This window comes from Ambystoma mexicanum, chromosome 4p, assembly GCF_040938575.1.
Source record: "Ambystoma mexicanum isolate Mex_15411 chromosome 4p, UKY_AmexF1_1, whole genome shotgun sequence".
NCBI classification, from domain to species: domain Eukaryota; kingdom Metazoa; phylum Chordata; class Amphibia; order Caudata; family Ambystomatidae; genus Ambystoma; species Ambystoma mexicanum.
In genome coordinates this window covers 44,372,764-44,661,121 of record NC_090927.1, presented here as the reverse complement: position 1 = coordinate 44,661,121, position 288,358 = coordinate 44,372,764, and the positions used below count along the sequence as shown (strand labels likewise).

Sequence of the window (288,358 nt, the reverse complement as noted above, 5' to 3'; positions counted from 1 at the left end):
GTGCAGGGCACCTGCCAGCAGGCCCCCACTCATGTCCCCTTGCACCCCGCACCCCAGCAGTGAGGGCAACTGCCAGCAGGCCCCCACTCATGTCCCACTCATGTCCCCTTGCACCCCCACCCCCCAGCAGTGCAGGGCACCTGCCAGCAGGCCCCCACCCGCCAGCACTGAGGGGCACCTGCCAGCAGGCCCCCACTCATGTCCCAATCATGTCCCCTTGCACCCCCAGCCCCCAGCAGTGCAGGGCACCTGCCAGCAGGCCCCCACTCATGACCCCTTGCACCCCCACCCCCCAGCACTGAGGGGCACCTGCTAGCAGGCCCCCACTCATGTCCCCTTGCACCCCCACCCCCCAGCAGTGCAGGGCACCTGCCAGCAGGCCCTCACTCATGTCCCCTTGCATCCCCACCCCCCAGCAGTGCAGGGCACCTGCCAGCAGGCCCCCACTCATGTTCCCTTGCACCCCCACCCCCCAGTAGTGCAGGGCGCCTGCCAGCAGGCCCCCATTCATGTCCCCTTGCACCCCCACCCCCCAGCACTGAGGGGCACCTGCCAGCAGGCCCCCACTCATGTCCCCTTGCACCCCCACCCCCCAGCAGTGCAGGGCACCTGTCAGCAGGCCCCCACTCATGTCCCCTTGCACTCCGACCCCCCAGCACTGAGGGGCACCTGCCAGCAGGCCCCCACTCATGTCCCACTCATGTCCCCTTGGACCCCCACCACCCAGCATTAGAGGCACCTGCCAGCAGGCCCCCACTCATGTCCCCTTGCACCCCCACCCCCCAGCAGTGCAGGGCACCTGCCAGCAAGCCCCCACTCATGTTCTCTTGCACCCCCACCCCCCAGCAGTGCAGGGTACCTGCCAGCAGGCCCCCACTCATGCCACTCATGTCCCCTTGCACCCCCACCCCCCAGCAGTGCAGGGCACCTGCCAGTAGGCCCCCACTCATGTCCCCTTGCGCCCCCACCCCCTAGCACTGAGGGGCACCTGCCAGCAGGCCCCCACTCATGTCCCACTCATGGCCCTTTGCACCCCCATCCCCCTGCAGTGCAGGGCACCTGCCAGCAGGCCCCCACTCATGTCCCCTTGCACCCTCACCCCCCAGCACTGAGGGGCACCTGCCAGCAGGCCCCCACTCATGTCCCGCTCATGTCCCCTTGCACCCCCACCCCCCCAGCAGTGCAGGACACCTGCCAGCAGGCCCCCACTCATGTCCCCTTGCACCCCCACCCCCCAACATTGCAGGGCACCTGCCAGCAGGCCCCCACTCATGCCCCACTCATGTTCCCTTGCACCCCCAGCAGTGCAGGGCACCTGCCAGCAGGCCCCCACTCATGTCCCCTTGCAGCCCCACCCCCCAGCACTGAGGGGCACCTGCCAGCAGGCCCCCACTCATGTCCCACTCATGTCCCCTTGCACCCCCACCCCCCAGCAGTGCAGGGCACCTGCCAGCAGGCCCCCACTCATGTCCCCTTGCACACCCACCCCCCAGCACTGAGGGGCACCTGCCAGCAGGCCCCCACTCATGTCCCCTTGCACCCCCACCCCCCAGCAGTGCAGGGCACCTGCCAGCAGGCCCCCACTCATGTCCCGCTCATGTCCCCTTGCACCCCCACCCCCCAGCAGTGTAGGGCACCTGCCAGTAGGCCCCCACTCATGTCCCCTTGCGCCCCCACCCCCCAGCACTGAGGGGCACCTGCCAGCAGGCCCCCACTCATGTCCCACTCATGGCCCCTTGCACCCCCATCCCCCAGCAGTGCAGGACACCTGCCAGCAGGCCCCAACTCATGTCCCCTTGCACCCCCACCCCCCAGCACTTGTCCCATACTGTGGCCCTCTAGGACAAATGACGTGCAAAGGGGTACACGACAAACACGGACACCCGCTGTGTCAAAAATAGTGTGTGCGTGTATTTCGGGGCTGTGCAGGAAGTTTCACACGCGATTGGCCTTGGGCGAGCGGGGTGCGTGTAAATCTGGGGTTCGCTGGAAGTTTCACACGCGATAGGCCCTGTGCGAGTGGGGTGCGTGTATTCCTGGGGTTCGCGTGAAGTTGCACACACGATTGGCCTGGGTACGTGTAAATCTGGGGTTCGCGGGAAGTCTCACACGCGATTGGCCTTGGGCAAGCGGGGTACGTGTATTTCTGGGGTGCGCAGGAAGTTTCACACGCGATATCAGCAGGGTACGCATATTTCTGGGGTTTGCGGGAAGTTTCACACGCGATTCCAGCAGGGTACGTGTATTTCTGTGGATCGCGGGAAGTTTCACACGCGAATGGCCCTGTGCAAGTGGGGTACGTGTATTTTGGGGGTGCGCGGGAAGTTTCACATGCGGTACGTGTATATCTGGGGTGCAGGGGAGTCCTACACGTGAATTGGCAGTGTGGGTCCTCCCAGGTGTTCCCTCTATACCCTCCACAGCCCCTGCAGGCAGCCCACACCACAGGTGACTACCCTGCACCCCTGGTCATGTCCCGCAGGCAGCCCATCCACCAAGGGCATGCCGCCCAGGCAAGCCACATGTCAGCATGCACTACAGATCACCAACGCATGACCCCCTCCACCCCCACCCCCCAGCAGTGCAGGGCACCTGCCAGCAGGCCCCCACTCATGTCCCCTTGTACCCCCACCCCCCAGCAGTGCAGGGCACCTGCCAGCAGGCCCCCACTCATGTCCCCTTGCACCCCCACCACCCAGCAGTAGAGGCACCTGCCAGCAGGCCCCCACTCATGTCCCCTTGCACCCCCACCCTCCAGCAGTGCAGGGCACCTGCCAGCAGGCCCCCACTCATGCCCCTTGCACCACCACCCCCGAGCAGTGCAGGGCACCTGCCAGCAGGCCCCCACTCATGTCCCCTTGCACCCCTACCCCCCAGCACTGAGGGGCACCTGCCAGCAGGCCCCCACTCATGTCCCACTCATGTCCCCTTGGACCACCACCCCCCAGCAGTGCAGGGCACCTGCCAGCAGGCCCCCACTCATGTCCCCTTGCACCCCCACCCCCCAGCAGTGCAGGGCACCTGCCAGCAGGCCCCCACTCATGTCCCCTTGCACCCCCACCAACCAGAGGTGCAGGGCACCTGCCAGCAGGCCCCCACTCATGTCACACTCATGTCCCTTGCACCCCCACCCTCCAGCAGTGCAGGGCACCTGCCAGCAGGCCCCCACTCATGTCCCCTTGCACCCCGCCCCCCAGCAGTGAGGGCAACTGCCAGCAGGCCCCCACTCATGTCCCACTCATGTCCCCTTGCACCCCCACCCCCCAGCAGTGCAGGGCACCTGCCAGCAGGCCCCCACCCGCCAGCACTGAGGGGCACCTGCCAGCAGGCCCCCACTCATGTCCCAATCATGTCCCCTTGCACCCCCAGCCCCCAGCAGTGCAGGGCACCTGCCAGCAGGCCCCCACTCATGACCCCTTGCACCCCCACCCCCCAGCACTGAGGGGCACCTGCTAGCAGGCCCCCACTCATGTCCCACTCATGTCCCCTTGCACCCCCACCCCCCAGCAGTGCAGGGCACCTGCCAGCAGGCCCCCACTCATGTCCCCTTGCATCCCCACCCCCCAGCAGTGCAGGGCACCTGCCAGCAGGCCCCCACTCATGTTCCCTTGCACCCCCACCCCCCAGTAGTGCAGGGCGCCTGCCAGCAGGCCCCCATTCATGTCCCCTTGCACCCCCACCCCCCAGCACTGAGGGGCACCTGCCAGCAGGCCCCCACTCATGTCCCCTTGCACCCCCACCCCCCAGCAGTGCAGGGCACCTGTCAGCAGGCCCCCACTCATGTCCCCTTGCACTCCGACCCCCCAGCACTGAGGGGCACCTGCCAGCAGGCCCCCACTCATGTCCCACTCATGTCCCCTTGGACCCCCACCACCCAGCATTAGAGGCACCTGCCAGCAGGCCCCCACTCATGTCCCCTTGCACCCCCACCCCCCAGCAGTGCAGGGCACCTGCCAGCAAGCCCCCACTCATGTTCCCTTGCACCCCCACCCCCCAGCAGTGCAGGGTACCTGCCAGCAGGCCCCCACTCATGCCACTCATGTCCCCTTGCACCCCCACCCCCCAGCAGTGCAGGGCACCTGCCAGTAGGCCCCCACTCATGTCCCCTTGCGCCCCCACCCCCTAGCACTGAGGGGCACCTGCCAGCAGGCCCCCACTCATGTCCCACTCATGGCCCCTTGCACCCCCATCCCCCTGCAGTGCAGGGCACCTGCCAGCAGGCCCCCACTCATGTCCCCTTGCACCCTCACCCCCCAGCACTGAGGGGCACCTGCCAGCAGGCCCCCACTCATGTCCCGCTCATGTCCCCTTGCACCCCCACCCCCCCAGCAGTGCAGGACACCTGCCAGCAGGCCCCCACTCATGTCCCCTTGCACCCCCACGCCCCAGCATTGCAGGGCACCTGCCAGCAGGCCCCCACTCATGCCCCACTCATGTTCCCTTGCACCCCCAGCAGTGCAGGGCACCTGCCAGCAGGCCCCCACTCATGTCCCCTTGCAGCCCCACCCCCCAGCACTGAGGGGCACCTGCCAGCAGGCCCCCACTCATGTCCCACTCATGTCCCCTTGCACCCCCACCCCCCAGCAGTGCAGGGCACCTGCCAGCAGGCCCCCACTCATGTCCCCTTGCACACCCACCCCCCAGCACTGAGGGGCACCTGCCAGCAGGCCCCCACTCATGTCCCCTTGCACCCCCACCCCCCAGCAGTGCAGGGCACCTGCCAGCAGGCCCCCACTCATGTCCCCTTGCACCCCCACCCCCCAGCAGTGCAGGGCACCTGCCAGCAGGCCCCCACTCATGTCCCACTCATGTCCCCTTGCACCCCCACCCACCAGTGGTGCAGGGCACCTGCCAGCAGGCCCCCACTCATGTCCCACTCATGTCCCCTTGCACCCCCACCCTCCAGCAGTGCAGAGCACCTGCCAGCAGGCCCCCACTCATGTCCCCTTGCACCCCCACCCCCCAGCAGTGCAGGGCAACTGCCAGCAGGCCCCCACTCATGTCCCACTCATGTCCCCTTGCACCCCCACCCCCAGCAGTGCAGGGCACCTGCCAGCAGGCCCCCACTCATGTCCCACTCATGTCCCCTTGCACCCCCACCCCCCAGCAGTGCAGGGCACCTGCCAGCAGGCCCCCACTCATGTCCCCTTGCACCCCCACCCCCCAGCAGTGCAGGGCACCTGCCAGCAGGCCCCACTCATGTCCCGCTCATGTCCCCTTGCACCCCCACCCCCCAGCAGTGTAGGGCACCTGCCAGTAGGCCCCCACTCATGTCCCCTTGCGCCCCCACCCCCCAGCACTGAGGGGCACCTGCCAGCAGGCCCCCACTCATGTCCCACTCATGGCCCCTTGCACCCCCATCCCCCAGCAGTGCAGGACACCTGCCAGCAGGCCCCAACTCATGTCCCCTTGCACCCCCACCCCCCAGCACTTGTCCCATACTGTGGCCCTCTAGGACAAATGACGTGCAAAGGGGTACACGACAAACACGGACACCCGCTGTGTCAAAAATAGTGTGTGCGTGTATTTCGGGGCTGTGCAGGAAGTTTCACACGCGATTGGCCTTGGGCGAGCGGGGTGCGTGTAAATCTGGGGTTCGCTGGAAGTTTCACACGCGATAGGCCCTGTGCGAGTGGGGTGCGTGTATTCCTGGGGTTCGCGTGAAGTTGCACACACGATTGGCCTGGGTACGTGTAAATCTGGGGTTCGCGGGAAGTCTCACACGCGATTGGCCTTGGGCAAGCGGGGTACGTGTATTTCTGGGGTGCGCAGGAAGTTTCACACGCGATATCAGCAGGGTACGCATATTTCTGGGGTTTGCGGGAAGTTTCACACGCGATTCCAGCAGGGTACGTGTATTTCTGTGGATCGCGGGAAGTTTCACACGCGAATGGCCCTGTGCAAGTGGGGTACGTGTATTTCGGGGGTGCGCGGGAAGTTTCACACGTGGTACGTGTATATCTGGGGTGCAGGGGAGTCCTACACGTGAATTGTCAGTGTGGGTCCTCCCAGGTGTTCCCTCTATACCCTCCACAGCCCCTGCAGGCAGCCCACACCACAGGTGACTACCCTGCACCCCTGGTCATGTCCCGCAGGCAGCCCATCCACCAAGGGCATGCCGCCCAGGCAAGCCACATGTCAGCATGCACTACTGATCACCAACGCATGACCCCCTCCACCCCCACCCCCCAGCAGTGCAGGGCACCTGCCAGCAGGCCCCCACTCATGTCCCCTTGTACCCCCACCCCCCAGCAGTGCAGGGCACCTGCCAGCAGGCCCCCACTCATGTCCCCTTGCACCCCCACCACCCAGCAGTAGAGGCACCTGCCAGCAGGCCCCCACTCATGTCCCCTTGCACCCCCACCCCCCAGCAGTGCAGGGCACCTGCCAGCAGGCCCCCACTCATGCCCCTTGCACCACCACCCCCGAGCAGTGCAGGGCACCTGCCAGCAGGCCCCCACTCATGTCCCCTTGCACCCCTACCCCCCAGCACTGAGGGGCACCTGCCAGCAGGCCCCCACTCATGTCCCACTCATGTCCCCTTGGACCACCACCCCCCAGCAGTGCAGGGCACCTGCCAGCAGGCCCCCACTCATGTCCCCTTGCACCCCCACCCCCCAGCAGTGCAGGGCATCTGCCAGCAGGCCCCCACTCATGTCCCCTTGCACCCCCACCAACCAGAGGTGCAGGGCACCTGCCAGCAGGCCCCCACTCATGTCACACTCATGTCCCTTGCACCCCCACCCTCCAGCAGTGCAGGGCACCTGCCAGCAGGCCCCCACTCATGTCCCCTTGCACCCCGCCCCCCAGCAGTGAGGGCAACTGCCAGCAGGCCCCCACTCATGTCCCACTCATGTCCCCTTGCACCCCCACCCCCCAGCAGTGCAGGGCACCTGCCAGCAGGCCCCCACCCGCCAGCACTGAGGGGCACCTGCCAGCAGGCCCCCACTCATGTCCCAATCATGTCCCCTTGCACCCCCAGCCCCCAGCAGTGCAGGGCACCTGCCAGCAGGCCCCCACTCATGACCCCTTGCACCCCCACCCCCCAGCACTGAGGGGCACCTGCTAGCAGGCCCCCACTCATGTCCCACTCATGTCCCCTTGCACCCCCACCCCCCAGCAGTGCAGGGCACCTGCCAGCAGGCCCCCACTCATGTCCCCTTGCATCCCCACCCCCCAGCAGTGCAGGGCACCTGCCAGCAGGCCCCCACTCATGTTCCCTTGCACCCCCACCCCCCAGTAGTGCAGGGCGCCTGCCAGCAGGCCCCCATTCATGTCCCCTTGCACCCCCACCCCCCAGCACTGAGGGGCACCTGCCAGCAGGCCCCCACTCATGTCCCCTTGCACCCCCACCCCCCAGCAGTGCAGGGCACCTGTCAGCAGGCCCCCACTCATGTCCCCTTGCACTCCGACCCCCCAGCACTGAGGGGCACCTGCCAGCAGGCCCCCACTCATGTCCCACTCATGTCCCCTTGGACCCCCACCACCCAGCATTAGAGGCACCTGCCAGCAGGCCCCCACTCATGTCCCCTTGCACCCCCACCCCCCAGCAGTGCAGGGCACCTGCCAGCAGGCCCCCACTCATGTTCCCTTGCACCCCCACCCCCCAGCAGTGCAGGGTACCTGCCAGCAGGCCCCCACTCATGCCACTCATGTCCCCTTGCACCCCCACCCCCCAGCAGTGCAGGGCACCTGCCAGTAGGCCCCCACTCATGTCCCCTTGCGCCCCCACCCCCTAGCACTGAGGGGCACCTGCCAGCAGGCCCCCACTCATGTCCCACTCATGGCCCCTTGCACCCCCATCCCCCTGCAGTGCAGGGCACCTGCCAGCAGGCCCCCACTCATGTCCCCTTGCACCCCCACCCCCCAGCACTGAGGGGCACCTGCCAGCAGGCCCCCACTCATGTCCCGCTCATGTCCCCTTGCACCCCCACCCCCCCAGCAGTGCAGGACACCTGCCAGCAGGCCCCCACTCATGTCTCCTTGCACCCCCACCCCCCAGCATTGCAGGGCACCTGCCAGCAGGCCCCCACTCATGCCCCACTCATGTTCCCTTGCACCCCCAGCAGTGCAGGGCACCTGCCAGCAGGCCCCCACTCATGTCCCCTTGCAGCCCCACCCCCCAGCACTGAGGGGCACCTGCCAGCAGGCCCCCACTCATGTCCCACTCATGTCCCCTTGCACCCCCACCCCCCAGCAGTGCAGGGCACCTGCCAGCAGGCCCCCACTCATGTCCCCTTGCACACCCACCCCCCAGCACTGAGGGGCACCTGCCAGCAGGCCCCCACTCATGTCCCCTTGCACCCCCACCCCCCAGCAGTGCAGGGCACCTGCCAGCAGGCCCCCACTCATGTCCCCTTGCACCCCCACCCCCCAGCAGTGCAGGGCACCTGCCAGCAGGCCCCCACTCATGTCCCACTCATGTCCCCTTGCACCCCCACCCACCAGTGGTGCAGGGCACCTGCCAGCAGGCCCCCACTCATGTCCCACTCATGTCCCCTTGCACCCCCACCCTCCAGCAGTGCAGAGCACCTGCCAGCAGGCCCCCACTCATGTCCCCTTGCACCCCCACCCCCCAGCAGTGCAGGGCAACTGCCAGCAGGCCCCCACTCATGTCCCACTCATGTCCCCTTGCACCCCCACCCCCAGCAGTGCAGGGCACCTGGCAGCAGGCCCCCACCCACCAGCACTGAGGGGCACCTGCCAGCAGGCCCCCACTCATGTCCCACTCATGTCCCCTTGCACCCCCACCCCCCAGCAGTGCAGGGCAGCTGCCAGCAGGCCCCCACTCATGTCCCCTTGCACCCCCACCCCCCAGCAGTGCAGGGCACCTGCCAGCAGGCCCCCACTCATGTTCCCTTGCACCCCCACCCCAAGCAGTGCAGGGCGCCTGCCAGCAGGCCCCCACTCAGGTCCCCTTGCACCCCCACCCCCCAGCACTGAGGGGCACCTGCCAGCAGGCCCCCACTCATGTCCCCTTGCACCCCCACCCCCCAGCAGTGCAGGGCACCTGCCAGCAGGCCCCCACTCATGTCCCCTTGCACTCCCACCCCCCAGCAATGAGGGGCACCTGCCAGCAGGCCCCCACTCATGTCCCACTCATGTCCCCTTGCACCCCCACCACCCAGCAGTAGAGGCACCTGCCAGCAGGCCCCCACTCATGTCCCCTTGCACCCCCACCCCCCAGCAGTGCAGAGCACCTGCCAGCAGGCCCCCACTCATGTTCCCTTGCACCCCCACCCCCCAGCAGTGCAGGGCACCTGCCAGCAGGCCCCCACTCATGCACACTCATGTCCCCTTGCACCCCCCCCCCCAGCAGTGCAGGGCACCTGCCAGTAGGCCCCCACTCATGTCCCCTTGCGCCCCCACCCCCTAGCACTGAGGGGAACCTGCCAGCAGGCCCCCGCTCATGTCCCACTCATGTCCCCTTGCACCCCCATCCCCCTGCAGTGCAGGGCACCTGCCAGCAGGCCCCCACTCATGTCCCCTTGCACCCCCAACCCCCAGCACTGAGGGGCACCTGCCAGCAGGCCCCCACTCATGTCCCACTCATGTCCCCTTGCACCCCCAACCCCCAGCAGTGCAGGGCACCTGCCAGCAGGCCCCCACTCATGTCCCCTTGCAGCCCCACCCCCCAGCACTGAGGGGCACCTGCCAGCAGGCCCCCACTCATGTCCCACTCATGTCCCCTTGCACCCCCACCCCCCAGAAGTGCAGGGCACCTGCCAGCAGGCCCCCACTCATGTCCCCTTGCACACCCACCCCCCAGCACGGAGGGGCACCTGCCAGCAGGCCCCCACTCATGTCCCCTTGCAACCCCACCCCCCAGCAGTGCAGGGCACCTGCCAGCAGGCCCCCACTAATGTCCCACTCATGTCCCCTTTCCCCCCACCCCCCAGCAGTGCAGGGCACCTGCCAGCAGGCCCCCACTCATGTCCCCTTGCACCCCCACCCCCCAGCAGTGCAGGGCACCTTCCAGCAGGCCCCCACTCATGTCCCCTTGCACCCCCACCCCCGAGCAGCGCAGGGCACCTGCCAGCAGGCCCCCACTCGTGTCCCACTCATGTCCCCTTGCACCCCCACCCCCCAGCAGTGCAGGGCACCTGCCAGCAGGCCCCCACTCATGTCCCCTTGCACCCCCACACCCCAGCAGTGCAGGGCACCTTCCAGCAGGCCCCCACTCATGTCCCCTTGCACGCTCAGCCCCCAGCAGAGCAGGGCACCTGTCAGCAGGCCCCCACTCATGTCCCACTCATGTCCCCTTGCACCCCAACCCCCCAGCAGTGCAGGGCACCTTCCAGCAGGCCCCCACTCATGTCCCCTTGCACCCCCACCCCCCAGCACTGAGGGGCACCTGCCAGCAGGCCCCCACTCATGTCCCACTCATGTCCCCTTGCACCCCAACCCCCCAGCAGTGCAGGACACCTGCCAGCAGGCCCCCACTCATGTCCCCTTGTACCCCCACCCCCCAGCACTGAGGGGCACCTGCCAGCAGGCCCCCACTCATGTCCCCTTGCACCCCCAGCAGTGCAGGGCACCTGCCAGCAGGCCCCTACTCATGTCCTCTTGCACCCCCACCCCCCAGCACTGAGGGACACCTGCCAGCAAGCCCCCACTCATGACCCACGCATGTCCCCTTGCACCCCCACCCCCCAGCACTGAGGGGCACTTTCCAGCAGGCCCCCAACCATGTCCCCTTGCACCCCCACCCCCCAGCAGTGAAGGGCACCTGCCAGCAGGCCCCCACTCATGTCCCCTTGCACCCCCACCCCCCAGCAGTGCAGGGCACCTGCCAGCAGGCCCCCACTCATGTCCCACTCATGTCCCCTTGCACCCCCACCCCCCAGCAGTGCAGGGCACCTGCCAGCAGGCCCCCACTCATGTCCCCTTGCACCACCAACCCCCAGCAGTGCAGGGCACCTGCCAGCAGGCCCCCACTCATGTCCCATTGCACCCCCACCCCCCAGCAGTGCAGGGCACCTGCCAGCAGGCCCCCACTCATGTCCCCTTGCACCACCAACCCCCAGCAGTGCAGGGCACCTGCCAGCAGGCCCCCACTCTTGTCCCCTTGCAGCCCCACCCCCCAGCAGTGCAGGGCACCTGCCAGCAGGCCCCCACTCATGTCCCACTCATGTCCCCTTGCACCCCCACCCCCCAGCAGTGCAGGGCACCTGCCAGCAGGCCCCCACTCATGTCCCCTTGCAGCCCCACCCCCCAGCACTGAGGGGCACCTGCCAGCAGGCCCCCACTCATGTCCCACTCATGTCCCCTTGCACCCCCACCCCCCAGAAGTGCAGGGCACCTGCCAGCAGGCCCCCACTCATGTCCCCTTGCACACCCACCCCCCAGCACTGAGGGGCACCTGCCAGCAGGCCCCCACTCATGTCCCCTTGCAACCCCACCCCCCAGCAGTGCAGGGCACCTGCCAGCAGGCCCCCAGTCATGTCCCACTCATGTCCCCTTTCACCCCCACCCCCCAGCAGTGCAGGGCACCTGCCAGCAGGCCCCCACTCATGTCCCCTTGCACCCCCACCCCCCAGCAGTGCAGGGCACCTTCCAGCAGGCCCCCACTCATGTCCCCTTGCACCCCCACCCCCCAGCAGCGCAGGGCACCTGCCAGCAGGCCCCCACTCGTGTCCCACTCATGTCCCCTTGCACCCCCACCCCCCAGCAGTGCAGGGCACCTGCCAGCAGGCCCCCACTCATGTCCCCTTGCACCCCCACACCCCAGCAGTGCAGGGCACCTTCCAGCAGGCCCCCACTCATGTCCCCTTGCACCCTCAGCCCCCAGCAGAGCAGGGCACCTGTCAGCAGGCCCCCACTCATGTCCCACTCATGTCCCCTTGCACCCCATACCCCCAGCAGTGCAGGGCACCTTCCAGCAGGCCCCCACTCATGTCCCCTTGCACCCCTACCCCCCAGCACTGAGGGGCACCTGCCAGCAGGCCCCCACTCATGTCCCACTCATGTCCCCTTGCACCCCAACCCCCCAGCAGTGCAGGACACCTGCCAGCAGGCCCCCACTCATGTCCCCTTGCACCCCCACCCCCCAGCACTGAGGGGCACCTGCCAGCAGGCCCCCACTCATGTCCCCTTGCACCCCCAGCAGTGCAGGGCACCTGCCAGCAGGCCCCCACTCATGTCCCCTTGCACCCCCACCCCCCAGCAGTGCAGGGCACCTGCCAGCAGGCCCCCACTCATGTCCCACTCATGTCCCCTTGCACCCCCACCCCCCAGCAGTGCAGGGCACCTGCCAGCAGGCCCCCACTCATGTCCCCTTGCACCACCAACCCCCAGCAGTGCAGGGCACCTGCCAGCAGGCCCCCACTCATGTCCCATTGCACCCCCACCCCCCAGCAGTGCAGGGCACCTGCCAGCAGGCCCCCACTCATGTCCCCTTGCACCCCCACCCCCAGCAGTGCAGGGCACCTTCCAGCAGGCCCCCACTCTTGTCCCCTTGCAGCCCCACCCCCCAGCAGTGCAGGGCACCTGCCAGCAGGCCCCCACTCATGTCCCACTCATGTCCCCTTGCACCCCCACCCCCCAGCAGTGCAGGGCACCTGCCAGCAGGCCCCCACTCATGTCCCCTTGCACCCCCACCCCCCAGCAGTGCAGGGCACCTGCCAGCAGCCCCCCACTCATGTCCCCTTGCACCCCCACCCCCCTCCACTGAGGGGCACCTGCCAGCAGGCCCCCACTCATGTCCCACTCATGTCCCCTTGCACCCCCACCCCCCAGCAGTGCAGGGCACCTGCCAGCAGACCCCCACTCATGTCCCCTTGCACACCCACCCCCCAGCACTGAGGGGCACCTGCCAGCAGGCCCCCACTCATTGTCAAGGATATCGTGAATCTCCTCTTGATCCTGTAGGATCTCGGCCTCCCTTACTTCCCTTTCCTCCTCACCTCGTATTCCCCGGCGTAGATTCAGGGTCCGGTTCTCCTTAGGCTTGGCCTTCCCTTTTTTTTGTAGATGAGAACGGCCGAAGGAGGCCGCCACCGTGACACCCCAAGGGTGATCGGTGGTGACCCTCCGCGGCCGCGGAGTGAGGGGAAAAAGCCAGAGGCTGAAAAAACCCCAGAGGTCTGTAGAAGATGCGTCGGTAGTAGGAAGCACTTGACACTTGCAGGGCTGAGTAAACTGCTGGAGAAGGCACACTCCTTTCCAAAATTTGACAAACAGGTCTCCAAGGAGGAAACGCTGAGACCGGTAGGAATTCGGAAGTCCAAAGTGTCAGCAACAAGGTAAGCGGGCTAGGCAAGGCAAACCCGTAGTGTATTCCTGGGGGCTGTACACAGAAGGAGCCGATAACAAGAGAGGGCGAGTGGAGGAAGGTAAGTAAGAAAGGTGGAAGGGTAGACAAGGCGGAAAAGGCAATAATAGTAAACAAAGGCGGGCGGAAGGGGAGGTAAGGAACACGGGAAAGAAGCAATAGGAGGACGTAGTAAAGGTGGTAGGACGGGAAGGGAATGGAGAACGGGAGCGAGGAAAGGGGGAGAGGGAGGAAACCAGAATCGGAGCGAGCTCCGGAAGGTAACTGTAACAAACAATACGGTAGCAGGGACACTAGCACGGAGAAAACAAGCAGCAGCCAAAACTGGAGCGTTGCAACGCACCCGAACACAGGAAGGGGCGGGCTATATCCTGTGTCGGGATACGTTGCAGAAAAGACTAGACCGCTGCACTGGGTAGAGGAAGCGTGATCGGAACACCCGTACGCCGCTTCCACCTATTCCAGAGCTTCCAGGCTCCCCGAGCCGTGACAGTATGCCCCCTCCTAAGGTCCACCCCTCCTGGCTTGCCAGGGTGACTACGATGGTATTTGCGTAGCAAGAGGGGCGAGTCCAGATGTCCTTTAGGTTCCCAGGAGTCTTCTGATCGTGGGTATCCTTTCCAGTGGACCAGATACTCTAGACGACCCTTATGGTAACGTGAATCGCATATCTGAGAGACTTCGAAGATGTCGGTCTTTGGACCTTTTGGCACAGGAGCGGCAGTCTTCCTACGAGACCATTTGTCCTCATGAAAGTCTTTAAGCTGAGAAGAGTGAAAAACGGGATGTATACGTTGTAATTGAGAGGGTAATTGCAAGCGGAAGGCCACTGGATTAATTTTCTGGGTTATCTTATAGGGCCCTATGTATCTGGGAGACAACTTGGAAGGGCGCACCCACCTTGGTAAATACTTGGTCGATAGCAGGACCTTGGAATCCACGTTCCATTCAGGAACTGATCTCCGATGTTTGTTCGCCTGGTAACGGTGTCTGTTTTGAGCTTCTTGGAGCCCTAGTTTGGCCTTACGATGAGCTTCTTGGAGGCTTTCCGCAATAGATTCTACAGAAGGGACTGTGGATTCAATGCCGGTCAAAGGATATAAGGCCCGGGGATGGTAACCGTAGGTGCAGTAAAAGGGACTCATACCGAGGGCTGAATGACAAGAGTTGTTGTACGAGAATTCGGCCGTCGGCAACAGTTGAACCCAGTTATCTTGGCGTTGATTGACGAAACACCTTAGGTATTGCTCAAGTGTACCATTTAGACGTTCAGTCTGGCCGTTCGATTGGGGATGGTACCCGGATGTTAAAGCCCTCTCGATGCCTAGTCTTTCGCAGAGAGAGGACCAAAATCGGGAAGTATACTGGCTGCCACGATCAGAGATGATCTTAGTAGGAATCCCGTGCAGTTTGAAGATGTCTCTTAGGAACACCTCGGCCATACTTGACGCGGTTGGTATGCCTGGTAAGGGGGAAAAATGGGCCATTTTGGTGAATGAGTCAACGACAACCATGATACAGGTACAACCACTGGATTCAGGTAACTCTACGATGAAATCGGTAGAGACAGTGGTCCATGGACCGGTAGGGATAGAATCCGGTTCAAGCAGACCTAAAGGTCTTTGAGTGGAGGCTTTATTGCGGAGGCAGGTAATACATGACTGGACGTATAACCTGGCTTCTTCCCTTATTCGAGGCCAGAAGAAATAGCGTAATAGGAGTTCCTGAGTGTTATAGATGCCACGATGACCTGCCACCTTGGCGTCGTGGCACCAGGATAGAGCCTTTTCCCGGAGAGAAGGGGTTGGTAGATACAATCTCTTGTCCACAATGTATAGACCGTCTTGGATAACATAATCCATTTTCTTCTTTAGACCGGTCTCGGCCTCAAACCTTCCGGTAGAGTCTTCCTTGACTTGTTGTAGGAACGCGGACAACGTTCCTATGGTACGGGACTCAGGAAACATTAGCTCAGGCTTGGTCTCCAGTTCCATAAAATAATCACTCCGTCGTGATAGGGCATCGGCTACTACATTCTGGTTGCCCGGAATGTATGTGATGTTAAAGTCAAACTGCGCGAAGAAGTGCGCCCATCTTGCTTGTCTGGTGTTGTAGCATTCAAACTGGCGTAACACCTGGAGATTCTTATGGTCCGTTCGGAGTGTGAACGGATGCATTCCCCCTTGGAGTAGATGACGCCACTCTACACAGGCCAGTTTCATTGCCAGCAGTTCTTTCTCAATAACAGAGTAGTTACGTTGACTGGGATTCAAAGTCTTGGAATAGTATGATACCGGGTGTTCCTTTCCTTGGTACTCCTGAAGTAGGACGGCTCCTACAGCGGCTGAAGAGGCATCAATTTCCACCACAAAGGGAAGGTTTTGATTGGGTTGACGTAATATAGGAGTCACACAGAAGGATCGTTTTAGCAGCTGGAAGTTCTTTTCTGCTTCGGTAGTCCACCGGAATGGCGAAGAGGTCTTTTTGAGGAGAGAGGTCATCGGAAGCACCAATTGGGAGAAGTTCGGAACGAACTTCCGATAAAAGTTCGAGAGTCCTAAGAATCTCTGAATGTCCTTCACAGAAGCAGGAGATGGCCACTCCAAAATAGAACTGACTTTGCGAGGATCAACGGCTATCCCTGCCGAAGAAAGAATGTAACCCAAATAGGGTATAGTTGATGCTGAGAAAACACATTTCTCCAGCTTAACTGAGAGTTGATTGTCCTGTAGTCTGTGAAAAACTTCCACTACGTGTAGACAGTGTTCTTCTTGGGTGCGAGAGTAAACCAATATATCATCGAGATAGACGATGACCGAGTTGCCTAGGAGATCCGAGAAAAGTCTATCCATAAAGCGCTGGAAGATAGATGGAGCGTTGACTAACCCAAACGGCATCACCTGGTACTCGTACAACCCAAAAGGTGTCCGAAAAGCCGTTTTCCACTCGTCTCCTGCTTGTACCCTGAGCAAGTGATACGCATTGCGCAGGTCCAGTTTAGTAAAGACGGTGGCAGAATGTACGGCCTGAATGATCTCGGAAATGAGGGGCATAGGATAGCGATCTTTGATGGTGACCTTGTTAAGACCCCTGTAGTCAATACAAGGACGTAGTTCTTTGGTGTCCTTCTTGGGGATGAAAAACAATGATGCACCGGCAGGGGATTTAGAAGGTCTAATGAGTTCGTTGGCTAAGTTCTTGTCCAGGTATTCCTTCAAATGATGTCTTTCCTGGAGGGTTAGCGGGTACAGGCGACCGAACGGAACCAAGGACCCTGGATGAAGGTCAATGGCACAGTCTTCTGGCCTATGCGGAGGAAGATCCAGGGGGATCTTCTCGGTAACTACATCGGTGTACTCAGCGAGATAAGCAGGCAAACAATGGATTGTTTTGGGATCTTCACCACAAAAGGTGTGTACTGTAGAGAATTCTGTTTGGGGTAGACAATTGGTCTTGCAAAAGGAGGATTGGAAACTCAGAACGTTCTCGGACCAGAGAATGGTAGGATTGTGTCTTCTTAACCACCCAATCCCGAGGATTAATGGGAAGTGCGCAGCCCTGATCAAGTCGAAAGACAAACGTTCAGAGTGTTGCATGATGTGTAAGACAAGGGCTTCGGTAGTGTGCGTAATGAGACCAGAGCTCAAAGGCCTTCCGTCAACACCTTCTACCTTTTGATCTTCGGCCTTGGCAATACGGGAAATGCCTTGCCTTTCGGCCCAGAGAATGTCCATGAAGTTGCCTGCGGCTCCGCAGTCCAACAGGGCTTGTGTCTGAATGGTAGTCTTGTTGATGATCAAGGTGACCGCCATAACCATAAGACGGTGGTCTTCGGTGCACTCTGGAGAAGTAACAGAAAGGGTGACAAAGGGACTAGCTTCGCTCCCTCGGTAGTGCGTCCCCAGCTTTACCGAGGGTGTTCGTTTCCCGAACGCCTGGGTGGAACGTCGGGGCAATCTCTGAGTAGGTGAAGCGGCGATCCGCAATACATGCACAGGTTCCCTTCTCGTCTTCTTCTACGTTCCTCTGCGGTGAGAGGGGAACGTGTGCTTCCGATCTGCATAGGCTCTTCTCTTGTGAGACGAGTGGCGGTAGGGGGGAAGGAAAGAGAAGGGCCAGGGGGTATTGATGTACTGCTCTTAGTCTTGCGGCGTTCTGCTCGACGTTCTGCCAGTCGGAAATCTATCCGGAGAGTAGCCGAGATCAGGTCAGCAAAGGTAAGGGGACGTTCTATCCTGGCTAGTTCATCCTTCAACTCCTCACGCAGTCCCCTTCTAAAGATGGCATACTGTGCTTGTTCTTGCCATCCTGCTTCTGCAGCGATTTGCCTAAAGGAGGTGATATATGACATAACATCATTGTTTCCTTGTCTGATGTCTAGCAGATCTTCGGATGCCAAGTAGGTACTCTCGGTACGTAGAAACGTCTGTTTCATCAAAGTCTTGAAGGCCTCGTAATCTAGGAGGACGGGATCAGATCTGTTCACTAGAGGAGTGGCCCAGGCCAAGGCGTTACTGCACATATGGGTAATCATGAACCCCACCTTAGCATGGCCAGAGGCGAAAGTATGTGTACGGAATGTAAAATGCAGATGACATGCATCCAAAAATTCCTGGAGTTTCTTGGGGGTTCCATCAAACTTTCCCGACACAAGAGGTAAGGGAGGCAGGTCGGTGGACGGAAGATCCCGTTCTGCGATCCGTTGTTGTAGAGTAGCATTGGCCCCTTTTAGATTTTGCACCTCTAGGTTGAGGTTTTGAACTGCTGCTATCAGTTCTTGGATCTGTTGAGGAGAGGCCATGGCGGTATCGGGGCGTTGCAAACTGTCAAGGATATCGTGAATCTCCTCTTGATCCTGTAGGATCTCGGCCTCCCTTACTTCCCTTTCCTCCTCACCTCGTATTCCCCGGCGTAGATTCAGGGTCCGGTTCTCCTTAGGCTTGGCCTTCCCTTTTTTTTGTAGATGAGAACGGCCGAAGGAGGCCGCCACCGTGACACCCCAAGGGTGATCGGTGGTGACCCTCCGCGGCCGCGGAGTGAGGGGAAAAAGCCAGAGGCTGAAAAAACCCCAGAGGTCTGTAGAAGATGCGTCGGTAGTAGGAAGCACTTGACACTTGCAGGGCTGAGTAAACTGCTGGAGAAGGCACACTCCTTTCCAAAATTTGACAAACAGGTCTCCAAGGAGGAAACGCTGAGACCGGTAGGAATTCGGAAGTCCAAAGTGTCAGCAACAAGGTAAGCGGGCTAGGCAAGGCAAACCCGTAGTGTATTCCTGGGGGCTGTACACAGAAGGAGCCGATAACAAGAGAGGGCGAGTGGAGGAAGGTAAGTAAGAAAGGTGGAAGGGTAGACAAGGCGGAAAAGGCAATAATAGTAAACAAAGGCGGGCGGAAGGGGAGGTAAGGAACACGGGAAAGAAGCAATAGGAGGACGTAGTAAAGGTGGTAGGACGGGAAGGGAATGGAGAACGGGAGCGAGGAAAGGGGGAGAGGGAGGAAACCAGAATCGGAGCGAGCTCCGGAAGGTAACTGTAACAAACAATACGGTAGCAGGGACACTAGCACGGAGAAAACAAGCAGCAGCCAAAACTGGAGCGTTGCAACGCACCCGAACACAGGAAGGGGCGGGCTATATCCTGTGTCGGGATACGTTGCAGAAAAGACTAGACCGCTGCACTGGGTAGAGGAAGCGTGATCGGAACACCCGTACGCCGCTTCCACCTATTCCAGAGCTTCCAGGCTCCCCGAGCCGTGACACTCATGTCCCCTTGCAACCCCACCCCCCAGCAGTGCAGGGCACCTGCCAGCAGGCCCCCACTCATGTCCCCTTGCACCCCCACGCCCCAGCAGTGCAGGGCACCTGCCAGCAGGCCCCCACTCATGTCCCCTTGCACCCCCACCCCCCAGCAGTGCAGGGCACCTTCCAGCAGGCCCCCACTCTTGTCCCCTTGCACCCCCACCCCCCAGCAGTGCAGGGCACCTGCCAGCAGGCCCCCACTCGTGTCCCACTCATGTCCCCTTGCACCCCCACCCCCCAGCAGTGCAGGGCACCTGCCAGCAGGCCCCCACTCATGTCCCACTCATGTCCCCTTGCACCCCCACCCCCCAGCAGTGCAGGGCACCGCCCAGCAGCCCCCCACTCATGTCCCCTTGCACCCCCACCCCCCTCCACTGAGGGGCACCTGCCAGCAGGCCCCCACTCTTGTCCCACTCATGTCCCCTTGCACCCCCACCCCCCAGCAGTGCAGGGCACCTGCCAGCAGGCCCCCACTCATGTCCCCTTGCACACCCAGCAGTGCAGGGCACCTGCCAGCAGGCCCCCACTCATGTCCCACTCATGTCTCCTTGCACCCCCAACCCCCAGCAGTGCAGGGCACCTGCCAGCAGGCCCCCACTCATGTCCCCTTGCACCCCCACCCCCCAGCACTGACGGGCACCTGCCAGCCGGCCCCCACTCATGTCCCACTCATGTCCCCTTGCACCCCCACCCCCCAGCAGTGCAGGGCACCTGCCAGCAGGCCCCCACTCATGTCCCACTCATGTCCCCTTGCACCCCCACCCCCAGCAGTGCAGGGCACCTTCCAGCCGCCCCCCACTCATGTCCCCTTGCACCCCCACCCCCCAGCACTGAGGGGCACCTGCCAGCAGGCCCCCACTCATGTCCCACTCATGTCCCCTTGCACCCCCACCACCCAGCAGTGCAGGGCACCTGCCAGCAGGCCCCCACTCATGTCCCCTTGCACCCCCACCCCCTAGCACAGAGAGGCACCTGCCAGCCGGCCCCCACTCATGTCCCACTCATGTCCCCTTGCACCCCTACCCCCCAGCAGTACGGGGCACCTGCCAGCAGGCCCCCACACATGTCCCCTTGCACCCCCACCCCCGAGCATTGAGGGGCACCTGCCAGCAGGTCCCCACTCATGTCCCTTGCACCCCCACGCCCCAGCAGTGAAATCGCGATCTCATGACACAAACCAAAAGTCAACTATGTACATCAACACATGTCCGCCACACGAAGGCAGGCGGTAGCGTCCCTGCCCATTAAAAAAATGTGCGCTAACAAAAAAGCCTGTGAATACAGCTCTGATGAATGTCCCATACTGTGGCCCTCTAAGACAAATGATATGCAAAGGGGTACGCGACAAACACGGACACCCGCTGTGTCAAAAATAGCGTGTATTTCCGGGGTGCGTGGGAAGTTTCACACGCGATTATGCCTGGGCGAGCGTGGTACGTGTACTTCAGGGGCTCGCGGGAAGTTTTACACGCGATTGTGCCTAGGAGAGCGGGGTACATGTACTTCAGGGGCTCGCTGGAAGTTTTACACGCGATTGGGCCTGGGCAAGCGGGGTACGTGTATTACTGGGGTGGGCGGGAAAGTACAGGAGGCAAATGCGTGGAAAGCCCACATGCACGCGCCAAAAAAGACGCGCTAATCCAGAAACACGTACGCCAGCAGGAAGCAGGCGTACGTGGACCCGCGCAGCATAAAAGTGCGCGCAAACAACAAGCAAGCTCAGACGCCAGGATGAACATACTGTTCCTAGCAGCAGTGGTCGTGGGATACCGCAGGAGGAGGAGGAGGAGGATAGTCAGGCCCAGAATTTTCACACCCAGAACCAGACGTTTTGGCATGCCTGATGAGCAGGTGTATGGGAGGTATAGGTTTCCACCTCACATAATACTTGACCTGGTCAGAGAGTGGGAGGATGACCTCACATCACCCACCCTCTGCTCCCAAGCACTCAGCCCCCTGGAGAAGGTCCTCAATGTACTGCACTTTTTGGCGACCGGATCATTTCAGCGGACAAGTGCCATAGTGGGGTGGGGAGTGTCACAGGCCACGCAGTCACGCTGCCTACACCAGGTCTTGGCCTTCATGACTGCACGCCCATCAGTCCGCAGGCACATATAACTGCCCAGAACACCTGCAGAAAGGCAGGCTGCCGTCCAGGATTTCTACGGGGTGGCACAATTCCCCAAAGTCCTAGGTGCCATTGATTGCACCCATGTGGCTCTGCGTCCCCCCAGGGCATCAGAGCACATCTACAGAAACCACAAGCACTGGCATTGCATCAACGTGCAGGTAGTATGTGATGCCAAGGGAATCATCACCTCAGTATATGCCAACTATCCAGGGTCCACCCATGACAGTTTCATTTACAGAATGTCAACCCTAAACCGGGACCTAGAAGCTGAGCGGCATGGCGATACATGGCTGCTTGTTGAGTGTAAATGCCACAGCACATGCATGCATGCCAGATACTGAGTAATGTCACAACCCTACTAATGATACCCATCACCACCTCCCCAGGGGACAGTGCCTACAATCTGAGCACCCACATGATGACGCCAATTCGGAACCCCACCACGCCACCCGAGGTAAAATACAACACAGCCCATATTGCAACCCAGGGCATAGTGGAGCGCACATTCGGAGTGCTCAAGTCACGCTTTCGCTCCCTTGACCGTTCTGGCGGGCAGCTGTTATACGCTCCCCCAGTAGTGTGCAGGATCGTAGTGGCAGCATGTGTCCTGCACAACGTTGCAACACGCCGGGGCCTGCCGGTGGACATGGTGGTGCCCCCACATCCCCAACCACATACACGCCCGCTGCGCATGGGAGGGGAAAGGGCACGGGGTGAGGCAGCCCGAACGCAGCTGATGGCTAATTACTTCACTTAGAATCACACCCCTGTGGAGTGCACACAGCCCTGCCACATACCAGCTGACAATCAATGATGATGACATAAGGGACAGTCAACTGTCACAACCATACCAGCCTGAGATTGGTCACCTGGAAGTGTCACAATGTGTGCATCCCTACCTACAGAAACACCACCAATGCTGTGTAATCAAAAGACACATATGCTGCCAAATGCATTACCCCCTTGCAAAATACAACATGAGAACATGCCATGTCACCCAACCCCTCCCCAGCACCGCCACCCAACACACCATGGCATGTCATGCTATGTGAGAGCAAACAAAGCAATCCCGAAAACCTGACACAAGTGTCACAAAGTACAGTGTCCCTAATGGAAACTGGCCACACACAATATGCTCCCAGTAATGTTGAACTAACAACACACATGACCAAATACTACCAACAATACAATGCAGCTACACAAGCTCAAACATAACTAAAACATGACAGTACTAAGTTAAAGTAGTCGTAGGCTTACAACCTGAATATGCCACCACATCGTCCCCTTCCAACTGTAGTCTTCCAGGCTTCAAAACTTGTCTGTGTACTGCATACAACATGAACTCCATCTCCAAAGTAGACGGCCTTGTGAAGACATGAGGAATGAACCTGCAAATTCAGAGGGAGATATGGAAGCAGAAGCATACATAATTCCAACATGCAGTGTACAATACAACAACAATATACACAAGGAATGTCTACACAGTATTGACTACAGACTGCCCACACAGCTCATGGGAGCCCAACATCACTGTGTACATCACTGTCACTTGGTCACACCCTTTGCAAGCCCATGGAAACGGGAAGCAGGAGGGGTGTGTATCTCATGAACCCAAGCATCGAACCCAAACTCAGGACAAGTCTGCATGTGCCCAGCCGGAATACAGTGGATGCCCACAGGAGCCACACAAGGCAACACACTGTCAAAAAATAATCAAAAATAAAAAATAAAAAATGTCCATGTGGGGGCTTGGGTGGGGAGGGAGGCCACCCAGGAGGTTCGAGGACAGGGTGCGCACCATCAGCCGCCTGTGTGGATGTTGGAAAAAAAAAGAACACCTCCATGGGCTCATGGCCTGCACGGCTATGCCAATGTGGGAGAACTGCTGCTGTCGCTCTCATTACCCTCTGCTGCTGCCAGAGGAGGTGGTGGTGCTATGGGAGGCAGCCCACGCAAAGCCCTGGTATGGTCCTCCATGGCAGCAAGCATGCGGGTGTGGAAGGTCTCGTTCTGGAGGATTATAGTGCAGAGATCCCCATGCAGTACCTGACGTGATGCCCGGATCTCCTCCCGAGTTGCCTGCATCTCAGCTGAGAGCGAACGTGTGAGCCGCTCCAGCTGCTGTTCTGTCCTCAAGTTAGTGAAAGTCTCAAGGTCAACAAGAGTCTCCCTGAGGTGATGGAGTTCTACACTCAGGGCTTCCCTGTGGCCCTGGGACTATTGATATCGATTGGCGTAGAGTCTCCAGTGCCGCCCGTCTGTCCCTGTTGGACGCCAACATGTCCTCCCTGTGTGATTGGCAAATGGAGTCTTTTGCCTGCTGTAGTTGCTCCATCTGCCTTTCAGGGGGGACAATGTCACACTTCGCAGCACTCGCGGGCGCTTGCAGGACTCCTCCATGCCGCGCACATGATATGTGCAAAAATACCTTGCTGCACGGCGTAACACCGTCACCTTGCCTGGTGGTGTATGGCGCTTTGTAGCACCGTTTTTAGCCCGATGGAAACTACAGGGGAGACTCAGGCAGCATAAGTTGTAGAAGGACTACTATTCCCATGCTGCCTGGCTGGTTGTCACATGACCTTCTCCAAGCGTGCCTTACGCTCCTCAATTACGTTTTCCATATAAGCAGCTATGAGCCTTTCTTCGCTGCTTCTAGTTGGAGTTACTACCTGAAGTTTCGTCTTTGTTTGGGTTTCTATTTCCTGTTATCCGGACTTCCTGTTGATGTTTGGAACTCTGCTCTCCCGTGTATCAGGACTCTTGGCTTGTCATTCGGACTGCTCCTGCCTTCGTTTTGTTGAACTCTGCTCTCTCGTGTATCAGGACTCTTGGCTTGTCATTTGGACTGCTCTTGCCTTCGTTTTGCTTGAATCCTTGCTCGCCCATGTATCAGGACTCCTGGCACCTCATTCGGACTGCTCTTGCCTTCGTTTTGATCAGAAACCGTCCGCCCGTGTATCAGGACCCTTACCTGTGCGAGGACCAATACAGCGCTGCCTTCGTCCCTTCCGCAGCGCAGCTACTTGCTGCTGAATCGGTGAGTCTTGTCATTTTCACCACTTCAATAAGACTGCATCTCCTGTGTTGACTTATCCACTCTCCCCCGTGTTTCACGGGTTTCTTACTACTGGATTCACCGCTACCTCCATCTAATCCAAGTACTGTAACTCCTTCGTTTCTCCTTTGTGCATAGAGCGCTATGCTGAGATTGCACCATCCCGGAACTAGAGCGCTCCTCGTGGCGTCCGGGAGTAGAAACCTTACTAACCTTCCTTTTTTTATTTTATACTTGCCGTTGTTTCCTTTACAAAGAACCCAGTACTCCTCGTGGTAAGATACAACAAATTATTTATATTGCAATCTGGTTCCCAAGTAGTAGTGACAACTTACCTTTCTTGTTCTGTTTAATTACTGACAGGAGGACAGTCGGTGTCACCTGTAGCCATTCTGTGGGGGGAACAACAGGTATACTTTGTGTTTCTTTGGGGACATATGTTCACACTCATTATCTGTGGCTCATGATTTCTATCTTTCTTTGCAGCCGGTTACTTGGCGGTGTGTTCTCCCCGCTCTTTTAAGTGATCAGGACCCTCCTTACTGTTTAACCAGTGGAGGGCCATATCATTGAAAAGAGTTTCTTCCCTCACAGAGAGGAGGCTCGGGTAGGAGGCTCCAACCCGAGCTCTACAATCAATTTCCCACTTCAGTATACAGAACTCGGTTTCGGGCATTCACCTATCGGTGAGTAACAGACAATGGAAGTGGCCACCCTCTCCATTGCTTGCGCCATCATCTCAACTGATGCTGCCTGTTGGGTTGCCATACCGTACATGGATTGTTCCCATGCGGTATTGCCTGGTGGCGTACGGCCACCACGTCGGTGGGCACCACACCTGTTTGGGGCAAGGCGATCTACGCCTTGCTGTGCCGGCACTGCCTGAGGCTGCAGGACTGCATTCCCCCTCTGATCTGCTGGCCCAGGAACAGGATCAGATGTTTTGGAGTGTGACCCTGCACCCGTAACCGCCAAAGGCTGACTAACCAATACTGACATCCCCATAGAGGGTTCTACCCCTGGTGGAGGTGGGTTGGACAGAACAGAACCCCTTCCAGAAACACTTACCTGCGACGCCACATAGGTCTCATCATCCGAATCAACACATGAATAGAGGTCTGGGGAGGTGCACCCAGAGACACCCCTGGACAGAATCGTCTGCAGCAAGAGTGGGTTCTCACCCACCACCACACCACGTCCCCCACTGGTTGTGCCTCAGGTTCCTCCTGGGTCTGCACCATCTCCTCAACCTCAACAGCATCAAGTGCGTCATCCCCTGCAAAAACATGAAAGACAAAAAATGGAAACAGGCATTAGCACCATAGCACAGAAATAGGCCTGACAAGCTACAGAACCAGTACATGATTTACACATGTCCCTCATGACTATAACCCTCCCATGCATGCACTGTCACAGAGTTGGAAGGGGAGACAAAAGTCAGACACTGATGACACCAAGATGGAAGAGCAACACATTTGCTGCATGCTGGGTAGCACTGCCATCACACATTGGCCTGTGAGTGGCATGTCCTATACACATAAATGACACATGCCAGCACACAGATGGCATATACCATAGCCATGGTACATTCCACAAGTACATCCATATGTCAGTGAATGAGTACTGTCACCCATCCATGTGAGATGGACATGAAGAGATGAAAAATGCCACATAGTGTGAAAAGATACACCATGTGCCACACACTGCAACACATCCAGTGTACAAAAATACAGTGATTGCAGGGCCATGTACACATCAATGGTTGTGCACTTCAACATGACAGGAAACAACTAGCATGTTCCACATTCAAACAGGCCCAAAAACATCATGTGATCAGGACAATACTCATTCAGCCTGAATGGTCAAATCATTCAACTACCAAGGTGACACATGTGGGCCATTGTGGGGTTCTTCAATGACAGAAGCATGTCACATATGTCACAATAGGGCTGAGGAATGTGTTGCAAAAGTGGGAGAATTGAAACCATCAGCCTGAAAGAACACTGAAAAATACAAACAATGTTGTTGCATGATGCCACCTCAAGGGCAACTGCCGTAATGTTGCGCTAAATTACTACTGTGGGCAGAAGGGATAGTGTCACACCCAAATTCAAGGCCGCAGAATGTTTTGGATGAAGCACATGGGTGACCCATACTACTCAGTCACACACACCCTCACCTGCCACTCAATCAGAACCCGTCACCCAAACAACATACACATGCATTACACACACACACGCATGGGCACTCACCGGACAATGGGCCTCATTACAACTCAGGCGGTAAGGGTTTTACGGCGGCGTAAACAGCGCCGACCCTTACCGCCTGAGTACGAGGTCCCTTAGCGCCATGGAGGTTTTAACACCTGCTTTTAGCAGGTGTTAAAATCCATGGCGCTAAGGGACCATGGAGTTAATTACACCACCGTAATTTACGGTGGCGTAATTAACGCCTTCCCCACTCCCATTATGCCCTATGGGGCAAAATGGGAATGGGGAAGGGTAAATGGGAAAATGGGGATTTACCGCCCCGCCAAGGTGAGAATGGGGCGGTAAATCCGCCAACCACCATGGCGTAAACATAGTTTACGCCATGGTGGTAAAGTCACGGCCCAGGCGGTAACTTACCGCCTGGATCGTAATGAGGCCCAATGTGTCATAATCGGGTAGTTCTCCCAGCCTCGGATCTGTTCCTCTGTGACGAAGGTCCCAGCAACAGACTCATGTTCAGTGAGTTTGTTGTCCTCTTGTGGAGACCCAGCGCCAGTCACCAGAGTAGCGGCATGACTTGAGGCCAGCTTGTTCTTTGCTCTGCGTTTCAGGTCGTTCCACCGCTTGTAGCAATCATCAGCTGAGCGCCTCACAAATCCAAGGGCACTTATGTGGTTGGCGATGGTCTGCCAGTGTGTGTTACGTTGACCAGGTGTGGTCTTGGACCCTACAGTCACCACCATTTCGTGGCTATGTGCCAACACATAGCTCACAAGTGCATCAAGTTCCGAATCATTGAAGCAAGGCTTCCTTGAGGTACCGGAGTGTGTAGCCGTGCCTGGGGTCTCAGCCTGTCATGCCAGAGCACCCTTCTTCCTCTTTTTAGAAGGTGGAGCGGAGCCAGAGTGGCTAATGCCGCTCTGGTCAGTAGGGGCAGAATCACCAGTGGACTGGGTTGTTGGAGTGTGCAAATGCACAATGACTATAGGACTTGGTGCAGGCATTGTCTGAAGTGTGATGTTGGCAGGGGGAACATCAGTATGATGGACCAGGACCGACACTGTCCTGGCTGGGAGAGTCAGAGCTGGGGTGGATGCAGCTGCAGCTGCCCCTGCAGCCTCACCACCCTGCATACTTGGGGCAGCAGATGACAAAGCTGCCCCAGATCCCCGTGGCTTGGTGACAACTTGCACCACCACACGTGGCTTAGACTTGCTGACCTGGAAGTCAGCCAGGGAGTCATCCTGTGCCAGGTCAGGTGCCACAATGGGCTGGTCCAACAAGGGCTGAGCTGGGATGGTCTCAGCCACGTTTCCCTCAACCATGGGGGGGTCTTGGGTGTCCCTGATTGGTCCTCCACACATGGGGGTATAGGGGCACCCTGCAAATCCCGGCCACGTCCCCTACCGCGCCCACCACGTCCACCTTTTGACGGTCGGCCACCTTTGCCTCCCTTACCGCTTGGTCGCCTCCCAACCATGGCAATGATGTTGTTGTGCGTATGGGAGGAGCAGTAAACTATTGTCCTGGGCAATTGGGGGTCAAAGGGGTAGGGTACTAGATGGAATTCGTACCCTAGTGCTCTAACAAGTCTGTCTGTAACCCCTGGGGGGAGATGACGGGTCACGCAACGCACAGGCAGCCCAAAAAAAAAATAAACGTGCACGCAACCCCTCGTAGACCAGGTGCGTGGAAAAATGAACCCGCACTACGCTGTGGCACCCAGAAACACAAAAATAACTGTACGCGTGATACACGCAGCCTACAATGACCTCTGAAGGGGTACGCGACACACGGGGCAAGCACAGTTGCTAAGTACATGCGGAACTCACCGTATGCCTGGAAAAAGAACGTGAAAAATACGCGCGTGTGCGCGTTGGCAACACCCCCGCCAAAAGAAGAATTGTACGCTGTCTGAGGAGACAGGACAAAAGGAGAAGTGAACACTGTTTGAGGAAACAGGCCAAAAAAAAGTAGAAAAATGAAAGCTGTCAGAGGTAACAGGGAGTACGAACTTGAAACGCTGTGAAGTAATCGCGTGTGAACCGACAAGAAGTACAGAATCCACCCACTTGCTCTCCACAAAAGGCACGTACAAGGAAATGGCGTCCTACACGTACCTTTTAAACCGGCCCACACGTACACGTCACTTACGCGTGTACGCGCCCTTTCCTCCAATTACACGCGTTGACACTCGGACGTGCAGCTTTTCCACGTGTGCTCTGTCATCACGTGCTATGAGGGAAACACCCGTGCGCGTTACGTCACAGACGCGCTTACGCGATAAGGGCCTTTGGTCCAATGAAATCGCGTACGTGCGCTGACGTGCTTACGCGCTAAGGGCCTTTCCTCGAATTACACGCTGACGTGCAAGATTTTCACGTGCCAAATCACTCCGTATCAAGCTGGCCACGCGTTCACACACGGAAGACCACGCTCCTGCCCAGAAGGCCGAATTACTGCCCCCCAGGCCCCCGAGCACGCTCCCACCTGCCATCTGCTGCTGCCTGATTGCCTGCTGCCCACGTGCCCTGCCATTTGCTGCCTGCACGTCAGCCAGGGGTGCTGTTGCTGTGACCACCCCTGCTGGAACTGAAGACTCCCGACTGGGATTCCATCGCTCCACAGCCCAGCCCCAGGACCCAGTTGCCCACCCACGCCTGCCTCCGGGGTTGCCATGTCGGGCACATCTCCATCTGGCACCACTGGCAACCCCCAGCCAGAGAGGCAGAGGGCCACCAGCTTCACTGCCACCGAAGTTGGTGTCCTGGTGGAGCATGTCCTGGGGCATTATGATGCCCTCTTCGGAACAAGACGCGCCAACAAAGAAGGACGGGAGAGGATCTGGGATGACGCAGTGGTTGCCATCAACGCGGAGGGGGTGGCAACCCGCAACTACCAACATGTCAAGAAGTGCTGGGAGGACTTGAGGTCCAGGACCCTCAACAAGCCCGGCGCCTCGTGGAGGGGGGCTGGGGCAGCATGAGTACCATCCAGATGAGGGTCCTGGAACGCATAGGCCCAGCGCTCCACGCCCAGATCCTTCGGAGGCAGACCCGTCCGGAATAGAGCGGTAAGTTACCAAGCATTGCTGTGTGAGACAGGGCATGTTGCAGGGTGCTGGTTGTCTGATACTTGCCTGTATGTGTGACATAGGCCATGTACATATGTGTGTGGGCAGGGACATCATGGTCATGCATGTGAGATCAGTAATGTGTGAACCACATGGTTGATGAATGTGTTACAATGCAACATGCGGAGCAGCATGGGGAATGCACACATGTATGCATGCCTGCCTCTGTTATTGGACATGGATGGAGTGTGAGAGATGGGTGCTGCTGTCATGGACATGTATGGTGTCCATGTCTGTGTGTCTGACTTGTGTGTCTGTGACTTGGATGCAGTAACACATGTCTGTGACAATGTTCAGATTCACTGATGCAGCCTACTCATCCTTGTATCCACTGTGTCTGGGGTGTCCGAGGCCAGATGGATGAAACTAGGGTGAAGTGTGTGCATGTGATGGGCATGACCCATGATGCATGTGAGTTTCAAACCAGCATTGTATGTTTGAAGAGTCCCTTGGACATGTATGCTAATGTTCATAGCATGCGCCATGCCTGTTACTGCATGTGTTTTGCCTGCACTGACCCATGTGTTGTGGAGGGACATGATGGAAGTGATGTTTGACAGTGCCACTCATCTGCTATTGCTTCCTGTCTAGGGGACCACTGTACAGTACCCTGATGCTTGTGTTCTATGCCTCCCTCTACACAGCAGCAAGTGATGAAGAGGGCGGAGACGGTGCTGTGGAGCAAAGTGGCGGGGATGCCCCCACCGGCCGGCGACGCAAGGCCCAGTCACCCTCCCAGAATTTACCATTGTCCGGGAGTGAGGGGACTGGTGCTGCGTTTGCCACTACGGCTGCAGCGGAAGGGGTGGGTGAGCCCCCACAGGGGCTTGCAACAGCGGAAGACGATGTGGAGCCATCCAAGTTGGTGGTTTCCACAGAGGAGGCTGCTACTGAGCCGCACATGGGGCCTGGTGGGGGTAGTACCACTGGTGCAAGTGGTGCAGTCCAGGGTCAGGGGCAGGAGGCAGCACAGGTCACCATGGAGGGGCCTGTGTATGTCGCTGTCCCTGACCCTGTGACTGCACCACCATGCACCAGCAGGCATGCCCCATCCCAGGCCCGTCCGCAGGTAGGCGGGATGTCCATGTTATCTGACACTCCTCTACCTGCGGATGAGGGGACCCCTGGCCGTATGGAGAAGGTCCTGAGTGGTGTCGCGTTGCGCACGCGTGACATTCATGATGACGTGCGTGCATCCCGGGGGGAGCATGCACGTCATCACGAAGAGCAGCGTGCCAACGTGGCCCAGTTGGGAGTGTCCATGGTCGGGGGTTTTGTACATGTGTCGGCCACTCTGGCGGCCCTCTCTTCCTCTGTGGAGACTATGCGCCAGTCGTTCTCCATGCCGTCTTCTGGCCCAGATGCCACCAGGGCCCCCTGTGGACCTGCCCGGACCAACGCAGCCAGCTTGGTGGGGATCCCATCCCTGCCACAGTCGGGAGTCGGAGGTCCAGCAGGGGTGGACACCACAGCAACTGGACCCCAGCAGATGGAGGATGTGCCGGCATCATCGAGCAGGGCACGTGCAAGACGGCGTCGGTGGATTCCATCAGCCTGGATGCCGTCGTGCTGGCAGAGGCAGTTGCGTCCGAGGCAGCGGCAGGCTCAACGTGGGAGGCATCATGGCTCGGGGCAATCTACATCAGAGGGGCAGGCATCGGCCGGAGGGCAGGAGGACCCTGGAATGGGAGTGTCTTCCGTGTGGCAGCGGTTGGGCCAGCAGATAGGTGCGGAGCGGCGGCGGGCGGAGGATACATGGCTCACGATGGTCAGGGCAGAGAACTCCATGCGCAGGGCGCTGAGGCGGGCTGAGTGCCTCGAGGGAATTCGCAGGGAGTTGGAGGTGGACATGGTGTTATCCCTGCGAGACCTCGGGGCCAGAGAACAGGCCCGCCTCCAAGACATTGAACAGGAGTTCGATGATTCCCTGGCCCATGACATCAACAAGTGAGCCATTGGACTTGCCCGCCGCCATTGTATATAGTTCATTAGTGTTAAGTTTAATTTCTTTTTTATTTCATTTGGGGCGCATGGACTATGCCCCACATTTTTGTATATAGTTAGTAATTAGGTAGGTTTCATTGTAGGTTTCATTTATGTCGTTGGGCTCATGGACCCTGGATTTGCTATTTGTACATAGTTTTACAGTGGATTTTTCTCCTTCATCTTTATTTTTCTTCACCATGGAGCAATGGATATTACGCTTTTCTTTCCCTTTGGATTTGCTTTGTTGGACGGTGACTTTGGACACATTTTCATTTGGATTAATTTGGATTCTCATTTTATTTATTTATCATTTTTTGGGACATGCTGCATTTTCATTATTATTGGCATTATTGTGTGTTTTTATTTCATTCCCTTCATTTTGACTTGATTACATTTTTGTTTCTTACTTCAATGTGTGGTCTTCTCTCATTGGTTTCATGCATGTCACAATGTGGGTTTTCTCAGTCATGTGTTGCCATTATGTGGGTCGGACAGACTTGTACTCATGCGCATACTGCTTATTTGTGATCTATCATGTAATAGGGATTTCAATTTGGAGTGGATGTAAAGCTTGGTTGGGTGTTTGGACTGGGGTGCTGTGGGGTGGGATTTGTGTGGCCGTAAGAGCCAGGGAATTGGATTGTGATGACGTGTTTGCTGGGGGACATGTGTCAAGGCCTGCTGGCAGGTGCTTGTCAATGATGGGGGTGTGTGGGTGCAGGGGGACATGTGTGGGACATGTGTGGGGGCCTGCTGGCAGGTGCCCCTGACTGCTGGGGGGTGGGGGTGCTGGGGGACATGTGTGGGGGCCTGCTGGCAGGTGCCCCTGACTGCTGGGGGGTGGGGGTGCTGGGGGACATGAGTGGGAGCCTGCTGGCAGATGCCCTACACTGCTGGGGAATGGGGGTGCTGGGGACATGTGTGGGGGCCTGCTGGCACGTGCCCTGCACTGCTGGGGGATGGGGGTGCAAGGGGACATGAGTGGGACATGAGTGGAGGCCTGCTGGCAGGTGCCCTGCACTGCTGGGGGGTGGGGGTGCAAGGGGACATGAGTGGGACATGTGTGGCGGCCTGCTGGCAGGTGCCCCTGACTGCTGGGGGGTGGGGGTGCTGGGGGACATGTGTGGGGGCCTGCTGGCAGGTGCCCCTGACTGCTGGGAGTGCTGGGGGACATGTGTGGGGGCCTGCTGGCAGGTGCCCCTGACTGCTGGGGGGTGGAGGTGCAGGGGGACATGTGTGGGGGCCTGCTGGCAGGTGCCCCTGACTGCTGGGGGGTGGGGGTGCAGGGGGACATGTGTGGGGGCCTGCTGGCAGGTGCCCCTGACTGCTGGGGGGTGGGGGTGCTGGGGGACTTGTGTGGGGGCCTGCTGGCAGGTGCCCCTGACTGCTGGGGGAGGGGGTGCTGGGGGACATGTGTGGGGGCCTGCTGGCAGGTGCCCCTGACTGCTGGGGGGTGGGGGTGCAGGGGCCCATGTGTGGGACATGAGTGGGGGCCTGCTGGCAGGTGCCCCTGACTGCTGGGGGGTGGGGGTGCAGGGGGACATGTGTGGGGGCCTGCTGGCAGGTGTCCCTGACTGCTGGGGGTGGGGGTGCTGGGGGACATGTGTGGGGGCCTGCTGGCAGGTGCCCCTGCACTGCTGGGGGGTGGGGGTGCTGGGAGACATGAGTTGGTGATCATATTGCAACGTGACATGTGGCTTGGCTGGGGGGCATGCCCATGGTGGATGTGCTGCCTGAGGGACATGACCAGGGGTGCGGGGTAGTCCCCTGTGGTGTGGGCTGCCTGCAGGGGCCGTGGAGGGGGTAGAGGGGACACCTGGGAGGACCCACACTGCCAATTCACGTGTAGGACTCCCCGCGCACCCCCGAAATACGCATTCCCCGCTCTGACAGCAAAATCACGTGTGAAACTTCATGCGCAGCCCGGTAATACACGTACCCTACTCCAATCGCGTGTGAAACTTCTCGCGCACCCCTGAAATACACATACCCAGACCAATTGCGTGTGAAACTTCCCGCGCACCCCTGAAATACACATACCCAGCCCAATCGTGTGTGAAACTTCCTGCGTACCCCTGAAATACACGTACCAAGCTCAATCGCGTGTGAAACTTCCCGCGCACCCCCAAAATACACGTACCCAGGCCAATCGTGTGTGAAACTTCCTGCGTCCCCCTGAAATACACGTACCAAGCCCAATCGCACGTGAAACTTCCTGCGCACCCCTGAAATACACGTACCAAGCCCAATCGCGTGTGAAACTTCCCGCTCACCCCTGAAATACTCGTACCCAGGCCCAATCGCGTGTGAAACTTCCCGCGCACCCCCGAAATACACGTACCCAGGCCAATCGCGTGTGAAACTTCCTGCGCACCCCTGAAATACACGTACACAGGCCAATCGCGTGTGAAACTTCCCGCGCACCCCTGAAATACACGTACCCAGGCCATTCGCGTGTGAAACTTCCCGCGCACCCCTGAAATACACGTACCCAGCCCAATCGGGTGTGAAACTTCCAGCGCACCCCTGAAATATGCGTACCCCACTCGCACAGTCCCTTTCACGTGTGAAAGATCCCGCGAACCCCGTAATACACGTGCCCCACTCGCACAGGCCCTTTCGCGTGTGAAACTTCACGCACACCCCAGTAATACACGTTCCCCGCTTGGCGTTTACTGTTTGGCAGCCCTGTAAACTTGTCCAGGGTTAGCGCAGCCCTTTGTGCTGAATTGGGAATTTTGATGGCTTTTCCTTGCGCGAGGGCGTTCTTGGGGGCGTAACTGGCGCTGCTGCAGTATCGCTGCGCCACTCTGCGCCACGGCTGGTTTTGGAGGCTAAAATCCATGAATACGCTGTGCGCGGAAATCGATTTTAGCGCACGCGGCTGGCGCAGACATTGGCACGCGCACACTGTGCGCCAGCCGCATGCGCCACTTTTGTGCGAAATTATATGAATTACCCTGATAATCCGGTTTGGGTGCAATTCCTTTCTCTGATATAACATGACCTAGATATTCAATTTGCTTCCTGTAAATTTTCGACTCCTCCTTGCTCAATGTCATACCCATCTTATGCAATTTTCTCAATGCTCCATCCTGAATGCTATCATGCTCAGATTGATCTTTGGCAAATATTAGAATGTCATCTTGGAAAAAGATAATACCTTTATCACCATCAAAAATGCGATGCATGGTTTTCTGAAACACAGAGGCAGCTGATATAATATCAAATGGCATTCTCCTATACTGATATAAACCCTCTGGGGTTATAAACGCCGTCAGATGCCTTGATTCCTTGTGCAATCGAATTTGGTGATATGCTGAATTAAGATCTAGGGTCGAAAACACTCTTGCTGACCCCATAGTTAATAGTAACTCTTGAATGTTGGGCAGTGGGTGTCTATCAGGGATGATGCATTTGTTCTGTTCTCTAAGATCAATGCCTATTCTAACCTTTCCTGAACTCTTCCTCACCACTACCAACAGTGATACCCATTCTGAAGCATCAATCTTTTCAATTATGCCCTGTTCTTCCAGTTTCTTCAGTTCTCTTTTGACTTCTTCTCTCATGGCGAAAGGCACATTTCTTAGTTTCTGTGCAACTGGTTTACAATTCTCTCTGAGCTGTATCCTGTGTGTAATCCCTTTCACACAGCCTATATCATCTTTGAACACCTCCTTCTTTATTGTCTCTGTAGACATCTACATAGATAGACTCCTTAGCACTGGCATCCAATCTGACTTTCAACCATGCCTGGTGTGTCCAGCTGAGTAGAGGTGTCGCTCCCTTCCTTGATACATAAACTTTCCCATTGGCAGTTCTATCCTTGAAAGCTAATTTCGCCTCGAACCATCCAATAATATCTATTTTCGCACCACCATAAGCACTAGGATTAATGTCTGGTTCATTCAGCCATCTCAGACCAATTCTTTTCCAAATTGTTTCAGGCAACAGTGTATATTTCGCTCCTGAATCAGTCATCATTCTTACTGGAGCCTCATTTATCATAATGATGGTCTTGGGACTCTCCAATTCCATGTTATTTGCAGTATGAGTGACAACAAAAACACATTCTTCCTCTTCATATTCTTCTGCACCCCCAATCCAATTCATGCTTCCTTTATCTACCCTACAACACTTGGCCAGATGACCCTTTCCATTGCAGTTTTTGCATATAATATGGATAGCTGGACACTCAGGGCTGTTAGCCCAATGCATGGGACTGTCACACCTAAAGCACGTCCTGATCATTCCTCTGCCTCTCTGACTCATTTGAGGCCGTCGATTACTCATGAAACGCCCTCTGTTGTATCCTCCATATCCACGTCCAAACCCTCTGGTTTTCACATCATTACTGTATTTGTATGCACTAAGCATCCTAGGTTCCTCTTTTCGTTTCACCAAAGAACTTTGATTGTTCCCATTATCAACTTTAGCCGTTTCAACTGCATTGACAGGGTTTTCTGGTTTTAGAGCAGTACTCTTCACCCTATCTTCTAACGTCTTCACACAATTTTCCATATGTTCAATCTCTTTAGCTATGCGCAATACCACATCCAACTCCGGATCATTTTCAGCCCACAGTCTTTCTCTAATCTTAGCACTATTACACTCCAGCATGAATTGGTCCCTGAGCCTCTCATCTAATTGTGGTCCAAATTTGCAATTCTTTGCTAGTTTCCTCAAGGCACTTATATATTGTTCCACGCTCTCTCCACTTTCTTGCGACCTCTTGCCAAACTTATATCTTTCCAGGATTGTACTCAGTTTCTTTTCTTTATTCAATTTGGCGATACATTTTTCATACTCATTCATATCCCCTTCATCCGGTAAGTTTGGCAAGTCCTCATACTTTTCTTGTCCTGCTGGTCCCAAACAATGAAGCAGCAGTGATTTCTTTCAATCTTTCTCACAGACCACTGAGGCATAGTGCTCAAACGACTTCAACCATCTTTTCCACGGTAGGTTTGGTTCTCCAGCCTCAAGCAAAAACATAGCCGGTGGTGGAACTGTGTGCATCGTCATGTTTGTAGCCCCAAATTGATCACCTGCTCCTCTATGGTCTATGATTAAAACAGACACCCTTGTATAGAAACTGGAAAATTTCCTTTTTCTCTTACACGTAGAACACTTTCTTATATGGTTATCACTTTGCCTGTACACAGTCTCCTTCTTGGAATGTCACCATATGTTCTACTGTTCAATTTTCATTGTTATTTTCTTTTTTTTTATTTGGCACATAAAATTTTCCTTCCTTTTAAACACAGAACATTTCCTTATATGGTTAGCACTAGGCCATCTTAATTAAATTAGTTTTCCTTTTTTTTCTTTTTTTACTTCTGTAATGTGCCAGTACTGGGACGAGTAGGAGGCGAAGCGATCCTTATATGCCTGTTTTATTTTTAGTTATCCTGCCTGAAGGGGAGGGTAGGTCTACTCCAACCCAAGTAATCCGCAACCTTAGACATCAACTGCCTATATGATGCCTCTGCATGCTCATCAGATTCAGGTTTACCAAATTCTAACTCTGGTGAAGTGTCCACTCCACTAGTTGTTTGTAAGTTTTCATAAAGATCTTTAAGCCTTGACTCCTCCGATTTGAAGCTATCAGGGACATTTCGTGTACCATACTGTAACCCAAATGGCTTATTGTCCACATAAATACAGGTTAGTGACTTAAAATAATCCTTTCTAGGTAAAGGAGTATAAGGTTTATCTGGTAAGGGCATCGAAGTTTTAAGAAATGTTGAACCCGATGCTTGGGAAGTCATCGATATTTTCAATGAAGTCGTTTTTGACTTCGATGGCGCTGCTGGTGTCGATGGCGCAGCTGGTGTCAACAACCTCGACTTATTCTTTGCCTTTTAGCTCGAAGGATCCTTCGATGATTCCTCATTGCATCGAGGCCTCGATGGCTTTTGATGTGGATCTGGCCTTCGTGCTGGGCATGTGGGATTTGGCTCGAGCCCTTCCCTCGATTACTCATGAAACGCCCTCTGTTGTATCCTCCATATCCACATCCAAACCCTCTGGTTTTCACATCATTACTGTATTTGTATGCACTAAGCATCCTAGGTTCCTCTTTTCGTTTCACCAAAGAACTTTGATTGTTCCCATTATCAACTTTAGCCGTTTGAACTGCATTGACAGGGTTTTCTGGTTTTAGAGCAGTACTCTTCACCCTATCTTCTAACGTCTTCACACAATTTTCCATATGTTCAATCTCTTTAGTTATGCGCAATACCACATCCAACTCCGGATCATTTTCAGCCCACAGTCTTTCTCTAATCTTAGCACTATTACACTCCAGCATGAATTGGTCCCCGAGCCTCTCATCTAATTGTGGTCCAAATTTGCAATTCTTTGCTAGTTTCCTCAAGGCACTTATATATTGTTCCACGCTCTCTCCACTTTCTTGCGACCTCTTGCCAAACTTATATCTTTCCAGGATTGTACTCAGTTTCTTTTCTTTATTCAATTTGGCGATACATTTTTCATACTCATTCATATCCCCTTCATCCGGTAAGTTTGGCAAGTCCTCATACTTTTCTTGTCCTGCTGGTCCCAAACAATGAAGCAGCAGTGATTTCTTTCAATCTTTCTCACAGACCACTGAGGCATAGTGCTCAAACGACTTCAACCATCTTTTCCACGGTAGGTTTGGTTCTCCAGCCTCAAGCAAAAACATAGCCGGTGGTGGAACTGTGTGCATCGTCATGTTTGTAGCCCCAAATTGATCACCTGCTCCTCTATGGTCTATGATTAAAACAGACACCCTTGTATAGAAACTGGAAAATTTCCTTTTTCTCTTACACATAGAACACTTTCTTATATGGTTATCACTTTGCCTGACCACAGTCGACTTCTTGGAATGTCACCATATGTTCTACTGTTCAATTTTCATTGTTATTTTTTTTTTTTTTTATTTGGCACATAAAATTATCCTTACTTTTAAACACAGAACATTTCCTTATATGGTTAGCACTAGGCCATCTTAATTAAATTAGTTTTCCTTTTTTTTCTTTTTTTACTTCTGTAATGTGCCAGTACTGGGACGAGTAGGAGGCGAAGCGATCCTTATATGCCTGTTTTTTTTTTTTAGTTATCCTGCTTGAAGGGGAGGGAAGGTCTACTCCAACCCAAGTAATCCGCAACCTTAGACATCAACTGCCTATATGATGCCTCTGCATGTTCATCAGATTCAGGTTTACCAAATTCTAACTCTGGTGAAGTGTCCACTCCACTAGTTGTTTGTAAGTTTTCATAAAGATCTTTAAGCCTTGACTCCTCCGATTTGAAGCTATCAGGGACATTTCGTGTACCATACTGTAACCCAAATGGCTTGTTGTCCTCATAAATACAGGTTAGTGACTTAAAATAATCCTTTCTAGGTAAAGGAGTATAAGGTTTATCTGGTAAGGGCATCGAAGTTTTAAGAAATGTTGAACCCGATGCTTGGGAAGTCATCGATATTTTCAATGAAGTCGTTTTTGACTTCGATGGCGCTGCTGGTGTCGATGGCGCAGCTGGTGTCAACAACCTCGACTTATTCTTTGCCTTGTAGCTCGAAGGATCCTTCGATGATTCCTCATTGCATCAAGGCCTCGACGGCTTTTGATGTGGATCTGGCCTTCGTGCTGGGCATGTGGGATTTGGCTCGAGCCCTTCCCTTACCGGCTTTAGAAGGCGCGGTAGGAGCATGGCATGTTGAGGGCTTTTGTTTTTCAAAAATGTTCAACATTTCTAACCTGAATGCTTCCCATTCGGTAGGAGTGGAGGCCTTTGTGGGACAAGATATAGCTCTCTCAGGAGAGGTGTCAGATGAAGAAGTCGAACTACGTGACTTATGGTGCCTCTTCTTCGACTTCATCTGCGACGAGGAGTGGTGGGAGCCACTCCTTAACATGGACCTTTTCACCTTCTTCCTTCGAGGAGAGTCGCCTCTCGCATTGTCTGAAGAAGGTTTCTTTGACGGGGTAGTCGATGGTGATTTCTTGCCATTTCGAGCACTCCGAGGTCTTGTGCTCCACACCGAGACACCATAAGCATACTCGATGCAGATCGGTCAACATCTTGGAACCGCAGTCCTGACACTTTTTAAACCCGGTTTTCAGGGTGGTCGGTGTCGAAGATGAAGACATTTTCAATTTTCACGAACAAAACTATTTGAAGCACGCCGTTGTTCTCAAAGCGTAAGCTTACTCGGAAAAACAGAACTGAAGCCAACGGGTGCTGCGTATGCTATGTGTACATTCAATGACATAATCCTTGAGACTGAGGCCCTCAAGGGACATCGAGTCGACTGCATCGCCGCACAGCGCCCTCTGCCGAAAAATATTTTTCAAATCAGCTGAAGCTGGATATTGAATATCATAGATAAGAAATAAGTGGGAGGACACAATCCATTTCAAATTTACCTTTGTCTATGGGAAAATGAATGGGAGGTAGGCCACAACTTTCTTTTTTATCTTCATAATAACTATTTGATTTTTGAATGAATCTTTAGGCATCTTTCTAGTTTTGGGGGGCCACGCATCCCAACTTCAAGATTTCAGACAAATCTGTTAATCAAATCAAAAGTCATTAACAATAGAATTTGTCAAGGTTCCTGTGGGAGTCCGACTCACCTTAACTGCCGCCCTATAATTAATATATATATATTCAATGTAAAAAATCTTTGTTAAAGGGACGTTATGGTTAAGTTGCACTAATAAAAACCTATGAAATTCATGGTTACAAGTAAAACAGAAAAACCGCAGAAATCTGCCAGTTATGGTAAGCTAAGCAACCATAACTCGCGCCACCACCGTGCACTGCTAAAACTAACACCCAGGACATCAAAGATGACTATTATACACTAGTATATTAACCTACACCATTTACGATTCTCGGGACATCGTTGAGTTTGTTCTTTTTCCAAAACTGTACCATTCTCAATGTTTCTCATTTTGCTTGTAACTACTTTAAGGAAGGAAAAAATGTTTTAATCAGGCAAGTCTGGCAAATCAGGTAGCTGCAGGATCTTCGACTATTGCCAAAAGTAGCCTCCTTATCAGGGCCATTTTTAGGGTCATGCAAAAATGTAAGTATGTCAACACTACGCCCAACAAGAGCAGGGTAATCACTAAGGATAAAAATGAAAACAGCGAGCAAGAGCCTATGGGCGTCGACATTTGTCAAAACCATAGACTCAACCAAACAGGTACGTTGTAAAGAACGAATCAGAGTACTGTTGCACTTCCAATTTCTGATCACGTGTTGTCGTTTAACATACTTATAAGATACCAACAACTTTCTTCATTTTCAAGAGATTCGTGTGGCTCAAGAACCGAGTTTGCACTCCTGCTATAATATCTATAAAGTGTGTCCAGGGAGAACCACAGTCCAAATGCAAACTTGCATTTATTTAAACATCAACCGTACTGCCCTTCCTCGTCATTGATCGAGTCTGCACATGCTGAAATTCTTCTTCTTGTCTTGCTTCTGAATTGATCGTTAAGGGTGCACCGCCTCACCAGTGCAGAGTTTGACCTTGTAAAGATGTATCCAAGCTCCCCTTCCTTGGACTTTCACCGCTGAAGGAGTAACATTCTCCACAATGTAAGGTCCAACAAATCGCAGCTCATGCCACTTTCTAGTAAAGTTTCGAATTAGTATTGTATCTCCAGCAAAAAGTCTAGGTACAGGTAATAGTTCAGAAATTCCAGTTGCTGAATGGTCTTCATCTGTATTCTGAGACCGGCCCCCCTGACGCATGAGTTGATCTGCAATGATAGAGATACTAGCGGTCATACATGTCAAATAAGCATCTAGCTCATTTCCTAACATTTCTGCAGTCTTCTGGGCACCACATATGCTCCTCGATGGAAGAGACAAAGGCATTCTCATTCACCTCCCTGTCACTAGCTCGTGGGGCGTGAGGTGGTGGTCTGATCCAGGCTGATTCCTTAATGCATACAAGGCTTGGGGCAGGCAATATGGCCATCCCTTTTTCAGTGTCAATTTAAGTTTTGCTATCCTCACCTGAATCCTCGGAGGTGCAATCCTTAAGTGCAGCTTCAGGCTTCTTATTATCCTTCTTCCTTTCCTTGGGTTGGTTGTCCTTTAGTTTCCGACCTTTTCTTTTGTGTAAATAAGGTCTGGCCCCTCCAGAGGCCACCGTGACAGAGATGAGAAACTGCTCAGGGAGACCCCCAGGGGGGCCAGCCTCGCCCCAGGGAAAAAGCCGGAAGGCAGAAAAAACCCTGGTTCTGGTGTGTTGCGGAGGTAATGAAAAGTAGCTTCCAACGACCAATGTCCAGCAATATTAGAGTACTGCAAGATGAGAAGGGCTCAATAGTGATGAAGGAACCGGAAAGGATAGAATGAAAAGAAATACAGGGAAAAAGGCACTGGAGCTGAAAGGAAATGCAATAAAAAAAACCTGTGATAAAGAAACCTCAAACACCGAAAGAAATGGAAGCTAAAGTCAAGCAGGAACGGACAGGCGTCGGGTGCAAGTAAGGTAAGGAAATGGAAGTCGTGAGAGCTGCTCGCGTACAAAAAGAAACACTGCCGCTCGCGTATAAAATGAAAGCGGCAGGGTTTATCTGGCAAGGCGCCGTGAATGCAAGCAAGGAGGACGAAATTGTAGATAGCGAGAGAAGGTAAACAGAAACTGGGCAGCGGTATAACGGCAGGATACCGTATAATTAAGAAAGGTCAGAAAACACAGATACAGGATGAGAGGGATCCCGTAGGCCCGGGATGCAGAGAACGGGAGTAATCACAAGAAAATACGCAAGGATAGGCACTGGAGTGCGAGCGAAGTAGCAAGAGGAACCAGATACAACGCACCGGCAGAAGGGGTGGAGCCGGAAGTTATAGTGCAGGCCGCCATGTTAGGTGAGGACTAGAGCGCTACCCTGAATAGATTAATGTCACCAGCAATTCCAAAGCTTCCACCCGCCGGTCCTGACAGTATGCCCAGCAGTAAACATTTGACATACGATGCAGTTTACTATATAAAATGTAACGTTTTCTAGCAGGTTCAGTACGAGACGGTCCTCTGCAATAGTTGCAGCCAGACTCTCCCTAGTTATATGCGCGGGGTAGTGGAGCTATTCAAGCGCTACCCTTAACAATGCTACTGGCATCACCGGATTTCCTATGCTGTTGTGTCGCCACAATGCATCTGTGGGGGAAAAGGAGCACCCCCTTTGTTCCCACAAATCCTGCTCTTCTCGTGGTGCACTGTCTTGAATTTCCATCAACTGTGACCTCGATAAATGATTAAACACTTCAGTTACCACCATAAGCTTGACTACTTTCTCTTTAATCATCTGAAGTATCAAAACTTGAAATATCTGGGGAATATGCAACCCTTTTGGCTTCTTTGCCTGCGGCTTCGTTCCCGCGTGAGATATAATCAGTTTGCTTAGTATGTGCTGCACACTTAACTATTGCTATGGCTACTGGGAGTTGTAGTGCCTTCTATAGCTTGTCCAATAATGCTGAGTGTTGCACTTGAGTGCCGTCCGCTCAGAGATAGCCCCTCCTTTTCCAACGTGCTAACCCTGCATGTACAGTTGACGTCATGTAGGATGGAGTCACTGTACACCGTTGCTTCCTGTTCTGCTTGATTTTCGAGCACAACAATCAGCGCTACCAATTCTGCTTCTTGTGCTGAAAAGTTAGACGTTAGTCTTGCACTTGCTACAACCTTGAATTCACTAATTTTCTCTATGTCTCACTACAGCTGCACCAGAATGCCTTTCTCCACTCGTCTGATCCATTTTCGAAGAACCATCAATAAAAAGGATCTCCCCTCCTGACAGCGCGTTTTCCTTCTTGTGCAGTATGTCATCGTAAAACTCCACAGAATTCTCACAGTCATGCACATGCTCACCCTCTGCCACGTGTTCAGCTACAAATGTGGCAGGCTTCACTATTTTACACCTGACTATTTTAATTGCTGGGTTCGATATGACCACCTCATATGAGGAAGCTCTCTGAGATGTCAGCGTACCCTTAGGTTTGTCCAAAAATGACAAAACGCATGCTCCACAAATAGAACAAGCCATGAAAATACTGCTAGACTTCTCAAATGCGAACGCGACTGCTGCTAATGACTGTTCGCAATGTTAGGGAGAATTCTCTGTTAAGGTTAATTTCACAAACCTAGTGAGTCCCCCAGCAGCTTTGCTGGATTTTTGGGGTTTATTGTGTTTCGCCTGCTAAGAGTGAGACTCTTTTTCTCCCACTCTTAGGCATGATTTGAGAGTGTCCTTTGACTTTGTATGTGTTTTATGGGCTATGGGGTCTTTTACTACATAGGGCTTCATGTGTTTTTGGTATGTGTCTTACACAGCACCCTCAGTGCAATAACACAGGGGTGTCATAGACTACTGTTTCCCAGGGCATGTAAAGTCACCATTGGCTTTACTAGTCCCAAATTGTGAACAGAACCAGTACAAACCATCATATTGTGGACGTACTGGTAGGGGTAATTCGATTGCCCCAGGGTCTGTTCCCGAGGGGGGCACTGTCCCATCCCCCCCATCCCCCCCTCGATGAGTTTCTGGCTGGTGGCAGTGGATACTATTTTTTATATTCGACCGCAAATATAATCCTATGGGATTTTCCCATTGTTCGAGGCTACCACTTTTAAACATACCGCCGGTTTATTTATTTAATATTAATTTACCGGTTGGGATTTTTTACCAGAACTCAGTTCCAAAATGGCGTTGTGTTCGCCTCTGTAGCTCTGACCAAGGTCGGGCCCTTTGTTCCACTATTTTGCCGGGCTTCTCCACAGAAACCCTCCAAGGGGTGCCACTCTGTCTGGGTTCCATAGGAGGGGTGGAGGGGGGATTAGGCACCCTGGACTGAGTTGCCTTGGCAACTCAAGTCGGACTCTGCTCTGATTGGCCCAGTGGTGAGCCGCCCGGCTCACCACTTACCATGTGTGATTGACAGCTAGACTGATGAATGGGGGTTTTTCTGCATAAAAGCAGGGCCTTTGGGGCTGGAACTTCAGAAGTCGCCACAGGACCTAAAGAATCTGAAGAGGGGAGAAGCTGAGCCATCTACAACGACGACACCACCAGTAGAGCCCTGCTATACGACCTCACCACTTCCCTGACGACAGAGGAGATCTTCTTCCAGGAGAGTCTTCTTCCCTTTGAACTGGTGGGACCAACCAGTTCACCTTCTTTTTTGCCTTCCTGGACGTCTCGTGGTTGAATCGCCCGTGCCAATCACTCCAGCGGCTGGATAGCCACGCTTCACCACTACCGCGAATAAAAAAGGGTAGTGTCATGATGCCCGCTCCCGGGGAGCTGGTTCAAGCCCTGCGTCCCCGAAAGCGGACATCCAGTCCCCAAGGAAGGACCCAGCAACCCCATATAGGGGCCCTTTGGACAGTGTCCTGGCGCCTATGGCGCCAGGCTCATAAAAGACATCAGTCCTGGCGCCATAGGCGCCAGCCTCACTATGGAAGTGCTTGGGTGCACTTACCTGATGCAGACCATGCTGCAGGATCCCGGCCTCCTTGAGGCCTGAAAGGAACTACTTTACCTGTGGGACTAATTTACCATCCGGGCGTGGTCGGGGAAGGATACATACCTGATTGGAGGAAGGATACATACCTGGAACTTCTTCCAAGGCTATTTAAACCCCACCCGAACAGCCACACGTGCTTCGCGTTGTTCTGCATCTAGCAGCTGGACGCTCACCGTGTCTGCTCCTGCATCCTGACTTCTGCCACGCCTGCCAGCATCCTGGATCACCTGCAAAGGAAGAGAAGAAGAGAACAGAAGAAGGAAAAGTCCTTACCTGCTAAATTCGCATCCCGGAGACATCTCGCCGACAATCCTGAAAAGGAAGACTTTTATTTAAAAGCTCATCGCGTCGATCGCTGCAGCGCCGCATTCCCTCACCTTTACAGGGCGCCTCCATGTTCAGCAGCGATCATCCGGATTTGCAGTCACGCCCCAGCACCTAGGGAGAAAAAGACCAGAACAAAAGGTGATAGAGAGAAGGGAATAAGGAAAGCTAAATCTCCATGTTAAGACTTACCTGTTGATTCATTCCCTCTTCATTTCGGGTCCGCGCCGCATCCTGGTATTTCCGGACCCCAGCCCCTAAGGGGAAAAAGAGACATCAGCGTTAATGAGCGAATGAAAAGACATTACCAAAAAACCGCTCATTAAAGACTTACCTGATTTCTACAAGGATTTCACCTCTCATCTCGGGTCGGTGCCTGTTCCCCGGCATTCCGTACCCCGGCCCCTATGGGGAAAAAGACACTAGCATTAGTACATTAATGCATGGACACAAGGGGAACCTCTTATCAAAAAACTTACCTGAAAGCCAAGCAAGTTTGGTTCTCACCAATCCGAAAATCCAGTGAAGTAACTGGATACCAACGCGCCCCTGCATCAGAAGCAGGATGGAGAGCTCATCCTTCCAGACCCTAAGGTGAGACGCTACGGGGAAGCACAGGAGGGTGAGAGGGGTAAGTGGGAGGCCGATTGCATTACCCCACAGACAGTTAACCCCCTATTCTCCCCTACAGAAGGATACTTCTGCGAGCCAGACAAGCCAGATTTGGGGGCCCGGTCCAGTCCGTCTTCCGAACCCTGCGCATCACCTTAGAAGAGGTCACAGCAGCGCGAACCAGGCCAGCGCCTCCGTGGGAGTCAGGTGAGCGTTACAGGTAGTACCTTTTAACCGAGGAACTCCGCGACTGATTTCTTCCCTGGCAGTGCAACGACCTCCAGCTTTCTTCCTCGTCAAGATCATCTCTTCCTCTGGTCGAAGCCATGACTTGCACCCGCTGCCAGGAACAACTGCCACCGCTGGAGCTTCCTCACCATTTCAGGTACTGTGTCCCGCCTGGTCTCCCTTGCAACCGATTGTGCAAGGTGTCCCGTAAATCCTTAACCTTCCACCTGGGGTGACCTCAGACCTGCTAACGTTGTCTTTCTGATCTGATCCAACCTCTTTTTGACTTACCTGCAAAGACTTTGAGTGCATTTCCACTGTGTGATCTTGGGCACATTCCGCCTTGTTCTCTCCAAGAGTGGGCCTGGCATATGAACTTTTTGCTCTACAGTAGACCCTGCCTTTCTTGACTTGCTGTGGTTTCTTAAAAGTGTTGGTACTGTGTTATTTCCTTACTCTGCCTTTTCTCTCCCTTTTTAAACAAATTATTGGAGTGCCATCTAACGTTACACGCTCACCTCTGTTTTACTAAAAAGTGGTGTCTTAACTTAGACTTGTCGAATAATTCAAATAGGGAAGTGTATATACTTATAGTGACTGTGTTTGAACTTGCTTGACATATTAGTGCCAGTGTATTTTGCTAAGTGTGTCTTTAAATAAATAATGATATACTTTTATACCAAAGCACTGGTCAGTGTTTGCTTGTGCTACTGTATTATTGGCCCTTTTATGTATATTCTATATACTGTCTAACTCTCCTTGAGAGAAGTCTGACTGCTTAGCCACAGCTACCAGGTAAATCTGGGTGGTACAGACTGCTACCAAGTGGGTTTACTGCCAACACCTGTAGTCTTAATCTTTTTGCAGTGCTCCCTAAGGGAACTGCACAGGAGTCTACCTAACACTGGTGTACAGCAGTGGGATTTGTATTGAGTATACATTTTAGTGTGCTTTTTGATACCTTAGTGCACTAACCACAAAGCTTAGCACTATAAAGTTTATTTTCTAACCTGTCAACTATGGAAAGTTATAGTCAAGAGTCCCTTGCTACAAAAACTGCTGATTGTTTAAGAGTTCTCTGTAAGCATAAGAATCTCCTGACTAAAGGCAAGAAAATGGAGCTGATACAAAGATTGTTAGCAAACCAAAGTCTGGGTAGTGGTTCAGAGGAACCTACTCCCCCCAGCAAATGTAGATAACAGTAATGATATTGATATTGATCCAAGTATTGATGATCTAGAGGCAGAGTCAGAAGAGGATGGTGAGGCTGTTGTAACTGTCCCCCCTGGGCCTCTGTCTGCTCTACCAGCTGTACCTACTGGAGCTTTGCCAGGTCCCACACTTAGTCCTCAATATTTTGAACTAGAGTAAATGAAACTTGACTTGGAGTATAAGAGAATTAGTGCTCAAACAGAACAAAAGCACCAAGAACTAAGGCTCAGAGAAATGGAGCTCAAGCATGAGCTGGAGATGAACAAATTGTCTGTTGAAAATGCTTCTCTCTCCGGATCCTCTAGGAGTTCCAGTCCCAAAAGACCCTGGATGCCTAAAAAATTGGTGGGTATGTATGAGCCTAAACTGGATGTGTTGGATTGGTTGTCTATGTTTGAGTATAATCATGGGCTCCAGAACATCATAGGAAATGAGTTATTTACCTGGTTGTTCTCTAGGCTTCCCCTGTTGCAACTGATGTGATAATGGAGTTGGGGGAGGTGGATAAGAAGGATTATGAGTGTGTGAAGCTAGCTTTAATAGCTAGATTTGGGAAGACCTCTTCCCAGTACCTTAAGAGGTTTAGGACCCTCAAAAAGCATGATGGTACCCCTTGAGCTACTGTATGGGAGGATAGGTCCAAGAGACCTCCCTCCCCTGCAGTCCCCCCTTGTGGAGTCCATGGCTCGTCAGGGCCCCCCCCGCCACCAGGGCCCAGGTGGCGGCTGAACCACTGGCTGACACATTGACCAAATGTGCTGTATTAAGCTAGGCCCTGGAAACCATTTTGTGAAACCAGAATGACATGGGCCCCTGTGCGCCGCAGCACGGCCCCCTCCCTTGGAGAATTCTCACTTGTCCCTGTGGCCGCAGCTCCCTGGCAGATCCGCTGAGAGCCCGTTCCCACGAGCAGGCGGAGGTGAGCTAGTGCTAGAAACAAACACTGTAACATTCACCTTCCGCAGTGTATCGCTGTCCACAGTATGACCCGGCCAGCAGGGCCGGGGTGGAAAAGAACTGTAAAATGGTCCCCCGACAAAAGTAGAGACCCAAAATACCAATATGCAAACTGCCTGTAATAAAACTCTTTTCTCCATGACCTTTTGATAAAATATGTAAACTCCATAAAGATGGCAGAATGTGTGCTCATGTGGCATCCTGGTCGAAAATACCCATATACCCTTAGCTATGCGCAAATGATAGAAGTGTCCCGGGTTCTATGTTATATGTTTCTCCGAGAAGAATGTACTCCAAGGCCCTATGCATTAACTAAACTAATGCTGCTAGAGTGCAACGGAACACAAGTGCAACAACATAGGGAGCTCATGTAAATTGTGTAAGAAAGCACATAGAATGTATTTGAATGTTCAAGCTCACCATGTGTCACTGCCGTCAGTCTTATTGGCCAGTTGTTCTCGCGCACTCCACCAACCTTAATACTACCTCGCTTATCGTGTATGCATAGATTGTAACAAAATGTCGTGGTTGCTGAATATTTAACCTATAGTTATCAATAGCAACATTGGTATAGTTAACACATTTGAAATGGCCATGTAAAGGCACTAACAATGTAGAAATGTAAGCTTTTTAAAAAAAAACTCAATGAGTATTGTACAGTATATGAATTATTATGTCTTTTTGTATAACCTGCAACACACGAGGAAAATACCATTGTGGGCATATCCAAGGCCACTTCCCCTCCCTCCCCAGTGAAGCCTGCCAGACGAAAGGCAGATGCCGAGGCTGCCCTGCCTCACCTCCCCCAATTCGGCTGGAGCCGCTTCAAGCATTCACATTCCCCCGCAGCTCACAGAGCCACGACCAGCCACCTTAATTATTTACAACCCAGCAGTAAACCCCGGCCATAAACGCAGGCCAAAAGGTGCCCTTTCTTAGGCCCCACGACCCACCAACTCACCCTAGGTTAATGGCCCCTGTAAAATGAGGACACCCAATATTATAGCAACACTGTGGGAACACATTCATAAAGACTTCTAACAAGACATGAAAACTTGGACAGCTCACCCCTTGCCCCGAGACCCGACCTCGGGACCCATGGTTCCCGGCCCACAGGATGACGGTAACCATGTATTGATATATCGCCAAAATACCCCACTCAAGGTGCATTCCTCCTGTGTTGCATTAACCTGCAGAATAACCTATTGTAGGATTTACAGGGGAAGATAATATTGCTGGATTGAATGAATGGGGTGTGCGTGGCCCTTAGGGCAGAAAGCCAAGGAAGACGTTCATCAATGACACTGGCCACGCCTGGCACCGCAGCACCGCCTGGATGAGCCCAGCTGACCTGCCCACCCCACGTTGGCACCCAGTGACGTCCACCAACCACGGTGTAACACATCACAGCTGCACCTATAGTTAGTCATCACCACCCAATCCCCACGAACATGTGCCCTCTATAGTGTGTAGGTTCTCATGACGCATTTTGTAAATATATACGCCTGTCTTTGCTAGTGTCAGACAGAGCGCTTTCGGAGTTTGCAGAGTCCTTTGCATGCCCTTTTTCTGACTTATATAAACTCCCATTAAGCTCACCTGCACTTTGCCTTAGCCTTATTCCCATCTTGGGAGAGTCCATTACTGCCTCTCATTGTGGGGAGGGTCGTGCTATCTGGGGACGCGTGCCTTCACTACCTGGGTGAATGAAAGTTTGAAGACCTTAGAGGGATGGATTAAGGGTTACAGGGTGAACACATATGAGGGAATGAAGAATCTTGTGATGTTGGAGTCAATTTATGATGCCTGCTCTCCTGAGCTCAGACAGCACTTGGCTGATTCAAAGGAATTAGATTCCAGGAAGCTAGCTAGGGCTGCTGACTTGTGGGTTGCCAACAGGGCTACTCACAAGGACTCTGGGTCAACTCAGAAAAAGGATGAGGGGAAACAGCCTAAAAAGGATTCCAAAGAGAATTCTAATAATTCCAATTCCAAAGAGGGCCCCAAACAAAACCATAAGGGTAAGCCACAAGGGAAACCGAATCAGGCTAGTGTACCTTCTGGTCCCAGACCAGAAGGAGGTCAGAACAAGCCTCCCTTCCAGAAAGCAAACGGCTCATGCTATGTTTGTAAGGCTACTGACCATGTGAAAGGGGATCCCAGATGTAAGGGTAAACCTTCAGGGGTCCACACTGTCTCCTTAGCCTTCGCTCCAGAGGAGGAAGTACAAATGGCCAGTGGAAACTTTCTACTACTGGCTGATGATCCTATTGGAGTCTCAGCCAGTGTTTCTTTAGTGTCTCTGGGGTTGGGTTGTGGGAACAACAGAATTTAGATGTGTATAATTCTATCCCAGATAATACTAAAGAGTATTATAAGGACGGTGTCCAGGTGAATGGTCAGGAGACTCCTGCCATTAGGGACGCTGGAGCCAGCATAACTGTGGTGGATGAATCCTTTTTTCAGGCAGAGGATGTTGCTAATGCACCCAAATGCCTCACCAAGTTAGCTGGAGGGCCTGTGCAGATGCTTCCCCAATTACCAGTTCTCATCCAGTGCAATGATATGGCTGTAAAGATACCTGTTAGTGTACAATGTGAGGTACCAGGAAGGGTTCTGTTGGGAAATGACCTGAAAGCTCTTGGAGTAGTGTCACACACCCCCAGACCCCGTAGTAAAAGGTTACAGGAGCTAACCAGACCTGCAAGAGAGAATACCATGAGAGGTTCTTCTCTGGAGATGATGAAGAAAGATATCACTCCTTCTCCACTGGAGCAAAATACTGCAGTCTCTAAACAAACAGAAGCAAAGGGGTAAGCCAAGACTTCTAAGAAAAAGCCAGCAGCAAGCACTCCAGTGCTTCCAACAAGGACTTCCCCTAGGTTGTCCAAAGTTACACCTGTAACTCCACCTCCAGCTGAGGCTGAGAGGGAGGTACAACCCTGTGTGGTTGAACTAGACTCTGAAGAAGAGCTAGTGGAAGGGCAAGAACTTATTGGAGATCTGGATCCTGTTGACCATCCTGAGCTGCAGTCTTTACTGGCAGAAGTTGGACCCAACAGGGCAGACTTCAGTAAGGGACAAAGAGAATGTCCAACTCTGGAAGGTCTTCGCCACCAGGCAGCTTCTCAGGCTGATGGGCAAGAGCCTGGAAAGTATAGGTTGCACTGGGAAGATGGCCTCTTCTACAGTGAACCAACTGAGTCTGCACCTGGAGACTACAAGCGACTTGTGGTACCCCAAGAAAACAGACAACAGTTCTTGCAACTAGCCCATGAGATTCCTTTGGCTGGTCACTTGAGTTTCAAGAAGACCAAGGAAAGGCTCTCACTCTACTTCTATTGGCCAAAGATGGGGCTGAGGTAGATAAGTTTTGCAAGAGCTGCCACACCTGCCAAACTTCTGGTAAGGTGGGTTCAAAGAATGTGGCACCTTTAGTTCCTCTCCCAGTAGTGGGAGTCCCATTTGAGAGGGTAGGGATTGACATTGTTGGTCCCCTTGATCCTCCCACTTCCTCAGGCAACAGGTTTATCCTTGTTGTAGTAGACCATGCTACTAGATACCCTGAGGCAATTCCTATGAGGACTGTTACAGCTCCGGCTGTGGCTAAGGCCCTCCTTGGTATTTTTACCAGGGTTGGGTTTACTAAGGAAGTAATCTCTGACAGGGGGTCGAATTTTATGTCCCACTACATGAAGGCCATGTGGAAAACCTGTGGAGTTACTTACAAGTTCTCAACAGTCTACCACCCACAGACAAATGGGTTGGTAGAAAGGTTCAACAGAACCATGAAGAGCATGATAGGTGCTTTAGAGGAACCCCTTAAGAAAAAGTGGGACCTTCTACTGCCATGCCTTCTCTTTGCTTATAGAGAAGTCCCTCAGGAGGGAGTAGGTTATTCTCCCTTTGAACCTCTTTATGGCCATCCAGTCAGAGGTCCATTGGCCCTGATTAAGGAGGGGTTGGAGAGTGCTCCTTCCCCCAAGCCAGTCAGAGTGACTGACTACGTGATAGGTCTCTGGAGGAGAATGTCACATATGATGGCAGAAGCTAGTGATAACCTGAAAGCTGGACAAGCTTTGGTCAAGCATTGGAATGATCAAAAAGGCTAACATGGTTGAGTTCACTCAAGACCAGCTAGTTCTCATTATGATTCCAACATGGCAGAGGGCCTTGCAAGACAAATGGATGGGACCCGTCAAGGTTGTGGGAAAACTTGGAGAGGTGAACTATCTGGTGGATTTGGGCAAACCCAAGGAGGCTCCCAGAGTCTTCCACACCAACAGACTAAAGGCGTATGTTTCTAGACCTGAAGTAGGAGCCTTGCTTCTAGCTTCATCAGAAGAGGAAGAAGAGAGTGACGCTCTCTCTGATCTCCTCAGAGGCTTACCTTTGGATGAAAAGATTGAAGGAGTTAACCTCTCTTCAGATCTGACACCTGAGCAACAGGAGGAGTGCAAATCTATGTTAAATCAGTGTGCCTCCCTGTTCTCACTTTCACCAGGCTTGACCCCTTGGGGACAGCATGATATTCTCACTGGTGACTGTCTGCCAGTGAAAAGCAGAGGGTACAGAATGTCAGAAAATGTAAGAACCCACATCAAAGGGGAGGTCAAGAAGATGCTTGATCTCGGGATAATAGAGCCCTCTACTAGTCCATGGTCTAGCCCAGTTGTGTTAGTACCAAAGGCAGGATCCAAAGAATTGAGATTCTGTGTGGACTATAGAGCTCTTAATGCAGTCACTAAGACTGATGCCCACCCTTTGCCAAGGACAGATGAGTTGATGGATAGACTTGGTTCAGCCAAGTTCCTCAGCACATTTGACCTCACGTCAGGCTATTGGCAAATAGCCCTGACAGACCATGCCAAGGAGAAAACTGCATTTTCTACCCCAGTTGGCTTATACCAATTCAGGGTTATGCCTTTTGGACTGAAAAATGCACCTGCTACATTCCAAAGGATGGTAAATCAGGTTCTAGCTGGGATGGAGGACTTCTGCATGGCATACTTGGATGACATTGCGGTGTTCAGCCACTCCTGGGAGGAGCATGTTAACCACCTAGGACATGTTTTGCAGGCTCTTGAGCAGGCCAATCTGACCATAAAGGCAAGTAAATGCCAGATTGGACAGAGTAAAGTGGTCTACCTTGGGCATGAGGTAGGAGGTGGGGAAATAAGGCCTTTGTTCATCAAAATTGAAGCTGTGCAAAATTGGACAACACCTACTACTCAAACCCAGGTGAGAGCCTTCTTAGGCCTGACTGGGTACTACAGGAATTTCATTGAGAACTATGGGACCATAGCTTCTCCACTGAATGTGATCTCCTCTCCAGAATTCCCTAAGAAGGTCAAATGGAATGAGGAGTGCAATGAGGCCTTTGAAAACCTGAAGAAAGCTCTTTGCCAAGCACCAGTACTGAGAGCTCCTGACTATCACCAAACTTTCATTGTACAGACTGATGCCTCCAATGTAGGTATAGGTGCAGTCCTTAGCCAACTGGATGAGAAAGGTAGGGAGCACCCCATTTGCTTCATCAGTAGAAAGCTGAAGGATCCTGAGACAAGGTGGGCAACAATTGAAAGAGAATGTTTTGCCATTGTGTGGGCTCTGAAGACGTTTAGGCCATACTTGTATGGTTCTACTTTTGTCATTCAGACTGACCACCAACCCTTGAGATGGTTAATGCAAATGAAGGGGGAAAATCCAAAACTATTGAGATGGTCAATCTGCCTGCAAGGGTTTGATTCCACCATTGAGCACAGGTCAGGGTGTCACCATCAAAATGCTGATGGACTCTCTAGGATGTATGTCATCGACTAGAGGTATGAGGTTCATCCAGGAGTGGATTAAATCCTCCTGTCCCTTAGTCTGGGGAGGCGAGTGTTAGGGAGAATTCTGTGTTAAGGCTAATTTCCCAAACCTAGTGAGTCACCCAGCAGCTTTGTTGGATTTTTGGGGTTCATTTTTTTTCTCCTGCTAAGAGTGAGACTCTTTTTCTCCCACTCTTAGGCATGATTTTAGAGTGTCCTTTGACTTTGTATGTGTTTTATGGGCTATGGGGTCTTTTACTCCATAGGGCTTCATGTTTTTTTGGTATGTGTCTTACACAGCACCCTCAGTGCAGTAACACAGGGGTGTCATAGTGACCCTCAAACATAGACTCCATACCCTGGGACTGAGTATTGTCTCCCAGGGCATGTAAAGTCACCATTGGCTTTACTAGTCCCAAATTGTGAACAGAACCAGTACAAACCATCATCTTGTGGACGTACTGGTAGGGGTAATTCGATTGCCCCGGGGTCTGTTCCCGAGGGGGGCACTGTCCCGTCCCCCCCTACGAGTTTCTGGCTGGTGGCAGTGGATACTACTTTTTATATTCGACCGTGAATATAATCCTATGGGATTTTCCCATTGTTCGAGGCTACCACTTTTAAACATGGCCTCGAACATACCGCTGGTTTATTTATTTAATATTAATTTACCGGTTGGGATTTTTTGCCAGAACTCGGTTCCAAAATGGCGTTTGTGTTCGCCTCTGTAGCTCTGACCAAGGCCGGGCCCTTTGTTCCACTATTTTGGCAGGCTTCTCCACAGAAGCCCTCCAAGTGGTGCCACTATGTCTGGGTTCCATAGGAGGGATGGAGGGGGGATTAGGCACCCTGGAATGATTTGCCTTGGCAACTCGTGTCACACTCTGCCCTGATTGGCCGAGTGGTGAGCCGCCCGGCTCACCACTTAGCATGTGTGATTGACAGCTAGACTGATGAATGGGGGTTTTTCTGCATAAAAGCAGGGCCTTTGGGACTGGAACTTCAAGAGTCACCGCAGGACCTGAAGAATCCGAAGAGGGGAGAAGCTGAGCCATCTACAATGACGACACCACCGGTGTAGCCATGCTGAATCGAACTCACCACTTCCCCGACGACGGAGGAGATCTTCTTCCAGGAGAGTCTTCTTCCCTTTGAACTGGTGGGACCAACCAGTTCACCTTCTTTTTCGCCTTCCTGGACGTATCGTGGTCGAATCACCCGTGCCAAGCAGCCCGGCAGCCGGATAGCCATGCTTCACCACTACCCAGACCCTCCAGTTCATAGCGATTTTGCGAATCCGCAAAATGCAGCGAAAACGGCCGTTTTGCTCAAAATGCCGCGAAAACGGCCATTTTGTGCAAAAACAGCATCTTTAAAAAAATATATATATTTTTTTTAAGTAATCTGCAAAAAATACTGTTTACAAAAAAAATTACTTAGGGTGCCAGGTTCTCAACTTTTGTTTTGATGCAAGAAATGAAATGCGCCAACACATCTCATCACTTGCGCCCAAAAAGAGAGCAGCCCAATCCACAAGGGACACATAAATGGGCTATTTATATGCGCCCCCAATCAGATGGCCTTTTTCACCTCCTTGATCAAATAAAGTGGCGTGTCTGCCAATTTAAAATCACATCACTCGTTTCCAAGCAAGATGCACTTTTAAATGTGCAGAATTTGTAGGCAACCCTACGCGCATGGGATGTGGGGCGGCCACTGCATGACAGGGTCTTTCCTGACCATATCATGGATTTCTTTTAAGGTATGAACCGCTGCTGTGTCGCTTGTATTTCTGTTCCTCAAACAGGATAAAAATGCATTTTTGGGTCGCATTTTACAGTGGCAGGCCACTGAAGGGCCTGTCCCTGTGAAAGGCGCTCGGAGCTTGCAGAATACTGTCGGAGAGCGATTCTATTCAAGGTACTACCCATTTTAATGACAAAAATCAATCAATTGGTACAATTTGACCTATTTCGTCAAGTAGTATTCGATTGATTTTTATAAATACCGAACATGTGTTGCGGGGGTGTCACCCGCTCCCCAAGTTCAGTATTTTTGAGTTAGGGGGTTGCAGGGTGTTCCCCACTTCCTCAAAATTGGAGGCGGGGACAGAAAAAAAAGAAAATAATGAAAAAGGGTCCCTCCGGAGATTGGAATCCGACCCATGTTAGAGGGACGGATCTGACAAAGCAGGGTTGCAGGGAAAGCGGCAGCGACCAAGCAGTTAAGTAGGGAAAGGGGTGGTGGTGAAAGGTACATTTTGAGTTGTTTGGCTGAAGTGCAAATCAATTCCCAGCGAAATGGACTATGGTCAATTCTGCCACAAATAATTACACTTCGGTCAAACAACCCAGAACACCATTCAAGGCAGCTGGCCAGCGCACAATTTGTACTACAGCTCAAGCCTGTGCAAATGCACCGGTCACCTTTGAGAATAAGGTGACCTGCTCATTTCCAAAAATGAGTTGTCTAAAAATAGCATATCATCGGCTTTATTTTTAAATGCCCCATTTTTTGAAGATCTGGGTCAAAATCTACATTTTAAAAAAAATTAAAAATGGTTACACTATGAGAGGGAAAGGAGAGAGAGAGAGTGATGAGTGAGATGTGAAGTGATAGACAAGAAAGCAGAGGGAGAGCAGTGGGTCAGAGGAGGACGCAGTGCACAAGAGAGCAGAGGAAGCAGTGATGCGGTGGGCCTGAAATCTGAGAGCGAGTGGAGGTACAGAAAGTAGAGGGAGCGTGTGGTCAGTGAGCCAGAAAACAGAGAGGAAGTGGTTGTCCGGAAAGAGGCAGTGAACTGCAGATTGGAAAAAAGGATGAGGGAAGAGTGTGCTAGAATGGGAGAAAGGATGCAAGATGCAGAAGCAGCACAAAAGAATGAAGGACTGTATATTGCGGGAGGAATTGAGTGTAAGGTGTGAGTTGGGAGTATGATTTGGAGTGTGGCAGGGGCTGGGCAGTGCAAATTGTGACTTGACAGTGTGGCATAGCATGTCAGTATTTGTATGACAGAGTGAGAAGTTCAGGAATGCAAGTTGTGATGGGGAGTTGGTGAGATGTGTGTTGGTGAGAGAGGTGTGTGGGTGTTTGGAGAACATTGAAGGGGAATATTTTCAGCATTACAACTAATAATGATCAATTTAGTTAATACTATTAAATAGGCATGCACATTAAACAAAAAATGTAGCCAAATCCAACACTGTTCTGCCAAGCCATATACATCTGGGACTCCTCCTATTAAATTAATACAAAAGATGCATAATAATGATAACCTGGATCTCTTGTAGCCTTGCACTCTGCCTATTTCCTGCAATGTGGCAATCTTACACCCTCCAGTTAATACAAAATGTCCTGCAAAAATGCTGCAATAAATAAAGGTTTGTGCCGCAAAATTTGCCATTTCATGCCGCAAAATTTGCCATTTTATGCCACAAAATTTGCCATTTTATGCTGCAAAATCCTGGATGGTCTGACTACCGCGAATAAAAAGGGTAGTACCTTTTAACCAGGGAACTCCGCGACTGGTTTCTTCCCTGCCAGTGCAACGACCTCCAGCTTTCTTCCTCGTCGAGATCATCTCTTCCTCTGGTCGAAGCCATGACTTGCACCCGCTGCCAGGAACAACTGCCACTGCTGGAGCTTTCTCACCATTTCAGGTACTGTGTCCCGCCTGGTCTCCCTTGTAACGGATTGTCCAAGGTGTCCCGTAAAACCTTGACTTTCCACCTGGGGTGACCTCAGACCTGCTAACGTTGTCTTTCTGAACTGATCCAACCTCTTTTTGACTTACCTGCAAAGACTTTGAGTGCATTTCCACTGTGTGATCTTGGGCACATTCCGCCTTACTCTCTCCAAGAGTGGGCCTGGCTTATGAACTTTTTGCTCTACAGTAGACCCTGCCTTTCTTGACTTGCTGTGGTTTCTTAAAAGTGTTGGTACTGTGTTATTTTCTTACTCTGCCTTTTCTCTCCCTTTTTAAACAAATTATTGGCGTGCCATCTAACGTTATGCGCTCACCTCTGTTTTACTAAAAAGTGGTGTCTTAACTTAGACTTGTCAAATAATTCAAATAGGGAAGTGTATATACTTATAGTGACTGTGTTTGAACTTGCTTGACATATTAGTGCCAGTGTATTTTGCTAAGTGTGTCTTTAAAAAAATAATTATATACTTTTATACCAAAGCTCTGGTCAGTGTTTGCTTGTGCTACTGTATTATTGGCCCTATTGTGTATACTCTATATACTGTCTAACTCCACTTGAGAGACGTCTGACTGCTCAGCCACAGCTACCAGGTAAATCTGGGTGGTACAGACTGCTACCAATTGGGTTTACTGCCAACACCTGTAGTCTTAATCAAATTGCACTAACCTGGTCGGTCTGGAAGCACCAATGGCAGAATGCAAGAGTCTCCCTGAGGACCCTGCTCCCCCCCATCGAAACGGAACAGCCTGCGGGGGAAGGAGCACGAACCCCAGGGAAACCCTCTGGGGAATAAAACCCTGGACGATATGGATGGAAGCCCCTCGGGTGGATGGAGATCTTCAGACGTGGACTCTCTGTTGTGCAGAAGCCTGGGCTCCTCAGAGTAAGGAGAATAAGGAGTAAGGAGAATGAAGGAAGCCCCTCGGGTGGATGGAGTTCTTCTGACGTTGACTCTCTGTGGTACGGCAGCCTGGGCTCTACCGAGTAAGGAGAAAGATAGGTGAGTATGTGAGATGACAGAGGTAAGGTAATAGAGGTAGAGTAAAAGGAGTAAGATCTTACTGGATTTCCAATACAGGAAAAGGATTTAAATGGGATGAAGAGACACCCTGGGAACGGAATCGGCCTGGAATCTGTATCCCAAATCCTCCGGAGGTTCCTAAGAAATGGAGGTGAGTGAGTAAAAGTATTGGGGAAGAGGAGGTGCAGATTAAAGAAAGCGGTAACTCACTGTTTTTAGAATGGACTGAGACAGAGCGTTCACCTGATCTTTTAGTGAGACAAAGAGGGTCGGCTGGTTCAGAAGGACCCGGAAGTACGAGCAGGCTCAAGAGGATCGGGAAGAGTTGGCGCTGTAAAGGTGCTCTGAGATTGCGGGAAATAACAAATAAAGAGATTAGCATAGGAGAGGAAGGGGAGAAAGTTCAAAGGAATCAGGTGGCCCTGGATGCGAACTTACAGAGTGCCTCTGCAAACAGTAGTGAACCTACGAAGAGAGCCTCGCTGGAGCTTTATAGGGATCACATGACTTGCTACCGACGTCTGTTGTGGACGTACAAAGACTAGACTGCTGATACTCGTATAGGCAGGATTGGCTGTCCTCAGTGCGGCAGAACGTTGTATCGATCCACAAAGCCTTCTTTTGTAAACCAATGACCATCGTCTGAAAGGTGTAACAGTCTACCTTGTATCCCTGGTCTGCTAGGATAGTAATTAACTGAATCGAGTCTTGCCTGCATTCATCTTCTGTTATGCTACAAATCAAAATGTCATCTACACACTGTATCAAAACACTCTTCAAATCAATATTGTCTAGGTCTATCTGGAGGACCCTATTAAAGATCGATGGAGACTCACAGTATCCTTGGGGCAAACAAGTACTTTTCAATCGATTTTGATGAAACGTAAATGACATCAAGTCTTGCGAGTCCTTAAGCAACGGGACTTAGAAAAAAGCATTGTTCAATTCAATCAGCATGGAATATCATGCTTCTACTGGAATGCTGCACAATATTGTCGCCAGATTAGGATCTAAAGGAAACTCTGCCTCTACAATCTGGTTAATTGGTCTCATATCTTGAATAAATCTCCATGACTCCCCCTTTGATTTCTTGATAGGGTACACTGCGGTATTGCACAGTGATTCTGACGGTATTGGAATACCTTGTTCCATCAGTGCTGAAATAGTCTTAAAAATACCTTTGTCTGCCTCTCGAGACATGAGGTACTGTCTGGCTCGAGGTAAAATTGGTCCTGGCTTCAGTTTTATCTTAACTTCCCCTAACCCCTTCAATAGGCTTACATCATAGGTGCCTGTGGTCCATAAAGCACTTGGCACTTTTTCTAAAATGCTGGACGCTGCCGTATTATCATTCGCTGTGGGATCTCTCTTCTCTATCCTGATCCAATATGTAATACTCATCTCAAATATTACTTCATCATCTGATGGGTCATCTCTAAACATGTCGTTGTCAGTGACATCAGTCAGACTGCACCCTTCCCCAATGGCAATCACTGTTCCCCATTGGCCTGTCCTCTTCATCTGTTACTCTGAGCATTGCCATATCCCCTCGTACTGTGGCTGCATCTAAATCTAAGGCACAGGTGCACAACATACGGCCCGCCATGCTGTTTTGTCCGGCCCGCGAGGAACAAAGACTTTCCTAATGAAGTGCAGCCCGCAAGCAGCATCAGCCGCCCTCCATTAGGAAAGTCTTTCTAACTCTTCCGGGATGGACAAAACACTGGCCCTCATTGGCTCAGTGCACACGCACCACGTAGCTCCTACGAGCCACGTAGTGCGTGTGTGCTGCACCAATGGAGTGCCAGCACTACGGCTAGCATGGTCGATAAGGCTTGATGCCGGAAGGCATTTCAGCCTAGCCACGCCATCCGTAGTACGACTCCAGATACCTCACCAGCTAGCCTGCCTTCCAGTTCCAGCATGTCCGGTAACTAGATGTTTTGTTTGGGGGTCTGTTTGTTTGTGTGTCCGGTCTGTTCTGCCTGTATGTTTGTGCGGTGTATGGTGAGATGCGGGGGTGGGGGGTGCGTCTGGTCTGGCTAAATGTTTGTTTTTGTGTGTAAGTGTTGTGTATGTTGAGATGCGGGGTTGGGGGAGTGTGTCGGGTCTGGCTGAAAGTTTGTTTCTGTGTGTAAGTGTGGTGTATGTTGAGATGCGGGGGTGGGGGGTGTCGGTCTGGCTGAATGTTTGTTTTTGTGTGTAAGTGTTGTGTATGTTGAGATGCGGGTGCGGGGGTGTGTCGGTCTGGCTGAATGTTTGTTTCTGTGTATAAGTGTGGTGTATGTTGAGATGCAGGGGTAGGGGGTGTCGGGTCTGCCCGAATGTTTGTTTTTGTGTGTAAGTGTTGTGTATGTTGAGATGTGTGCTGCGGTGTGGGGTACGGGTCTGTATGGGTGCATGCTTGAGAGTTTGTGTGCTGAGTTGGGGGTACAGGTCTGTATGGGTGCATGTTTGAGAGTTTGTGTGCTGAATTGGGGGGTTCAGTTCTGTACGGGTGAATGCTTGAGAGTTTGTATGCCGAGTGGGGGTGCGGGTCTGTATGGGTGCATGTTTCAGAGTTTGTGTGCTGAGTTGGGGGGTGGGGTACGGTTCTGTATGAGTGCATGCTTGAGAGTTTGTGTGCTAAGGTGGGGGTGGAGGCTTTGGGTCTGTATGGGTGTATGTTTGAGAGTTTGTGTGCTGAGTTGGGGGGTGGGGCTTTTGGGTCTGTATGGGTGCATGTTTGAGAGTTTGTGTGCTGAGTTGGGGGTGGGGGGCTTCGGGTCTGTATGGGTGCATGATTGAGAGTTTGTGTGCTGAGTTGGGGGTACCGGTCTGCATGGGTGCATGATTCAGAGTTTGTGTGCTGAGTTGGGGGTTTAGTTCTGTATGGGTGTATGCTTGAGAGTTTGTATGCTGAGTTGGGAGTGGGGGGCTTCGGGTCTGTATGGGTGCATGCTTGAGAGTTTGTGTGCTCAGTTGGGGGTGGGGGTCTTCGGGTCTGTATGGGTGCATGCTTGAGAGTTTGTGTGCTGAGTTGGGGGGTGGGGGTACGTGTCTGTATGGGTGCATGCTTGAGAGTTTGTGTGCTGAGCTGGGGGTACGGGCTTCGGGTCTGTATGGGTGCATGATTGAGAGTTTGCATGCTGAGTAAGGGGTGGGAGGTACAGGTCTGTATGGGTGCATTAATTACCTAGTTGTTGTTTCTTTTGTACAGCTGCCAAATTGCCCACCCCCACCCCGCTCTCCCTTGTATCTCTGCTTCCCTCACTGTGTCCTTCCCCTATGATTTGTAAAGTGCTCCTTTGTTTCACAAAATTGGGCCCACGCTCAATAAACACCTAATAGTACTAAGCACTCGCCACAACAGTTTATGTCGGTTGACAGGCATTACTTTGCCAGCTTTTTATTGATTAATCCGCATACTGAATTCTAGTTTCCAGTGGCATTGATCATATAAAAGCTGGTTGTTGAATCCCTGCAGTAGAGGGCACTGTCACCAATACACGTGCCCGGACTGAAAAGAAGCAGTTGCTGGGAAACCATGGAGGAGATGTCAATAAAATAAAATGGAGGGACTAAAAACGGTCACCTGTCTGATGAGTGACGATCATAGGGGAGGTCTAGGCCAATGCGGATGGGATGTGCATTAGTGATCACATGCGTAGCCCGCCTGTGCCCTCACACAGATATATTGGGTATTTCTACACTGCATCAGCTTTCTGGGCACAACAAAGAGGGTGCATGTTGTGGCAAAGAACAAATTTGCTGGCATGTGGTATTGCATTTTGCATAGAAGATTGGCAAGCTGGCCCAACAATTCCACAAAGATATATTGGGAATTTCTACACTGGATTGGTAGCCGTCATGTGGTGTTGGGTAATGTTTTGTAATGTTGCGATCTCATCTCCCAATTCCAGATAGACAACGCAGTGGACAGGGGAACGAACAAGAAAGTGCCCAGATTCACCTTCATGCAGACAGCCTAGAAACTGGGAACAAACGTAGACTTCAGACCCCCGACCAGGTAAAAACTGTTTCTTATTACACTACAGTAGCTTGGGTTCTCTGCGTGGTTCTTAGAACATAAAGGTAAAACTGGCAAAGTTAAGATATGTACCACCTTCGCCTGTTGTTGAACCGTGACCCAACGAAGGCTATACTCCCAAGAGTATGGCCGGCCCAAACAGCAAAGTATAGCAGTCCAAAATACTGTCCCGCCACTGCCCTACTATATTGAGCACTAACTTTCCAGGTTACACCTTATGGCAGTTTTAGTTTAGCAAAAATGACTTTTCTAGAAAGTCGAGGGTTCCGACAGTGCATTTGTGCCAGTTTCTACATTGTGTGCTCTGGCTGAATGTTTCGAAGGTGGGATATTTACAGCGCAGAAAGATGCTTTTACAAATGTTCCCCTTTCACGTATGAGTATTCAGCAGCGTATTGTAGACATGGCTGACAATTGTTACAGCCAACTGAAAATGCAATGTAAGGATGTCAAGTTCTTTTCAGCTGCCCTTGATGAGAGCACAGATGCAAGTGACACAGCCCAACTCGTAATTTTCATTCGGGGGGGTCAATAATGAATGCAAAGTATTTCAGGAACTGGCTTCCCTAGTATCTTTGCATGGCAGGACTACTGGTGCTGACATTTTTAATGCCTTTCAAAAAGTAATTGATGATTTAAATTTTAGGCGTGATGACTGATGGGGCGCCAGCCATGGTGTGGGAGCAACATGGTTTTATTGGCTGCTTGAAAAGGCACTTGGGCGAAAAAGGCTGTCCATTAAACAAATTATCACTGCATCATCCACCAGGAGGCATTATGTGCAAAGCATTTGAAATTCACAGAAGTGAAGGACTTTGTTGTGAAAACTGTTAATTTTGTCCGTGCACGCTTTTTAAATCACAGATTGTAAAGGTGTTTTTAGAAGAGGTAAAGGCGGATTAAGGTGATGTCCTATATCACACGATATTCGATGGCTTAGTCGTGGCAATGTGCTGAAGCGATTCTTTGCTTTACGGCAAGAAATAAAAGCATTCCTTGATGAAAAGGGAATGGACACTTCTGTCATGCAAGATATTGACTGGGTAGATGACTTTGCTTTTCTGACTGACCTGACAGGCCATTTCAATGATTTAAATTTGAAGTTGCAAGGAAGCCAAAATCTCATATCGGATCTGTTTGAGGCAGTTTGTGCCTTTGAAATAAAGTTAAGGCTTCTGACAGCCCAACTGGAGAAAGGAATGCTGGTACACTACCCCGCATGTGCAGAGTTGTTCCCCCATGACAAGGATGTAGGATAGTATCGGCATGTGAAGGTCCTGAAGGAACTGCAAAATGTTTTTGAGAATCGTTTCTCACAATTCAAATCCCAGCGAGTCTCTTTTAAACTTTTTGCAGACCCTTTCTCAGCTGATGTTGACAGTGTGCAACCTGAACTGCAACTGGAACTGATTGAACGTCAGTGCTGTAGTGCCCTCAATAATAAGCACAGAGAGATGCCTTTATTAGCCTTCTATCAGTCTCTGGACACTGCTCAATTCCCCATTCTGTCACAGGAAGCATTAACGATGGTTTCTATGTTTGGCAGTACTTACATTTGTGAGCAGGTTTTTTCACAAATGAAACTACATAAATCCAGCCTAAGGACAAGACTCACTGACCAACATCTCCATGCTATCCTGAGAGAAGGAACAACCTCACTGGAGCCCGAGATCCAGAAACTGACAGCTGAGAAGCGCTGCAATGTCTCTCACTGATCAACTATGTCCGGTTCCCTGTTTCATCCTGTATGATTCGCATATTTATTCTAGTGCCAATATGTCCTTTGCAAAGAAAGAAATGATAAAAGTGGAATGGGAAATGTATACTACAAAATGCAAGTTTTAAATACAAATAAAGACGGTACACCTCCAAAAAGGTATTGTTTTTCCATCAGTCTAATGAAAATTGGGGGTTGAAAAGGCCTCCTGACCCGCCCTTCCCACATTTACTTTTCAGCCCTCTTTAGGCAGCATGTAAGGTACATTGGTTGAGGGGTGGGGGCCAATGGAGCATAGTGTTTGGTTGGGGGTGGGAGCCATGGGGCATAATGTTTGGTTGGGTGGTGGGGCCATGGGGCATAGTATGTGGTTGGGGAGTGGGGGCCATGGGATATAGTGTTTGGTTGGGAGCCATGGGGCATAGTGTTTGGTGAAGGGTGGGTGCCATGGGGCATAGTGTTTGGTGGGGGGTGGGAGACATGGGGAATAGTGTTTGGTGGGGAGTGGGTGCCATGGGGCATAGTGTTTGGTTGGGGGTGGGGGCCATGGGGCATAGTGTTTGGTTGAGGGTGGGAGACATGGGGCATAGTGTTTGCTTGAGGGGTGGGGCCATGGGGCATAGTGTTTGGTTGGGGGTGGGGGCCATGGGGCATAGTGTTTGGTTGAGGGTGGGAGACATGGGGCATACTGTTTGGTTGGGAGGTGGGGCTATGGGGCATAGTGTTTGGTTGGGGAATGCGGGCCATGGGACATAATGTTTGGTTGGGAGGTGGGGCCAATGGGGCATAGTGTTTGGTTGGGGGTGAGGGGGCCATGGGGCATAGTGTTTGGTTGGGGTGGGAGCCATGGCGAATAGTGTTTGGTGAGGGGTGGGGACATGGGGCATAGTGTTTGCTTGAGGGGTGGGGGCCATGGGGCATAGTGTTTGGTTGGGGGTGGGGGCCATGGGACATAGTGTTTGGTTGAGGGGTGGGTGCCATGTTTGGTTGGGGAGTGGGGTCCATGGGGCATAGTGTTTGGTTGGGGGGTTGGGGGCATGGGGCATAGTGTATGATTGAGGGGTGGGGGCCATGGGGCATAGTGTTTGGTTGGGGGTGGGAGCCATGGGGCATAGTGTTTTGTTGGGGGTGGGAACCACGGGGAATAGTGTATGGTTGAGGGGTGGGTGTTGTGGGGCATAGTGTTTGGTTGAGGGGTGGGTGTCATGGGGCATAGTGTTTTGTTGAGGGGTGGGTGTCATGGGGCATAGTGTTTGGTTGGGGGTGGGTGTCATTGGGCATAGTGTTTGCTTGAGGGGTGGGGCCATGGGGCATAGTGTTTGGTAGGGGGTGGGAGCCATGGGGCACAGTGTTTGGTTGGGGGTGGGAGCCATGGGGCATAGTGTTCGGTTGAGGGGTGGGTGCCATGGGCCATAGTGTTTGGTTGAGGGGTGGGGGTCATGGGCCATAGTGTTTGGTTGAGGGGTGGGAGCCATGGGGCATACTGTTTGGTTGAGGGGTGGGAGCCATGGGGCATAGTGTTTGGTTGAGGCTAGGAGCCATGGGCATGGTGTTTGGTTGAGGGTGGGAGCCATGGGGCATAATGTTTGGTTGGACGGTGGGGCCATGGGGCATAGTGTTTGGTTGGGGAGTGGGGGCCATGGGATATAGTGTTTGGTTGGGAGCCATGGGGCATAGTGTTTGGTGAGGGGTGGGTGCCATGGGGCATAGTGTTTGGTTGGGGGTGGGAGACATGGGGCATAGTGTTTGGTTGAGGGGCGGGGCCATGGGGTATAGTGTTTGGTTGGGGGTGGGGGCCATGGGGCATAGTGTTTGCTTGAGTGGTGGGGCCATGGGGCATAGTGTTTGGTTGGGGGTGGGTGCCATGGTGCATAGTGTTTGGTTGAGGGTGGGAGACATGGGCATAATGTTTGGTTGGGATGTGGGGCCATGGGGCATAGTGTTTGGTTGGGGAGTGGGGGCCATGGGGCATAGTGTTTGGTTGGGGGTGGGAGCCATGTTGGCATAGTGTTTGGTGAGGGGAGGGTGCCATGGGGCATAGTGTTTGCTTGAGGGGTGGAGGCCATGGGGCATAATGTTTGCTGTTTGGTTGGGGAGTGGGGGCCATGGGGCATAGTGTTTGGTTGGGGGGTGGGAGTCATGGAGCATAGTGTTTGGTTGGGGGTGGGAGCCATGGGGCATAGTGTTTGCTTGAGGGGTGGGGGCCATGGGGCATAGTGTTTGCTTGAGGGGTAGAGGCCATGGGGCATAGTGTTTGGTTGGGGGTTGGAGCCATGTGGCATAGTGTTTGCTTGAGGGGTGGGTGCCATGGGGCATAGTGTTTGCTTGAGGGGTGGGGGCCATGGGGCATAGTGTTTGGTTGGGGGTGGGAGCCATGGGGCATAGTGTTTGCTTGAGGGTGGGTGTCATGGGGCATAATGTTTGTTTGGGTGGTGGGGCCATGGGGCATAGTGTTTGGTTGGGGGTGGGAGCCATGGGGCATAGTGTTTGGTTGGGGGTGGGAGCCATGGGGCATAGTGTTTAGTGAGGGGTGAAATCCATGGGGCATAGTGTTTGCTTGAGCGGTGGTTGCCATGGGGCATAGTGTTTGCTTGAGGGGTGGGGGCCATGGGGCATAGTGTTTGGTTGGGGGTGGGAGCCATGGGGCATAGTGTTTGCTTGAGGGGCAGGTGTCATGGGGCATAATGTTTGGTTGCGTGGTGGGGCCATGGGGCATAGTGTTTGGTTGGGGAGTGGGAGCCATGGGGCATAGTGTTTGGTGAGGGGTGGGTGCCATGGGGCATAGTGTTTGGTTGGGTGGGAGACATCGGGCATAGTGTTTGGTTGGGAGGTGGGGCCATGGGGCATAGTGTTTGGTTGGGAGGTAGGGGCCATGGGGCATAGTGTTTGGTTGGGGGTGAAATCCATGGGGCATAGTGTTTGGTTGAGGGTGGGGCCATGGGGCATAGTGTTTGGTTGGGGGGTGGGGGCCATGGGGCATAGTGTTTGGTTGGGGGTGGGAGCCATGGGGCATAGTGTTCGGTGAAGGGAGTGTGCCATGGGGCATAGTGTTTGCTTGAGGGGTGGAGGCCATGGGGCATAGTGTTTGGTTGGGGGTGGGAGGCATGGAGCATAGTGTTTGGTTGGGGGTGGGAGCCATGGGGCATAGTGTTTGGTTGGGGGTGGGAGCCATGGGGCATAGTGTTTGTTTGAAGGGTGGGGCCATGGGGCATAGTGTTTGCTTGAGGGGTGGGGACCATGGGGCATAGTGTTTGCTTGAGGGGTGGGGGCCATGGGGCATAGTGTTTGGTTGGGGGTGGGAACCACGGGGAATAGTGTTTGGTTGGGGGGTGGGTGCCAGGGGGAATAGTGTTTGCTGAGGGGTGGGGGCCATGGGGCATAGTGTTTGGTTGAGGGTGGGTGTCATGGGGCATAGTGTTTGCTTGAGGGGTGGGGGCCATGGGGCTTAGTGTTTGGTTGGGGTGGGTTCATGTGGCATAGTGTTTGGTTGGGAGTGGGAACCATGGGGAATAGTGTTTGTTTGGGGGTGGGTGCCATGGGGCATAGTGTTTGCTTGAGGGGTGGGGGCCATGGGGCATAGTGTTTGGTTGAGGGGTGGGTGTCATGGGGCATAGTGTTTGCTTGAGGGGTGGGGGACATGGGGCATAGTGTTAGGTTGGCGTGGGGGCCATGGGGCACAGTGTTGCACTCCAAGAGTGAACCCAATAATAAAGCTAAAACAGGCACAGTTAGGAGATGTACATCCTTTGCTTTTTGAGCAAACCTGACTCAACGAAGGCCATACGCCTCTTGGGCAAACCAAACAGCAAAGTATAGCAGTCCAAAATAACGGAATGTCCAATCAAGGGTCAATAAAATATATATAATTTAATTAAACAGACGATATACAATAACTAAATAGAAATAAATGATAATGGAAAATGTGTAGTACAAAATGTAAGTTTGAAATACAAATAAAAATCGTTACACCTCATAAACGTATTCTGTTCCATGTGTTTAATACAAATTAGGGGTTGAAAAAGCCTCCTGCCACGCCATGCCCCGCCTAACACCCCACCCACATTTACTTTTTGGCCCACTATAGCCATCATGTAAGGTGCTTTCGGCCCTCTGTCAAAATCAGTTGTGCACCCCTGCTCTAAGGGAATGGTCAGTCCTCCCTTTTCATCCATTCGTATCTGTGGCCTGAAAAGAAAGTGGTCAGGTATTCTCATAATCTGCCCACTAAGCTGGGTAGCCACGTTTAAAGAATGCTCACCCCATAAAGCAAAACTTCTGGTTCCATTGGCACTCCTCGCAGAGCCATTTGCAGTGTTAATGCCAATGTAAATTCGTCCACATTCATATAATGTATCTCAGGAGTGGAGCACACTATGCCTACGTCATTAAAAGAAATAGTCATGCTAAGCTTCGTCATTAAATCTCTTCCCAGAATGTTAACTGGTGTCTCCCGTGAATACAATAATGGAACAGACATGTCACATTCTGCTATGGAGACTGGCAATTCATCAGTAAAAGGAACTCGGCTTGCAGCTCCAGAAAATCCATGAGCATTCACAGCAATTCCCGACATTGGGTATTTTCCCTCTCGTATACATGAACGAGTTGCACCAGTGCCTACTAAAAAAATAAAAAGATTTGCCTCCTATCGTCACATCAACCCTTGGTTCCTCATGGGGGTCTGGTGTCACTGATAGTACTGAACACATCAAGTCGCCATGTGAGCTGTCGTATTGTGGATATATACTCATCCCTGTACCAGTGAAAGGATTTCCTCCCACCACAGTGACATCCTGTACTCGAGGTGTCAATAATTGTCCTTTGTTTGTGTTCTGCTGTATCTGCATGAGTGCATGCTGTGACTGTCCTTGCTGTGGATTCAACAATGCTTGCTGTGCCTGTTGCAATTGCAGTACTTGTGCCCGATATACTGTCTGATCTTGGGCAAACCCGTCCCTAGCTTGTTAGCTATATGCTGGAGGATAAACTGTCCCCCCTCTTGAGAATTGCCCATTCTGTACATACCCTTGGCTCCCGCATGTGCCAGCGCAATGTGTCCTGTCATCCCACATGTGCAACATATAGCAGGAGCACTTCTGACTAGCCCCCCTTGATTCAATCCTCCATGCACATTATGATTACCATTCTGCATATTCTGAAATCCACCTTGGTTGTTCTGAAAACCACCCCTTCCTCTATACCCCATTCTTCTGGCTCGTGGCATGAACCCATCCCCTCCTTGGTCCATCTGGCGCTGATTATTCGCCTGCAATGCACCACTGCTTGTTGCATTCCTAGTCCTTCTCCGCTTGTCAATACCGCCCCTACTATGGCATATTTTCATAACTTCTTCTGAACTAACTTGGCTTCCTCAATTTCTCTAGCATCTTCCTTCTTCCTATTTTTCTCCTGTAACAACCGGAAGTGATGCACTATGGTCAACTGTATTTCTGGCCATGGCTTCACTTCCATTCCTACTAGTTTCTTGAGTTGCCTCTGTACCTGCCCTGGCAACCCCTGACATAAAAAGTGGTAAAATACTGCCACCCTTTTTCCCCACGGCTCTTGAGTTTCAAGAGTCCAGCGTTCCTGAATGCTTTGAATGTAAGCAAGCAGATCTTCGTCTTTTTTCGTTTTACGTGCCATAATTGCACTCATGTCTGATGTGTTAGGATATTGCACCCAGAGAGCTCTCCAGACATCTGCTCTAAATTATTAAATGGTGCTCCATCGTGCGCTGTGTTTTGTGCCGTGACACTCGAATAACCTGCTCTGGTCCAGATGTCATCAGCTCTTTCCCCAAGAATGGCTGCTAGGAGACCGTTAATGTCCCCTATTGCCAGAGTATTTCCCCCTGTCATTTTTTCTAGCTCATAGATCCATTTTCCCGCACTCGCCATTAAACTGGGGAGTTTACATCTTAAATTATCCTTATCCATCTGTGGCCACAGAATATACTGTGGTCTTGCTCCTCCTTTTTCCAAAAAAGGAAACTGCGTAAACCCCAATCGGCTCCCATCGTCTGCCTATTCATAGTAGGGACAATGGTTCCTGATAGTTTTCTACCTGGCAATGACCTTAATCTGTTCACATATGGTGGTGACCCTCCCTTTTCGATATGTGAGTGTCCTTTAGGACGCTCTGGATACGCCATGGGATCTGGCGTTCTGTCCTTAGGCTGCTCTAGATCAGACCATCTTACTTCCTTGACTGTTTGCAGGGATCCCTCTGGGCCGCACGTGCTTCCCCCCTCCTCCCCACGGAAGGATTCTCTCTCTTCATCTGACATATCTAGCCCCCTGCTAGTGTGACTCTCGGCCCCTTCACCCTGATTTAGTGTCAATCTGTCTAAAGACAGTGCTTTATGCTCGAGACAAAATAGGTCTCTCTCCGCTTCGTGATTGGAGGACCAAGGATTGATCCCATTTCCCTCGGCTTCCCGATTTGCTACCTTCCCTTAAGTCTTGGTAGGCCTTATCAATCCTCTCTCTGATGCTCCCTATGTCAAAATAACTCCCTAGATGTCCTTGCCGTTGCCTCCTTAAACAGAAGAAACTCCTCTTTATTGCCCCATTGTATTGCTGGACTTGGTTCCATTAGCTCCTTTTGAATGTGGTCAATATCGCGCTCCTGCTGTCTCCTTTTTTGCTCCAATTCTTTGTCTAATTCTCTTCTTTTTCCCGCCTCCCATCTCTTTCCTCTTCTTGTCTTCTCTCCTCCCTCCGTACCCCTGTTCTTCGTTCTTTTTCCTCTATGCATCCCTTTATCCCTTAATCTCTGTGCTTCCTCCTCTTCTCGCTTCCTCTCTTGCCTATCTCGTTCTTCGATTACTCTCTGCCTGTTGTCATACTTTCTTTGCTCTTTCACCCTTTCTTTGCTGTTCTTCCTGATACATCTGTTCTTGCCACTGTCTGCTCTCTCTCTTGTGTTGATCCTCTATCAATCTTTTTGCCCCGTTACCTGTCTTTTCTATCCTGTTTGTCTTGATCTTCCCTTTGTCTGACTTCCTCAAATTGTTTCCCATCTAGCTTAAGTAATATCTGTCCTCCCATCCATTCGTTCTGCCGAAGAGTTTTCATCAACTCAATCCTTTTCTCCTTTCCATCTCTTGATCTCTCGTTCTATGTCTGTTGTTACATTCAATCGTTCATTTTTCGACTCTTTATTCTGTAGGATCTTAAAGCTCTCATCCTTTCTCTTGGTGTCTTCTGGGCTATCGTCACTGCTATAAGCAGGCGGTTCATATATCGGATTACTATACCCTGCCGCTGCTGTTAGTTCCTTTAATGGATACAGTCCTATATCTTCTGTACTATCGCTGTTTACTACTGGTGAGGTAAGGGGAGCAGAAGGAACGACACCTTCCTCCCTGCACTGATTAAGCATCCACTCTTCAGGTGACGGATCCTCTCTCTCTCTTCCTGGTACATCTTCCAAAGCTCTAAAATAGCTAGCCTCTTCAATTTCTTCCCAGTGTACACAGCGTGCAAGTATGTGGTCATGTGTTGTAATACCACTTTTGACAGCAATCCCCCTTGTGGCCATGGTATGAACATTCTATTCCTGCTGTGCCTTTTACCCATTCTGCACTGTACTGTTTGAGCTTGGGCATATGTCTTAGCCAGTCAGATAGCACAGCAAGTAGAGCGCTCGCTTTGACATCAGTGCAGAGCCTGCCAATGCAGGTTTGAATCCCGGCAGGGCCAAACTCAGCCTTTCATCCTTCTGAGGTCGATGAATGAGCACCACACACTGTGGGTAATAATAAGCAGAACTCAGCTGTCTGAGGGTTCCTAGAGCTATATAAATGCAAAATGTATACAATTATTAATGTCTTACATAAAGGAGTTATGAAACAGGAAATCTACCCTTGCTATTTCTGTTTTAACCACAGAGATTCAAGAAAGACAGGTCAATACAATTGTTTGGCCTGTTCTCTTGGGCTAATTAAAGATAAAGGAGCGTTGCTTAATTCTAACAATCCCTAGAGGAATCAGCCGCTAAATGCATATTACCACCCACTAGGGACGTTATAAAAAGAAACAAAGAATCATTTGAGCAAAAAAATTTGAGATATGTAAACATTGAAGAAATTAAATCAGGTGCTTTTACTGCTGAGTGTGATAACAGACAAAGATATGAAAAAGTAAAAACAATTCAAGAAATTCAGTTGTTGCAAGTGTTTATATACATTAGAGATAATCGGCAGGTTATACACAAATGATAAAGGCACATTTCATATATCAAAAGTAGAATAAAACAACTCAAGAGAAATAATGCTTCAAAATCAAATCACTAACAAAAAAATGAATGTTGTGAGTGAAGAAATATAAGTGCATGTGCAATTTGCTAATAAATTCATTGCATCCTGAGTCCCCTTATTTGGTACATTAGTTCATCGTTGATATGACAAAGTTATTTGGTGAAAAAAATCAATAAATGATGCAGGGTCTTTTGATGACAGATATCTGATCAATTGCCTAAATTACATAAAGGAGTTACCTCTCCCATTGTGAAGAGTCTCAATTGACTGTCAATACTTACCAGTGTTTACACAGATACTTTTTAAGGAAAAAAACAAATATGAGCGCGCTCCAACACTCGCCTCTCAAAACTTCTATTTTTCAATAAACTCAATTCGCCTCTGGGTCAGCGCTGACAATTACCCTAGAGAGGTAGAAGCCTCTTATCTTTATTTCAACTTTTGCACACTTATTCGTGTCGCTCTTCGACACCCTTTCCTTAATACAACATACACAAACAGACAAACTAGTAGTCTCTTTTACATTAACCCCTTAAGTGCCACCGACGAGCCGGCTCATCAGTGGAAAGCGCTCCAGGTTGCCAACGACGAGCCGGCTCGTCGGTTTTGGCACACTGCTTTGCTCGATCCCTGCAACGCAGGGATTGAGCAAAACTGTAATCCAACCCCCGGGCTATGTGAGGGGGAGGTCCCCCCTCACTGCTAGGGGGCTGGATTAACACCAGTTTCACGTCGGCGTGCGTCACGCACGCCGACATGAAACTGAAAGTAATTTTCACTGCAGCAGCCATTTCGGGCTGCTGCAGTGAAAATATAAGGTGAGTCTTCACCTTTCTCCCCCTCAATCTCCGGCTGTATTTCAAGCCGGAGATTGAGGTGGGTACCGTTGGAAAGGGGAGATCCTTCCCTTTACAACGATACCCTTTGTGACAGCATTGCTGCCCGCGGATCGGGCGGAGAGCGCTCGATGCACGGGCAGCAATGCCCACTAGACACCAGGGATGTCTTTGAATGCGGGGGGGAGGTGGGGGCTGCTTACAGTAAGCAGCCCTCACCCCCACCCGGACCCGAAAGCATGGGGGCACAGATATAAAGACCCCTGGGGGCAGACAGGAGACCATCTGCCCCCAGGAGAGATGGGGGTGGGGTGGAGGAACACAGGATTTTTTTTGCCCACACCTGAAAGGGTGGTGGCCCTCCCCCTCCCACACAAAGTGGAAAGTGGGGCCACCCCTTGTAGCCCTGCCTGTGGGGAGATTTCTGCCCCCAGGCAGGAGTACATGAGGTGGCCCCCATCCATTTGGGGGTGGGGAGGAGGGCCACCAGGAAGAAGTGTGCAGGCCCCCCAAAGGATGGGGCCTGCAGGTTAACCCCCCCGGGGGCAGATGGCTGACGAAAAAGGTACTGCACATGTGTGGGTGCACCTACCGGGGGTGCAAAAGGAAAAGGGTAACCCGCTGGTAACCCCAAGCCTTTCGCCACAGGACAATTTGTTCATGTGGGCAACCTACAGATTTGGGCCTAGGGTGTCGAAGCCAGCAAGGAAAACAGGGAACCCCATGAATTTCCCAAAAGAGGACGCGCGTGGGAATACACACAGGTCTGACTTGCACGAAGCGGCCCAGGATTTATTACTCAGAACCCCAGAGAAAGTGAACATTGTGTTTTTTCCCCACCAAATATCACACTTTATCAGGGATTGTGGCTAATAAAAACTGGGGCAATTTGTGCAAGGCAGACCTCTGTGTATTCCCACGGGTGTCCTCTTTTGGGAAATGCATGGGGTTCCCTGTTTTCCTTGCTGGCTTCGACACCCTAGGCCCAAATCTGTAGGTTGGCTCCCCAAACCCTTTGGGGGGATAGCAGTGGTTTAGCCTTATTCCTTGGCGCCCAGGTAGGTGCACCCATACATGTGAGGTACCGTTTTAATCGGGACACCTGTGGGAACGCAGGACGGTAACCATTTGTTGTTGGGGGCGTGTTTCGATGGGTGAGCCGAGCGAAAAGTGCGGAAAATGCATTTTTTTCCCCACATTTTAGAATTTGTGGGGGTGTCTGGGTAATAAATTATGGGGCGATTTGCGCCAAACATACCTCTGCAGATTCCCACGGGTGTCCTCTTTTTGGAAATGCATGGGATTCCCAATTTTCCTTGGTGGCTTGGACACACGAGGCCCATATCTGTATGGTGTGCCGGTCGGCAGAGAGTCTGAAATTCAGGTCTGAAAACAGACTTGGGGTTACTTGTGTTTTAGGCTTTCCCCTTGGCGCCCAGGTAGGTGCACCCACACATGTGAGGTACCGTTTTCATCGGGACACCTGTGGGAACGCGGGACGGTAGGCCATGTGTTGTTGTGGGTGTGTTTCGATGAGTGAGCCGAGCGAAATGTGCGGAAAATGCATTTTTTTCCCACATTTCGGGCTTTGCGGGGGTTGTCTGGGTAATACATTCTGGGGCGATTTGCGCCAAACATACCTCTGCGGATTCCCACAGGTGTCCTCTTTTCAGAAATGCATGGGGTTCCCTGTTTTCCTTGGTGGCTTGGACACCCGAGGCCCATATCTGTATGGTGTGCCGGTCGGCAGAGATTCTGAAATTCAGGTCTGAAAACAGACTTGGGGTTACTTGTGTTTTAGGCTTTCCCCTTGGCACCCAGGTAGGTGCACCCACACATGTGAGGTACCGTTTTCATCGGGACACCTGTGGGAACGTGGGACGGTAGGCCATGTGTTGTTGGGGGCGTGTTTCGATGGGTGAGCCGAGCGAAATGTGCAGAAAATGTAATTTTTCCCAAATTTCGGACTTTGCGGGGGTGTCTGGGTAATAAAGTCTGGGGCGATTTGCGTCAAACATACCTCTGCGGATTCCCACGGGTGTCCTCTTTTCGTAAATGCATGGGGTTCACTGTTTTCCTTGGTGGCTTGGACACCCGAGGCCCATATCTGTATGGTGTGCCGGTCGGCAGAGATTCTGAAATTCAGGTCTGAAAACAGACTTGGGGTTACTTTTGTTTTAGGCTTCCCCCTTGGCGCCCAGGTAGGTGCACCCACACATGTGAGGTACTGTTTTCATCGGGACTCCTGTGGGAACGCGGGACAGTAGGCCATGTGTTGTTGGGGGCGTGTTTCGTTGGGTGAGCTGAGCGAAATGTGCGGAAAATGTGTTTTTTTCCCCACATTTTGGACTTTGCAGGGGTGTCTGGGTAATAAATTCTGGGGCGATTTGCGCCAAACATACCTCTGCGGATTCCCACGGGTGTCCTCTTTTCGTAAATGCATGGGGTTCACTGTTTTCCTTGGTGGCTTGGACACCCGAGGCCCATATCTGTATGGTGTGCCGGTCGGCAGAGAGTCTGAAATTCAGGTCTGAAAACAGACTTGGTGTTACTTGCGTTTTAGGCTTTCCCCTTGGCGCCCAGGTAGGTGCACCCACACAGGTGAGGTACTGTTTTCATCGGGACACCTGTGGGAACGCGGGACGGTAGGCCATGTGGTGCTGGCGACATGTTTCAATGGGTGACCAAAGGGAAATGTCTGAAAATTGTGTTTGTTTTGCCAAATTTCGGACTTTGCCGGGGGTTGTGGGTATTACATTCTGGCCCGACTGGCACAAGTCATACCTCTGTGGATTCCCACGGATGTCCTCTTTTCAGAAATGCATGGGGTTCCCTGTTTTCCTTGGTGGCTTGGACACCCCAGGCCTAAATCTGTAGGTTGGCTCCCCAAACCCTTTGGGGGGATAGCAGTGTTCAGCCTTATTCCTTGGCGCCCAGGTAGGTGCACCCACACATGTGAGGTACCGTTTTAATCGGGACACCTGTGGGAATGCGGGACAGTATGCCATGTGTTGTTGGGGGCATGTTCTGATGGGTTAGCCGAGCGAAATGTGCGGAAAATGCATTTTTTTCCCCACATTTCCGAATTTGGGGGGGTGTCTGGGCAATAAATTATGGGGCGATTTGCGCCAAACATACCTCTGCAGATTCCCACGGGTGCCCTCTTTTTGGAAATGCATGGGATTCCCTATTTTCCTTGGTGGCTTGGACACACGAGGCCCATATCTATAGTGTGTGCCGGTCGGCAGAGAGTCTGAAATTCAGGTCTGAAAACAGACTTGGGTTTACTTGTGTTTTAGGCTTTCCCCTTGGCGCCCAGGTAGGTGCACCCACACATGTGAGGTACCGTTTCCATCGGGACACCTGTTGGAACGCGGGACGGTAGGCCATGTGTTGTTGGGGGCGTGTTTCGATGGGTGAGCCGAGCGAAATGTAAGGAAAATGTGTTTTTTTCCCACATTTCGGACTTTGCGGGGGTGTCTGGGTAATAAATTCTGGGGCGATTTGCGCCAAACATACCTCTTCGGATTCCCACGGGTGTCCTCTTTTTGGAAATGCATGGGGTTGCCTGTTTTCCTTGGTGGCTTGGACACCCGAGGCCCATATCTGTATGGTGTGCCGGTCGGCAGAGATTCTGAAATTCAGGTCTGAAAACAGACTTGGGGTTACTTGTGTTTTAGGCTTCCCCCTTGGCGCCCAGGTAGGTGCACCCACACATGTGAGGTACTGTTTTCATCGGGACACCTGTGGGAACGCGGGACAGTAGGCCATGTGTTGTTGGGGGCGTGTTTCGTTGGGTGAGCCGAGCGAAATGTGCAGAAAATGCATTTTTTTTCCCACATTTTGGACTTAATGGGGGTGTCTGGGTAATAAATTCTGGGGCGATTTGCGCCAAACATACCTCTGCGGATTCCCACGGGTGTCCTCTTTTCGTAAATGCATGGGGTTCACTGTTTTCCTTGGTGGCTTGGACACCCGAGGCCCATATCTGTATGGTGTGCCGGTCGGCAAAGAGTCTGAAATTCAGGTCTGAAAACAGACTTGGTGTTACTTGCGTTTTAGGCTTTCCCCTTGGCGCCCAGGTAGGTGCACCCACACAGGTGAGGTACTGTTTTCATCGGGACAACTGTGGGAACGCGGGACGGTAGGCCATGTGGTGCTGGCGACATGTTTCAATGGGTGACCAAAGGGAAATGTCTGAAAATTGTGTTTGTTTTGCCAAATTTCGGACTTTGCCAGGGATTGTGGGTATTACATTCTGGCCCGACTGGCACAAGACATACCTCTGTGGATTCCCACGGATGTCCTCTTTTCAGAAATGCATGGGGTTCCCTGTTTTCCTTGGTGGCTTGGACACCCCAGGCCTAAATCTGTAGGTTGGCTCCCCAAACCCTTTGGGGGGATAGCAGTGTTCAGCCTTATTCCTTGGCGCCCAGGTAGGTGCACCCACACATGTGAGGTACCGTTTTAATCGGGACACCTGTGGGAATGCGGGACAGTATGCCATGTGTTGTTGGGGGCATGTTCTGATGGGTTAGCCGAGCGAAATGTGCGGAAAATGCATTTTTTTCCCCACATTTCCGAATTTGGGGGGGTGTCTGGGCAATAAATTATGGGGCGATTTGCGCCAAACATACCTCTGCAGATTCCCACGGGTGCCCTCTTTTTGGAAATGCATGGGATTCCCTATTTTCCTTGGTGGCTTGGACACACGAGGCCCATATCTATAGTGTGTGCCGGTCGGCAGAGAGTCTGAAATTCAGGTCTGAAAACAGACTTGGGTTTACTTGTGTTTTAGGCTTTCCCCTTGGCGCCCAGGTAGGTGCACCCACACATGTGAGGTACCGTTTCCATCGGGACACCTGTTGGAACGCGGGACGGTAGGCCATGTGTTGTTGGGGGCGTGTTTCGATGGGTGAGCCGAGCGAAATGTAAGGAAAATGTGTTTTTTTCCCACATTTCGGACTTTGCGGGGGTGTCTGGGTAATAAATTCTGGGGCGATTTGCGCCAAACATACCTCTTCGGATTCCCACGGGTGTCCTCTTTTTGGAAATGCATGGGGTTGCCTGTTTTCCTTGGTGGCTTGGACACCCGAGGCCCATATCTGTATGGTGTGCCGGTCGGCAGAGATTCTGAAATTCAGGTCTGAAAACAGACTTGGGGTTACTTGTGTTTTAGGCTTTCCCCTTGGCACCCAGGTAGGTGCACCCACACATGTGAGGTACCGTTTTCATCGGGACACCTGTGGGAACGCGGGACAGTAGGCCATGTGTTGTTGGGGGCGTGTTTCGAAGGGTGAGCCGAGCGAAATGTGCAGAAAATGCATTTTTTTTCCCACATTTCGGACTTAATGGGGGTGTCTGGGTAATACATTCTGGGGCGATTTGTGCCAAACATACCTCTGCGGATTTCCACGGGTGTCCTCTTTTTGGAAATGCATGGGGTTCCCCGTTTTCCATGGTGGCTTGTACACCCGAGGCCCATATCGGCAGAGAGTCTGAAATTCAGGTCTGAAAACAGACTTGGGTTTACTTGTGTTTTAGGCTTTCCCCTTGGCGGCCAGGTAGGTGCACCCACACATGTGAGGTACCGTTGTCATCGAGACACCTGTGGGAACGCTGGACGGTAGGCCATGTGTTGTTGGGGGCATGTTTCGATGGGCGAGCTGAGCAAAATGTGCGTTTTCTTCCCCACATTTCGGACTTTGTGGGGGTGTCTGGGTAATAAATTTGGGGGCGATTTGCGCCAAACATACCTCTGCGGATTCCCACGGGTGTCCTCTTTTCGGAAATGCATGGGATTCCCTATTTTCCTTGGTGGCTTAGACACACGAGGCCCATATCTATAGTGTGTGCCGGTCGGCAGAGAGTCTGAAATTCAGGTCTGAAAACAGGCTTGCGGTTACTTGTGTTTTAGGCTTTCCCCTTGGCGCCCAGGTAGGTGCACCAACACATGTGAGGTAAAGTTTTCATCGGGACACCAGTGGGCACGCGGGACGGTAGGCCATGTGTTGTTGGGCGCGTGTTTCTATGGGTGAGCCGAGCGAAATGTGCGGAAAATGTGTTTTTTTCCCCACATTTTGGAATTTTGCTGCGGGCGTGTCTGGGTAATAAATTCTGGGGCGAATTTGCACCAGACATACCTCTGCGATTCCCACAGGTGTCCTCTTTTCGGAAATGCATGGGGTTCCCTGTTTTCCTTGGTGGCTTGGACACCCAAGGCCCAGATCTGTATGGTGTATCAACCGGTCGGCAGAGAGTCTGAAATTCAGGTCTGAAAACAGACTTGGGGTTACTTGTGTTTTAGGCTTTCCCCTTGGCGCCCAGTTAGGTGCACCCACACATGTGAGGTACCGCGGGACAGTAGGCCATGTGTTGTGTTTGTGTGGTTTTCATAACGTTTTGACCCATTTGCTGGTGTCCTTTGTCACACAACCCTTTTGTTTCCCAAATGTGACCTACATTTAGTCTCTGCTTCAGGCACCATACACTTTTGTAACCTGCACAAGTCACCTACCCTTGAAATGGTCTGCCTGTGTTCTTTCAAAAAATGTATGCTTGCCGTTTCTCACCACATTGGTTTTCCTGATTTACACATGCTAAGTGCGTCTGTTCAGGTCGTGAGCGTAAAACTCCTGTGTACCATGGCTCAGTGCTTGTTTTGTAAAACACTACAAAAAATGTGTGCTTTCCTAACTGCAAGTGTTGGGGGAATATAGTGGAGCATTGCTTTTCTCAAAATTCATAGAAGCCATTGCCGTACCAAGCCAACTATATCCAACACATACCTTTTTTTCGGTCATTTTCCCGCTTTTCCCCCAATCTATGGCATTTTCCCCTACCTAGTGTTTGCCTGACCTACGCAAATCACCCCTTCCTAAACTTGGAAATATATGCCTTTCCGTCCTCCAATTCGGCTTTCCTACCCTTTTCTCCCATTCCGTCCATGCATGTTCAATTGGCAAAAATTGCCAAAATCGCCTACTTCTTGCAAAACGGTTGATAACCACATCAAAATACATATATTTTGTCTCCATTCAACCTGTTCTTGAAAGCTAGGAAATTGGGGAATTCAGCACAGCAAACCATTTGTTCCTAGCTCTTACATGGAAAAAACCACAGGCTTCTTTGTACATCATTTTATTGGCATTTTTTGAAAAAAACCCAAATGTTCCCCCTTTTTGCTTATTTTCTCTCACCCCCCTATAGCAACCTAGGATTCCTGGGTGGCGTTACGACCACCTACATATGGGAAAAAAAGGAGCCAAATCTGCCCGAGATATCTCATGTAACAATAAGGTTACAAGGCATTGAATGGCCACATACCGAAATCACCAAAAAAGGCCCTGGCACTGGGGAGAAATACCCAGGGCACTTAAAGGGTTAAACCACGGTACTAATTTTTGTCTCACCCCTAAAATACCCTAACTAGGGTGTAGGTCATCTACTAACGTGAACCTGTTCACACACAGCCTATTTTACTCTGATCGGAGTGTGAGATGACCTCTTCTGAGCCCCCTTGAGCTAGGAAACAGGCTTTAACTTCTCTCGTCTTACTTTTACTTAAAAACGTTCCTCGTTATTTTTAAACAACTCCTGTTACTTTTCTAAACACTCCCGTTACTTTTATAAGCACCAAAATCCCAACCCCTCAGTTTGTAATTCCCCTTAGTATACTCACCATACGTTTGTTCAGCTCCAGGGCTTTGGTATCGTCCCTCCCCCTCCATTCGACCACTGTCGCCTTCCGTCCGCAAAGCGCCTGCGGAAACCAGGAAGGATTTCGTCAAATATGGACCTGTTGCACTGTCTTGATTTTCTTGCAAGAATTCTATGTCACCCGCTTTCCACAGGAAACCTTGCGATCTTCGGGTTAGACGGCAGAGGGTGTCCGATCGTCCAAAACTCTAGAGACCCTCTAGTCGATGGGTTCTAAACCATCCTATCTCTGCTACCACGTGAACCGTTCTGGTCCTTTTATATGAGGTAGCGCTTTATTAGATGGATGGGGATGCAGAATAACTCTTGCACCAAACAATAAAACCGACTCAGGAAGTTGGCAAAGTAATCGGTTTTATTCTCAATTGTATAAAACAGGGAGTACAACAGACATCAACGGACGCCGCACAGCATAATCTTGAAGCATCACTTGAAAAAATACACTTTTATAGTAAAAATTCATCATCTGTTATAATATGTGGCAAACTAAGAAAACCTACTTAAACTTAGTTGGGATTGGGATTGGTCCAAGGGGAACATCTAGGTATACTTTTTTCTATAAGGGATTGGACTGTGATTGGATCTCTATAGTCAGGTGGACAACTATGCCCTCCCCTAGTGCAAGTCATCTCCATAGTCATCAAATACACAATGTTTCATTGGCTCTCAAACTATAAGGCTCTTTGCTACGTGGCCCTCTTTAATTGGTTGGCACGCTTGTACCCTTCTGGAATATTCCACTCACTAGCAGTACGAAAACTGACACCCCGGGTGTCAGTGGGTGGACTTGACTATGTCTTCCCACCCAATTAGCCCATCATCACTCATGCCTTCGGCCAATCAAATTGTATTTGAACTTGGCCTTGAAAAGTATCACTGTTCCTGAGAATAGAATGGAGTGCGAGCATGTTCTTATCTTTAAAGTCTCGGTGTAGCTCGCTCATTTTCTATTTGTGTCCACCCCATGTGAAAGGAGACTGTGTTTTAGCTCCTTTTTCGCATTTAATAATATTAAATTAATAAAACTTGGCACTCGTGGTGTCTTTTCTTCACACCTTAACAGGGGCTTGCCTCGCTCCTCTCGTTCTATGTACCTTTCCCTGAAAGATAACCAGTTTTTGGCTGCCCCAACCCTTGACACTGGACCAGACAGCCTTCTCGATTCTTCCACGATCCTCTGCTGTTTTTCTTCTGCTGCGCCACCCTTTTAGCCCTTCTCTTCACGGGTCCTGGCTCGCTAAAGTTGCGACATCGAATATCCAGATTCTATATAATGGCGGCACCACCTGCAGTCTATTCACTACGTATAGCCAGCCTTCATGATTACTTAGTCTACTTGCGGTACACAGTCTGAACATTTATATAACGGCTACGGCTAGCATTTTCTTCAGTGCTTTTCACACGTGCAATCTTCAATCCGTGTGCTAAAGTCTTCGCAATTCTTTGCATCGTCATCAGTTTCTATAAAGTCTATATATTCTTTCCTTCGATCACTCTTCTCGGTGCATCATCCTTACTTTGTGTGACGTCACAAAGCTTCTCTTTCACTCGTTTTTACACGTCTTCAGGGATGTCTCCTAGGAGACCATCAGCTCTCCGAGGATACATGAAATAAGGTTTTCTCAATGGGTACCTTGTCGCAAAGGCTTTCTGTGATATAGGCATCATTACTGGTGCTTTACTTGTCACAATTTCCGGTTCACAACTTATAGGCAAAACGGGGGCGGGCCTTCCGGTAGAGGCATTTGGCTCCTCCTCTACAAGTTGTTACTTCAAACATGGTGGTACAGAAAAAGCACCAAGGGGGGAGAAAAAACAGAGGGGCTGTATGGCCCATCATAAAAGGGGCTCTGTGTAAGGGGCTCTGTGTTATATCTTACCGGGTTGTATGAGGTTCTAAGCATATAAGCTGGGTGAGGAGCTCCAACGTTGTTGGTTCTGCTGATTAGCAAGGAATATCTCAACAATACCTTTGGTATCTAACTAACAGGAAACCAGAGCTACTACACCATTGAATTTCTGCATATCAAAATCACAGTTGACAACTTGGACCTACACACCAGAGCATTTAAAAAACCAACAGAGGTATATTTGCCACACGCTGCCACAGGAGGTCCATCATCCACGGGTGGATTCATTCTGGCAAAAAGGAACTGCATCAACGACCAAGCATGCCAAGCTGAATGCCATCTCCTTAGAGAAAGATTTACTGAAAGGGGATACCAACAAACAACAATTCAAAGAGCTATAACAATGGCCAGGACAAGGACCAGGAACACTACTCACTCCAAAAGCAAAAGCCAATGAAAAGGAAGAGACAATAAGATACGTCACACAGTTTCACCAGGATAATTACATGGAACAAGAAATCCTCAGACATTGCTATATACTAAGCATTGATGCAGACATTCAGAAATGGAAACCCCCAAGATCTAAATTCTCATTCACCAAAGCACCTACCATCAAAAACATCCTCAGCCCATCATACATGGCACCCCTAGAGTCAACAAGCCATAACTGGCTCACCTCGCAGAAAGTCTACGGTTTCCACAAATGTGAAACATGTTCCATGTGCTCTCATGCACTAAATGTCAAGTCTGTCACCTTCACCAACACCCACTGTCACCAGATCAACCAATTTATGAAATGTAAATCCAAATTCGTGGTCGATGTGATCATATGCATCTGAAAACGGAGTACATTGCTAGCACAATCAGGGAACTTAGAACAAGGATACGAGAACACATGAGCCTCCTCAACTCCCAGGATGCAAGATAACCACTGGCAAGAGAAACATCAACAGGACATGCAATTTGTCGGTTTGGAAACTGTCAAATGTGACACAAGACGAGGGGACTGGGAGCTCAGACACCGACAAAGAGAAGCTAAACTCATCTGCAAATATAGATGTGTGAACCAAGGCCTCAACAAGGAACATAAACTTAATGTATTCCTCTGTAATATGTTTTTTTCCAAGGTCCAAAACAGATCTCCCTTGCCCACTGTTTGGCCTCCAGTCCAACCTTCCTCTCTCTCTCCCTACTCGCTATCCCTCTGGCTCTTCTGGGCCCAACGCTGCCCCCGCAGCTATACCCTCTACAAAGATTGCTAAGGACCACCCGGTAACTGGCCTCATAAGGACCGTACTTGATCTGTTCTTTAGGTAAAGACTCTCCAGTCTGGGCCCCCCCTAACATAAAAAACCCACTGAGGGCATTGCACACACTCTATGTGCCACATCCCCAATTGCCCTATTATTGCTTGAGTAATCCTTCTCGGGAACCCCTAACCACACATTATAACACACTGAACCCGGTTCCAGGGGCTCACCTCGTTCCCAACCAATTACAGTGCAGATATCAAGCGCCCAATCACATCAATCCTCACATTCTACAAAACCTGCAACTCAAGATGGCGGTCGGGATCAATTGATCACTGTGACTGCTAATCTTGATTGCAGAGGCTTCGCTGGCCCCAACGTTAAGTGCAACATAAGAGTGAGCGGGTTATCCCTCCCTTAAGTCCACACTATTGGTGTGGGCCAACAACTTAATACTGTGTATGATTATCATTTTTATCACTGTATTACAACAAGCACATGTATTTCCCAAAATTATTTATTCAAAACGTTTTTCAATAAAAAACAGTTTCTTTGATCATGGATTACAAAAACAAAAGGATGTTGGATCACTTCTTTCACATACATCAAAGTTATATCTATAGTGGAGTTAGTACGTGACTATAGTTTGTGTAAAAAAATATACAATGTTTCCTAGTTAGTCATACAGAACGAGAGATAGGCAAAAGCCTTATTTTTCCAAAACACTTTTTGCAGATAGTGACACCAGAAGACCAAATCATACTAAAGTCACAGTAAATAGTTTTGTAAGCGGCCCTTTACGTCTGGCCTCCAAGATGGTTCATGCTCTTAAGCATGGCCTCGAGGATGTCTACACATGTTTCGACCCCTGTGTCCGCATGACACATAAGATTTATATTCGCCTGCACGCCATTGAGACCCGAGTAGCTACTTCCAGCCTAATCAGAGTCCTTTCAGACACAGAGCGGCTAACGAAAAATTCAAGCAGTTCCGGCATAAAGAGCATCTTTAAGAGAAGAGAAGATTGATGAGAATATATGCATATTCAAGACAGAAGCAATCAGTTATGAAGTTATAGCCCAGGTCCACGTGCTCTAAAATTCAGTGTCAAGATACAGACAACACTAATGGGGTTCTGTGATTAAGTCATGATGTTAAGAAATACTTTCGTCCTCAAGAAGGCCCGATAAACGAATGTCAGTAAGCGTTAGAGGTAAAGCCTAAAAGACACAGGGGCCGAAACATATGTAGACCATCCTCGAGGCCATACTTAAGAGCCTGGACCTTCTTGGAGGCCAGACTTAAAGGGCCTCTTAAAAAAATATTTGATATGACTTTAGTATGATTTGGTCTTCTGGTGCCACTATCTGCAAATCAGAAGTGAAACAACAACCTTTTGTTTTAGCAATCCATGATCAAAGAAAAATAATTAGTTTTTAGAATTGAATAAATCATTTTGTGAAATGCATGTGCTTGTTGTAATAAAGTGTTAAAACGTTTAATCAAACACAGTATTAAGGGCCCGATTCATGGAAAATGTGCCCGGTTCAAAGTGAATTTGCACTGCCGACAACCTGATTCATGGAACTGTGCAAAGTGTATTTTTGCCGTGCAAAGTCCAGGCAAAGTCATTTTGAAATGAAAACATAATTATGCGCTGACAAAGGCCTAGAGGACATCTGGTATGGGTTTGCCTTTATTTCTGCAAATACCAACCAGCATCACCTTAGACCTAACGGCTCCATCTTCCAACATGATGAGTACTTCTATTGAGTCAGAGGAACGTGAGCTCACTGCACGATTGGGTTTAGCCCCCCGCAAATCTACTATCTCTAGGGGCTCCTGTGCCCTCTTGGCATGTACTGGGCCAGCAGAGTCAATACATCAATGTCTTTCAATAAATCTTGCATTACGGTCATTGACATCCTTAATAGGCTTAAACAGCTTAAACAGCTTCCTTCTACCTTCTTCAGCTTTTCTTTTCACCATCTCGAGGAAAGAAGGATCAAAAAAGTATCTGAATGCTTAGGCTTAGCTCCAGTAAATATAAATCACTGTGCTTTCGGTTATAATGCACTGCCCATTTACAAGTGCAGGTTTACGAATGGGAGCGCTTTAGCCCAACGACAGCCCCGCGCTGGTTCAGGTACTAAGAAAAGACGTCACCACCTCAGGGTGCTGATCACCTACGATAACAAAAACCGTGCCCTTACCCCATGGCTTCAACCTGGCAGGCCTGTGCAGCAGCAGTAGAAAACCATGGGGCGTAGTCTGGGATCAGCTCCCAACTGACTGCTTCCTCCTTCCCATACGGTTGCAAACACTGCGCCCTTGCATCACAGGCTTCCATCCACTGCAGGGCTCTGCCACCTGCAGCCCTCCAGGGGATTTTAGTCTAGGACTCCCATGATCACTCACCATTGACTATGCCACATATAGCCATCTAGTGCAGGGCTCTGCCACATGCAGCTCTCCAGACGTTTTAGTCTAGGACTCCCATAATCCCTCACCATTGACTATGCTGGCTAGGGCTGATGGTAGTTGTAGTCCAGTACATTTGGAGAGCCGAAGGTTGCAGACCCCCGATTCAATGTATGGCTGTCACAACTACCGATATACAGACTCTGGCTACCTGAAGCCAGATTCATGCTCAAATAACCAGATTAAAATATAAAAATAGAGCAGACATCACAACACATAGCACAAGTATCGCCTGATGCTTAAGAGTTATCAAATGTTTTATTTTAAATGGAGTTACAAATTACAGTTCAAGAAACACTTTGTCATGTCTACTGAAGTATTAAATGTGCATCTATGCAAGAAACAGTGATAACTAGTGAAACAGGTACTGAATGGGTACATCTCGTGCCTAAAGTCAGATGCTTGGATTGAGCGGTAATTTGATAGGTCATCGGTTTTATTTTCCAAAAGATGCAACAAATTTGAATACATAAGGAACGTGGAAATCAGTCTGGGTCATATATTATTTTGGAACCCTAACAATAGACAGGCACTTGTTTATTTCACAAAGGCAGGTATTATTAATATATTCATGATTGATTTATAAAGTGCCATCAGTGAAACGCAGTCCCTTGTTGGCGTCATAGGTTGGGAGGGGGTGGGGGCTTCAGTCATTCACAGCCTTAGTACACAGAGGTCAGATAAGCGTCGAGGAGGACATGCAGATGGAAAGAGCAAGGAGGGAACATGCAGGAACCCACACATTTCAATGAAAGGAGACACAGAAATGCAAGACAAAAGAACCACAGCAAAGGAGCAAAGTAAACCATTAACAGAAGGGACTGAAGGGAGACACAGCATCATCAATACTGTCAGGAGGCCCACAAGGGCTACATAGCACAGTAAACCATTAACAGAAGAGAATGGAGGGAGGTACAGCATCAATACTGTCAGGAGGCCCACAAAGGCTAAACAGCACGGTAAACTATTAACAGAAGAGCATGGAGGAAGGTACAGCAACATTGATACTGTCAGGAGGCCTACAAGGGCTACACAAAAGACAGGAGTCATGAATTCTAGAACCTAGGATTTATTTACACGCAAGTCAAATAGGCTGAACAGGATGTGATGCGGTCTCACTTCTCAGATGCGTGGTTGGTTTTTCCAAGAGTTCCTGTACCCTTGACAGTCGCTTGGTTGTTCATGAAACCCATTACCAGCCTAAGTTCCACACGATTTACCAAACAATTCCTGTTGGTACCACATCCAACTAAACGTAGGTGTAGTTCCTGTCAGGTTGAGGTGGTCAGACATAGTTACCTCCCCTTCCTAACACCCCACAAATACCCTGGGCCAGACACCATCCTTCGACAGTTTGTAGTTTCTTCCCCTTTGTCATCCTGACGATTCCTCCTCTGGCTCCTTGCCCGAATATTGTACCGTCTCCTGCGCCTGCCTTGGGACATCTTGGCCTGCTCCTGTCCTTCTGCTAAGTCTTATTAGGGGGACACTGCCTCTTCTCAAGCCCGATCTCACTGCATGTTATTGACTCCTCCTTACTACATCCACCTGTCTCATCTCTCCTTGTCCCCAATGCCTCCCGAACGTTACGTGTATTGTTCTTCAACTACATGACTCAAGCTGCTCCAATAACCAACACGGTCTGAATGAGGTCTTTCAGTTTTAAAGTTCTCTTCATTTTCCCCTGGGTTGTGCTTTTAGTGATGGTATTGAACTGTGTTCTGTAATTGCGGCAGGGTTGGGGTTTGTTGCTGCTCCTACTCCACATGGAATCACTTTGGCCTAAGGGGGTTGGCCCAGGCTTGCATCTGATCTTCCCGCCATACTGGATATCACTTCTCCCTCCCTGCTACTCTCTAGTCTTGCCTTAGAGGACCTATATGCTCAGTTTCTTCGCAGCATGTGACCTGAATATTGGTAAAACTCTAGGTAAGGTTTAAAAATACCCTAAATGTGTAGATGAAAATGGGCCTCATTACAAGTTTGGCAGGCCGGGGAAAAAAGGGGCAGTAATTCAGATTTTTGGGGGCGGCATTGGAATTACTGCTGTTTTTCACAAACAGTGGAATCATGCATTTGGAGGTAAAGTGGAGGATGTACCTCATACAACAAGCTAGAGGTAAATCTGCCACTTTGCACCACCTCCAACTCCACAAAAAAGTGAATTTACCAGGCAGTAAATCTGCCAAAAATCCCTATGGACTCCAAAAATGACGATTTACCACCACTTGTAATCCTGTGGTAAACCTATTTGACAAAGTGGCGGTAACAGTAATCACATTTGGTGGGAATTCAGTAGATTTACCACCAAATTACCTCCAAACTCGGTATGAGGCCCAATATATCCTCAGCGCAGGAATGCTGCACCCTGAGAAAATGATTTGATAACTTTCTATCACATGGGGAGAATTCTGTGTTTGGAAAACTGAGCTTGCAACATTGCATTAAGCAGGGATTGCAAGAGCTCACTCAGAAACCATGTTAAATGGAATGCCAAAAGTAAGATAGGCTTCTCCATGCAATGTCAGCCATAACAAGAGGGGCTTGAAGCTATGAAGCAACCCAGATTTAATGAGTGCCACCCTTACAACACCAGTAACGTCCACCCCAGTACTCTAGGTGACCAAAACACAATTCTTGCATCACAGGAGATTATACAAGTGATAAATGCACACATACAGGAAACGGTACAAACTGTTAAACCCTGGGAGTGTACAAATAGATTGCTTGCCCAAGTTAGATTGCCATATGCCCATCTGGAGATGCAGTTTTGGAACAGCTGGGAAGTGTGAGAAACCAGAAAGTGTCTCACCCGCTAGTCCCTGGGGATCTGGGATGCCGAGATGCGGTATCCCCTACCCTGTAATACCTTTACCCCATCCTACCAAGTAGGATATGTAGGAACTCTGCGCCCCCCGCCTTTCCTACACGAACACTCACACGGACAGCCCGCTCTGGGAGAAAACAGACTAACACCCTAGCAGTATACCAGACATGCCCCAATGCAAAGGTCAGGCAACGTCAGGCAATAACTGACTATTACTCACACCTGACTTCCATTGAACGTCCCCACATGGATAAAAGGTGGAGCACGAAAGCACAATCTGAGCGAGGCAAAGCACGCGAAGGGACAGCAGTTTCAAGACGGCAGCTGAACAAGAGGAGAAAGACGTCAGATTGAGAAGGGTTCACAAGGAGGGAGATACCCTTGAACTTTTCGTCAAAAAAAGAAATCATCAGATTAAAAAGAGGAAGGCCAGGAAACCAAGCTTAAGAACCCTGCATTGTGTGTCAGAGATACCCGGGACACTCACGCGCGACTAATCGAGTTGGGGAGAATCTGCAGCCACCATGGTACCGTCCTTGGCCCACAATCAAAGAAGCGCCAAAGAGATCAACACAGCCGGTGAGTTGAGGAGACTGATACAAGACCGGTCTGTGTTGAAGCCAAGGTTGCAAGCAGCAACATTGTATAACGAGCACTGGAACAAACATTGTTAAAACGTGTGTGATGAAAGCCGTGAGAAAAGTGAAACTGCTGATGAATGCCTGAACTTTGAAATGCAAGATACACTATTGTTGACAGAGTGGTCCGGCAGTACGTGGTTGCTCAATCGAAGGTCTCTGTACGGTACCCAACTGAGAAGTGACAGAAGTGAAAGTTAAAGTGTTGTAATGAGAAAAGAATTGTGAATCGAAGTGGTCCTGCGAAGGTTTGAGCAAAATCCTACGCACAGTCGAAAGACTTCAATCAGAAAGGAAGGTTTGGAAAATGAGATAAAATGGTTCGAGCCTGGCGGAGGGAGACCAATTGAGAATATTGTATTAAGGTGGGTCTGAGAACAGCGGAGGGGTCCCTGGTTGAACAAAGAATCACCTGAGAAATTGGGCTTAAGGAAATCCTGAGAAGAAAGGAACTTTGAATGTTTGTTTGTCGCATCAGGCCCTCTGTAATAAGAGACTTTGAATGGCAAAGAGACTTTGGCACAGAAGGGCCTGATATTGAGGTTTTGAAATGCATCCTCGTGCTGAAGAAGCCAGAGAATGTGCTAAGCTGGAGTGCACCGCATTGTACCGTGCTGAAAACATGGGAAAGGGAAGCCAACGGCTCAAACATCCTGACATATAATTTCTTGAACACTTTTCTTTTGTATAACATCATTTCCCACATCATTTGTATTTAGAAGTAAGGATTGACAAAAAAGTTTATTAGTATAGGCCCTTTTATTTTGACAAGACTCTACAAGGACTGCGTTATTATTTGATGGTCATAGCTTGCTCCATCTTAGATTTAGGATTGGATAGGCGTTTAATCAATCCATTGAAGTTCAATAAACACGCTTGAACTGTGATCACTTGTGTCTGTCTGTTTGATACCATGCCTTCCTTACAGAAGAAACATTTAGTTTCATGTACTTTTAAAGTTTTCTTGTGTCACAAAGTGTTTCTCATAGATCTCAACTCAGATGGAAAATCCTAAGAAACAGTAACTTGAGAGTTAGGCCATCTGAAAACCTTACACCTTATATAGTTAAATAGGATATCATTCACTGTTCATCCCAAACAGTTAACTTAAAATCTTGACTAGTCAAAGTCTGTTTTTTTTTTGCTCACTGAAAAAGGAACAAGTTACTTAGCTGTAACTGTTGTTCTCCAACATGGGTCTGGCATGGATTCACATGCTCATGAATATTCCCCGCCGTCAGGCTGGAAAGGAAGCCATCAAGCTCGTCCCAAAGAGGCTCCGGGGCTCGGAAGTATACTCAAGATACTTCCTCGTCAGAAAGAAGACAAGAGGATGGCGTCCCATCCTGGACCTGCGTCGACTAAACAAATACATCAAGGCACAGAAGTTCTGGATGGTCACCATCCAGCATGTGCTGGGCCACCTGGAGGAAGGCGACTTCCTATCGTCATTGGATTTGGAGGATGCGTACTTTCACATCCCCATTCTAAAAGGACACCAAATGTTTCTCAGGTTCGTAGTCCAAGGACAGCACTACCAGTTCAAGGCCCTCCTATTCGGATTGAAGTTGGCACCCAGGGTATTCACCAAGTGCCTAGCACCAGTGACGGCGCGGCTGCGCCTGTGCAGACTTCGGATGCACCCTTTACAGGAGTTCCTCGACGCCTGTTGGATGCAAGCGGCGGGCAGTTTCGAAGATAAGATCTCGCTCAACGAGGTCTTCCGCCAAGCAATTCGGTGGTGGGGCACCCGCGTGCATCTCGCGGCGGGCACAGACTTTCAGACCCGAGCGCACCAGGCGACAGTGACGAAGGATTCCTCCCTGGAGGGGTGGGGAGCACAAACCAGAGATCTTCACGCGAGAGGCCTTTGGCTCCCGGAGAAGAGGCCGCTCCACATCAACATACTGGAGCTTCAAGCAGTGCTCTGGTCCCTCAGGTCGTTCCTCCCGTCCCTCAACGGCAAGGTGGTGAGGATCTTCACCGACAACACCACCACAATTTTCTACATCCGGAAGCAGGGAGGAACCAGGTCCCCAGCCCTGTCCAAGGAAGCCCAGGATCTGTGGCATTGGGCCATTGCCCAAGGGATGTTTCTGGTACCCTTTCATCTAGCAGGGATAAAAAACACCATCGCTGACTCCCTCAGCAGGGAGCTGCGCTCGTGACACAAGTGGGAACTATGCCAGGATCAAGTGGATCGACTCTTCCAACGATGGGGCAAACCCCAGATCGATCTGTTTGTGACGGCGACAAACTCCAAGTGCCAGAGGTTCGCCAGCAGGTTTCCCCAGCCGAGGAGCATGGGCGATGCTTTCTCATTCCCCTGGTACGGCCTGTTCCTGTATGCGTTCCCTCCGTTGCCGTTGCTGCTCCGACTCATCAACCAGCTCAAGAGGTCCCGGTGCAGGATGATCCTTGTCGCACCAGCGTGGCCGAGACAGATCTGGTTCCCGGACCTTCTGGACTTGTCAGCGTCCCCACCAGTCAAACTGTCGACGGACGCAGATCTTCTCTCCAGAGAAAGAGGCGCCATTCTTCATCACGACCCAGAGTCGCTGAACTTGCAGGCCTGGCTCCTGCAGCACTAGAGTTTGGAGGATATGATATCCCGGCAGACTGCAAAGAGGTTCTTGCAAAGGCCAGAGCGTCCTCAACTCTCAAGTGCTACGGACAAACGTGGAAGAGGTTCTCTGTCTGGTGCCGTGCACAGAAGATTAACCCTCTAAGGATTACAGCCCCTCAAGTGCTACCGTACCTACTGTAGCTGGCCAAGGCGGGACTAGCGCATGCTTCCATCAAGATACACCTGGCAGCGATTTCCCGATAAACCAGAAATACAGGACGGCCATCCCTGTGGTCTCATCGCCTGGTGAAGGAATTTATGAAAGGACTGTTCCGATCGTTCCCGCCGGTGAAGGATCCAGCCCCGGCGTGGGAGCTCAACGTGGTGCTAACCAGGCTCATGGGGGCGCCATTCGAGCCTCTGCATTCGGCACCGTTGAAGTTCCTGTCGTGGAAGACAGCATTTCTTGTGGCCATCACCTCCGCACGACGAGTGGGAGAGATCCAGGCCCTATCCTGCAAGCCTCCGTACTTGACTTTTCACAAGACGAGGGTGGTGCTGAGGAGGCACCCCTCCTTTATGCTCAAGGTGCCGTCGGACTTCCATCTCAATGAGCCCTTGGTGTTACCAGTTTTCATCCCGTCGCTTTCGTCGCCGGCCGAGAGGCCTCTGCACTCGCTGGATGTAGCTAGAGTGCTGAAGTTCTACGTGGACCGCACAAAGAGTTTTCGGAAGACGTCACAGCTGTTTGTGAACTTTGGACCTGTGAACCAAGGGAAGGCCCTCTCGAAGGCTTCCATTTCCAGATGGCTCTCCGGCTGCATCATGCACTGTCACCAGTTGGTGAACCGACCGTTGCCCGGTCGTCCGAGAGCCCATTCGACCAGAGCAATCGCTGCTACTACGGCGTTCTTGTCTGGTGTGCCCTTGCTGGACATCTGCAGGGCTGCTACGTGGAGGTCGACGCACACCTTCACAAGATTCTACTGCGTCGATCTGGACTCCAGGGAGGAGTCCAGGGTCGGCCAAGCAGTGCTGCGCAACCTGTTCACCTGAAGGTGGGCCTGGTGAGGAGGTAAGAGTTGCTTAATGTTGAGTCTATGTAATGGTTAATGTTGCGCCTTTGCCACCTCCCGTGGTTGTGCATGTGTGTACTGCTATATATTCTTATATTCATGAGCATGTGAATTCATGCCAGACCCCATGCTGGAGAAGGAACAAGTTACTTACCTGTAACTGTTGTTCTCCTCCTTCCCCTCTGCGGCTCTTCACTTGGTCGTACTGCCACTTTACGTGCTATCAAATCTGAGGATGGCTGCCAGGAGAGGGGCTCAGTGAGAGGGCAGTCATTGGCTGGGGGCAGTATGACCCTGAGACCAGTGATTGGTTACTACTAAGAAAGACAGATCAGAAACGAAACTGATACTGATTTTTTCTTTACCGAGGATTCCCAGCCTGACGACGGGGAATATTCATGAGAAGTCATGTAACTCACCTACTTTCTGAGCGCATGTCAATCAATCAACACCTGGGAGGTCATTTTAAGAGTGTTATAGCTGAAATGTCTCATTTTCCAGCATTGGCCTGAGCGCGAGGATGCTTCATCTATTTTCACACTCTAGCAGCAAGTTTCTTTCTAGATCTTTGATGTGGCCACATTAACTTCATAAAACCACTTCATAGATTTCTTTTACGACATTTTCACAGCTGCTGGTTTAAAAAAACTAAACTATTTATTGTGCTTGACATAACAATAGAAGAGCGAGCAGTAAGTAGTAATCAACAATTACAGTAATGGCGTGAATACTTGGTATACAGTATCGACAATCAGATCGAGGGGGTACTAGAACAGTAACCGTTCAATACGCATATATGACATCATTCAGGGCCATCGTTCAGGTGGAAACGTTGACAGCGGAAGAAGGTGCAGATGAACTGTCATTGTTATCAGTTGACAGAGGAGATGTAGGAGCTAAACGGGGACCAGATATGTCTGGGTTTGGACATTGGTGGTTGCTGAGTCGCCCACGCCTCCTCCGTGTTGGAAGCCCAGGTCACATCGGACAGCACTGTGAATGTGTGGGCACTCAGGAGCGAAACCAACACAGCAGAATACAGCGTGCTGCGAGTAGCATGCATAGGCCAGCCAACTTTTGAAACTCTCCGCCAAGACCGGGGAAATCATGAAAGAGACATTTCAGTGGGGATTGGGTGAATTCGTGGTCCAGGATAGCTGAAAGTGTGGAGCAGGTCTCAGCCCAAAATTGGGTAAGGCAGGGGCAGGACCAGATCATATGGTTATAGGTTACATCTTCGGATCTACACCTGGGGCACATGGGAGAGTGATCTGGCGACATCCGATGTAGTCTAATTGTGGTGTAGTGGAATCTGTGTAAGATTTTAAATTGAATGAGTTTGAAAAAGGAGTTAAATGATACATTGTGGGTGCGAGCACACATACACTTCCAGCATTGGTCAGTTATATCGACCTCCAGGTCCCCAGCGCAAGAGTATTTGAGCTTATCAAATGAAGGAGAAGTTTTGGACTGTAGTAAGGCGTACAATCTGGAAACCTTCTCTCTGGTGCCTGTGGTGTTCATGATTTCAGCTAAAATAGGGTCGTTGGGGTGCATAATGGGGAAACTCTGATAGCTTCTCTTGAGGAATCGGCGGAGGCCTGAATGTTGAAGCCAAATGGATGATTTTATCCGTAGGGCATCTGGTAATTCCGACCATTCCAGAAAGCTACCTTGATCAAAGACATCTCGAATGGTTTTGAATCCCGCTTCCTCCCAGTGGCGCATCTCGGTCAGGGGGATGCAGGGGGCTCCTGAGAGGAAGTTCCAGATGGGTAGACAGCTGTAAAAGGGTTGAGAACTGCCGGACAGTGTCCACATTCTAGCTAGAGCAAAGAATGTGGTGCCTACTGGGTCCAGAGGGCTACACCTAAAGGTAAGGGGAGAAAGAAACAAGGGGCAGATAGCCGGTCCTCCAACCGCTCGACACTCGAGTCTTATGAGCAGGGGTGGAGGGCTTCGAGATGGTGAACCAGTATGCGCTTGGGCGACCAGCCAGTATTTTTCGAAGTTGGGAGCTCCGAAGCCGCTGCTCTCCATGTGAGCAGCCAATGTTTTCAATTTGAGATGAACTGCACCGGAGTGCCATAAGAATGTGTTGAGCGTGCGGCTTAGAGACTGGAAAAATTCCCTACCGGGCCACAGAGGGAGCTTAAGGAAACGATAAAGGAGTTGGGGAAGCACAACCATCTTCAAGATACCGATCTTGCCAGCAAGGGAAAGTGGAAGTTTGGCCCAGCCCAGACATTTCTTGGTAAGCGTGGTTAAATAATTCCGATAATTGGTCTCATACACTATGTCGGGTTGGCGAGCAACCACCGCCCAGAGGTAGGTGAGTTCCGATTGTGCCCATGTAAACCCCATGAGGTCGGGTGCAGGGGGGGTGGCGTCAGTGAGTGGAAAGAGAGTTGATTTTGAACTGTTAACCTTGAGTCCCGATAGCAGTCCAAAGTGGATGATGTCTTCTAGGATCGGGGCACGGTTGTGTTCTGGTGAGCGATTGAAGAGTAAGAAATCGTCTTCATATAGGGAGACAATATCAGATGTGCCCAGTGATCTCAAGCCTCGGTGAGAATGTACCTGCCGTATCCTGTCTGCTAGAGGTTCAATAGCTATGGTGAAAATCAGGGGAGAGAAGGGGCAGCCCCGTCTCTTGCTTCTGGCTATATAAAAGGGGGACGAGCATCTGTCCTCAATACGGACCCTGGCTACTGGATCCGAATACAGCAGTTTGACCCAAGAAAGAAAGCAGGGCACAAAGTTGCATTTCTCGAGCACCCGCCAAAGGTAGTTCCATGAGACGGAATCAAAAGCCTTCTGCATGTCGAGGGCTGCCGCCACCGCCTGAGTGTTAGGGTCAATTCGACTGATGATATTAAAAAGGTGGCGCAAGTTGAGGGATGTGGACCTACCTGGGATAAATCCCGACTGGTCTGGGAAAGGGGCCGATATGACCCGCATTGAGTGGGGGGTTTGTCTGGTTTGAGTAGGACAGTTATAATTGCTTCGCGGAGGGAGGGGGGAAGCGTACCCGTCTCGCAGGATTCTTCCCATAATGCCAGGAGTTGGGGGACCAGTCGGGATTTATATTGGTTATAAAATTCAATCGGGAAGCTTTCGGAACAGGGGCTTTACCTGAAGCGAGGGAATCAATGGCTTTCGATAATTCTTCGGCCGTAATATGTGTGTCCAGGCAGGTGCTAGTTTTGTCAGAAAGAAAAGAGAGGGGTAGGCTGTCCAAGTATGTGTCAACCTCCGACCTAGGGACAGTGTTGACCTTTGTGTATAAGGATTCATAAAACAATTGGAACTCTGCATTAATTTCCTGTGGAAGAAGGGCCAAGGAGCCATCAGGCCTTTCTATAACTGGGATATGTGGAGATCCCGTTTCCTGGCGGAGAAGCCTGGCCAACACGCGGCCAGGCCGCGCACACTCTCCATACTGCCAAGCAAGTACAGGATTATCAATTACATTTCTTTCCCTTTCAGCATGGGCGCGAAATGCATCTAATTTGATACCAATATTGGAAAGGGCTTTTGGAGACTGGTGCTGGGCATATTGGGACCTCGAGGGAGGAAAGTGTTGCTTTGCTCTTCGATATGTCTCTACGAATAACCTTGAGGATCCCGGACTCCTTGGAAATAGCTATACCCCGAAAATAGGCCTTAAACAACTCCCACAGAGTAGCCTGTGTGCGGACCGAACCAGTGTTCAGTGCAAAATAATCGTCAAAGGTTGGATTCCAGGTCAGCCTTGAAGTATAGATCCGATAGTGATTGTGGTTTCAGTCTCCACAAACAGATTTTTTGTGATCAGTACCCCAACTGAGCGAAATAGTCACTGGGTAATGGTCTGAGTGTGTCCTGGGGAGGATTGACATATGTGTAATGTTCCTAATGAGTATGTTGGACGTGAGCCATCTATCTATCCTGGGGTGTGAGTCGTGCACGGAGGAATAGAAAGAATACATTTGGGAAACGGGGTGCAACAGCCTCCATGTATCCGCGACCTCCAGTTGTGACAGGGCCTCCAGGATTAGTTTAGCAGCTCTGGAGAGTTGGCGGGGTCTGGTACCTGATCTGTCCCAATTTACGTCCAGGATTGTATTGAAATCCCTGCCCCAGATAGAGCAAGTAGATCAGTGAGGTGCGAATAGAACTCAGGGTCGTCAACGTTGGGCTCGTAGACATTAAGAAGTACAAACTCTTTGTCATGTAATCTGCCATAAAGTAAAACATATCGACCCAGGGGATCTATGTGAGACACAATGTGCTGAAACTTAACACTCTTATGGATCAAAATCATAACGCCCCTATTTTGAGTGGAGTAATCAGTGTAGTATCGTTGGGGGGCCCATATCTATGCAAACCTCAAGCAGTCCCCACATCGAGCATGTGTTTCCATTAAGAAAAGGATTTTAACCCCATGCCGCTCTACATACAGTTGTACATTCTGCATCTTTCTGCAATTACCGAGACCCCTGACATTCCAACTCATACAGACCAGTTTATGATCAGCCATCAGAATATGTGAGAGACAGGGGTATTACTAGGTGTTGTAACAGTATTCGGGGGACCAAGTCCGGAGACCAGTAGATGTGTCCATTAACGAGGTGCGTCCTCCGTAGTATAACCTCACACTCCTCCTCAACTGTACATGTCAAGCATCTTTTTCCATAACTTCACAACCCACCGCCCCCACCCACAGCCCTCTCCCAATCAGAGGGATGAAAACCCAACACCCATCCAACAAAACCAAAAACATTGGCATCATCGTCTGGTGGTGCGCCAGTTGGGCGGCTTCGCTTGCTTGCTGGGGACATAATAAGATTGACATGGTACTAACGCAAGTAGTAATCAAGACTGGTGGTTCAAGTACAACATTAGGATCTAACTATTAATGAACAAAAATACTCATTCAACATAGTGGTTAGAGCAAAGACTTCTCCACAGAAAAATATAGTCAGGAGCTTCCCGGATCAAGACGTACACCTCCCGATGATGAGCGTAGTGCAATCGTAGTTACTAGGATAGGTATGTTCATCCGGGGAAGTGCTCATCTATACATTTCGAAGCCTCTTCTGGAATAGTGAAGAAATAAACTTGATTTGAGTGTTCAATCCGAAACTTGGCCGGGTACAGCATGGCATTTTTGACTTCCAGTTCTTGCAGCCTTTTTTTGACTGCCAGAAAGGTTTTGCATTCTTGTTGAATGGAGACCGAGAAATCAGGATACAAGTGCATCCTGGCAGACCCCAGTGAGAGTTTCCCTTTGGCCCTTGCTGCCCTAAGCAATTTGTCTCAATCCGGGTAGTTTAGCACCCTTGCATTGATGGGGCATGGGGGCGCACCCGGTTTTGGTTTCGGCATCAATGCGCAGTGGGCTCGCTCTATAGCAAACTGTGGGGACAGCCTAGGAGAGTCAAGCAGTTGAAGTAAAGTGCGTTCAATATAGTCCTCCATGGCGCCTTCGATTCTGTCTTCCGGAATCCCAATGATGCAGAGGTTACGCCTTGAGTATGATTCGAGGTCTTCATTCTTGTTAGCAACCGCCGACACCTGTCTGGACAGTGTGGCAACCTCTGTTCGGAGGACAACTATGTCATCCTCAGTAGTACCCACCCTAGACTCGACCTCCGTGACCCGGCCATCCGTTTTCTCCATGTGGGCTTTGATTGACGATATGGTCCCATTTGTGTAATCAAGCTTAGAGTGGAGGGCGGTAAACCCTTCCCACATGAATACCATCATCATCTGGGACTCTGCAGAGTCAGCAGGTGCAGATGTGGTAGGCACGGGTTCAGAAGTGGCTTTGGTCAACTTAGATGGGGTCTTGGCAAACATGTTGATGGAGCTTTTTTTATTTTTTGCCGGCCCCTTTGGTCATGGTTCCAGCAAGTCCCTTGGTCAGTGAGCGAACCATATTGGGAAGGCCAGTGTGGTACCACGTTGCCAAAATGGCGAGCAGGATTACATGCAGTCATTAAAGCCTTGAAGTACAGGTAGCATGTTCTGCTCACCAGCGGGTCTGGGCTAGGTTTGCAGCACTATATATCCAGGAACAGGGGAGAGCTGATGATGTGGCTACCACCGCAGCTGGGAGGCTTAAGGTAGCGGAGTGGAAGATATGCGTGTTGAGCACTGCACTGGAACTCTCCTATACGCCGGGATCTAGGTGCACTGGGAAAAAAAAGAACCACAGTATTTAGGCTGGCTATAAATTCTCTAATAAAAAAACCAAGGTATGTGTTTGTCACTGAGGGATCAGGGTCAGCTAAAAATATCATTGGTGATGGTAGCTGAGTTGGAAGTGTTGGTAATTACAGCTGAGCTTCACGGTTTCCGACTGGACTGTGACTTCCCACGTATTTAGAGGGAAAGTAGGGATCTCCCTTTCCCAGGGATCCGAGCATCCGTTAAGCCTGGGGAGCATGCTGCGCCAGATTACAGCCAAAAGGGACAGGCTGCGTGGAGCAGCCGCGTTGCAGGGGGTAGAGTGAAGATTAAAGAAACGTGACGCCGAGCAGAGAGACAGGAATAGAATGCCACGTGTATGCAATGGCAGGTACAGTATAGGGGGGTAAGGTCCATGGAAGTAGAATAGCGGGCACCAGCGAGGGAACACATCGGTCTCCCCAAGTATCAGGCGAGTAGTAGGGGGAACACTGCACCACTGCTAGCTGCAGCACACTCAGGGCGTCGGACTCACCTGCTGCCTGAGGAGACGGCACCTTTCTCGTGTGGGGTGGGCGATGCTTCCGCGCTCCTCGTTGGTCTGGGTAGGAACGGCCACAGTCCACACCTAGGGGGAGGCAAGTAGCAGCAGAGTGGCTCACTCACCCAGTCCTAGAAGGGGGGAGGCAGCATCCCCCAGGCCACCGGGGGTATACAGGGGTTCGGGCTTAGCCCAGGTCTCTGCCACGCAGGTCCGCCAGGCAGGCAGTGGGTGAGGGGGGGCAGCAGCCACAGGAGATGGTGCGCCAAAGGCAACGCACTAGCCGCCCCCAGCAATGGGTGCCCGCTGACTCTTCTCTACAGCATAGGGCGAACGCAGGCCAGCAGCTGCTCGCCCCTTCCTCCAGCAGGCACCACAGCCGCAGTGACTCCTGGCGCAAAAGGTGGACCCCGCCGGATGTGGAAGTCGGATTGGGCCAGCGTTGCCTCCCGATCCCCCTGAGGTTGTGATATCTGCGGAACAATGTCACATCCCGGGCTGATTTTCAGGTGGCAGTCGGAGGTCTTGTGGAATGAACCCACAGTCTTCTTTCCGTTACATATTTCGCATTTTAGCAGATGTTAGGAAGAATGCGGTCTCCCAGCATGGAGCTCCTTTTCAGGTGGCCATACTCTGTTCAGCGCAATAGAGCCCCCCACAGCTGCTGGTTTTAACCTCTAGACCAGTTCTGGAAACTTTGGCTGAACAGATATTTTGGACTAAAACTCCATCAGCCCTAGCTAGCCTAATCAATGGCTGTGATCATGAGACCAAATCGGGAGAGCCTCGGGTTGCACAGTGCTGCTCTACACTAAGTTTGGTTTAATTATATGCATCTTTTATTCATAAGCTTTCCTTGAGGAACTTTCATCTTAGCTGGCATCGAAGATACACGATTACTGCTCAAAGGCATCAGTGTTTGAAGGTTCCACAGGATGGACTGCATGGGGGGTTCTGCTTCATAGTCACCATTACTGCTCAAAAGCATTAGTGTTTGAACATTCCACAGGATAGACTACATGGGGGGGTCTGCTTCGTAGTCATGGTTACTACTCAAAGGCATCAGTGTCTGAAGGTTCCGCAGGATGGACTGCAAGGGGGGTCTGCTTCTTAGTCACCATTACTGCTCAAAGGCATCAGTGTCTGAAGGTTCCGCAGAATGGACTGCAAGGGGGGTCTGCTTCTTAGTCACCATTACTGCTCAAAGGCATCAGTGTCTGAATATTCGGCAGGATGGACTGCATGGGGGGAGTTGCTTCGTATTCTGCATACTTAGGGAACAGCAGGATCATCATTTTGATGTTAATGATTAATTACCATTCAACTGCTGCGCAATCAGGGAGGAACCGGATGTCCATCTTCTTTCTGTCCTAAACCAACGTCTGCATTCTGATTGCAGTTTGCAAGCCTTTCCTGATATTTCATCATCTCCTCTCTCTTCGTGCACTCTTCTGTCTTAAATATCACACGTAGGGTCTCATGCAAAGCGAATAGACTTTTCTCAATATAGCATTTCTGAAATTCAGGATTGTTTCTGTGCGGTTTCGTGATGCTGTGTAAAAGTGAATTCATGACAGAAACTTGTCTGGCCTGGAAGTCAACCCGTTTTCTCCCATGTGGGCTCTTTCAGATTGAATTAGGCCAGCGACCTGCAACCTGCAGCCTTCTAGGTGTTTTGAACAGCAACTCCCATAAACTCTTACCACCGACTATGCTCACTAGAGCTGATGGATGTTGTACTCCAAAACATCTGGAGATCCAAAACACTTGTTTGAATAAACTAAATTGCTGGACTGTTATCATAGGTTGTCTGCGTTATGTGCGGTCTTGAATCTTTTTAGCACCCCCTATTACCTGTATGGTTTTTGGTGCATAATAAATAAAATCCAAAAGGTTGCAGGCCTCTGAATTCGACTTGTATCATATTTTCTGACATCCATTGCACACAAAGGGATTTCTCATGTGGCTTTAAAATGATTTTGTAACTAAAGCATTTCAGACATGCAGTGAACTGACCAGCTTTGTGTCCTTTGTGAGTTTTCTCCCATCCCGATTTTGGTTGCCTTTCTGACTCAGGCTTTCCTGAGATTCAAAGCACTGAAGGTTTTACTCCTGTTTGGATCCACACGATTAGCTGCTTCATTTCTGGAAGATACTTCTCAGACATGCAGGGGGATTCCCAGACATGCAGGGGGCTTCCCAGACACGCGGGGGGCCTCCCAGACATGCAGGGGGCTTCTCTGCAGGGTATTGTCCTCAGTAGCTTTTCACAGAGAGAATTAAAGATCATTAAGGGCTGATTTTGTTTCTGACATTCAGCGCCGTAGTATGGTTCTTTTGATGCATGGGTTTTTTGTATTAAGTTAGTTTAGAATTCTTGGCTGAAGCTTTTCTGTCATTCACTGCAGGGGAGGTTTCTCCTGCGTGGCTTCTCTGATGGGTAGTTAGGCTGCTTTTATCACTGAAACATTTCTGACATTCAGAGCACAGATAAGGTTTGGCTCCTGTGTGGCTTCTCTTATGGGTAGTTAGGTTGCTTTTCTGACTGAAGCATTTCTGACATTCAGAGCACTGATAAGGTTTGACTCCTGTGTGGCTTCTCTCATGGGAAGTTAGGTTGCATTTGACACTGAAGCATTTCTGACATTCAGAGCACCGATAAGGTTTGGCTCCTGTGTGGCGTCTCTCATGCATAATTAGGTGGCTTTTCTGACTGAAGCATTTCTGACATTCAGAGCACTGATAAGGTTTGGCTCCTGTGTGGCTTCTCTCGTGGGTGGTTAGGCTGCTTTTCACACTGAAGCATTTCGGACATTCAGAACACCAATAAGGTTTGGCTCCTGTGTGCCTTCTCTCATGGGCAGTTAGGTTACATTTGTGACTGAAGCATTTCTGACATTCAGAGCACCGATATGGTTTGGCTCCCGTGTGGCTTCTCTCATGGGCAGTTAGGCTGCTTTTGTCACTGAAGCATTTCTGGCATTCAGAGCACGGATAAGGTTTGGCTCCTGTGTGGCTTCTCTCGTGGGTGGTTAGGCTGCTTTTTACACTGAAGCTTTTCTGACATTCAGAGCACCGATAAGGTTTGTCTCCAGTGTGGGTTCTCTCATGGGCAGTTAGGCTGCTTCTCTGACTGAAGCATTTCTGACATTCAGAGCACTGATAAGATTTGGCTCCGGTGTGGCTTCTCTCATGGGAAGTTAGGCTGCATTTGTAACTGAAGCATTTCTGACATTCAGAGCACTGATACGGTTTGGCTCCGGTGTGGCTTCTCTCATGGGTGGTTAGGCTGCTTTTGTCACTGAAGCATTTCTCACATTCAGAGCACCGATAAGGTTTGGCTCCTGTGTGGCGTCTCTTATGCATAATTAGGTTGCTTTTCTGACTGAAGCATTTCTGACATTCAGAGCACTGATACGGTTTGGCTCCTGTGTGGCTTCTCTCGTGGGTGGTTAGGCTGCTTTTCACACTGAAGCATTTCTGACATTCAGAGCACCGATAAGGTTTGGCTCCTGTGTGGCTTCTCTCATGGGCAGTTAAGTTGCATTTGTGACTGAAGCATGTCTGACATTCAGAGCACTGATAAGGTTTGGCTCCTGTGTGGCTTCTCTCATGGGCAGTTAGGCTGCTTTTGTCACTGAAGCATTTCTGACATTCAGAGCACCGATAAGGTTTGGCTCCTGTGTGGCTTCTCTCATGGGTAGTTAGGTTGCATTTCTGACTGAAGCATTTCTGACATTCAGAGCACTGAAAAGGTTTGGCTCCTGTGTGGCTTCTTTCGTGGGTGGTTAGGCTGCTTTTCACACTGAAGCATTTCTGACATTCAGAGCACCGATAAGGTTTGGCTCCTGTGTGACTTCTCTCATGGGTAGTTAGGTGGCTTTTCTGACTGAAGCATTTCTGACATTCAGAGCACTGATAAGGTTTGGCTCCTGTGTGGCTTCTCTCATGGGTGGTTAGGCGGCTTTTCACACTGAAGCATTTCTGACATTCAGAGCACTGATAAGGTTTTGCTCCTATGTGGCTTTTCTCATGGGAGGTTAGGCAGCTTTTCACACTGAAGTATTTCTGACATTCAGAGAAGTGATAAGGTTTGGCTCCTGTGTGGCTTCTCTCATGGGTGGTTAGGTTGCATTTCTGACTGAAGCATTTCTGACATTCAGAGCACTGATAAGGTTTGGCTCCTGTGTGGCTTCTCTCATGGGTGGTTAGGTTGCATTTCTGACTGAAGCATTTCTGACATTCAGAGCACTGATAAGGTTTGGCTCCTGTGTGGCCTCTCTCAAGGGCAGTTATCTTGCTTTTCCAACTGAAGTTTTTCTGACATTGGATGCACTGATGAGGTTTTACTCCTGTACGGGTCTTCTCATGTAGAGTTGGATAGGTTTTTTGGCTGAAACGGTTATGACATTCTGTGTACTGATGAGGATTGTCTCCTGCGTGGGTTTTCTCATTTTGAGCAGGATGGGTTTTCAGACTGAAGCTTTTATGGCATTCATTGTCCTGGCAAGGTTTCTCTGGGGGTTTCATTTCTCCAGCTTGGATTGTGTTTAGCAAGAATGCAATAGCAGAGTGAACCTCATTACAGGGTCAGCCATTTTCATAGAATGTTCTATATTCATCTCTCAGTGCTGTGCTCCTGGTTTAATTGCATTGTAAAAAGGAAAGCTCTTTTTAGGAGCTTCGATTCTTCACCTCTGTGTGTCCATGCAGGTTCAATTTTTGACAACTTCTCCCATTTGGGTGCTCTCAGAGATTGTTAATGATTTAATGTCTTATGTTGTTAGTATGCTGATTGTGAAAAAAACATGTTTGTTAGGGTTATTGGATCCAACCTTGGTATGTAGTGTTTTCGAATTCAATGCACTGAAATGGTTTTCAACTATTTGCATTCTTTTGTGAATAAACATGCTATGAATTTAGAATTAAATAGTAATTCCAATTCAGACTTGCTTTCGGATCGCCTGCTCATCCATGCATTTTTTTAAAATTATTTTTTACTTTTCAGAAGCATTTCCTTCTCCCGGTTACCTTGACACTCTGAATATGCAATGCGCGTGGTGATAGAAATCCTTTTAATAGTGCGTAGCTTCCTCCAACCCCAGTTCTTGACCAGACTGGCCTTCTAGAAACGTCCATTCCATGAGATATCCAACATCCTCCCTTTTGTTACAGGTAAACCCATTCTTCGGGCATTTTACATCTTTACCCTTTGCTTTTTGTGTGCAGGCTTTAGAAAACTGTAAAAGAAAATGGACACATTATCTTTTTAAACAAATAAAAAAGAAACATTAGACATGCATAGTTTCTTTATTTTTGAAATAGTGTTTCATTGGCTTAGAAATATTTCACAGGTCTTTAAGGCTTCAAATTCTAAACCAAAGTCGTAACATGGCCAAAATGAAGGCTTAAAGCTCCAAGCCAGAATATTGCATCTTTCAGATCCTCCCATTTCCCTACAAATCTCCTCTGCATTTTATTCAGTCTTTGTGCAGAGCCCTAAATGGGTGCAGATGCCTTAGTGACCACACCCTTCCCTTTTCATTACATACTCTAGAAATACTTTCAATGTTTGGAATTTTAAGGCAATCTCCCAGCACCCGTCTTAACTGGATCACCCACAGCTCCTCTTTCAGACATTTCAGAAATATACTGGAGTTTCCCCAATGTCTTATATCCAAATAAGGGTGCTCTTGTTCTACCTGGCAACGCATATCTTAATACCAAACTCTGAATAAAGATACTCCATGCAGGTGACGTTCCCCAAGCCAAGGGATCTTCTCTAAAGTGCGTTCTCTATGCATTTCAGTAAAGTGGCTGCAGTACATTTTATCAAACGTCCACAGACCATTCCACTGCCCACTCATCCAGAGGCAGGAGCCTCCCTCAGCCCTCCTGCTCTCTAGAGGACTACCAGCGACGATCAACGTCACATGCTGCTGCCTGCAGCCCAACGCCCTCGATCGCATTATTGCATAGGTAAGCCACAACTCACCTCCTGAAGCGGCCCCCACCTACTCCAGAGCGGCACGAAACTGCTTCCACACCTGAATCAGCAGTGTGTGCTGATAAGGAACCCATTGTCCATGAGGAGCAGATGCCCAAAATGGCGGTGCACACATTTGTTCATGCAACATGTTGTTAAGCAATGTTAAACATCAACGGATTGGCTCCCGAACGCCATTTCCACACACATGGCAGACCGGAAAGCATGAGCAGGGCTCCCAGCACCAAGAGCTCACACTAAGGGCATTGCCTGTCCGAGCCCATTCCACTGCCCCCTCTTTCAAAGGCAGGAGCCTGCCTCAGCCCTCCTGCTCTCCAGAGGACTACCAGCGACGATCAACGTCATATGCTGCTGCCTGCAGCTCAACGCCCTTGATCGCATTATTGCATGGGTAAACCACAACTCACCTCCTGAAGTGGACCCCACCTACTCCAGAGTGGCACGAAACTGCTTCCACAGCTGAATCAGCAGTGCATGCTGATAAGGAAGACATTGTCCATGAGGAGCAGATGCCCAAAATGGCGGCACACACATTTGTTCATGCAACATGTTGCTAAGCAACGTTAAAAATCAGCGGATTGGCTCCCGACCGCCATTTCTGCAAACACGGCAGACCTGAAGGCGTGAGCCGGGCTCCCAGCACAAAGGCTCACACTAAGGGCATCGCCTGTCTGAGCCTGTCTGAGCCGAAGGAGCCTAGGGCCTAGAATGCGGACCTCTTTTTATAGTAAGGTAAGCGGCTGCTAACCGAACAAAACTTACGGCACCAACATATAGACAATTCCACATCTCCTGAGAGACAGAACATTGCGCTACGCGCAAAGTCCATGCACTCCCTAACATTAACACTACATCTACTGTAGCAATTTGAATGCAAAGTTTTAAACCTGACTCTGCCCCAGTAATAGCACGGCTATCCATGCTCCTATAAAAACACACTCCTCCCTACAATGTTTACCTCGAACAGGTCCACACGGACAATGTTATGCCGAGCCTATCTCTTGCCATGGCTATGCATATTTAGATTTACCCTAACCCACTCAGCAATATTGTTGTGTATTGCTCTATGTTTGTCTTTCATAGCTGAGCCAGCCAGAAATAGCCTAACTGCTCAGAGCTATACGTGCTTTTGTAATCAGATGTGTTGTTACTATGCTTATTCAGAAATAGCCTAATTATCATTACTAAAACTGCCTGCAATTATCTATTCTTCTAAACAAAAAATGTATGTAATAACCTATCTTCTCCTGTTATGCACGTCCCAAATCCAACTATTCAGCCTAACGCTATGAAGTGCTTGAAATAGCCTATATTGTCACTGCTATGCATATTCTGAATTAGCCACTTGAATACCCACCAGCAAAGCTTGTCGGACGAAGGTCAATTGTCCCAGTGAAATGTACCTTTACCTAAGTTAACTTGCCCACTGCCCTGCTTTTCAAACATTGCTGCACACTTTGAACTGTTTTTTGCCAACATTGTAATACTTCACAATTGCTCACTGCCGGCTTTTTGAAAAAGTATTGCCCTCCTGAATTGTACCTTGCCTACTCCATTTTGCCCACTGCATTGCTATTCAAATATCGCCGCCCGCTCTGAAATGACTGCTGCCCAAACTAATGCCTACAACAAAGCCTTTTGTAAAACACTGACTCTCCTGAAATATACGCTGAAATGCCTATTCTCCAGCTCTGATCGACGGCTGACCACTTGAAATATATGCTGCCCACCTAAAGGCACACCACCCACCTTCTGTAAACTCGCAGGCCCACTCAAATACAGCCCAAGGTAACAGACTACAGCACCTCACCCAAGTCCCCAGTACCCACGCCAAACATGTCTCCCACACTCCCACTCTCCCACAACATACCTCCTACACCCTCCATTCAAGCGCTAACCATAGGCTCACCTACCATGAGATCAATTCCTACCTATTCAGCCCCCGTGCCCCTTAGCACCCTTCTGCTATCCCACAATGTACCACCTACGCCATCCCTTCCAGCACTAACCATAGGCTCACCCACTAAGAGATCAATACCCACCTGTTCGGCTCCCATGCCATATAGCACCAACCACAATACACAAACCAACACTCACCCTATGCCTCTCCACCTGAGAAATCAAAGGCTAGGCACCCAATCGCACAGCCTCTCTGCCAACCCTAAAACACACCCTGACAAGCCATCCCCTCAGACAACATCACCAACGTTCACCCCACTGCTAAAAACTTGCAGTGAAACTGCCACCCTCACCAGCATCCCCCCTAAAACAAAACCAGGGAAAAACACAACTTCAATGCGCACTCATTAATGCACACTCCGTCCCAGCACACACCATGGAGATCTACAATCTCATCACCGACTTGAACTTATAGACATCCTAGCCATCACTGAGACCTGGTTACACGCAGCATCTGGTCCTGCCATTTGCCAAACCCTACCACCAGGCTACATCATCCTGCGCCAAGACAGAACTTCCAGTAAAGGGGGAGGAGTCGCCATAATCACCAGGGAAACCCTTAACGCCAGGCAACTAAAAACCACTGAAGCTGACAACTTTGACATGCTATCAGTTCAAAAATCTCCATTGCCAAACGACACCATAACACTCCACACCGTATATCAGCCCCCAGGCCCAACACTCGACTTCCAATCCAACATCACCCATACCTTAGGAGCTAACCTCAAAACAAATACAATCCTCCTAAGTGACCCCAACTTGGGCTTCAAAGACCCCATAGACAAGAAAGGTGAAGCCCTCTCCAAAGCTCTCCAAGACCTAGGATTCTCCCAACTAATCAACGACCCTACCCACATCAAAGGTTGTATATTAGACTGGATCGCAGATCAGAACTGCGCGGTAGACATCAGCTCTAATACCCCACATCCATGGACCGACCACCATCTACTGCACTTCTTCATTCCCTCTAAAACAGCAGCCAACCCAAACCCGCCTGCACCAGCCACTATGGCTAGATCCAAGAAAGTACTGACTGTAGAAAGAATCCTCCCTCTCCTCGATACATCGGTGCTTGCCTACCCAACCTCCACTGATCCTACAGAACTAGTAGAGATCTACAATAACACTCTTAAAGAGGTATTAGACACCATAGCCCCACTGGAACTGAAAAAAGCCAAGCACAGATAACACGTGAATTCATAGTTCACACAAGAACTCTCGGACATCCGAACAGCTAAAAGAGCAGCACTAACTGTATGGCAAACAAACCCATCTACCATCACAAGAGACACATACCTCACAATCGCCAAACAAAACAAGCAGGCCACCTCCAGAGCTAAAGCCGCCACATACAATTCCAGAATTGAGAAAGCTAACTCCCAATCAAAAGAGTTATTCGCCATTTATAACAAATTGACTATCCCCCACATCTACACAACCATCCGAAAAAAACGAAACATGGTGTAACAACATCCAAAACGCCATGTTAAACAAAATCAAAACTCAATATGACAAATGCCTAAAATCACTCCGCCCTCACCAGAGCCCTCGACCCTCCTGCCCGTTGCAGGTTCTCCACACTGCACAAACAAGCCTACACCCATTGCATTCAGGGAAGTAACAATCCCTGAAGTCCTACTAATCATGAAGCGTAACAAACCATCGCTATGTAAAGGAGACATATGCCCAGCCAATCTAATTAAAGATTGTGCAGCTGCTCTTGCCTCATTTGTCACTACATTCATCAATGCCTCCTTCGCCAACAGCACCGTCCCACTCGCCCTTAAGGAAGCGTGGGTTCGACCACTATTAAAGAAACCTACCCTTGACCCGGACTCCCCTAACAACTACCGTCCAATCACCACTGTGCCGTTTCTGCTAAAAATTCTGGACAGGGCTGCCTATCTACAGATTCAGTCGTACCTGAAAATCCACAACTTACTAGGCAAAAAATCTGGTTTCCGCCCTCGTCACAGCACTGAATCAGCCCTACTAGACCTTAAGAACCAACTACTGGAAGCCATGGACAAAGGCAAATCATCACTCCTCCTACCTTTGGATCTCTCTGCTGCTGTAACGCTCACCTGATTCCAGCAGAGGCGCCGGTCTTGACTGGGTGAATGCCGTATCTTCAAAGGTGATGTGTAACACACGGTTGGCTCTTTGGGCTGGACCTCTGTGCACTGTATGTCTGACTCGAAGAGTAAGATGTCTGCAGATAGAAAATATGGGATTAATGAACTGGGGTTATTGGGTGCCTCTCTCCTCTTCCCTTTCTCTTCTCCTGTAGAACCCCAAAGGTTAACGCCCTCACCTTAGGTAAGTGAACGCCGAGCTCTCCATCTGCCTCGGGGCAGGGTGCCGTAACCAGTTTCTTCACTGGATAAGGGTGCAGGCCTCTTGACCTCAGAGGACTGCTGTCCGTCGTTAACTGCACGAACGGTAAGTTCTGGGCACGTCAAATGTCTTAAAAGTCTTTTGTAATGATATCTCTTGTTTTGCAGGGTTCCGGCGATGGCGGATGGCGGGCTGATGAGAGTTGAGGATCGAACCCGCGTGAGGAATAGAAGCGCCTGGAAGCACGTAAGGAAGCGCTTGTAGCCTGCTTCACGATGCGCACTAAATGTCCCTTTTATCTTGCAGGTACAAGTTCGGAGCTTTAGAGAAGCTGAAGGGTGCTGGAATACCCACTGGATTCGGCGTGGGAAGGAGTAATGGCACGTGAGTAATAAAGTTGCCCAATGTCTTTAAACGCACCTTCTTTTGTCTTTCAGATGCGGGATGCAGCGCCGAAGGCCTCCGGAGCGTGCGAAGAGCTGGTAAGCTTTTGTCTTTCAGATGCCGGAATGCAGTGCGAAGACCTCCGGAGCATGCGAAGAGTAGGTAAGCCTTTGTCTTTCAGATGCCGGAATGCAGCGCGAGGCGTTGGTGACAGCCGATGGACCAGGTAAGAGATGCGCTGCCACTGAAGACCGTAGTGCTAACCTGTTCTTTCTTTGTCTTTACAGGTGCTGCTGAAGACTGGATTCCAGGATGGTAAGCCTTTGTTCCCTTAGGCCCAGGATCAGAAGCAGAAGACACGATGAGCGTTCTGCTGCAGAGAATGCAGAATAACGCAAAGCAAGATTCATCCATCGGGTGTGGTTTAAATAGCCTCCTGTAGTGCTTAGGTGTCTCCTTCCACAGCCACGCCTAGGTAAGAAAAGAGTTCCTGCTTTCCAGAAGAGTTCCAGTGTTCTGAACCTAGGGAGTGGCTCCTGCCCCACCCAACAGGAAAAGTAGTCCCAAACAGAAGAGGATCAGGGGTTCAACTGGCAGGTAAGTAAGCAGCATGGTCTGCTGCAGGTAAGTCCACCCAAGCATTATGAGCCCGGCGCTTCCAGCGCTGGGACTGGGCATCTTTATGAGCCTGGTGCCACTGGCGCCAGGACAGGGTCCAAAAGGTCCCAATTGGGACTGGCTGGCACTCGGAACCGGGGTTATGGGTCTGCTTCCAAGGGAGTCGGGCAAGTCCTGATCTTTTGGAAGCAGAGATCATGACAGCACCCCCCCTCAAGGCCCCTCCCAAACCGGGCTTCTCCGGGGGTTTGGGGTTGTTAGGAAATGTTCGATGAAATCTTTTGATTAGATGAGGCGCGTGGACATATTCTGCAGGTTCCCAGGATCTTTCTTGGGGACCGTAGCCTTTCCAGTCAATCAGGTAAAATAGTTTAGATTTGGAGATCTTGGAATCCAGGATGCTTTTGACTTCAAACTCGAGTTCTCCATCAACTAGAATAGGTTTTGGAGATGTAGTTAGTCGGGTTTGAGGTTGCACGGGTTTTAATAGAGAGACGTGGAAGACCGGATGTATCTTCATGTGAGGGGGCAAGTCCAACTTGACCGCTACTGGATTTACTATGGTAGTGATGGAATAGGGACCAAGGTATCTTGGGTTGAATGTGCGTGGTCCTTTTAGAGGTAGATATTTGGTGGATAACCAGACTTGATCTCCTACTTGATATTGGGGGGCTTCCTTCCGATGTTGGTCTGCTCCTTTCTTGTATTGTTCTTTAGCCCTTTGAAGGTGAGAAACGGCTTCCTTAAAGGCTTGGGTGATTGTAGAATGCAGGTGGTCTACTGCTGGTGTTCCAAGATCTTGGAGTGGATCCAACTCCGAGGTTCGAGGGTGACTACCGTATAAAAGAAAAAACGGGGTCTTCCCAGTTCCCGAGTGGACAGAGTTATTGTAGGCATATTCGGCTATCCAAAGGATATCTTTCCAAGTTTTTTCAGTTTGTTGTAGCATGCAGCGCAAATACTGTTCCAGAGTTTGATTGGTCCTCTCGGTTTGTCCGTCGGTTTGAGGGTGGTGGCTGGTCGAAAGTCTCACATCAATTTGAGCCGACCGACAGCAACTTTGCCAAAAATGAGAAATAAATTGACTACCTCGATCCGAAATTAGAACTGAAGGAAAACCGTGCAGTCGGACGATGTTTTTGAGAAATTCTCGGGCCAGAGTTGCTGCTGTTGGTAAGCCTTTGAGTGGAATGAAATGCGCCATCTTGGAGAATAGGTCCACGATTACTAGGATCGTATTGTATCCGGAGCATGGAGGTAGATCGGTGATGAAGTCCATATAAAACGTATGCCAAGGGCGAGGCGGGATGGCAATAGGGCGTAAGAGGCCGGCTGGTTTTTCCTTTTGACTCTTGTTTTGGGCGCATACTCCACAGGACATTATAAAGTCTCTGATATCTTTTTTCCAAGACGGCCACCAGGAGTAGCGCTTGATCTTTTCCGAGGTCTTGGTCATACCGGGATGTCCTTCCATTAAAGAATCGTGATAACAAGAGATTACCTTTTTTTGTAAATCTGTGCTGGGCAGGTATAACCGTTCTTGGAAATATAATAGGTTGTCCTTCACCGTAAAGTCCTTTCCCTGCAGATGCCAATTCTGTATGTCTGCTGGAGTTACCAGTAGCCTGGCTTTATCCTTAACTTCCTCTATGGATTGTGTGGCGATTACACCTAGAATTCTTTGTTCGGGAATGATAGGTACAGGTTTAGGATTGATCAAATGTTCTTCCACTCCCATCCGAGAAAGGGCATCAGCTTTACCGTTTTTTGTACCAGGTCGATAGGTAATTATGAAGTCAAACTCGGCAAAGAATAGTGCCCAACGGAGTTGCCTAGAGGATTGAGCTTTTGCGGTTTTCAAATATTGCAGGTTTCGGTGATCTGTAATAACAGTAACGGTGTGTCGGGCCCCCAGAAGATAATGCCGCCAAGCCTTAAAGGCGGACTTGATAGCTAGAAGTTCCTTATCAGTAATAGTGTAATTGATTTCAGGAGGTGAGAATTTGCGGGACCAAAATGCCACGGGATGCAACTGATTGGTTACTGGGTCCTTTTGTGATAGAACTGCCCCCATGGCAAGGCTCGAAGCATCGGTTTCAACGATGTAGGGGAGTTCTGGGCGAGGATGTTTTAAGATCGGTGCAGAGATAAATCTAGTCTTCAAATTCTGGAAAGCTTGTTCCGCCTCGGTTGACCATTCAAAACGTTTGTTTTTCTTTAACAAGGCGGTGATGGGCTGGACTATTCGAGAGAATTCGGGGATAAACCTGCGGTAAAAGTTAGCGAAGCCTAACATGCTTTGAACACCTTTTACGGAGGATGGCGATGGCCATTTGAGAATTGCATCGACCTTCTTTGAATCCATACGCACTCCGCTAGGTGATAATATGAATCCCAAGAATTCAACTTCAGTCACATTGAAAACACATTTTTCCAACTTAGCGAAAAGTTTGTGTTGACGCAATCTCTCGAGGACCATTTTCACGTGTTTCCGATGTTCAGTTTCCGATGAAGAATAAACGAGGATGTCGTCAATGTAAACAACAACACACACATCTATGAGCTCTCTGAGGACATCGCTCATAAAATATTGAAAGGCGGCCGGGGCATTGCAAAGTCCGAAGGGCATGACCTGATATTCAAATAGGCCATACTTGGGGCGGAAGGCCGTCTTCCATTCATCGCCCTCTTTTACTCGTACCAAGTGGTAGGCTCCTCTAAGATCCAGCTTTGTATATATGCATGCTTTTCTGACTTGGTCCAGGAGTTCAGGGATCAAAGGTAACGGATATCTATTCTTAACGGTGATCTGGTTCAGGGCGCGATAATCTATACAAGTTCTAAGGTCCCCTTCTTTTTTTGGAACGAAGAACAAAGCTGAGAAAGCAGGGGACTTGGAAGGACGAATAAACCCATTCGCTAGGTATTGATCCAGGTATTGTCGGAGGTGAAGATTCTCAGGCTCGGTGAGGGCATAAATTCTACTACAAGGAGGAGTAGATCCAGGTATCAGGTCTATCTGGCAGTCATAAGACCTATGAGGAGGTAGAGAGTTAGCCTGATCCTTTCGGAAAACATCTTGGAATTCTAGGTATTCAGGAGGTAACTGGGGAGCCTCCGAGGAAATTGCTGCCAGTGCAACACCAGGTCGAGGGTGACAAGTAGAGACACATTCTGGAAACTGAACCGTTCTTGCTCGCCAATCGATCTGAGGATTGTGCTTCTCTAACCAAGGAATTCCTAGAATAATCTGGAACTGAGGGGCCTTGATCACATCGAACACGATCTTCTCATGGTGTCCATCTTGACTTACTAGCGCCACTTCTTGGGTGGTATGCGTTACTGGTCCGGAGGCTATCTCCGTACCATCCACCGTAGTAATGACGTCCTTTACAGCCTTTGGACAAAGAGTCAGATTCATCCTCAAAACCATTTCATGATCCACATAATTGCCGATGGCACCGCTGTCGACGTAAGCTTCAATCGCATGTAATCGATCCGGATGTTCAGGGCTAATGAGGACCATAGGTATCACGAAATGCGAGGTCACGGAACTGGTTTTAACGCTCGGCAAGAGGACCTCTATTCTTGTCGGGCGAGGTCGTTTCCCTGCTCAGAGTTTGTGACCCTGGTAACTGCAGCTCCTACTGCCTTCTTGGCTGGTTTCACCGGACAGTTTCGAAGAAAGTGCCCCGAGTTTCCGCAATAGAGGCATAATTGCAGCTGTTTTCTCCTTTCCCGCTCCTTTTGTGTTAGTGGTCCTTTCAGGCCCCCTATTTGCATGGGTTCCCCGGAGTCTACTCCTTTGGTAGGAGTTGGTGGTTTGGAAAATACTCGAGCATCAAACTTGGAACGATCGGCCTTCCTGTTCTGCAGTCTGTGGTCAATTTGAACGACTAAGTCAATATAGTCCGAACAGTCTTGCGGGGGATTCACTACTTGGGCTAACACATCTTTGAGCTATCCACGTAGACCTCTATAAAACAGCGTAATCCTTTTGTCCTCAGGCCATCGAGTTTCCACTATCAGTCTGTTGAAAGACGCAATATAAGCCAAAAGGTCTTGATTACCCTGTCGCAATGAAAGGAGCTCATTGTCCAAGGCCTGCCCCTGTGAATGTCTTGCAAACAGTTTTTCCATACTGAGCTGAAAAGCTTGAAAATCATGGAGAACCGGATCATATTGATTAACTAGAGGGATCGACCAGTCTGCCGCATTGCCACTAAGGTACGAAAGCACGAAAGCTACCTTAGCTTGATCAGTTGGAAAGGCTGTTGGCCGGCATAAGAAGTGCAACCGGCACTGATTAATAAATACTGCAAACCTCTTTGGGTCACCAGAAAATCGTTCGGGCGGAGCCAGAGGTACATTCCCAGGTAGGCTGATCTGCACTGGGTTCGTAGAGGATGTTGAAGGAAGATTTGCCCCTGATGCGGGTAACGGAGTTTGTCCGGCTTGTGACTGTAGCAATTGTCTAGCGAGATTGTCTGTTCGCTCCTTGGAAATAATCCGTTCCCTTCTTAGAGCATTCGTTTCCTGACGGGCTGCATGCACTTCTGCTCTTAGTTCCCCAAGTAACTGGGCTAGCTGGTCGGTATCCGAGGTTTCCATAGCGCCTGGGTGGGAGTTTTGCGGTAGGCTTTGCGTTCTGTAACGCTCACCTGATTCCCGCAGAGGCGCCGGTCTTGACTGGGTGAATGCCGTATCTTCAAAGGTGATGTGTAACACACGGTTGGCTCTTTGGGCTGGACCTCTGTGCACTGTATGTCTGACTCGAAGAGTAAGATGTCTGCAGATAGAAAATATGGGATTAATGAACTGGGGTTATTGGGTGCCTCTCTCCTCTTCCCTTTCTCTTCTCCTGTAGAACCCCAAAGGTTAACGCCCTCACCTTAGGTAAGTGAACGCCGAGCTCTCCATCTGCCTTCGGGGCAGGGTGCCGTAACCAGTTTCTTCACTGGATAAGGGTGCAGGCCTCTTGACCTCAGAGGACTGCTGTCCGTCGTTAACTGCACGAACGGTAAGTTCTGGGCACGTCAAATGTCTTAAAAGTCTTTTGTAATGATATCTCTTGTTTTGCAGGGTTCCGGCGATGGCGGATGGCGGGCTGATGAGAGTTGAGGATCGAACCCGCGTGAGGAATAGAAGCACCTGGAAGCACGTAAGTAAGCGCTTGTAGCCTGCTTCACGATGCGCACTAACTGTCCCTTTTATCTTGCAGGTACAAGTTCGGAGCTTTAGAGAAGCTGAAGGGTGCTGGAATACCCACTGGATTCGGCGTGGGAAGGAGTAATGGCACGTGAGTAATAAAGTTGCCCAATGTCTTTAAACGCACCTTCTTTTGTCTTTCAGATGCGGGATGCAGCGCCGAAGGCCTCCGGAGCGTGCGAAGAGTTGGTAAGCTTTTGTCTTTCAGATGCCGGAATGCAGTGCGAAGACCTCCGGAGCATGCGAAGAGTAGGTAAGCCTTTGTCTTTCAGATGACGGAATGCAGCGCGAGGCGTTGGTGACAGCCGATGGACCAGGTAAGAGATGCGCTGCCACTGAAGACCGTAGTGCTAACCTGCTCTTTCTTTGTCTTTACAGGTGCTGCTGAAGACTGGATTCCAGGATGGTAAGCCTTTGTTCCCTTAGGCCCAGGATCAGAAGCAGAAGACACGATGAGCGTTCTGCTGCAGAGAATGCAGAATAACGCAAAGCAAGATTCATCCATCGGGTGTGGTTTAAATAGCCTCCTGTAGTGCTTAGGTGTCTCCTTCCACAGCCACGCCTAGGTAAGAAAAGAGTTCCTGCTTTCCAGAAGAGTTCCAGTGTTCTGAACCTAGGGAGTGGCTCCTGCCCCACCCAACAGGAAAAGTAGTCCCAAACAGAAGAGGATCAGGGGTTCAACTGGCAGGTAAGTAAGCAGCATGGTCTGCTGCAGGTAAGTCCACCCAAGCATTATGAGCCCGGCGCTTCCAGCGCTGGGACTGGGCATCTTTATGAGCCTGGTGCCACTGGCGCCAGGACAGGGTCCAAAAGGTCCCAATTGGGACTGGCTGGCACTCGGAACCGGGGTTATGGGTCTGCTTCCAAGGGAGTCGGGCAAGTCCTGATCTTTTGGAAGCAGAGATCATGACAGCTGCCTTTGACTTGGTTGAACACAAGATCTTGTGCAAACATCTCTCTGACAATTCCCACTTCTCTCAAGAGGCCACCACCTGGATCACCTCCTTCTTGGAGGGCTGAGCTATGAGGGTCTTTTCCGACCAAGCCTCAGCTTCTCCAACTCCTATTGAGTGTGGAGCACCACAGGGATCTTGTACCGCCCCCACCCTTTACAACCTGTTCACCCTCCCAATTTTCAGAGACTTAGAAGAATTTGACATAGCTTTTACAAACTATGTTGATGGCACACAAATTCTTCTCCCCCTAACAGGGAACTATGAGCAAGACCTCAACACCCTCCAATTGACATATGCACGCATCCAGGCCTGGATGGCAGCCAATGGGCTCTGTTTAAACGGGGAAAAGACAGAAATGTTGCTGGTAGGCCCCGAAGAAGCCCTAAAAAAACTAGATGACAAGTTCAAATCATTCAGTATTGAGAATACTACCATTACAGCCTCTACTTCAGTGAAAAACCTTGGGGCATATCTCGACTCCACCCTAACAATGGACAGGCAAGTCAGTGCCATCTCATCCGCCGCTGCCCTAACCACCAAAATCATAAATTCAGTAAAACCCCACCTATCGCCAAGCAACCTCCTTAACATCGCTAGAGCCACAATTGGTGCAAAACCTGACTACTGTAATATCCTTCTCATAAGCACTTCTACTAATAACATTAACAGACTACAGATTGCACAAAACAGCACCCTCAGAGCCGCCCTCAGCATCCCTAAGAGAGAGCACATCTCCCAGGCAAGAAAGGATGCCCACTGGCTCCCAATCAAAGAACGCATAACATTCAAGGCCCTCACCATCACACACAAGTGCCTCGCTCAGACCGCCCCAGTCTACCTAGTAGATGGACTACACCAAGCTCCAGCCCTCAGACCTAAACGTGACCAATACTCTCACTTTCTCTCTGTCCCAGAGTTCAACAGAGCTAAAGCTGGCGGCACTAGCTTTGAAGTACTAGCCCCAATAGCCTGGAACGCGCATCCTCTCAGACTAAGAAGTGAAGAATCTCTCACAGTGTTCAGAAAGCTGCTAAAAACAAAGTTATTTAACTAATACTTTCCACAAATGAACTGTCTCCACATTGTTCCACTGTAACCTCGGAACACCCTCTCAACATTGCCACTGAACATGTACTCCGGTTTCACTGCCTATTAAATTACCAGACCTAACTGTATTAAATAACCTTCTGTAACAGCGCCACAATGCCTCCGGGCCGCTGGGCGCTTTATACATTTAAAATAAATAAAGAAAGAAAAATAATCAGGGAGCTGTTTATTGTTTCAGGCTCATGATTTACCCACATTATTCACGAGCTTGGTTATTGCTACTTTTTCATCATTCAAATACCAATTACACAGTCTATTGTACTTATGTGTAAAACTCAATATAAAAGGGTTATATTGATATTGGTCTTGGGTCATTAATTGGGAACACATTTCTGATGAGAAATTAGCATTCTTTGCAAGCTTATTGGTAGTGTAAAAAAACATTTGTGCATCGCAACTGTAAAGACCGGTGGGGGGGTCTATACTTCCGCTCTCTATATGGTAGAGGAGAGGCACAGGCGACCCCAGGCAAGATGCTCTATTTTTGGTAACGTAGTCGAGCAATCAAGTCCTAGCTTCTCAGGAGGTGATGCGGGTTGCTTCTTAAGTACAGTGTAGTCCCCAAGCACCCACAAAGGAATGTTCACACACTGTATTGGTTAAAACACAGTCTTTATATAATTAATATTCAAGGTTATGTACACTATCACAATAACTCACTTTGTGCTCCGAAAATCAACAATGGTAAATATATACAATTATAAAGTGGTACCACAAATATTATCAGATCTCATTAAAGTGCATAAGGTCAGAATGACACACAGATCAAAATAAAGAGGAAACCAGCAGTAGAGAAAGGAAGGAAAGCAAGATGGTTGAACAATTGGCAGAATACTGGTTACTACCGTAAAACACAGCTCTGTGTGGAGATCCCCCCACCTGGGCAACCTGTAGGATAAAGATACAAGCCCAGTCCATATGCTGTTCACACTAGACTTCCCAATAGTTCTGCAACCTCAAAGTACCTGGCGTTGTAGCGTTCCTCGTCGGGGGAATAGACAACCCTTCTTGAGTGCCCTCCCTTTAAGGCAGGAGTCACGGGTCGTCGAACGTCCGACGAAGAACAGGTCGAGCTACGACGGTGAAGTGGCCGCGTCGTTCCTATCGGTGCTCGTTGACGGGGAAGCGTAAATGTCCTGCAAGGAAGAGGCGTGTGGGGCACCTCAGTGTCGATATTTATGGACCGCAAAGAGTTGAAGAACTGTGGCCCAGCAAGGGCGTCGAGTCATCGGCGTCTCTGTGGTCTTTGGGTGGCGGGAAACCCACTGGTGGATGCTCCTCGGTGCGTCAACGGTCGGGCCTTCTCCAGCAGGATACAGCAGCGACGATACGGACGAGAGCGTCCTTGGATCAATGAAGTTCTTAGGCAAACGGGAGCACAGCGGCTCCGGAAGGCGACGGCGGTCATCGACAGTGGCAGACAACAGTCTGGGCGCTTCTCCTTGGAGTTCCGCAGCAGTCCCCATATCGGGTCGGCAGCCTTTCGTAGGTCTGTCTACCAAAAAGCTTAGGCAAAGATCAGCTGTGCACAATGGTCCCTCGTTGCTCGGGAAGAGGGCGCCTTACCAGGTCCTCTCTGGGTCAGTCCTTGAAGACAAAGCAGCTTTCAGATCATGAAGGAGAGCAACAGCAATTCTTCTCTTCCAGCAGGGCTTCAAGGTCAAGCTTCAGGTTTCACTCCAGTTACTCTTTGTAGTAGGACTCTGAATACTTCTGAACATGATTCCTAGCAGTGAGAGGTCCCCAGATATACTGTTGACCTCCCATTCATTCCGCTGAGTCACACTCGAGCATCCAATCACTACGAAGGGCATTCATGCAGGCAGGCAACCAATCAGGTGCATAGTGCATTCAGGCCATTCACTCCTCTCCAGACACTCACAACAAGTTATGTGTATTGGGACAAGTACCGAGCCATTCAACACTCCACGCTGCATTCATACCGGTTTCAGGCAGGGCTGTCTCAGTCATTGTGTCAACCACCAGATACTAGACATCCACAACACAGAATGCGTATTCGTCACACACTCCATTCACCCAGGTCCCACCCACAGGCGTACCCACAACATACGGTCGTTGAGAATGCTCCAGCCAGTCCGGTCAGCACTTCCCCACACTACCATATAAGGAACTTCCACCCAACAGCCGGTCAGGGGTAAGGGACAGAGTCAGGGCTTCCCGGGACTTCGGGAAGATCAAGGTAACAGGCGATGGAGGACAAGAGGCCACGGAGGCCCTTTTGTCTCCATCAGGAATCTACCGATTCCAATGACAGGGCCTGGGCATCCCAAAATGGAGGATGCTCAGGGCACCAGTCAATCCAGCACGGAGCTGCCACCAGCCCGTACCCTACTCTGTGGGTCATACACATGTGCCCAAAAACATATACTAGGGGCACAGGGTTGCACCCCCACCCATGGATGCCATAAGGGTATGCCATGGATATGTTCACCAAACCAAAAGAGAGAGCTGCACCGCCAGGAATCCCACATGAACTCCTGCGTAGAAAACACGACAGAACACACGATAAAAAGCAGTAAAGGACAAGGATACGGAGGCCCTGTCCCTCCGATGCATTTCCAGTATCACAGTAACCACTAAATATCTTTTTGCCTCCATTTTTGGGTGGAAGTAATGAAGTGGCGAGGATGCAAACCCTGCTTTAGGTCACTGGTCATGTGACTATCGTCCACAAGCTACACCCCCCCTTTTAGTATCTAGACACCCCTGAACTGGTACTGTAACTAAGGCCAGTATTTTACCCGATACACATGATAAAATGATTCTGAGAAATCTGTAGATGGAGGATATACTGGGTGTCAGAACGCTGCCTTAGCCGAGGCATCACTCGCTCTTGCAGCATTCGCCCCACTGCTGCTTGGGTGTGGGTTCAGTCTTGTTGCCACATACGCAGCATTCTTAAGCTTGGGGGTCTCCATGGTTTCCAAACTGCACAGACGCTGGGGCATAATCAGCAGCACGGTTCCATGCATGTGCTTTGCCCAGGGCAAGAGTCTGTCCGGCTGGGAGGCTTACCCTCATGTGATTCACCATAAAACCCAGAGGAGTTTCACAGGCCTTTGTGTGACCATTGCTTTCAGTCTCCAAGGTGACACTAAAGGTTGGTGTTTTTAGCTTGCTGTTGGCTTGTGCCAGTTTTGCCCAGGAGCCTCCTTTCCTCTGCTCTGCCCGATTTCTTCTCTTCCTAATAATTCCTCCACCATCTTCCATTTCCATCCTTGGGACTAGTTTTTGGTAGTGAAAACACAAGGAGGGGTGGGCACAACCTTGATTTACTCAAACTCAAGAACGACTAACAATTACAAATAGGTAGGTATTAGGACAAGGCAGCATAATCCACCTTTGCAATCAGGTGGCCTATATAATGTCAAAACCAAGACCAGGAAAAACAACCCTGTGGTGCCACCTTATCCCTTGCAAAACTGCAACTGGTACTTTAACTTTCACCTGAAAAATCAAGCTACTGATCAGAAAATATATATCGCAGTACACCTTTCCCCATCAAGTTCTCAATTGGTCGAATTCCAAACGAGTTGTTTGCACAATGAAAAGGCAGCGATCAGATAATAATTCTGTGCCAAATGCATTTCAGATTTGTACTAGTCTTTCCTCAGGGACATGCCCAGAACATATTCCTTATTCTAAACATAAGCGATACATTAAAAAAAATACATGTAGAACATCAGAATCATCATAGAAAAAATAATAGGGTCTCTTCAATATAAAACGCACAAAAAACAAAACACAAGGACACACATTTAACAATCAAGAGGAAAAAGAAAAAACATTGATAAACTAATATATACCTTTGTTTTCAGGTATATACTTAGTAAACAGACGCACCAGGACAGTGCTGTCACTAAATGCACTGTCATGAAAACTATAGACATACTTACAGAGGGGTGCAAAGGACGGTCAACAAGGCTGAAGTTACCAAATATTGAACTATGTGGGCACAGTGAACACTGTAGATAGACGCACCTAACCAATGCCGTCGCTATCAAATCTAATATGCATGCTAATAATATACTCACTGCAATAATCTAATGTCGGGCTCCGGAGCCGAATGATCAAATATCCGTATGCTTCAATTCTGTCTCCCTTCTTTCTGGCTACCCTTGATCAGTGTCTATCACTGTTCCAATATCATGCTAATACGCAAGAGATCTTTCTTTTGTGGTACTGGGAGAAGGATCTTCCAACTAACAGGAGTGAGTCATTCAGTGCTGGGTGGAAGGGACAGAGGGACCCCCCCACACACGGTCCTTCGACAACAGCAGACTAGACTCTGGGCCTAGAACGCTACTCTGAATCATCAGAAGACCCGTGTATCTGGTACAAGGTCAGAGAAACCTGAAGGTGTCTCATTTACTAGTGCCCAGGGATCTGTTATCCAGGAGGCCAGGACACGGCCATCACTATTGGATCCAGTGTCTGGGGGTGGATAGTAAGGGAGGATCACCTGAGGGGTCCTCGGGAGTGGAAGTGGGCCACCGAAGGGTGAGACGCGGTACCCCCTTCCTTTCGACACCTTTTCCCCCTCCTGACCAGTTGGATACTTAGAAACTCTAACCCTCCCCCCTTTCTGACACAAACACTTTCTCACAACGTGAACGACAACAGACTAATACCCGAGCCGGTTACCTGACATGTCCCAACAGAAGGGTCAGGCAATTACCGCCAACTACACACACCTGTCTTCCCTTTCCCTTACCCATAGGGATAAAAGGCAGAACACACAAGCACACTCCGGGCAAGGCCAAACGCACGACAAAGCAGCATTCCAGGACAGCAGTTCCAACGGAGGAGAAAGGTGGTGAGACCAGAAAGGAAGTCAAGGAGGGAGTTGCTGTTGCCCATTTCAAACCAGACCAGTGAAGCCTCCAATGAAAGATACGCAAGACTAGGAATCGCAGTTGGCAGGTGGTGCGACAGATGTCAGCGGTACATGGCACGCTCCCTCACCGATTACCAGGGCGAGGAGGTGGGGTGGCTATCAACGTACCATCCTTGACTCTAGCGGCAAAAAGGAACAGAGCGAGTCCAACACAGCCGGTGAGTCGGAAGCAACTGATAGTCAACCGGCTTGTGTTAAGCTCGAGGTTGCAGTAGCAACAGTAAGAAGATAAGTTAAGCAAAAAGTTGTTGATGAACAAACTGGGTACCAGAGTCAGAGTGGTCCAGCGCCACGTGGGTGCTCAGTCGAAGGTCTCTAGCTGGTGCCCCTCTCCTGAACAAAGACTGTTGAACATTGCGGGTAAAGGAAACTACAAGTGGCAATAGGACTTAAGGAAGGCCGGTATAAGGTGTTAAGGTGGTCATACAAGGGTCAAGTCAAATCCTTTGTATAATCGAAGTCCTTGACACACTAAAGAAGAGGTTGTGTTGTTGAGAACTAGCATTGGCGCCCGACTGAGGGGAACGCTGTGCAAATTGTGAGGCTAGGAAGCCAGTGCATGCCGTAGGCTAACAGAGTGACCCGGCGAGACGTGATCGCCCTTCAGAAAGGTCTGAGCCGGGACGAGGGGGACCTAATCTGAACATTGTGCTACTGTTTAAAAAAACTTTCGATTATTCTAGGGAAAAGAAAAACTAAACAAAGGAACTGTGATACTGGGGCAAATGTGAACCTGACCGAGTGATGCCTGCGAAATCATAGCGATGATAGAACTATGTGAAGTCTGACTGGGGGCTAAAAAGAAAGCCTGACTGGGGAAGTGAATCCTGCATAGTGTTAATACAGCTATGAACACTGTGATGACAAGTGTGAACTCGACTGAGGGATGTCCACAGTGAGTGGTTGGTCTGAATCTGATTGAGGGAGGCTGACGATTGAGAGTAGGATCGGAGTCCGGCTGAGGGGGATCCAAAGGTGACAGGTATTCACCCCATGTAAAGATTACCAGAAGAAACTTTATTTTTGTTGTTTTGGCATATCAGGCCCTCTGAAGCAAGAGACTTTGCATGAGAAGAGACTTAAGCACAGAAGGCCCCGATACTGGAAAAGGAACTGGAACCTTGTGCTGGAGAAGCCCAGGAATGTGCCGTGCTTGAGAATCCCACCTTGTCCCGTGCTAAAAACGTTGGGAAGGGAGACCCCGGCCAACACTTCCTTCTTTTCTTGTGAACATTATCCCACACTCTTTTCTAATGTAGCGGTAAGGATTAGCAATAGTTTATTTTTAGTATAGGCCCTAATTATTTGACTAGACTCCACTAGGACCGTATTATTATTTGATAGTCATAGCCAGCTCCCATCTTAGAGTTAGGTTTAGCTTAGGTGTTTATCTCACCCATTTTACAGAATAACAAACACTCTTGTACTGTGATCATTTGTGTCTGTCTTGCTTTGATACCATGTCTTCCTTACAAACGGGTCAAAGGGGAGTGGGCGGCTTTCCAGATTTTGACACGCAACTAATCCTACGGAGCCCAAAATGAAGCATTACAAGAACTATGGGATGAACTGCAGGCTCTCCACAAACCAACACACAGAGCGCACCTCACAGTACTGCACTACTGTTAAAAGATACCAGCCCAAACGCTAGCTACCCTCAGTCTGTACAGCGCTCCACTGCTCTCGAGGTAGGTCTCTGCTTTAAAAAGAATAAAATACAAATATTAACCATGCGTAAATAACTCCTTAATCGTCTCATTTGGGATCTCCTATTTTTCCTGTACATGAAAGAGGGAACCCTTCAGCCTTGCATTGATTCCAGGTTATTGAATGCAATGACACTCAAGGATATACCCATATCCCTTGATAAAAGACATGCTGGGGGGAAGCCAAGATGTATTCCCACCTGGAACTCTGCAGCGCCCATCATTTAGTCTGAATTATACCGGGACACAATTGGGAAACTGCCTTCTAAATGCCTTTTGGGCATTACGAGTACAAGGCGATGCCCTTTGATCTTGGTACTGCTCTGGCAGAGTTGCAATGTTTTATGTGGGTTTACCTTGATGATATTCCGGTGTTTTCGCCCTATGAGTCATTCGTGTGTCATGTTCATGAGGTCCTGGAGTGCCTCAGGAAACAATTTATAGGCCAAACTGGAGAAATGCATGTTTCATGTCGCTTTTATTGACTTCCTGGGGTACATCCTCAGTTGCAAGGGTATTCAAATGGACTTACAGGTTCAGGCCATCATAAAGTGGAAAGGCCCTGTTAGGCAGAAACCTGTGCAGTTCCCTCTGGGACCACTGCAAAAGATTTAGGACTACAGGTGTTTGGCAGTAAACCCACTTGGTAGCAGTCTGTACCACACAGATTCACTTGGTAGCTGTGGCTGAGCAGTCAGACTTCCCTCACGAAGAGTTAGGCAGTATACAGAGTATTCACAATAGGTCAAGTGAACACAATAGAATAAGTAAACACTGACCAGGGCTTGGTGTAAAAGAGATATAATTATTTTTTTAAAACCACATCTAGAAAAACACACAGGCACTAATAGTAAGCAATTCAAAAACACGGTCACTAAAAGATATACACTTCCTTAAAAGAATATTAGACAAGTCCCACTTATTTTCAGACAGCGGCGAGCGCTTAACATAGATGGCACTGTAATAATTCGTTTTTAAAAGGGAGAGAAAAGCAGAGAATGAATTGAAACAGATCCCAACACTTTTTCACGAACACAACAAGAGGGGAAGGCAAAGTAACACCGTGAATTCAGAGTCAGTAGGCCGGATCCGCTTTAAGAGGATCAAAACGAAATGTGTCCAAGGTCACACGGTTGCAGTGCACAAAAGTCTTGTAACGGTTCAGAAAGGAGTTGGAAAAAAGAAAGGGACCAGTTAGAGGGTCAAGGCGGCCAGCCCAGTCCAGAAGGTTAAGGGGTTATTATTACCTTGTAGCAATCCTTAGAAAGGGAGTGTCACGCTCACCTGATTCCCACGGAGGCGCAGGTCTGGCTTCGAGTGCTGATGCTTCTTCTATGGTGAAGCGCAGGACTCTGAAGATGGACTCACTGGCTCGCAGGAATATTCCCCTGTGCGTGAAAAGGGAGTATTACCTACTGACGGAATAATGCTCAAGCCTCCCACTCCCTTCCAACCCTCCACGATACCCTTCCTTGATTCCCCGTGAAGTCTCACCTTAGGGTCTGGAAGGATGAGTTCTCCATCCTGCTTCTGATGCAGGGGCGCGTTGAAACCCAGTTACTTCACTGGATTGAGGTTTGATGGGAGTTCAAATAAGCTTGACTATTCAGGTAAGGCGCTGTAAGAGTTCTGTAGCAAGTTCAAAAGTTCAAGCCTTATTATAATGTTCATTGTCTTATTGCAGCAAGCGCTAACGCTTATGTCTTTTTTCCCCTTAGGGGCCGGGGTTCGGAATGCCGGAGATATGGCGCCGACCCGAAGTGAAACGTGCAGTTCCAGTAAATGACAGGTAAGTTCTGGATGAGCGTTCGGGTAATGTCTTTGCATTCGCTCATTCAATGTCTTTGTCTTTTTTCCCCATAGGGGCCGGGGTCCGGAATGCCAGGAAGCGGCAGGATCCGAAATGAAATGGGAATGACCCAACAGGTAAGTCTTAGAAGGAAACTGAGCTTTTCCTATTCCCTTCCTTCTCTCACCTTGTGTTCTTGGCTTTTTCTCTCTAGGCTCTGGGAAGTGGCTGTGGATCCGGATGATCGCTGCTGAAGATGGAGGTGCCCAGGAAAGGTGAGTGAAATGTAGCGCTGCAGCGATCGTAGCGAAATGCTTTTAAAATGATGTCTTCCCTTTCAGGATCGTCGGTGTGAATTCTCCGTGATGCAGCTTTAGCAGGTAAGGTCTTCTTTCTCTCCAATTCTCTCTTAGCAGGTGACCCAGGATGCTGACAGGCGTGGCTGAAGTCCAGATGCAGGAGCTGACACGGTGAGCGTCCAGCTGCGAGGAGCAGAACAACGCGAAGCGTGAGTTGCTGATCGGGCGTGGTTTAAATAGCTTTGGAGGAAGTTCCAGGTATGTATCCTTCCACCGATCAGGTATGTATCCTTCCCCGACCACACCCAGGGGAAAGTAGTTCCACAGGTAAAGTAGTTCCATTCAGGCCTCAAGAGGGCCTGGATGTAGCAGCATGGTCTGCATCAGGTAAGTGCACATTAAAACACTTGAACACATGTCTAGCTTTATGAGCCTGGCGCCTAAGGCGCCAGGACAGGGGTCCAACATGAGCCTGGCGCCTAAGGCGCCAGGACTGTGTCCAAAGGGCCCCAGCTTGGGCCCGCTGGCACTTCCCTGGGGAAAATGATGCCTGCCTCTGGGGTTGCTGGGTCGGACCTGGCTCCTTAGAGGGAGGCATCATGACAGGGAGGCCTGGTGGACACGGTACCTTAAAGTGGTGAGAACACTCCAGCAGTTGTTCCTGGCAGGGGATACAAGTCGGTGCTTCATTCGGGGGAAGAGAGGATCTCGTCGGGGAGGAAGACAGGAGTCCGTTGCACTGCCAGGGAAGAAACCAGCCACGGAGTTTCTCAGGTACAAGGAGCGGTCCGTTGATTCGCGTTTCAGTGGTAAGTGGCTATCCGGCCGCCGGGGTGCTTGGCACGGGCAGTTCGACCACAAACCGGTCTGGGGTGCGAAGAAAAGAAGGTAAACTGGTTGTGCCCACCAGTCAGGGGAAGAAGCCTCTCCAGCCGGGAGATCTTCTCTGTCGTCGGGAAGTGGTGAGTCGGTTCCGCAGGGCTCCACCGGTGGTGTTGTCGTGGTAGGTCGGCTCAGCTTCTCCCTTGTTGGATTCTCAGGTCCTGTGGCGACTTCTGAAGTTCCAGTCCCCAAAACCCTGCTTTTATGCAGCATACCCCCATTCACTCAGCCTAGCTGTCAATCAAACACGCTAAGTGGTGAGCCGGCCGGCTCACCACTTGGGCCAATCACACAAGAGTGCGACTTGAGTTACCAAGGTAACTCAGTCCAGGGTGCCTAAACCCCCTCCCACAACCTCTGTGGTACCCAGACAGAGTGGCACCACTTTTGGAGGCTTCTGTGGAGACGCCCGCCAAAAATTGGAACAAAGGGCTCGACTTGGGTTGGGGTCACAGAAGAGAACACAAACGCCATTTTAGAATCGAGTCCTGGCAGAAAATACCAACTGGCAAATTAATATTAATTAAATAAACCGGCGGTATGTTCGAGGCTATGAGAATTAAATGATTAAAGTTGGTAGCCTCGAACAATGGGAAATCCCATAGGGAAATATTTGCGGTCGAATATAAAAAGTAGTATTCACTGCCACCATCCAAAACTCGATCAGGGGGGACGGAGAGTTCCCCCTCGACTAACAGACCCCGGGCCAATCGAATTGCCCCAACCAGTACGTCCACAATATGATGGTTTGTACTGGTTTCTGTTAATAATTTGGGACTAGTAAAGCCAATGGTGACTTTACATGCCCTGGGAGACAGTAGTCAGTCCCAGGGTATGGAGTCTATGTTTGGGAGTCACTATGACACCCCTGTGTCACTGCACTGAGGGTGCTGTGTAACACATACCAAAAACACATGAAACCCTATGGAGTAAAAGACCCCATAGCCCATAAAACACATTAACAGTCAAAGGAACACCATAAATCATGTCCAAGAGTGGGAGAAAAAGAGTCTCACTCTTAGCAGGAGAAAAAAAAACTAACTCCAGAAATCCAGCAAAGCTGCAGGGGGACTCACTAGGTTAGGAAATTCAGCCTAAAGAGAGAATTCTCCCTAACAGGCCCTCCATGATCTCAAATCTGTTCAGCGTTTCTCGGCTTTGCAAATTATTACTGTGGCTTTAGAGCAGACTCTGCACGGCTATCAAAAGATCTGACCCATCTTCTGAGCACCAGCCGAACATTCCAGTGGGCTGAAATGGAAAGGGCGGCCTGCCAATCTCTCAAATATGCCTTTATTACGGCTTTGGCGTTGCACCCCGGACAATGCCCTACCCTTTGTTCTGGAAACTGATACATTGGGCCAAGGCATCAGTGCCATTTTGTTGCAAAAAAAAAAAATGTCCTTAGTGTTGAAGTCTGCACAGATCACTGCAATCTTCAATATTTCATACTCAACAATGCAGAAACAGTAGACAAGCCTTGTGGGTGTGTCTGTTCTCTGCAGTACGATCACCTTTCTTCCAGGAACTCAAAACAGAAAAGTGGATGCCTTGCCTCATTCTCTACATGAACCAGAGGAAAGAAATGCTGGGTTACTTCCTCTCACCCATAAACATATTCTAGCTACTGTGATTTCCATTCTACGAGTACAGCGTCACAAAGCAGAGAATGCGGCCTGAATGGAACCCTTACTAATACCAGGAAACCGCATTGCGAGTAATTATTGGTTTTTAACAATTGTCTATAGCTTCCGACAGCTGATGTGCAACGTCAAGTTCTGTCTTTCTTGTGCGATTCAAAGCTCGCCATACACAGAGGGGTCCGAGGTAACAATGACTTCAGCTGCAGTGCTCTTGGCCCAAGATGGGTAATTGAAGTGCAGGAATATGTACACTATGTCCATCCTGCACCCAGGTGAAAGTAGAAAGAGATCCCACATCCTCTACACTGAAAGCCCCAATCAGCCCATTAATGGTTCCCAGTGGCTCTACTTAACTGACTGTTGGGCAGAATTGCATGCAGTACCCTCTGGGACCACCACACACAATTAGGACTCCAGGTGTTAGCCAAACCAACCTTTGGTATAAGTCTGTACCACACAGTTTTTGGTAGCGAGCTGAGCAGCCAGGCTTATTCTCAAGAGTGAATGTGAGCAGTACAAGAGGTTACACAGAGGTCTTTCAATCACAGTGGTTCAAGTAGACACTAATTCTCAAGTTTTCTTGGTAAAAACACTTATTCATTGATTACACAATCATTTAGAAAACATTTCACTAGAAGGAGGTAACTTAATTATTATATACCAATACACTTGAACACAAAACTCTAAGATTTAAAGACAGTTAGAGCTCCCCTGAAATAGGAGCCAAATGGCAGTTCAGTTACTTAGAAGTGAGCAAAAGGGGCAAGGTAAGTAGAATAGATCACATATACTTGTTAAACAGTGCAAATAGTTTCAATTCACCAGAAGAGCTCAATTCAAGTCAATAGGCCAGGCCAAAGTCAACGGGCTAGTGTTCTGGATAGGAAGGAGCAGTTCTGGTATCAAACGGTAAAGTCTTTGCAGAAGTTCTCAGAAGTAGTTTAGGCGAAAAAGAATCATATGTTGGGTCACAAGCTGATTAAACCTGCAAGTTGGGAAAGTTTCATGAACTTTCACCCTGAGAGTGGCGTTCTCTCAATCCGGTTGGCACAGTACCTTAGTATGTAGAAACACTTGCAGCTGAAGTCGGTGGTTCCTGGCAGTTCCTGCAGATCTCACTGTTCCCAAGCCTCAGTCGTGGTGACAAGAGGGAGGACGTCAGGAACCCCTGCACTGCACGGGATCGTCGGAAAAGGCAAACAAGATGAAGTCACTTCAGTTCCAGTAGCTGTAGATTCAAGCACACAAGTTGGATGGAGTCCCTCTCCCTGGTTAATCCTAACCAGCTCCGAGAATGGTATCCAGGTGGCTTATGAGTTGATTGGTCCCACCAACTCAAAGGAAGAAGCTGTCCTTGAAGAAGCTTCTGTCGAGATGAACTTGGCAATTCGGACCTGCAGCAGGGCTTCACCGGGCAAATCAACGGTCCAGGAGTTGCAGCAGCCGTCCTCTTCCAGCACTTCTTCGGTTCTTTCGTACCAGTGGTCGACTCTGCTCCCCAGTCCAAGAGACTGGCCTTTTTAATAGTTGTCTCCCTTTCATTCCAGCCTAGCTGCCACTCACCCAGCAGGGTGGCTGTCCTTGCCTGACAGTCAGCCAGCCAATCACGCCAGAGTGCATTTGGGTCTCCTAGGAGACTAAGCACCTCCCTTACTTCCTGCCGAACTCAGAGACTCAGACGCCAGAGGCAGTCTTCAGTCCTGAAGCCCGCCAAAAGCATACACACAAAGGGACCAAACCTGGTTTGGCACACAGAGACAAAAACTAGGACCTTCTCAAAAATAGACAGCGAAAAAAGAAGACCGGGACCTTTTTAAACAAAGGGGCTTAAAGCTCCATCTTGAAAAACATGGCGCCTGTGATTTTTAGCTACCGGTGTTCGCGGTTGGGAAAAATCATGGCAGTTCATTGTAAAACCACTGCCACCAGCCTTTTCAATAGGAAAGGGTAGCATTTGACTGCTAGATGAGTATTTAGACACAGGGGATACTATGTAACCCCTCCAGCACTCCATGGTAAGATGGTGTGTGCTAGGTCTAAGAATTTGGAAAGAGTAGTAAAGTCAATGGGCCTCATTATAACTCAGGCGGTCCGGAAATAACGGTGGCGGTAAACCCGCCGCCACCGTTGTTTCCGGACCGCCTGATCCCGACTCCTGCAGGCGGGAGGTGATGTTCCCGCCAGGTCTGACCTGGCGGGTTTAACACCGCCCGCCTGCAGGCGGCCGAGGAAACACCGGCAGCATTACGAGATGCTGCCGATGTTTCCATGATCCCCATCCCCATTGAGTCCCATAGGACTCAATGGGAATGGGGATTAACACCATCCCGCCTCCGTGATTCCCGGAAAACCAGGGTTGTAATGCCCCGGTAATTCTGGGAATCACGGAGGCGGAATGTTAATATGAGTCCAGCGGTAACCAGGCGGTTTTACCGCCGCGGTTACCGCCGGACTCGTAATGAGGCCCAGTTTCACTCTACATTCTCTGGGAAGCCGTAGTTTATCCCAGAGAAGGTATTTAAACCTTTGTGAAGTCTAAAAGACATCCCTGTAACACACATGAAAAGATGATGCCCATGGAGTTATCTAAAATTCCATAATCAAAGAACACAAGTGTAAAACACACATCAAAATACATGAGAGAGTGGGGGGGGAAAGGCTCACACTCTTTCCATGTAAAGAAATCAAGTCCTCAAAAATCCAGCAAAGTTGCTGGGGGTCTCTAAGGTGAAGGGAAATAGCACATTTATGAGAATTCTCCCTCCCTAACACTGACCATCTCTAATCCCCACCATCAATAGGCCAGGTACCACACCCCAATCAATGGCTCCAGCCAGGTGCAATTACTGCAAAATCACTGTTAGGCAAAGAATGCTTTGAATCATCACCCCCACCCTCTTCAACCCCTGAGATTCAGGACATGTACCTCATTATGTTGTAGACTCCTCAGTGCACCAGCTTTCAGGACTTGTCTTAATTAGCATCACATTGCTTTATGAACACTGAGTCCCGGCATTGAGAAACCTGTACCCTGGCTCCCCCAACCGGTCCTACAAGAGTACTCATTGCAGGGGAGGAGTGGTGGCAATAGTCCACAATCTATTCCTTGAACCATCACACACTGACCATCCCATGAACTGATTGTGTGCCCACTCCACATAAACCACCCTAACTGTTGCAAGCTCCTAGCCAGCCATAGAGAGTCAGCCGCCACCTCAATTCTTTACAAATGAACACCATTTCGCTAAAAGTCAATTACCTCTAGCCGATGGCTAATGGCAAGTGCCCATTTTGCACTGTAACTGCTATTGTGAGGAAGTGCCATCTGGCAAGGGTGCAAAGCCCTGGCTTTTTAAAATGAAAAAGAAATTGTTATTAACACATAAATGTTGCAGGTAATTCCATCCGCAAAAGGGGAATTGCTAACCTGACTCCACAGGTCTTCAATTCCATGCCAAAAGCATAGTGTGCTTGTGCCCTGCTGCCTCAGTAGCCTGATCCGCAGTGTCTGCTCTAACCACAGTGCAAAGGAAGAGCCAAGGTCTCAAGATGCCCACTGGACAACTGGAATAACAGAAAAGTCTCTGCAGCGCAGGTACAGCATTTAAGATACTGTACCCCCCCCCCCCGGCCTGGTAATAAAACTGCAATGATCAGAAGTAACCCATGCAGGTGGCAGGGCAAACTCGCAAATATAGCTATGGCACTACTTATGATCATGGCCGCCACATCCAAATTGATATGACCCATCAAGTCTCTGTACTTTGGGAAAATTGAACTTTCCAAAGCCCTCAGCCTGAGGTGAAGGAGAAGCGGTTCAAGGCAGAGGATCAGCTCCTTACCCACTCGCAGGCCACATTGGGACTAAACTTTGCTGTAGAGCAGGACCTGTCACTCTACCCCGGAATCGCCTAAGCTGGAAGAGCAGACCCTGTACGGAGGCATCCTGTCCTCTAATCCACCGGAGTGGGACTCATAGCAGCTTGAGTGCCAGACCAGCCAAAGCTCACGTTTCTGCTGCACCTGGAACGAGAGGGAAGACAATGGTGCTGGTTTTTGCACTCCTCCACAAATCTTTCATGCACGTCAAAACCAGCTCAACGATGCATTGTGCCCCAACTGAGCCAGTCCCCTGCTAGGGCCGGATCAACTGCAATGCTGAGACCCCGATCCGAATCTCTGGTGAGTCACATACATACTCTGACCAGGGGTTACAGCCAAGGCTCGACCTGGCTAGCCCTTGAATGGTTACTTCACCGACCAGCAGATAAGACCGCCACATCAACTGCCGCCCGCTGACAAACCAGTGGAGCGTCACTCGCTCCCAGCCTCACAGACTCAGCCTGGCCCAACTGAAAAGATGCTGGGACCGCCCGACCTGCATCTTTGAAAGCCACCTACCAAAGAGCAACCACACTCACCCGCTACTCAACGCTGGATTGCTGTTTCAGTCTATATGATTGAACATGACCGAAATGAACTTCATCCGCTCGCATAAACGTTCGCTAACCCACCAAGAACCAAATCCCGGTACTGCTGACCACAAACTGCCCTCACTCGGTCCACTTGAGGCCTAGAAACTGGTTAGGTCACAATCGATATATCTTGTTTGTGGCTAGTAACTTACCTACCACTCCTGGGAACCACGCTCAGGGTGCTACTTTCCACAGCCTGTGGCATCTTCTCTGTCCTTCCTATGAGGTGGGTTTTTGTACAGTATTTTCCATTTGTTCTATTGCAGATGGTGTGTCCAATTAAAGTATAAATATTTGTATAGAACCTTGATCTGTCGTTCCCTTTATTTTGCACTGTGTTGCTTGGATCACTACTGGTTCACTTCACACCCCTCTTAAAAGCACAGCCTTCCCTCGGCCCACGTTACCAAAAAAGGCAAAGGTGATATATCTCTTAACTCACCCTGTTTTACCTTTATGATTTAGAAGGTAAGAAGTGTGGGGGCTTAGTGGGACATTTTACCCCTACTCTTCCTCATACCCTGTGGAGCAGAACCCAAATTGGCACAACTATATAATGGAGTTCTATAATGTGCTAACTCATAGGGATACCACTTCAAAATGTAATGCAACGTGCATTTCCATAGCGCCTTTCACAATTGGTATGGTCTCAATGTGCTGTAGGTTCAACGCAGTTGGGGGACAGAGGTCCATGTATAGGATATTTGTCAGGGAGTTGTAGAATGATATGATAGGTTATTTAAAATGCGCTTAATACCCAGAGGTTTCTAAGCGCGGACCCGGTGATCGAATCTGTGGTGCTCCATGTCGTCTTGTTTCCAAGGCGAGCACGTTGCCCTTGAGCTATCCTCTCGAGACAATGCGTGTGTGCATTTTAGCTAAAACGAGGGAAGTAGGGTGGCTAGGTCCATGTTAGTCACTAATGTTGAGCAGGCATGTAGATGGGTGCTAAAAGGGAGTTGAGAGAATGCGAGGGTAGGAGAGATATGATGTGTGCATCTAGACTGAATTTTTTCGTGGGGGGGATAGCTGCATTCTAATGGAAGATGTGGATTTGAGAAAAACTAAACAGGACATTGTGTATGATACAAATGTGCAATATATACACATATATGACATTCATTACTCACCGTAATCGTATTTCTGGTGCTTGTATATGCTTAGATTCACATGCTGTGCATACAGTCTGACATCTAGTGGTAATCACGGAGTATTGCATCTTTTGATCGAAGATCGAAAAGGGACGTCGACCTGGGCGCGCCTGTAACACTATCCCTATTGTGACGTGTAGTGTATCCATGATCCCTCACGTGTTCAGGTCCCGAGGTCACACCAGTTGTTTTTGTTCTGCCATGAGGGAGCCTGAAGAGAATGCGTGAGCAATTACAGAAGCAAGGAAGATGTAATATGTCCATGTTCCTTCAACTCCAAGAGGGGAGGAAGGGTGGACGCATGTGAATCTAAGGCGATACAAGCATCAGAAATACAATTATGGTGAGTAATATATGTCTTCCGATGCTTGTGAATCTGCTTTGAAACACATGCTGTGCATAGACTATCAAGCAGTGCCAGGAGATGGTGGTAGGAAGTGAGAAGGAACGACAATGAAGAGATGTCTTAACACCGCTTGACCCACCTGAGAATCAATCTTAGAATGTGTATCTAAGCAGTAATGTTGAGTGAAAGTGTGAACAGAACTCCAGGTAGCAGCCTTGCAAAGAGAATCAAGAGGAACATTTGCAATGAAAGCTATAGTAGCTTCTGTGCCTCGAGCAGAACGTACTCTAGGCCTAAAGTAAAGGGTAAATCTCTCTTAGCCACAGAGTAACACAGGGTCCCCCTTCTCTACCAGCGGCAACAGAGACAAAGAACCGATCTGTCCTTCATATTGGTTTTGACTTATAAAGGTAGTACACCACTGCTCTCCTAACATCTAGTGTATGGAGGCTTCTTTCAGCTGAGTTAGTGGGATGGTGACAAAGTTGGGAGTTCAAGGGACTGGTTTACATGAAACCTGGAAATCAATTAAGGTGCAAACCGTGGGTGTGCGCAGAAAGCCACTTTGTCTTTATAAATAGTAACAAACGGCTCTTGAATTGAGAAAGTGTTACGGACTTGATGATCGTGTAGATTAAGTAAAACCTCCGTCCCCAAGTATCACGCAGGCAATGTGAACTATACTGCCTGTGCGATCTTTGGGGCCACAGGTGTGGTAATCCGTTGGATCTGGATCCTGGAACAGCCAGAAGAACCCCAGAGCACTGTAAGGAAATGAGTGGTTAAGGTCAGTAAAAGCATTAACAGTAAACAGAAAACAGGAGGAGCTGGACCAAGCTTACCTATGGGTAAGGTAGGGACACCCCAAGAGTGTGGTAGACGAAGGGATCACGGACAAGATTCGATTCGAGGTTCCTATAACCAAGGGTAATGTAGTGACGACACTGGGAGTGACTCGAATCCAAGGTGTGTAAGCAGGTAAACACCTAGCAGGAGCCTCAAGGGCCAAGGTAATCCGTAAGAAATAAGCAAAAAACAATCCGTGGTCTGGCAACGAGAGTTCGACACAAGTTCCAGGCAGCTCAGAGGTAGAGCAATGCAATATGTACACAATCCGTGATCAAAGAAGGTTCCAGGCAAGTCCAAAGGCAGTTCAGGGTGAGGCAGAAGCAATCCGTACACAATCCGTGGTCAAAGAGGTTCAAGACAGGTCCAAAAGCAGTTCAGGGTGAGGCAAGAGCAATCCGTACACAATCCGTGGTCAAAGAGGTTCAAGACAGGTCCAAAAGCAGTTCAGGGTGAGGCAAGAGCAATCAGTACACAATCCGTGGTCGAAGAAATAGGAGATCAAAACAACAAGAACGAAGCGCTAAACAAATCCGGAACAGGCAGCTGTGAAGCAGCGCTTCCGTGTTAGTGAACGTATTTATACAATGGAGATGTCAGGTGATACGTGGGGGGGTCACGTGAATAGGAGGCGCTGCTCACGTGATGTGCGGGCCATTGCGGAAGTCAGAGCCCGTATGTTTCACGTGACATGCAGGCCGTTGTGGAAGTCTGTGCCCGTATCGATATCTCCAATTAAGCTGCCGTTGCTAAGAGGGGCGATAAACGCTGTGTCTGTTACATCGGACATGGTTATGTAGGATGAAAGGACGAAAACGCCGACTGCCATGACGCACGGGTGTTGAAGGTGAGTGATGGCGTGCAAGAGAGAGGGGTGCAACTGGTTGTGCAGGAGTACTCGGTTGTACAGTGGGAGAATTGGTAGTGGGCGTGACAGAAAGCCTGCAGTTCACTAACCGTCGTAATGAAAGTAACAGCCACCGGAAAAGCAGTCTTATAGGTGAGAGTCCTAAGAATAGCCTTGCGCATGAACACGAAAGAAAGAAATCGCAGTGTGGGTGTGTTTTAAAATACACATTGTATTGGTTTAAACTTCATTAGAAGCAACTGTTGCCTCAATCTCACATCTAACACCTCGAACTACAATATCCAGGAGTATTGCAGTTTGCGTGTTCTTTTTATTTGCTCACTGGTACGTGATAAGTCGGTCTGTGCCGGTCCGTGCTGTCAGGGCTGTGGGGCTACTGAGTGAGTAAGTACTTTGTTTTCTACACAATACTTACTGCCTGCTACTGGTTATGCATCCTTGGCAACTGATTGAGATGGCCAGAGCAAACTCTGAACTACATTCTCCTTCGCCTGTGCATCGCTGCACCACCACGCATTTCGCCAATGTGCTGATTCAGCATACACAAAGTGTGTCCTTCCCCCCCATTCTGTTTGGAATAAAACAGTCGTGGAGAACGCGTACAAGGAAAGGGTTATTACACTCTTGAATCCAGTGTTGAATAACATGCAACCCTCTCCTCTCGCTACACAAGGTCATGGCAAATGCAAAGACCTGCAAAACCCAGCTGTTCAGGGAACCTATGATATGGCTGTCCATAGTCTCTTTTCAGAACCCGTGATTACTCAAAGGGATGGGGCTCCAGTATCCAGTGATATTCCCCCACACTCCCTCTGCTAAGGTCCTACTGGATTCTAATTGGAAGATGAAGTTAGCACTCTGGAACACTCGCGCCATCATTAATCATGCCACCGAGGTGGCAGACTTATTGACTATTCAGAATCTTGACATGTTCCGTCTCACAGAAACTTGGCTAAATACATAAACTAATCATGCTGCACTATTGGCAACACCTGTTGGATATAAAATGATCAGATCGTAAAAAGGGCAGAGGTGGTGGAGTTGCTGTGATTTTTCTAAATATCATGTTCTTAGCATTAACATTCTTGATGGCTGTAAACATCTCTCCATTAGAATCTGGATTCTACGGCAAGACCGGAGGCGAGCGTTATGTTATAAATTCTTTATTATTGCTTCCAACAGCTTTTAAAACCTTCAACTTTTTCTCTTTCTTATTTCTTTTTTCAGTTTGAAATCTGCAATCATGAGAAAAAACAAACAAAACACAGAGAGAAAAGATAGCTAAGAAACTACAATCCGCATGAGTCCCTGCAGCATAGTAGTCCGGAGCCTCTGTCCTGCTGTCCAATCAGGGCTCTTCCTTAGGTTCAAATCTCTGCTGCTCTAGGTCCTTTCCTCTTCTTTTTTGCTGCATCCGACAGCTAAGTGACTCTATACGACCTCACAATACAGTATGTAGAATTTGGAGTATTTTCTAATATGTGCTTAGCATTGCACGCGCTAATAATGTAAAATATATTATTCATGTAGAACGTTGCATAGGTAGATCATATGCTTATGTTTCTCACCGGCAACCCTCATTCAGTGCGATTGAGCACGTCGCGTACATACTATTCCAAAAGCAGACCAGGCCCGCGAGCGATCGCTTGCACAGGGCTCCGGTCTGCTTTCACATTCCACTTTCACCTTCTGTAGTATTATTACGGCGCCTTACTTGACAGATTGCAGACAGCCCGTTCACACAGCGGTGATATTTATGACGCGCCAAGCGTCAGGCGGCGAATGCGCATTGGGTTATAACACAATGTTCCAAATCGAACTCTGAACTCAATTCCACCACTCTGCAGGCACTAAAGCTGCTACAAGAAGAGCGAACACAGCGTTTCAACGGCAATTAAGAGGCTAAACGACTATTTTTTATATAAAAAAATATATACATATATAGATTACACAGCCCATGGTAGCAGCCGTGTAGTTATGGTTAAGTTGCTAAACCCATAGGAAGACCACCTTTTGGGTGGCTTATAACTTCGCTCCCCCTGGAGGAATCCTCACCCAACTTTGCAAAAAAAGTATATGGCCCGCTCTGAATTTTTTCTGCAAGTTTGGTGAGGATTTGTGCAGGGGGGACAAAGTTATAGGGGGGGGTCCCAAATATTTTATTTTCCATGAATGGGTAAAAACTGTGCATGGCTACAGCCCAAACGGCTGGACGGATTTCACCAAATTTGCAGCAGGAGTAGATCTACCACTTTAAAAAAAAAGCTTCACTGGACCCAACCATCCCGACTAATTATAGGCCTATCACAATGGTACCGTTTTTACTCAAGATATTAGACAAAGCAGCGTACCTAACAGATCCAAGCGTATCTGGAGACAAATAACCTTTTAGAGCTGCACATTTCTTTAATAGACAACTCGGAAGTAGGTAGTTTGTTAGATTAGTTGTTTATTGATTGACGCTCCTTCGAGGCTAGTTTTTAGAATCAAAATAATTGGCTATTTTGCCATAGATCACATATACATTAGTGGATTCTGTTTTTATCCATAACGGTTCCATAAGTCAAATACACTAACTGGTGCATTTTGTCCAATGTCAAAGCAATTTTAATATCAAAGCATTTTTAGTGTCCAAACTTGGTACCAAAACAAAAAAAAAAGTTCCCTCTTTGGAACCGGATACAAAGAAAAAATATGTTTTCCTCAATTCCTCTACATGTGTTTCACCACTGTAATCAAGTGGCTCATCAGGAGGGATTGAAAGCAACTAATATGCGTCAATGATTATCTGTTACAGAGACTTGTGCATACATTTTCATAGTGCAAAAAACATTGTCGTATCCTGTGTTGCTCTTGATGTAAACAGTGGTGGGAAAAAGGGGAATCCTCCCTGTTGAATGGATAGCCCAGCAACCCTGCTCCTTAATTTGATTACTTTACATTGGATATTGGGCAGGCAATATTTGAGGCCACCTTTAACAGTTAGAAAATAGAACTAAAAAAATGATCTTAAAGACTCCATCTACTCAGTAAAGTAGACAGACTGAATAAGATTCTCTAGACTGAATAAGATTCTCCAACATTTCCATTACCATTTTGTGTTATGCTAATGGTAATAATGAGGCATTCACCCCCCGTTCCAGCCCCATGAAGGCCATTAGCACCCCGGGTAAGGTAAGTAGGTGGGATAAACAAAATTATGGGACGGAGGATGGTGGGGAGGATGGCAGCGCGGAGAGCCAGCTGTCAGACGGCTTGGAACACAAGCTTGTACCGGCCGTTCAAGCCTGCGTTCCTAGCCACCTAATTGGCTGGCTCCCCCACCCAGGGTGCTAATGGACAATTGAATACTAGAGAAAAATATTAAAAGGACAAAAACTATAATTTTATTCTAGCCTACAATAAGGACCATAATCGATGGACCTTTATAACGATCCACAGTCTCCACAGTCCCCTTTCCAGGCCATGGATCATTAAAAAGACCCGGATGGCACGTGCACACCATCGCACAGGGCAGCCCTTCTACCCTTTTACATTTTATATTTGTAACACTCCCTCAATGCCTGCCTACAAACAGTCACACATCCTTCCACCAATCACTTCTAAAACATTTACATATAACCCTATCACCTATGAAGCTTCCACACAATAACCGACACTTAATCTTTTACAAATCTTGTGCATCTGCATTTCCCTTACTTATACAAAAGGGTTTTGCACAGTGCTCCTATAAATGCACATATGCATTGTGCAGTGAGAGACGTCCATAAATCCAAGGATCAGTACGGATGGGCAAGTGCTCATGAGAATGCAGGGATGCCAAGGTGGGATGCCACTGGCTAACTACTGGAGCAGAGGAGCCCCAAGGGTGGGATGCATCTTCACCGTAACATCTGTGAGAAACCTGAGGGTATTCTCTCAAGTAGACCTCGAGAATCCCTTATTCAGGTGGCCAGTGGAGGGCGGGCGCTCTCAGATCCCAACCCTGGGGGTGGACGAGCAAAGGAGGATCACCTGGGTAGGGGAGCCCGGGGTCATGCTCAGGGAAAAGCTCCAGATGAGATGCGGTATTATGCCGAGGAAGCAGGAGAGGAGAACGAGATCTTTGAAACCTTTATAGGTTGTACCACAGCTATCTCCCCTCCTCCTAATGACGCTCCCCTATTAGAATCCCACCTTCCATACACCTCTGATAAACCAATTAAAAGCCAAAACCCGTCGCAGTAGGAAACAACCTCTCTCTGAATGCTGTTTTTCTGTTGCCCGCCAGAATACTCCTGGTCATTTTTCTACATGTCCCTCTGATAATTCATTCGAGAACACCCAACCTATCCAGACAAAATACTACAGTTCTCACAATCCCCTCTGTTCAGTTTATGTTCCCGTTGGCTTCCTAAACCCTATCAACCCTGTCTTTCGGATAATAATTTCCCTAATTCCCAGTAGAATCGGACCAACAACTACCGTGCCCATAATACCTTCTCTTACTTATTTCACAAGCCCTACAAAAACCACCCTTCTGAGATTACTCAAACCCCTAGGACAAGAACTATAATTCCATAAAACACCTTTTTCCCTTTCGACCCTGTAAGATATTTGGAAACTCTACCACCGTCCTTTTCGAATACAAACACCTTCCTATACAGTAAAAGACAACAGACTAGTTATAAATCTGTTTACCTGACATGTCCAACCCAAGGGCCAGGCAAAGTCAGGCAATTAACTGAATCACACACACCTGGCAGTCCTTTTCTTTCCCCACAGGGATAAAAGGTGGAGCATAATAGCAAAAGATTCTGCTACCTGGTCGTGAGGAGGAAAGGCTGTCTAGTGGCTGTTCCAACGTGTTATTTGCTGACGTACCAAGGAGAAACTCTGGCCACATTTTCAACAAAACCTCGCAGTGAATTGGAGCCTGAAGTGGACAGTCTGCAGGCGGTAGGCGGTGGGCAACACGCTGCTGGCAATTGGTAAGATTGATAATATATGTCAATCCCCTAAACGTTCTCTGAAGTTTGGTTGCTGTCTTGCGACTACGTACTTCTGAACTATGTTACAAGGAACTTATTGTTTCTTGGTGATAATTCTGGAACGTTGAAAGTTGAACCTGGTATTTTCCTCCTATTATACTGGTTAAAAGAAACCTGCGCTCTCATTTTAGTATGACGACTATGTAGTTAGATAGTCTTTGAGCCGTCTTCATTAAGTGCGGATCGCTGCTGTAACTACCGTCCGGGTTTGGCAAGACGCGTTCTACCTGCGTCTATTTTGAATACATGTAATCAGGGGCGGTGACTGTGAACTTTTACGTCTTTGAGCCACCCCTGATCCTGTGGCTCCCCCAATGGGCTGAGTCAAAGTAGGAAAACCAATAATTGGTGTTATTGGTTAATTGGAAAGAGCTGCTGGTGTGTTTCTGTTTGGCAATCATGAAACAAACAGAAATTAAACCCTACAACAAAGGGGCACAATAAGTTGGTGCCGGTGCAGGAAGAGGCTGATGTAATTAGGGACTCCTCCTCTTAAAAAACAATCACTGATTTCTTTGTGGAGCCAGCTGTCGCCACAGTACCCATTGAAATACACAATGAAGCAGCTGAATCAGTGATGCTGGTTGACGAGGCAGCCTGTACAACGCCCAAATTGGATAATAACTCACTCCTTAACCTCTGCTACAGCCTGGAAGGTCAAATTATCAACCTGGAAAAAGCGGCAGCTGAGAAAGCTGTGAAATCTACAACTAATGCCCTAAGTAGTGATGGAGATGAATCTGTGCTTGAGAATCTCTGACTCTCTCCGACTCTACACATTTATCCGGCTCACATCTGCTTACTGGACTAAATGATGTAACATCTAATTCTATCAAAGATCAAGACCTTAACATTTCTAGGAATGAGTGAACAACCTAAAGAGCAAGAGGCACATTATGAAGCAACGAGTTTTGCCCTCACAATTCTGTTAAAACTATCACACAATATTGCATGTCAGGTAGAAATCAACGCGGTGCTTCTGGCTGGTCTGGAAAAGGGTAATCCCAACAGCCAGTGGTTTGGTTGCATTGGCCCTTCAACGCTGGACGCAAATGTGAAGGTACGTTCCAAAGATAATGGCCCCAGCATACCTGACAATGTGCAATCAACGAAAGTTGAGATCTTACTGGGTAGTGACAATGATGGGGGTAATGAAGATGCCATTTAACAAACAGAGAAAGGAGGAGGAAGAAAGAGATGGTCATTAATGAGGCAGTAGGGGACAGTGGTGAAGATGATGGTGTAGTGAAATCCCTGAATAGTAAACGCTCATGGACGCGCACTAGGAAGAAAGCAGCCAGAAGAGCCAAGAGGGCGGCCTCTAAATCAGGAAACCTCACTAACTGGCGTTTAGGAGGAGGAAATACCCAAAATAGAAGAAGAAATCCTGGAAAGCTCCTTTGATAGCTCTAAATCTTCTCTGAATGGTAGCGCAATATCCATCGAAACCTCTGTGTGTGAATCCAATTATGAACCTGAAGAGGTGCTAAGAGAAGTGGTGACTACTTCCAAGCCCATTAATCATAATAAAGTTGATTTTGGTGGAGGAAAAAAAGAGCGTTCTTCCACTCATATCATTTAACATCAGAGGCATGACTAAAGGAAGGAGGAAACCCATCAACCCAAGTAGACTGCTGGACATTTCTAACCAGCTATTACCACTAAGGTTCATCAAACGTGAGGACCTCAAATGTGTTGAACTATGTGAGGACATGATAACCAAGGTCCACTGCTATGCAGCAGAGGGGGTGGGCTTAATTAGAGGCCTCTCTGGGGAACTCACAAAGAGGGGTTATGAGTTGGACTTTGAATGTGTGAGCAAACAGGTTAAGAAAGGTAAACCGAATAGCAACAAGAATAATCATAAAGCGACTAGAAAAGGTGTGCAGTATGAAAAGAGTAACAGCGGTAACATGGGCGAACCTAATGCAAGATCACACTGGGAATGACTTGGTTCCTTTCTCCAGCGGTAACATGGGCGACCCTAATGCAAGATCACACTGGGAATGGCTCTGTTCCTTTCTCCAGCGGTAACATGGGCGACCCTAATGCAAGATCACACTGGGAATGGCTCTGTTCCTTTCTCCCCGCAATGATTGCTAATAACTGAGTGGACACCAAAATCATTACACGGACCACGAGAGGCCATAAGCATCTCTTTAAGAAGGATGGATGCCTTAGCCTAAGATCTATGGCGGATATTACACTCCTCCAGGAGACCTGGCTCATGGCAGCAGCATCATATCTTGATGCTTTTTCATCTTATGGTCGTGGTGCCAGTAGGGGGAGGAAAGGGAGAACGTATGGGGGTTTGGTCACTGTGGTGGCCAATGATATTCCCTCTAAAGAGACCCAAGCTAGCACCAGCGATGATAATGTTCTGGGTGTTGACATCCTGATCTGAGGGCAACACAAGGTGCTGATAATCAAGGTCTATGATCCTCCGGGGGAGGGGGGATGGATTCACTCTGGGCATTCTGGGCACAATCTTTGAGTTCATTACTAGCAGTCACCTTGACGGGGATGACGTGGATATTATAATTGCTGGGGACCCAAAATCAAAAATCATATAGGACAATGGTAATATTGCCATTGTGAGCAAGGTAAGGAATGGGAACAAAACCCATAGGTGGAAAATGTTTTGAGCTAAAAATGGTGAATGGTGCAGTCACAACAGAAATACCCATGGGACCGACATGGCACAATAATCACTGTACCTCTACCCTGGACTACATGTTTGTTAACACTGCAACTCTAGATAAAGCCTTGGAACTGCAGGTTCACTTTAATGAGTTCAGCGATCATGCAACCCTCTGTTTTAACTTTGGTAACGTGGCTATGAGGACTATTACTAGTGATAGGACGGGGGGTGAACTAGAAATAAACAGCTCTCGATTGGGATGGTCTGATAGGAACTTGGAAAAGGCCAAAATCTGTAGTAGAGGTATGATAGACAATTACAGTCATATGAATATCGTTATCTCACATGAGGAACTTTTTGGGTGATATCAATTGGGAATACCCCCGTGACCAGGATCAGATTCAATTTAGAACGTGTAGCATTGGTGCATGAAACAGCGGAGACCTTGAGTTCCTCTACTCCGCTGGTTTAAACAGGAACAAGTATTTCAACTGCACCACTTATTGCGCCACAAGCAAATTGGGTTAAAATAATTTTCTGAAATAAAGGGGTCTGAAGTACCAATTTGGTGGTTAACCGAAATATTTTATTAGTTGGCTCTCTGTGATAACACGTGTTTCGTCACTTGACCGTGCCTTTTTCAAATCAGGGCTAGTCTATTCATGAAATAAAAAATATGAAAGCATGGTATAACATATGCAAATCCAACATTTTGTGAATAGATTGACATTCATGGTATTGATGATGTTGAATGTGTCGGTACATTAACCCCAAATTAGACAATGTGCGTAAAAAAATCAAACATAATTCAAAAGTAATGCTCAACACGTGAAGCAAAAACAAGATGATAAAACGCAAATGATAGAGACCGAGATTCAGGATGGGGGATGAAGGTGGTTTATGAGGGTTGAGAGGGGTTTGATTTTTTTACGCACATTTTCTAACTAGCCCTGATTTTAAAAAGGCACAGTCTGGTGCCAAAACACATGTTATCACAGAGGGACAACTAATAAAATATTTCGGTTAACAACCAAATTGGTACTTCAGACCCATTTATTTCAAAAAATGACTTTAACCCAATTTGCTCGTGGCGCAATAAGTGGTGCAGTTGAAATACTTGTTACAGTCATATGAAGTCTGCAGAAGAGATTGTGGATTGGTTAACTCTCTGTATGCAAAAATGTGCAGCCAGGAGAAGAATACTCGCAGGCAGGGGGGTGGGGGGGTTGGCATAGGCCGGTAAATACCCTAAGACAAAGTGATAGCGGCAACTAAGAAGAAAATGGGGCAAGATATAAGAACTGTTGATCAGCTCAACGTAGGGCTAGAAGAAAATCTTAGGAGAAAACGCTCGATCAGGAATGGTTATAGAAACTGCAGGAAAAGATATTTCAGCTCTGAAAGGAATGTTGTCTGGCAGAATATGGTAATAATACTAACTGAGGGCGACAATCGCAAAATGAGGGCAAACAAGGTGTTAACAGGTGGAAGTAAGGATGATCTCCTCTATAATAGTTATCCGAGTAAAACAATTTGCTGGTCCCGATTTTGTGTTTGTGACTAGCCCTATACCTGATCTTACTATTCGCAGAGAAGACATCACAGATTTCATTCAAAAACGTAAATCCTCTAGGGTGCCTGGCCCTGATGGGGTATGCAATACGATTATCACAGATAATCCTGTGGTATGGGCTGACATATTGTGGACCCTTTACAATACAATAACCACGGGTATTGTTCCTAGCTCTTTACACACATTATACCTGTGTTCAAAAAGGGTATTGGAACCCCCCTGATAATTACCCTCTGCAGCTATGACAGATGTTCCTAGCAAAATATTCGCAACATTTAGGGGCCGATTCATGGAACAAACGTGCGCCGAAAATCTACGCGCAAGTAGGCGCAAGCAGGCGCAAGCGGAAAAAAACAGGCGCACGCGCACGCGTGCGATTCATGGAAGTCCCTGCGCGTGTTCACCGCGGGATGTGCGCCAAACCCGTGCATGGCGCACAAGTCACTGCAACATCGCGAAAGGCGTGCGCGACGGTGCGCGACGCGCACAGTGAAAGCGCACAACCTCAGCGCACACAGCAGAAAGTGGGCGGGACATGGGGCGTAACGCGCGGAATGGGGAACAACACGCGAAAATAAGGGCGTAACTGGGGATGCACTGCACGGAAGCAGAGGTAACGCCCACACGCACACGAACCACACGTATTCATGGAATGGAATAGGGCAAACCCACGCACAGCCAAAGCCGCGCACAAGCTGAAACACGTCCGCCACACGAAGGCAGGCGGTAGAGTCCCAGCGCATCAAAAAAGTGGCGCCGCGGGAAGTAAAATACGCGATTGAGCGGGGTACGTGTATTCCGGGTGTGCGCGGGAAGTTCCACACGCGATTGAGCGGGGTACGTGTATTTCGGGGGTGCGCGGGAAGTGACACACGCGAATGAGCGGGGTACGTGTATTACGGGGGTGCACGGGAAGTTCCACACGCGATTTGGCCGGGTACGTGGATTCCAGGGGTGCGCGGGAAGTTCCACACGCGATTTGGCCGGGTACGTGGATTCCAGGAGTGCGCAGGAAGTTCCACACGCGATTTGGCCGTGTACGTGGATTCCAGGGGTGCGCGGGAAGTTCCACACGCGATTGAGCGGGGTACGTGTATTTCGGGGGTGCGCGGGAAGTGACACACGCGAATGAGCGGGGTACGTGTATTACGGGGGTGCGCGGGAAGTTCCACACGCGATTTGGCCGGGTACGTGGATTCCAGGGGTGCGCGGGAAGTTCCACACGCGATTTGGCCGGGTACGTGGATTCCAGGGGTGCGCGGGAAGTTCCACACGCGATTTGGCCGTGTACGTGGATTCCAGGGGTGCGCGGGAAGTTCCACACGCGATTTGGCTGGGTACGTGGATTTCAGGGGTGCGCGGGAAGTTCCACACGCGATTGAGCGGGGTACGTGTATTTCGGGGGTGCGCGGGAAGTTCCACACGCGATTTGGCCGGGTACGTGGATTCCAGGGGTGCGCGGGAAGTTCCACACGCGATTTGGCCGGGTACGTGGATTCCAGGGGTGCGCGGGAAGTTCCACACGCGATTTGGCCGTGTACGTGGATTCCAGGGGTGCGCGGGAAGTTCCACACGCGATTTGGCCGGGTACGTGGATTTCAGGGGTGCGCGGGAAGTTCCACATGCGATTGAGCGGGGTACGTGTATTTCGGGGGTGCGCGGGAAGTTCCACACGCGATTTGGCCGGGTACGTGGATTCCAGGGGTGCGCGGGAAGTTCCACACGCGATTTGGCCGGGTACGTGGATTTCAGGGGTGCGCGGGAAGTTCCACACGCGATTGAGCAGGGTACGTGTATTTCGGGGGTGCGCGGGAAGTGACACACGCGATTTGGCCGGGCACGTGGATTCCAGGGGTGCGCGGGAAGTTCCACGCGCGATTTGGCCGGGTACGTGGATTTCAGGGGTGCGCGGGAAGTTCCACACGCGATTGAGCGGGGTACGTGTATTTCGGGGGTGCGCGGGAAGTTCCACACGCGATTTGGCCGGGCACGTGGATTCCAGGGGTGCGCGGGAAGTTCCACACGCGATTTGGCCGGGTACGTGGATTTCAGGGGTGCGCGGGAAGTTCCACATGCGATTGAGCGGGGTACGTGTATTCCGGGGGTGCGCGGGGAGCAGCACACGTGAATTGCACGTGTGGGTCCTCCCAGGTGTACCCTCTACACCCTCCACGGCCCCTCCAGGTGGCTCACACCACAGGGGCCTACCCAGCACATGTCCTGCAGGCACCCCATCCACCATGGCCATGCCCACCAGCCAACCCACATATCAACTAGCACTACTGCCCACAACGCATGTCCCCCTGCACCCCCAGCCACCAGGGGCAGCCTCCAGCAGGCCCCCACCCATGTCTCCCCCCACCCCCACCCCCCAGCAGTGCAGGGACAGCCTCAAACAGGCCCCCACTCATGTCCCCCTGCACCCCCACCCCCTAGCATCCAGGGGCACCCTCCACCAGGCCCCCACTCATGTCTCCCACCACCCCCACCCCCCAGCATCCAGGGGCACCCTCCACCAGGCCCCCACTCATGTCCCCCTGCACCCCCACCCCCTAGCATCCAGGGGCACCCTCCACCTGGCACCCACACATGTCTCCCACCACCCCCACCCCCCAGCAGTGCAGGGGCACCCTCCACCAGGCCCCCACACATGTCCCCCTGCACCCTCACCCCCCAGCATCCAGGGGCACCCTCCACCAGGCCCCCACTCATGTCCCCCTGCACCCCCACCCCCTAGCATCCAGGGGCACCCTCCACCAGGCCCCCACTCATGTCTCCCACCACCCCCAGCATCCAGGGGCACCCTCCACCAGGCCCCCACTCATGTCCCCCTGCACCCCCACCCCCTAGCATCCAGGGGCACCCTCCACCAGGCCCCCACTCATGTCTCCCCCCACCCCCACCCCCCAGCAGTGCAGGGGCAGCCTCAAACAGGCCCCCACTCATGTCCCCCTGCACCCCCACCCCCTAGCATCCGGGGGCACCCTCCACCAGGCCCCCACTCATGTCTCCCCCCACCCCCACCCCCCAGCAGTGCAGGGGCAGCCTCAAACAGGCCCCCACTCATGCCCCCCTGCACCCCCACCCCCTAGCATCCAGGGGCACCCTCCACCAGGCCCCCACTCATGTCTCCCACCACCCCCACCCCCCAGCATCCAGCGGCACCCTCCACCAGGCCCCCACTCATGTCCCCCTGCACCCCCACCCCCTAGCATCCAGGGGCACCCTCCACCAGGCCCCCACACATGTCTCCCACCACCCCCACCCCCCAGCAGTGCAGGGGCACCCTCCACCAGGCCCCCACACATGTCCCCCTGCACCCTCACCCCCCAGCATCCAGGGGCACCCTCCACCAGGCCCCCACTCATGTCTCCCCCCACCCCCACCCCCCAGCAGTGCAGGGGCAGCCTCAAACAGGCCCCCACTCATGTCCCCCTGCACCCCCACCCCCTAGCATCCAGGGGCACCCTCCACCAGGCCCCCACTCATGTCTCCCCCCACCCCCACCCCCCAGCAGTGCAGGGGCAGCCTCAAACAGGCCCCCACTCATGTCCCCCTGCACCCCCACCCCCTAGCATCCAGGGGCACCCTCCACCAGGCCCCCACTCATGTCTCCCACCACCCCCACCCCCCAGCATCCAGGGGCACCCTCCACCAGGCCCCCACTCATGTCCCCCTGCACCCCCACCCCCTAGCATCCAGGGGCACCCTCCACCAGGCCCCCACACATGTCTCCCACCACCCCCACCCCCCAGCAGTGCAGGGGCACCCTCCACCAGGCCCCCACACATGTCCCCCTGCACCCTCACCCCCCAGCATCCAGGGGCACCCTCCACCAGGCCCCCACTCATGTCCCCCTGCACCCCCACCCCCTAGCATCCAGGGGCACCCTCCACCTGGCACCCACACATGTCTCCCACCACCCCCACCCCCCAGCAGTGCAGGGGCACCCTCCACCAGGCCCCCACTCATGTCCCCCTGCACCCCCACCCCCTAGCATCCAGGGGCACCCTCCACCAGGCCCCCACACATGTCTCCCACCACCCCCACCCCCCAGCAGTGCAGGGGCACCCTCCACCAGGCCCCCACACATGTCCCCCTGCACCCTCACCCCCCAGCATCCAGGGGCACCCTCCACCAGGCCCCCACTCATGTCTCCCCCCACCCCCACCCCCCAGCAGTGCAGGGGCAGCCTCAAACAGGCCCCCACTCATGTCCCCCTGCACCCCCACCCCCTAGCATCCAGGGGCACCCTCCACCAGGCCCCCACTCATGTCTCCCCCCACCCCCACCCCCCAGCAGTGCAGGGGCAGCCTCAAACAGGCCCCCACTCATGTCCCCCTGCACCCCCACCCCCTAGCATCCAGGGGCACCCTCCACCAGGCCCCCACTCATGTCTCCCACCACCCCCACCCCCCAGCATCCAGGGGCACCCTCCACCAGGCCCCCACTCATGTCCCCCTGCACCCCCACCCCCTAGCATCCAGGGGAACCCTCCACCAGGCCCCCACACATGTCTCCCACCACCCCCACCCCCCAGCAGTGCAGGGGCACCCTCCACCAGGCCCCCACACATGTCCCCCTGCACCCTCACCCCCCAGCATCCAGGGGCACCCTCCACCAGGCCCCCACTCATGTCCCCCTGCACCCCCACCCCCTAGCATCCAGGGGCACCCTCCACCTGGCACCCACACATGTCTCCCACCACCCCCACCCCCCAGCAGTGCAGGGGCACCCTCCACCAGGCCCCCACACATGTCCCCCTGCACCCTCACCCCCCAGCATCCAGGTGCACCCTCCACCAGGCCCCCACTCATGTCTCCCACCCCCCAGCACTGTGGGGCACCTGCCAGCAGGCCCCCACCCATGTCCAACTCATGTTCCCCACCCAACATGTCATCACAGTCCAGATCCCTGGTCTCTATGGTCAGCCCCCAAATGCAAAACACCCACCCGAGTATTGCATCCACCCACTCATATTCTGCAATTACATCACAGAACACCAATTTCAAGTTCCAAAACAAACACATCTCCCTCACATACACCCAATGGGTGTCAGTGATTCTCAAAACACATAACATGAAATGCATGAAAACAATGAGACACCACACATTGAAGTGCAACAAATAATTAATGTATTAAAGGAAAGATGAATAGAAACAAAAATGAAGAAACAGAAATGTGAATGGAAAAAAATGAAAAGAAGCATGTCAGTTCAAAATAAAAAAAAAATTAAAGAATATAGAAATCCAAAGTAATGTAGTACAAAGTCAATGTCCACCAAACAAAATCCAATGTGAAAAAAAAATTATAAGCCATTGATCCATGGATAATGTCAAAAAAGAAAGTATGTACAAGTCCACAACTATGTACAATGCAAGAAGCCAGGGTCCATCATCCCAACAAAATAAAGGAAACCTAACTAACTACACTAACTAATAAAAAAAACTATATACAAAAATGTGGCCAATGTCCAAAAGGTCCAAATGAAATAAAAACAAAAATGAAACTTAACACTACCTACATAACTATGTACAAGGGCAGCGGGCTAGTTCCACGGCTCACTTCTGGATGTGCCGGGCCAGGGCATCATCGAACTCCTCCTCAATGTCCCGGAGGCGGTCCTCCTCCATGGCCCCGAGGGTCCGCAGGGCCGTCGACGTGTCCACCTCCAAAGCCCTGCGGATTGCCTCGAGGCACTCGACCCGCCTCAGGGCCCTCTGCATGGAGTTCTCCGCCCTGACCATTGAGAGCCGTGCCTCTTCCGCCCGCTGCCGCTCCGCATCTATGGCGTGGCCCAACCGCTGCCACACGGAAGACACTTTTTGTCCTGGGTCCTCCTGCCCTCCGGCCGATGCCTGCCCCTCCGATGTCGAAGGCCCCGAGCCTTCATGGCTCCCACCATGGTGCTGCTGCTGCTGTGCCTCTGCCCCTGCACTGCCTCCTGCTGCCTGCACATCCTCCGCCGGCTGGGGTGCAGTCGTTGACGTGGCCACCCCTGCTGGACGTCCGACTCCCGACTGTGGCAGGGATGCCTCCTCCACCAGCCTGGCCGCACCGTCAGAGGCAGCTCCACAGGGCACCCAGGTGACTGATGGGTGGGAAGATGGCACAGAGGACGACTGGCGCGTAGGGGGTCCAGCTGAGGAGGGGGTCGTGGCAAGCCCCATCAGACGGAGGAATCCGGCCTGGGTGACCTGTCCCAGCAGGCTGACGTGGTCAACGAGCCATTCGAGATGATGTGCAGTCTCTTCATGAAAAGACTGCAGGTCACCTCGCATGGCCCGTTGACGCAACGCCACTCCAGCCAGGACAGGCTCAACCCGGGCCTGGATAGCCACGTCTGCAGGCAGAGGAAGGCCAGTTGACGTCAGCTCATCCCCTGCCTGAAAACTGGTCTGGACATGGGCATCCCTGCTGGTGCAAGATGATGCAGGGACAGGATCAGGGACAGGATTGCACACAGGCACCTCCGCGGCGGCCTGTGCTGCCTCCTGTCCCTGGTCCTGCACTGCACCACTAGCACCAGTGGGATCCCCACCCCCAGACCCCGTCTCCGGTGCTTGCACGGCCTCCTCCTCCACCAAACCCCCCACCAACCTGGATGACTCTGTGCCATCTTCCCCCGTTGGGCCCTGTGGGGTCCCAGCTGCCCCTTCTGCTGCCGAGGAGTCCAACTCCAACCTCCGCCTCTTGGACCTCCCCCCGGCAGCTGCGGCCTGGGACGCGGCACCGGACTCCTCACTCCCCGACGAGATGACAACCTGGGAGGGGAGCCGGGCCTTGCGTCTCCGGCTGGCGGTGGGATCCCCGCCGCTGTGCTCCACAGCACCTTCTCCGCCCTCTTCATCAGTTGACGCTGCAGACAGGGAGAAACAAAACACAGGCATCAGGGCACTGTACAATGGACACATACACACATGACAGTTGTACATGAGTGGCATTGGCAAACCTCAGACATGTCATCACAATCCCCAACACACATGTCATTACAACTTGCACACACGAGCCATACCACAGCCATGTTGCAACTGCCAACACCATCCATACACATACAACAGCATCAGCAGCCAAAGGTGAGCCAGACATCACATGCAACACAGGAAGTGCACCACACATGTACACACACCACCACACTTGCATGCATGTGTACACCTCTGCTAAGTGTCGCAGTGTTCAGACGGGCATCCATGTCACATCTGCCCATCAGGCATCCACTTAAAGCTGTCACATGCATCCATGTTGCATCACTGTTGCACCCTTGTCAAATACACACACATGCACATGTACACAGCGCTGATACAATCAGCTGAAAACAACATACATGCGTGACATCACGGACATGTCTACTCACATACACATTCATACAAACTTGTGTGCCCACACAACTGCATTTGGCATGCAAGCCCACACACACAGGCACCATCCATGTCTCACACATTACAACCCTCGCATGTGTCAGCCCCACGGCCCTGTACACCCGCACCCATACTCGACCCCATACAAACAGATGTGCAACCTGCACACTACTGAACAATCACCACACGCACTGCTCACAATCAGGATGCATGTACACTCACCGCTCGACTCCAGACGGGTCTGCCTCTCAAGGACCTGGACGTGGAGCGCTGGGGATATGTGTTCCAGGACCCTCATCTGTTCTTCCGACAAGTGGCCCCGGCGCCCCTTGGCATCCGCTGCCTTCAAGAGGCGCCGGGCCTTGGTCAGGGTCCTGGACCTGAAGTCCTCCCAGCGCTTCTTGACATGTTGGAAGTCGCGGACTGCCACCCCCTCCGCGTTGATGGCAGTCACGATGTCAGTCCAGATCCGAGTCCGTCCTTCCTTGTCGGCGCGGCAACTTCCGAAGAGGGCATCATACTGCCCCAGGACTTGCTCCACCAGGACACCAACTTCGGTGGCACTGAAGCTGGTGCCCCTCTGCCTCTCTGGCCGGGGGTTGTCAGTGGTCACAGATGGAGTTTGCCCCGACATGACAACCCCAGAGGCAGGAGTGGGTGGGCAACTGGGTCCTGGGGCTGGGCTGTGGAGCGATGGAATCCCAGTCGGGAGTCTTTGGTTCCAGCAGGGGTGGTCACACCAACAGCACCCCTGGCTGATGTGCAGGCAGCAAATGGCAGGGCACGTGGGCAGCAGGCAGTCAGGCAGCAGCAGGTGGCAGGTGGGAGCGTGCTCGGGGCTCTGGGGGGCAGTAGTTCGGCCTTCTGGGCAGGAGCGTGGTCTTCCGTGTGCTTACGCGTGGCCAGCTTGATACGGAGTGATTTGGCACGTGAAAATTCTGCACGTCAGCGTGTAATTCGAGGAAAGGCCCTTAGCGCGTAAGCGCGTCTGCACGCATACGCATTTTCATTGGACCAAAGGCCCTCAGCGCGTGAGCGCGTCTGTGACGTGACGTGCAAGGGAGTATCCCTCATTGCACGTGATGACAGTACACACGTGGATCCCAACCAATCGCGTGTGAAAGTTCACGGGACCCCGGAACACACGTACCCAGGCCAATCGCGTGTGGAACTACCCGCGCACCCCGAAACACACGTACCCAGGCCAATCGCGTGTGGAACTACCCGCGCACCCCAAAACACACGTACCCAGGCCAATCGCGTGTGGAACTACCCGCGCACCCCGAAACACACGTACCCAGGCCAATCGCGTGTGGAACTACCCGCGCACCCCGAAACACACGTACCCAGGCCAATCGCGTGTACGCTCGCTCCCCTCCGATCACACGCGATGACACCCGAATACGGGAAACCAACGAGTCCGCCCACACGGAGGCGTCCCGTGCCCGCGCACAGCATAAAAGTGCGCGCAAACAACAAACGCGTATATACAGCGACGATGAATGCCCCATTTGTTGCTGCAGTGATTGTGGGACACCGCAGGAGGAGGAGAATAGCCAGGGCACGCATTTTTGCACCACGGACAGGCCTTTTTGGGATGCCTGACGACCAGGTCTACGGCAGGTATAGGTTTCCACCCCATATCATCCTAGACCTGGTCAGGGAGTGGGAAGATGACCTCACATCCCCCACCCTTTGCTCCCAAGCATTGAGCCCCTTGGAGAAGCTGCTCAATGTCTTGCATTTCTTGGCCACTGGGTCGTTTCAGCGGACCACTGCCATAGTGGGGGGGGTCTCACAGGCCACGCAGTCACGCTGCCTACACCAGGTACTGGCAATCATGACAGCGCACCCCTCAGTCCGCAGGCACATATACATGCCCAGAACACCCGCAGAAAGGCAGGCCGTTGTCCTGGATTTTTTCAGGGTGGCACACTTCCCCAAAGTGCTCGGTGCCATAGATTGCACCCATGTGGCCCTACGTCCACCTAGGGCCACTGAGCACATCTACCGAAACCGCAAGCACTGGCATTCCATCAATGTACAGGTGGTATGCGATGCAAAGGGAATCATCACCTCTGTGTATGCAAACTACCCTGGCTCCACCCATGACAGTTTCATATACAGAATGTCTGCCCTGAGCCGGGCCCTGGAAGCTGGGCAGCATGGCGACACATGGCTCCTAGGTGAGTACTAATGCCCTTGCACATGCATGCAAGTCACACACAGACAAATATATCAACCCTAATAATCTGAACAATTATCACCTCCCCAGGGGACAGTGCCTACCCTCTGAGCAACCACATGATGACGCCAATCCGGAACCCCACCACACCACCCCAGGTAAGATACAACGCTGCCCATATTGCAACCAGGGGCATAGTGGAGCGCACATTCGGAGTGCTCAAGTCACGTTTCCGCTCCCTTGACCGCTCTGGTGGGCAACTACTCTATGCACCAGCAGTTGTGTGCAGGATCATTGTGGCAGCATGTGTCCTGCACAATGTTGCAACACGGCAGGGCGTCCCGGTGGACATGGTGGTGCCCCCACATCCCCAACCACAGGCACAGGCGCTGCCCATGGGAGGGGACAGGGCACGTGGCGAGGTAGCCCGGACCCAGCTTGTGGCCACATTTTTCACCTAAACTCCCACCCCTGCGGAGTGCACACAGGCCTGGCACATACCAGGTGACAATCGATGATGACAAAGTGACAGTCAACTGTCACAACCCTACCACCCTGAGATAGTTGCCATGGAAGTGCCACATCGTCTGCATCCCTAGCTACTTAAACACAAGCTATCCTGTGCAACCAAAATGCACACATATGACATGTGACATGACATGAGCCATACACAAGTATTACAAGGCACAATGAGGCAGGGGGGGGGGAACAAGGGAACACAGAGAACGGTACTACTAGGCCAGGTGTCATTGTGATTGTGCAAGTGCAGGGGTAGGGGGAAGGGAAAAGTGCAAGGGTGGGGGGGAGTCCAGTACAGGGGAAGTAGGCCAAAAAATTATACATAGGTCGCCTGGTGGCAACTGCTAAGGTAGGTGCAGACGAGTGCTGGGAAGGGAGGGCTGTAGGGATAGAGAGACAGTACTGCAGTGCAGGGGTTGCCAGGGTGGCAGTGCAAGTGGACAGTGGCTGGGCCAGGGACCGAGGTTGGTGAGAGTGGCCCAGTTGCAGCTCCTGTGCAGTTCCAGTGAACAATTCTGCAAGGGAGAGGCAGAGAGTAAGCAGAAGCAAAGAGGAAGGTCTTGAGGTGCTTCCAGAACTGGAGATGGTTCCCCTCAAGTTCAAGTCAGGAAGTCTGTTCGAGGGGGAGGGCCCTGCTGCGGAGAGAAACCTACCCCCAGCTAGTTGCTCTGAGAAGCGGATGACCTGGACATGCAAGGTGTGCATCACACACACCTGCAAAACAGGCCATGGCCATCACTGTCATGTCAGTCAAACCCTCCCAAACATCAACATGACATGGCAAGCAATACCCATACACCGACCCAGTAACGATAAGGTACACATTTCCATGTCCTAAATGTACAGTGGCATCGGACAATGATGCCTGACCCGGAATCCGATGAAATGACAGACCAACAAAATGTCCCACCAAAAATAAGTCGATTCCAAATGCATTACAACAGTCGTAGACGTAACATCACAATGAATGCCTGGCTATATGCACATGATGCATTGCAAAATGAACACTGCAGCTCATGTGTGCAATGTCCTACTCCTGCATCACACTGCTCAGCGCACAGCACAGTGAACAGCCATTGCGTGTGATGCACACCCTGAGCATCACATCTAAGTGACAGACTACATCAAACATCAAATTAGGCATGTACTCGAACCATAATTGGTCACAGAACATGTGCTGGCGGGACACAGTGGGCACCAGAAGGCAAACAGTGTACACGTGGATATGCAAGGGTGGGAGTACATGGAGTGCATCCGAGTGCAAGTGTGTGGTTCTGCAAGGACATGCACTCCACATATGCATGTGTACTCAAGTGACCATCAGTGTTCCCTACACATCACATGTGAACATCCACCATGTGTACACCCCAGCATGTCAAACCACTACTATCCCCTCGCACCTGAAAGGAAAACACAACACATGAACAGGCATTGATCAGCAGAACACAACATGTACATAGGACAAAAACATTACAATGTCAGAGTTCCCATCACACTGCAGGGCAACGCAACTATCAACAACAACCCCCCCCCCCTCGCAAATGACCATGACCCACTGAACAACTGCACCTGGGTCATGGAGCCTCCAACCCTCATTCCCACCTGGCCACAGGATCACCTTTACCCTTCGTGTCCATCTCCCACCTTGTGTGTAAAGAGATGCCTGAACCCTCAGAATCCACACTCATTTCCAAAATCACATAATCCAAGGCATGAAAAGGAACCCAAACACCCTCCAGTAGATGACTTGACATAGCAGTACGTCTCAAAGGCCAAGTACTACCACAATGATGCAACAACCAAGGTAGCACAGCAAAACAATGTCACGACAGGATGTGAGACATGTGTGGTACATGACATAGGATGATGCACCATGAATGGATGTGTACTGTCACAGATCCCCTGTACAGGTGCTGGAGTCTCATGAAACAACCACCCACACCATGTCCCGGGTGCCTGCAAGGTCAAACTCACACAGGCCCCTGAGATCCTGGTGGGGAAAGAGGTTCAGGGATATGCAGTCGGGACAGGTGTAGACACACTGGATGACTGGAATGCGTGGCAGGTGAGGGGAGTAGGAATGAAACATGAAACCAGGGAATGCACGAAAATGTACAACCTGCATGAACACATGCACAATCCAAACAAACTTGGACATCATTGTCATGGCCTTCTGTAGTCCAGGCTCAGGAGTGGTACGAACCAACCACCCCCTCTAGGGTTTTGGCGCCTGCAAGTTCGGGGCTTACACAGGCATCCGCAACCCCAGTGGGGAAAGAGGGTCAGGGAACATTGCTTGGATAGGCATGGGAAGCAGGAACACCGGGTAGAGGGTACAGGTTTCGAAATTGCATAGGATCACGGGTGATTAGGGTAAAAAACATACCAAATAGGACCACACATACATCCATGCATCAGTACACTCCCCAGCAAGCCTATGCAGGGCAGTTTGTAAGAAAATACAACAAGACACTTAGCTCTGGTTTTGAGTACTGGCCTCCTGCCTGCGCACTCTCAGGTCCGGTTACAGGAGCACTGCAATGCTGCAAAGAGAGACACAGTCAGCAACCTGTACGTGCCAATTACACAAAAACACAACACAAAACATGCCCCATAACAACATACAACTCTACAAACAGACAATCTGGTGTAGATGCTTCGTACCCATATATAACATCACCCCTGTGACGGGTCATTCACAGTCAATGCAGTAAGTCAGCCGCTGGTGGGTGCGTGGCAAATGGAACACCAATGTGTCACAATTCACACAACATGCAATGTTCCCTGGGTAAGCAGACAGACCCATATGGCAAGCCATGACTACAGAGCAAGTTGCGTACCACCATGACCAAAACAAAGTTGCCAGTGCATTTATCATGAAGTACGTGGAATAGACATGCACTGCACCCGAGTATGTCCCTTGCTGTATGTCCCTGTGAGCTGCCCCTTTCCATGTCTTGGAAGGCTACATGGTTGATACAAGTGCCTCAATGAACCTTGGTGTACCGCAGGGTATGTGCCACTGCCCCCGCATGTGTCCCAGACAACCCTACTATCAACAGCCATCAGTCCACAAACACATCTGAGCTGCATTGTGTGCTTCAACACCAATATTTGTCTAAGCTCACCCTCAGTGCTGTGACTAAGCCTGCACGTGCAACTCGCCTGGTGCAAGCTTTGCTGTCTCGTGGCCCCCCTGTGATGCTCACCTTGCCTGGAGTTCCTTGGAACATGTCAGCAGTTCTAGGATGTGGGTCTGCAATCACTGTGGCTCTGCTTGTGCACACATGTGCATGTGGGCACCAACAAACGGGTCAGGAATTACGTCGTCCAATGGGCCATGTCTGCTGGCAAAGGTGCTCTGGTGCCTCATCCCCCTGCAGAAAGTGCATGAAACACATGATTAATGCATCAAAGTGATCTGTGTGTGTCTCATCAGGCATCTCATTACTTGACCATGTCAGAGAGTCACATCACAAATCACACCATCAGTCCGTCTTTCACCTCCAAAGTGTGGAACACTATCTACAGCATGATTTGCAACAAGCACGTGTACAGGAAAGATATGAAACATAATACACAATGCATAGCAATCAATGTCCACATTAATCATGACACGCCCCATCTAGCAAAAGCTGAACAGTGGACAATTACACCTAAATCATCCCCACTAGGGGTGTCAACACAAGTCAAAAAGCACCAGACATGCCACAGATATGACAGTCCAAAGCCCTTGTGTAAAAATCTGTTACACCGAACCATCCTTGCGAGCCCATGGATAAGGGAGGCAGGAGTGGCATATGTGAGTCAAGGAACCCAAGCAGCAAACACATACACAAGACAACCATGAAGGGCCCAGCTGGAACAGACAGTGGATGCCTTCAAAAACCACAAGGCACCGCACTGTCACATGTAAGCACAATAGACTACAAATTTTAAACTAACTCAACTATTAACTAATTACACTAACTATGGAAAACCTACATTACCTATTTAAACTAACTATCAAACAGAAACTTAACTAACTAAACTAAAAGAAAAATCAAAAATGGCCACATACGACCCGGGGGGGAGGGGAGGCACCCAGGAGGGGGGAGGTACAGGGTGCTGCTCAACATCCACATGCGATGATGCTGAGCCAAAAAAAAATACCTCCATGGGCTCAACGCCTTCACAGCACGACCTATGTGGGAGATAGATGGTCGTCCGAGTCTGGCTCATCCTGGTAAGGAGGACGTGGCACAGTAGCCTGGCCACGCCTAGCCGCAGCTTGCCCCTCGTCGGCAGCAAGTCTGCCGGACAGGTGAGCCTGGTTCTGTGTGGCGATGTTACATAGGTCTGCATGCAGGACCTCACGTGATACACGTGCTTCCTCTTGCAAGGTAGCACGTGTAACACGGAGTTCCTCCTGCAAGGCCTGGCTGGACAACCGCTGCACCTCCCGGCAACCCTGTAGCTCAGCCGAGATGGTGCGCTCAAGCTGTGCAAACCTCTCCTCTGCCTGCTGCCTCTGGGACATCATAAGGACACCCAGAGTGGATCTGAGGGAGGCATACTCCTCCCTCAGGGCATCCATGTGCGCCTCTGCGTGAGCAGCAATTGCTTGACGCAGAGACGACATTTCAGCCTGGCGTGCCCTGTCTGAGGCCGCCATGCCCAGCCTGAGTGAGCGGGCCGTGGACCGTGCCGCCTGCTGCTGGAGAAGCACCTGCCTAGCAGGGGGGAGCACAGATCGGGCCACACGCTCCATGCTGTCAGCGATGTTCTCCATTGCTGCCCCCTGCCGTTCTGAATTGGCAGTCATGTCTTGCTCCCACTCAGTATACAGCGGTTGCGCGCGGCGACCGCGTTGCCGGGCTTGACCCCTGCGGGACCCAAGGACCGGGGGTCCTCGCTGTGTTGGCACCGCCTGCGGCTGCACGACTACATGCCCCCGTCGACGTGATGTCCCAGGCACATCAGTGACTGGTGTGGAGGGTGACCCTGCGTCCCGATCCACCACGGGCGGAGGAACCAAGACTGTCTGATCCCTCAGTGCAGGGGTCGCAGACAGAGGAGTGTCCACATCAGAATCACTCACCCCTGACACATGGACTTGATGGTCATCCAACTCAACATGGACGTCAGAGTCGTCATCAAGGCTGGACTCATAGGCAGCCAGAGACAGGATGGACTGCAGCACTTGGGGGTTTTCGTGGCCTACCACCCCATGACCCCCACTAATGCCGGGTTGATGTGGTCTTACCAACCCTGTGTCTGGCATGACAACACCATCCTCTGCATCCATTGCGTCATCACCTGAAAAATAGAGAGGAAAAGGTCAGTACACATGTCAGAAGCACACAACACACAAACACACACACCGACAGCAAAGGCATCTGGCAGACATGTGACACACAACATATGACCTTGCATGCATGCTGGGTCTACTTAGAATAGCTTCTGTGATCAGACCTGTTGAAAGGTGGCAGTTTGCATGGAAGTGGGTCTATGCAGTGCAGAAAATGTGTACGCCACTCACTACCTACATGTACAAGCACTCCATGGTGTGTGCCAGGAAATGTGAAGGCAGTGCAATGTCAAAATCAGACATCACGTGCATTGTGTATTCAATGTGTACCATGTCTAGAAGGCAAGCACCCCTCCACCCCAGTACCAAAGCAGGGATGCCTAGCATGGTATCAAAAGGCTGACCATACACCTGTGTATTGACAAGCAGTGTTGACTGGCATCAACAGCTTAATGTGATTTCAATTACAACACTGCAAATGATGGTGGGACAGTGGGCAGGACACATGATGGAAGATCCGGAGGCCGGCCACGTGTGAAGAAGACACGACAAGAGTTGGACAGAGTCATTGGCCATTGAACAGGCTGAGGCCTGTGAGCCACACAGATTGTCAGAGCCTAAACATGTGTGCAACGCAGGACTGAGCCACAGTTGACATGGGGAGGCCGATAATATGGCAGGCAATGTATGTAACCAAGGACTCATATTACAGTGATCATCCAGTCAAGGACACATAGGGGCATGTGTGCAATGCACATGGAGCATGAATGGGCACTCATGTCCCTGCGGGACATCTGACCCATGCACAGTACAAGTGGGATGCCCTGCATCGAGTACTAAGGCTGTACCACACGGCATATGTCTGGCAGTTACTAAGCTGGAAGTTAGCATCTACACAGGACACATGAACATGAAACTACACATTGGCAAGAATGTAGCAGACCAGTGCAAAGGTGGAACTGGGGTGCAGAGTGGCGGAGGAGGGGCAAGGGAGCATGGCCACATGGAGTCCCGCATGCAGGCAGAGGAGACATGCATGACGGTGGCATTGCATTACTTACACATCAGAACCATGTACAGGTCACATGTAGCAGCAATCATGCACAACACATCCCACAAGTGAAACACACACGTCCTCAACAACTACGCATCAACACTCACTGGACTGGGCATCAAAGTCCAGCATCTCTCCCACACCTTCGACCAATTCTGGTGGTATGAACTCCGCAACGAGAGCCTCATGCGGAATGAGTTCTTCCTCCTCTGGTGCAGGCCCACCGCCAGTCACCAGAGTCAAGTTGTAATTTGAGGCACGCTTGGCCTTAGTGCTGCGCTTGATGTCATTCCAGCGCTTTTTGCACTCCTGCGCCGTGCGCACCTCATGGCCGAATGAACTGACATGTTCCGCCACATGCTTCCAGTGGGTGTCACGTTGGGCAGCCGTAGTCTGACTATTGGCACCCACTAGCATGTCACGGCTGTGTCCCCGCACGTAGTCCACGAGGAAGTCCAGTTCCTGCTTACAGAAAGGCTTCTTCCTCGACGTGCAGGAGGTCGTGGCTGTGTGTGGGGTCCCAGCCTGTGCTGCAGATGCAACCTTCCTCCTCTTGGACTGTGGCGCAGACCCTGGCTGGCTAATGCCGCCCTGACCAGTATGGCCAGTGGGTTGGGTGGATTGAGCCGAGGGAGTGGCAGGTGGAGGGATGACCAAAGGCCTGACTTGTGTCAGTGGCAGCTGGGTGCCCACTAATGGACCCTGCGCAGCAACATCAGCTGTGGCAGGGTCATTGACCGCAACGGTCCTGGTTGGCAGACTCACAACCGGGGTGCTGTTGGGTGCATCTGCCCCTTCACTTGCCAACACCCGGCTGTTCGGGGCAGCAGATGACATGACTGCCCCAGGGACACGTGTCTTGGTCTGAGCAGCCCGGCCTGCCCCAATGGTTTCCCCCCTGGCCTGTTGGAGATCTACCAAGGGCTCTTCAAGTGCCAACGCAGCCTGCGCTGGCAGACCCTGAGCCTGGGTGGCGGTGTCCACAACTGCACCTGCAGCTACCGCTACCCTTGGGCCCGTGGCAGTCGATGAAACGGACTGCCGGGTCATACGGGTGCCAGTGCCAGATGCAGGAGCTGCATCCCCCTGAACCACAGGGGGTGGTGGCATGGCTGCACCAACACATGGCACAACATTGTGCTCAAGTGGCGCACCCCTGCCTCTTCCCCCTCTGTGGCTGCCCTGGACACCCTGGAGTCCCCCTACTCCCTGGTCACCACGGCCACATCCCCGACCACGCCCGCCACGAGGAGGACGCCCAGCTGAGGCGCCCCTCACCTTTGGTAGCCTCCCTACCATGGCACAGATGTAATAGTGCTGGCACAGATGGAGTGGTGCCAATGGGAGGTGTACAGCACAATTGACCTGGGCAATTGGGGTGAAGGGGGTGGGAAGCAAGATGTTAACAGCCCCCCTGCACCTGCAAGGCTGTATGTGACCCCGGTGATGTGTTGACGGGTCACGCAACGCTCAGGCACCCCAAAACTGCAGTAAAACCGTGCACGCAACCCTGCAGCCTACGTGCGTGGATTAAACCTCCCGCAGTACGCGGTGGCACCCAGTAACACGTATAACGCGTACGCGTGGGACACGCAGGCTACGATGACATCGAAAATGGGTGCGATACACAGGGGCACCCGCAGTGGGAAAAGGAGCGTTTGCGACTCACCGTCTGACTAGCGCGATGCAGAAAAACACGCGTAGCCAAAACCCCCGCCAAAAGAAGAGATACGTCCTTGAGAGCTGTGAAGTAGATGGCGCGCGAAACAACTGGAAGCAGCAACACACGTCAGTCTCCACGAAAGGCACGTACAGCGAACTGCTGGGCCCGCTCACCTTTAACCCGTGCTGAGGGAAACGCACGCGCGCGTCACGTCACATGCGGACGTGCACTTTTTCACGGTTGATTACGCGCATTACACGCGGACGTGCAGTTTTTCACGCGCGCACGCTTATGCATGGGCCCTTTCCTCCTATTACACGCGGACGTGCAGTTTTTCGCGCGCGCTTACGCGCATTACACGCAGCGTGCAGATTTTTCACGTGCCTAATCACTCCGTATCAAGCTGGCCACGCGAAAACACACGGAAGACCACGCTCCTGCCCAGAAGGCCAATTCACTGGCCCCCAGTGCCCCAAGCAGCCTCCCACATGCCATCTGCTGCTGCCTGCCTGCCTGCCTGCTGCCACCGTGCCCTGCCATTTGGTGCCTGCACATCAGCCATCTGCAGGGGTCCAGTTGCTGTGTCCACCCCTGCTGGTACAGAAGAGTCCCGACTCAAATGACATCGCTCCACAGCCCAGCCCCAGGACCCAGTTGGTCACCCACTCCTGCCCCTGGGGTTGCCATGTCGAGCACATCCACATCTGACACCAGTTGCAACCCCCGACCAGAGGGGCAGAGGGGCAGAGGGGCACCAGCTTCACTGCCACCGAAGTTGGTGTCCTGGTGGAGCATGTCCTGGGGCAGTATGATGCCCTCTTCGGATCATCCCGCGCCAACAGGGAAGGACGGGAGAGGACGCGGAGGGGGTGGCAACCCGCACCATCCAGAAGGTCAAGAAGCGCTAGGAGGACTTGAGGTCCAGGACCCTCATGAAGGCCCGGCGCCTTGTGGAGGGGGGCCGGGGCCGCATGAGTTCCATCCAGTTGAGGGTCCTGGAACGCGCACACCCAGCGCTCCACAGCCAGGTCCTTGAGAGGGAGACCCGTCTGGAGTTGAGCGGTAAGTGGCCAAGCATTGCTGTGTGAGACAGGGCATGTTGCAGTGTGCTGGTTGTCTGATACTTGCCTGCATGTGTGACATAGGCCATGTACGCATGTATGTGTGCAGGGACATCATGGTAATGCATGTGCGACCTGTAATGTGTGAACCGCATGGTTGTTGCATGTGTTTGAATGTGACATGGGGAGCCCTGTGCAGATTGCACACATGACAGCATGGAAGTCTCTGTTCCTGGACATGGGTGGGGGCCTGGTGGAGGCTGCCCCTGGTGGCTGGGGGGGTGGGGGTGCTGGGAGACATGAGTCGGACATGGGTGGGGGCCTGGTTGAGGCTGCCCCTGGTGGCTGGTGGGTGGGGGTGGTGGGAGACATGGGTGGGGGCCTGGTGGAGGCTGCCCCTGGTGGCTGGGGGGGTGGGGGTGCTGGGAGACATGAGTCGGACATGGGTGGGGGCCTGGTTGAGGCTGCCCCTGGTGGCTGGTGGGTGGGGGTGGTGGGAGACATGGGTGGGGGCCTGGTGGAGGCTGCCCCTGGTGGCTGGGGGTGCTGGGAGACATGGGTGGGGGCCTGGTGGAGGCTGCCCCTGGTGGCTGGTGGGTGGGGGTGCTGGGAGACATGGGTGGGGGCCTGGTGGAGGCTGCCCCTGGTGGCTGGGGGGGTGGGGGTGGTGGGAGACATGGGTGGGGGCCTGGTGGAGGCTGCCCCTGGTGGCTGGGGGGTGGGGGTGCTGGGAGACATGAGTTGGACGTGGGTGGGGGCCTGGTGGAGGCTGCCCCTGGTGGCTGGGGGGGTGGGGGTGCTGGGAGACATGGGTGGGGGCCTGGTGGAGGCTGCCCCTGGTGGCTGGGGGGGTGGGGGTGCTGGGAGACATGAGTCGGACATGGGTGGGGGCCTGGTTGAGGCTGCCCCTGGTGGCTGGTGGGTGGGGGTGCTGGGAGACATGGGTGGGGGCCTGGTGGAGGCTGCCCCTGGTGGCTGGGGGGTGGGGGTGCTGGGAGACATGGGTGGGGGCCTGGTGGAGGCTGCCCCTGGTGGCTGGGGGGGTGGGGGTGCTGGGAGACATGAGTCGGACATGGGTGGGGGCCTGGTTGAGGCTGCCCCTGGTGGCTGGTGGGTGGGGGTGGTGGGAGACATGGGTGGGGGCCTGGTGGAGGCTGCCCCTAGTGGCTGGGGGGGTGGGGGTGCTGGGAGACATGAGTCGGACATGGGTGGGGGCCTGGTTGAGGCTGCCCCTGGTGGCTGGTGGGTGGGGGTGGTGGGAGACATGGGTGGGGGCCTGGTGGAGGCTGCCCCTGGTGGCTGGGGGGGTGGGGGTGCTGGGAGACATGAGTCGGACATGGGTGGGGGCCTGGTTGAGGCTGCCCCTGGTGGCTGGTGGGTGGGGGTGGTGGGAGACATGGGTGGGGGCCTGGTGGAGGCTGCCCCTGGTGGCTGGGGGGTGGGGGTGCTGGGAGACATGGGTGGGGGCCCCCAGTGCCCCAAGCAGCCTCCCACATGCCATCTGCTGCTGCCTGCCTGCCTGCCTGCTGCCACCGTGCCCTGCCATTTGGTGCCTGCACATCAGCCATCTGCAGGGGTCCAGTTGCTGTGTCCACCCCTGCTGGTACAGAAGAGTCCCGACTCAAATGACATCGCTCCACAGCCCAGCCCCAGGACCCAGTTGGTCACCCACTCCTGCCCCTGGGGTTGCCATGTCGAGCACATCCACATCTGACACCAGTTGCAACCCCCGGCCAGAGGGGCAGAGGGGCAGAGGGGCACCAGCTTCACTGCCACCGAAGTTGGTGTCCTGGTGGAGCATGTCCTGGGGCAGTATGATGCCCTCTTCGGATCGTCCCGCGCCAACAGGGAAGGACGGGAGAGGACGCGGAGGGGGTGGCAACCCGCACCATCCAGAAGGTCAAGAAGCGCTGGGAGGACTTGAGGTCCAGGACCCTCATGAAGGCCCGGCGCCTTGTGGAGGGGGGCCGGGGCCGCATGAGTTCCATCCAGTTGAGGGTCCTGGAACGCGCACACCCAGCGCTCCACAGCCAGGTCCTTGAGAGGGAGACCCGTCTGGAGTTGAGCGGTAAGTGGCCAAGCATTGCTGTGTGAGACAGGGCATGTTGCAGTGTGCTGGTTGTCTGATACTTGCCTGCATGTGTGACATAGGCCATGTACGCATGTATGTGTGCAGGGACATCATGGTAATGCATGTGCGACCTGTAATGTGTGAACCGCATGGTTGTTGCATGTGTTTGAATGTGACATGGGGAGCCCTGTGCAGATTGCACACATGACAGCATGGAAGTCTCTGTTCCTGGACATGGGTGGGGGCCTGGTGGAGGCTGCCCCTGGTGGCTGGGGGGGTGGGGGTGCTGGGAGACATGAGTCGGACATGGGTGGGGGCCTGGTTGAGGCTGCCCCTGGTGGCTGGTGGGTGGGGGTGGTGGGAGACATGGGTGGGGGCCTGGTGGAGGCTGCCCCTGGTGGCTGGGGGGGTGGGGGTGCTGGGAGACATGAGTCGGACATGGGTGGGGGCCTGGTTGAGGCTGCCCCTGGTGGCTGGTGGGTGGGGGTGGTGGGAGACATGGGTGGGGGCCTGGTGGAGGCTGCCCCTGGTGGCTGGGGGGGGTGGGGGTGCTGGGAGACATGAGTCGGACATGGGTGGGGGCCTGGTTGAGGCTGCCCCTGGTGGCTGGTGGGTGGGGGTGGTGGGAGACATGGGTGGGGGCCTGGTGGAGGCTGCCCCTGGTGGCTGGGGGGTGGGGGTGCTGGGAGACATGGGTGGGGGCCTGGTGGAGGCTGCCCCTGGTGGCTGGTGGGTGGGGGTGCTGGGAGACATGGGTGGGGGCCTGGTGGAGGCTGCCCCTGGTGGCTGGGGGGGTGGGGGTGGTGGGAGACATGGGTGGGGGCCTGGTGGAGGCTGCCCCTGGTGGCTGGGGGGGTGGGGGTGCTGGGAGACATGAGTCAGACATGGGTGGGGGCCTGGTTGAGGCTGCCCCTGGTGGCTGGTGGGTGGGGGTGGTGGGAGACATGGGTGGGGGCCTGGTGGAGGCTGCCCCTGGTGGCTGGGGGGTGGGGGTGCTGGGAGACATGGGTGGGGGCCTGGTGGAGGCTGCCCCTGGTGGCTGGTGGGTGGGGGTGCTGGGAGACATGAGTGGGGGCCTGGTGGAGGCTGCCCCTGGTGGCTGGGGGGGTGGGGGTGGTGGGAGACATGGGTGGGGGCCTGGTGGAGGCTGCCCCTGGTGGCTGGGGGGTGGGGGTGCTGGGAGACATGAGTTGGACATGGGTGGGGGCCTGGTGGAGGCTGCCCCTGGTGGCTGGGGGGGTGGGGGTGCTGGGAGACATGGGTGGGGGCCTGGTGGAGGCTGCCCCTGGTGGCTGGGGCGGTGGGGGTGCTGGGAGACATGAGTCGGACATGGGTGGGGGCCTGGTTGAGGCTGCCCCTGGTGGCTGGTGGGTGGGGGTGCTGGGAGACATGGGTGGGGGCCTGGTGGAGGCTGCCCCTGGTGGCTGGGGGGTGGGGGTGCTGGGAGACATGGGTGGGGGCCTGGTGGAGGCTGCCCCTGGTGGCTGGGGGGGTGGGGGTGCTGGGAGACATGAGTCGGACATGGGTGGGGGCCTGGTTGAGGCTGCCCCTGGTGGCTGGTGGGTGGGGGTGGTGGGAGACATGGGTGGGGGCCTGGTGGAGGCTGCCCCTGGTGGCTGGGGGGGTGGGGGTGCTGGGAGACATGAGTCGGACATGGGTGGGGGCCTGGTTGAGGCTGCCCCTGGTGGCTGGTGGGTGGGGGTGGTGGGAGACATGGGTGGGGGCCTGGTGGAGGCTGCCCCTGGTGGCTGGGGGGGTGGGGGTGCTGGGAGACATGAGTCGGACATGGGTGGGGGCCTGGTTGAGGCTGCCCCTGGTGGCTGGTGGGTGGGGGTGGTGGGAGACATGGGTGGGGGCCTGGTGGAGGCTGCCCCTGGTGGCTGGGGGGTGGGGGTGCTGGGAGACATGGGTGGGGGCCTGGTGGAGGCTGCCCCTGGTGGCTGGTGGGTGGGGGTGCTGGGAGACATGGGTGGGGGCCTGGTGGAGGCTGCCCCTGGTGGCTGGGGGGTGGGGGTGCTGGGAGACATGAGTTGGACATGGGTGGGGGCCTGGTGGAGGGTGCCCCTGGTGGCTGGGGGGTGGGGGTGCTGGGAGACATGGGTGGGGGCCTGGTGGAGGGTGCCCCTGGTGGCTGGGGGGTGGGGGTGGTGGGAGACATGGGTGGGGGCCTGGTGGAGGCTGCCCCTGGTGGCTGGGGGGTGGGGGTGCTGGGAGACATGAGTTGGACATGGGTGGGGGCCTGGTGGAGGCTGCCCCTGGTGGCTGGGGGGGTGGGGGTGCTGGGAGACATGGGTGGGGGCCTGGTGGAGGCTGCCCCTGGTGGCTGGGGGGGTGGGGGTGCTGGGAGACATGAGTCGGACATGGGTGGGGGCCTGGTTGAGGCTGCCCCTGGTGGCTGGTGGGTGGGGGTGCTGGGAGACATGGGTGGGGGCCTGGTGGAGGCTGCCCCTGGTGGCTGGGGGGTGGGGGTGCTGGGAGACATGGGTGGGGGCCTGGTGGAGGCTGCCCCTGGTGGCTGGGGGGGTGGGGGTGCTGGGAGACATGAGTCGGACATGGGTGGGGGCCTGGTTGAGGCTGCCCCTGGTGGCTGGTGGGTGGGGGTGCTGGGAGACATGGGTGGGGGCCTGGTGGAGGCTGCCCCTGGTGGCTGGGGGGTGGGGGTGGTGGGAGACATGGGTGGGGGCCTGGTGGAGGCTGCCCCTGGTGGCTGGGGGGTGGGGGTGGTGGGAGACATGGGTGGGGGCCTGGTGTAGGCTGCCCCTGGTGGCTGGGGGGTGGGGGTGCTGGGAGACATGGGTGGGGGCCTGGTGGAGGGTGCCCCTGGTGGCTGGGGGGTGGGGGTGCTGGGAGACATGGGTGGGGGCCTGGTGGAGGGTGCCCCACAGTGCTGGGGGGTGGGGGGGTGGGGAACAGGAGTTCGACATGGGTGGGGGCCTGCTGGCAGGTGCCCCACAGTGCTGGGGGGTGGGGGTGCAAGGGGACATGTGGCTTGGCTGGGGGGCATGGCCATGGTGGTTGGGCTGCCTGTGGGACATGACATGGGGTGCAGGGTAGTCCCCTGTGGTGTGGGATGCCTGCAGAGGTCGTGGAGGGGGTAGAGGGGAGACCTGGGAGGACCCACACTGCCAATTCACGTCTTGAACTTCCCGCACACCCACCACCCGCGCACCCCTGAAATCCACGTACCCAGGCCAATCGCGTGTAGACTTTCTCGCGCACCCCTGAAATCCACGTACCTAGGCCAATCGCGTGTAGACTTTCTCGCGCACCCCTGAAATCCACGTACCCAGGCCAATCGCGTGTAGACTTTCTCGCGCACCCCTGAAATCCACGTACCCAGGCCAATCGCGTGTAGACTTTCTCGCGCACCCCTGAAATCCACGTACCCAGGCCAATCGCGTGTAGACTTTCTCGCGCACCCCTGAAATCCACGTACCCAGGCCAATCGCGTGTAGACTTTCTCGCGCACCCCTGAAATCCACGTACCCAGGCCAATCGCGTGTAGACTTTCTCGCGCACCCCTGAAATCCACGTACCCAGGCCAATCGCGTGTAGTCTTTCTCGCGCACCCCTGAAATCCACGTACCCAGGCCAATCGCGTGTAGACTTTCTCGCGCACCCCTGGAATCCACGTACCCAGGCCAATCGCGTGTAGTCTTTCTCGCGCACCCCTGAAATCCACGTACCCAGGCCAATCGCGTGTAGACTTTCTCGCGCACCCCTGAAATCCACGTACCCAGCCCAATCGCGTGTAGACTTTCTCGCGCACCCCTGAAATCCACGTACCCAGGCCAATCGCGTGTAGACTTTCTCGCGCACCCCTGAAATCCACGTACCCAGGCCAATCACGTGTAGACTTTCTCGCGCACCCCTGAAATCCACGTACCCAGGCCAATCGTGTGTAGACTTTCTCGCGCACCCCTGAAATCCACGTACCCAGGCCAATCGCGTGTAGACTTTCTCGCGCACCCCTGAAATCCACGTACCCAGGCCAATCGCGTGTAGTCTTTCTCGCGCACCCCTGAAATCCACGTACCCAGGCCAATCGCGTGTAGACTTTCTCGCGCACCCCTGAAATACACGTACCCAGCCCAGTCGCGTATGGAAACACCCGCACCCCCCTGGAATACACGCTCCCAGCTCTGCGTTTTCTGCTGCCCTTTGCGCTCGGTTGGGGATTTTGATGGCTTTTCCCTGCGCGAGAGGCGTTCTTGGAGGCGTAACTGGCGCTGCTGCAGGGTCGCTGTGCAACTGTGCGCCACGGCTGGTTTTGGTGGCTGGAATCCATGAATACGCTGTGCGCGGAAATGGATTTTAGCGCACGCGGCTGGCGCAGGGATTCGCACGCGCACACTGTGCGCCAGCCGCGTGCGCCACTTGTGCGCTGAATTCTATGAATCGGCCCCTTAGACTAAAAGGCATTAACAATTGGATAGCTAAAGAGAACATCTATAACATCTCTCAGACGGGTTTCAGGAAGGGGTGCACCACTAGCATATCTTTATAATAGAATACCCTGCTAGAAGAAGCCAGCGGGAGAAAAGAGTTGCCACTGTAGATCCTATATGTTGATTTCTCCTCAGTTTGACACTATTGACAGAAGGCTACTATGGGAAAAATGGCATAGGATGGGTATGCCAAAACACCTATTGTACTCATGTATGATGCTATACAAAATATAACTTTGCCAGAGTAAGGTTGAGTAATCAGCATCACCTCTCCCATATATTGGCAAATCCCAATATATAAAGGAGCAAGGCAGGGTTGTGCGCTAGCACCTACTCTTTTCAATCTCTTTTTTGTAGATTTTCATGGGACCTTCTTGGAGAAACACAATGCTTTCCCTAAAATAGGGAAAAGAAAATTGGGGTGGTTGGGATATGCGGACGATATAGTGATATTTGATAACACTTTCGTCAGCATTTCCAATAGTGCTCTGGCCCTGTGCAGCTAGGCAAAAAGTAATGGGTTACAAATAAATATGCTGAAAGCCCAATTCATGGCAATTGGTCAGAAGCGCACACGTAAACAATGCATTAACACCCCGCTAGGTACTATTGACAGAACAGAGCATTATAAGTACCTAGGTCTGTGGAATTGGGTAAAATGAGGAGCCTGGGATTGTTATCATTAGAAGACTCATAACACTCATTAGAAGAATCATAAGACCCATTGTAGAGAACCATTACCCATTATTAGACTCACTAGAATCACCATTACCCAATCATTACTCTTTGCTATGGAATCATTCCATTATTGCATTCTGTTTAGTTCTGATTAGTACATTGCTGAAGTAGACACTCCACATTATTAGACTGCCACTTTGCATTTTGCCATTTGCAATAGAATGACACTGCCATATATTTGAAGTGCCATGGAAGTGCTTTAGAGACACGGTATATTAATGTATTGTTTGCACTAGGAGAGCACTTACGAATCAGGCCTGGAATGACACACACAGTGTCATATTTGAAATGACATGAAAAGCCATTTAGATTGTATGCTTTGTAGAGACACATTTAGAGATATGTTTGACTGTCATGTATGTAAGTGTGTATTTAGAATAAGTTTGTATTATGTAGTGCTTGCATTGCGAGAGATTTGCGGTAAACGGTAGAAAGCATTAGGCTGGCATTTGAGAGCCACTTTCTGATGGAGAGAGACAGAAGCGCACTGGGCTCAGTGCAGAGAATTGTTATGAATTACACTGAGAAAGTATTCGTAAACATTGGCAGAGAGACATAGACAACATGAACCCTTGTCCGAGAAGGAGCCTAATCAGCATGGTGTGCTTTGCGGGCCTGCAAAGGTGGGTGGGGCGCGACATGGAGTGGGTAGAGAGGAGAGATGGAAGCCTTTTCACACAGAAGAGGTGCTTTAAGAACAGGCCCTAAAAGAGCATTTTGTAATGCATAGAGTGCCTACAGTGGAGAGAATGGGTATGAACAGTGAATTGATGGAAATAGATGGTGTTTTTCGCAACAGACTCGGAAGGCCAAGGCAGAGAGATATGAGGTCACGCTGACAGCACACGAAGTAACAGGACATGCCGTGCAAGCACACGCAAACAGCAGACTGGCAGTCATTTTGCTAAACGCTGAGGGAGAGACATTCTTAGACATTCTTTAGCTTACACAATATATGTAACCATAGAGATAGGTGCGTCATTGGGGACTATAACCAAGGAGGCTAGAAGTGGCTGGAGTAGAACTGCACTAGAGATCGGGAGAGTGAGACAGAGAGAGATCGGGAGAGCCACAGAGAGAGTTGGCTGGAGATGGTGCTTGGTGCAGCAGACTGATGAGCCTTGATGAGATCGATGAGGCCGAGCGAGAGGAGCTTGAGAGAGCTTGGCAGTTGGCAGTCTTGAGGCCTGCCACTGACTAACTGAGGCCTGGCAAAGACAGAGCTGGAAAGACAGCAGAATGGGAAGTATGGTTTTGGCCTAGGCTGACTGATTGATAAGAACAAGACACACACACACAAAGAGCTTTGGGTGAAGGGGAAACCAGACAGGGATTGTCTAGAGTGAGAGTGTGGATTGGTGTGGATTGAAGGAGAGGATTGTTGGATGCTTGAAGCTTGTATTAGATTGCAATAGAACCACACACCTGCATCACAGGCTTACATAGTTATTGCATGGTAGCTTTGCACCAGAAGTATAAAAGGTGCAAATTAGACATAGCATTAGGACTGCCTGCATTGTTATGCATTATGCTTAGCTGTGTGTATATAAATACATGTATCCCTTGTTATAATTGAATCGATTCATGTGTCATCTTTGTGTGGTGTTTTATGTTATTTGTTATTTCTGTTCATGGTAGTAATCCAGGAGTAAACACAGTGCACATAGGGCCTGATACGAATGCAGCAAGGGGGGTATAGTGATCACACCCCAATAGGAGATTGTCTTGGTTGCACAAGGGGGAGGGGGCAACACGATGGTTAGGGGTTTGGTTTTTTCAGACTAACAAATGGGAGGGGCACCCGGGTATTCACTCAATGTGGACTGATTAAGATGTTTTGCAGCTGGTCTGCTGGCATACTTATCGGTTTCTCAGCGGTCGGAGTTTTAACATCTTGTTTGTGCAACTGTGATTTTGTCTTGTTTTTTCTGTTCGTTCGTCGTGGGATAGAGATTTTTTTTTTCATGTTTTGTCTGTCTTGGGGATGTGTAACGCTCACCTGATTCCCGTAGAGGCGCCGGTCTTGACTGGGCGTATACCGTATCTTCTAAGGTGATGTGTAACACACGGCTGGCTCTTTGGGCTGGACCCCTGTGCACTGTATGTCTGACTTGAAGGGTAAGGTGTCTGCAGATAGAAAATATGGGATTAATGAACTGGGTTATTGAATGTCTCTCTCTTCTTCCCTTTCTCTTCTCCTGTAGGACCCCAAAGGTTAACGCGCTCACCTTAGGTAAGTGAACGCCGTGCTCTCCATCTGCTTCGGAGCAGGGTGCTGAAACCAGTTTCCTCACTGGATAAGGGAAGCAGGCCTCTTGACTTCAGAGGACTGCTGTCCGTCGTTTTCTTCACGCACGGTAAGTTTCGAGTAATTCAAATGTCTTTAAAAGTCTTTAGTAATGTTGTATCTTGTTTTGCAGGGTTCCGGCGATGGCGAAGATGGAGCCCGTGTGATGAATAAAAGCGCCTTGAAGCACGTAAGTAAGCACTTGCTGCCTGCTTCACGGCGCGCTCTAACTGTCTTTTTCCTTTGCAGGTATAAGTTCGGAGTGGCTGCAGGGTGGCCGAATACCCACTGGGTCAGATGTGAAATTAGTAATGGCTCGTGAGTATTTAAGTTCCCCAAAGTCTTTAAACGCACCTTGTTTTATCTTTCAGATGCGGGATGCAGCGCTGAAGGCCTCCGGAGCGTGCGCAGAATTGGTAAGCTTTTGTCTTTCAGATGCCGGAATGCAGTGCGAGGCGTTGATGACAGCCGATGGATCAGGTAAAAGGAGCGCTGTCATTGAAGACCGTAATGCTAGCCTGTTCTTTCTTGTCTTTATAGGTGTTGCTGAAGACTGGATTCAGGATGGAAGCCTTTTTCCTTAGGCCCAGGATCAGATGCAGAAGACACGATGAGCGTTCTGCTGCAGAGGATGCAGAATAACACAAAGCAAGATTCATCCATCGGGTGTGGTTTAAATAGCCTCCTGTAGTGCTTAGGTGTCTCCTTCCACAGCCACGCCTAGGAAAGAAAAGAGTCCCTGCTTTCCAGAAGAGTTCCAGGGTTCTGAACCTAGGGAGTGGCTCCTGCCCCACCCAACAGGAAAAGTAGTCCCGAACAGAAGAGGATCAGAGGCTCAACTGGCAGGTAAGTAAGCAGCATGGTCTGCCGCAGGTAAGTCCACCCAAGCATTATGAGCCCGGCGCTTCCAGCGCTGGGACTGGGCACATTTATGAGCCTGGCGCCACCGGCGCCAGGACAGAGTCCAAAAGGTCCCAATTGGGACCGGCTGGCGCTCGGAACCTGGGTTATGGGTCTGCTTCCAAGGGAGTTGGGCAAGTCCTGACCTCTTGGAAGCAGAGATCATGACAGTACCCCCCCTCAAGGCCCCTCCCAAACCGGGCTTCTCCGTGGGTTTGGGTTTGTCAGGAAATGTTCGATGACATTTTTTGATTAGGCGAGGAGCGTGGACATATTCAGCAGGTTCCCAGGATCTCTCTTGGGGGCCGTAGCCTTTCCAGTCAATTAGGTAAAATAGTTTAGATTTGGAGATCTTGGAGTCCAGAATGCTTTTGACTTCAAACTCGAGTTCTCCATCAACTAGGATAGGTTTTGGAGATTTAGTTAGTCGGGTTTGAGGTTGCACGGGTTTTAATAGAGAGACGTGGAAGACCGGATGAATCTTCATGTGCGGGGGCAAGTCCAACTTGACCGCTACTGGGTTTACTATGGTAGTGATGGAATAGGGACCAAGGTATCTTGGGTTGAATGTACGTGGCCCTTTTAGAGGTAGATATTTGGTAGATAACCAGACTTGATCCCCTACTTGATATTGAGGGGCTTCCTTCCGATGTTGATCTGCTCCTTTCTTGTATTGTTCTTTAGCCCTTTGAAGGTGAGAAACAGCTTCCTTAAAGGCTTGGGTGATTGTAGCATGCAGGTATTCTACTGCTGGTGTTTCAAGATCTTGGAGGGGATCCAACTCCGAGGTTCGAGGGTGACTGCCGTATAAAAGAAAAAACGGGGTTTTCCCAGTTCCCGAATGGACAGAGTTATTGTAGGCATATTCGGCTATCCAAAGTATGTCTTTCCAAGTTTTTTCAGTTTGTTGCAGCATGCAGCGTAAATACTGTTCCAGAGTTTGATTGGTCCTCTCGGTTTGTCCGTCGGTCTGAGGGTGGTGACTGGTCGATAGTCTCACATCAATTTGAGCCGACCGACAGCAACTTCGCCAAAAATGAGAAATAAATTGACTACCACGATCCGATATTAGAACCGAAGGAAAACCGTGCAGTCGGACGATGTTTTCCAGAAATTCACGGGCCAGAGTTGCTGCTGTTGGCAAGCCTTTGAGCGGAATGAAATGCGCCATCTTGGAGAATAAGTCCACGATTACTAGAATCGTATTGTATCCGGAGCATGGAGGTAGATCGGTGATGAAGTCCATAGAAAGCGTATGCCAAGGGCGAGGTGGGATGTCAATAGGGCGTAAGAGGCCTGCTGGTCTTTCCTTTTGACTCTTGTTTTGGGCGCATACTCCACAGGACATTATAAAGTCTCTGATATCTTTTTTCCAAGACGGCCACCAGAAGTAGCGCTTGATCTTTTCTGAAGTCTTGGTCATACCGGGATGTCCTTCCATTAAAGAATCGTGATAACAAGAGATTACTTTTTTCTGTAAATCTGTGCTGGGCAGGTATAATCGTTCTTGGAAATACAACAAGTTGTCCTTTACTGCAAAGTCCTTTCCCTTTAAAGGCCAATTCTGTATGTCTGCTGGAGTTACAAGTTGCCTGGCTTTATCCTTAACTTCCTCTATGGATTGTGTGGCGATTACACCCAGGATTCTTTGTTCGGGAATGATAGGTACAGGTTTAGGGTTGATCAAGTGTTCTTCCACTCCCATTCGAGAAAGGGCATCGGCTTTACCGTTTTTTGTACCGGGTCGATAGGTAATTATAAAGTCAAATTCGGCAAAGAATAATGCCCAACGAAGTTGTCTAGAGGATTGGGCTTTTGCAGTTTTCAAATATTGCAGGTTTCGGTGATCCGTAATCACAGTAACGGTGTGTCGGGCCCCCAGCAGATAATGCCGCCAAGCCTTAAAAGCAGACTTGATAGCCAGAAGTTCCTTGTCAGTAATCGTGTAATTGATTTCAGGAGGCGAGAATTTGCGGGACCAAAATGCCACAGGATGCAACTGATTGGTTACCGGGTCCTTTTGTGATAGAACTGCCCCCATGGCAAGGCTTGAAGCATCAGTTTCCACGATGTAGGGGAGTTCGGGGCGAGGGTGTTTTAAGATTGGTGCAGAGATAAATTTAGTCTTCAAATCCTGGAAAGCTTGTTCCGCCTCGGTAGACCATTCAAAACATTTGTTTTTCTTTAACAAGGCAGTGATGGGCTGCACTATTCGAGAAAATTCGGGGATAAACCTACGGTAAAAGTTAGCGAAGCCTAACATGCTTTGCACACCTTTTACGGAGGATGGTGATGGCCATTTGAGAATTGCATCGACCTTCTTTGAATCCATACGTACTCCGCTAGGTGATAATATGAATCCCAAGAATTCAACTTCAGTCACGTTGAAAACACATTTTTCCAACTTAGCGAAAAGTTTGTGTTGACGCAATCTTTCGAGGACCATTTTTACGTGTTTCCGATGTTCAGATTCCGATGAAGAATAAACGAGGATGTCGTCAATGTAAACAACAACACACACATCTATGAGCTCTCTGAGGACATCGTTCATAAAATATTGAAAGGCGGCCGGGGCATTGCAAAGTCCAAAGGGCATGACCTGATATTCAAATAGTCCATATTTGGTGCGGAAGGCCGTCTTCCATTCATCGCCCTCCTTTATTCGAACCAAATGGTAGGCTCCTCTAAGGTCCAACTTTGTATATATGCATGCTTTTCTGACCTGGTCCAAGAGTTCAGGGATCAAAGGTAACGGATATCTATTCTTGACGGTGATCTGGTTCAGGGAGCGATAATCTATACAAGTTCTAAGGTCTCCTTCCTTTTTTGGAACGAAGAACAAAGCTGAAGAAGCAGGGACCTTGGAAGGACGAATAAACCCATTTGCCAGGTATTGATCCAGGTATTGACGAAGGTGAAGGTTCTCAGGCTCGGTGAGGGCATAAATTCTACTACAAGGAGGAGTAGATCCAGGTATCAGGTCTATCTGGCAGTCATAAGACCTATGAGGAGGTAGAGAATTAGCCTGATCCTTCCGGAAAACATCTTGGTATTCTTGGTATTCGGGAGGTAACTGGGGAGTCGTCTCTGAAGAAGTAGCTGCCAGTGCAACACCAGGTGGAGGATGACAAGTAGAGACACATTCTGGAAACTGGACCGTTCTTGCTCGCCAATCGATCAGAGGATTGTGTTTCTCTAACCAAGGAATTCCTAGAATAACCTGAAACTGAGGGGCCTTGATCACATCGAACACGATCTTCTCATGGTGTCCATCTTGACTTACGAGCGTCACTTCTTGAGTGGTATGCGTTACTGGTCCGGAGGCTATCTCCGTTCCATCCACCGTAGTAATGACGTCCTTTACAGCCTTGGGACAAAGAGTTAGATTCATCCTCAAAACCATTGCATGATCCACATAATTGCCGATGGCACCGCTGTCGACGTAAGCTTCAATTGCATGTAATCGATCCGGATTATCAGGGCTAATGAGGACCATAGGTATCACGAAATGCGAGGTCACAGAACTGGTTTTCACGCTCGGCAAGAGGACCTCTATTCTTGTCGGGCGAGGTCGTTTCCCTGCTCAGAGTTTGTAACTTTGGTAACTGCAGCTCCTACTGCCTTCTTGGCAGGTTTCACCGGACAGTCTCGAAGAAAGTGCCCTGAGTTTCCGCAATAGAGGCATAATTGCAACTGTTTTCTTCTTTCCCGCTCCTTTTGTGTTAGAGGACCTTTCAGGCCCCCTATTTGCATGGGTTCCCCGGAGTCTACTCCTTTGGAAGGAGTTGGCGGTTTGGAAAATACTCGAGCATCAAACTTGGAACGATCAGCCTTCCTGTTCTGCAGTCTGTGATCTATTTGAACAACTAAATCTATATAGTCCGAACAATCTTGTGGGGGATTCACTACTTGGGCTAACACATCTTTGAGCTCTCCACGTAGACCTCTATAAAACAGCGTAATCCTTTTGTCCTCAGGCCATTGAGTTTCCACTATCAGTCTGTTGAAAGATGCAATATAAGCCAAAAGGTCTTGATTACCTTGTCGCAACGAAAGAAGCTCATTGTCCAAAGCCTGCCCCTGTAAATGTCTTGCGAAAAGTTTTTCCATACTGAGCTGAAAAGCTTGAAAATCATGGAGGACCGGATCATCTTGATTTACTAGAGGGATCGACCAGTCTGCCGCATTACCACTAAGGTACGAAAGCACGAAAGCTACTTTAGCCTGATCAGTTGGAAATGCTGCTGGCCGGCATAAGAAATGCAACCGACACTGATTGATAAATACTGCAAACCTCTTTGGGTCACCAGAAAATCGTTCGGGCGGAGCCAGAGGTACATTCCCAGGTAGGTTGATCTGCACTGGACTCATAGAGGATGTAGAAGGAAGATTTCCCCCAGATGCGGGTAACGGGGTCTGTCCGGCTTGTGACTGTAGCAATTGCCTAGCGAGATCATCTGTTCGCTCCTTGGAAATAATCAGTTCCCTTTTTAGAGCGTTGGTTTCCTGACGGGCTGCATGCACTTCTGCCCTTAGTTCCCCAAGCAACTGGGCTAGCTGGTCGGTATCCGAGGTTTCCATAGCGCCTGGACGGGAGTTTTGTGGTAGGCTTTGTGTTCTGTAACGCTCACCTGATTCCCGTAGAGGCGCCGGTCTTGACTGGGCGTATACCGTATCTTCTAAGGTGATGTGTAACACACGGCTGGCTCTTTGGGCTGGACCCCTGTGCACTGTATGTCTGACTTGAAGGGTAAGGTGTCTGCAGATAGAAAATATGGGATTAATGAACTGGGTTATTGAATGTCTCTCTCTTCTTCCCTTTCTCTTCTCCTGTAGGACCCCAAAGGTTAACGCGCTCACCTTAGGTAAGTGAACGCCGTGCTCTCCATCTGCTTCGGAGCAGGGTGCTGAAATCAGTTTCCTCACTGGATAAGGGAAGCAGGCCTCTTGACTTCAGAGGACTGCTGTCCGTCGTTTTCTTCACGCACGATAAGTTTCGAGTAATTCAAATGTCTTTAAAAGTCTTTAGTAATGTTGTATCTTGTTTTGCAGGGTTCCGGCGATGGCGAAGATGGAGCCCGTGTGATGAATAAAAGCGCCTTGAAGCACGTAAGTAAGCACTTGCTGCCTGCTTCACGGCGCGCTCTAACTGTCTTTTTCCTTTGCAGGTATAAGTTCGGAGTGGCTGCAGGGTGGCCGAATACCCACTGGGTTAGATGTGAAAGGAGTAATGGCTCGTGAGTATTTAAGTTCCCCAAAGTCTTTAAACGCACCTTGTTTTATCTTTCAGATGCGGGATGCAGCGCTGAAGGCCTCCGGAGCGTGCGCAGAATTGGTAAGCTTTTGTCTTTCAGATGCCGGAATGCAGTGCGAGGCGTTGATGACAGCCGATGGATCAGGTAAAAGGAGCGCTGTCACTGAAGACCGTAATGCTAACCTGTTCTTTCTTGTCTTTATAGGTGTTGCTGAAGACTGGATTCAGGATGGAAGCCTTTTTCCTTAGGCCCAGGATCAGATGCAGAAGACACGATGAGCGTTCTGCTGCAGAGGATGCAGAATAACACAAAGCAAGATTCATCCATCGGGTGTGGTTTAAATAGCCTCCTGTAGTGCTTAGGTGTCTCCTTCCACAGCCACGCCTAGGAAAGAAAAGAGTCCCTGCTTTCCAGAAGAGTTCCAGGGTTCTGAACCTAGGGAGTGGCTCCTGCCCCACCCAACAGGAAAAGTAGTCCCGAACAGAAGAGGATCAGAGGCTCAACTGGCAGGTAAGTAAGCAGCATGGTCTGCCGCAGGTAAGTCCACCCAAGCATTATGAGCCCGGCGCTTCCAGCGCTGGGACTGGGCACATTTATGAGCCTGGCGCCACCGGCGCCAGGACAGAGTCCAAAAGGTCCCAATTGGGACCGGCTGGCGCTCGGAACCTGGGTTATGGGTCTGCTTCCAAGGGAGTTGGGCAAGTCCTGACCTCTTGGAAGCAGAGATCATGACAGGATGTTATTGTCTTAGAGCATGATGTCTGCAATTTCGTTCTTCGTAGGAAGGGGAGCGTAATTGTTTGACCTTGGTTGCCGGAATTGGTTGACATTAGTTGACAATTGATAAATTGAATGAATGTACATTAATTCACCGAGTGAGAGAAACAGTTTTTTTTCTTGAAGACGCTCGTGGTATTGAAACTGCAGAATGGGTTAATTTCTTAGCGACCTGAAGGCAATAAGAAATCGGCTTAAAAATACACTTGCTTCCTGGGATGTATCACAGGAATCAACTGTATTGAAAGTGAAAAGTGACATAGCTATAGAGGGGAGCCTATATATTGTTGATTTGCACTCAGTAATATATCGTCTCAAAGATGTGATTAGTAACTGGGAAAATGTCCCATTGAAAGACCCATTGAAATCAATTTCATCAGCAGTGATGGGCGGGTACAGCGTTCCTATAGTAATGCATGTTGTTCATGGGGAAAAAAGTTACCTCAGAACAATGGAAGAGATAGTGCAGATTTGATGGACACGTGCAGTGTGCCTAGAGAATTGGCTAGGGGAATGCATAGAGGGGTTGCCTATGAAGACTTGAGGCATTGTTAAACTGTGTCATTAGAGAGACTTCTGCATGAGCAGAGTTATGTGCATGAAGGTAGTTATGTGGAGATCTTTGATTTGAATAGGGATAATGACAGTTTTAGCAGCAGTGTTAACACCAGTATTTTGATTCCTACGTTTTCGAGAGAAAACAAATATTGTCCAATGACATAGCTATTTTGAGAACATTACAAGAGAAGATAGATAAAAGGAATCGTGCTAAAATTGGATGTTTTGAAAGCTTGAATGCCTGGAATTTTCATAGTTTGAATGTGTGCATGGAAAGCAAGTTTGTTGACATCAGAGATCGCGTGGGACTGGCCGACTGTGTATTTGAAGCACGAGGTAGTGTATCTCTTCCAGCAAAGCAGGAATGTGTGAATGTGAATTGTATTGTATATAAGAGAGGCTGTTGGACTTTTGTAACCGATTTGATTTTTCAACATGTAATAATTCAACGTTGTGAATTCTTAATGAAGAAAAATGGGGAGAGTGTGGTGACATTTAGAGGACATGGAAGTGACACAGAAGGAAATGCAGGAGTGAATGAAAATGCAGTTGTGACATGGTTGGAGTATGTGAAACTGGCTGTTTCGTTTTGTTTTGAAAAGGACAGAAATGGAAGCAGGAGTCATGCCTTAAGCATGCGTGCATTATGAGGCAGGGAGAGACAGGCATGGAGAGAAAGGCACAACAATAGACAGAGGCACTGACACATTGATAGGACACAGAGGGGAGATAGCATGAATGTTTTTGAGAGACATGGGAAAGTGTAGGACTAGCAGATGTGCACTTCAACACACAATGAGAAATGCTGTTTTATTTTTGGCTTTGGAAAACCACCTGAAACTGAGTAAGACTGATACTTGCACTTTTATTTTTCTTTGCATGAAATCTGGAGACACCTTGACCAGACCAGATGGCATTGCCGCATGATATGACCAGACCATGATTGAGCAGCATGTCCAGATGACCGGCATGATGACCAGAACAGAATGTCCAGACCAGATTGATCCATGATGGCTGCACCTTGTGACTTTGCAGCACCAGAAAGAGACTGGCTTTTTTCACCTTGTAATGTGACTTTGCATCATGGCTGTTTGTTTGCAGCAATGATGAGACATTGGCATCTGACCATTTGACGCATTGCAGCAGCACTTTTAGGGAATGCCGACTGACCGACCATTTTGAGGCCTCAGGGTGCGCCTTGTCCAATGGCTGTGCTCTGAGAATGTACCCAACAAATCTGCTTGCTACCCAGACTAAAGAGATTTTGTGGCATGACACCTATTGCCATGGAGAGAGAAGACATTGTGTCCGACAGTGCATAGAGAATACACCTTGCAGCATTGTGTGCCAAGAAGAGTGAGAGAAAGAGCAGTGAAAGAAATTGTTCAGCAGCAGCAGAGGAGAGCAGAGAAGAGAATACCTTTTGCACTAGACAAGTTTGTGCCTGGCCTGGGAAGGAATGAGCAGGAACACACACTTTGAAAGCATTTCTTGCCTGATCCAGGTTTGGAAATGCAGTGAAGCTCTTGTTCTCTTGAGTGAAGGAGACAGAGCATGGTGCTTTGAAAGCATTTGCACTTGCATTTAACGCTGGCTGTCCCTCATTTAAAGAGCATGGGACTGGCTGGAATGGCAACAGAATGGCAACAACATGACCTGACGAGAGGGAGAAGAGAATTTGAACCTGCTGGAGTTTGGGCCTATGGAGAAGGGCCAATATGCATGAAATTGCAATGTGCATGGAATTGCACTGGAGAGTAACTATCTTGGAAACACTCTGAATGAGTGCACCTGCCGCCTTTGTTAAGGCCTAGGGAAAAAGGGAGCATACGCATCAATTGGCATCAATTGAAAGTCCTGACACACGGTTTTCCCTGTGCTACCTTTGAAGTAAAGGGCATATGTTGATCACTCCATGGGGACAAGTGGGGCACACATATGGTACCTGACACTTGCTTGCTCCAGTCTTGATGGAGCTCTGTGTGAAAAATCTCATTTAGCTTGCTGGCATTTATCAAGCAGGCCAACCTGAACTGGCTTGTACACGTTTCTGCTGCCTGGATATTGATTGGCTTGAACACTTTGCTGCTTCACACTTTGCTGTTGTGGAGAACACTTTTTAACCTGAACACTTTGACCTTTTGCTGAACACTGATATGCTCTTAGTGAACACATGATTCGATTTGTGAACATTCGTTGGCTGAACCTTTGCATTAGAACTAAATTTGTACTGTGCACTGTTGTGGGGACACACATACCTCATGAGTGACTTGGAAATACCTTGGACTGGAATATAACTGAATACACTGCATGTATACACTGATATGTATGCATTGATAAATGGAATGTTTGGCCTGTTTGGCTACTGACATCTGTACTGACCTTTGACACCTGTGAAAGTGAATTGTCATATTTTGTGCCTGACACATCGAATTGGAAACACCTGGATACACAGTACTTGTGCATTGATTCTATGCATTGCATTTTTCGTTTTCTGCTTGTAGAGACACTTTCACACCTTTGGCTTGTAGACACTCTGGGCCTCATTACGACCCAGGCGGTAAGTTACCGCCTGGGCCGTGACTTTACCACCATGGCGTAAACTACGTTTACGCCATGGTGGTTGGCGGACTTACCGCCCCATTCCGAGGTTGGCGGGGCGGTAAGTCCCCAATCCCCATTTACCCTTCCCCATTCCCATTTTTGCCCCATAGGGCATAATGGGAGTGGGGAAGGCGTTAATTACGCCACCGTAAATTACGGTGGCGTAATTAACTCCATGGTCCCTTAGCGCCATGGATTTTAACACCTGCTAAAGGTGTTAAGTCCGCCAGGGCGCTAAGGGACCTCGTACTCAGGCGGTAAGGGTCGGCGCTGTTAACGCCGCCGTAAAACCCTTACCGCCTGAGTCGTAATGAGGCCCTCTGACTTGACTTTTGCCCTTTGGCTATGCTATTGCATTCTGACACATTTGCATTTGAATATTTTAGCTTGCCACTGATAGAGTGGAATGCTTGCATTTTTAGAAGGGTTTTTTGCATCATGAAATATATATTTTTTTCCCTTCAGTAATATTGCTTGGTATTAGACTGCCACTATTGTTATGTTATGTATGACATATGCTATATTTTGTTATGATTTATCTAAGGATAAAAGGGAAGAATTGTGGAATTGGGTGAAATGAGGAGCCTGGGATTGTTATCATTAAAAGACTCATAACACTCATTAGAAGAATCATAAGACTCATTGTAAAGAACCATTACCCATTATTAGACTCACTAGAATCACCATTACCCAATCATTACTCTTTGCTATGGAATCATTCCATTATTGCATTCTGTTTAGTTCTGATTAGTACATTGCTGAAGTAGACACTCCACATTATTAGACTGCCACTTTGCATTTTGCCATTTGCAATAGAATGACACTGCCATATATTTGAAGTGCCATGGAAGTGCTTTAGAGACACGGTATATTAATGTATTGTTTGCACTAGGAGAGCACTTACGAATCAGGCCTGGAATGACACACACAGTGTCATATTTGAAATGACATGAAAAGCCATTTAGATTGTAAGCTTTGTAGAGACACATTTAGAGATATGTTTGACTGTCATGTATGTATGTGTGTATTTAGAATAAGTTTGTATTATGTAGTGCTTGCATTGCGAGAGATTTGCGGTAAATGGTAGAAAGCATTAGGCTGGCATTTGAGAGCCATTTTCTGATGGAGAGAGACAGAAGCGCACTGGGCTCAGTGCAGAGAATTGTTATGAATTACACTGAGAAAGTATTCATAAACATTGGCAGAGAGACATAGACAACATGAACCCTTGTCCGAGAAGGAGCCTAATCAGCATGGTGTGCTTTGCAGAGACTGCAAAGGTGGGAGGGGGCGCGACATGGAGTGGGAAGAGAGGAGAGAGGAGAGAGGGAAGCCTTTTCACACAGAAGAGGTGCTTTAAGAACAGGCCCTAAAAGAGCATTTCGTAATGCATAGAGTGCCTACAGTGGAGAGAATGGGTATGAACACTGAATTGATGGAAATAGATGGTGTTTTTCGCAACAGACTCGGAAGGCCAAGGCAGAGAGATATGAGGTCACGCTGACAGCACACGAAGTAACAGGACATGCCGTGCAAGCACACGCAAACAGCAGACTGGCAGGCATTTTGCTAAACGCTGAGGGAGAGACATTCTTAGACATTCTTTAGCTTACACCATATATGTAACCATAGAGATATGTGCGTCATTGGGGACTATAACCAAGGAGGCTAGAATTGGCTGGAGTAGGACTGCACTAGAGATCGGGAGAATGAGACAGAGAGAGATCGGGAGAGCCACAGAGAGAGTTGGCTGGAGATGGTGCTTGGTGCAGCAGACTGATGGGCCTCGATGAGATCGATGAGGCAGAGAGAGAGAGGAGCTTGAGAGAGCTTGGCAGTTGGCAGTCTTGAGGCCTGCCACTGACTGATTGAGGCCTGGCAAAGACAGAGCTGGAAAGACAGCAGAATGGGAAGTTGGCCTAGGCTGACTGATTGATAAGAACAAGACACACACACACACACACACAAAGAGCTTTGGGTGAAGGGGAAACCAGACAGGGATTGTCTAGAGCATGGGTGCACAACATACGGCCCGTGGGCCAGTTGCGGCCCGCCATGCTGTTTTTACCGGCCTGCGAGGCACAAAGACTTTCCTAATGGAGGGCGGCCCGCAAGCAGCATCAGCCGCCCTCTATTAGGAAAGTCTTTGTTGTCTTCAGGGCCGGACAAAACACTGGCCATCATTGGCACAGCACACACGCACCACATCACTCCTACGAGCCACGTAGTGCGTGTGTGCTGCACCAATGGAGTGCCAGCACTACGGCTGGCGTGGCCAGTAAGGCTTGATGCCGGAAGGCATTTCAGCCTTGCTTGCCACACCAGCCGTAGTACGATTCCACTTACCTCGCCAGCGTTCCAGCTTACCTGCCTTCCAGCACGTCTCCGGTAAGTTGTCTGTGTGTTTGTGTTTGTGTGTCGGGTCTGTTCTGCTGTATGTTTGTGTTGTGTATGTTGAGATGGGGGGTGGGGGGCGTGTCGGATGTGTATGAATGTTTGTTTTTGAGTGTTTGTGTTGTGTATGTTGAGATGAGGGGGTGGGGGGCGTGTCGGATGTGTATGAATGTTTGTTTTTGAGTGTTTGTGTTGTGTATGTGGAGATGGGGGGTGGAGGGCGTGTCGGATGTGTATGAATGTTTGTTTTTGAGTGTTTGTGTTTTGTATGTTGAGATGGGGGGTGGGGGGCTTGGCAGATATGTATGAATGTTTGTTTTTGAGTGTTTGTGTTGTGTATGTTGAGATGGAGGGCTGGGGGGGTGTCGGATGTGTATGAATGTTTGTTTTTGAGTGTTTGTGTTGTGTATGTTGAGATGGGGTGGGGGGGTGTCGGATGTGCATGAATGTTTGTTTTTGAATGTTTGTGTTGTGTATGTTGAGATGCATGTATGGGTGCATGCTTCAGAGTTTGTGTGCTGAGTTGGGGGGTTTGGGTCTGTATGGGTGCATGCTTGAGAGTGTGTGTGCTGAGTTGGGGGGTGGGGGGTTCGGGTCTGTATGAGTGCATGCTTGAGAATGTGTGTGCTGCGTTGGGGGGCGGGGGGTTCGGGTCTGTATGGGTGCATGCTTGAGAGTGTGTGTGCTGAGTTGGGGGTGGGGGTTTCGGGTCTGTATGGGTGCATGCTTGAGAGTGTGTGTGCTGAGTTGGGGGTGGGGGTTCGGGTCTGTATGGGTGCATGCTTGAGAATGTGTGTGCTGTGTTGGGGGATGGGGGGTTCGGGTCTGTATGGGTGCATGGTGCATGCTTGAGAATGTGTGTGCTGAGTTGGGGGTGGGGGGTTCGGGTCTATATGGGTGCATGCTTGAGAATGTGTATGCTGCGTTGGGGGCAGGGGGTTCGGGTCTGTATGGGTGCATGCTTAAGAGTGTGTTTGGGGCATAGTGTTTGGTTGGGGGTGAGGGGGCCATGGGGCATGGTGTTTGGTTGGGGGTGAGGGACAGGGGGCATAGTGATTGCTTGAGGCGTGGGGGCCATGGGGCATAGTGTTTGGTTGGGGGTGAGGGACAGGGGGCATAGTATTTGCTTGGGGGGTGAGGGACAGGGGGCATAGTGTTTAATTGGGGGTGGGAGCCATGGGGCATAGTGTTTAGTTGGGGGTGAGGGGGCCATGGGGCATAGTGTTTGGTTGGGGGTGGGAGCCATGGGGCATAGTGTTTGGTTGGGGGTGAGGGGGCCATGGGGCATAGTGTGTGCATGAGGTGTGGGGGCCATGGGGCATAGTGTTTGGTTGGGGGTGGGAGCCATGGGGCATAGTGTTTGGTTGGGGGTGAGGGGCCATGGGGCACAGTGTTTGGTTGGGGGTGAGGGACAGGGGGCATAGTGTTTGCTTTGGGGGTGAGGGACAGGGGGCATAGTGTTTGGTTGGGGGTGAGGGGGCCATGGGGCATAGTGTTTGGTTGGGGGTGAGGGGGCCATGGGGTATAGTGTTTGGTTGGGGGTGAGGGGCCATGAGGCATAGTGTTTGGTTGGGGTGAGGGACAGGGCGCATAGTGTTTGCTTGAGGCGTGGGGGCCATGGGGCATAGTGTTTGGTTGGGGGTGAGGGACAGGGGGCATAGTGTTTGCTTGGGGGGTGAGGGACAGGGGGCATAGTGTTTGGTTGGGGGTGGGAGCCATGGGGCATAGTGTTTGGTTGGGGGTGAGGGGCCCAGGGGGCATAGTGTTTGGTTGGGGGTGATGGGGCCATGGGGCATAGTGTTTGGTTGGGGGTGAGGGACAGGGGGCATAGTGTTTGCTTGGGGCATGGGGGCCATGGGGCATAGTGTTTGGTTGGGGTGGGAGCCATGGGGCATAGTGTTTGGTTGGGGTGAGGGGGCCATGGGGCATAGTGTTGGGCTGGGGGTGGGAGCCATGGGGCATAGTGTTGCACTCCAAGAGTGAACTCAATAATAAAGCTAATACAGGCACAGTTGGGAGATGTACATCCTTTTCTTTTTTGAGGAAACCTGACTCAACGAAGGCCATACTCCTCTTGGGCAACCCAAACAGCAAACTATAGCAGTCCAAAATAACGGAATGTCCAATCAAGGGTCAATCAAATATATATATAATTTAATTAAACAGACGATATACAATAACTAAATCGAAATAAATGATAACAATGGAAAATGTGTAGTACAAAATGTAAGTTTGAAATGCAATAAAAATCGTTACCCCTCAAAAACATATTCTTTTTCCATGTGTTTAATACAAATTGGGGGTTGAAAAAGCCTCCTGACATGTCCCGCCTATCGCCCCGCCCACTTTACTTTTCGGCCCACTATAGCCCTCATGTAAGGTACTTTCGGCCCTCTGTCAAAATCAGTTGTGCACCCCTGGTCTAGAGTGAGAGTGTGGATTGGTGTGGATTGAAGGAGAGGATTGTTGGATGCTTGAAGCTTGCATTAGATTGCAATAGAACCACACACTTGCAGCACAGGCTTACATAGGTATTGCATGGTAGCTTTGCACCAGAGGTATAAAAGGTGCAAATTAGACATAGCATTAGGACTGCCTGCATTGTTATGCATTATGCTTAGCTGTGTGTATATAAATAAATGTATCCCTTCTTATAATTGAATCGATTCATGTGTTATCTTTGTGTGGTGTCTTATGTTATTTGTTATTTCTGTTCATGGTAGTAATCCAGGAGTAAACACAGTGCACATAGGGCCTGATACGAATGCAGCAAGGGGGGTATAGTGATCCACACCCCCAATAGGAGATTGTCTTGGTTGCACAAGGGGGGGCAACATGATGGTTAGGGGTTTAGTTTTTTCAGACTAACAGGTCAGCACCTATCATCGGAAAAGAGAACAAATGTTTGTCTGCAAGAAAACAAGAAAGTAAAAGCATTGTCTACAATGATGGCGACAACTGCTTTGGCAAACAGAACTGCGGGCTATTCTTTGATGGGTGTACTGAACATTTATAAACAGAAACTGGTGGCATCCTTTCTATATGGCTTGGAAGCTTGCTATGTTGATTGGGAAAACTGGGCCGCCAAATTAGAGGGGTTGGTATGGTGAAGAATTTTGGGCATCACGAACTACACTCCGATTGAGGCAATAAGGTTGGAGCTTGGACTCACCTCCTTGGCCACCCATATTAACATAGAGAGAGGGTTTCTGTATATAACGATTATATATGCAAAAGATCATTCCCTGCTGTCAATGAAAAATGCACTCCAGGAAGGTAACAATGATAGTATGCAAAAATGTAAGAAAATGAACAAAAATGTCTTTGAAAAAATATGCTGGTCTCCACATTGGGAAGATGGAGAAGGAGTGCTCTGTTTATCACTAAAGAGATGTGCAATCAAGTGGGACTGGGTGGCCAGCCACGATAAGGGAACTACCTACTCCTAGGTTGACCTAATGTTCCTATCTCTCTTTTCCTTTTTGTTTCCCCTGTTCTCAGGAATGTTACTTTCATTGTACGAATGATTACGTTTAAGCTTTTCTATTGTTGCTTCTGTTTCATATAGTGGTTTGTTTTATATTTGAACTATTTTGAGATTGTATGTAATGTGTTAAGAAGTTTTAATATAAACTAATATACACAATAAACATTTTTTTTTTAAAAGCACAAGACGAGCAAGGCAGATCGCACGACGTGAGAGCTAACTCAGCACGGCAGTTCAAGAGGAGGAGTAAGATGGCGCAGACCGAGAGGGTGACAAGGAGAGAAGCGACCTTGCCCTTTCCGACTAAAGCCTGTGAAACCTCAGCAGAAGGAAACACAAGTCTGCAAACAATAGCCAGCATGTGTTGCAACAGATGGCAATGGTACATGAGACCCTCCTCCGCTGATTACCAAGCCGGGGATAGACGCTAGTCTCTGTGGTACCAACCTTGACTCCAAGGAGAAAGAAAACCAAGTGATTCATCACAGCCGGTGAGTCGAGGGGAGTGTCGATAAAAAACCCGAACTGTGTTGAACGATAAATAACCAACGGCTAGTTTGAACTTTTGAGAAACTGAAAGATATGATTGATGAAAGAGGGGGAAAACCAGCAACAGAGGAGTCCGGCACCATGTGGGTGCTCAGGCAGGAAATCCTGGCCGATTACCCGATGGTAGAAACTACCGTAATCAGAAGCCCTGGGGAAGAGGCGAGAAGAGGTCAAAGTGGTCATACAGGGGTCTTGTAAAATCCTCTGTACCGGCAAAAATCTTTGACCGACAGATTGCAAAGCTAAGGGAAGTGAATCCTGTTTGGTGAAATGAGCGCATGAACTGTTTGATATGAACCCTCCTTTTCTGTCACTCTCTGGCTGGCCTCCCTTGACCCTCTTCCTGCTCCCACCTGTGGGGCTAAGAACCTTGGGGTCATCTTCGACTCCACACTCTCCTTTTCTCCTCACATTTCTGACGTCTCTAAGTCAAACTACCAACTGCACCTCCTCAGAGGTATTCTTCCTTTCTTCTCCTCTCCTTCCCCCAGAATCTCACTGTCTCTAGAGCTCTGGTTCTCTCTAGGCTGGACTACTGCAACAGCCTCTTTCTAAATCTGCATGCTTTTACTCTCCGCCCTCTGAAACTGATCCAGAACAGGACTGCGAGATTTGTTCTTGGCCTCAAGCCCTGGGGTCGTATCTCTCCAGCCCTGAAATCTCTTCATTGGCTCTCAGTGCTGCAAGGATTAAATTCAAGTCCCTTTGCATTGTCCACAAGGCTTTCTGGGGCCTGGGTCCACAATACCTTCAACTTTCCCTCTGTAAATACCTTCCTACTCAAGCTCATCGCTCCTCCAACTCCCTCAGGGTCAGTCGCTTCTCCAAGCAACAAGTTGGGTGTAGATCTCTTTCCTTGGCTGGGGCCTCCCTCTGGAACAGCCTCCCTGCCTCTCTGAAACTTGAGGAGAACCATCTTTGGTTCCGGAAGCACCTCAAGACCTTCCTCTTTGCTTCTGCCTTTGCTCGTTCTCGCCCCCGGGTACCTGGTTACCCTCTGATTTTTCAGGCTCAGATCCCTGCCCACCCAGCCACACACACGCACTGCCTCCTGGAAACCCTTGCACTTAGGTCTGTATCTGCATCCCTACAGTCCCCTTACCTGCACTTATTAGACACCCCTTGTCTGTGCTTTAACCTTGCACCTGCCATCTTGCTGGCTGCACTACCAGTTGTTGTTTTACCCCTTGCTCAGCACTTTCCACTCCTCCCCTCTCCCTTGCACATTCGCCCTTCTCTCTCCCTGCACTTGCGCGTTCTCATTGTCACTGGGCCTAGTAAGATAGTTTTGTCCTACCTTGTTCCCCTCCTTTGACTTGTCGCACTCTGAAACACTTGTGTATGAGATACAAATAAAATATCATCATACCGTGGTACTGCCCTTGACTACAGAGACAAGAAAAACCAAGCAGTTCATAACAATCAGTGAGTTGGCGTAAGAACCAATAGTAAAAGATCTATGATTGAGCAAACGTTGCAAGTGGCGACGTAATGTGAATCAAAGAACAAAAGACTGGGTGTGTTGCAGAACTGTTTTGAAAACCAAAAAGGGAGACCAGGTGCAGAGTGGTCCGGTGCCACATGAGCGCTCATTCGAAAGACTGACCGGTTCCCTTCTTGTTGAAACTACCAATACCAGAAAGCCCTAGGAGTACCGATGCATGTGGTCAAAGTGGTCATACAAGGGTCGAGTAAAACCCCTTGTACACTCAAAGGTCTTGGACCCGTAACCCAGAAGAAAGCAAAGTGAAACAAATCCCACATTGTGTAAAGCAAGACGAACTTTATCATTGGCAAATGTGAACCCGGCTGAGGGATGCCTGCTGAACGGAGTGAGGTACAATAACCCTGTTAACACTGTGGTGGCAAAAGTGAAACCGGCTGAGGAATGTCCGCAATGAAACATTGTTTAAAAAGCCATTGAGGCTCGTGAATACGACAAGAGAAAGAGTCTGAGAAAAGGCTGTAGTGAACCCGACGGAGGGAGGCTAACATTGCAGAAGGATCTGAGCGTGGAAGAGGGGGATACCCGGGTGAAGAGTCATCACCCAACGTGCATACAGAACAGAACTTTTTTTGTTATTCTTGGATACACTAGGCCCACGGAGGAAAGAGACTTTTGCAGAAATAGACTTAACCACCGAAGGTCCTGATATCGCTGAAAGGGACTGTAGCCCGTATCGGTTGAAAGGAACTTTTTGTTTCGTTATTTTGATACATCAGGCTCTCGGGACAAGAGGGTTTGTGGAAAAGACTTGACCACTGAGGATCCTGATATCGCTAAGAACAATAGCCTTGTGCTGAGGAAGCCCAGTTGTGTGCTGTGCTCAAGAGGCTCGCCTTGTCCCCTGCTAAAAACGTGGGGAAGGGAGACCCCAGCTATAACATCTTGACATATTATTTGTGAGCACTTTTTTCTTTTCTTGTGAACATTATCCCACACTCTTTCGTAACTTAGTGTAAGTATTGGCAATATATATATTTTTTATTATAGGTCCTTTTTATTTGACAAGATGCCACTAGGACTGCCTTATTATTTGATGGTCGCAGGTTGGTCCCATCTTAGATTTAGGTTTAGATTAGTGTTTTCTCACCCATTCAGACAGTTTCAAAAACAACCTTGAACTGTGATCACTTGTGTCTGTCTTTACTGTTACCACCCTGAGTTCTTTACACATCCATAATAGTAAAAGCACAAGGATCAAACACGATTCACAGCATGCTTTTCAAAGAGAAGGGAGAAAAGCATATATTAGTACCCATTGGGGATAGCACATACAATAAGGTCACTAGCATTGGAATTGCCATTTATACTGTTTGAATGCCCAGAGGGCAAAACAACACATTCCCACCACCAAGTCCATGCGTCCACCACCAGAAGCATGCCCATTGTGGGAATTAACTAGCAAACAAAGGCTCTACCAATTTCTTCATTAGCGTTATTATGGAGTGAATGGTATACTAACAACAGGTATAAAGCATCAATTCTTGGACATGTATTCCCTCGACACGTGTTTCCCCAATAACCTTTGTATTGGTTCTTCAGCTATTGGCGAAACACGTGTAGAGGGAAAATCAGTCTTTACTTACATCAGAGGAAAAACTCAAACCACCTCAGGAATTAACAAGGATTCACCCTGTAATTTAAAATTAAACTTAATGTGAAGTAACATTAAGGACTTCCATTTTTGGTAAATTACCAATGTACATCAGACTTAATGAGCAGTATCATTAAGGACTCAAACTTGATATTCAATCCATACAATCGAAACAACATTAAAGAATAATACTGGCCAACTACTAATGTACTACTAATGTACATTAAACCTAATGAGAAGCTACATTAAGGACTTAAACCTTGGCCATTTCAATGCATGTATCCTGATATGAAGTAATACCAAGGACTACAACTGAATATACCGATAATAAAATCGGCTTGTGAACAACATCTGTAAATATGTCAATGTTATACAAAAATATGTGATGAAAACAATAAATGATAAATGAACTATACTATGTTTATTTGCGTGATATGCAGACTACTAGGAATCTGCAGGCGCAAATCTAAGGTAATATACTCATCCTTTCCACTCTTCAAGCATTTGGCAACCTCAATGACCTTATTACCTTGCAGTCTCAGATAATCTACAAGAAACAATTGAAAGAAACATTAGGAGCTTGCATACAAGATTGCAAGCAATTTTCAAACTGTTCTCATTACCATCAAATGGACTGCAAGGCCGATATTACATTTACTGATTTTTAACAATACCAAAGAACCTCAAAGGAGTTGACAGAAATGGCTCTAAGGAGGGCAGAATCCAGGGCAATTTTCAAATACAAAACTGTGTTCATGGGTCTGACCACGGAAAATGAGATGAGCTAATTTCTTTAAATGGGGTCTCCTGTATGAGATAGGGTCTGATGACTTGTTTTAGATGAGGATACTGTGTTTGTATGGTTAAATTGTTCATGCCAACATTTGAATGCCAATGATAGTAGATTTCCTTAGTTGTAGATGTTTTAATAACCAGATGATGTACTACTGGGCGATGAATGTGGGGTGCAAGGACCATCATATTAAAGGGGAGCATGGTGTAACAATGGCGGCGGAATGATAGAAATACTAATTGGATACCCAGAGGGTCCACCAACAAGACTGTGCCTGTTTTAGTAAGTCTATGGATTTGAACACATAGGCACAGGATTTTGACCATGACTGATTTGTGCTGTTTTGGGAACCAATATTCATCGGAAGGTTAAAACGTTTGTTGAATATCTACATTTTTGGGGCCCCTAGTTCATATATTTTCCCAGATATTGGTGACTTATCTACAGACAAAGATTCACTATTATTGTGACATTTGCAATTATAACAAAATTATTTTTGTGTCTGGTGAGTTTTGGGCTTGATTAGCGTTAGAAGCGATAACTCTGTAAAATAATGACGTCACATGCAGCGTGTCATCATGATGCTATTTTTGTAAATAAATAAGGTAGGATGTAAAATGGCAGGCGTTTGTGCCGCGAATCGTCACGAGTGGCTCCATTTGGAGAGCAGAGTTCTTCCAGACTCTTTTATTGTAACTAACATCTCTTTTATAACACTAGGATGTGTTCCAGTCGCTGGAAATTGTCTCGGCCGGCTTTTCTTGATCTTTGGATTTGGTTCAGTGGTCGACGACTTCTTCAACTACTAGGATCTTAACTTTAAACAGGAACCTAGCCAATCAACAGGCACGCAACATTCAAACCTGAGGGGGTAGCAGTCCTTTCAGAACAGCCAACCTCCCAGTTGGAACTGGTTCAAAGCAGGCAGGAAGACAAAGGGCTGCAGAGTTTTGGACTCCTCCCTCGCTTCCTGACTTCTCAGACACTCTGGAGCCTGGGCGGGCTTGCCCAAGGCCTCCCGCCAAAGACATAAATCACACAAAGGCATTTGCCACCCTGAAGGGTAGGAGAAGGACATGGAAAGGACAAGCAAACGAGAAATGGTGAAAAAAGAAGACAGGGGCCATTTTGGAAAAATGGTCACCCAAGGGTGCCTTACCGTAGCTGTGAAAACAGCCTGTGAATAAGTTGCACAGAATCTGTACTAAAGGTTCTCTGCCACCAGCCATTTAGGTTAAGCCTGTCACTGTCACAGGAGCAGTGAGAAAGGGGATACACTGTATCTCTCCCAGTACTCCACATAAGGTGAGGTGTGCAGGTCTCACAAAATATAATGTAGAGGAAATGAATATCCTTTCTACCCTTGGGAACAGTTGTTCACACTAGGTAATACAGAGAAAATAAAAAGGAGACCCCAAAGGGCAACCCAGCAGCACTGCACAGAGAGCGTTGTGGGCGGCAACAATAAAATACATAATGCACCGTGTTCGGAATCAAAAGGACAATTCAAGACAATACTAATTTTAAAGAGTACCTTTGTTAATTGCCTTTTTTTCAGCACACAATAGTTTCAAAAGTCACACACAGTTTAGCAAGTCACATGTCCCCCCGAACATGTTTCATAGTGCAGCAGCTGCCCCCCGAACAGCTTGCTTTATGAAACACAAACAAAACCAATAGGGAACATATTAGCAGAGATGTCTCGTTGACATACCTGGATGCATTTTCCTTATTTGTATTTTCTTTATACAGCTGAACTGGGTCTGTCACAGCACCTATTCAAGGATTACCTCGGCCATCACTGATGTTTCACTGGTACATTGTTTCTGTTAGAAATGACAATGTTCAATAAGTTTAATAAAATAGCCGCCTAGTGAGGCCTTACTGTACAACCATTTGAAGCACAATTGTTCTCACGTTTGGTGAAATTACATGTATTGTACATAATGCAAGCTCCAGCATACAGTGATGTAGCCCGCACTGCAGACTATACTGCACCAAACCCCCAGCCAATTACCACTCTCCTCAACATTACCAATCCTAACACGGCCACTCCACTCAGCTGAACCAGTCTTCACTGTACTCAGTCTAGGAACTAAACCCTCCCACTCAGCCTGTAATATCTAGTGAATTACTATTCCACCACTCAGTCACCTCCACGCCCCAGAGACCCATCCTGCTTTCCTCCCATAATCTCCTGACCACCTGCTTTCAATAGCCAATCCTCATTCCTGAAATGCCCCACCTCAGAGCCCCTTCCTGTAACCTTGGAAGGGTTTCTGTGAGTCCTCAGAGTCTGTACCTTTGCATCTTAGAGCTCCTAAACTTTAGAGCCCCCGATCCTCACCCTCAATCCTCCCTGCCCAGATCCCCTCCTGGACCCTACAGAGAGGCTTCATTCATCTCCTCTTATAGCACCCATCCCCCTTATTAGAAAATGTGTTTTCCCCCTTCAGAACTCCAATCACCCTCCTGTAGCTGCAGATAGCCTCTTCAAACAGACTCAGTTTTACCCAGTCCTGGGTATCTAAGTGCACATTTTAATTTCCCCATTATGACATATGCCAGTAAGCCCAAGCATACTAAGATTTTCCAAAAAAGGTAGCAGACGCCCCTCTCCAGAAAGAACATGGCATGATAAATCTGTTCAGTGGTTACTAACCACTTTGAGAGTCCGCAGCCATCGCTTTTTGCTCACTGTACCTTCCACAGATGGGAAATATCCATTTGCATATCAGTCTATGTCCCGCCCACATGGGCAGTCTAGCACCGAAATGCTAAGGCAATTCCCTTCTGAACAAGAGTACCAACAGCAACCCCATACACGTGTTTCAGCCTTGTTCATCCTCATCGGTGAGGCTGTGCGTCGCTAAGCACAGTGAGCAGGGGGTCCAGGTCTGAGTTACCCCAGGTAACTCAGGGTGACCAACCCAAAGTTCCTTGCAAAACATTTGGAAAAATCCAAGCATACTAAGGGCTTTTTTTAAGTGTCAGGACTGAATGCTGGGGACCCTCATGACACTCCCCTTAGGCCACAGGCTTCTAAACCCTTCTCGTCAGTTTTCAGAGCCACCATCCACCTTTTTTCAGATAAATCCCAGGAGCCTGTTCAGGAGGATAATCTCCCTCAAAGAATCCATTCACCTTTAAAGCCCCCTCTGACACCACTAAAAGCCCCCCTTCCCCATTCTTACCATTCTCTTTCCCTTTAGAGTAGCCATGATCTACAGACACCTCTCACCTTACCCACATTTGGTGCGCGTCACCCTCCTTTCACTAGGCTCACCCACACATGGGACACTTTCAGCAACATTAAAAAATGTAATAGTTCCCATTGACGTCAATGTGGTCATGCGTCATACGACCCCAAGCACAGCTGATTTCACAAGCACTGGAGAGTCAATAGGCTGAGAGGTTTGAAAACTCCCAAGTATGACACAAATACATTTCTGCATGCCACATCCTTTGGGCAGATGAAGACACGCCATTTCCTTTTTCATTCACTAATTTGAAGTCACAAAAATGCATCAGGCATTATACAAAAATAAAATGACAAAACGCAGACATGTAGTTTTGCTTTTCCAAACATAGATCCAGGAATGCAAGTGGCAGAAAGCAAAGAAGAAATGCAGGAATAGATGAACACGTCCTGAATGATGCAGGAATAGGACCCCCCCTGCCCCCCATAGGACAGTTCTCCAGGTCCAGGAATGCAAGTGGCAGAAAGCAAAGAAGAAATGCAGGAATGGATGGGCACATCCTGAATGATGCAGGAATAGACCCCCCCTGCCCCCCATAGGACAGTTCTCCAGGTCCAGGAATGCAAGTGGCAGAAGGCAAAGAAGAAATGCAGGAACACATCCTGAATGATGCAGGAATAGGACCCCCCCTGCCCCCCATAGGACAGTTCTCCAGGTCCAGGAATGCAAGTGGCAGAAAGCAAAGAAGAAATGCAGGAATGGATGGGCACATCCTGAATGATGCAGGAATAGACCTCCCCTTCCCCCATAGGACAGTTCTCCAGGTCCCGGAATGCAAGTGGCAGAAAGCAAAGAAGAGATGCAGGAATGGAGGAACACATCCTGAATGATGCAGGAACAGACCCCCCCTACCCCCCATAGGACAGTTCTCCAGGTCCAGGAATGCAAGTGGCAGAAAGCAAAGAAGAAATGCAGGAATGGATGAACAAATCCTGAATGATGCAGGTCCTCCCCTCCATAGCCACATATGACAGTTCTCCAGGTCAGCCAGGCATCTCCAGTGCCATCCTAACTGCAAGGCTCCTGGAAACCCCCAAACATGTCCCACTGACCCCAGGGTGACCACCTGCCTTAGGGCCCCGCACCCACCCCTGAGAGAAAACTCGACTGCATAGCTTTGCCTCCTGGGGTGGACAACCGTCCATTTTTCACGCGACTGTCCCGAAATGACAGCTTGTGTCCCGCGTTCTGCAGTCACCCCTGTTGATGTCAATGCACATGCAAGTTAGGAGGCTTGCATGCACTTTGCCCCACAGGCCCTGGACAGAGCTCGGCTAGGTCACTTCCCTGCATGTGTAATGGGGCTAGTTCTGCAGAGTCACCCCTGTTGGTGTCAGTGCACATACAAGTCAGGAGGCTTGCATGCACTTTGCACCATAGGCCCTGGACAGAGCTCGGCTAGTTGACTTCCCTGCATGTGTAATGGTGCTAGTTGTGCAGAGTCACCCCTGTGGGTGTCAATGCACATGCAAGGTAGAAGGCTTGCATGCATTTTTTTTTGCCCCATAGGCCCTGGACAGAGCAGGCCTAGGTGACTTCCCTGCATGTGGAATGGGGCTAGTTCTGCAGAGTCACCCCTGTGGGTGTCAATGCTCATGCAAGTTAGGAGGCTTGCATGCACTTTGCCCCATAGGCCCTGGACAGAGCAGGCCTAGGTGACTTCCCTGCATGTGGAATGGGGCTGGTTCTGCAGAGTCACCCCTGTGGGTGTCAATGCTCATGCAAGGTAGGAGGCTTGCATGCACTTTGCCCCATAGGCCCTGGACAGAGCAGGCCTAGGTGACTTCCCTGCATGTGGAATGGGGCTAGTTCTGCAGAGTCACCCCTGTTGGTGTCAATGCACATGCAAGTTAGGAGGCGTGCATGCACTTTGCCCCATAGGCCCTGGACATAGCTCGGCTAGTTGACTTCCCTGCATGTGTAATGGTGCTAGTTGTGCAGAGTCACCCCTGTGAGTGTCAATGCACATGCAAGTTAGGAGGCTTGCATGCACTTTGCCCCATCGGCCCTGGCCAGAGCTCGGCTAGGTCACTTCCCTGCATGTGGAATGGGGCTAGTTGTGCAGAGTCACCCCTGTGGGTGTCAATGCTCATGCAAGGTAGGAGGCTTGCATGCACTTTGCCCCATAGGCCCTGGACAGAGCTCGGCTAGGTCACTTCCCTGCATGTGGAATGGAGCTAGTTTTCTTTTTTTGTTCTCTGTGTTACAATGCCATCTGCAACTAATGTCACCTATAAAGGTTGAATGGTGGGCAAATGATGCCGTATGAGGCCACTTCTGATGCGCAACCACGACCAAAGTGCAGATCTTCGTTTCCGGCACCATATCCGTCAAGTGACTTGGATATCGAGCATGCGCAGATCTTCCCTTCCAGCCCCATCTCCGTCAAGTGGCTTTGCTATTGAGCATGCGCAGCTCTTCGCTTCCCGCACCATATCCGTCAAGCGGCTTTGGTATTGAGCATGCGCAGATCTTCAATTCCGGCACCATTTCCGTAAAGTGTCCTTGATATTGAGCATGCGCAGATTGTACCTTCCAGCACCATCTCCGTCAAGTGGCTTTGCTATCGAGCATGCGCATATCTAAGCTTCCGGCATCATTCTATCAAACGCCTTTGCTATCGACCATGTGCATATTTTCGCTTCCGGCATCATCTCTGTAACGCGACTTTGCTACCAAGAATGCGCAGATCAATTTCCGGTTTAGCTCTAAATAATGTATGCATACTTGGCGCATGTGCACACCCGCGATATAGTGTCTTTAAAAGATATATTTTTTTGTAACACCCATTTGCCACCCTTTCCAATCACGGTATTTGCCACGTGTCAATCTTTTTATGGCCATGTGTAAACAAACGAAGTGTAAAAAAATAAGAAAATTGATCTATATTCCCCTCTTCTTCTCAGTCCAACAGCAACCCTGAAACCCCCCACTCCTCCACACCCATAATCACCACCCTAACCAATTCAAACCCCCATCACTGGGTCCTCCTTTTTCTCCACACCACCTCACACCTCTGTGTTTTACAACAGTTCAATCAAGACTGATAAAACACTGAAAGAAAATACATTTAAATGGTTTGAGGGAGGAGATGATTTTTCTACCTCATAGGTGGATGATACTTGAGAGAAGCTGAAATAATGTGGTTTGTTGAACTGAGCTGTGGCTGTGCTCTGCTTGCCTGTGTTAGGTAGGTTAGCTTTTTTGCTAGCAATCTTGCTTTGGAGGAGAGACATTTTATTCAATAGGGCATTCTGGATGTTTGTGCACCAGAGTTTGTCCTTCAGACTACAATGGTCATTGTAGTATGGAGATTCGAATCCGTTAAAGTCACGTAACGATATTCCAAAATGTACCTATCAGGAATTGTCAAAAAGTGACTCTAAGTATAAGTGACTTACTGTGGTTCAACTACACGTAATTAGAAAACAAGGAAAATCTTCAGGGTGAAGTACCTTTTTGACCAGTAAGGGCTGACACTTGTGATGTCCTCACTCTTTTCTCTTTGGACGGAAGTCCTCTGTTTGTGTTTGTGTTTGTTTTGCGGGCTGCGACCCACGTGTGTTAAGGGGCGGGGTTACCGCCCGCAAGGCAGTTCGAGCCTGGGTTCACGGAATAAAGACGTGTTGCACCCCAGCTCTGTGTCAGCCCTCTCTTGGCATGCATGAGTGCGAGTCCGACGGCAGAGTGTGAGGAGGTCCATGTGTGAGCACATTACACTGGCGATGAGGCGGACACGAAGCCCCACCGTGCCTGCAATCTCCGGTCCGCTGCTCGTGGTGTGCTACCTGACACCACTGGGAGCCTAGGACTTCGGTTGCCTGGGGGCCTGTCACGGTGGGTGGAGCGCGAAAGCTCCCCACCATCCGCCCTCCCGGCGCGAGCGCCTCTGCTGATCCGCGGGTGGAGCAGCTGCGACAGCTCCCCGCAGGAGCAGGTAATCCGGGCGGTGGAGAATGTTTTCTCCCGCCGACGGCAACGCCTGGGAGGCCCAGCCCACGCACGTTGGAAACATCAGCGGGTAGAGCGGAGACTCCCCGTTTGCACATCCCGGGCGGTAGAGGAGCACTGGCCTCCCGCCAACGGCATCACGCGCAGTCGAGCGGTGGAGGCGCGAACCTCCCGCTCCAACGGCATACGTCAGAGGGGTAAGAGCAAGCCCCTCTCCCCTTCCAACACAAGTTTCACGAGCCACACTACGCACCCGCTGACACGCAGCACGGTGCTCTTCCCTTCCCCACCAACCGGCGCTCATCGTTGCAGAGCATTTGAGTGGGAAAGGCCCACCAGAGACTCCCAACCCACTACAGCGCCCCCTGCTGGCACCAAGACGCCACCGCACCAGGCAAAGGGAACCACCATCCAGCAAACTGCTACAGCACCCCTGCTGGTGCCAAGACTCCACCGTGTCTAGGCAAAGGAACCACCAGCCAGCTCAGCCACAATAACACATATTGAACACCTTCCCATGAGCAACTCAGAGGAAGACTCACTGACCATTCCAGTGACTCCAATCGGCACAGGCCTTAGGAAAATGACGGACAGCCTGTTAACCCAGCTGCCAGCAAATTTCGACCTCGCCGACACTGGCACTCTTGGATCAAGGTGGAAGAGGTGGCTGAGGGACTTCGAAGTGTGTTTGAAAGCAGCAGGTACTTTAGAAGACGAACAAAAGCTCAATCTCCTAAATCACGCTGTAGGACCAAATGTGCGAGACATTCTTGAGGAAATACCTGAGAGCAACATAGACACGTACATCAAGCTAAAAACAACGCTCACGGAATATTTCACACCTCACACAAATGTGGATTATGAACGGCACATCTTCCACACCACCAAACAGCACAAAGGCGAAACCATAGATGCGTTCGTCATGAGACTCCGAGCAAAAATGAAACACTGTGATTTCAATAATTACTCCAATGAGGAGGCCTTCAGATCACAAATCATAGTGGGGTGTGAAAGTGCTGATTTCCGCAAACGACTGTTGCAGCAGCCAGGCACCCTAGATGAAATCCTGCGCCTGGCTCGATCTGATGCGGCCCTTGCCGCACAAGTTGAAGGTCTGGACGACATAAAGATCACCCACGGAAAACACGAAAGCCTCAACAAACTGGAGGGGACAGCAAGAAACAGTGACCCTTTCTGCTACCGGTGCGGACATGAATACCCCCACGAAGGAACGTGCCCCGCAATGGGTCAGAACTGCTCCGCGTGTGGTGGAGAAAACCATTACAAAGCTGTATGTCTAATTTTCCGCAGCAAAATGAGAGGAGCAGGAAGAAACTACAAGTCCATGCCAGAACCGGAACAGAATCAAGCAACACCCCACCACCATCGGGGATCACACCAACCCCATGAGCAAGGGCGCCACAAACACCACGATGAACAAACGGAAAGAAGGCACGACAGGAGAGAATGGAGGGAGAACAAGACCCCACTTCCCAAGGCAAGAAGAAGACCACGAAGGTACATACGGTGCCTCATCGAACAGTCACAGTCTGACAGCGTGTCAAGTGCATCATCCGATGAAAAAGCACACCAACCGGAAAGACACCAGGAAACACCAAGAAAGAAGGGATACCTATATGCCCTAGGAAACAGCACAGCAAAGGAACATAGCCCAATACTCAGAATACAGGTGAATCAGACGTCAGCAGAGTTTCTAATTGACACGGGGGCAACTGTGAATGTAACATACTTGCCAACCCTACCGATTTAGGCGGTAGGATACCGCTTTTTAAGCAGTCCTACCGCCTACCGATTTTTTGACATCAAATACCGATTTTTTTAGTAAAAAAAAAAATAATTTTTTTTTTTTTACATTTTTTTTTTTTTTGCCCTCGCCAGCTCGGGGGAGTCTTTCAAGGGCTCCCCCGAGCTGGCGTACCGGGAGAATGCCCGCCATGCAGGTTTTTAATGTCAAAGGCACCCACGGCGGTGGGCTAAAGCGCCCCTCCGCCGCGGGTGCCTTGGCAAAAGGCGCCATTAGTCCCCCACCACGCCAGCTTGGGGGAGTCTTTCAAGGACTTCCCCGAGCTGGTGTAGCGGGAGACGGCATGGCATGCAGGCTGTTAATGTCAAAGGCACCCACGGCGGTGGGCTAAAAGCGCCCCTCCGCCGCGGGTGCCTTTGGCAAAAGGCGCCATTAGCCCCCCACCACACCAGCTCGGGGGAGTCTTTCAAGGACTTCCCCGAGCTGGCGTAGCGGGAGAAGGCGCAGCATGCAGGCCTTTGTTTTTTTTCAAAAGGCGCCCACGGCGGTGGGCTAAGGGCGCCCCTCCGCCGCGAGTGCCTTTCACAAAAGGCACCATTAGCCCCCCACCACGTCAACTCCGGTGAGTCTTTCAAGGGCTCCCCCGAGCTGGCGTGATGGCAGAAGGCGTGGCAGGCGCCTCATTGTCATTGAATGGACCCGCGGCCGCAGGCTCATTCAATGACAATGGGCTGCTTACGCGCCCTATTCCTATCATTACCTCCTCGCCTGACTATTTTTGAAACTTTAAGATTCCTACAGATTTTTGGTCACAGAATGTTGGCATGTATGATGTAATCAGCGAAAAGGTCTATAAAAGCATACCAAATGCCCCCTGCCTGCAACCAGCTCGAACACTCATCTTTCCATATGGATCAAAGACCCCGCTGGCATGCAAAGGGTTCTTCATGGCATCGTGTCAATATAAGGAACATGAAAAGAAGATCCCCATGCACGTCCTGGAGGCAGCTACTGAGAGCGGATGCATACTGAGCTATCGAGCAGCAATAGAAATGGGACTAATCCACATATTGTACCGTCTCATGGTACACAAATATCTAGACCTCACTGCAAGGATAGACCAAGTCTTCCTATCACTGTTCAAAGGCCTCGGAAAGCTGAAGGACAGGCAGATAGAACTCCACATCGACACCACGGTCACACCCATAGCACAACACTACCGAGGAATACCCATGAATATTCAAAAACAAGTTGAAAATGAACTGACAAAGCTGCTGGAGGCAGACATCATTGAGCCCGCGGAAGGACCTACCCCATGGGTCTCTCCAATTGTACCCGTGCCCAAAAGAGACTCCCAAGACATCCGAATATGCGTAGACATGAGAAGGCCAAACGAGGCCATATTAGGGGAATGCCACCAAGCCCCAAGAATAACCGACATGGTACATCTGTTGAACGGGGCCACCGTGTTCTCAAAGCTGGACCTCAACAAAGGGTATCACCAGTTGGAACTCAGCAAAAGCTCCCGATATATATAACCACGTTCGCCACCCACCTAGGACTCTTCCGTTACAAGCGGCTAAGTTTTGGTGTGTCGTCCGCGGCAGAAATTTTTCAAGCAGGAATTCATAACGTCATCAAACATGTACCAAACTGCCTGAACTACAGTGATGACATACTGGTGTTCGGACAAAATCAAGAGCAACACAACGACACGCTGATGAGAGTGTGCATGGCCTTGGAAGAGGCACGGCTCACACTAAACAAGGACAAGTGTGAATTTCACAAGAAAACACTCTGTTTCTTTGGTCACAGATTCTCCGAGAAGGGAATGACACCCGACCCGGAGCAAGTCAGCGCACTCCGAGAAGCCAAGCCGCCCGCCACCACATCAGACCTCAGGTCATTCCTGGGCCTTGCAAGTTACTGCACCAGATACATAAGAGACTTCGCCTCCATTAGCGAACCCCTCCGAGCGCTCACCAAGCTCAACACAGACTTCACATGGACACCACAGTGCCAAGAAGCGTTTCAAACAATTAAGGACCGTAACTCCGACGCCCGAAACATGGCATATTTCGACCCCAAAAGAAAGACAGAACTTATTGTCGACGCTAGTCCAGTCGGCTTAGGCGCCATCTTAACACAACTGGATGACAGAGAAGAAGGCAGAAAACACATTGTAGCCTATGCCAGTCGAAGCCTTTCCAAAACCGAACAAGCCTACTCCCAGGTGGAGAAGGAAGGTCTGGCTGTAGTCTGGTCCTGCGAACACTTTCATTTGTTCCTATATGGGAAACCTTTTGTAGTCGTAACGGACCATCAAGCTCTCATCTTCATCTATGGCAACCCTCAGGCAAAAATTCTGCCATGAATAGCTCGATGGGCACTCCGACTACAAGACTATCAATTCTCCATCACGCATAGACCCGGAAAGGAGCAGAACCCTGCAGATTTCCTCTCGAGACATCCAAAGGACGCGTGTGGACCAGAACCATCCATAGCTGACCAGTATATAAGATATGTCTTTCACGGCAACACACCGCAAGGACTAGACATGGATCACATAACTCGTGAGTCAAACACGGACCAAGGAATACAAACTATCCTCCGATGCCTAGAAAACAGGGCGATGGCAGCAAGAAAAACAAATTCGAGAGACGATGAACAAAGACACCAAGCAGGACATCAAGTGCTTTCTAGCTGTGAAAGAAGAACTTGCAAAATCAAGGAATACTGCTAAAAGGCACAAAGCTCGTGATACCGCGCAGCCTGCGCCAGAAAGTACTAGAACTCGCTCATGAAGGACACCGAGGGATCGTATCCACCAAAAGGATGCTAAGGCAGAAACTATGGTTCCCACAACTAGACACTGCAGTAGAGGAACTATTATAAGACTGCCCCACCTCTGCACTTGTAAAGCCACACACCTCCCTACAACCCCTAAACATGACCGCACTGCCCGAGGGAACCTGGGAAGAAATAGCTGTGGATTATTTTGGGCCCATGGAAGGAGGAGAATACATTCTGGTGGCCGTTGATGAATACTCAAGGTACCCCGATCTACAGATAGTCCCGTCAACATCAGCACATCATACCATACCAGCCCTGGATCGAATGTTCGCAACATACGGAGTACCTAAGGTAGTAAAGTCCGACAATGGACCTCCGTTCACCGGACAGGACCTCCAAAGATTTGCCGAATACATGGGTTTCAGGCACAGAAAAGTGACACCCCTATGGCCACAGGCCAATGGAACAGTCGAGCGGTTCATGAGCAACATCAAACGCACTACACAAATTGCTCGCATTACGGGAGAACCTGTCGAGAAGCTATTATACCAACTCATGCGAGACTACAGGAATACGCCACACAGCACCACTGGGAAAACACCTTCAGAAATAATGTTCCGGCGAACGATGAGAACACGAATACCTCACGTGGCCGTTGAGGAAGATCAATACGAATGGGATGCAGAAATGAGGGAGGAGGACAAACGCATGAAGGAGAACATGAAAAGAGCTGCGGATACCACACGACGAGTCAAAACAAGTGATTTGGCACCAGGAGACATGGTGGTAGTCCGTCAGCCCCAACATCGGAAAAACATATCACCATTCAACAAGGACCCTCTCCTCATCGTCCACAAGAAGGGGTCACTTATCACTGCGGACGGAGACCGCAAGTCCATAACGAGAAACTCATCTCACTTCAGCCGAGTGTCGAGGGCCCCAGCTTTAGGTGACACAAACTTGAGTGATGAGTTCACTCCATGGGACGTTCCATATGAAGGAGACAGAGAAGACTCGGACGGGACGTAGTTCCCGAGACCCGGACAGACCCGTCGACCAGGACCGAGAGTCGACCAACGAGAATGAAAAGGAAACCCCATCGCCTCATCGAGGAAATGAACTGAGCCGGACTTAAGGTTTAGTGATGGGAGGGTGTGATGTCCTCACTCTTTTCTCTTTGGACGGAAGTCCTCTGTTTGTGTTTGTGTTTGTTTCGCGGGCTGCGACCCGCGTGTGTTAAGGGGCGGGGTTACCGCCCGCAAGGCAGTTCGAGCCTGGGTTCACGGAATAAAGACGTGTTGCACCCCAGCTCTGCGTCGGCCCTCTCTTGGCATGCATGAGTGCGAGTCCGACGGCAGAGTGTGAGGAGGTCCATGTGTGAGCACATTACAACACTCTGTCTCAATATCCGTCAGGTGGACCTATCTATGCGTGTGAAAAATAGTTTCGTAATTTTTTATTAACGGGTTGAGAAGTAGTGAAATGGTGTAGAGAAAGAAAAGATACATGTATTAGTGATTAATGTAGAGGAAGGAGTCTGTTGTGATAAAGTGAAGTAATACGTGTTTCATGTTTATTGTGGCTGCAGTAAACACGGAAGGGCCAGAGCGAAACTAATATGTAAATATTGGAGAAGCTGCGTAGCACGTGCAGGGGGTGAGGTTGAGCGGAGGGAGGAGCAATAAAGCTCTAGACACACTAACATAGGGCATCATTGTTAAGGTGGTGGGCCTGTGGATAGGGCCATTTGTGTATCAACTAAAATTAAGAAGACAGGCCCGTTGAGTGGGCCAGTGTGTGTGAGTGGTGCAAATGGGGACGGGCCTGAGGATAAGGCCAGTGTGAACGAAATAGGGCGAACGAGTTAATCACTAAGGGCCTCATTACACGTGCGCTAAAAATCGTAAATTAACGGCATGACGCAATTAACGTGTCCGCCCTCGCAAGAGGGCGCTAATAGCGTAACATTCCGAGTACGCGGACACGAGCATTTCTCCATGCCGTTAATGACCCTACCGCCATGCCGCTAAAGTGACCAAAAAGTCCCTTACCGGCCTCCCCGAAGGTGCAGATAGCACCTCCGCCCTCGCACAGCATGCAAATATCGGTGACCGCTATTAGCGTTGACCGCTATTAGCGGTGACCGCTAAAAAGCGGAACCGGAAATAGCGTCATCGCACAGGAACGGGAAAGAGCGCGGCGGCCATCTTTAAAAACACAATCCATTGCCATCCTCTGCCCCCTGGACCTGTAAGTGTTACCCTGCTGCCTGGAAACCATCGTCACACCCTTACCATGCCCAAGGCACTGAAGAAATCCACAGACAGGCAGCGAAAGGAGAAGTTCTCCACTGAGGAGTTAGTCATGCTAATTCAGACATTAGCAGACAATGCAGGAGTGGTCTTTGCTAATGACATGCAGAGGGAGACCCTCCTAAAGAAGAAGGCCATCTGGGAGGAAGTGTCAACCAGAGTGAGTGCCGTTGGCAGCAGCACGTGCACCGTACGCGACTGCCGAATAAGATGGGATGACCTGAGACTCCGGGTCAGGATGATCCTGTCCGAGAATCACAAAACTGCCACTGCTGGAGGATCAGGGTCTCCCATCAAGTTGAAGGAGTGGGAAGAGACTTGTGCAAACCTCATCGGGGTAGAATGCATTGAGGGTGTCGGAAGGATGGAGTACGGCGTGCAAGACACATCTGATGGAGGTAAGTGCACTGATGCAAGCATGCAATGTGAATGTACAGGTCCCCACAAATGTCAGCCCGGGATCACTGCATGTTTGGCCCAGCACCCACACATGCATACATCAACAGAGCCAAGTGCCACACACAACACTGCATGGATGAGGCACTGAAATGACACCTCACCTGCATCCTCCACAATGATTGTGAAATGGGCCCAAAAGTAATCATGATGTAGCCTGCATTGAGTAAATGCGACCATAACCAATGACATCCCCCATCTTGTCCCCGACAGGGTCGCATTCAGACAGCGAGGGAGCTACCCAGGCACCACCTGTGCAAAAGAAGCGAAGGCCACAGCCCAGCGAGGATGCCTCAATGACATCCAGGGGAAAAGGGCCAAGGCCCCGAGTGCAGCCTCCACAACAAGGCCTGCGCGCCACTGCCAGTGCCAAGCTACACCCTACTGCCCCAGCTCCAGAGGTCCACTCCCCCCCCCCCAAATCCCCGCCACCGAGGGTCCACCCTCAGCTGCAGCCAGTTCGGCAGGGGAGGCTGCAGCAATTGGGCCATTGGCCGACGTGGATGAGCCCACTTATCTAGATCTGCCCATGCACACCCCAAGCCCTGCTGTAACCCCAGAGCAATCCCCCGCCCCCACACCTGGCTCACACGTCACTGCTGACGAGTCATTAGCGGCCTTCAGTAGCCCCCCAGAGCCGGCATCTGTAGACCGGCAGGCATCCGGATGCGCACCAGACACACCACCACAGGCCGCCACTGCCCTTGACCTGGCCACCGTCATCCAGCGCCAGCAGGCTCTAACAGTGCTTGTCGGTCAACATGTGGAGGAGGTTGCCGTCTCAGTGCTGACCTCGCTGAGACATCCAGGCACTCCAGGGAGGGGATGGAGTCCTGCACGGACAGGCTGTGTGGCGAGCTAACACGCGTCCGTGAGGTGCTGACCCGCATCGCAGATGCAATGGAGCGGCAATTTAAACAAGGACAGTCTGCCACCTCTTCAACCTGCAGTTCGCGGCAGACGAGTCCACTGAGACGGTCTTCACGCATCACCAGGCGCACCTCCAGCCAGCCCCCAAATGCTGGCCCTGGTAATGAACAATAGGGCGTGAACGTCCATTGACCTTGGTGCATGCCAGAACACATGCATTGTTGAAGACTTATGAGGGACAGTTGTGGGGGGTGGGGGGAAGGGTGTGATGGGACAGTTGTGGGGGTTGGGGGGAAGGGTGTGATGGGACAGTTGTGGGGGGTGGGGGGAAGGGTGTGATGGGACAGTTGTGGGGGGTGGGGGGAAGGGTATGATGGGACAGTTGTGGGGGGTGGGGGGAAGGGTGTGATGGGACAGTTGTAAGGGTGGTGGGATGGATGGGGAGTTGCACATTTTTCTGTTTTCGTTCATTAATACACAGTTGTTTGAGCAGAACACAGGCCTTGACTCCTTCATTGTGTATGATCAATTTATTGACGCCAAGGTCCATTGTGAGCTAACAAACAGACACCAGTGCATCACCAGCCATATACAGGTGACAGTATGACTACATGTCACTCAGAACAATTGGTTGATCAAATGCTGTCTCACAGCGCGTCCCTCCTGGCCATCCCCTCTTGCATGACCTGCATCCCCTTCACCTCCATCCTCATCCGCATCATCATCCTCATCAGGTGCCTCCATTTCAACCTCAGGGGGCAGTGGCACATTCCGTCTCATACACATATTGTGCAGCATGACACATGCCGTGGTGATCTTTGCCACCTTCTCATGGCCATATAGGAGTGCCCCACCAGACCTGCTTATGCACCTAAACCGTGACTTCAGAAGTGGTGCACAGTGCTTCCGACATTGATCTTGCCATGCTGAGAGGCAACGCCTCAGTGGTCATGGGTTCGTGGTGCATTGCCATGGCTAGGGGGGGTCCCAATGCATGCATCCAAGGGCACAATGCATTGTTGATGTTGTGCTGTAGGAATGCTGCATGACTATGTTGATGTCATGGATGTCATATGTGCATTCCATGGCGTGGAGCGTCCTGCAATGTGGATGAGGATTGATCTTTAATGTCAATGGGTTTGGATTGGCAGCTGTGTCGTGTGCCATATACTTGCGTGTCCGTTCATCCCAAGTACGTTGCTGCCCTCACAGATGCCCATTAGCGTACATCTGTATGTGCATTTGTGCAATGGACTACAGGCCACACCCAGTTGGAGGATCTCTCAACCCCCCCATGCACACCCAGTTGGAGGATCTCTCAACCCCCCCCATGCACACCCAGTTGGAGGATCTCTCAACCCCCCCATGCACACCCAGTTGGAGGATCTCTCTACCCCCCCAATCACACTGCCATGTGCTTGCCCTGCTACTCACCAAGTAGCCACGAACGTTGTGCCGTTTGTCGCTCCATGTAGCGGGGGATAGTTGAGTTCCGCAGGACCATGGAATCATGCGTAGATCCGGGAAATCTGGCACAGCAATGTGTGATTATATTGTTTGCGTCACATACCATTTGGACATTGATTGAGTGGAATTGCTTCCTGTTTCGGTACACTAATTCATTGTGATGTGGTACAACCAATTCCACATGTGTACAGTCGATGGCCCCAATGCAACTTGGAATGCCTGCCAGTGTATAGAAGCCAACTTTGGTGTTTGCAATCTCCTGGGCAGTCCGTGGCATGGATATGTGTTCGAGTGCATGCTTCAGGAGGGCATCGAGTACCTGGTTCAGTGTGCGTGAGAATACTGGTTGGGAGATGCCATGCATCTGCCCCACTGTATGCTGGTAGGTTCCTGTGGCCAGGAAGTGTAGCACTGACACCACCTTCAGTAGAGGGGGGATGGCAGTTCTGATGTCTATGAGGCTCACAATGTCGTCGTGTATCATGTCCACGATGCTGGTGATGGTGTCCCGGTCCAGACGGTACAGGGTGTGTATCTGCTCAGGTGTTAGGTTGAATGGGCTGGCTCTGATCCTGGGAATTGGTGGGTGCCTCTGTGGTATGAATAGGTAGCGTGGTGGTGCTTGCTGTGCCTGTCTGGCCCTCCTCCTCCTCCTGCGTCTCCTTTGTGCAGCCTGTTGTTGTAGCAGCAGCACTGCAATGAGGTCCTCTAGGCCATGTAATGCTGCCAGTATTGGAACCATCTTGGTGTGGGAAGGGGTGTGGGAAGGGGTGTGGTGTGCTCCTTTTGAGCTGCCACAGTGTCCATTGCCTCCACCTGTGCTGATTGTGTCCACCTGTGGCACAATGCTCAGTTCTATTAACGGGTGGTTCGCGATGCCGGTATTAGCATCATGGCGGTAAGGGGTTTGGGGGCCTTTACCATGCCGCTATTACCATGTCCGCTCGCCTTGTGATGGTGTGCTATAAGCGGCATGGCGTTATTTACGGGATGGAGGGTCGCGCGCACGTGGCCTGCCCGCTATTAGTGGCACCGTACTTAGCGGTGCCGCTAATAGCGGTGAGCCAGGTCGTGATTGGCATGGGGATTTAACGTTACCGGTATTCCCTTACCGGTAACGTTAATCCCTTACCGCACAACGTGTAATGAGGCCCTAAGTATAAGATTGAGTGAGTGGGTGTGGGTGAATAAGGATAAACGTGTTTTGAGATTTAAGTAAGAAGGGATAAGAATAAAAGGGGAGAAAAGAGTACTCTAACAAATTTGGGAAAGGGTGCAATAATCTCACCCCACTGGATAGACGCACTCCTTGATCATATGTGTAAAAAGTTAGCCCAATATCAAGATAAAATAATGAAATATCACTTTCAGTGGATGAATGACACAGTGGGAACGTGTTCTTAGGAATGGCCCGGAGAGGGAACATAACCAACAGTATGTATTCATATTTGTTTGCAAAAAGAGACCGGACATTTTAGGTCTCTGGAAACTTGCTCTGGTGAACGGGCACAGACACCGGTATTGATTAAAACGGGCCATGAACGTAGTACACTGCGTGTCACAGACAATATGACCTGCGCATGGCAACTCTGGAAATCCGCCGGTGAGGGTCCGCTGGACACTGCCAGCTGATCATGACATGGCGACCGCAGCAATGTGTGCTGAGGCTTCCACTTGGGGTTTGCTGAGGCTACCACCCATACTACGACTAGCAGCAGGGTAACGTCTGAGTACTCCCAATCTCTGTGCTGCTGCCAGAGACGGATGAGGGGAGACGGTTGGCTTCTGCATGCATATGCCCACAGGTACTGTAACACAGCTACTACCCCCTTTGCTGCTGCTTAAGTGTCACCACCCCCTTCCCTACTGGTGGGCATGCCCTGGCAGAGATAATGTGGAACTTGTGAAGAGGAGCCTCCTAGTTTATGTACAGAGGAGGGCCCCATTAAGGGACCTAGAGAAGTGCTTTTAGTTACACTTCTGGAGCAGGGCTAACAATGTGATCCACAATAAAAGTGACATGTCATATTGCGGCCTGCATATGAAATAAGGGATGGTCATTCTGCGCTAATGTCGCTGTGTCTTCGCCCCGAGAGGTGGGGACAGCATATTTCCACGTCGGAGGTGCGGATCTCGTGGGACAGCCCAACCTGTGTATCTAGCTGTCTTTGCTTTTTTACTCTCCCAACTCCTGCAACCCCCCTCCCTGAATGGAGCCGCTTAGGTGCACCAATTTGACAATTAAATTAAAGACGGGGGGGCAGCCAGTGGAACAGCTCGGCCACAGTGTGTGAGCGGTGCCTTGTGGGTCTGTTGGGGACTCGTGCTACCAGGACTTGACACTGATTGAAGTGGACATCTGTTACATGGCATAGTTGACCACCGGCAGGCGGACACACTGCAGCCTGACCTATTAGTAACGCATAGCCCACTGTATTGCACACTGTAAAGGGTACCAAAGGGTGCAGCAATATGCCTAAAGGGGCCACCCCCAAAAGGAGTGGTATGATGGACATGTTTGCTAAACCTACCCCTAAGCAGGTGGACACTGGTAGCGAAGGGGCAAGCAGTCAAGAGCCGGCAGAAATTACCCTATCTTTGCCCCCCATTGACCTGCAGGGAGTCACGGCCATTATGCAGCAGGGATTCACCTCCATTAATGACAAGCTAGATGCCCCCCATTGACCTGCAGGGAGTCATGGCCATTATGCAGCAGGGATTCACCTCCATTAATGATGAGCTAGACGCCCCCATTGACCTGTAGGGAGTCATGGCCATTATGCAGCAGGGATTCACCTCCATTAATGACAAGCTAGATGCCCCCCATTGACCTGCAGGGAGTCATGGCCATTATGCAGCAGGGATTCACCGCCATTAATGACGACAAGCTAGACGGTATTACTGTCAATGTCAGTCATGGCCATTATGCAGCAGGGATTCACCTCCATTAATGACGACAAGCTAGACGGTATTACTGTCAATGTCAGTCATGGCCATTATGCAGCAGGGATGCACCTCCATTAATGACGACAAGCTAGACGGTATTGCTGTCAATGTCACCACAATCCAGGCTCAGCTGGAAAAAGCTACGCAGCGCATCACGGAAACACAGATCAGCACAGCAGAGGACGCCATAGAGGCACTGCAGGGAACGGTGACATCCATGGCGAAAGACCTTGGCAGTATCAAGATGAAATGTGAAGATTTGCAGCGGGTCGCGTTGGAATAATGTTTGCATCATAGGGGTACCGGAGGATGCTCTCAAGGGTCCCATGGAGACAGCGGTGGAGAAGTTACTGAAAGACATGTTGGGAGACTCGAGCTGTTTGCAAATGTTTGTAGTGGAGCGTGCGCATAGGGCGCTGACGCAAGACCAAAACCAGTTGGGTTTCCCCAGCCAATAATTGCACGCCTTATGAACTGCAGAAACAGAGACCTGGATTTGAACGCCGCAAGGAATAAGCAAGACCTGAGAATGGGTTCCAGCGGGATTAATATTTTCCCAGAATATATACTGGCGGTACAGCAGGAAAGGCACACATTTGTTGGGGTTAAAAAGCTTCTGAATGAACGTAATAAAATACCTTATGCTATGCTGTACCTGGCTAGGCTGCATGTGCAATTTAAGAACAAGACTTACTTCTTCATGTTCCCAGAAGAGGCAGCATCATTTGTGGAGGCCAAAATTCTTCTAATGGAGAAGCAGTCACCAGAAGTTACTTAGTGTCCGGAAGGGCTGTGCATTGCACCTGTGTTAGTGCTTAATGTGTGGAACATTTCTGAATCACACTGTAACTATGTAATTCAAATGTGTTCATGGTAATGTTTGTTTAAGATTCTCCTTATTAGCGTTCAAGCCCTGCTAGGGTCAAATGTTACACGAGCCGGGATCTCTATTCACCACGGTAGCAGTCGCCCCCAATACATGTGCACGTTGTTGTTGAGCAGGTTAAGGAGGGAGGGGGGAAGGGTAAGTAATGGAACATAGTCAGAGTTTGGGGCACTATGAGGGTGGGGGTGGGAGGCTTGGGGGAAGTTGGGGTGAAGCAGTTATAAAAAGGTGCATTACCAAAGCAACGTGAAGCAGACTGGAGAAACTGCAAAAGATCAACTGAGCTTCTATTGCTCCCAGAGACTCCCAACTGAAGGGTGAGTGCACAGAGAGAGATTTGACACCGGGGTGCTCCATGAAGGAAAGCTGTCACAATTCAGATTTTATGAATTGAAAGGTTTGGATGAAACTCCTCAGTATCCCTACCCTGATGGGGATGCCCCTGCCTAAAATAAACTAAAGGAAACACTGACAAAAGGATTCTGTCCCTCACTCTTACACATACAACAACTTAACAAGGCAATATATGGCAGTTCAACTAACAGTTACCTCCACATCATAACAACTGTTACTCCTAATCTGGGTGAATTCCCCTTCCCCAGATTCAATCAGCATTTTGTTCAACACTTCCAAAATGTTTAAGAAAATGCTGTTTTCTATCAAAGTTCCACATCAGTTATCTTTTGGTTCCAATTTCATAACAGAAGGTTCCAGCTTATATTCAACCAACAGTTCATAAGTAGTTAAAGATGTTCTCTTTTACTTGCAACAAAGATCTTGAAACAAACTTTTTTTTTAACAGCACAGAATATTTTCTTCCTTCACTGGTTTCAACAAAAAGGTCTTTGTCAAGATATTTCTTCACCAGTTCACAAAACCAGTTGTTTGACCATATTAAATACTACTGCAGAAGTTCACACAACACTTTCTTCAATGATATTAATATGTGAGGATGATTCTGCATTAATCCACAAAAACATATTAGTAGCTTTTTAACTTCAATATTTGTAACCACACCACAGTACTTCAATGGCTTCCACTTGTTCCACTCACCTGCCAGGCCTAATAAGACAACGTTCTCAGCTCTGGTGTTCTCTCCTGCCAGAAACGATCAAAATACTACAATGTTTTCTGACCTGGTGTACTCTCCTGCTAGGCCAGAATAATCTGTTTTAAAGGTTAAACTTAAACAGGTCAGCAATGTCTTTTACTCCACAATATCAAAGATAATGTTAAAGTTACTTACCTGTAACTAATGTTCTCCAGCATGGGTAGCATGGATTCACATACTCATGAATATTCCCTGTCGTCAGGCTGGGAATCCTCTGTAAAAGAAAAAACTGTTTCACTTTCACTTTAAAACTATATTTCTCCTCTAAACCAATCACTGTCCTCTGGGTCATACTGCCCCTTCCAATGAAAGTCCTCTCCCTAAGCCCCGCCTGTGGCAGCCACCGTCAGATTTGGTAAGCATGTTAAGGGGCAGTATGACTAAGAAGAGCCGGAGAAGGCTCGGAGGGAGGGGTTGCATGTGAATCCACGCTGGAGAACAACTTAAACCTTCTCCAGCATGGGTCTGGCATGGATTCACATGATGATGAATGATGAATGATGAATACACAGCAGCACACATTACACAACCATGGGAGGTGGCAAGGCTCAACAGAAGCAATCAACACTTACCCCTGGAACAGACTCACCTCAAGCAAACAGGTTGCATAGCACTGCCTGGCCGACTCTGGACTCCTCGCTGGAATCTCTGTTGACACAATAGAACTTAGTGAAGGTATGCATGGACCTCCATGATGCAGCCTGGCAGATGGCGAGCAGGGGCACACCAGAAAGGAAAGCCGTTGTCACAGCGATCACTCTGGAGGAGTGAGCTCTTGGATGGCCCACCATAGGCCGGTTAGCTAGCCGATGACAGTGAATGATGCAGCTGGAGAGCCATCTTGAGATGAAGCCTTGGACAAGGCATTACCATGATTCGCAGGTCCAATGTTCACAAACAATTGAGAAGGGTTCCGAAAACTCTTTGTGAGTGCCACATAGAACTTCAAGGCCTGAGCAACGTCCAGCGAATGCAAGGTCCTCTCTGCCAGCGATAAAGGGTTCGGCAAGAAGACAGGCAACACCAAAATCTCATTGAGGTGACATTTCTGACAGGACTTTCGGCATGAAAGTGGGGTGTGTACGCAGCAGCACCCTCAAATCGTGGAAAGTCAGATATGGCTGCTTACAGGAGAGGGCCTGGATCTCCTCCACTTGTCTGGCTGAGGCGATGGCCACAAGGAACACTGTCTTCCACAAGAGAAACGTGAGTGGGACCAAATGCATAGGCTCGAAAGGTGCCCCCATGAGTCTTGTCAGGACTACGTTGAGCTCCCATGCAGGGGCAGGTGCCTTCACTGGCAGGAAAGATCGAAAAAGCCCCTTGAGAAACTACTTGACAAGTTTGCGGCACCACAATGAGGATCTTCCCAGGGATCACTTTAGTGTCAACGCCACCCTAGCTTTGGCGAGGACCTCCCTGCAGTCCGCTGGCAGCTCATAACCTCCAAACTCTAAGGCTTCAGGAGTATTGCCTTCTGGTTCAGAGATCCTAGGTTGTGATGAAGGATTTTGCCTCTCTGCTGAACAGATCCGTAAATACCGGCAACTTGAGTGGAGGTGACACTGACAGGCTGTGTAGGTCCGGATATCTAATCGGCCTCGGCCACACGGAGGCGATGAGTATCATCTTGCACTGACACAGAGTGTGTTGATCAAACGTAGCAGGAGAGGAAATAGAGAAAAAGCGTACAAAAACAGACCTCCCCATTGGAAGGAGAATGCATCCCCCCATGCTCCTCGGTTTGTGGAATCTGCTGGTAAACCTCTGGCATTCCGAGTTCGTTGCCGTGGCAAAAAGATCTATCAGATGTCGGCCCCATTTGTTGAATATTCACTGAATACCTTTTGTAGAGCAGCATACAATCGCATGTAATCGTGATTAATAATAAATGCAATCAATCAATCAGGACCGGAGGCAGGTGTGTGTTAACAGGTCTTTAATTAAACGTGAACTGCCTAATTGGCGGTAACCCCGCCTCCTTAATCACGTGGGACGCAGCCCACAAGCAACTGCAATAAACAGAGGACTGCTCCTCTGAACAAATAACAATAATAATAAAAGTAGGACATTACATCTCCCCTCTCCTTGAACAAATACTTCAACACTGTTCAATCGAACTCTTCAATCCATCTCATGGGTCTGCGGATGACCCTCTTGGATGGGCTGCGCGCCGGTGGGCCCAGTTTCACTGGAGTGCCGTCACTGTCACTGCCACTATCATCAGCGTCTCTTTCCTCTTCATGATATTCAGAGTCCTTATCTCACGAATCATCTGTCAGTGTCACTGAGGTGCTGAAAGGGGTGTCCGTGCTGTTGAAAGCCTTGAAAAAAGATGAATTCCTGGTGATTGTTCCATGGGGGCTAGAAGCCGTTACCATCGACCCTTGGATGTGAGTCACTGTCATGGGGTCTGGCTTGAAGGCAGGCATGTCCTTAGTGACTTGGTTTTGTCGTACTAATACCTGGCCACCAATGCGAATGGTGCCAGGTCTGGCCCTTCTTCTGGCATCTGCGTATTCCTTCATTTTGTCCTTGCTTTCTTGGTCCTTGCTTCTGGCATTCTGTATGTGCGTGGAATCATCCTTGGTTCGTGCATAGTGGGGAAGCCTTGTTCTGATGACACGTCCGAACATTAGCATTGATGGGCATTCGCCGGTTGAGCTATGCGGTGTATTCCGATATTCTCGTAGTAACGTGCAGATGGCTTGCATGAATGACCCGTTTGTGATGGAACAGATCTGGAGCGTGCGTTTAAGGTTTCCCATGAAACGTCCACCATTCCATTTGCCTGTGGCCACAGTGGTGTGACCTTGTGATGTTGGACGCCTAGGTGTTCTGCGAACATAGCAAAGTCATGGCTCGTGAAGGGAGGCCCGTTATCAGATTTGACTCGTGAGGGGATGCCGTAGTCAGCAAAAGTTTTGTCCAGCGCAGGTATGACGGCTTGAGCACTGGTCGAGTGAATCAAATGTACTTCTGGGAATCGCGACATTTCATCAATGATCACCAGCACATATTTGCCGTTTGCCAGCGGCCCAAACATATCCACTGCTACCTCATCCCACACCTGCAGAGGCATCTCAGATGTTTTAAGTGGCTCTGGGAATGTGCGCGGAGCCACCGCCTGACAGGGTAAGCATTTCCTTAGTAGTTGTTCCACCCGTTCATCTATGGATGGGAACCATACCTTCGTTCTTAGTTGTCTCTTGGTTGACACTATTCCTCTGTGTCCGGCATGGGCGATATCTAGTACCTGGTCTTGCAGGGTTGCCGGAATTACCATTCTGTTTTCTCTCAATAGCAGGCCTTCGGGTGATGTGGACAGGGTATGTCGGACGAGTTTGAATGTGCGAAAGTGTTGTTCCTCCTCCGTGGACAGGGAAGGTGCCCCTTTTGGTTTGTTCTGCCATTGGTTCGACTTTAGGCAGGATTGTACTTTCTGGAGTAGTATGTCCTTTTGGGTCGCTTCTAGCAGCTGTGCTGTGGTGATGGATTTGGGTAGCACACTGCTGACTAGGTACCGTAGATATTGGTTTGCTTTGTGTGATTGGAGCTCATCTTGAGCTGGAAGAGGATAGCGTGATAGAAAATCTGCGGGATTGTTGTCTTTGCCTGGTCGATGGATTATCTTGAAAGAGTATTCTTGTAACCTTAAACCCCATCTGGCGATTCGTGGTGGCATTTTGGCTGTCGGTTTTCCATAAATGGTGGTGAGAGCCTGGTGATCCGTAACTATGGTAAACGGTCGTCCATACAGAAATAGATGATAGTGCTCACACGCCCATACTACCGCTGAGCTCTCTTTTTCGGGTTGGGAGTATGCACATTCTGTGTTGGAGAGACTGTGGCTTGCATAAGCTACAATTCTCTTCGGAGAGTCAGGTGATGCACCACGCCTGGATTGTGCTAGGATTGCTCCTAGTCCAACTGGGCTGGCGTCTACTGTGAGTTCCGTGTCAAGGTCAGGGTCGTAGTATGCCATGCATGAAGCCGTTGCGATTCTTTTCTTGATTTCTTGAAATGCTTGTTCACAGGTATCTGACCACTGGAATTCTTGATGCTTCCCAGTTAGCAATCGAAGAGGCGTGCTCACAGAGGCGAAATCTTGTATATATCGAGTGCAGTAGCTCGCCATTCCCAGGAATGAGCATACTGCTGAAACTGATTTGGGTGTGGGAGTCTCTACCAGCGCTTGAACCTTTTCCAGATCTGGTTTCAGGCCATCTTTTGAGAAGATATGTCCGAAGAATTTGAGAGTGGATTTGCTGATCACACATTTGTCCGGGTTGAGTGTGAGGTGGGCATTTTCTTGTGCCATGCAGACTCTCCTCAGAGTATCATCATGGCTGTCTTGTGTGGTGCCGAAAATTAATATGTCGTCCGAGTAGTTTAAACAGTTGGGGATGTGTTTTATCACTTGATGTATCTCATTTTGGAAACTTTCGGCAGCCAAAGATACCCCAAAACTAAGCCTTTTATACCTGAACAAACCCAGGTGGGTTGAAAAAGTGGTGATATATCTTGAAGCAGGGTGTAGCTCTAGTTGGTGATATCCCTTATTTAACCCTTTAAGTGCCAAGGACGAGGTATCTCGTCCTTGGAAGTGCACACGCAGTGCCAAGGACGAGATAGCTCGTCCTTTTTGGCACCTTGTTTTGAGCGATCCCTGCAAAGCAGGGATCGCTCAAAACTGTAATCCAACCCCCGGGCTATGTGAGGGGGAGGTCCCCCCTCACTGCCCGGGGGTTGGATTTCCTTCAGTTTCACGCCGACGTGCGTTACGCACGTCGGCGTGAAACGGAAAGTATTTCCAACGCAGCAGCCATTTTCGGCTGCTGCGTTGGAGAGAGAAGGTGAGTCCCCTTCTTCTTCCGCCTCGATCTCCGGCTGTATTTGAAGCCGGAGATCGAGGCGGGTACCGTTGGAAAGGGGAGATTCTCCCCTTTCCAACGGTACCCATTGTGTGGCTTTGCTGCCCGCGGATCGGGCGCAGGGCGCCTCGATCCGCGGGCAGCAACGTCACGGATCAAAGCAGATCCTTTTGTGACGCGTGGGGGAGGGGGGGCTGCTTACTAGGTAAGCGGCCCCCTTCCCCCGTGGCCCCAAAGCATGGGGCCACAGCGCCAGGGACCCCTGGGGGCAGATGATCACTGCCCCCAGGGGTGGGGGGAAAAAAAAAAAAAAAAAAAAAATCGAGGGAAGGAGGGAGGTGGGAGGGGGTTTTGGGCCCTGGGGCCCACTGGGCCACCAGGGATTGAGCTAAAAGTGGTGTCCCTGGAAAGGGGACTTTCTCCCCTTTCCAGGGACACCACTCATATGCCGCATTGCTGGTCACGGATCAGCGCAGAGCGCTGATCCGTGACCAGCAACCCACTGAACCACCATGGATCTGTTTGTGAGTTGGGGGGGAGGGGGGCTGCTTCAGGTAAGCAGCCCTCTCCCCCCCCCCGGCCCCCAAAGCATGGGGACACATGAAAATGTACCCTGGGGGCAGATGGCTGGCCATCTGCCCCCAGGGAAATATATAAAAAATAAAAATAATAATCTGAGGGATGGGGGGAAGTGGGAGGGGGTTTGGGGTCCTGGGGCCCACTAGGCCACCAGGGATTGAACAGAAAGTGGTGTCCCTGGAAAGGGGACTTTCTCCCCTTTCCAAGGACACCACATATGAGGCATTGCTGGTCACGGATCGGCGCAGAGCGCTCGATCCGTGACCAGCAACCCACTAGACTACCATGGATCTCTTTGTGAGGTGGGGGGGGGGAAAGGGGGCTGCTTCAAGTCAGCAGCCCTCTCCCCCCTCCCGACCCCAAAGCATGGGGGCACGTGCATGTGAACCCTGGGGCAGATGGCTGACCATCTGCCCCAAGGGAATGTAAAATGAAAAAAAAATTTGAAATGATGGGAAACAGGGGTGGGGGAAGGGGTGGGGGCCACTAGCCACCATGGATTTTTTTACTGAATGAAAGGGGGGTGTCCCCCCATGGGAGGGTGCCCCCCAACCGAAGTAGAAAGGGGGCACCCCTTGTAACCCTCCCTGGGGGCAGATATCTGCTCCTAGGAAGGGGCATCTGACCCCAGGGAGGGATGCATGAGGTGGGCCCCCCCTATCTGCCCCCAGGGAGGGTTGCATGAGGTGGGGCCCTCCATTTGGGGTGGGGGGGGCGTTGAGGGGCACCCCCCGTTGCGGTACATCAGGCGCTGCCAATTTAGGGTGGCCCTCAGCCCCCCCTAAAAAGCAGCCTGTGATTTTGCATTTTGTTTTTTGTTTACCCAACTTGGCTTGGTGCAGATGGCCACATTAGTGTGGCTATCTGCCCCCAGGGTGCCCAAACCCTACTGGCCCATCTATTGGGGGTCCTGCCCCACCTTTTGGGGTGGCCCTCTCCCCCCTCACCCCAAATGGAGGTGGGGTGTACCTCACGCAGCCGTTTGGAGGAGGCCCAGGGAGGCCTGCATGAGGTGTGTCCCCCAGCCATTCGGGGTGGGGCGGGGGGGGCACCCCAAAAGGTGGGGCAGGACCCCCAATAGATGGGGCAGTAAGGTTTGGGCACCCTGGGGGCAGATAGCCACACTAATGGGCCCATCTGCACCAAGCCAAGTTGGGTAAACAAAAAAAAAATATACAAAATCACAGGCTGCTTTTTAGGGGGGGGCTGAGGGCCACCCTAAATTGGCAGCGCCTGATGTACCGCAACGGGGGGTGGCCCTCAACCCCCCCCACCCCAAATGGAGGGCCCCACCTCATGCAACCCTCCCTGGGCGCAGATAGGGGGGGCCTCACCTCATGCATCCCTCCCTGGGGTCAGATGCCCCTTCCTAGGAGCAGATATCTGCCCCCAGGGAGGGTTGCATGAGGTGGGGCCCTCCATTTGGGGTGGGGGGGGGTTGAGGCCCACCCCCCGTTGAGGTACATCATGCGCTGCCAATTTAGGGTGGCCCTCAGCCCCCCCTAAAAAGCAGCCTGTGGTTTTGTATATTTGTTTTTGTTTACCCAACTTTGCTTGGTGCAGATGGCCACATTAGTGTGGCTATCTGCCCCCAGGGTGCCCAAACCCTACTGCCCCATCTATTGGGGGTCCTGCCCTACCTTTTGGGGTGGCCCTCTCCCCCCTCACCCAAATGGAGGTGGGGTGTACCTCACGCAGCCGTTTGGAGGAGGCCCAGGGAGGCCTGCATGAGGTGTGTCCCCCAGCCATTGGGGGTGGGGTGGGGGGGGCACCCCAAAAGGTGGGGCAGGACCCCCAATAGATGGGGCAGTAGGGTTTGGGCACCCTGGGGGCAGATAGCCACACTAATGGGCCCATCTGCACCAAGCCAAGTTGGGTAAACAAAAAAAAATATACAAAATCACAGGCTGCTTTTTAGGGGGGGCTGAGGGCCACCCTGAATTGGCAGCGCATGATGTACCGCAACGGGGGGTGGCCCTCAACCCCCCCCACCCCAAATGGAGGGCCCCACCTCATGCAACCCTCCCTGGGCGCAGATAGGGGGGGCCGCACCTCATGCATCCCTCCCTGGGGTCAGATGCCCCTTCCTAGGAGCAGATATCTGCCCCCAGGGAGGGTTGCATGAGGTGGGGCCCTCCATTTGGGGTGGGGGGGGTTGAGGGCCACCCCCCGTTGCGGTACATCATGCGCTGCCAATTTAGGGTGGACCTCAGCCCCCCCTAAAAAGCAGCCTGTGGTTTTGTATATTTTTTTTGTTTACCCAACTTTGCTTGGTGCAGATGGCCACATTAGTGTGGCTATCTGCCCCCAGGGTGCCCAAACCCTACTGCCCCATCTATTGGGGGTCCTGCCCTACCTTTTGGGGTGGCCCTCTCCCCCCTCACCCCAAATGGAGGTGGGGTGTACCTCACGCAGCCGTTTGGAGGAGGCCCAGGGAGGCCTGCATGAGGTGTGTCCCCCAGCCATTGGGGGTGGGGTGGGGGGGCACCCCAAAAGGTGGGGCAGGACCCCCAATAGATGGGGCAGTAGGGTTTGGGCACCCTGGGGGCAGATAGCCACACTAATGGGCCCATCTGCACCAAGCCAAGTTGGGTAAACAAAAAAAAATATACAAAATCACAGGCTGCTTTTTAGGGGGGGCTGAGGGCCACCCTGAATTGGCAGCGCATGATGTACCGCAACGGGGGGTGGCCCTCAACCCCCCCCACCCCAAATGGAGGGCCCCACCTCATGCAACCCTCCCTGGGCGCAGATAGGGGGGGCCTCACCTCATGCATCCCTCCCTGGGGTCAGATGCCCCTTCCTAGGAGCAGATATCTGCCCCCAGGGAGGGTTGCATGAGGTGCGGCCCTCCATTTGGGGTGGGGGGGGTTGAGGGCCACCCCCCGTTGCGGTACATCAGGCGCTGCCAATTTAGGGTGGCCCCCAGCCCCCCTAAAAAGCAGCCTGTGATTTTGCATTTTGTTTTTTGTTTACCCAACTTTGCTTGCTGCAGATGGGCCCATTAGTGTGGCTATCTGCCCCCAGGGTGCCCAAACCCTACTGGCCCATCTATTGGGGGTCCTGCCCCACCTTTTGGGGTGGCCCTCTCCCCCCTCACCCCAAATGGAGGTGGGGTGTACCTCACACAGCCGTTTGGAGGAGGCCCAGGGAGGCCTGCATGAGGTGTGTCCCCCAGCCATTGGGGGTGGGGCGGGGGGGGCACCCCAAAAGGTGGGGCAGGACCCCCAATAGATGGGGCAGTAAGGTTTGGGCACCCTGGGGGCAGATAGCCACACTAATGGGCCCATCTGCACCAAGCCAAGTTGGGTAAACAAAAAAAAATATACAAAATCACAGGCTGCTTTTTAGGGGGGGCTGAGGGCCACCCTAAATTGGCAGCGCCTGATGTACCGCAACGGGGGGTGGCCCTCAACCCCCCCCCACCCCAAATGGAGGGCCCCACCTCATGCAACCCTCCCTGGGCGCAGATAGGGGGGGCCTCACCTCATGCATCCCTCCCTGGGGTCAGATGCCCCTTCCTAGGAGCAGATATCTGCCCCCAGGGAGGGTTGCATGAGGTGGGGCCCTCCATTTCGGGTGGGGGGGGTTGAGGGCCACCCCCCGTTGCGGTACATCATGCGCTGCCAATTTAGGGTGGCCCTCAGCCCCCCCTAAAAAGCAGCCTGTGGTTTTGTATATTTTTTTTTGTTTACCCAACTTTGCTTGGTGCAGATGGCCACATTAGTGTGGCTATCTGCCCCCAGGGTGCCCAAACCCTACTGCCCCATCTATTGGGGGTCCTGCCCTACCTTTTGGGGTGGCCCTCTCCCCCCTCACCCCAAATGGAGGTGGGGTGTACCTCACACAGCCGTTTGGAGGAGGCCAAGGGAGGCCTGCATGAGGTGTGTCCCCCAGCCATTGGGGGTGGGGTGGGGGGGGGCACCCCAAAAGGTGGGGCAGGACCCCCAATAGTGGGGCAGTAGGGTTTGGGCACCGTGGGGGCAGATAGCCACACTAATGGGCCCATCTGCACCAAGCCAAGTTGGGTAAACAAAAAAAAATATACAAAATCACAGGCTGCTTTTTAGCGGGGGCTGAGGGCCACCCTGAATTGGCAGCACATGATGTACCGCAACGGGGGGTGGCCCTCAACCCCCCCCCCACCCCAAATGGAGGGCCCCACCTCATGCAACCCTCCCTGGGCGCAGATAGGGGGGGCCTCACCTCATGCATCCCTCCCTGGGGTCAGATGCCCCTTCCTAGGAGCAGATATCTGCCCCCAGGGAGGGTTGCATGAGGTGGGGCCCTCCATTTGGGGTGGGGGGGGGTTGAGGGCCACCCCCCGTTGCGGTACATCATGCGCTGCCAATTTAGGGTGGACCTCAGCCCCCCCTAAAAAGCAGCCTGTGGTTTTGTATATTTTTTTTTGTTTACCCAACTTTGCTTGGTGCAGATGGCCACATTAGTGTGGCTATCTGCCCCCAGGGTGCCCAAATCCTACTGCCCCATCTATTGGGGGTCCTGCCCTACCTTTTGGGGTGGCCCTCTCCCCCCTCACCCCAAATGGAGGTGGGGTGTACCTCACGCAGCCGTTTGGAGGAGGCCCAGGGTGGCCTGCATGAGGTGTGTCCCCCAGCCATTGGGGGTGGGGTGAGGGGGGCACCCCAAAAGGTGGGGCAGGACCCCCAATAGATGGGGCAGTAGGGTTTGGGCACCCTGGGGGCAGATAGCCACACTAATGGGCCCATCTGCACCAAGCCAAGTTGGGTAAACAAAAAAAAATATACAAAATCACAGGCTGCTTTTTAGGGGGGGCTGAGGGCCACCCTAAATTGGCAGCGCCTGATGTACCGCAACGGGGGGTGGCCCTCAACCCCCCCCACCCCAAATGGAGGGCCCCACCTCATGCAACCCTCCCTGGGCGCAGATAGGGGGGGCCTCACCTCATGCATCCCTCCCTGGGGTCAGATGCCCCTTCCTAGGAGCAGATATCTGCCCCCAGGGAGGGTTGCATGAGGTGGGGCCCTCCATTTGGGGTGGGGGGGGTTGAGGCCCACCCCCCGTTGAGGTACATCATGCGCTGCCAATTTAGGGTGGCCCTCAGCCCCCCCTAAAAAGCAGCCTGTGGTTTTGTATATTTGTTTTTGTTTACCCAACTTTGCTTGGTGCAGATGGCCACATTAGTGTGGCTATCTGCCCCCAGGGTGCCCAAACCCTACTGCCCCATCTATTGGGGGTCCTGCCCTACCTTTTGGGGTGGCCCTCTCCCCCCTCACCCAAATGGAGGTGGGGTGTACCTCACGCAGCCGTTTGGAGGAGGCCCAGGGAGGCCTGCATGAGGTTTGTCCCCCAGCCATTGGGGGTGGGGTGGGGGGGCACCCCAAAAGGTGGGGCAGGACCCCCAATAGATGGGGCAGTAGGGTTTGGGCACCCTGGGGGCAGATAGCCACACTAATGGGCCCATCTGCACCAAGCCAAGTTGGGTAAACAAAAAAAAATATACAAAATCACAGGCTGCTTTTTAGGGGGGGCTGAGGGCCACCCTGAATTGGCAGCGCATGATGTACCGCAACGGGGGGTGGCCCTCAACCCCCCCCACCCCAAATGGAGGGCCCCACCTCATGCAACCCTCCCTGGGCGCAGATAGGGGGGGCCGCACCTCATGCATCCCTCCCTGGGGTCAGATGCCCCTTCCTAGGAGCAGATATCTGCCCCCAGGGAGGGTTGCATGAGGTGGGGCCCTCCATTTGGGGTGGGGGGGGGTTGAGGGCCACCCCCCGTTGCGGTACATCATGCGCTGCCAATTTAGGGTGGACCTCAGCCCCCCCTAAAAAGCAGCCTGTGGTTTTGTATATTTTTTTTGTTTACCCAACTTTGCTTGGTGCAGATGGCCACATTAGTGTGGCTATCTGCCCCCAGGGTGCCCAAACCCTACTGCCCCATCTATTGGGGGTCCTGCCCTACCTTTTGGGGTGGCCCTCTCCCCCCTCACCCCAAATGGAGGTGGGGTGTACCTCACGCAGCCGTTTGGAGGAGGCCCAGGGAGGCCTGCATGAGGTGTGTCCCCCAGCCATTGGGGGTGGGGTGGGGGGGCACCCCAAAAGGTGGGGCAGGACCCCCAATAGATGGGGCAGTAGGGTTTGGGCACCCTGGGGGCAGATAGCCACACTAATGGGCCCATCTGCACCAAGCCAAGTTGGGTAAACAAAAAAAAATATACAAAATCACAGGCTGCTTTTTAGGGGGGGCTGAGGGCCACCCTGAATTGGCAGCGCATGATGTACCGCAACGGGGGGTGGCCCTCAACCCCCCCCACCCCAAATGGAGGGCCCCACCTCATGCAACCCTCCCTGGGCGCAGATAGGGGGGGCCTCACCTCATGCATCCCTCCCTGGGGTCAGATGCCCCTTCCTAGGAGCAGATATCTGCCCCCAGGGAGGGTTGCATGAGGTGCGGCCCTCCATTTGGGGTGGGGGGGGTTGAGGGCCACCCCCCGTTGCGGTACATCAGGCGCTGCCAATTTAGGGTGGCCCCCAGCCCCCCTAAAAAGCAGCCTGTGATTTTGCATTTTGTTTTTTGTTTACCCAACTTTGCTTGCTGCAGATGGGCCCATTAGTGTGGCTATCTGCCCCCAGGGTGCCCAAACCCTACTGGCCCATCTATTGGGGGTCCTGCCCCACCTTTTGGGGTGGCCCTCTCCCCCCTCACCCCAAATGGAGGTGGGGTGTACCTCACACAGCCGTTTGGAGGAGGCCCAGGGAGGCCTGCATGAGGTGTGTCCCCCAGCCATTGGGGGTGGGGCGGGGGGGGCACCCCAAAAGGTGGGGCAGGACCCCCAATAGATGGGGCAGTAAGGTTTGGGCACCCTGGGGGCAGATAGCCACACTAATGGGCCCATCTGCACCAAGCCAAGTTGGGTAAACAAAAAAAAAATATACAAAATCACAGGCTGCTTTTTAGGGGGGGCTGAGGGCCACCCTAAATTGGCAGCGCCTGATGTACCGCAACGGGGGGTGGCCCTCAACCCCCCCCCACCCCAAATGGAGGGCCCCACCTCATGCAACCCTCCCTGGGCGCAGATAGGGGGGGCCTCACCTCATGCATCCCTCCCTGGGGTCAGATGCCCCTTCCTAGGAGCAGATATCTGCCCCCAGGGAGGGTTGCATGAGGTGGGGCCCTCCATTTCGGGTGGGGGGGGTTGAGGGCCACCCCCCGTTGCGGTACATCATGCGCTGCCAATTTAGGGTGGCCCTCAGCCCCCCCCTAAAAAGCAGCCTGTGGTTTTGTATATTTTTTTTTGTTTACCCAACTTTGCTTGGTGCAGATGGCCACATTAGTGTGGCTATCTGCCCCCAGGGTGCCCAAACCCTACTGCCCCATCTATTGGGGGTCCTGCCCTACCTTTTGGGGTGGCCCTCTCCCCCCTCACCCCAAATGGAGGTGGGGTGTACCTCACACAGCCGTTTGGAGGAGGCCAAGGGAGGCCTGCATGAGGTGTGTCCCCCAGCCATTGGGGGTGGGGTGGGGGGGGGCACCCCAAAAGGTGGGGCAGGACCCCCAATAGATGGGGCAGTAGGGTTTGGGCACCGTGGGGGCAGATAGCCACACTAATGGGCCCATCTGCACCAAGCCAAGTTGGGTAAACAAAAAAAAATATACAAAATCACAGGCTGCTTTTTAGCGGGGGCTGAGGGCCACCCTGAATTGGCAGCACATGATGTACCGCAACGGGGGGTGGCCCTCAACCCCCCCCCCACCACAAATGGAGGGCCCCACCTCATGCAACCCTCCCTGGGCGCAGATAGGGGGGGCCTCACCTCATGCATCCCTCCCTGGGGTCAGATGCCCCTTCCTAGGAGCAGATATCTGCCCCCAGGGAGGGTTGCATGAGGTGGGGCCCTCCATTTGGGGTGGGGGGGGTTGAGGGCCACCCCCCGTTGCGGTACATCATGCGCTGCCAATTTAGGGTGGACCTCAGCCCCCCCTAAAAAGCAGCCTGTGGTTTTGTATATTTTTTTTTGTTTACCCAACTTTGCTTGGTGCAGATGGCCACATTAGTGTGGCTATCTGCCCCCAGGGTGCCCAAATCCTACTGCCCCATCTATTGGGGGTCCTGCCCTACCTTTTGGGGTGGCCCTCTCCCCCCTCACCCCAAATGGAGGTGGGGTGTACCTCACGCAGCCGTTTGGAGGAGGCCCAGGGTGGCCTGCATGAGGTGTGTCCCCCAGCCATTGGGGGTGGGGTGAGGGGGGCACCCCAAAAGGTGGGGCAGGACCCCCAATAGATGGGGCAGTAGGGTTTGGGCACCCTGGGGGCAGATAGCCACACTAATGGGCCCATCTGCACCAAGCCAAGTTGGGTAAACAAAAAAAAATATACAAAATCACAGGCTGCTTTTTAGGGGGGGCTGAGGGCCACCCTGAATTGGCAGCGCATGATGTACCGCAACGGGGGGTGGCCCTCAACCCCCCCCACCCCAAATGGAGGGCCCCACCTCATGCAACCCTCCCTGGGCGCAGATAGGGGGGGCCTCACCACATGCATCCCTCCCTGGGGTCAGATGCCCCTTCCTAGGAGCAGATATCTGCCCCCAGGGAGGGTTGCATGAGGTGGGGCCCTCCATTTGGGGTGGGGGGGGTTGAGGGCCACCCCCCGTTGCGGTACATCATGCGCTGCCAATTTAGGGTGGCCCTCAGCCCCCCCTAAATAGCAGCCTGTGGTTTTGTATATTTCTTTTTGTTTACCCAACTTTGCTTGGTGCAGATGGCCACATTAGTGTGGCTATCTGCCCCCAGGGTGCCCAAACCCTACTTCCCCATCTATTGGGGGTCCTGCCCTACCTTTTGGGGTGGCCCTCTCCCCCCTCACCCCAAATGGAGGTGGGGTGTACCTCACGCAGCCGTTTGGAGGAGGCCCAGGGAGGCCTGCATGAGGTGTGTCCCCCAGCCATTGGGGGTGGGGTGGGGGGGCACCCCAAAAGGTGGGGCAGGACCCCCAATAGATGGGGCAGTAGGGTTTGGGCACCCTGGGGGCAGATAGCCACACTAATGGGCCCATCTGCACCAAGCCAAGTTGGGTAAACAAAAAAAAATATACAAAATCACAGGCTGCTTTTTAGGGGGGGCTGAGGGCCACCCTGAATTGGCAGCGCATGATGTACCGCAACGGGGGGTGGCCCTCAACCCCCCCCCACCCCAAATGGAGGGCCCCACCTCATGCAACCCTCCCTGGGCGCAGATAGGGGGGGCCTCACCTCATGCATCCCTCCCTGGGGTCAGATACCCCTTCCTAGGAGCAGATATCTGCCCCCAGGGAGGGTTGCATGAGGTGGGGCCCTCCATTTCGGGTGGGGGGGGGGTTGAGGGCCACCCCCCGTTGCGGTACATCATGCGCTGCCAATTTAGGGTGGCCCTCAGCCCCCCCTAAAAAGCAGCCTGTGGTTTTGTATATTTTTTTTTGTTTACCCAACTTTGCTTGGTGCAGATGGCCACATTAGTGTGGCTATCTGCCCCCAGGGTGCCCAAACCCTACTGCCCCATCTATTGGGGGTCCTGCCCTACCTTTTGGGGTGGCCCTCTCCCCCCTCACCCCAAATGGAGGTGGGGTGTACCTCACGCAGCCGTTTGGAGGAGGCCCAGGGAGGCCTGCATGAGGTGTGTCCCCCAGCCATTGGGGGTGGGGTGGGGGGGCACCCCAAAAGGTGGGGCAGGACCCCCAATAGATGGGGCAGTAGGGTTTGGGCACCCTGGGGGCAGATAGCCACACTAATGGGCCCATCTGCACCAAGCCAAGTTGGGTAAACAAAAAAAAATATACAAAATCACAGGCTGCTTTTTAGGGGGGGCTGAGGGCCACCCTGAATTGGCAGCGCATGATGTACCGCAACGGGGGGTGGCCCTCAACCCCCCCCACCCCAAATGGAGGGCCCCACCTCATGCAACCCTCCCTGGGCGCAGATAGGGGGGGCCTCACCTCATGCATCCCTCCCTGGGGTCAGATGCCCCTTCCTAGGAGCAGATATCTGCCCCCAGGGAGGGTTGCATAAGGTGCGGCCCTCCATTTGGGGTGGGGGGGGGTTGAGGGCCACCCCCCGTTGCGGTACATCAGGCGCTGCCAATTTAGGGTGGCCCCCAGCCCCCCTAAAAAGCAGCCTGTGATTTTGCATTTTGTTTTTTGTTTACCCAACTTTGCTTGCTGCAGATGGGCCCATTAGTGTGGCTATCTGCCCCCAGGGTGCCCAAACCCTACTGGCCCATCTATTGGGGGTCCTGCCCCACCTTTTGGGGTGGCCCTCTCCCCCCTCACCCCAAATGGAGGTGGGGTGTACCTCACACAGCCGTTTGGAGGAGGCCCAGGGAGGCCTGCATGAGGTGTGTCCCCCAGCCATTGGGGGTGGGGCGGGGGGGGCACCCCAAAAGGTGGGGCAGGACCCCCAATAGATGGGGCAGTAAGGTTTGGGCACCCTGGGGGCAGATAGCCACACTAATGGGCCCATCTGCACCAAGCCAAGTTGGGTAAACAAAAAAAAAATATACAAAATCACAGGCTGCTTTTTAGGGGGGGCTGAGGGCCACCCTAAATTGGCAGCGCCTGATGTACCGCAACGGGGGGTGGCCCTCAACCCCCCCCCCACCCCAAATGGAGGGCCCCACCTCATGCAACCCTCCCTGGGCGCAGATAGGGGGGGCCTCACCTCATGCATCCCTCCCTGGGGTCAGATGCCCCTTCCTAGGAGCAGATATCTGCCCCCAGGGAGGGTTGCATGAGGTGGGGCCCTCCATTTCGGGTGGGGGGGGTTGAGGGCCACCCCCCGTTGCGGTACATCATGCGCTGCCAATTTAGGGTGGCCCTCAGCCCCCCCTAAAAAGCAGCCTGTGGTTTTGTATATTTTTTTTTGTTTACCCAACTTTGCTTGGTGCAGATGGCCACATTAGTGTGGCTATCTGCCCCCAGGGTGCCCAAACCCTACTGCCCCATCTATTGGGGGTCCTGCCCTACCTTTTGGGGTGGCCCTCTCCCCCCTCACCCCAAATGGAGGTGGGGTGTACCTCACACAGCCGTTTGGAGGAGGCCAAGGGAGGCCTGCATGAGGTGTGTCCCCCAGCCATTGGGGGTGGGGTGGGGGGGGGCACCCCAAAAGGTGGGGCAGGACCCCCAATAGATGGGGCAGTAGGGTTTGGGCACCGTGGGGGCAGATAGCCACACTAATGGGCCCATCTGCACCAAGCCAAGTCGGGTAAACAAAAAAAAATATACAAAATCACAGGCTGCTTTTTAGCGGGGGCTGAGGGCCACCCTGAATTGGCAGCACATGATGTACCGCAACGGGGGGTGGCCCTCAACCCCCCCCCCACCCCAAATGGAGGGCCCCACCTCATGCAACCCTCCCTGGGCGCAGATAGGGGGGGCCTCACCTCATGCATCCCTCCCTGGGGTCAGATGCCCCTTCCTAGGAGCAGATATCTGCCCCCAGGGAGGGTTGCATGAGGTGGGGCCCTCCATTTGGGGTGGGGGGGGTTGAGGGCCACCCCCCGTTGTGGTACATCATGCGCTGCCAATTTAGGGTGGACCTCAGCCCCCCCTAAAAAGCAGCCTGTGGTTTTGTATATTTTTTTTTGTTTACCCAACTTTGCTTGGTGCAGATGGCCACATTAGTGTGGCTATCTGCCCCCAGGGTGCCCAAATCCTACTGCCCCATCTATTGGGGGTCCTGCCCTACCTTTTGGGGTGGCCCTCTCCCCCCTCACCCCAAATGGAGGTGGGGTGTACCTCACGCAGCCGTTTGGAGGAGGCCCAGGGTGGCCTGCATGAGGTGTGTCCCCCAGCCATTGGGGGTGGGGTGAGGGGGGCACCCCAAAAGGTGGGGCAGGACCCCCAATAGATGGGGCAGTAGGGTTTGGGCACCCTGGGGGCAGATAGCCACACTAATGGGCCCATCTGCACCAAGCCAAGTTGGGTAAACAAAAAAAAATATACAAAATCACAGGCTGCTTTTTAGGGGGGGCTGAGGGCCACCCTGAATTGGCAGCGCATGATGTACCGCAACGGGGGGTGGCCCTCAACCCCCCCCACCCCAAATGGAGGGCCCCACCTCATGCAACCCTCCCTGGGCGCAGATAGGGGGGGCCTCACCACATGCATCCCTCCCTGGGGTCAGATGCCCCTTCCTAGGAGCAGATATCTGCCCCCAGGGAGGGTTGCATGAGGTGGGGCCCTCCATTTGGGGTGGGGGGGGGTTGAGGGCCACCCCCCGTTGCGGTACATCATGCGCTGCCAATTTAGGGTGGCCCTCAGCCCCCCCTAAATAGCAGCCTGTGGTTTTGTATATTTCTTTTTGTTTACCCAACTTTGCTTGGTGCAGATGGCCACATTAGTGTGGCTATCTGCCCCCAGGGTGCCCAAACCCTACTTCCCCATCTATTGGGGGTCCTGCCCTACCTTTTGGGGTGGCCCTCTCCCCCCTCACCCCAAATGGAGGTGGGGTGTACCTCACGCAGCCGTTTGGAGGAGGCCCAGGGAGGCCTGCATGAGGTGTGTCCCCCAGCCATTGGGGGTGGGGTGGGGGGGGCACCCCAAAAGGTGGGGCAGGACCCCCAATAGATGGGGCAGTAGGGTTTGGGCACCCTGGGGGCAGATAGCCACACTAATGGGCCCATCTGCACCAAGCCAAGTTGGGTAAACAAAAAAAAATATACAAAATCACAGGCTGCTTTTTAGGGGGGGCTGAGGGCCACCCTGAATTGGCAGCGCATGATGTACCGCAACGGGGGGTGGCCCTCAACCCCCCCCCACCCCAAATGGAGGGCCCCACCTCATGCAACCCTCCCTGGGCGCAGATAGGGGGGGCCTCACCTCATGCATCCCTCCCTGGGGTCAGATACCCCTTCCTAGGAGCAGATATCTGCCCCCAGGGAGGGTTGCATGAGGTGGGGCCCTCTATTTCGGGTGGGGGGGGGTTGAGGGCCACCCCCCGTTGCGGTACATCATGCGCTGCCAATTTAGGGTGGCCCTCAGCCCCCCCTAAAAAGCAGCCTGTGGTTTTGTATATTTTTTTTTGTTTACCCAACTTTGCTTGGTGCAGATGGCCACATTAGTGTGGCTATCTGCCCCCAGGGTGCCCAAACCCTACTGCCCCATCTATTGGGGGTCCTGCCCCACCTTTTGGGGTGGCCCTCTCCCCCCTCACCCCAAATGGAGGTGGGGTGTACCTCACGCAGCCGTTTGGAGGAGGCCCAGGGAGGCCTGCATGAGGTGTGTCCCCCAGCCATTGGGGGTGGGGTGGGGGGGGCACCCCAAAAGGTGGGGCAGGACCCCCAATAGATGGGGCAGTAGGGTTTGGGCACCCTGGGGGCAGATAGCCACACTAATGGGCCCATCTGCACCAAGCCAAGTTGGGTAAACAAAAAAAAATATACAAAATCACAGGCTGCTTTTTAGGGGGGGCTGAGGGCCACCCTGAATTGGCAGCGCATGATGTACCGCAACGGGGGGTGGCCCTCAACCCCCCCCACCCCAAATGGAGGGCCCCACCTCATGCAACCCTCCCTGGGCGCAGATAGGGGGGCCTCACCTCATGCATCCCTCCCTGGGGTCAGATGCCCCTTCCTAGGAGCAGATATCTGCCCCCAGGGAGGGTTGCATGAGGTGGGGCCCTCCATTTCGGGTGGGGGGGGTTGAGGGCCACCCCCCGTTGCAGTACATCATGCGCTGCCAATTTAGGGTGGCCCTCAGCCCCCCCTAAAAAGCAGCCTGTGGTTTTGTATATTTTTTTTTGTTTACCCAACTTTGCTTGGTGCAGATGGCCACATTAGTGTGGCTATCTGCCCCCAGGGTGCCCAAACCCTACTGCCCCATCTATTGGGGGTCCTGCCCCACCTTTTGGGGTGGCCCTCTCCCCCCTCACCCCAAATGGAGGTGGGGTGTACCTCACGCAGCCGTTTGGAGGAGGCCCAGGGAGGCCTTCATGAGGTGTGTCCCCCAGCCATTTGGGGTGAGGGGGGAGAGGGCCCCCAAAAATGGTGGGACAGGCCCCCCCCCCAGTGGGTGGGGCAGTAAGGTTTGGGCACCCCGGCGCCAGATTGGCACACCAATGTGACCCTCTGCACCAAGGGGAGTTGGGTTACCAAAGGAAAAAAATGAAAATGGTGGAACGCTTTTTAGGGGGGGCGGTGGGGCACCCCAAAGGGTCAGGGAATTTTCTAATGGGATGGGCCGTTGACCCCCTCCCCCCCACCCGCAATGGAGTGGGTGCCAAGTCATGCAGCCCTTCCTGGGACCAGATATCTGCTCCTAGGAACGGACGCCTGAGCCCAGGGAGGAGTGCAGGACAACCCCCCCCCCCTATCTGCCCCATGGGAGGGCTACATTTTGCTGGTGTGACCGTAGGTAACACATGTTCTTTGTTTTGTTTACAGCTTTTTCTACCCGAGCAGCTGCAACGTTATGTGAGTACTGTTTTTTATTATTCTATGGTTAGGGCCCACTGTCAGTGGGGTGGGTGAGACTGGGGCTGGATTGTTGGTGGTGTGGGTGGGAATGGCCCGTCTGGGCAGATCACCTCCAACTGTCCTGGAGTTGCGGCCCGGCTGCATTACAGCTTTTCCCTTCGGGGAGGTATTGGCACACTGCCGAGACTCCTTGGTGGGGAGAAGCTGTAACGCAGGGCAGCCAGGGCTCCAGCAAAGTCGGCGGTAATATCCCTGGCCTTGGGCACCCTTCTCCCATGTGGGTCTTTGCTGGTGGTTCTGGGTATTACATTCTGGGCCGATTTGCGTAAGTCAGACCTCTGTGGATTCCCACGGGTGTCCTCTTTTGGGAAATGCATGGGGTTCCCTGTTTCCCTTGCTGGCTGCGACACCCTAGGCCCAAATCTGTAGGTTGCCCACATGAACAAAATGGGCAGTGGCGAATGGCTTGGGGTTCCCAGTCGGTTACCCTTTTCCTTTTGCGCCCCCGGTAGGTGCACCCACACATGTGAGGTACCGTTTTCATCGGGACACGTGTGGGGACACGGGAAGGTAGGCCACGTGTTGTTGGCGGTGTGTTTCGGTGGGTGCGGCGAGCGAAATGTGCGGAAAAAGCGTTTTTTTCCCCACATTTCCGACTTTGCAGGGCTGTCTGGGTAAAAAAATCTGGGGCGATGGGCGCAAATCACACCTCTGCGGATTCCCACGGGTGTCCTCTTTTCGAAAATGCATGGGGTTCCCTGTTTCCTTGGTGGCTTGGACACCCGAGGCCCATATCTGTAAGTTGCGCCGGTCGGCAGAATGTCGGAGATTTCCCTCTGACAACAGACTTGGGGTTACTTGTGTTTTAGGCTTTCCCCTTGGCGGCCAGGTAGGTGCACCCACACATGTGAGGTACCGTTTTCATCGGGACACCTGTGGGAACGCGGGACGGTAGGCCATGTGTTGTGGGGGGCGTGTTTCGATGGGTGCGGCGAGCGAAATGTGCGGAAAAAGCGTTTTTTTCCCCACATTTCCGACTTTGCAGGGCTGTCTGGGTAAAAAAATCTGGGGCGATGGGTGCAAATCACACCTCTGCGGATTCCCACGGGTGTCCTCTTTTCGAAAATGCATGGGGTTCCCTGTTTTCCTCGGTGGCTTGGACACCCGAGGCCCATATCTGTAAGTTGCGCCGGTCGGCAGAATGTCGGAGATTTCCCTCTGCCAACAGACTTGGGGTTACTTGTGTTTTAGGCTTTCCCCTTGGCGGCCAGGTAGGTGCACCCACACATGTGAGGTACCGTTTTCATCGGGACACCTGTGGGAACGCGGGACGGTAGGCCATGTGTTGTGGGGGGCGTGTTTCGATGGGTGCGGCGAGCGAAATGTGCGGAAAAAGCGTTTTTTTCCCCACATTTCCGACTTTGCAGGGCTGTCTGGGTAAAAAAATCTGGGGCGATGGGCGCAAATCACACCTCTGCGGATTCCCACGGGTGTCCTCTTTTCGAAAATGCATGGGGTTCCCTGTTTTCCTCGGTGGCTTGGACACCCGAGGCCCATATCTGTAAGTTGCGCCGGTCGGCAGAATGGACAACAGACTTGGGGTTACTTGTGTTTTAGGCTTTCCCCTTGGCGGCCAGGTAGGTGCACCCACACATGTGAGGTACCGTTTTCATCGGGACACCTGTGGGAACGCGGGACGGTAGGCCATGTGTTGTGGGGGGCGTGTTTCGACGGGTGCGGCGAGCGAAATGTGCGGAAAAAGCGTTTTTTTCCCCACATTTCCGACTTTGCAGGGCTGTCTGGGTAAAAAAATCTGGGGCGATGGGCGCAAATCACACCTCTGCGGATTCCCACGGGTGTCCTCTTTTCGAAAATGCATGGGGTTCCCTGTTTTCCTCGGTGGCTTGGACACCCGAGGCCCATATCTGTAAGTTGCGCCGGTCGGCAGAATGGACAACAGACTTGGGGTTACTTGTGTTTTAGGCTTTCCCCTTGGCGGCCAGGTAGGTGCACCCACACATGTGAGGTACCGTTTTCATCGGGACACCTGTGGGAACGCGGGACGGTAGGCCATGTGTTGTGGGGGGCGTGTTTCGATGGGTGCGGCGAGCGAAATGTGCGGAAAAAGCGTTTTTTTCCCCACATTTCCGACTTTGCAGGGCTGTCTGGGTAAAAAAATCTGGGGCAATGGGCGCAAATCACACCTCTGCCGATTCCCACGGGTGTCCTCTTTTCGAAAATGCATGGGGTTCCCTGTTTTCCTCGGTGGCTTGGACACCCGAGGCCCATATCTGTAAGTTGCGCCGGTCGGCAGAATGTTGGAGATTTCCCTCTGACAACAGACTTGGGGTTACTTGTGTTTTAGGCTTTCCCCTTGGCGGCCAGGTAGGTGCACCCACACATGTGAGGTACCGTTTTCATCGGGACACCTGTGGGAACGCGGGACGGTAGGCCATGTGTTGTGGGGGGCGTGTTTCGATGGGTGCGGCGAGCGAAATGTGCGAAAAAAGCGTTTTTTTCCCCACATTTCCGACTTTGCAGGGCTGTCTGGGTAAAAAAATCTGGGGCGATGGGCGCAAATCACACCTCTGCGGATTCCCACGGGTGTCCTCTTTTCGAAAATGCATGGGGTTCCCTGTTTTCCTCGGTGGCTTGGACACCCGAGGCCCATATCTGTAAGTTGCGCCGGTCGGCAGAATGTCTGAGATTTCCCTCTGACAACAGACTTGGGGTTACTTGTGTTTTAGGCTTTCCCCTTGGCGGCCAGGTAGGTGCACCCACACATGTGAGGTACCGTTTTCATCGGGACACCTGTGGGAACGCGGGACGGTAGGCCATGTGTTGTGGGGGGCGTGTTTCGATGGGTGCGGCGAGCGAAATGTGCGGAAAAAGCGTTTTTTTCCCCACATTTCCGACTTTGCAGGGCTGTCTGGGTAAAAAAATCTGGGGCGATGGGCGCAAATCACACCTCTGCGGATTCCCACGGGTGTCCTCTTTTCGAAAATGCCTGGGGTTCCCTGTTTTCCTCGCTGGCTTGGACACCCGAGGCCCATATCTGTAAGTTGCGCCGCTCGGCAGAATGTCTGAGATTTCCCTCTGCCAAGAGACTTGGGGTTACTTGTGTTTTAGGCTTTCCCCTTGGTGGCCAGGTAGGTGCACCCACACATGTGAGGTACCGTTTTCATCGGGACACCTGTGGGAACGCGGGACGGTAGGCCATGTGTTGTGGGGGGCGCGTTTCGATGGGTGCGGCGAGCGAAATGTGCGGAAAAAGCGGTTTTTTCGCCACATTTCCGACTTTGCAGGGCTGTCTGGGTAAAAAAATCTGGGGCGATGGGCGCAAATCACACCTCTGCGGATTCCCACGGGTGTCCTCTTTTCGAAAATGCATGGGGTTCCCTATTTTCCTCGGTGGCTTGGACACCCGAGGCCCATATCTGTAAGTTGCGCCGGTCGGCAGAATGGACAACAGACTTGGGGTTACTTGTGTTTTAGGCTTTCCCCTTGGCGGCCAGGTAGGTGCACCCACACATGTGAGGTACCGTTTTCATCGGGACACCTGTGGGAACGCGGGACGGTAGGCCATGTGTTGTGGGGGGCGTGTTTCGATGGGTGCGGCGAGCGAAATGTGCGGAAAAAGCATTTTTTTCCCCACATTTCCGACTTTGCAGGGCTGTCTGGGTAAAAAAATCTGGGGCGATGGGCGCAAATCACACCTCTGCGGATTCCCACGGGTGTCCTCTTTTCGAAAATGCATGGGGTTCCCTGTTTTCCTCGGTGGCTTGGACACCCGAGGCCCATATCTGTAAGTTGCGCCGGTCGGCAGAATGGACAACAGACTTGGGGTTACTTGTGTTTTAGGCTTTCCCCTTGGCGGCCAGGTAGGTGCACCCACACATGTGAGGTACCGTTTTCATCGGGACACCTGTGGGAACGCGGGACGGTAGGCCATGTGTTGTGGGGGGCGTGTTTCGATGGGTGCGGCGAGCGAAATGTGCGGAAAAAGCGTTTTTTTCCCCACATTTCCGACTTTGCAGGGCTGTCTGGGTAAAAAAATCTGGGGCGATGGGCGCAAATCACACCTCTGCGGATTCCCACGGGTGTCCTCTTTTCGAAAATGCATGGGGTTCCCTGTTTTCCTCGGTGGCTTGGACACCCAAGGCCCATATCTGTAAGTTGCGCCGGTCGGCAGAATGTCTGAGATTTCCCTCTGCCAACAGACTTGGGGTTACTTGTGTTTTAGGCTTTCCCCTTGGCGGCCAGGTAGGTGCACCCACACATGTGAGGTACCGTTTTCATCGGGACACCTGTGGGAACGCGGGACGGTAGGCCATGTGTTGTGGGGGGCGTGTTTCGATGGGTGCGGCGAGCAAAATGTGCGGAAAAAGCGTTTTTTTCCCCACATTTCCGACTTTGCAGGGCTGTCTGGGTAAAAAAATCTGGGGCGATGGGCGCAAATCACACCTCTGCGGATTCCCACGGGTGTCCTCTTTTCGAAAATGCATGGGGTTCCCTGTTTTCCTCGGTGGCTTGGACACCCGAGGCCCATATCTGTAAGTTGCGCCGGTCGGCAGAATGGACAACAGACTTGGGGTTACTTGTGTTTTAGGCTTTCCCCTTGGCGGCCAGGTAGGTGCACCCACACATGTGAGGTACCGTTTTCATCGGGACACCTGTGGGAACGCGGGACGGTAGGCCATGTGTTGTGGGGGGCGTGTTTCGATGGGTGCGGCGAGCGAAATGTGCGGAAAAAGCGTTTTTTTCCCCACATTTCCGACTTTGCAGGGCTGTCTGGGTAAAAAAATCTGGGGCGATGGGCGCAAATCACACCTCTGCGGATTCCCACGGGTGTCCTCTTTTCGAAAATGCATGGGGTTCCCTGTTTTCCTCGGTGGCTTGGACACCCGAGGCCCATATCTGTAAGTTGCGCCGGTCGGCAGAATGGACAACAGACTTGGGGTTACTTGTGTTTTAGGCTTTCCCCTTGGCGGCCAGGTAGGTGCACCCACACATGTGAGGTACCGTTTTCATCGGGACACCTGTGGGAACGCGGGACGGTAGGCCATGTGTTGTGGGGGGCGTGTTTCGATGGGTGCGGTGAGCAAAATGTGCGGAAAAAGCGTTTTTTTCCCCACATTTCCGACTTTGCAGGGCTGTCTGGGTAAAAATATCTGGGGCAATGGGCGCAAATCACACCTCTGCGGATTCCCACGGGTGTCCTCTTTTCGAAAATGCATGGGGTTCCCTGTTTTCCTCGGTGGCTTGGACACCCGAGGCCCATATCTGTAAGTTGCGCCGGTCGGCAGAATGTCTGAGATTTCCCTCTGCCAACAGACTTGGGGTTACTTGTGTTTTAGGCTTTCCCCTTGGCGGCCAGGTAGGTGCACCCACACATGTGAGGTACCGTTTTCATCGGGACACCTGTGGGAACGCGGGACGGTAGGCCATGTGTTGTGGGGGGCGTGTTTCGATGGGTGCGGCGAGCGAAATGTGCGGAAAAAGCGTTTTTTTCCCCACATTTCCGACTTTGCAGGGCTGTCTGGGTAAAAAAATCTGGGGCGATGGGCGCAAATCACACCTCTGCGGATTCCCACGGGTGTCCTCTTTTCGAAAATGCATGGGGTTCCCTGTTTTCCTCGGTGGCTTGGACACCCGAGGCCCATATCTGTAAGTTGCGCCGGTCGGCAGAATGGACAACAGACTTGGGGTTACTTGTGTTTTAGGCTTTCCCCTTGGCGGCCAGGTAGGTGCACCCACACATGTGAGGTACCGTTTTCATCGGGACACCTGTGGGAACGCGGGACGGTAGGCCATGTGTTGTGGGGGGCGTGTTTCGATGGGTGCGGCGAGCGAAATGTGCGGAAAAAGCGTTTTTTTCCCCACATTTCCGACTTTGCAGGGCTGTCTGGGTAAAAGAATCTGGGGCGATGGGCGCAAATCACACCTCTGCGGATTCCCACGGGTGTCCTCTTTTCGAAAATGCATGGGGTTCCCTGTTTTCCTCGGTGGCTTGGACACCCGAGGCCCATATCTGTAAGTTGCGCCGGTCGGCAGAATGTCTGAGATTTCCCTCTGCCAACAGACTTGGGGTTACTTGTGTTTTAGGCTTTCCCCTTGGCGGCCAGGTAGGTGCACCCACACATGTGAGGTACCGTTTTCATCGGGACACCTGTGGGAACGCGGGACGGTAGGCCATGTGTTGTGGGGGGCGTGTTTCGATGGGTGCGGCGAGCGAAATGTGCGGAAAAAGCGTTTTTTTCCCCACATTTCCGACTTTGCAGGGCTGTCTGGGTAAATAAATCTGGGGCGATGGGCGCAAATCACACCTCTGCGGATTCCCACGGGTGTCCTCTTTTCGAAAATGCATGGGGTTCCCTGTTTTCCTCGGTGGCTTGGACACCCGAGGCCCATATCTGTAAGTTGCGCCGGTCGGCAGAATGGACAACAGACTTGGGGTTACTTGTGTTTTAGGCTTTCCCCTTGGCGGCCAGGTAGGTGCACCCACACATGTGAGGTACCGTTTTCATCGGGACACCTGTGGGAACGCGGGACGGTAGGCCATGTGTTGTGGGGGGCGTGTTTCGATGGGTGCGGCGAGCGAAATGTGCGGAAAAAGCGTTTTTTTCCCCACATTTCCGACTTTGCAGGGCTGTCTGGGTAAAAAAATCTGGGGCGATGGGCGCAAATCACACCTCTGCGGATTCCCACGGGTGTCCTCTTTTCGAAAATGCATGGGGTTCCCTGTTTTCCTCGGTGGCTTGGACACCCGAGGCCCATATCTGTAAGTTGCGCCGGTCGGCAGAATGGACAACAGACTTGGGGTTACTTGTGTTTTAGGCTTTCCCCTTGGCGGCCAGGTAGGTGCACCCACACATGTGAGGTACCGTTTTCATCGGGACACCTGTGGGAACGCGGGACGGTAGGCCATGTGTTGTGGGGGGCGTGTTTCGATGGGTGCGGCGAGCGAAATGTGCGGAAAAAGCGTTTTTTTCCCCACATTTCCGAATTTGCAGGGCTGTCTGGGTAAAAAAATCTGGGGCGATGGGCGCAAATCACACCTCTGCGGATTCCCACGGGTGTCCTCTTTTCGAAAATGCATGGGGTTCCCTGTTTTCCTCGGTGGCTTGGACACCCGAGGCCCATATCTGTAAGTTGCGCCGGTCGGCAGAATGGACAACAGACTTGGGGTTACTTGTGTTTTAGGCTTTCCCCTTGGCGGCCAGGTAGGTGCACCCACACATGTGAGGTACCGTTTTCATCGGGACACCTGTGGGAACGCGGGACGGTAGGCCATGTGTTGTGGGGGGCGTGTTTCGATGGGTGCGGCGAGCGAAATGTGCGGAAAAAGCATTTTTTTCCCCACATTTCCGACTTTGCAGGGCTGTCTGGGTAAAAAAATCTGGGGCGATGGGCGCAAATCACACCTCTGCGGATTCCCACGGGTGTCCTCTTTTCGAAAATGCATGGGGTTCCCTGTTTTCCTCGGTGGCTTGGACACCCGAGGCCCATATCTGTAAGTTGCGCCGGTCGGCAGAATGGACAACAGACTTGGGGTTACTTGTGTTTTAGGCTTTCCCCTTGGTGGCCAGGTAGGTGCACCCACACATGTGAGGTACCGTTTTCATCGGGACACCTGTGGGAACGCGGGACGGTAGGCCATGTGTTGTGGGGGGCGTGTTTCGATGGGTGCGGCGAGCGAAATGTGCGGAAAAAGCATTTTTTTCCCCACATTTCCGACTTTGCAGGGCTGTCTGGGTAAAAAAATCTGGGGCGATGGGCGCAAATCACACCTCTGCGGATTCCCACGGGTGTCCTCTTTTCGAAAATGCATGGGGTTCCCTGTTTTCCTCGGTGGCTTGGACACCCGAGGCCCATATCTGTAAGTTGCGCCGGTCGGCAGAATGTCGGAGATTTCCCTCTGACAACAGACTTGGGGTTACTTGTGTTTTAGGCTTTCCCCTTGGCGGCCAGGTAGGTGCACCCACACATGTGAGGTACCGTTTTCATCGGGACACCTGTGGGAACGCGGGACGGTAGGCCATGTGTTGTGGGGGGCGTGTTTCGATGGGTGCGGCGAGCGAAATGTGCGGAAAAAGCGTTTTTTTCCCCACATTTCCGACTTTGCAGGGCTGTCTGGGTAAAAAAATCTGGGGCGATGGGCGCAAATCACACCTCTGCGGATTCCCACGGGTGTCCTCTTTTCGAAAATGCATGGGGTTCCCTGTTTTCCTCGGTGGCTTGGACACCCGAGGCCCATATCTGTAAGTTGCGCCGGTCGGCAGAATGGACAACAGACTTGGGGTTACTTGTGTTTTAGGCTTTCCCCTTGGCGGCCAGGTAGGTGCACCCACACATGTGAGGTACCGTTTTCATCGGGACACCTGTGGGAACGCGGGACGGTAGGCCATGTGTTGTGGGGGGCGTGTTTCGATGGGTGCGGCGAGCGAAATGTGCGGAAAAAGCGTTTTTTTCCCCACATTTCCGACTTTGCAGGGCTGTCTGGGTAAAAAAATCTGAGGCGATGGGCGCAAATCACACCTCTGCGGATTCCCACGGGTGTCCTCTTTTCGAAAATGCATGGGGTTCCCTGTTTTCCTTGGTGGCTTGGACACCCGAGGCCCATATCTGTAAGTTGCGCCGCTCGGCAGAATGGACAACAGACTTGGGGTTACTTGTGTTTTAGGCTTTCCCCTTGGCGGCCAGGTAGGTGCACCCACACATGTGAGGTACCGTTTTCATCGGGACACCTGTGGGAACGCGGGACGGTAGGCCATGTGTTGTGGGGGGCGTGTTTCGATGGGTGCGGCGAGCGAAATGTGCGGAAAAAGCGTTTTTTTCCCCACATTTCCGACTTTGCAGGGCTGTCTGGGTAAAAAAATCTGGGGCGATGGGCGCAAATCACACCTCTGCGGATTCCCACGGGTGTCCTCTTTTCGAAAATGCATGGGGTTCCCTGTTTTCCTCGGTGGCTTGGACACCCGAGGCCCATATCTGTAAGTTGCGCCGGTCGGCAGAATGTCGGAGATTTCCCTCTGACAACAGACTTGGGGTTACTTGTGTTTTAGGCTTTCCCCTTGGCGGCCAGGTAGGTGCACCCACACATGTGAGGTACCGTTTTCATCGGGACACCTGTGGGAACGCGGGACGGTAGGCCATGTGTTGTGGGGGCGTGTTTCGATGGGTGCGGCGAGCGAAATGTGCGGAAAAAGCGTTTTTTTCCCCACATTTCCGACTTTGCAGGGCTGTCTGGGTAAAAAAATCTGGGGCGATGGGTGCAAATCACACCTCTGCGGATTCCCACGGGTGTCCTCTTTTCGAAAATGCATGGGGTTCCCTGTTTTCCTCGGTGGCTTGGACACCCGAGGCCCATATCTGTAAGTTGCGCCGGTCGGCAGAATGTCGGAGATTTCCCTCTGACAACAGACTTGGGGTTACTTGTGTTTTAGGCTTTCCCCTTGGCGGCCAGGTAGGTGCATGTAAAGACCGGTGGGGGGTCTGTACTTCCGCTCTCTATATGGTAGAGGAGAGGCACAGAGGACCCCAGCCAAGATTCTCTATTACGGTAGCAATGGACGAGCAATCAAGGCCTAGCTTCTCAGGAGGTGATGCAGGCTGGTTCTTAAGTACAGTGTATCCCCAAGCCCCCACAAAGGAATGTCCACACACTGTATTACTGAAAGCACAGTCTTTATATAATTAATATTCAAGGGATATGTACACTTATCACAATAACGCACTTTGTGCTCAGGAAAATCAATAATGGTAAATATCTACAATTCTAAAGTGGTACCACTAATATTAGACCTCATTAAAGTGCATTCACAATACTGTTAAAATGGCACACAGATCAATAAGAAGGAAACCAGCAATAGAGAGAGGAGAGATAACAGAGGGTTGAAACAATAGGCAGAATACTGGCCCTTGCTACTGGACACAGTTCTGTGTGGAGATCCTCCCACCTGGGCAACCTGTAAAATAAAGAGATATAACACCAGCCCAGTCCATATATTGTCCAATAGTCTATTTCTCTCCTATAATGTTTTTACCCCCCCAATGTACCTGGTGGAGTCGAGTTCTTCGAAGAGGCGTCGACAGATCCTTCTTGAATGACCCCCTTTAAAGCAGGAGTCACGGATCGTCGAGAGGCGTCGAGAAGCGTCGAAGAACTCGGTGTTCGGTGTCGGGGAATCGACGGCCCTTCTTGAATGCCTCCCCTTTCAAGCGGGAGACACGGGGCGTCGAACGTCCGACAACAAACAAGGTAGAACGGCGTCGATGAGGCGGCAGGCTTCGATCCGAGCGGTGCTCGTCGGCGTCGAGACGTCGGCGTCCTGCGAGGAAGAGGCGTGCGGGGCACCTCGGCGACACTAGTTCTGGACCGCAAAGATTGTGAATGACGGTGGCCCAGCAAGGGCGTCGAGTCGCTCGGGTCTTTGGGGTCGTGAGGTGGCGGGAAACCCACCGGCGGATTCTCCTCGGCGCGTTGGTCGTCCTCGACTTTCTCCGGCAGGACAAAAGCGGTCGACGATGCGGTCGAGAGAGTCCTTCGATTCAAATGTTCTTAGGCAAGGAGCGGACGGCTCCGGTCGTCGGCGGCACGGCGTCAAGTGGTTCCCACGGCTGGGCAACACAACTTCGACGGGCCTCCAGCGGTTACACAGACCTGCGAACCCTGGTCGACGGCGATGGACTTCGACAGCGTCGATGTCCGGGTGCTTCACTTCGATCTCCTCGGCGGTCCCGTCTCGGGTCGGCAGCCTTTCGAGGGTCTGACTTCCAGGGCGCTTCGGCGAAGATTCAGCGGTGCTCGATGGTCCCTCGGAGCACGGGAAGAGGGCGCCTAGCCAGGTCCTCTCTCGGGTCAGTCCTCGACGATTTCGACAACCTTCAGTTTCTGTCGAAGCAAATGCCACAGCAAGTCTTCTTCTTCCAGCTGGACGTCGAGGATCAGCAAATCCAGTTACTCTTGAGTGGAGACTCAGCTTCTGAATGCTTCTGAACAATTTCCAGTGGTGAGAGGTCCCCAGATATACTATTCTGTCTCTCATCCATACTGCTGGCACACACACAGCAGCCAATCACACAGAAGGGCATTCATGCAGTCAGTCAGCCAATCAGGCACACAGTGCATTCAGGCCACACTCCTCCCTTTCAGACACTCACAACAAGGAATGTGGATTGGGACAAGTACCCAGCCATTCAACACTACACACTGCATTCAGGCCAGTTTCGGGCAGGGCTGTCTCAGTCTTTGTCTCACAGGCCAGAAACCAGACAACCACAACAAGAAGTGCATATTGGTCACACACTCCATTCACCCAGGTCCCACCCACAGGAGGTACCCACAACATACAGTCACAGGGAAGGCTCCAGTCAGTCTAGCTGGGCCTTCACAACAACACCATATATGGAACTTCCACCCAACAGCCAGCCAGGGGGAAGGGACAGAGTCAGGGCTTCCCAGGACTTTGGGAAAAACAAGACAACAGGCAATAGAAAGCAAGAGGCCACAGGGGCCATCTTGTTTTCTATCAGGAATCAACTGATCCCAATGGCAGGGCCTGGGTATCCCAAAATGGAGGACACCCAGAGCACCTGTCCAATTCAGCATGGAGCTGCCACCAGCCCATACCCTGCTCTGTGGGCCACCCACAGGTGCCCAAAAACATACACTAGGGGCACAGGGTTGTACCCCTACCCAGGGGTGCCATAAGGGTATCCCATGGGTCTGTTCACCAAACCAAAAGAGAGAGCTGCACTGCCAGGAGTCCCAAATGGACTCCTGGGCAGAAAACATAACAGAACACACGATAAAAGGCAGAAAAGGACAAGGATTCAGAGGCCCTGTCCCTCTGATGCATTTCCAGCACCACAGTCGCCCCCCCCCAGACTGAGGTGGAGGGTGCCTAATCTCCCACGGGATAGACACCCTCATCCAGACGGTCAACATACCTTCTGGAAAGGCCATCCGCATTATCGTGACTCTTCCCTGGTCTGTGCTCTATGGTGAAGTCTAGCCCTTGTAGGCTAATCGACCACCTGAGCAATTTCGGATTCTCACCCTTCATCTGCATAAGCCACTTCAGGGGCTTATGATCTGTTTGGACCTTGAAGGTGGACCCCATAAGGTAGGGCCTAAAACGCCTAAGGCTCCAAACTATACTAAAACATTCCTTTTCAACAGTAGCCCACCTGAGTTCTCTACCCTTGAGTTGTCTACTGATGAATATGATAGGATGTTCTCTCCCTTTGTCATCTAACTGGGACAAGACAGCTCCAATTCCGGTGTCGCAGGCATCCGTCTGGACGATAAAGGGTCGGCTGTAGTCAGGCGCACACAACACAGGTGCCCTACACAGACTTTCTTTCAAGCCATCAAAGGCCCTCTGACAGTCTTCAGTCCAATTAACCTTCCTAGGCTGTTTGGGCGAAGTTAGAGCTGTCAGGGGTGCAGCTATGGTTCCATAGTCTGCCATGAAATTGCGATAGTACCCAGTGAGGCCCAAAAAGGCTCTCACCTGGGTTTGAGTAGTGGGAGTCTCCCAGTTCTGTACGTCCTGTACTTTACTGGAAAGAGGCTGGATTTGACCCCCTCCTACCTCATGACCAAGATAGGTAACTTTCCCCTGAGCTATCTGGCACTTGGTGGCCTTGATAGTGAGGTTAGCCCTTTTCAAGGCCTGCAACACCCTATCCAGATGTGTCAAATGCTCTTCCCAGGTGGAACTGTAGACGGCAATGTCGTCTAAGTAAGCCACACAAAAGGCTTCCAGCCCACTGAGCGCATGGTTGACCAATCTCTGGAAGGTGGCAGGGGCATTCTTCAACCCAAAGGGCATGACCCTAAACTGGTAGAGTCCTTCAGGTGTGGAGAATGCCGTCTTTTCCTTGGCATGGTCCGTCAGAGCTATTTGCCAATAGCCTGAGGTAAGGTCAAAGGTGCTCACAAATTTGGCAGCACCTATAGTGTCCACGAGCTCATCAGCCCTGGGCAATGGGTGCGCGTCAGTTTTGGTGACGGCATTGACTCCTCGGTAGTCCACACAGAACCTCCAATCCTTGGTACCCGCCTGGGAACTTGCCTTGGGGACAAGGACCACTGGACAAGGACCACTGGACTGGACCAGGGACTGGTTGAGGGTTCAATAACACCCAGATCCAACATCTTGGCGACCTCAGCCTGGATGTGGTTTTTGACGGTATCTGACATACGATAGCTCCTGCTCTTGACAGGCACGCTGTCACCAGTGTCAATTTCGTGCTTACACCACGGTGTAAGGCCCGGTGTCAGTGAAAACAGAGAGGCATACTGCTGGAGCAAAGCCCTGCAGGCCCTCTGCTGCTCTGTTGTCAAATCTGGAGAGAGTTGTACTCCCTCCACTGAGCCATCCTGAGGGTTGCTATGCAGCAAATCAGGAAGGGGCTCACTCTCATCCTCCTCTTGCCCTGAAGCTAGCAAGAGACATGAGACCTCTGCTCGCCTGTGGAAAGGCTTGAGCCTGTTGACATGGAATACCTGGGGGGCTACCCCAGAGGCTCCCATGTCAACCAGATAATTGACTTCGCCCATCTTGGAGATGATCCTGAAGGGTCCAGTCCACTTGTCTGCCAAAGCTCTAGGCTTGGTAGGCTCCATCACAAGGATTTCCTGTCCCGGAGTCCAATCCACTTGCGAAGCTTTCAGGTCATGCCAGTACTTGTTCAATTCCTGGCTGGCCTTGAGATTTGCTGTTGCCTGACCCATCATTTGTGTCATCCTCCGCCTGAGGCCTAACACATAGTCCCCCACTTGCTTGGCGGGACCTGGAGGGGTGGCTTCCAAGCCTTCTCGGATCAAGGCGAGGGGCCCCCTCAGGGGATGTCCAAAGAGTAACTCAAAGGGGCTGAAACCAACACCCTCTTGAGGTACCTCTCTGTAAGCAAACAGCAGGCATGGCAGGAGGAGATCCCATTTCCTCCTTAGGGGCTCTTCCAAAGCACCTAGCATGCCCTTGAGAGTTTTGTTAAATCTCTCAACCAGACCATTGGTCTGGGGGTGGTAAGAGGTGGAGAACTTGTAGGTTACCCCGCACTCTTTCCACATGGTTTTCATGTAACTAGACATGAAGTTGGATCCTCTGTCAGAGACAACCTCCTTGGGGAATCCAACACGGGTGAAAATGCCCAGGAGAGCCCTGGCAACCACCTTGGCAGTAACAGTCCGAAGGGGTATTGCCTCAGGGTACCTGGTGGCATGATCTACCAAGACCAGGATGAACCGATGTCCACCTGAAGTGGGAGGGTCAAGGGGACCGACGATGTCGATGCCCACCCTCTCAAATGGTGTGCCAACCACTGGTAATGGCTGCAGTGGGGCAATGATCCTGCCTCCAGTCTTGCCAGACAACTGACAAGTGGGGCAGGTCCTGCAGTGGGACTCCACCTCTACCCCCATCCGTGGCCAGTAGAAATGGGCAGAGAGCCTCTGCTTAGTCTTCTTGGTCCCAAGATGACCAGCCAAGGGCACCTCATGCGCCAACTGCAGTAGGAAGGGCCTGTAAACCTGGGGTACCACCAACCTCTTGCGGGCACCAGGTTCAGGCTTAGTGGGCTCACTAACAAGGAGCTCACCCTCCCAATAAATCTTGAATGTCCTAGGCACTTCACCTTGTGCCTGGGACAGGGCCTGTTTCCTCAGACCCTCGAGAGAGTGGCACTCTCTCTGTCCTTTACAGAAGTCTGCCCGGGAGGGTCCCCCTTCAGCTAACAAGCATTGAAGGTCGGGGTGCTCCTCCGGGTTAAGAACCTCTCCCACAGGAGAGTCTTCTGCCTCTTCTCCCACAGGAGTTGAGTTTGGGTTTTCCACTGGACCCAGCCCGTCCGGAGCATGGATCCCAATGGGTGCTGTCGGAACAGCAGGAAGAGAAGGTGTTCCCTCCACAGAGGTGGCCTTCTTAGTCTTCCTTCTTCTTGCCTTAGGCCTCGCCTTTGGCTCGGGTACCTGACTCACAGCCAGACCCGGTGTCACCTGTGACCTAGTGACTGCAGCAGCAGTCATGGGAAGACCATCCGAGATCAACCCCAACTCTACTAGATCATTACCTAACAGAATGTTAGCAGGGACATTGTCCTGAACCAGGACAGGAAGCTTTGCTGTCTTGTCGCCAATCATGAGTGTGACTAAGGTTACAGGTGATAATTTGGGAGGCCCACCAGCTAATCTGGTGGTTTGCAGAGGAGCACCTTCATAGTCCTCTGGCTTGAGCAGGGTCCTGTCCACCACTGTCATGCTTGCCCCAGTGTCTCTCAAACCAGTAGAAGGCTGGCCATTCAAGAGGACACTTCTCAAAAACCTACGGGTGTTCTGTGGGATAGTCGCCAGTACTTCTGCGTACTGGTCCCAGGCCCCAAGGGACACTAAGGAAATCTCTACCGGAGCACCAAATGTGATTCCTGTAGAGGAGGGGAGGACAGTGGCCTCCACCTCAGACACGGGGTAAGGGTAGGTCAGGCTGACAGCCTGTACTCCAAGTGCCTTACCTTTACACTTGGGGTCACCCCTTTTGTGATCCAGAGCCCCACAATCCCAACAAGTGCCAGGAGTGGGGGGTACGGTACTGGAACCACTGGGAACCTGCTTTGCAGCAGGTGGACCACTACTCTTATTCCCACCCACAGAGGACTTATCCCCACTAGATTTTTGGGTCTTAGGAGAGGAAGGTTTTGGTTTACCCGACTGTGACTGCTTTTGGGACTCCTCAGCTTTCTGAGAGGCCCCCTTTTCTTTGTCCTTGTCCTTCCCACTGGAGTCCTTAGGGGACACCCGATGGGAGACCCACTTGTCAGCCAACCTAGCTGTGATGCCGGAAATGCATCTGAGGGACAGGGCCTCTGAATCCTTGTCCTTTTTCTGTTTTTACCGTGTGTTCTGTCATGTTTTCTGCCCAGGAGTCCATGAGGGACTCCTGGCAGTGCAGCTCTCTTTTGGTTTGGTGAACAGACCCATGGGATACCCTTATGGCACCCATGGGTAGGGGTACAACCCTGTGCCCCTAGTGTATGTTTTTGGGCACCTGTGGGTGGCCCACAGAGCAGGGTATGGGCTGGTGGCAGCTCCATGCTGAATTTGACAGGTGCTCTGGGTGTCCTCCATTTTGGGATACCCAGGCCCTGCCATTGGAATCAGTTGATTCCTGATAGGAAACAAGATGGCCCCTGTGGCCTCTTGCTTTCTATTGCCTGTTATCTTGTTTTTCCCAAAGTCCTGGGAAGCCCTGACTCTGTCCCTTCCCCCTGACTGGCTGTTGGGTGGAAGTTCCATATATGGTGTTGTTGTAAAGGCCCAGCTAGACTGACTGGAGCCTTCCCAGTGACTGTATGTTGTGGGTACCTCCTGTGGGTGGGACCTGGGTGAATGGAGTGTGTGACCAATATACACTCCTTGTTGTGGTTGTCTGGTTTCTGGCATGAGAGACAAAGACTGAGACAGCCCTGCCCGAAACTGGCCTGAATGCAGTGTGTAGTGTTGAATGGCTGGGTACTTGTCCCAATCCACATTCCTTGTTGTGAGTGTCTGAAAGGGAGGAGTGTGGCCTGAATGCACTGTGTGCCTGATTGGCTGACTGACTGCATGAATGCCCTTCTGTGTGATTGGCTGCTGTGTGTGTGCCAGCAGTGTGGATGAGAGACAGAATAGTATATCTGGGGACCTCTCACCACTGGAAATTGTTCAGAAGCATTCAGAAGCTGAGTCTCCACTCAAGAGTAACTGGATTTGCTGATCCTCGACGTCCAGCTGGAAGAAGAAGACTTGCTGTGGCATTTGCTTCGACGGAACTGAAGGTTGTCGAAATTGTCGAGGGCTGACCCGAGAGAGGACCTGGCTAGGCGCCCTCTTCCCGTGCTCCGAGGGACCATCGAGCACCGCTGAATCTTCGCCGAAGCGCCCTGGAAGTCAGACCCTCGAAAGGCTGCCGACCCGAGACGGGACCGCCGAGGAGATCGAAGTGAAGCACCCGGACATCGACGCCGTCGAAGTCCATTGCCGTCGACCAGGGTTCGCAGGTCTGTGTAACCGCTGGAGGCCCGTCGAAGTTGTGTGCCCAGCCGTGGGAACCACTTGACGCCGTGCCGCCGACGATCGGAGCCGTCCGCTCCATTGCCTAAGAACATTCAATCGAAGGACTCTCTCGACCGCATCGTCGACCGCTTATCCTGCCGGAGAAAGTCGAGGACGACCAACGCGCCGAGGAGAAACCTGCCGGTGGGTTTCCCGCCACCCGACGACCCCAAAGACTCGGACGACTCGACGCCCTTGCTGGGCTCCCGTCTCTACAATCTTTGCGGTCCAGAACTATTGTCATCGAGGTGCCCCGCACACCTCCGCCTTGCAGGACGCCGACGCCCCGACGCCGACGAGCACCGCTCGGACGGAGCTGCCGCCTCTTCGACAACGTTCGGCCTCGTTTGTCGACGGACGTTCGACGCCCCGTGCCTCCCGCCTGAAAAGGAAGGCATTCAAGAAGGGCCGTCGATTCCCCGTCGCCGAACAGCGAGTCCCTCGACGCTTGTCGACGCCTTTTCGAGGAACTCGACTCCACCAGGTACATTGGGGGGGTAAAAACATTATAGGAGAGAAATAGACTATTGAACAATATCTGGACTGGGCTGGTGTTATATCTCTTTATTTTGCAGGTTGCCCAGGTGGGGGGATCTCCACACAGAACTGTGTCCAGTAGCAAGGGCCAGTATTCTGCCTATTGTTTCAACCCTCTGTTATCTCTCCTCTCTCTATTGCTGGTTTCCTTCTTATTGATCTGTGTGCCATTTCTACAGTATTGTGAATGCACTTTAATGAGGTCTAATATTAGTGGTACCACTTTAGAATTGTAGATATTTACCATTGCTGATTTTCCTGAGCACAAAGTGCGTTATTGTGATAAGTGTACATAACCCTTGAATATTAATTATATAAAGACTGTGTTTTCAGTAATACAGTGTGTGGACATTCCTTTGTGGGGGCTTGGGGATACACTGTACTTAAGAACCAGCCTGCATCACCTCCTGAGAAGCTAGGCCTTGATTGCTCGCCCATCGCTACCGTATTAGAGAATCTTGGCTGGGGTCCTCTGTGCCTCCCCTCTACCATATAGAGAGCAGAAGTACAGACCCCCCCACCGGTCTTCTTTACAAAGCTGGTGGCAGCGGTGGGATGCTTATGGTTTTAAGACTCAGTGTATAACCGTGCCACTTACAAAATATCCGCACTTTATTAGATTAAGGTTTGGGTGTGTACCAAATAACTGCATTACAGGCAATGGAGCCCATTGCAAATGGTAAATTGACTCGGATGAGCTTAGAGGCTCTCCAGAGTGCTTGTGAAGCCAGGGAGTTGGACTTTGTGGATAAGTCTAGGGCTGAGCTGATAGCTGCCCTGGTGGACTACCAGACTGATGGTGAAACCCTTGATGAAGGGGGGGATGCAACCAGTGAGGACTCTGCCCCTGGGGTTGTCGCTGAATCTGTTTCTGGGAATGCCACCATTCCTGCTGCCTCTGTTCCAAACCCCAGCAATTCCATGGAACTTGAGTTATTAAGGATGAAATTGGCCTTTGAATATCGCAAGTTGGAAATAGAAGCTGAGCTTAAGAAAGAGGAGCTGGCACAGCAAGTGGAACTCAAGAATAGGGATCTTGCGCTCAAAGACAAGGACACTGAATGTCAGAGAATCCAGCTAGAGAGAGCTAGAGTGGAGACTTCAGCTAGACCAATTGAGAGTGGCAGGTCCCCAGCCACCAAGTTTATGAAAGATTTGGTTGGTGTGTTTGTGGAGGGTTCAGATATCCTCCAATGGATTGAAGCGTTTGAAATGGCTTGTGCAATTCATGATGTAGATAAAAGAGATTGGGCTAAGTGTTTGTTAAGCAGAGTGCCTCAAACTGGATATGACTGTATTCTGAAGCTGAGTGTGGAGGAAAGGGGTCAGTATGAGTGTATGAAGTCTGCTTTGATTGCCAAGTTTGGCAAGACACCTACCCAATACCTTAAAAGGTTCAGGGATTTTAAGAAAAGAGAGAATGTGTCTTGGGTTGACTGGGTGAGTACTGCGCACATGAACATGATGGGGTGGATTGACGGTTACAAGGTGAAAACTTTTGTTGAGTTGTCCCACCTCTTGTTTTTTGAGCATTTTTCTGAAGCCTGTTCACCAGAGCTGCGTCAGTATGTGGCTGACCAGAACATTTTGGACCCCTTTAAGCTGGCTAGGTTGGCTGACAAGTGGGTCTCCCACCGGGTGTCCCCTAAGGACTCCAGTGGGAAGGACAAGGACAAAGAAAAGGGGACCTCTCAGAAAGCTGAGGAGTCCCAAAAGCAATCACAGTCGGGTAAACCAAAACCTTCCTCTCCTAAGACCCAAAAATCTGGTGGGGATAAGTCCTCTGTGGGTGGGAATAAGAGTAGTGGTCCACCTGCTGCAAAGCAGGTTCCCAGTGGTTCCAGTACCGTACCCCGCACTCCTGGCACTTGTTGGGATTGTGGGGCTCTGGATCACAAAAGGGGTGACCCCAAGTGTAAAGGTAAGGCACTTGGAGTACAGGCTGTCAGCCTGACCTACCCTTACCCCGTGGCTGAGGTGGAGGCCACTGTCCTCCCCTCCTCTACAGGAATCACATTTGGTGCTCCGGTAGAGATTTCCTTAGTGTCCCTTGGGGCCTGGGACCAGTACGCAGAAGTACTGGCAACTATCCCGCAGAACACCCGTAGGTTTTTGAGAAGTGTCCTCTTGAATGGCCAGCCTTCTACTGGTTTGAGAGACACTGGGGCAAGCATGACAGTGGTGGACAGGACCCTGCTCAAGCCAGAGGACTATGTAGGTGCTCCTCTGAGAACCACCAGGTTAGCTGGTGGGCCTCCCAAATTATCGCCTGTAGCCCTAGTCACACTCATGATTGGAGACAAGACAGCAAAGCTTCCTGTCCTGGTTCAGGACAATGTCCCTGCTAACATTCTGTTAGGAAATGATCTAGTAGAGTTGGGGTTGATCTCGGATGGTCTTCCCATGACTGCTGCTGCAGTCACTAGGTCACAGGTGACACCGGGTCTGGCTGTGAGTCAGGTATCCGAGCCAAAGGCGAGGCCTAAGGCAAGAAGAAGGAAGACCAAGAAGGCCACCTCTGTGGAGGGAACACCTTCTCTTCCTGCTGTTCCGACAGCACCCAATGGGATCCATGCTCCGGACGGGCTGGGTCCAGCGGAAAACCCAAACTCAACTCCTGTGGGAGAAGAGACAGAAGACTCTCCTGTGGGAGAGGTTCTCAACCCGGAGGATCATCCCGACCTTCAATGCTTGTTAGCTGAAGGGGGACCCTCCCGGGCAGACTTCTGTAAGGGACAGAGAGAGTGCCACTCTCTCGAGGGCCTGAGGAAACAGGCCCTGTCCCAGGCACAAGGTGAAGTGCCTAGGACATTCAAGATTTATTGGGAGGGTGAGCTCCTTGTTAGTGAGCCCACTAAGCCCGAACCTGGTGCCCGCAAGAGGTTGGTGGTACCCCAGGTTTACAGGCCCTTCCTACTGCAGTTGGCGCATGAGGTGCCCTTGGCTGGTCATCTTGGGACCAAGAAGACTAAGCAGAGGCTCTCTGCCCATTTCTACTGGCCACGGATGGGAGTAGAGGTGGAGTCCCACTGCAGGACCTGCCCAACTTGTCAGTTGTCTGGCAAGACTGGAGGCAGGGTCATTGCCCCACTGCAGCCATTACCAGTGGTTGGCACCCCATTTGAGAGGGTGGGCATCGACATCGTCGGTCCCCTTGACCCTCCCACTTCAGGTGGACATCGGTTCATCCTGGTCTTGGTAGATCATGCCACCAGGTACCCTGAGGCAATACCCCTTCGGACTGTTACTGCCAAGGTGGTTGCCAGGGCTCTCCTGGGCATTTTCACCCGTGTTGGATTCCCCAAGGAGGTTGTCTCTGACCGAGGATCCAACTTCATGTCTAGTTACATGAAAACCATGTGGAAAGAGTGCGGGGTAACCTACAAGTTCTCCACCTCTTACCACCCCCAGACCAATGGTCTGGTTGAGAGATTTAACAAAACTCTCAAGGGCATGCTAGGTGCTTTGGAAGAGCCCCTAAGGAGGAAATGGGATCTCCTCCTGCCATGCCTGCTGTTTGCTTACAGAGAGGTACCTCAAGAGGGTGTTGGTTTCAGCCCCTTTGAGTTACTCTTTGGACATCCCGTGAGGGGGCCCCTCGCCTTGATCCGAGAAGGCTTGGAAGCCACCCCTCCAGGTCCCGCCAAGCAAGTGGGGGACTATGTGTTAGGCCTCAGGCGGAGGATGACACAAATGATGGGTCAGGCAACAGCAAATCTCAAGGCCAGCCAGGAATTGAATAAGTACTGGCATGACCTGAAAGCTTCGCAAGTGGATTGGACTCCGGGACAGGAAATCCTTGTGATGGAGCCTACCAAGCCTAGAGCTTTGGCAGACAAGTGGACTGGACCCTTCAGGATCATCTCCAAGATGGGCGAAGTCAATTATCTGGTGGACATGGGAGCCTCTGGGGTAGCCCCCCAGGTATTCCATGTCAACAGGCTCAAGCCTTTCCACAGGCGAGCAGAGGTCTCATGTCTCTTGCTAGCTTCAGGGCAAGAAGAGGATGAGAGTGAGCCCCTTCCTGATTTGCTGCATAGCAACCCTCAGGATGGCTCAGTGGAGGGAGTACAACTCTCTCCCGATTTGACAACAGAGCAGCAGAGGGCCTGCCGGGCTTTGCTCCAGCAGTATGCCCCTCTGTTTTCACTGACACCGGGCCTTACACCGTGGTGTAAGCACGAAATTGACACTGGTGACAGTGTGCCTGTCAAAAGCAGGAGCTATCGTATGTCAGATACCGTCAAAAACCACATCCAGGCTGAGGTCGCCAAGATGTTGGATCTGGGTGTTATTGAACCCTCCACCAGTCCCTGGTCCAGTCCAGTGGTCCTTGTCCCCAAGGCAAGTTCCCCGGCGGGTACCAAGGATTGGAGGTTCTGTGTGGACTACCGAGGAGTCAATGCCGTCACCAAAACTGACGCGCACCCATTGCCCAGGGCTGATGAGCTCGTGGACACTATAGGTGCTGCCAAATTTGTGAGCACCTTTGACCTTACCTCAGGCTATTGGCAAATAGCTCTGACGGACCATGCCAAGGAAAAGACGGCATTCTCCACACCTGAGGGACTCTACCAGTTTAGGGTCATGCCCTTTGGGTTGAAGAATGCCCCTGCCACCTTCCAGAGATTGGTCAACCATGCGCTCAGTGGGCTGGAAGCCTTTTGTGTGGCTTACTTAGACGACATTGCCGTCTACAGTTCCACCTGGGAAGAGCATTTGACACATCTGGATAAGGTGTTGCAGGCCTTGAAAAGGGCTAACCTCACTATCAAGGCCACCAAGTGCCAGATAGCTCAGGGGAAAGTTACCTATCTTGGTCATGAGGTAGGAGGGGGTCAAATCCAACCTCTCTCCAGTAAAGTACAGGACGTACAGAACTGGGAGACTCCCACTACTCAAACCCAGGTGAGAGCCTTTTTGGGCCTCACTGGGTACTATCGCAATTTCATGGCAGACTATGGAACCATAGCTGCACCCCTGACAGCTCTAACTTCACCCAAACAGCCTAGGAAGGTTAATTGGACTGAAGACTGTCAGAGGGCCTTTGATGGCTTGAAAGAAAGTCTGTGTAGGGCACCTGTGTTGAGTGCGCCTGACTACAGCCGACCCTTTATCGTCCAGACGGATGCCTGCGACACCGGAATTGGAGCTGTCTTGTCCCAGTTAGATGACAAAGGGAGAGAACATCCTATCATATTCATCAGTAGACAACTCAAGGGTAGAGAACTTAGGTGGGCTACTGTTGAAAAGGAATGTTTTAGTATAGTTTGGAGCCTTAGGCGTTTTAGGCCCTACCTTACGGGGTCCACCTTCAAGGTCCAAACAGATCATAAGCCCCTGAAGTGGCTTATGCAGATGAAGGGTGAGAATCCGAAATTGCTCAGGTGGTCGATTAGCCTACAAGGGCTAGACTTCACCATAGAGCACAGACCAGGGAAGAGTCACGATAATGCAGATGGCCTTTCCAGAAGGTATGTTGACCGTCTGGATGAGGGTGTCTATCCCGTGGGAGATTAGGCACCCTCCACCTCAGTCTGGGGGGGGCGACTGTGATGCCGGAAATGCATCTGAGGGACAGGGCCTCTGAATCCTTGTCCTTTTTCTGTTTTTACCGTGTGTTCTGTCATGTTTTCTGCCCAGGAGTCCATGAGGGACTCCTGGCAGTGCAGCTCTCTTTTGGTTTGGTGAACAGACCCATGGGATACCCTTATGGCACCCATGGGTAGGGGTACAACCCTGTGCCCCTAGTGTATGTTTTTGGGCACCTGTGGGTGGCCCACAGAGCAGGGTATGGGCTGGTGGCAGCTCCATGCTGAATTTGACAGGTGCTCTGGGTGTCCTCCATTTTGGGATACCCAGGCCCTGCCATTGGAATCAGTTGATTCCTGATAGGAAACAAGATGGCCCCTGTGGCCTCTTGCTTTCTATTGCCTGTTATCTTGTTTTTCCCAAAGTCCTGGGAAGCCCTGACTCTGTCCCTTCCCCCTGACTGGCTGTTGGGTGGAAGTTCCATATATGGTGTTGTTGTAAAGGCCCAGCTAGACTGACTGGAGCCTTCCCAGTGACTGTATGTTGTGGGTACCTCCTGTGGGTGGGACCTGGGTGAATGGAGTGTGTGACCAATATACACTCCTTGTTGTGGTTGTCTGGTTTCTGGCATGAGAGACAAAGACTGAGACAGCCCTGCCCGAAACTGGCCTGAATGCAGTGTGTAGTGTTGAATGGCTGGGTACTTGTCCCAATCCACATTCCTTGTTGTGAGTGTCTGAAAGGGAGGAGTGTGGCCTGAATGCACTGTGTGCCTGATTGGCTGACTGACTGCATGAATGCCCTTCTGTGTGATTGGCTGCTGTGTGTGTGCCAGCAGTGTGGATGAGAGACAGAATAGTATATCTGGGGACCTCTCACCACTGGAAATTGTTCAGAAGCATTCAGAAGCTGAGTCTCCACTCAAGAGTAACTGGATTTGCTGATCCTCGACGTCCAGCTGGAAGAAGAAGACTTGCTGTGGCATTTGCTTCGACGGAACTGAAGGTTGTCGAAATTGTCGAGGGCTGACCCGAGAGAGGACCTGGCTAGGCGCCCTCTTCCCGTGCTCCGAGGGACCATCGAGCACCGCTGAATCTTCGCCGAAGCGCCCTGGAAGTCAGACCCTCGAAAGGCTGCCGACCCGAGACGGGACCGCCGAGGAGATCGAAGTGAAGCACCCGGACATCGACGCCGTCGAAGTCCATTGCCGTCGACCAGGGTTCGCAGGTCTGTGTAACCGCTGGAGGCCCGTCGAAGTTGTGTGCCCAGCCGTGGGAACCACTTGACGCCGTGCCGCCGACGATCGGAGCCGTCCGCTCCATTGCCTAAGAACATTCAATCGAAGGACTCTCTCGACCGCATCGTCGACCGCTTATCCTGCCGGAGAAAGTCGAGGACGACCAACGCGCCGAGGAGAAACCTGCCGGTGGGTTTCCCGCCACCCGACGACCCCAAAGACTCGGACGACTCGACGCCCTTGCTGGGCTCCCGTCTCTACAATCTTTGCGGTCCAGAACTATTGTCATCGAGGTGCCCCGCACACCTCCGCCTTGCAGGACGCCGACGCCCCGACGCCGACGAGCACCGCTCGGACGGAGCTGCCGCCTCTTCGACAACGTTCGGCCTCGTTTGTCGACGGACGTTCGACGCCCCGTGCCTCCCGCCTGAAAAGGAAGGCATTCAAGAAGGGCCGTCGATTCCCCGTCGCCGAACAGCGAGTCCCTCGACGCTTGTCGACGCCTTTTCGAGGAACTCGACTCCACCAGGTACATTGGGGGGGTAAAAACATTATAGGAGAGAAATAGACTATTGAACAATATCTGGACTGGGCTGGTGTTATATCTCTTTATTTTGCAGGTTGCCCAGGTGGGGGGATCTCCACACAGAACTGTGTCCAGTAGCAAGGGCCAGTATTCTGCCTATTGTTTTCTACAGTATTGTGAATGCACTTTAATGAGGTCTAATATTAGTGGTACCACTTTAGAATTGTAGATATTTACCATTGCTGATTTTCCTGAGCACAAAGTGCGTTATTGTGATAAGTGTACATAACCCTTGAATATTAATTATATAAAGACTGTGTTTTCAGTAATACAGTGTGTGGACATTCCTTTGTGGGGGCTTGGGGATACACTGTACTTAAGAACCAGCCTGCATCACCTCCTGAGAAGCTAGGCCTTGATTGCTCGCCCATCGCTACCGTATTAGAGAATCTTGGCTGGGGTCCTCTGTGCCTCCCCTCTACCATATAGAGAGCAGAAGTACAGACCCCCCCACCGGTCTTCTTTACACTAGCCAGCTTAAAGGGGTCCAAAATGTTCTGGTCAGCCACATACTGACGCAGCTCTGGTGAACAGGCTTCAGAAAAATGCTCAAAAAACAAGAGGTGGGACAACTCAACAAAAGTTTTCACCTTGTATCCATCAATCCACCCCATCATGTTCATGTGCGCAGTACTCACCCAGTCAACCCAAGACACATTGGGCCTCATTACGACCCAGGCGGTAAGTTACCGCCTGGGCCGTGACTTTACCACCATGGCGTAAACTACGTTTACGCCATGGTGGTTGGCGGACTTACCGCCCCATTCCGAGGTCGGCGGGGCGGTAAGTCCCCAATCCCCATTTACCCTTCCCCATTCCCATTTTTGCCCCATAGGGCATAATGGGAGTGGGGAAGGCGTTAATTACGCCACCGTAAATTACGGTGGCGTAATTAACTCCATGGTCCCTTAGCGCCATGGATTTTAACACCTGCTAAAAGCAGGTGTTAAAAGCACCATGGCGCTAGGGGACCTCTTAATTGGCGGTAAGGGGTCGGCGCAGCTAACGCTGGCGTTAACCCCTTACCGCCAGGGTCGTAATGAGGCCCATTCTCTCTTTTCTTAAATTCCCTGAACCTTTTAAGGTATTGGGCAGGTGTCTTGCCAAACTTGGCAATCAAAGCAGACTTCATACACTCATACTGACCCCTTTCTTCCACACTCAGCTTCAGAATACAGTCATATCCAGTTTGAGGCACTCTGCTTAACAAACACTTAGCCCAATCTCTTTTATCTACATCATGAATTGCACAAGCCATTTCAAACGCTTCAATCCATTGGAGGATATCTGAACCCTCCACAAACACACCAACCAAATCTTTCATAAACTTGGTGGCTGGGGACCTGCCACTCTCAATTGGTCTAGCTGAAGTCTCCACTCGAGCTTTCTCTAACTGGATTCTCTGACATTCAGTGTCCTTTTCTTTGAGCGCAAGATCCCTATTCTTGAGTTCCACTTGCTGTGCCAGCTCCTCTTTCTTAAGCTCAGCTTCTATTTCCAACTTGCGATATTCAAAGGCCAATTTCATCCTTAATAACTCAAGTTCCATGGAATTGCTGGGGTTTGGAACAGAGGCAGCAGGAATGGTGGCATTCCCAGAAACAGATTCAGCGACAACCCCAGGGGCAGAGTCCTCACTGGTTGCATCCCCCCCTTCATCAAGAGTTTCACCATCAGTCTGGTAATCCACCAGGGCAGCTATCAGCTCAGCCCTAGACTTATCCACAAAGTCTAACTCCCTGGCTTCACAAGCACTCTGGAGAGCCTCTAAGCTCATCCGAGTCAATTTACCATTTGCAATGGACTCCATTGCTTGTAATGCAGTTATTTGGAACACACCCGAACCTTAATCTAATAAAAGTGCGGATATTTTGTAAGTGGCACGGTTATACACTGAGTCTTAAAACCATAAGCATCCCACCGCTGGCCACCAGCTTGTAAAGACCGGTGGGGGGTCTGTACTTCCGCTCTCTATATGGTAGAGGAGAGGCACAGAGGACCCCAGCCAAGATTCTCTATTACGGTAGCAATGGACGAGCAATCAAGGCCTAGCTTCTCAGGAGGTGATGCAGGCTGGTTCTTAAGTACAGTGTATCCCCAAGCCCCCACAAAGGAATGTCCACACACTGTATTACTGAAAGCACAGTCTTTATATAATTAATATTCAAGGGATATGTACACTTATCACAATAACGCACTTTGTGCTCAGGAAAATCAATAATGGTAAATATCTACAATTCTAAAGTGGTACCACTAATATTAGACCTCATTAAAGTGCATTCACAATACTGTTAAAATGGCACACAGATCAATAAGAAGGAAACCAGCAATAGAGAGAGGAGAGATAACAGAGGGTTGAAACAATAGGCAGAATACTGGCCCTTGCTACTGGACACAGTTCTGTGTGGAGATCCCCCCACCTGGGCAACCTGTAAAATAAAGAGATATAACACCAGCCCAGTCCATATATTGTCCAATAGTCTATTTCTCTCCTATAATGTTTTTACCCCCCCAATGTACCTGGTGGAGTCGAGTTCTTCGAAGAGGCGTCGACAGATCCTTCTTGAATGACCCCCTTTAAAGCAGGAGTCACGGATCGTCGAGAGGCGTCGAGAAGCGTCGAAGAACTCGGTGTTCGGTGTCGGGGAATCGACGGCCCTTCTTGAATGCCTCCCCTTTCAAGCGGGAGACACGGGGCGTCGAACGTCCGACAACAAACAAGGTAGAACGGCGTCGATGAGGCGGCAGGCTTCGATCCGAGCGGTGCTCGTCGGCATCGAGACGTCGGCGTCCTGCGAGGAAGAGGCGTGCGGGGCACCTCGGCGACACTAGTTCTGGACCGCAAAGATTGTGAATGACGGTGGCCCAGCAAGGGCGTCGAGTCGCTCGGGTCTTTGGGGTCGTGAGGTGGCGGGAAACCCACCGGCGGATTCTCCTCGGCGCGTTGGTCGTCCTCGACTTTCTCCGGCAGGACAAAAGCGGTCGACGATGCGGTCGAGAGAGTCCTTCGATTCAAATGTTCTTAGGCAAGGAGCGGACGGCTCCGGTCGTCGGCGGCACGGCGTCAAGTGGTTCCCACGGCTGGGCAACACAACTTCGACGGGCCTCCAGCGGTTACACAGACCTGCGAACCCTGGTCGACGGCAATGGACTTCGACAGCGTCGATGTCCGGGTGCTTCACTTCGATCTCCTCGGCGGTCCCGTCTCGGGTCGGCAGCCTTTCGAGGGTCTGACTTCCAGGGCGCTTCGGCGAAGATTCAGCGGTGCTCGATGGTCCCTCGGAGCACGGGAAGAGGGCGCCTAGCCAGGTCCTCTCTCGGGTCAGTCCTCGACGATTTCGACAACCTTCAGTTTTTGTCGAAGCAAATGCCACAGCAAGTCTTCTTCTTCCAGCTGGACGTCGAGGATCAGCAAATCCAGTTACTCTTGAGTGGAGACTCAGCTTCTGAATGCTTCTGAACAATTTCCAGTGGTGAGAGGTCCCCAGATATACTATTCTGTCTCTCATCCACACTGCTGGCACACACACAGCAGCCAATCACACAGAAGGGCATTCATGCAGTCAGTCAGCCAATCAGGCACACAGTGCATTCAGGCCACACTCCTCCCTTTCAGACACTCACAACAAGGAATGTGGATTGGGACAAGTACCCAGCCATTCAACACTACACACTGCATTCAGGCCAGTTTCGGGCAGGGCTGTCTCAGTCTTTGTCTCACAGGCCAGAAACCAGACAACCACAACAAGAAGTGCATATTGGTCACACACTCCATTCACCCAGGTCCCACCCACAGGAGGTACCCACAACATACAGTCACAGGGAAGGCTCCAGTCAGTCTAGCTGGGCCTTCACAACAACACCATATATGGAACTTCCACCCAACAGCCAGCCAGGGGGAAGGGACAGAGTCAGGGCTTCCCAGGACTTTGGGAAAAACAAGACAACAGGCAATAGAAAGCAAGAGGCCACAGGGGCCATCTTGTTTTCTATCAGGAATCAACTGATCCCAATGGCAGGGCCTGGGTATCCCAAAATGGAGGACACCCAGAGCACCTGTCCAATTCAGCATGGAGCTGCCACCAGCCCATACCCTGCTCTGTGGGCCACCCACAGGTGCCCAAAAACATACACTAGGGGCACAGGGTTGTACCCCTACCCAGGGGTGCCATAAGGGTATCCCGTGGGTCTGTTCACCAAACCAAAAGAGAGAGCTGCACTGCCAGGAGTCCCAAATGGACTCCTGGGCAGAAAACATAACAGAACACACGATAAAAGGCAGAAAAGGACAAGGATTCAGAGGCCCTGTCCCTCTGATGCATTTCCAGCATCACAGTGCACCCACACATGTGAGGTACCGTTTTCATCGGGACACCTGTGGGAACGCGGGACGGTAGGCCATGTGTTGTGGGGGGCGTGTTTCGATGGGTGCGGCGAGCGAAATGTGCGGAAAAAGCGTTTTTTTCCCCACATTTCCGACTTTGCAGGGCTGTCTGGGTAAAAAAATCTGGGGCGATGGGCGCAAATCACACCTCTGCGGATTCCCACGGGTGTCCTCTTTTCGAAAATGCATGGGGTTCCCTGTTTTCCTCGGTGGCTTGGACATCCGAGGCCCATATCTGTAAGTTGCGCCGGTCGGCAGAATGGACAACAGACTTGGGGTTACTTGTGTTTTAGGCTTTCCCCTTGGCGGCCAGGTAGGTGCACCCACACATGTGAGGTACCGTTTTCATCGGGACACCTGTGGGAACGCGGGACGGTAGGCCATGTGTTGTGGGGGGCGTGTTTCGATGGGTGCGGCGAGCGAAATGTGCGGAAAGAGCGTTTTTTTCCCCACATTTCCGACTTTGCAGGGCTGTCTGGGTAAAAAAATCTGGGGCGATGGGCGCAAATCACACCTCTGCGGATTCCCACGGGTGTCCTCTTTTTGAAAATGCATGGGGTTCCCTGTTTTCCTCGGTGGCTTGGACACCCGAGGCCCATATCTGTAAGTTGCGCCGCTCGGCAGAATGTCTGAGATTTCCCTCGGCCAACAGACTTGGGGTTACTTGTGTTTTAGGCTTTCCCCTTGGCGGCCAGGTAGGTGCACCCACACATGTGAGTTACCGTTTTCATCGGGACACCTGTGGGAACGCGGGACGGTAGGCCATGTGTTGTGGGGGGCGTGTTTCGATGGGTGCGGCGAGCGAAATGTGCGGAAAAAGCGTTTTTTTCCCCACATTTCCGACTTTGCAGGGCTGTCTGGGTAAAAAAATCTGGGGCGATGGGCGCAAATCACACCTCTGCGGATTCCCACGGGTGTCCTCTTTTCGAAAATGAATGGGGTTCCCTGTTTTCCTCGGTGGCTTGGACACCCGAGGCCCATATCTGTAAGTTGCGCCGGTCGGCAGAATGGACAACAGACTTGGGGTTACTTGTGTTTTAGGCTTTCCCCTTGGCGGCCAGGTAGGTGCAACCACACATGTGAGGTACCGTTTTCATCGGGCCACCTGTGGGAACGCGGGACGGTAGGCCATGTGTTGTGGGGGGCGTGTTTCGATGGGTGCGGCGAGCGAAATGTGCGGAAAAAGCGTTTTTTTCCCCACATTTCCGACTTTGCAGGGCTGTCTGGGTAAAAAAATCTGGGGCGATGGGCGCAAATCACACCTCTGCGGATTCCCACGGGTGTCCTCTTTTCGAAAATGCATGGGGTTCCCTGTTTTCCTCGGTGGCTTGGACACCCGAGGCCCATATCTGTAAGTTGCGCCGGTCGGCAGAATGTCGGAGATTTCCCTCTGACAACAGACTTGGGGTTACTTGTGTTTTAGGCTTTCCCCTTGGCGGCCAGGTAGGTGCACCCACACATGTGAGGTACTGTTTTCATCGGGACACCTGTGGGAACGCGGGACGGTAGGCCATGTGTTGTGGGGGGCGTGTTTCGATGGGTGCGGCGAGCAAAATGTGCGGAAAAAGCGTTTTTTTCCCCACATTTCCGACTTTCCAGGGCTGTCTGGGTAAAAAAATCTGGGGCGATGGGCGCAAATCACACCTCTGCGGATTCCCACGGGTGTACTCTTTTCGAAAATGCATGGGGTTCCCTGTTTTCCTCGGTGGCTTGGACACCCGAGGCCCATATCTGTAAGTTGCGCCGCTCGGCAGAATGGACAACAGACTTGGGGTTACTTGTGTTTTAGGCTTTCCCCTTGGCGGCCAGGTAGGTGCACCCACACATGTGAGGTACCGTTTTCATCGGGACACCTGTGGGAACGCGGGACGGTAGGCCATGTGTTGTGGGGGGCGTGTTTCGATGGGTGCGGCGAGCGAAATGTGCGGAAAAAGCGTTTTTTTCCCCACATTTCCGACTTTGCAGGGCTGTCTGGGTAAAAAAATCTGGGGCGATGGGCGCAAATCACACCTCTGCGGATTCCCACGGGTGTCCTCTTTTCGAAAATGCATGGGGTTCCCTGTTTTCCTCGGTGGCTTGGACACCCGAGGCCCATATCTGTAAGTTGCGCCGGTCGGCAGAATGTCGGAGATTTCCCTCTGACAACAGACTTGGGGTTACTTGTGTTTTAGGCTTTCCCCTTGGCGGCCAGGTAGGTGCACCCACACATGTGAGGTACCGTTTTCATCGGGACACCTGTGGGAACGCGGGACGGTAGGCCATGTGTTGTGGGGGGCGTGTTTCGATGGGTGAGGCGAGCGAAATGTGCGGAAAAAGCGTTTTTTCCCCACATTTCCGACTTTCCAGGGCTGTCTGGGTAAAAAAATCTGGGGCGATGGGCGCAAATCCACCTCTGCGGATTCCCACGGGTGTCCTCTTTTCGAAAATGCATGGGGTTCCCTGTTTTCCTCGGTGGCTTGGACACCCGAGGCCCATATCTGTAAATTGCGCCGGTCGGCAGAATGGACAACAGACTTGGGGTTACTTGTGTTTTAGGCTTTCCCCTTGGCGGCCAGGTAGGTGCACCCACACATGTGAGGTACCGTTTTCATCGGGCCACCTGTGGGAACGCGGGACGGTAGGCCATGTGTTGTGGGGGGCGTGTTTCGATGGGTGCGGCGAGCGAAATGTGCGGAAAAAGCATTTTTTTCCCCACATTTCCGACTTTGCAGGGCTGTCTGGGTAAAAAAATCTGGGGCGATGGGCGCAAATCACACCTCTGCGGATTCCCACGGGTGTCCTCTTTTCGAAAATGCATGGGGTTCCCTGTTTTCCTCGGTGGCTTGGACACCCGAGGCCCATATCTGTAAGTTGCGCCGGTCGGCAGAATGTCGGAGATTTCCCTCTGACAACAGACTTGGGGTTACTTGTGTTTTAGGCTTTCCCCTTGGCGGCCAGGTAGGTGCACCCACACATGTGAGGTACCGTTTTCATCGGGACACCTGTGGGAACACGGGACGGTAGGCCATGTGTTGTGGGGGGCGTGTTTAGATGGGTGCGGCGAGCAAAATGTGCGGAAAAAGCGTTTTTTTCCCCACATTTCCGACTTTGCAGGGCTGTCTGGGTAAAAAAATCTGGGGCGATGGGCGCAAATCACACCTCTGCGGATTCCCACGGGTGTCCTCTTTTCGAAAATGCATGGGGTTCCCTGTTTTCCTCGGTGGCTTGGACACCCGAGGCCCATATCTGTAAGTTGCGCCGGTCGGCAGAATGGACAACAGACTTGGGGTTACTTGTGTTTTAGGCTTTCCCCTTGGCGGCCAGGTAGGTGCACCCACACATGTGAGGTACCGTTTTCATCGGGACACCTGTGGGAACGCGGGACGGTAGGCCATGTGTTGTGGGGGGCGTGTTTCGATGGGTGCGGCGAGCGAAATGTGCGGAAAAAGCGTTTTTTCCCCACATTTCCGACTTTGCAGGGCTGTCTGGGTAAAAAAATCTGGGGCGATGGGCGCAAATCACACCTCTGCGGATTCCCACGGGTGTCCTCTTTTCGAAAATGCATGGGGTTCCCTGTTTTCCTCGGTGGCTTGGACACCCGAGGCCCATATCTGTAAGTTGCGCCGGTCGGCAGAATGTCGGAGATTTCCCTCTGACAACAGACTTGGGGTTACTTGTGTTTTAGGCTTTCCCCTTGGCGGCCAGGTAGGTGCACCCACACATGTGAGGTACCGTTTTCATCGGGACACCTGTGGGAACGCGGGACGGTAGGCCATGTGTTGTGGGGGGCGTGTTTCGATGGGTGCGGCGAGCGAAATGTGCGGAAAAAGCGTTTTTTTCCCCACATTTCCGACTTTGCAGGGCTGTCTGGGTAAAAAAATCTGGGGCGATGGGCGCAAATCACACCTCTGCGGATTCCCACGGGTGTCCTCTTTTCGAAAATGCATGGGGTTCCCTGTTTTCCTCGGTGGCTTGGACACCCGAGGCCCATATCTGTAAGTTGCGCCGCTCGGCAGAATGTCGGAGATTTCCCTCTGCCAACAGACTTGGGGTTACTTGTGTTTTAGGCTTTCCCCTTGGCGGCCAGGTAGGTGCACCCACACATGTGAGGTACCGTTTTCATCGGGACACCTGTGGGAACGCGGGACGGTAGGCCATGTGTTGTGGGGGGCGTGTTTCGATGGGTGCGGCGAGCGAAATGTGCGGAAAAAGCGTTTTTTTCCCCACATTTCCGACTTTGCAGGGCTGTCTGGGTAAAAAAATCTGGGGCGATGGGCGCAAATCACACCTCTGCGGATTCCCACGGGTGTCCTCTTTTCGAAAATGCATGGGGTTCCCTGTTTTCCTCGGTGGCTTGGACACCCGAGGCCCATATCTGTAAGTTGCGCCGGTCGGCAGAATGTCGGAGATTTCCCTCTGACAACAGAATTGGGGTTACTTGTGTTTTAGGCTTTCCCCTTGGCGGCCAGGTAGGTGCACCCACACATGTGAGGTACCGTTTTCATCGGGACACCTGTGGGAACGCGGGACGGTAGGCCATGTGTTGTGGGGGGCGTGTTTCGATGGGTGCGGCGAGCGAAATGTGCGGAAAAAGCGTTTTTATCCCCACATTTCCGACTTTCCAGGGCTGTCTGGGTAAAAAAATCTGGGGCGATGGGCGCAAATCACACCTCTGCGGATTCCCACGGGTGTCCTCTTTTCGAAAATGCATGGGGTTCCCTGTTTTCCTCGGTGGCTTGGACACCCGAGGCCCATATCTGTAAGTTGCGCCGGTCGGCAGAATGGACAACAGACTTGGGGTTACTAGTGTTTTAGGCTTTCCCCTTGGCGGCCAGGTAGGTGCACCCACACATGTGAGGTACCGTTTTCATCGGGACACCTGTGGGAACGCGGGACGGTAGGCCATGTGTTGTGGGGGGCGTGTTTCGATGGGTGCGGCGAGCGAAATGTGCGGAAAAAGCGTTTTTTTTCCCACATTTCCGACTTTGCAGGGCTGTCTGGGTAAAAAAATCTGGGGCAATGGGCGCAAATCACACCTCTGCGGATTCCCACGGGTGTCCTCTTTTCGAAAATGCATGGGGTTCCCTGTTTTCCTCGGTGGCTTGGACACCCGAGGCCCATATCTGTAAGTTGCGCCGCTCGGCAGAATGTCTGAGATTTCCCTCTGCCAACAGACTTGGGGTTACTTGTGTTTTAGGCTTTCCCCTTGGCGGCCAGGTAGGTGCACCCACACATGTGAGGTACCGTTTTCATCGGGACACCTGTGGGAACGCGGGACGGTAGGCCATGTGTTGTGGGGGGCGTGTTTCGATGGGTGCGGCGAGCGAAATGTGCGGAAAAAGCGTTTTTTTCCCCACATTTCCGACTTTGCAGGGCTGTCTGGGTAAAAAAATCTGGGGCGATGGGCGCAAATCACACCTCTGCGGATTCCCACGGGTGTCCTCTTTTCGAAAATGCATGGGGTTCCCTGTTTTCCTCGGTGGCTTGGACACCCGAGGCCCATATCTGTAAGTTGCGCCGGTCGGCAGAATGTTGGAGATTTCCCTCTGACAACAGACTTGGGGTTACTTGTGTTTTAGGCTTTCCCCTTGGCGGCCAGGTAGGTGCACCCACACATGTGAGGTACCGTTTTCATCGGGACACCTGTGGGAACGCGGGACGGTAGGCCATGTGTTGTGGGGGGCGCTTTTCGATGGGTGCGGCGAGCGAAATGTGCGAAAAAAGCGTTTTTTTCCCCACATTTCCGACTTTGCAGGGCTGTCTGGGTAAAAAAATCTGGGGCGATGGGCGCAAATCACACCTCTGCGGATTCCCACGGGTGTCCTCTTTTCGAAAATGCATGGGGTTCCCTGTTTTCCTCGGTGGCTTGGACACCCGAGGCCCATATCTGTAAGTTGCGCCGGTCGGCAGAATGTCTGAGATTTCCCTCTGACAACAGACTTGGGGTTACTTGTGTTTTAGGCTTTCCCCTTGGCGGCCAGGTAGGTGCACCCACACATGTGAGGTACCGTTTTCATCGGGACACCTGTGGGAACGCGGGACTGTAGGCCATGTGTTGTGGGGGGCGTGTTTCGATGGGTGCGGCGAGTGAAATGTGCGGAAAAAGCGTTTTTTTCCCCACATTTCAGACTTTGCAGGGCTGTCTGGGTAAAAAAATCTGGGGCGATGGGCGCAAATCACACCTCTGCGGATTCCCACGGGTGTCCTCTTTTCGAAAATGCCTGGGGTTCCCTGTTTTCCTCGCTGGCTTGGACACCCGAGGCCCATATCTGTAAGTTGCGCCGCTCGGCAGAATGTCTGAGATTTCCCTCTGCCAAGAGATTTGGGGTTACTTGTGTTTTAGGCTTTCCCCTTGGCGGCCAGGTAGGTGCACCCACACATGTGAGGTACCGTTTTCATCGGGACACCTGTGGGAACGCGGGACGGTAGGCCATGTGTTGTGGGGGGCGCGTTTCGATGGGTGCGGCGAGCGAAATGTGCGGAAAAAGCATTTTTTTCGCCACATTTCCGACTTTGCAGGGCTGTCTGGGTAAAAAAATCTGGGGCGATGGGCGCAAATCACACCTCTGCGGATTCCCACGGGTGTCCTCTTTTCGAAAATGCATGGGGTTCCCTGTTTTCCTCGGTGGCTTGGACACCCGAGGCCCATATCTGTAAGTTGCGCCGGTCGGCAGAATGGACAACAGACTTGGGGTTACTTGTGTTTTAGGCTTTCCCCTTGGCGGCCAGGTAGGTGCATCCACACATGTGAGGTACCGTTTTCATCGGGACACCTGTGGGAACGCGGGACGGTAGGCCATGTGTTGTGGGGGGCGTGTTTCGATGGGTGCGGCGAGCGAAATGTGCGGAAAAAGCGTTTTTTTCCCCACATTTCCGAATTTGCAGGGCTGTCTGGGTAAAAAAATCTGGGGCGATGGGCGCAAATCACACCTCTGCGGATTCCCACGGGTGTCCTCTTTTCGAAAATGCATGGGGTTCCCTGTTTTCCTCGGTGGCTTGGACACCCGAGGCCCATATCTGTAAGTTGCGCCGGTCGGCAGAATGTCGGAGATTTCCCTCTGACAACAGACTTGGGGTTACTTGTGTTTTAGGCTTTCCCCTTGGTGGCCAGGTAGGTGCACCCACACATGTGAGGTACCGTTTTCATCGGGACACCTGTGGGAACGCGGGATGGTAGGCCATGTGTTGTGGGGGGCGTGTTTCGATGGGTGCGGGGAGCGAAATGTGCGGAAAAAGCGTTTTTTTCCCCACATTTCCGACTTTGCAGGGCTGTCTGGGTAAAAAAATCTGGGGCGATGGGCGCAAATCACACCTCTGCGGATTCCCACGGGTGTCCTCTTTTCGAAAATGCATGGGGTTCCCTGTTTTCCTCGGTGGCTTGGACACCCGAGGCCCATATCTGTAAGTTGCGCCGGTCGGCAGAATGGACAACAGACTTGGGGTTACTTGTGTTTTAGGCTTTCCCCTTGGCGGCCAGGTAGGTGCACCCACACATGTGAGGTACCGTTTTCATCGGGACACCTGTGGGAATGCGGGACGGTAGGCCATGTGTTGTGGGGGGCGTGTTTCGATGGGTGCGGCGAGCGAAATGTGCGGAAAAAGCGTTTTTTTCCCCACATTTCCGACTTTGCAGGGCTGTCTGGGTAAAAAAATCTGGGGCGATGGGCGCAAATCACACCTCTGCGGATTCCCACGGGTGTCCTCTTTTCGAAAATGCATGGGGTTCCCTGTTTTCCTCGGTGGCTTGGACACCCGAGGCCCATATCTGTAAGTTGCGCCGGTCGGCAGAATGTCGGAGATTTCCCTCTGACAACAGACTTGGGGTTACTTGTGTTTTAGGCTTTCCCCTTGGTGGCCAGGTAGGTGCACCCACACATATGAGGTACCGTTTTCATCGGGACACCTGTGGGAACGCGGGATGGTAGGCCATGTGTTGTGGGGGGCGTGTTTCGATGGGTGCGGCGAGCGAAATGTGCGGAAAAAGCATTTTTTTCCCCACATTTCCGACTTTGCAGGGCTGTCTGGGTAAAAAAATCTGGGGCGATGGGCGCAAATCACACCTCTGCGGATTCCCACGGGTGTCCTCTTTTCGAAAATGCATGGGGTTCCCTGTTTTCCTCGGTGGCTTGGACACCCGAGGCCCATATCTGTAAGTTGCGCCGGTCGGCAGAATGGACAACAGACTTGGGGTTACTTGTGTTTTAGGCTTTCCCCTTGGCGGCCAGGTAGGTGCACCCACACATGTGAGGTACCGTTTTCATCGGGACACCTGTGGGAACGCGGGACGGTAGGCCATGTGTTGTGGGGGGCGTGTTTCGATGGGTGCGGCGAGCGAAATGTGCGGAAAAAGCGTTTTTTTCCCCACATTTCCGACTTTGCAGGGCTGTCTGGGTAAAAAAATCTGGGGCGATGGGCGCAAATCACACCTCTGCGGATTCCCACGGGTGTCCTCTTTTCGAAAATGCATGGGGTTCCCTGTTTTCCTCGGTGGCTTGGACACCCGAGGCCCATATCTGTAAGTTGCGCCGGTCGGCAGAATGGACAACAGACTTGGGGTTACTTGTGTTTTAGGCTTTCCCCTTGGCGGCCAGGTAGGTGCACCCACACATGTGAGGTACCGTTTTCATCGGGACACCTGTGGGAACGCGGGACGGTAGGCCATGTGTTGTGGGGGGCGTGTTTCGATGGGTGCGGCGAGCGAAATGTGCGGAAAAAGCGTTTTTTTCCCCACATTTCCGACTTTGCAGGGCTGTCTGGGTAAAAAAATCTGGGGCGATGGGCGCAAATCACACCTCTGCGGATTCCCACGGGTGTCCTCTTTTCGAAAATGCATGGGGTTCCCTGTTTTCCTCGGTGGCTTGGACACCCGAGGCCCATATCTGTAAGTTGCGCCGGTCGGCAGAATGGACAACAGACTTGGGGTTACTTGTGTTTTAGGCTTTCCCCTTGGCGGCCAGGTAGGTGCACCCACACATGTGAGGTATCGTTTTCATCGGGACACCTGTGGGAACGCGGGACAGTAGGCCATGTGTTGTGGGGGGCGTGTTTCGATGGGTGCGGCGAGCGAAATGTGCGGAAAAAGCATTTTTTTCCCCACATTTCCGAATTTGCAGGGCTGTCTGGGTAAAAAAATCTGGGGCGATGGGCGCAAATCACACCTCTGCGGATTCCCACGGGTGTCCTCTTTTCGAAAATGCATGGGGTTCCCTGTTTTCCTCGGTGGCTTGGACACCCGAGGCCCATATCTGTAAGTTGCGCCGGTCGGCAGAATGTCGGAGATTTCCCTCTGACAACAGACTTGGGGTTACTTGTGTTTTAGGCTTTCCCCTTGGTGGCCAGGTAGGTGCACCCACACATGTGAGGTACCGTTTTCATCGGGACACCTGTGGGAACGCGGGATGGTAGGCCATGTGTTGTGGGGGGCGTGTTTCGATGGGTGCGGCGAGCGAAATGTGCGGAAAAAGCGTTTTTTTCCCCACATTTCCGACTTTGCAGGGCTGTCTGGGTAAAAAAATCTGGGGCGATGGGCGCAAATCACACCTCTGCGGATTCCCACGGGTGTCCTCTTTTCGAAAATGCATGGGGTTCCCTGTTTTCCTCGGTGGCTTGGACACCCGAGGCCCATATCTGTAAGTTGCGCCGGTCGGCAGAATGGACAACAGACTTGGGGTTACTTGTGTTTTAGGCTTTCCCCTTGGCGGCCAGGTAGGTGCACCCACACATGTGAGGTACCGTTTTCATCGGGACACCTGTGGGAATGCGGGACGGTAGGCCATGTGTTGTGGGGGGCGTGTTTCGATGGGTGCGGCGAGCGAAATGTGCGGAAAAAGCGTTTTTTTCCCCACATTTCCGACTTTGCAGGGCTGTCTGGGTAAAAAAATCTGGGGCGATGGGCGCAAATCACACCTCTGCGGATTCCCACGGGTGTCCTCTTTTCGAAAATGCATGGGGTTCCCTGTTTTCCTCGGTGGCTTGGACACCCGAGGCCCATATCTGTAAGTTGCGCCGGTCGGCAGAATGTCGGAGATTTCCCTCTGACAACAGACTTGGGGTTACTTGTGTTTTAGGCTTTCCCCTTGGTGGCCAGGTAGGTGCACCCACACATATGAGGTACCGTTTTCATCGGGACACCTGTGGGAACGCGGGATGGTAGGCCATGTGTTGTGGGGGGCGTGTTTCGATGGGTGCGGCGAGCGAAATGTGCGGAAAAAGCATTTTTTTCCCCACATTTCCGACTTTGCAGGGCTGTCTGGGTAAAAAAATCTGGGGCGATGGGCGCAAATCACACCTCTGCGGATTCCCACGGGTGTCCTCTTTTCGAAAATGCATGGGGTTCCCTGTTTTCCTCGGTGGCTTGGACACCCGAGGCCCATATCTGTAAGTTGCGCCGGTCGGCAGAATGGACAACAGACTTGGGGTTACTTGTGTTTTAGGCTTTCCCCTTGGCGGCCAGGTAGGTGCACCCACACATGTGAGGTACCGTTTTCATCGGGACACCTGTGGGAACGCGGGACGGTAGGCCATGTGTTGTGGGGGGCGTGTTTCGATGGGTGCGGCGAGCGAAATGTGCGGAAAAAGCGTTTTTTTCCCCACATTTCCGACTTTGCAGGGCTGTCTGGGTAAAAAAATCTGGGGCGATGGGCGCAAATCACACCTCTGCGGATTCCCACGGGTGTCCTCTTTTCGAAAATGCATGGGGTTCCCTGTTTTCCTCGGTGGCTTGGACACCCGAGGCCCATATCTGTAAGTTGCGCCGGTCGGCAGAATGGACAACAGACTTGGGGTTACTTGTGTTTTAGGCTTTCCCCTTGGCGGCCAGGTAGGTGCACCCACACATGTGAGGTACCGTTTTCATCGGGACACCTGTGGGAACGCGGGACGGTAGGCCATGTGTTGTGGGGGGCGTGTTTCGATGGGTGCGGCGAGCGAAATGTGCGGAAAAAGCGTTTTTTTCCCCACATTTCCGACTTTGCAGGGCTGTCTGGGTAAAAAAATCTGGGGCGATGGGCGCAAATCACACCTCTGCGGATTCCCACGGGTGTCCTCTTTTCGAAAATGCATGGGGTTCCCTGTTTTCCTCGGTGGCTTGGACACCCGAGGCCCATATCTGTAAGTTGCGCCGGTCGGCAGAATGGACAACAGACTTGGGGTTACTTGTGTTTTAGGCTTTCCCCTTGGCGGCCAGGTAGGTGCACCCACACATGTGAGGTATCGTTTTCATCGGGACACCTGTGGGAACGCGGGACGGTAGGCCATGTGTTGTGGGGGGCGTGTTTCGATGGGTGCGGCGAGCGAAATGTGCGGAAAAAGCATTTTTTTCCCCACATTTCCGAATTTGCAGGGCTGTCTGGGTAAAAAAATCTGGGGCGATGGGCGCAAATCACACCTCTGCGGATTCCCACGGGTGTCCTCTTTTCGAAAATGCATGGGGTTCCCTGTTTTCCTCGGTGGCTTGGACACCCGAGGCCCATATCTGTAAGTTGCGCCGGTCGGCAGAATGTCGGAGATTTCCCTCTGACAACAGACTTGGGGTTACTTGTGTTTTAGGCTTTCCCCTTGGTGGCCAGGTAGGTGCACCCACACATGTGAGGTACCGTTTTCATCGGGACACCTGTGGGAACGCGGGATGGTAGGCCATGTGTTGTGGGGGGCGTGTTTCGATGGGTGCGGCGAGCGAAATGTGCGGAAAAAGCGTTTTTTTCCCCACATTTCCGACTTTGCAGGGCTGTCTGGGTAAAAAAATCTGGGGCGATGGGCGCAAATCACACCTCTGCGGATTCCCACGGGTGTCCTCTTTTCGAAAATGCATGGGGTTCCCTGTTTTCCTCGGTGGCTTGGACACCCGAGGCCCATATCTGTAAGTTGCGCCGGTCGGCAGAATGGACAACAGACTTGGGGTTACTTGTGTTTTAGGCTTTCCCCTTGGCGGCCAGGTAGGTGCACCCACACATGTGAGGTACCGTTTTCATCGGGACACCTGTGGGAACGCGGGACGGTAGGCCATGTGTTGTGGGGGGCGTGTTTCGATGGGTGCGGCGAGCGAAATGTGCGGAAAAAGCGTTTTTTTCCCCACATTTCCGACTTTGCAGGGCTGTCTGGGTAAAAAAATCTGGGGCGATGGGCGCAAATCACACCTCTGCGGATTCCCACGGGTGTCCTCTTTTCGAAAATGCATGGGGTTCCCTGTTTTCCTCGGTGGCTTGGACACCCGAGGCCCATATCTGTAAGTTGCGCCGGTCGGCAGAATGTCGGAGATTTCCCTCTGACAACAGACTTGGGGTTACTTGTGTTTTAGGCTTTCCCCTTGGTGGCCAGGTAGGTGCACCCACACATGTGAGGTACCGTTTTCATCGGGACACCTGTGGGAACGCGGGATGGTAGGCCATGTGTTGTGGGGGGCGTGTTTCGATGGGTGCGGCGAGCGAAATGTGCGGAAAAAGCGTTTTTTTCCCCACATTTCCGACTTTGCAGGGCTGTCTGGGTAAAAAAATCTGGGGCGATGGGCGCAAATCACACCTCTGCGGATTCCCACGGGTGTCCTCTTTTCGAAAATGCATGGGGTTCCCTGTTTTCCTCGGTGGCTTGGACACCCGAGGCCCATATCTGTAAGTTGCGCCGGTCGGCAGAATGGACAACAGACTTGGGGTTACTTGTGTTTTAGGCTTTCCCCTTGGCGGCCAGGTAGGTGCACCCACACATGTGAGGTACCGTTTTCATCGGGACACCTGTGGGAACGCGGGACGGTAGGCCATGTGTTGTGGGGGGCGTGTTTCGATGGGTGCGGCGAGCGAAATGTGCGGAAAAAGCGTTTTTTTCCCCACATTTCCGACTTTGCAGGGCTGTCTGGGTAAAAAAATCTGGGGCGATGGGCGCAAATCACACCTCTGCGGATTCCCACGGGTGTCCTCTTTTCGAAAATGCATGGGGTTCCCTGTTTTCCTCGGTGGCTTGGACACCCGAGGCCCATATCTGTAAGTTGCGCCGGTCGGCAGAATGGACAACAGACTTGGGGTTACTTGTGTTTTAGGCTTTCCCCTTGGCGGCCAGGTAGGTGCACCCACACATGTGAGGTACCGTTTTCATCGGGACACCTGTGGGAACGCGGGACGGTAGGCCATGTGTTGTGGGGGGCGTGTTTCGATGGGTGCGGCGAGCGAAATGTGCGGAAAAAGCGTTTTTTTCCCCATATTTCCGACTTTGCAGGGCTGTCTGGGTAAAAAAATCTGGGGCGATGGGCGCAAATCACACCTCTGCGGATTCCCACGGGTGTCCTCTTTTCGAAAATGCATGGGGTTCTCTGTTTTCCTCGGTGGCTTGGACACCCGAGGCCCATATCTGTAAGTTGCGCCGGTCGGCAGAATGGACAACAGACTTGGGGTTACTTGTGTTTTAGGCTTTCCCCTTGGCGGCCAGGTAGGTGCACCCACACATGTGAGGTATCGTTTTCATCGGGACACCTGTGGGAACGCGGGACGGTAGGCCATGTGTTGTGGGGGGCGTGTTTCGATGGGTGCGGTGAGCGAAATGTGCGGAAAAAGCGTTTTTTTCCCCACATTTCCGACTTTGCAGGGCTGTCTGGGTAAAAAAATCTGGGGCGATGGGCGCAAATCACACCTCTGCGGATTCCCACGGGTGTCCTCTTTTCGAAAATGCATGGGGTTCCCTGTTTTCCTCGGTGGCTTGGACACCCGAGGCCCATATCTGTAAGTTGCGCCGGTCGGCAGAATGTCGGAGATTTCCCTCTGACAACAGACTTGGGGTTACTTGTGTTTTAGGCTTTCCCCTTGGCGGCCAGGTAGGTGCACCCACACATGTGAGGTACCGTTTTCATCGGGACACCTGTGGGAACGCGGGACGGTAGGCCATGTGTTGTGGGGGGCGTGTTTCGATGGGTGCGGCGAGCGAAATGTGCGGAAAAAGCGTTTTTTTCCCCACATTTCCGACTTTCCAGGGCTGTCTGGGTAAAAAAATCTGGGGCGATGGGCGCAAATCACACCTCTGCGGATTCCCACGGGTGTCCTCTTTTCGAAAATGCATGGGGTTCCCTGTTTTCCTCGGTGGCTTGGACACCCGAGGCCCATATCTGTAAGTTGCGCCGCTCGGCAGAATGGACAACAGACTTGGGGTTACTTGTGTTTTAGGCTTTCCCCTTGGCGGCCAGGTAGGTGCACCCACACATGTGAGGTACCGTTTTCATCGGGACACCTGTGGGAACGCGGGACGGTAGGCCATGTGTTGTGGGGGGCGTGTTTCGATGGGTGCGGCGAGCGAAATGTGCGGAAAAAGCGTTTTTTTCCCCACATTTCCGACTTTGCAGGGCTGTCTGGGTAAAAAAATCTGGGGCGATGGGCGCAAATCACACCTCTGCGGATTCCCACGGGTGTCCTCTTTTCGAAAATGCATGGGGTTCCCTGTTTTCCTCGGTGGCTTGGACACCCGAGGCCCATATCTGTAAGTTGCGCCGGTCGGCAGAATGTCGGAGATTTCCCTCTGACAACAGACTTGGGGTTACTTGTGTTTTAGGCTTTCCCCTTGGCGGCCAGGTAGGTGCACCCACACATGTGAGGTACCGTTTTCATCGGGACACCTGTGGGAACGCGGGACGGTAGGCCATGTGTTGTGGGGGGCGTGTTTCGATGGGTGCGGCGAGCGAAATGTGCGGAAAAAGCGTTTTTTTCCCCACATTTCCGACTTTGCAGGCTGTCTGGGTAAAAAAATCTGGGGCGATGAGCGCAAATCACACCTCTGCGGATTCCCACGGGTGTCCTCTTTTCGAAAATGCATGGGGTTCCCTGTTTTCCTCGGTGGCTTGGACACCCGAGGCCCATATCTGTAAGTTGCGCCGGTTGGCAGAATGTCGGAGATTTCCCTCTGACAACAGACTTGGGGTTACTTGTGTTTTAGGCTTTCCCCTTGGCGGCCAGGTAGGTGCACCCACACATGTGAGGTACCGTTTTCATCGGGACACCTGTGGGAACGCGGGACGGTAGGCCATGTGTTGTGGGGGGCGTGTTTCGATGGGTGCGGCGAGCGAAATGTGCGGAAAAAGCGTTTTTTTCCCCACATTTCCGACTTTGCAGGGCTGTCTGGGTAAAAAAATCTGGGGCGATGGGCGCAAATCACACCTCTGCGGATTCCCACGGGTGTCCTCTTTTCGAAAATGCATGGGGTTCCCTGTTTTCCTCGGTGGCTTGGACACCCGAGGCCCATATCTGTAAGTTGCGCCGGTCGGCAGAATGGACAACAGACTTGGGGTTACTTGTGTTTTAGGCTTTCCCCTTGGCGGCCAGGTAGGTGCACCCACACATGTGAGGTACCGTTTTCATCGGGACACCTGTGGGAACGCGGGACGGTAGGCCATGTGTTGTGGGGGGCGTGTTTCGATGGGTGCGGCGAGCGAAATGTGCGGAAAAAGCGTTTTTTTCCCCACATTTCCGACTTTGCAGGGCTGTCTGGGTAAAAAAATCTGGGGCGATGGGCGCAAATCACACCTCTGCGGATTCCCACGGGTGTCCTCTTTTCGAAAATGCATGGGGTTCCCTGTTTTCCTCGGTGGCTTGGACACCCGAGGCCCATATCTGTAAGTTGCGCCGGTCGGCAGAATGTCGTAGATTTCCCTCTGACAACAGACTTGGGGTTACTTGTGTTTTAGGCTTTCCCCTTGGCGGCCAGGTAGGTGCACCCACACATGTGAGGTACCGTTTTCATCGGGACACCTGTGGGAACGCGGGACGGTAGGCCATGTGTTGTGGGGGGCGTGTTTCGATGGGTGCGGCGAGCGAAATGTGCGGAAAAAGCGTTTTTTTCCCCACATTTCCGACTTTGCAGGGCTGTCTGGGTAAAATAATCTGGGGCGATGGGCGCAAATCACACCTCTGCGGATTCCCACGGGTGTCCTCTTTTCGAAAATGCATGGGGTTCCCTGTTTTCCTCGGTGGCTTGGACACCCGAGGCCCATATCTGTAAGTTGCGCCGCTCGGCAGAATGTCGGAGATTTCCCTCTGCCAACAGACTTGGGGTTACTTGTGTTTTAGGCTTTCCCCTTGGCGGCCAGGTAGGTGCATGTGAGAGAACGGATCTCAACGACCGGTGGGGGGTGTCTGTACTCCCACTCCCTATATGGTGGAGGAGAGGCACAGGAGACCCCAGCCAAGATTCTCTATTCGGTAGCAATGGTCGAGCAATCAAGGCCTAGCTTCTCAGGAGGTGATGCAGGCTGGTTCTTAAGTACAGTGTATCCCCAAGCCCCCACAAAGGAATATCCACACTTTGTATTGGTTAGAACACAGTCTTTATATAATCAATAGTTAAGGTTATGTACATTCATCATGATAACTCACTTTGTACTCCGGCAAAATCTACAATGACAAATATTTACAATCCTAAAGTGGTACCACCCTAGATCTCATTGAAGTGCATGAACAATACTGTACAATGTCACACAGACCAATAGAGTGAAACCAGCAATAGAGAGAAGAGAGGGAATAAGATGTTTGAGCAAATAGGCAGAATACTGACCCCTACCACTAGGCACAATTCTGTGTGGAGATCCCCCCACCTGGGCAACCTGTAAAGAAAGATATAGCACCAGCCCAGTCCATGTATTGCTCTGCAAGTCTTATTTTCCTCTATAATGTTTTTACCCCCCCAATGTACCTGGTGGAGTCGACTAACGTCGAGGGACTCGTTTGGTCGGCGACGGGGAATCGACGGCCCTTCTTGAATGCCTTCCTTTTCAGGCGGGAGGCACGGGGCGTCGAACGTCCGTCGACAAACGAGGTGGAACGATGTCGAAGAGGCGGCAGCTTCGTCCGAGCGGTGCTCGTCGGCGTCGGGGCGTCGGCGTCCTGCAAGGCGGAGGTGTGCGGGGCACCTCGATGACAATAGTTCTGGACCGCAAAGATTGTAGAGACAGGAGCCCAGCAAGGGCGTCGAGTCGTCTGAGTCTTTGAGGTCGTTGGGTGGCGGGAAACCCACCGGCAGGTTTCTCCTCGGCGCGTTGGTCGGCCTCGACTTTCTCCGGCAGGATAAGCGGTCGACGATGCGGTCGAGAGAGTCCTTCAATTGAATGTTCTTAGGCCATGGAGCGGACGGCTCCGGTCGTCGGCGGCACAGCGTCAAGTGGTTCCCACGGCTGGGCAACACAACTTCGACGGGCCTCCAGCGGTTCCACAAACCTGCGAACCCTGGTCGACGGCAATGGACTTCGACGACGTTGATGTCCGGGTGCTTCACTTCGATCTCCTCGGCGGTCCCGTCTCGGGTCGACAGCCTTTCGAGGACCTGTCTTCCAGGGCGCTTCGGCGAAGATGGAGCGGTGCTCGATGGTCCCTCGGAGCACGGGAAGAGGGCGCCTTGCCAGGTCCTCTCTCGGGTCAGCCCTCGACGAATTTAGACAGCCTTCGGATCGGTCGAAGCAAATGCCACAGCAAGTCTTCTTCTTCCAGCTGGACGTCGAGGATCAGCAGTTCCAGTTACTCGTAGAGTGGAGACTCAGCTCCCTGGCTGCTGTAGGAGCACAATGGTCGCTTCTCAACCAAAGGTCCCTTCTGAACACTTTTCCAGTGGTGAGAGGTCCCCAGATATACTATCCTCTCTCTCATCCACGCTGCTGGCACACACTCAGCAGCCAATCATACTGCAGGGCATTCATGCAGTCAGTCAGCCAATCAGGCACACGGTGCATTCAGGCCACACTCCTCCCTTCCAGACACTCACAACAAGGAATGTGGATTGGGGCAAGTACCCAGCCATTCAACACTACACACTGCATTCAGGCCAGTTTCGGGCAGGGCTGTCTCAGTCTTTGTCTCACATGCCAGAAACCAGACAACCACAACAAGGAGTGTATATTCGTCACACACTCCATTCACCCAGGTCCCACCCACAGGAGGTACCCACAACATACAGACACTGGGAAGGCTCCAGCCAGTCTAGCTGGGCCTTCACCACCATACCATACATGGAACTTCCACCCAACAGCCAGTCAGGGGGAAGGGACAGAGTCAGGGCTTCCCAGGACTTTGGGAAAAACAAGACAACAGGCCATAGAAAGCAAGAGGCCACAGGGGCCATCTTGTTTCTATCAGGAATCAACTGATCCCAATGGCAGGGCCTGGGTATCCCAAAATGGAGGATACCCAGCGCACCTGTCAAATTCAGCATGGAGCTGCCACCAGCCCATACCCTGCTCTGTGGGCCACCCACAGGTGCCCAAAAACATACACTAGGGGCACAGGGTTGTACCCCTACCCATGGGTGCCATAAGGGTATCCCATGGGTCTGTTCACCAAACCAAAAGAGAGCTGCACTGCCAGGAGTCCCACACGGACTCCGGGGCAGAAAACATAACAGAACACACGGTAAAAACAGAAAAGGGACAAGGATTCAGAGGCCCCGTCCCTCAGATGCATTTCCAGCATCACAGTCGCCCCCCCTTCTGGAAAGGCCATCTGCATTATCGTGACTCTTCCCTGGTCTGTGCTCTATGGTGAAGTCTAGCCCTTGCAGGCTAATGGACCACCTGAGCAATTTCGGGTTCTCACCCCTCATCTGCATAAGCCACTTCAGGGGCTTATGATCTGTTTGGACCTTGAAGGTAGACCCCGTAAGGTAGGGCCTAAAACGCCTAAGGCTCCAAACTATACTAAAACACTCCTTTTCAACAGTAGCCCACCTAAGCTCTCTACCCTTGAGTTGTCTACTGATGAATATGATAGGGTGTTCTCTCCCTTTGTCATCTAACTGGGACAAGACAGCTCCAATTCCGGTGTCGCAGGCATCCGTCTGGACGATAAAGGGTCGGCTGTAGTCAGGCGCACTCAACACAGGTGCCCTACACAGACTTTCTTTCAAGCCATCAAAGGCCCTCTGACAGTCTTCGGTCCAAGTAACCTTCCTAGGCTGCTTGGGCGAAGTTAGAGCGGTCAGAGGTGCAGCTATGGTCCCATAGTCTGCCATGAAATTGCGATAGTACCCAGTGAGACCCAAAAAGGCCCTCACCTGGGTTTGAGTAGTGGGAGTCTCCCAGTTCTGTACATCCTGTACTTTACTGGCGAGAGGTTGGATTTGACCCCCTCCTACCTCATGACCAAGATAGGTAACTTTCCCCTGAGCTATCTGGCACTTGGTGGCCTTGATAGTGAGGTTAGCCCTTTTCAAGGCCTGCAACACCTTATCCAGATGTGTCAAATGCTCTTCCCAGGTGGAACTGTAGACGGCAATGTCGTCTAAGTAAGCCACACAAAAGGCTTCCAGCCCACTGAGCGCATGGTTGACCAATCTCTGGAAGGTGGCAGGGGCATTCTTCAACCCGAAAGGCATGACCCTAAACTGGTAGAGTCCCTCAGGTGTTGAGAAGGCCGTCTTTTCCTTGGCATGGTCCGTCAGAGCTATTTGCCAATAGCCTGAAGTGAGGTCAAAGGTGCTCACAAACTTGGCAGCACCTATAGTGTCCACGAGCTCATCAGCCCGGGGCAATGGGTGTGCGTCAGTCTTGGTGACGGCATTGACTCCTCGGTAGTCCACACAGAACCTCCAATCCTTGGTACCCGCCTGGGAACTTGCCTTGGGGACAAGGACCACTGGACTGGACCAGGGACTGGTTGAGGGTTCAATAACACCCAGATCCAACATCTTGGCGACCTCAGCCTGGATGTGGTTCTTAACGGTATCTGACATACGGTAGCACCTGCTTTTGACAGGTACACTGTCACCAGTGTCAATTTCGTGCTTACACCACGGTGTAAGGCCTGGCTTCAGTGAAAACAGAGAGGCATACTGTTGGAGCAAAGCCCTACAGGCCCTCTGTTGCTCTGTTGTCAAATCTGGAGAGAGATGTACTCCCTCCACGGAGCCATCCTGAGGGTTGCTATGCAGCAAATCAGGGAGAGGCTCACTCTCATCCTCTTCTTGCCCAGAAGCTAGCAAGAGACATGAGACCTCCGCTCGCCTGTGGAAAGGCTTGAGCCTGTTGACATGGAATAGCTGAGGAGCTACCCCAGGGGCTCCCATGTCAACCAGATAGTTGACTTCGCCCATCTTGGAGATGATCCTGAAGGGTCCAGTCCACTTGTCTGCCAAAGCTCTAGGCTTGGTAGGCTCCATCACAAGGATTTCCTGTCCCGGAGTCCAATCCACTTGCGAAGCTTTCAGGTCATGCCAGTACTTTTTCAATTCCTGGCTGGACTTGAGGTTTGCTGTTGCTTGACCCATCATTTGTGTCATCCTCCGCCTGAGGCCTAACACATAGTCCCCCACTTGCTTGGCGGGACCGGGAGGGGTGGCTTCCAAGCCTTCTCTGATCAAGGCGAGGGGCCCCCTCACGGGATGTCCAAAGAGTAACTCAAAGGGGCTGAAACCAACACCCTCTTGAGGTACCTCTCTGTAAGCAAACAGCAGGCATGGCAGGAGGAGATCCCATTTCCTCCTTAGGGGCTCTTCCAAAGCACCTAGCATGCCCTTGAGAGTTTTGTTAAATCTCTCAACCAGACCATTGGTCTGG

The 288,358-nt window shown here is 51.7% G+C and overlaps 1 protein-coding gene across 2 annotated transcripts; it reads right to left on the bottom strand.

Annotated features, from left to right (window-relative positions):
* Positions 1-87,388: 87,388 nt before the first annotated feature.
* Positions 87,389-202,406, bottom strand: LOC138452955 (zinc finger protein 268-like). Of its 2 annotated transcripts, XR_011260335.1 has the most exons (4): positions 202,295-202,406; positions 198,518-198,629; positions 100,966-106,211; positions 87,389-100,436 (listed from the first exon to the last, which is right to left on the bottom strand). XR_011260335.1 is itself a non-coding variant. In XM_069605328.1 (3 exons), the coding sequence occupies exon 3, from the start codon at positions 105,499-105,501 to the stop codon at positions 103,330-103,332; it is 2,172 nt and encodes a 723-aa protein (XP_069461429.1). In that variant the 5' UTR covers positions 105,502-106,211; positions 198,518-198,629; positions 202,295-202,406; the 3' UTR covers positions 87,389-103,329. The 2 variants fall into 2 exon arrangements, 1 of the variants encoding a protein (XP_069461429.1); XM_069605328.1 differs by having other exon boundaries at positions 87,389-106,211.
* Positions 202,407-288,358: the final 85,952 nt, after the last annotated feature.

Coding starts and splice junctions, on each gene's coding strand:
- LOC138452955 (XM_069605328.1), bottom strand. CDS start 105,501: ATGAAACCCCCAGAGAAACCTTGCCAGGACAATGAATGCCATAAAAGC.